At 39.9% G+C, this 288,358-nt stretch overlaps 1 pseudogene; it reads left to right on the top strand.

Moving 5' to 3' along the window:
* The first annotated feature begins 94,538 nt into the window (after positions 1 to 94,538).
* LOC139014357 (etoposide-induced protein 2.4 homolog pseudogene) lies at positions 94,539 to 102,182 on the top strand (annotated as a pseudogene).
* Positions 102,183 to 288,358: the final 186,176 nt, after the last annotated feature.

Genomic DNA, 288,358 nt, shown 5'->3' with positions numbered 1-288,358 from the left:
AAAAACAAGCACTGGTTTAGTGAGCTCATAGAAAAGCACCTATGCTGGTGCATTCTAGTGAATCTCAGTTTCCCAAGGCTGGGGCTCCCAATCCATTTCATTTTGAGGTGTCCCAGCACATAAAATGATCAGTTCTCTTACAAGGATCATCTGTGACTCCCAGACCCCTCATTCCCTCCACCCTGATTCTTGGATCCAGGATTCATTCTCCATAATGATCTGCTTATCAAGTGGGCAATTCTCATTTTGTCTGCTTTCTGCCTGGTTTCCTGGTTAGGTGGTGGTTCAGGTGCATGCTGAAATCCTAGCGTTTTTGTACTTCCTTATTCTCCTATATGCACTGCCCAGTGGTCAAGACCTCAACAAAATGGTTAGAAAAGCTATCAAACTGATGGGCAAAGAACCTGCTAGATAATGGCTGAGATTCCACCCAGCTTTCTTATTTAGTGATACCATGGAATTCTTTAAGTTTTGTAAGTGTTTAGATGACCATAATAAATAAACTTCTAGGTCCTCATCTTTCTAAATGATGCACTTTATTTTCTCCAATGGTTTAGTTCTCATACACTCAATATAGAACATATGGAAATTAGAAAAGTGTATTTTACTCCTCACTATCTCCAATTCATCATTTCATCATTATTAATGTATTGTTATGTATGTCTCTTGCTTTTTCAAATGCATTAACATTATATCCTTAACTAAATGTTTCAGGGCCAAATATTTCTTTCCATTGACATATCTAGGTTTTTTGTTTTTTTTTTTTTTTAAATACTATACATATGATGGCTCTGAGAAGTACTGTTTATATATCTGGTAATAAGTAGCTAGCAAGTCCCATGAAAGAAGGTGAATAATAATAATTTCACATGTAATGACAGGTTTGTGTGCAACAGAATTTGAGAATAGTTATTACAGAGAAGTACTCAGTTATATAATCGGTTAAGTTGGAAAGTTAAATGCTTTCCTCGTTGGTATTTTCTGGATGCAAGAATCCATAGGATATGTGTAGAATAGGCTTCATCAGAATAAAAAGCACAGGCTTTCAAATCTTGACTCCATTCCTTACAATCTCTGAAAGTTTAGATAATTTGTTATCTGAGTCATCTTTTCTTCATCTATTAAAGACAGGCAACAATGCCTCTTTTAAGATTGTTATATGACTTAGGGTGATGTATTGTAGCTGTTTAGTGCAGTGCCTGACCAACCAGGAAGTTTCTCCAAGAGTAGGAGCTTACTAGAGATACTTGTGACATCTCCTGGAATCCATCTCCTCTCAGGAGTCTCACGCCTTTGGGAGCGTTAGTGTAGCCCACATCTTCCTGGTAGCTTAGGAGGGGACCAGCTGATCAGTTTCCATTGGGAGGATATATTTGCCAGCCCTCTGTATAAGACTCAGGGGTCTGCCCTCAGCACTGCTGGAAGGGCCTTTGGGAGACTGGTAATAAAAGCCATCTGTCCTGCTGGGATGGAGACGTGGTTGATAAAATTTTATGCACACGTTCCTTAGAAGACAATGGCTGGGGTCTGCCTGCGTCTGGATATGCTCTTCCTATAGGCATGTTAGAGGACACATGTAGTGGTATTTGAGTGCTCATTTTTGTTTTGGAAAGAAAGATTTGCACTGGAGCATTATTAAAAATCACAGATTGAGGCTGTAGCATATGGAAAATAGATAATAATCCTTAGTGTTCAGAATAAGAATGCCAGCCTCATTGTGGAACTGAGAGAGTATATGCATTTACTGGCCCCACTTAAAAATGAAGAAAAGAAAAGAGGATTCAAATCATTTGAGAGTGTGGCATAGCAGAATGCATTTGAATGGCTAAAAAACAAGGGTGTTAAGTTTGTTTCTTTATCCATTATGCAACAAGTCACCAATTTACTTTGAAATTTAACTTTTCTGGTTGTTCACTTTATTTTCCAATTTATCTTTCCATAGAATGAAGCAAATATCAACAAAATATTTACAATAACTTGAGTGGCAAAACTTACAAAATGGGAGCTCTGTTCCACTTCAATCACATTCTCAAATGGAAAATTACACAATTATCCTTGAGGAAAAAGATGTTTTTTCTGCTGAATCAAAAGTCTACTGGTTTCCCCTTACTATTTGTTTTCAACTTCTTTCACCTTCTTCTACAGTAATAGAATCTCCATTGTAGCTAGGCCAGCGATTTTCAACCTTTTTCATCTCATGGTACACATAAACTAATAACTAAAATTCTGCGGCACACCAAAAAATATATTTTTTGCCAATTTGACCAAAGAGAGAGAGAGAGAGAGAGAGAGAGAGAGAGAGACAGGTATACTTTTGATTCATTCATGCCAGGTGGCTATTGTTGTGCTGGCTGTTGTTCTTTTTTATTTGACAATCTAAGGGAAAAGAGGTCAGTGCCCTCAACTAAATTGTCAGGTATTGCATGTTTTAAAAATTCTTCCGGCAGACCAGTATGCTTCTTATGGCACACTGGTTAAAATACATCCCCCCAATGGTAGCACACGTAGTCATTTGAGCTAGGCAAATGACTTCCTAAATAAAGACTACATTTTCCAGCCTCGCTTGGAGCTAGGTGGCCATGTGACCAAGTTCTGCCCATGACAGGTAATTGGAAAAAGTTTGTGCTCATTCCTGGAGCATCTTTTGATTTTTTTTTTTTCATACTAGCTGGAATGTAATAGAAAAAAGGGAACTGCCACAGCTCCCTTAGCCATTTTTGACCTTGTGAATGGCATTCATATGCAACAGAACAGCAAAACAGAAAAACCTTGAGCACTGACACCATAGACATTCATTATATTTTAGAACTTATTCATATTAAAAGTTTTTTAATGTAAAGGACAATATACACTTCTTTTTTAAAGCTACTGTTATTAGGCTGGTCTGTTCTTTTACAGATCCCATCTAATTTAATTAATATACCTACACTCGGCATTCACTTTTGAAATTAAAATAATTACCATGTTCCTGCAGCTTATCAAGCAGTGATTTATATTTATGGGGGTATATCTGCTGCCTCTCTGTGTGAGACACATGGACCCTCCTCAATAGTACTTTGAGGACGATAATGAGAAGTACAAGGAGGTGCAAACCTGTTAACATATGTTTTCCAGCTACAAAATTCCACTGTGACCATGAGTTCTGCTTAGAGTTCCAATGTTTAATATTGGTCCTACCCCACACAAAATGGCAGAAGTTCCAATTACTCCTCACTAATTGCTTAATTAACAAGCACTGTTTGAATCGCCTGGTTTCTGGTGAGCACTGTGTTAAGCAGTGTTGAAAATATATACAAGAGGTGGTTTCTGTACTGAGTTTTGTTGGGGAAGCCAGATACAAAGCTGGACAATGAAAATAATTGAAGTTAAAATTTGCTGCAACTTGTAGCAATAGTTTCTAAGGTGGGAAAGCCTGGGTGGGTCAGAATTGTTAGGAGTGGTCTCACAAAGGGATATAGATGGTTCATAAAATAAATGGCGGGGGGGCGGGGGGATAGCAAAAGTGTAAAGGCAGTAGAAATCCTTTCATTTATTCCATAGCTTCATGTGTGCAAGACTGTGCTAGGTGCTTGGGATGACAAAATTAACCTTGTACAAGTACATTTAGTTCACTGTAATTTAGATTCCTTATATGAAAAGTGGATATTATTATAACAGCATTCTGTTTAGGACTAAATTTGTTAATGCATATGAAGCACTTAGAATAGTGACTGGTGCATAGTAATACTCAGTAAAATAAGCTATCGTTATTGTTGATATTATTTTAGAGGAGCTCAAAACCCAGTGAGGATGACAATGTGTAAATATTACTAATGGTAGCACACGTAATGATTTGTATAATAAAGATATGGATGCAGCACCAAGGAAAACAGGGGAGGAAAACTAAGAGTTGGGAAGAGTCATTTCTGAATCATCCCAAAAGAAATCGTATTAGAAATTAGACTTAAAAGATACCCAGAGGTGTTTCTCCAGATAAAGAACAGAATTCTAGGCAGGGGCACATCTTATGCAAAGGCAAGGTGGGTGAACTACATTTTGGCCTGTTGGAAAATGCTAATAATGCTTAGAGGGACAGCCAAGATGATACCGACATGCACACACTGTGCAAACATAGCAATGTTTACAACTAGCATCCATTCTGATCAGACCACATCTGTTCTGATTGGTTGGTACCTATGCTGACTGGCTGTTCTTTTGAATATCATCCCCCCAAAATTGTGTGGGAGATGATGTGGGAAATGTCAACATAGGCTTTGTAAACTTTGGTAAAGAATTAGGAATAAGCCCTGACGGTCAGTTTACCACTCCAAAAAATCAGACACCCACTTCATAGAGACAACTGCCACAGTTCTTTGTCCTCCTCATTATCAGCGATGTTCTTATGTCAAGTTTGCAATAGCATCATATTGATATTGGATAAACAATTGCATCATTTGAAGGATGTCAATGTGTCTTATACAAATGTGCTGTAAATGAAAGTGCTCATGGATTTCCATATACTCCCCCACTCTCCAGGCCCACATATGATTTGTTCTCACAGGTGATACGTGGGTGGAAGTGATGGGCATCACTTCCGGCCAGGTGTTAAGAGCTGGTGTGTGTTCTCTGTGCCCTTTCTTCCTTTGCTATGCCACCATGGAGGGGTATTGATGAACATCATTGTTGAAAATGTGACATGAATGATAAATAAAGCTTTGTATGTTAAATTGTGTTTGCAGTGTTACTTTGTAACCATGACATAGGCTCGCATTGCCCTGACCAATGGCAGAATTGTTACCAGAAGTGGAGTGTTACACGTTGTTAAGGACAAATGCCCCACAAATGCGTATGTCAAAACTCTATCCTCCAATAGGATAGTTTTAGAAGATGGGGCCTGTGGGAAGTAATTCAAATTAGATGAGACCATGAGGGAAGCATCCTCATGAATGAGAGTAGTGCCCTTCGAAGAGTATGGGAGTGTGTGATTCCTGTGCCTACACTCTGTCATGTGAGAATACAGTGGGGCCTTGACTTACGAGTGTCCTGACTAACGAGTTTTTTGAGATACCAGCTGTCTCTCGGCCGATTTTTTGCATTGAGTTGATAGAGTAATTTGAGTTAACGAGCTCCTTAACAAGCTCGGTCTCGGAACGAATTAAACTCGTAAGTCAAGGCCCCACTGTACAGTGAGAAGTTTGCAAGCTGGAAGGGGCACTCACTGGAACCTGACCATGCTGACATCTTGATCTTAGACTTCACCCTCCAGAACTGTGAGAAGTAAGTATCTGTTGTTTACAAGCCACCCAGTCTATGGTGTTTCATTACAGCAGCCCAGACTAACTAAGACACACATCAAAAAACCTAAAATATGTGGCTTTGGTTTAGTGACTGGTACCAGTGATGCAGTTATGAAATATATCAGAGGCTAAAAACATAGTAATCCTTGCTTGCCTGAAAAAAATATTTGGTGAAACTATCATCTGAGAAAGTGTACTTGGTACCAGACAATGTGGGTTCTAAGCCAGAAACTCTCAGGAAAAAATTGAAAAACAGAACCTTACTAGTACTTTTGCTATTGCTATTTCATAGCTAGAATTGACAAGGGGTCAAATATTTGAAAGGGGTTATTTCAGAGAGAATTGGCTTGTGCATGTGCAGAACTAAAAGGAAATAGAAATGGTACAGAAATGTGGGGCCTTGTACTAGGGGAAAGCTAGCTTTAAAACCCCAAAACTATTGGGGTTGGGTTTTATTGTCAATTTTACCAATAATATTTTTCAAAGGAAGTTTTTTTCTTTTTATTTTAAGTATGAACTTTTCACTAGAGCCAATAGCCTTATGAATGAAAAGCTAGAAGAATATGCTGAGAAGGTGAGAAAATAAACATTTGGGTTATATTTAAAAGAACTGTAGTGTGATTACAGACATATAGAACTTACTGGATGCAAGTGAATTAGAGGCCTATTGAGCTTTTGAGAAAAAAATATGTTGCCAAAGAAGCCATAAATCCTCTCTTAAAACATCTGTGACTACTGAGTTTTGAAATAAATCTTGGTCCCCCACCATTCATGGGCAGGAAGCAGGCTGAGAAGTGGTACAGTCTCAAAGGACAGCATAATCCCTAGTGCCCCTTAAATGTGGCCAAGGAATATAATGGACAAATAAGAATATCCTGGAAAGGGATCTAAGGACCTTGGAGAACAATGGGGGGGAAAAATCTCAACACAATCAGTGTATAATCAGGTAACACTCTACATCCCCAGGCCCTTAAAAGTCTGCCCAGAGAGGGGAGGCAAATGGCTGCTGTGTGTGTTCCATTATTTCTTATTATTCTGCTTAATGTTATTTCTCTTCCATCATTACGTAATGGAGGGTGAGCAAAATATATGTTTAGTTCATTCATTTGTGGACACAATTGAACAGTTGGTGAGTATCATATGGAAATTTGGGGTTTTGAGCAGAATACCATGATAGTACGGAATGTAGATCATTTCTCTTGGGGAACCCCTGAGTGTTTTGTATATGTTTGAGTGTATCAGGTGGAATTCCTTTAGGATACTGATGACACTCTTAAATTAGCATACATTGAGGAAGGCTTATTGATAAAGGAATTAGTTATAAAAGTGTAGGTAGAGTGTTGAGGGAACAATAAGGATGGTGCAGAGACCTGGGCATTGTTATCCCTAGGCCCTGACGAACAAGGAGCACGCATGGTTTCCAGGGCCTGGAGGAGAGTGAGGGTGAGTCATTTAGGTCAGTTCAAAAGGCTCAGAAGGCCAAGGTGACCTCACAGGGAGAGAATCAGGGGCATAAATACTCTGACCTCATCTTCCTCCTCCTCTTAGGTCCCCTGGGCCTTCCTCTTTAGTAATACCAGCTGGAAGCCAGTGGAATGGAAGCCTTTTGATGTCCATATATATTAACTTTCTATGGGTGGAGGGCTGGGTAATCAAAGTGAAGAGCAGACGTGGCAGGGCAAGCAAATGATATAAGGAATGGACAAGAAAGAAAAAAAGGGTTATTGACTGACCAGAATGAGAATGCAGGCATGTCATCCTACTCAAGGCCCCTTCCACATATTCACAATTTAGAGTTTTCAGTAAGAAATAAATACGAGCAGTGATGGGCAAAGATTTCATGGTGTATGCTGCAGATGGGTCAGAGCTTCAGCACACCATCAGTGACCTATAGGCTCAGTTAGTAAGGGGTTGATCTGGGCCAGGACTCAAAGTCCATAACTCCTTCCTTGGTATTAGGTTGCTGTCCCAGGACTAGTAGTAGCCTGGTTAAAAATAAGTAGCAGGGAATAGAGTTCATACAGTATGACAGTGTCTGAGTACCAGAAGGTATCACTCCATGTTATCCACTAACCACCCTGCTTACCTCTTGATTGATTCATTGCATCAATGATGCTAATTCTCTACTCTTTCCTATACCTATGCCCTTCAATATGTGAATTTGTAGTTCCTTTCACTAAGCAGTTGAAGTCTGTCTTTTGTTTAACACCCCTTGAACATAGGTTGTATTTGTAATTTGCTTTAGCTAATACGAAGGGTTCAAGTGATAATATACCAATTTTAAGCCAAGATGTCTTGTGTATCTACTTATGCTCTTGTGCCTCTGCTATTGCCATGGGAACATTTATTAGTTAATCTGCGAGAAGGTAAGAAATATCCAAAGCAGAGCCTAGTCACTCCAGCCAAAGTCATCATAGATTAGGTAAAAGCCAGCTAAGCCCCACACATACGAACAATCCCAGGCAAGATGACTAGAGATTACCCTGCCTGCAGTTGATTTAAGACATGTGAACATCATTATGATATGCTGTTGAGGTTTTGTGGTTATTTATTACAGCGTTACTATGACAACAGATAACTGACACACTCTCTCATTCCTCTCCAACCACATTAAATTACGGCTCCATGAGGCTATTATTCTTCTTTAACAACAGCTTTGACTGCATATTCTTCTTCTTTGACAACAACTTTAGGTCCAATCCTCATGAACAGTGATATATACAATGTCTTTTTTCTTCAGTGTTTATAAAAATTGTTTTAGCTTCTTATTCATATTCAGTTTCTTTATCATGCTTTAGAATTAGTTAAATCTACATTCTAGAATCAATCAGTTCTGGGTTTAAGTTCAGCTTTGTTTTTTTAATGGCTAAACCCAATCTACAGATTGGGGCTTTATATCTTGACAAGCCAGTTGATTAATGTGTGTAGCAGCACAAAATTGGGTGATGCCATCAGTTGTACCTACCAGTAGAAGATTTTTTTTTATGCATTTGTTTAAAAAATAATACTATTTCCTACCTACTTTGCCATGTTATGATATTGGGAATTGTCTAGTGCTGTCAGTATTTCTGCAAAGAACTGTGTTTTTTTTTAACAATTATTTGTTTGTTTGTTTGTTTTGGATCGGCTGCCTCCTGCACGACCCCTACCAGAGATGGAGCCCCATCCCAGGCATGTGCCCTGGCTGGAAATCAAACCAGCAACCTTTTGGTGCATGGGACAATGCCCAACCAAACAAGCCACCAAGGTCAGGGCTGCAAAGAGAATTTTTTTCCTTCAACAATATACTGATGAGTCAAACAAACTTTAAATAGTCATCAGAATTAACTACAGAATGTGGTCATTGTCGTTCTTAGCTACCTCATGGTCTGGCAAGAGATAGAATGAGAAAAGCACAGCAAGGATGAGGCAACCTTGGAAACCCAGGAAAATATTGTTTTTGAGAATTCTTCCATTGATCTGATTTCTTGGCTGACTGTGGTGTGTGAAAGGAATATTGACTTGGGAGGCAAGAGAGGAGCGTTCCAAGCTGTGATCATTGCCTACTGTATGTGAAGCCCTGTTGCAGTCACTTCCACTCTCCTGGGCCTCAATTTTACATGCCCAGAAAAATGAGATGATTTTATTAGATCATACGCAAGGTCTTATTTGGCTCTCAGTCTTCATGACATTCAGTTTAGAGAGAAGAAAAAAAAAGAAGGAAACATTTCTGAAAGACTGTCCATTTTATTTCCTCCAATTTTTATAAATCTTTGGTGACAAAAACAATTTCAGAGATGTGGCCAATTTGAGTAGAACCCTTCCTTAAAAGAAGAGAATTTGCCTGGCCAGTGTGGCTCAATGGTTGAGTGTCAACTGGGAGATCAGGGTTTGATTCCTGGTCAGGGCACATGCCCAGGATGCAGGCTCAATCTCCAGTAGGGGGTATACAGGAGGCAGCTGATTAATGATTCTCATCATTGGTATTTCTATCTCTCCCTCTGCCTTCCTCTCTAACATTTTATATATATATATATATATATATATATATATATATATATATATATATAGAATAAGAGAATTTGAGAAGTGAAAGATCTTTTTTTCACAGGGTGATTGTGACCCGTGCCGCACAGCTTCTGATTTTTTAGATCACATGATGAGAAAAATTGGGCCCTTCATGTCCCTGTACAATTTTTTTAGTGCACAAGCTCTGATGCAACAGGTGACCCAAAAGAGGCTGCTTTATCCATGTTTAGTGTTGTTGGTCTCTGGAAATACTCCCCAGCCAGGGATAGAAGTGGCAGATATGAGAGTCACAGGGGCCTTGAGACTTTTTGGGTAAACAGCTCCTTTGGAAATGGTCAGCACCAGGGGTCCCCAGGGAGTCCTGGCCTCCTCCACCACCCGCCTTCCTACTCTGCAGGCAGCAGCCACCCCTGCCTCTGCCTCCACTTGGCTGAGCTGGAGCTGGGCTCCCACTGCCGCTGAGCAGAGCAGGGGACACTCACTGCCCTGAGTCAGACAATTTGGAGGGTGTGACCTATTAGACCACAGAACTCTCACCACACGCACACTGGAGTCTGACTCAAGGCCACAGAAGCAGGACAGTCAGACTTTTGTGGTCAAGAGCCCCTCACCTCCTCAGTTCCCAAACCCCCTGGGTGTCAGTCCACCCATCCTGTGAGCACTCCTGGTGGTGGGAAACCTCAGGGCCCTGGGAGGATTTCAGCAGAAAAAAGCAGTTGGGGCAGAGTGAATTATGCTTGAAGAACAAGTTGGCCCATATCCTCAGATGAAATTGTTTTTAACTTGCAAACAACTCCTGACAACTGTGGGCGTTCACCTCTTATAATTTTATTTCCCAATTAGATTGTAAGTCCTCATGGCCTCCTTGCTCCTTCCTACCTCCAGTGCCTATCACAAAGGAGCGCCGGGTGGGTATTGATGACTTGGTAAATGTTTCCCTCTGGGGCCCTGTTACAACTCCTGACCACTCCAAAGGTGGCCATCACCTGCCTGGCAATACGGCAGGCGGCACAGGTCAGTGCTGCCCACTCAGCTCCCCACCACACACGAGAGCTGCTCTTCTAGAAACTTTCCTGACAAAACAGAATTCTTTATTGGCTAAGGTAACCCCTTTTCTCTATTTGCTTTAGTTCTATGGTGGAACGTATTTATATATATGATTTTTCAACATTTTTGCACAATTTTGCACAAAACTTATTTAGTCCTGAAAGGCATTATTAGCTAATCAATTTGTTTTGCTATATAAATTAATGTTGGTGGTTTCTCCTAATCTTAGATGGATTATTTTCTAAGTTATTCTTTAGTTTGTTTTAATAGCTCCTTGATAAGTGATTCATCAACCCATATTTAAAAGTTACCTGTTTTCAATTAATGGTAGCAATATTAGTTGTCCCTTAACATGGGTTTTAAGAGTCAATATATTTTACTCCTAGGTATATAAAAAAAATAAATGAAAACGTAAGTTTACACAAAATCTTGCACATAAATGTTCATAGCAGTATAGTCATAAAAGCTGAAAGGTAAGGAAAAAAAACAAATGTCTATCAACTGGTGAATAGATCACCAAAATGGGTTGTATCTATACAATGGAATATTATTCAGCCATAAAAAGTAACAAAGTACTGACACATGCTACAGCATGGATGAACCTTGAAAACATTGGACAGGCAAAGAAGCCAGACTCAGGACCACCTATTCCATTGATGTGAAATATCCAGAATATAGAAATCAATAGAGACAGAAGGTAGATTAGTGGTTGCCCAGGTATTGGGAGCAGGGTTGAGGAGAAATGAGGACTGACTTAATGGGTACAGGGTTTCTTTTTGGGGTGATGAAAGGCTCTAAAATTGATCCCGATGATGGTTGTACAACTGTGTGAATATACTAAAAGCCATTGAATTGCACACTTTAACTGGATGAATTGAATGATATGTGTACTATTTCTCAATAAAGCTATTATAATAAAATATTAAAGAAGAGCCAACCTATTAAACCTCTAACTGTTTACATTATAAATTATCTCTTCCTTTTTATATTTATTATAAACAAAAGTAATTAAGAAGAAGTATAACAGCAGTCACCTTATTAAAAACAACAATATAATACAATCATATTCAACAATAGTGATAACATGCTTTTTTTTCATGGAATGGTTTTTTTATATGGAGCAATCAGGAAGTGCCATTTAATCGAATGGGTTGGCAACAGCTATAATTTATTACCTTTTAAAAATCATTGAATATGTGAAAATCAATCCTTCTAATGCTTGCAGGGACTGACCTGACCTGCTTTCTGTTTCCTCTATGCATGACCTCCTACCCCTATTCCTTGCTCAGTGCCCTCTAGCTTATGCCTCTGTACACAGTTGGCATGCTGCTCCCACCTCAGCCTTTGCCTGGAATGCTCCTCCCACATACATGAGCATGGCTCCATGCTCACTCAAGTTTTTCCCAGATGTCAAATTCTCAATGAGGCCTCCTCTGACTGCCTAGGGCAGTGATGGCAAACCTTTTGAGCTCGGCGTGTCAGCATTTTGAAAAATCCTAACTTAACTCTGGTGCCGTGTCACATATAGAAATTTTTTGATATTTGCAACCATAGTAAAACAAAGACTTATATTTTTGATATTTATTTTATATATTTAAATGCCATTTAACAAAGAAAAATCAACCAAAAAATGAGTTCGCGTGTCACTTCTGACAAGCGTGTCATAGGTTTGCCATCACTGGCCTAGGGCATCCCTCAGACATACTAAATAATTTACTTACTTTTAATGTTTACATTGTCTTGCAGATCTGTCCTTTCAGAATATAAGCTCTATGAGGTATGGGCTATTTGGCTATTGTAGTCCCTGATACATGCCAGGGATGTACCACAGTGCCTGGCATATAGTACATGTTCAATAAATATCTGTTGAATGGAGGAATGGACACAGATGCTAGTAGCCCAGTCTGAGGAACAAATTGTAGAAAAAAAATTGATAGACTGCTTTAAATTCTCCTACAGGTTAATGCCATATAATAATTCAGTCAGCCAAACAAATATTAATAGAGTACCTTCTGTGTGATGGGCACCTGGTGGCAGTGATGTAATGATGGAGCTTACATTGTAGTGGGAAGACCAACACAACACAGCTAAACAAGAACATATGGTGCCAATTGGTGCTGAGAGCTATAAAGAGAAATGGTAGGTTAAGGGATAAAAAAACTAAAGGGTGCTGGGATGGTGCACAAAGACTTGAGTAAAGTGAGGGAGCTACTCATACACATCTGCAGGAAGTGCATCTCAGACAAAGGGAACAACTAATGCAAAATGCTGCAGCAGGAATATGTGGGCGTGCCAAAAATAAAACAAAAAAAACAGCAAGACATGAAGAGGAGAGTGACAGAAAATGATGTTGGAGTGCACTCTAGGAATCAAGTCATCCCAGATCTTTGCAGACCAAGGTCAGGACTCATCAGCTGTATTCTTAGGGTCTACGGAGCCTCTGCCAGTTAGAGCTGACATGATCACTTCTCCACGGAGTGACATGATTTGACCTACATTTCCAAAAGGCTGTTTAGACTCTGGTGGTGAGAATGTAAGGAAAGCAATAGGATACAGGGTATGTGAAAATATGAGAGAAATATGGTGCTACACTCTATCTGGAAAGTAGCAATAAGCCTCAAGGGGAAAAGAACTAAGGTGATTCTCCTCCACGTTGGAAAGATCAGACCTTACAGATCTTTGCCTTTATCCTGGGAGCTGTTTCGAGTGACAGGCAAGCTGGCATGTGTCTAGAGGATCAAACAGAACAATGAGAAGGATGAACCTCATGGGATGAGGAATGGCCAACTGTGTTGGGATGAGTTCCATCTCCTCAAAGGCAGGATCCAAAAATATCATGAGCTATACTCCTGTCCAGGATGGAAGGTTAAGCTGTTCTGTCAGTTCCTCAAAGTCACATAAAACATGGGGTCTCAAATGAGTTTGCTCCTCTCTTAGATTGGATTCACCCAAAACAGTTCCTGAAACAGTATGTCAATGGCAGCAATTTTGGGGGAAGTAAAATAAATATAGCATGAGAGAGGGAAAGTGAGGAAGGAAACAGAAGGCAGCCCATATAGGGTGTGTTACTGAACCAGCTTCTGCTGTGAGCAATCGGAACTCAGTCCTGCTGGGGACTGCTGGAAAGTGGTGTGAAGTCTGGCTGGGATTTATCCCTCCCACGTGGCAAGGGAACTGGAGTTTGTATTCACCAAACCCGATCTGTCATTCGTTGAGGGCTGCTCCCAGGGGTGTTAATCCCCCTTCACTCGTTGCCCACCACGTGAGTGGATAAGTTTTAGGCAGTCGGAGCCAGAGAAAGCCATTTGCCAAGAGGAAGTAGGGCTGCTGTGCCCTGAAGGCATGAGGGCAAAAGTATGGATAGGGTTCCCACAGTGTCTGCTGCAACCACCCCGCAGGGCCACGTTCAAGTGGTGTCCCTGGGGTTTTGCAAGCAGCCTCTAGTTCCTTCTGACTTCCCTAATCCTCCTCTCTGACATGGGCAGCCAGAGGAGCACATGCTCCCTCGTCTAAGCCTACAGACTGTCCTTTGAAAGAATTCATTGTCTGGGCAGGGCAGATGGTATTAATAGCAGTGAGAACTATGTTGAGCTCTTCACAGATCAGTGATAACACCCCAAGAGGTTCTTTGGGGAACTCAATCACAGCAAGCAAAGGTTTTATAGCCCAAAGTCAGGTTATCTTCTGTTTATGACTATTTCTGTGTGAAGAACCTTATGAAGCCCAGGCATCTTTTGCTGGTTACCAGCAGCCAATGTTTTTGTCTTTTTGTTCCCATCAAATAGTCTGTGCAAGGCATATGTGTCCTACATGATTTAACAAAAGGCACTCCCTCACTGGCAGGAGATGCAAACATAAGTAACGGGTTTAAAGCATTTTCCTTCTGAGCTAAAATTTTGATTTGATCCAAGCTTTGATCTGTGAGAAAAAAAACATATGATTGAGTTTTAATTAGACTCTGAAGTGAAGTGTGTGTGTGTGTGTGTGTGTGTGTGTGTGTGTGTTATGTGTGCATGGAAATGGTGACCCGGTTTTCACTCTAGTGGTACAAGTAAGGCTGTTGTAAGCAGGAATGACTTCATCAGGAACTCAGGAAATCCTCACTCAGACTTCCAAATATACAAATAGATTCCTTTTATTCTGCCATGAATCAAAATGATGCCACGTCCTGTCATGAAGGATGTTGTTGACCAGGTTGAATGAGCGCCAACCATGCCTTGCCTTTGTTTCGATGGCAGTCATTTCAAGTTCAGCATCTTAAGGCTGGTAGTCACCTTATTTGGCAAACTCTCAGGAGTTCCGTTTCCAGATTTATTTTGGGGTGACAGAATTTTCATCTAATCTTTACCTCAGGGTAGGAGACCTGTTAATTGCTGGAGGCCAGATGTACAAATATTTGTGTACTTGAGGCAGGCGACTGTGCATGCAGCCAAAATTAAAATACAGAGCAATAGCTGGGGAAAAAGTCCCTACCATAATGTCTTAAGCTAAACTGTCATTAAACTAAAGGATATTTTAAAAGTTGTCAAATGCAAATATATGTGTGAGTAGGTCAATAGATAACATTGGCTTAGTATTTCTTTTTTATGGTAAACCATATGCAACCATAAGTCTCTCTAAATATTAACTCTCAAACTAACCAGGTAACTGGGTCTTGGGGTTGGCAGGATGAAATGGTCTGTTGAACCATTTCACATGTGGACGAAGGGCAGTGACATAATCACTTCTGAAACCAGCAACTCAACTGTCTGAGAGACATAAAAATCTAGGTTTCCTAAACCAGCTACACAGGGCCAGTGTGGAACCTCCTTTGAGTTTCAGAAGGGGGCACGGTGCCCATCTTTCCCAGCTGCAGGAAAGAAGAAATCACACTAAATGCTGAGATAATGCCTGAACTTTCAATGTCTTCTGTCCTGCCTTCCAGTCTACCCCCATCAAATTCTATCTTTATTTTAGGCCATGACTCAATACACACCCCCGGCCCTCAGTCAGCTGTGACTCATAGCAGAAGCCAGATAAAATGAACCCTGCATGGCAGTAGTGGGAGAGCTGCAGTGTTTTTCCTTTTTTTTTTTTCCAAAATGAAAAAAGTTAGGTCAAAGGGCCAGGTGGGAATCTTCTTTTTTTGTGCATGTGTGTGTTTAATTTTGGGGGAATTCCTGAATTGGATGAGAGATTCAGCAGGGTGTTCCCTTTTAAGGTAATTCAGTGCTAATGTGGTTCAAGCTACCACCATGGGGAATAATCTATGATTGATCATGAAAATAGCCCCACTTTTTTACTAATCCCTGTATCCGTGCCATTTGCAATGTGAATTTACAACTACTTCCATGAAAGGGTGCGGTCTCTTTTCCCATCTCTCAAATCTGGGTTTGGATGTGTGACTTGCTTTAGCCAATAGAATGTGGAGAAGTGATACTTTGCCAATTTCACATCAAGGCCTTAAAGGACTGTAAAGTCTCAGGCTTTCTCTTTTACTCCTCTGCTCTTCTGTGATAACAAACCCAGACTAGCCTGTGGGAGATGACCACCACATGCAGCAGAACCAAGTCATCCAGGCAGAGGATACCCTAAACCAACCAGACCCAGCCTACCAGCCACAAGGCTGCAGACCAATGAGTGCACTCAGCTGCAATCAGCTAACCTTGCTCCAAGTTAACAGAACCTCTCTGCCTATCGATAGCTTCACAAGAAAAACAAAAAAGAAAATTGCTGTATTGAGCCACTAAGATCTAAGGTAGTTTATTTTGGTGATAGGTGACTGATGTACTAGCCTTGTGCATTTTAATTCAACAATATGGGCTGACATTTTTAGATTAAGAGAACTCAAGCCATGTGTGTTTCAGGAGACCATGTTTCTGAATCTTGAGTCCTCCAAGTTTACAAAATATTGTTATTCAAAGGCCCTCCCAAGTTGAAAAAAAAAAAAAAAGAAAGAAAGCTCTTAAAGTATGTGACATAAACTCATTAAAAGGAAGTTTTACCTTTATTCTGCTATACATAGGTGACCAAACCTAAATGAAATCAGTGCTAGACTGAGTTAGTTTGCTAGAGCTGTAGAGTACAGTGTCTCAGACTTAAACAGCAGCAATTCATTTTCTCACAATTCTAGAGGCTAGAAATCCAAGAACAAGGTGTCAGCAGATTTGGTTTCATCTAAGGCCTCTCTCCTTGGCTTACAGATGGCTGTCTTCTCCCTTCTTCTCTCTGTGTCTTCACTTGGTCTTCCCTCTATGTGTGTTTGTGTCTTCTTGTAAAGACACCAGTTATATTGTATAAGGCCTACCCTAATGACCTTATTTTAACTTTAATTACTCTATAAAGTAATATAGTCCCATTCTGAGATATAGGAGTTAGGACTTCAACATTTGAATTTGAGACACAATTCAGCCCATTGAGGCTCATTTGCATGCTGCCTATTATATTCCTAAAACACAGCTCTGACTTTATTACTGCCTTGGTCAAATTCTTTCTATGGTTCTGAATTGTGGTACATAAGAGTAGGATAAAGATTCATTGTTTCCTACACTGACCCCTACATTTCCACCATTATCTTTGCCCAATACTCAAAGCTACTCCAAACTTGATTCTTTTCTATCTTTGTTTCCAATTACTTATGCCATCATGACTGACACATCGCCACCATAGTCTACTTTAGTTCCTTAAACACATTTACACAGCTCTCCCATTTCTGTGCCTCTCATCCAGATCTTCTCTAAGTTTGGAATGGCTTTTCCCATTGTTTGTCAAAATCCTTTTCAATTCTATAACCTCCAAAAATTCTTCCAGTTTAGTACTCCAGTCAGATTGAATCTCTTCCAAGTATTTTGCCATCACACGGCACATCTATAACTGCACTTTTTAAAAATAGTCTTTCTATGGCCTAGCCCCTGTGGCTCAGTGATTGAGCATGAGCTCATGAATCAGGAGGTCACTGTTTGATTCCTAGTCAGGGCACATGCCCAGGTTGTAGGCTCAATTCCCAGTGGGTTTTGGGGGCAGGGCATGCAGGAGGCAGCTGATCACTGATTTTCTTATCATTGATGTTTCTATCTATCTCTCTCCCCCTTCCCTTCCTCTCTCTGAAATCAATACAAACATATCTTTAAAATAGTATTTCTATGTTATGACAATTTGATTGACCATGTGAGCTGGAGTTAGAGCTTATTTGTATTAGTTTGTTTTCCTACAGTGGCTTTTTATATTGTAGGTACCTATGGTAGAAACTATTGTGGTTACCATTTTCCACATTATCCTCTTCTTGGGCACACGGCCTCCCAGGTGGCTGTGTAGGGGACATGTGACTGAATTTTGGCCAATAAGATATGTGCAGAAGTAATGTATGATAGATCTCCTATATGTGGATATGGCAGTCAACTTCCTGTTTACCCTCATATGTGTCTACTGTCCTCTTCAGCTGTGTATTACTCATTTTCCTAAGCTCCCTTTCCTTCTAGATTCAGGGTAGGTTCAGCCAATGGGAGAAACTGACTGAAAAAAGAAAGGAAAGCCAGGGTGTATTCTCTCTCCCTCTCTCTCTCTCTCTCTCTCTCTCTCTTCCTCTCTCTCTCCCTTTCCCATGGCATCTCTATTAGCAGCCACTCTCCTCTTAGCTCCAGATCCATTGGACAAGATCCTACTATGGATCTTGCTCCTGTGAGATAGTCTAGGTTCCTGGACTCTAGCAAAAATACCACAGCCCCTGGTGGAAAGCAGTTTCCTGATGTTGTTCTATTTGGTGGCATCTCTGTTCCTTGTCTGGCATCTATAAACAGAAATAATTATGCAGGCCTCACAGGGCTATTATGAGAGCAAATAAGCTAATATATGCAGAATTCATAACCGAGTTCCTTGCACATGATGGATGGATTCCAAATCTTGAGTCTCTTCAGCATTACACAGGCAATGGAGTCTTCCTTCAGTCTCTGAAACTCTACCAGGTCTTGGTTTCTTTCCTACTCACTGACCATGTGAGCTTGTCTGCTTTGCTGCCTTTGAGTCCTCCCTTCAGCCCTAACTCATACAGACCTCACATGATTTAGTTCACTGCACCTCTTTTATCCTCTCCATCTTGAGAGAGCTTCCTCACATTCATGGCTTCAATTCTGACCTTTCTTCAAGGAGGGCCCTCCCATGTGCATCTTTATCTGTCATCTCCCTCTCAAGTTTCCATCTTATTACTCCAAGTGCCTCCTGGGCCCTTCTCATTGGCCACCCAGGTACTGTTCATGGAAGGAGTGTCAGTTGGGGAAATGAGAGATCAAATCTCTAACCTACCACTGATGCCTTTAATGTTATTTTAGGCCTTTTGGGGACTTAGATGCTCCTTTAAGAGAGGGCTTTAGGGACAGATTGTTTCTAACTAATATTCCTTCTAATTCTATTGCTTTGGTTTTGCATCAAAACTTAATTCATTATGTCCACTTCCCCCTCTTCACTGAGTCTTACTCCAACCATACATATATATATACACATATATATATATGTATATATATATATATATATATATACACACACACACACATATATATATATATATATATATATATATATATATATAGTCCTTAAGGCTCAAAACTCTAGAAGTCAGATATGAATCAATTACTCTCTCTTCTTCATCTCCTCTACTGTGGCAGTAGAGGAGTTAAAAACTTGGCCATTAAGTCAAATGACTTGGGTTCAAATATTGACTTCAGCATTCATTTATTATGTAGCATGAATATACTTCTTTTTCTAGAACTCAGTTCTGCACCTCCATAAAGGAGGTGAAATGAAGAAAACACTCAATGCAATGCTTGGCATAGAGGAAGCATTCAATAAATGTTTACCATTATCCATCCATCAAGCCAGCCAGCCAGCCAGCCAGCCAACATTTGTTTGGCAGGGCAGTTACTTTCCTTTTGAAATGGATTTTTACTTATTTTATCTCCTGAGAGTTTATATATTTTTTTCTTTTGAGAGAGAGGCCTAATTTCTCTTAAGTCACAAAACAGCTTGCTCATTAAAAAGCTACACAAAATATATGGGGGATTTATACTCCTAGGGAAAAAGTATGCATGCACCTAATTTTCCAAAGACAGTCTCAGTTCATACCTATCACTCTAACTCAATCATAAACAGCATCTCATTTCTCTGTCAAAAGTGGCCTCAGTTGGGATAATAAATTATATGTGATCTGTATATACAGGTGATCTGTTTGGGTCTTGGGTTCTTTTACCATAAAGAGCTCTTAGAACAAAGCCCCCATATTAAGCAAGATTAGTAAAAAGTATTTTAAAATAAATGATTCCTACCCACTATGATTTTTCAAACTCAATAACAACAATATTATTTACTTTGTTTGATAATGAACCTTTACTACATTTTATCCTATATGTTTCAATAATAAAGTAGAATCTATCTGATTGGTGGTTTAAAAATTATTTTCTAACTGAAACTCATACATATGCATTAAAAATAAATATGTATTTATTTTCCAACTTGGATGTTATATACATTTAAGGTCTTTCTCACAAAATATGTAATCCTTAATATTTTTATAAAGGTTAATTATATCTCATAAGGAAAGATAAATGCTTAATATCAGAAGAGAGATTCTGTTTCTTTTTTATTGAATTTATTGGGATGACATTGGTTAATATAATTATATAGGTTTTAGGTGTACAATTCTATAATATACCATCTGTATATTATATTATGTGTTCACCACACCAAGTTAAGTGTCCTCCCATCACCATTTATTCCCCTATACCTTCTTCTATCTCTCCCCAACCCCTTTCTTTTTGGTAATCATTATGCTATTGTCTCTGTCTATGAGTTTTTTTGTTTTGTTTTGTTTTGTTTTGTGTTTTCTCTTTCTTAATCACTCTAACTTTTTCACCCAGCCCTGTAACTCTCCTCCCCTCTCACAGCTGTCAGTCTGTTCCTTAGAGAGGTCCTTTATAGTTTTCATCTTCAAAGAACCACTGAAGATAAACAGTCATCCTCAGCAGAGACTGAAATGTCTCCTTTGTTGTTGTTTTTGCTTATGTTGCAGATCTGAATATCCTATCTGATTACATATCTTGAAAAATTCACTCAAGGTCTAATGTGGAAAAAACTGGCAATCCACTTCTTCACAGCTGAGACAGCCCTTGAAATTGCCAAAGGGAACTCCAGGGACTCTGAGGCCATATTGGAAAGTGAAATCAGTCCATTTAGGATTCATATGCTCAGAGTCTTCAATTAAATATCATATTTAATTGAATATGATATTTACTTGAGATGGGGGGTTAACTGAGATGCCCTAAACTCCAAGTGAGTTTAAGGACTCAAATATTTTTAATTCAGTAAAGAAATTAAATGTAATTCAAAACAACAAATACCCCCCACCAGAAATATGCAATATGCTATGAGATTATGAATATGATTGAAATGTGATCTTTGTTCACACAAAACAACTTCTTCCACCTCCCTCTCCCCAAAAATAAATAAGACCATGGTTTTCTCAAAAGGGAAGAACTATGGAGATTATAGCATTTTGCCAAATAGACTGTCCATCAATAGTTACAAATATTAGGTAACAAAACTAAGTGGTCAGATAGATTGGAGCACTTGGTGTCCACTTTCATCCATTGAGCCTGTTGCTCTGTTGAAACACATACACATACTCCCTAACGTGCATATGCTTAATTAAAATGTAGATTTGGGAGCTCTTCCCACAAAAAAAAATCTGCTCTAGGGAATTTGGGATGGTTTCCAGAAACTCACTTATCATTCAAACACACCAAGGGATTCTGGCAGGGATTCAAATCTCCATCAGGATGAGACGAAGATGAAGAGCTCTGAGATGATAAGTTAGGACTCAGAAGCGTTCAGAACACAAGAGGGAGGAGAGATTCCCATTCTCCACTGGAGGCAAAAATACTGGGAAGGATCCTGTGCAGTGATGGCCCAATTTGTTCATGCTTCCTTGTATGAGGGCCCTTTGCATCACCCTCGTATACTGACACTTTCATGCTTGCACACGCATGTGCTCTTGCACACACACACTGTGAAAAAAGTTAAGATTGTTTTGGACAAGGAATTTTATAGACGAATATTAGTATTTTGATCACTGTTAAATTCCTTTATTTTTATACTCCTAGGCTAACCCATGCAATCAGCCACATATCCATCAAATATTTACTGAGCATCAACTACATGCCCGTCTCTATTATTAGTCTTAGAATTAAATATTCTCCAATAAATGATGTGGTTGAAGCCCTTTATCCTTTACCCAATTATTTTAACTCAATACATATGTTGAGATTTTGGGGGGACCTGAAATATTCATATGTACTGTAATAAATAGGGTTTTATGGCACTTCATAGTGGATATTTGGTTGTACATTTTACAGCAGATCAGGACTCTTATACTAGTGGTAGGATTTAGTGCCTACGTACTTTAATTTAAGGGATACTTGGTAGGCTGGCTTTTTGTTTCTGCTAATACCATCCTCCTAGCCCCCTTTCAATTGCTCTTTGATTGCATGAAATGCATATATATTCATTCAAATGTTAAGGTTTTGTTCCCTATGAGGCATACCATCCAGTTTTTATTAATACTTCACCTTTTAATAACCTTAACACTATCATCCACCCCCTACCCACTCCTCAGCCCACCTGAAATAGTTCTTGTCCATTCCTTACACAATTTTATACATATAAAATGCTGAGCTAGAACCCAGCCAACACTACTATGAAGTCAAATGTTAAATATAGGTGGGGGAGCCTGGGGAGTAGGGTAACTGATTGAATGGGGTGTGGAAGAGGAGAAGGATGAGGAAACAATTGTATAATTCAGCGGTTCTCAACCTGTGGGTCGCGACCCCTTTGCTGGTCAAACGACCCTTTCACAGGGGTCGCCTAAGACCATCCTGCATATCAGATATTTACATTACGATTCATAACAGTAGCAACATTACAGTTATGAAGTAGCAACAAAAATAATTTTATGGTTGGGTCACAACATGAGGAACTGTATTTAAAGGGCCAGAAGGTTGAGAACCACTGGTATGATTGCTCTTGTTGTTGCCAAGCTGAATGCTAGCTAAGGTGCTGTGAGGTAGACCAGGTCCTGTGCTAAGTGGTTATGTTTGTGCCTTCCATTCCCTTCCTTGAATCCACTCTCCTCTTTTCCTCACCCTGCTCTGAGCTCCAGGAGGCTGACCTACATGGACTATGCCAGTGGAGTTTTGTCTTAATTTGGGCTCCCCCAGAAACAGACCCTGCAACAGAGATTATAGTGTAAATAATTGTTTTGGGTGGTGATCCCTGGATGCAGGGAAGTGAGACAGGGAAGGGAATGAATCTAATAATGGGTAGGTGATCAGCAAGTTTTCATTGCAGGCAACTGGTGCTGGATCATGGGAGAACTCTGGGAGAGAGTGAAGGGTGAGGAAGCTGGGTTATTCAGTAACTCCTGTCAGTCATTGGTTCAGGGCTGCTTTGGGGTACATAGGCTTACCAGCATGCTAGAAAAAAATCTCCAGCTAAATGTCTCAAGAGTGAAGAGCCTTCCACACCAAGGGGTTGTGGTCTATCCAGGCTGCTACTTAGTTTGGGAAATGGGTGGATATTCAGAGAATGGGAGTAGAGTGAGGTCCAAAGATTGTTCTCTGAGCACCTAAACCCACCTCCACCCCTTGTCCTACTTTGGCTGCTCCGACCCCCCTGACAAAGTCCACGGCTGTGTCGGGCTGTCCCTCTCCCTGCAACTCCTCTCTGGTTTCCAGTAACTTCTCCCTGACTTTGCCCCTGCAACCCTAACATAGTAACAGCTCTATGATCTCGAAGGCCCTGGGGTACTGCACAGATCCCCTCTTGCTTTTCCTAAGTCATGCTTGCAATTTTGTAAAAAGTCCCTTTTTAAACAACCATTTACCACCCCGTTAAAATGTACCCTTTGTTACCCGATAGAAGATACACCTTTATGTCTGGGATAATCCCATTGATACCTCACAACAACTCAATTGTTATTCTTTCTCTTCCTTTGCAGATTTAAAACCTCAGAGGTACATTGCCCATGGCCATGAGGGCTGAGATATAAATGCATCAGAATTAAAACCCAACTTTGCTGATTACAAACCCACTTTCTAAAACTATGGAATTCTGCCTTATTGTTAATAAACCTATTTTTATTATTACTGGGTTTCTGGCTCAACACTGAGCACCACGGCCATTGTCCAGCACTCAGCCAGGGCCCTGGTGGGCACTGGGGCCATTCCGTGCAGGGGAATGCGGAGCAGCCTGCGGCTGGTCAGGCAGGCCAGGTGCCGCCCTGCCAGATGGCCGCCCACCCCAGAGACCACTATTGAAAACCTGAAAGAGACAAAACGCCTGTGGAATCTTCTAAGAGGGACCAGATGCTGCTTAGGGAAAAACCTGTCCATGTTATGGCATCAGGCGACAGAGAAACAAAGCAAGGAACCAGGAGCTGCCCTGCCTCATTTTAGAGTAAAATAATTGCCTACTGCCCCGTTCTCCCCCCATGCGTGGTTATCCATAGGTTAAAATGACATCAAAAGATTCATATTACAGCCCAGCCTGTGTGGCTCAGTGGTTGAGTGTCAACCTATGAACCAGCAGGTCACAGTTCAATTCCCCATCAGGGCACATGCCTGGGTTGAGGGTTTGATCCCCAGTGTGGGGCACGCAGGAGGTGGCCGATCAATGATTCTCTCTCATTGATGTTTCTATCGCTCTCTCCCTCTCCCTTCCTCTCTGAAATCAATACATTTTAAAAAAATAGAGTCCTAGTACAAGCAGATTCTGAGACATGAACTCCCCCTATCTACCTTAAGGATTTCCATGGAGAAGTATCTGAAGGGGAGAAACAAAAAAAAGAGGCTTCCTGCTTGTTGCAGGGCCCGGGTGTGTGTTTTGTTCCACTGCTAGTATTTCTGTTGGCAGCGGGCAGCCTATTGGAGTGTATCCCCCAGGCCTTAAGTAGAGGCACTGGGTCCTGTGGGATGGAGCCTTATCAAATGGGGCTGGAAGGTGGTTTTGTCTGATGTGACCCGGGGTGTCCGCAGGGATCTGTGAACAGACACAGGTCTGCATGGCCAGCGCCCTCCGCCTCCCTTTGTTCCGCCCAGCGCCAGCCTGCAGCAGCCGGGCTGGTGATTGTGCTCCTGAAAAGGATTTCGAGGTGGCCACAGTGACCAGAAGGAACTGAGAAACCACGAGGGCTGAAAGCCACGAAGAACAACACACATTGGCTGTGGAGCACCAGTCCTGTCCATAAATTAGAGGATCCCTTTTCAGGTCTGTGGTGCCCCTAGAAATCTGAACTAAGGCAGAGAGGAGCCGGCTGAGGTCTGTAGCCCACCATTTACCAAATGTGCTGTCATCAGCATCATTCACTCATTTTGTGGGACACAACATTTTAAAAAGCAAGTCAGAAGGCTATCAGAAGAGAAAGAACTGACTGCATTTAAGATTTAATGAAGCTCGCCTTAGTTTTCCCTGCTTTTTTTTTTCCATAACCCATTCTTAAAATCTTGTGCACTTTAATGGAAATTTAATCTGCATGGGTCTGATTTGTTTACCGTAGACTCATCAAAAGGCTATTTTGTAGGAACGAGTTCATATCCAACAAGATTTATATAACTTTCTGTGGGGCTGTATTTCTAAGAAATAAGAGCTGAAATTGGGTCCTAAATGGACAGACCTGCTGTGGCTGTAGCTGCGATTGCTCTGTCTTCCCACGTTCTAAACTCCCTGACCCTATCCCAGGCACCTCAAGGTCTGCACTGCAATAAAGGCAATCTGTGCCCTGTCACCTGAATTTGACCCGCCTGTGTGCCCAGGAATATGCTCTGGTGTTCTGTGATGTCACCTATTTTCATTTGTCACACACTGCCTGTGGCTGAGTGCAGGCGGATGAATATCTAGACACAAAGGTGCTAATCATGTTTGGTTTTGGGCTACCATCTTACATAGACTTTAAAAAAAAAGAGAAGAAAACCACGTATAACTTTTGAAAGTGACATGACTTCATTGTTCTAATCTTATTTAAAATACACATGTGCAATGAAATTATTATGGAGACAAAGATAATGTTGTGAATCTAACACTTGATTTTTTAAAACATCTATTATCTTGTTTGCTTCTCCTCACAGCATTGTGAGATAAAGATAGACTTTTTTAGTTTTCTCTTACAGATGAGGAAACGGAGGCCCAGATTTTCCATAACCACACAAAAGATTTATTTAGGATCATAACCTGTGTCTTCAATATGTTATCTGTGTTTAATTTATTTGATAAGGCTCCATCCCACAGATCACCAGCAGGGGTATAGGACCTTAGCTTAGGGACCTGCCTGTCCAAATTCCAGTAAGATAGCTGTTCACATCCCGTTCAGCAGCTAAGGAGACAGGAAGAGGTCTAAATGCTGGTTGCCTTGGGTAAAATTCCTGCTGGCAATGGGATCCTGCTGGCAAATAAAAATATGAAGGTGTAATTCCACTAATGACCCAGCAGGATCTTCCGGGTAGGATTGTCACAAATCGCTTGGGGGGTGGGAATAAGAAGGGGAAATATAAATTACTGTCTCCCTGTGATGTCAGCTTGAATTAATCTCTAAACCACATACCGCAAATGCAGCAAACCTGGCGAGGAGAAATCATGGACCCAGGTCTAACCAAACACAGCTTTGGCCCCAAAGGATGCAGATATGAGCCTGGAATTTGGAAGAACATTGGATAGAAGGATTATACATTTTATTTAAAGTTTCTTAGCTAGAAGCAAATGTTATTGTTACTAGTTAGCAACTAGGCTAGATTTGGAGCCAATTTTGACCTATTCAATGTTTCATTCTGAGAACAAATTGGTGCTTTAATGAAATAGCCCTGAATTAGAAGTAGCATATAAATAGCCAATTTTCACCCTGTTCATAATTCCAAGTCAAAAAGAAATTTTGAATAAGACACATTTACCACATATGGCCCTCCAAAAGGTTGTTGAATGGCAAAAGATTTGCACACATTTAAATTGGATTTCACACAATCTGTAAAATAACAGAGTATTAAGGGCGATTAGCCTAATTAAACAAGATTGCGAGAATGCCTCAAAGAGATCCAAAGTGCAGATATCCTCCAAGTATGATCACAGGGAAGGCTTCCAGAATCTATTTTACCTCTTTCTCAGCTGCCCATTACCCTCAGTCCCAGTAGCACACTTGTGTATGCAGTGACATCTAGTGACAAAGAAATAAACCAACTCCAGGGACACTTTCTTCACCTGAGAGGTTCCACAAAAAGGACCCCCTCCTCGTCACTATAAGTGTGTGCACAGTGGTTTCTAATACAAAACAGACACACCAGTTTCTACACCAAATAAATTCATAGAGGATAATAAAAAGATGTACCAACGAGGATTGGCAAACTGCCCTGGCGTCAGAATACAAACAGGCATTTACAATTTCTTTCTTTCTGTCTTCTGCCCGCACAGTGAAAACCAGTGTTCATACAGTTAGTGTGAAATGTGGTGAAGGTCTATTGGCATCTTCCAAGGAAATAATATATTCTAATTAATAGACCTTGTATATAACATGCTGCCAGATATTCACACCCAACATTTAGAAAAATATATAAATAACCAAGCCTCCAATTGGCCTTAATTGATCTGAAATCCATTCTAGATTATTTAGGGTAGGTAGGCCATATGAAAATCTTTATCCTTCTATTTTGTCTGATTTTAGGATTTTAAACAAAATTAATAGAATATGCATCATATATAGTTATAGACATATGATCACAACTTTCTCTGGATAACAAGAATTTGGGGTCTTGTGTTGGTAGAGCTAAAAGGAAGCGAAATCCAGAAATGTCTCCTGGCTTCCCTCAGCCACACAGTGTCTGGTTGGTTCTGTCTGGCCCAGGCCTCAGGTGCCTAAGCCCCGAGGATCCTACAGGGAGCAATGCCGATATATCTCACTGCTCCACTTGCCTGGAGTTCTTGTTGTTTTACAGGTTTTCTGGGACCTACAGTGAGTCTGAATTTTTATCAAATGCACAGGTGACCCTTATGTAATTATGACCCAGTCCACACCTGCCCTTTATGCCCCAGTGAAAAGTGGGGGGGGGGGGGGGGGGGGACTACCACTGGAGATCTGGAGAGGGTTCAAACTCTGTAAAGATCATTTACAGTAATTCCGGGTGCCTGAGACTGGATCCATAAATGGGTAGCATCATGAACCAGATTGTCCACTTTTCATTACAACACTTTAAAAAAAATTAATTGTGTAACTGCCAGGATTTTTTCAAGGGAGTTGCAAGATGGCTGAAAGACATACTGTTTTGTTTTTCTTTTTGTTGTAATTACCATTTCTATTTTGGAGGCTCTCTTTTCTGCCCTTATGGAAAAATAAGCTCTATAAGCAAATAAACTCTTTAAGCAAATTAGGCTTACAGTTATATTTATATATATAGCTAGACAGAGTGGCTGGGGACTGATAAAGGTTCTCAGTTCTCCTGAATTGTTGATTATGAATTAAATACTTGTAAATTGAATAATCATTGATACAGCAAAGGAGCTTGTTATTTAATGGAGCCCCATAGTAAGTCTTGTAGTCGGCTTTTATAAAGTGTATATTTAACTAAGTATTTTGTGATAAAGTGCAATACACACACACACACACACACACACATGTTTTTTAAAGTTGGCATATCATGTGGACATTTATGATAAAATCAAATTTTTTGTTTGTTTTAGATAGTCAATTATACTCAGAATATATATTTAAATGCTGACTGCTATTGTTCAGATTTAGATTTTTTTAAAGTTTTTTTTTCAGTTGAATTGATTGTCAACTGTCTGTCCTTTGAAGTTCTGAATGTGCACTAACTTTGCTGGATGATTTTGTTACATATAATTCCATTATCTGAAGTATCTGGGAAAAGCCCTTTGAAGTTGATTTTCTCCTGGATGTGTACTTGGTCTTGGGCCTGCAGAGCCTCAAGGATCTGGGACCTGCTTCAGGGCCTGCAGGAAGTGGGGGTGGGGCGGGGTGGGGCCAGGTGGGGATTGCCCAAGAGTCCCCTCAAGCTGAGGCTTGAGATTCATTTCTGATATTTTATGGGGATAAACAGTTTCTTTCACTTCATGCAAGGTTGAAAAATATTAATTTAGAGGTTTCCTTGGAAAATGTTTGTCCCTTTCTCTACTACTTTTTCCTTCATTAACTTAATTTTGACCCAGAACCAATTAATTGCTAAGACTTCACAGATACATGGGATATGAAAATCCAGACACTGTGTGTAGAGACCGGAACAGCTGAGCCCAGTCCTTCCTTGTACTTAACTGTACTGCCTGCTTGCCCCCATTCTGCAGGCTTTCATGTACTACCTGTACCCTTTCTCTTTCTTTCATTTTAAAGACAAATGTTCAGCTGAAACCGGTTTGGCTCAGTGGATAGAGTGTCGGCCTGCGGACTGAAAGGTCCCAGGTTCGATTCTGGTCAAGGGCATGTACTTTGGTTGCAGGCACATCCCCAGTAGGAGATGTGCAGGAGGCAGCTGATCGATGTTTCTCGCTCATCGATGTTTCTAACTCTCTATCTCTCTCCCTTCCTCTCTGTAAAAAATCAATAAAATATATTAAAAATAAATAAATAAATAAATAAATAAATACAAATGTTCAGATGACAGCAGGCCATTCACCTTGCTCCTTGCATTTATCCCTGCAACAGGGAAGTGATTTTTAAAGATTAGCTAGATTATGGAATTCCCCATTTCAAAATCTCTAATTGGCTCCTCCTCAGCCAGAAATGTGAGGCTTTCTCCCATTACCTTAGGTAGCACAGCAACTTGCCCCACCCACAACACAGCCCTCCTGATACTTCCTTCTCTGCTCTTGCTTGCTTTCAGGCCACTTTATTACTCCCCAGTATACTCATATTTATTTATTTATATCTATCCATCAATCTGTTTATTATAGCAGGGGGCTGAGTTGGGATGGCTCAAACAACTGTAGATACTGGGATCTCCCTCTTCCCCTCTCTTCTGACTGTGTCTTGAGCCTTAGTTCTCATTGTTAAGGAGATTCTTCCTTTCTTCTTCACAGGGTGTCCTCTGGGACAAGAATGCCCTAGCAGGCTGCTTTGCTCACCTCTGATACCTCAGTTGGCATGGCTGAACTACTAAGGGCTGGCTGGGTATCTGTCTCTTCATGCTACTTCATGTAGCTATTTGGGTCTCTTCATGGTGAGGCTGTCTCTGGGTAGTCCTCCTTCTTACCTGGTTTCCAATCTTTGGCCAAGTTGATTGGTGAATGTCAGGGGCTGGTGAGAAAAGGGAACAGGAGTAACTGCTCAATGAATAGAGGGTCTCCTTTTGGGATGATGAAAGTGTTTTTTAAATGGTTAATGTTATGTTATGTGAATTTCACCACAATAGAAAGAAAACAATGTCAGTCACAGTTATCCCAGATTAAAGGAAAGGACTACACAGGGTATGAATAATGGGCCGCAGGATTCTTTTGGAACTCATCTTTGGAGACCAGTTGCCACACCTGCTTTTAGATGAAAGTTCATCAGAGCAGGGAGCTCTGCCTGTTTGTGGGAGGGATGCATTCTGTGTCTCTATTTTAGCTCAGCACGTCGGTGTTACTGCCCCCATCAGCCACTCTCACAACATTATAAACATGGGAACACAAGATACACTATTATTGTCCACAAAATTAATATGTGCTTTGTAGATCTAGAGTTTCCAAATAACCGTTTGTCATTTTTAATCAATGTCTATGGACAGACCTGTTTCAAAAGATCTTTCTAATTGGTTGTTTGAAACTCAGAATATGCTTTTCTCTAGGAGCACTTTTAGAAGTAGTGGTTAAGATTCAGTTGCAGACACTCATATACTTTACAAAGTGTTCCCCCTGATATTTCCAGTACCCACCTGGCACCATACATACTTAGACTATGATTATCTAACCACTATGCTGTATACCTGAAACTAATACAAAATAATATTGAATGTAAATGGTAATTGAAAAATGTTTAAAAATATTTAATCCTTAAAAAAAAGATTAATTTGTAGTTCATTCACTATTTAGAGAGAGCACCTGCTTTGTAGTCAGAGAAGCTCCACCCACAGAACTTTTTAGTAATTTCTATGTGCCAGTGACTACTTTAAGGTTTTCTTACATTACTTAATTTTCAGAGAAATACTATGAGGGCAATGCTGTTACTATACCCACTTTATACTAGTAGATGAGAAAACTAAGGCTCAGAGAATTTAAGCCTATGGTTGCATAACTAGTAGCAGCAGGATTAGGATTCAAACCCAGACAGGATGATTCCATAATCCATCCTCTTACCCACTTTGTGATCATGCCTTTATTTTTAATGTGTTACAAATTCCCTAACCCTTAGTTTCTTCACCAGAAAAATTAGATAATAAAGCCTTATTCCATGGGTTATTTAAAGTTTTAGAGGAGGATATATATTGAAAAATGCTTTGCAAACTTAAAACAATATATAACTCTAGGTTTCACGCATCGCTCTGTTTCTATTTGTTTATCAAGCAGATTAACTGTACACATTCAACACAGTAGATGGAATACGATTGATTTCTTGTTCTCAAAGAGCACAAGAGACATATAATTAAATAAAAAATTATGCTACAGAGTGATAAACTGAAAAACGTTATTTTTAATCCTCACCTGAAGATATTTATTTATTTATTTATTTATTTATTTATTTTAGAGAGGAAAGGGGAAGGGGGAGGGAATGAAACATGGATATGAGAGAGAAACACATTATTTGGTTGCCTCCTGTACATGCCCCAACTGGGATTGAACCCCAAATCTAGGTATGTGCCTTGACCAGGAACCAAACCTGCAAATATTTGGTCTATGTGACGACGCTCCAACCAACTAAGCCACCTGGCCAGGACCAGAGTGATAAACTTTCTATCGTAGGAAGATGGAAGAATGGTTTGGGATTTTGGTTAGAGTCCAGCATTGAATCTGAATGTGAAAATTTCAGAGTCCCTCCTGCTGCTCGGATGTCGAGTAAGGAATCTCCATGTTAATTGTAGTTAAATTTGACATAACTGCAGAGTTCCACAGAGGGTACACTGAGAAGCTCAAAAGAGCCCTCTCAAAACCACACAGGTCGGGGTACCAGCCTCTGCTTAAACTGTCCACAATAGATCCCGAACTTGGTGGACAGCCGCACGAGGCCAATGATAAGAGATAAATCCTTGGACAGACAGGGGTACCATCTTGAATTGGCATGTTTGGCATCCTGGTTGTTTTTCAAAATTTGAATATTGCTCTTTAATATATTTCGCATCTGGGGTATGACAGCCACAGCTGCTTCATAGAAAAAATCTGATGAGAGTATGATAACATTTCTTAAGTGTCTTTGATTCAATGAAAATTATGTACTTTTAAAGCCATTCCAAATTTTTATAGGAGAAAGAAAGGTAAGCAGCTGCTGCCCAAATAGTGTCACTCCTAACGCTTCGTAAGTTCCTACTCCTAAAATGGCAAACATATGCACCTGTCCTTTTAGAATAAAGTATACTTTTCAGAATAGGGTATAGGATCTCACTTAGACTATGAGAGGGATGCACGATCACTCAGGAGAGAATGTGAAGCCTTTACTCAAAAACTTGAAAATATCCTTCCCTGCTAGGAGGTCAGGGGAAGGTAAGATTACAATCAGCTAAGCCTTTGTTGTGCAACAAGCGCATTTGGAATGCATGCTTCCACTGGCATTTGAAGTTTATATAGACCAAAGGATGCATTTTAAGATATTCTGTTTGAACCAAAAGAACAAAGCAACTTGATATTTCACTTTCTGTTGATTGTTGTATCTTTGTATAGCTTTTAAGAATAGTCAAGAGGAGACTTTAGGTTGAAACCATCTGAATCATGGGGATCAACTGTCCTGGCCAGAACCAAGAAAGAAAACAGAGTGAAATAAAAAAGAATGAGATATACATGTCCTCCAACACATGAAATGCATACATAAATTATTTCCAAAGTTAAGTCTCTATTTCAGGAACACAAGGACAATAGAGAGACATCATTTACTGCTCACCATGGCCCCTTTTCCCATTGGGATTGTATTTATGGGGAAAGGAGTCTACAATTCTGAGAACCTCTTATGAAGGGGTAAAACTAAAACTATATTATGGTATAATTTCTAGTTCATTGCAATTTGGGGGAACTAAAGATTATTTAAATCTAATTTTAATATATATTAGAAATATATAGATGAAAGTCATATATATCCTATCTAATAAAGAGGGAATATGCTAATTGACCCTCACACCATTACAAAGATGGCAGCGCCCACAGCCAATAAGGAGGGAATACGCTAATTGACTGCCCCACCCTCAAAGTTGGTGGTGCCCACAACCACAAGATGGCCCGCAGGGGAGGGCAGTTAAGGGTGACCAAGCCAGCAGGGGAGGGCAGCTGTGGGCAATCAGGCCTGCAGGGGAGGGCACTTAGAGGTGACCAAGCCAGCAGGGGAGGGCAGTTGGGGGCAATTGGGCCAGCAGGGGAGCAGTTAGGCATCGATCAGGCTGGCAGGGGAGTGGTTAGGGCAGCCGTGGGCAAACTACGGCCCGCGGGCCGGATCCGGCCCGTTTGAAATGAATAAAACTAAAGAAAAAAAGACTGTACCCTTTTATGTAATGATGTTTACTTTGAATTTATATTAGTTCACACAAACACTCCATCCATGCTTTTGTTCCGGCCCTCCGGTCCAGTTTAAGAACCCATTGTGGCCCTCGAGTCAAAAAGTTTGCCCACCCCTGGGTTAGGGGGTAATCAGGCTGGCAGGCAGAAGCAGTTAGGGGCAATTAGGCAGGCAGGCAGGTGAGCGGTTGGGAACCAGCAGTCCTGGATTGTGAGAGGGATGTCTGACTGCCGGTTTAGGCCTGATCCGGATTGAGCCTAAAGTGGCAGTCAGACATTCCCTGAGGAGTCCCAGATTGGAGAGGGTGGAGGCTGGTCTGAGGGACACACACACGCACACACACCCGTGCATGAATTTCATGCACTGGGCCTCTATATATATATATATATATATATATATATAGTCAAAGAGAAATCACTAATAAGCCAATCATCATATAGCTAAATAATTTTAATATATTTTATTATTTTAATTATAAAATCATAGTTCTGAATTTTTTGTTGGCAGAGACATATACATTTTAATTCCTGCTTAACATTATTTAGGAGCATTTTAACAATATAAAGACAACTAATTTATTTAGAAAAATTCTAAAATATGTTTTCTATTATTCATTTATTTATTTATTTTAAAATATAGTTTTATTAATTTCAAAGAAGAAGGGAGAGGGAGAGAGAGATAGAAACATCAATTATGAGAGAGAATCATTGATCAGCCACCTCCTGCATGCACTCCACTGGGGATCAAGCTTGCAACCCAGGCATGTTCTTTGACTGGAATTGAACCCAGGACCCTTCAGTCCACAGGCCAACACTCTATCCACTGAGCCAAACCAGCTAGGGCTAAAATATGTGTTTTTTATAATTAAAATAAAACACACTTAAAATTATTTAGCTATTTGCTGAATGGTTTATTAGTGATTTCTCATCATTTGATCTGATCATTCTTTTGGATGGCAAAGAAATCTGTGGATTAACTTTGAATTAGAAAATTGCTAAGATACCATGATGCACCAGTAATGATCACAGAGCAAATGATCATTTCAAATTTCAAAGTATCCTGGGGGTTTACACTCTTTAGTTTTGTATGGTCCACATGACACATGCTATCTACTGGAGTTACAATGATGTACTTTATCCTTTTGAAAAAAAATACATTCTGGCTGAGGTAACGACTTACTGATATATTTCCAATGCTTTGCTCACACAACTATTCCACCTTTCAACCAACCTATTGAATGGGAAGCAGTCTGAAGTTCTGAAACAAATCATTTGATAGAATTGCTAGAATATTTGTTTCCACTGCACATTTTCCAACTTAATCCCTTAGAACAGTGGTTCTCAACCTTCTGGCCCTTTAAATACAGTTCCTTATGTTGTGACCCAACCATAAAATTATTTTCGTTGCTACTTTATAACTGTAATGTTGCTACTGTTATGAATCATAATGTAAATATCTGATACGCAGGGTGGTCTTAGGCAACCCCTGTGAAAGGGTCGTTTGACCGCCAAAGGGGTCGCAACCCACAGGTTGAGAACCGCTGCCTTAGAAAGAAAGAAATAGTTCACTTTCTACAGAAAATCAAATGCAATTGTAATTTTATTTCACTGACTGTGCTTAGCCGGAGTAAAATTGGTGTGGTGCTCTATCACCCATCAAGTGAAATGCTTGGAGGGGCGGGTGATGTATGAAGGAGGTCAATGGGAAAAAAAACAAAGGAGGCATCTGTAATACTTTCAACAATAAAAATAAATTTAAAGCCCTAACTGGTTTGGCTCAGTGGATAGAGCGTCAGCCTGCGAACTGAAGGGTCCTAGGTTCGATTCCAGTCAAGGGCATGTACCTTGGTTGTGGGCACATCCCCAGTAGGGGGTGTGCAGGAGGCAGCTGATCAATGTTTCTCGCTCATCCCTCTCTATCCCTCTCCCTTCCTCTCTGTAAAAAAATCAATAAAATATGTTTAAAAAATAAAATAAATTAATTTAAAAAAGAAATGTAGGGAATTATTCCTCTCATAATAAGGGGAAAACATCTCTAAAGAGAAAAAATGAATTTGGGGATGATAAAAGGCATAAAAAATTGACAGCAATACTGAACCTCTGAGAAAAGCATTGTCATGTTTTAGGATAGATGGCTACTGACCTGAGTCTTGGGAGTAGATAAGAGCTAGAAGCCACAACCACATTGGTAGGAATACTTTGCTAGCTCCTTTTAAATATTTTAAAGCTCAATGTGAAATGATTAGTTTAAAAAATCCTGCATGTTGCTTTATTCCTAAAGCTTTCTTTCTTCTTAATTTAATTTATTGTGGTGGCATTGGTTAATAAAATTATCTAGGTTTTAAGTTTACAATTCTATAATACATCATCTGTATATTGTATTATGTGTTCACCACCCAAAGTCAAATATCTTTCATAGATTAAAGCAAAAGATAGGTAACATTGATCCTTGCCCCTGTCCCATTATTCAAGTAGAAGTAGGTAAGAATGAATAGTAAAAGCAGTCTTGAAGGGTAGGGGAAGGTGGTGGGTACCCAGGAAAGCAATGTATGGAATGGGGAGTGATAACAGAGAAGTAAGTACTCTCCTTAGCAGATAGTGGGGTTATATTAAAACTAGTTCAGAGTTGACATCTCTTCATAGCCCCTCATTGGGGTTTCTCTGATTTTCATGGTGATTTTAATCATGCACCTGAAAAATTCCTGGAAAAATCTTGGAGAATATATATGGTTAGAAGAATATATATATATATATAAATTTTCAACACAGAGAACCATTCATGCTACTATGTTCCTTAACCTATAGTGTTGTTTATATTTGTAGATCCCACAGCAGGAGAGTTAAACTGAACCAATAGAAAGTAGAGAAGACTTTTCACTAATGTTGCCATATATGAAGACAGGGCTGAAGTATTACACAGTGGGAGCAGAGATGAGGCATTTGTACCTACATTCCTGGTATACAATAAGGGAATGAGAGGAAAAAAAGGAGAAATTACATAGAAATTTCTATTAAATATGAGCCTATACCAACTAATCTTTTATTCAAATTAATTTATTTCTAATAGTATTTTAAATAATTTTTATCAATGTCCTTAAAATTTCAAAACTCACTTCCTTGAATAGCCTTTACATATTAAATTCATTCAAAGTTACCATTACTTGCATCTCTAATGTCTAATATAATATAATTATAACTATATAAGATTAAATAAACCAACAGACATAAAGCTATGTGAAGATTTCCCCCTTCTTATATGGTGCCTGAAGAGGTTTTCCTAATGGTATTGCCATTAACTGAAATGTTCTTCAAAGACTTAGGGGATTCTAGAGTATATTTAACTCATATATTTATATGTAATGGTGGATACTAAGATTGGATATTTTGCTAACAGTCAAAAAATCTATTCAGAGACAAATCTAATGAATAAAATGAAAGACTACTGCGTGTAACATAATTGAATTTATAAATAAAAGGGATTTGGTTCCTAGAACACACTAGAGGACTTAATATAGCTATCTCATTTCTCTTTCTTCAAAAGCTCTAGAAAAAGCACAGAAAACGGATTGAACATAAAAGACACACCCCCAAGAATGGGGAGAACAGCAGAAGAGACAGGAGAGCTACAATTTTAACGACTGACTTCAGAATTCTTTGTTGTGGGGTAAAACAGAGAACCAATCTGACATAGTCCCTAGTCATAAACATGTTTAGGAACCTGAGACATTAGATACCTTTGAGCCTGGGCAGAAGGGGATGTTGACAAAATAGAAGGATGGCATGAGAGCTTTTTAAAGCATTTCACTAGATCCCGCCCCAATTCTTCCACTCCAATGAAAGTTTAGTAGGAAGACAAGAGAGGGCTCCAGAGCTGGGGTATGTCACACACCGTCAACAAAAGGAGTAGCATATTGGAATTGCAGGGGAATGATCTGATTTTATTCAATGTTCCCTCTGGAGGTCATCAGGTCAGCTAAAGAAACCCATAAGATTCAATTAAAGCCACAGCTTCCCACCTGCTATTTATAGTTCATTTATAGTATTGCGTTCTAAATACAATGTACCAATCAGGAGTCATTTTTACCATAAACAAGGTTGCTTGGTACAAGGACAGACGTTGCACCTTTATCAGATTTCCAGGGGAACAGAGATGAAAAGTTATCTCAAGGTCAAATTTGCTAAAAAAGTAGGAGTGAATTCACTCTGTAATGTCTATCTATCTATCTATCTATCTATCTATCTATCATCTATCTATCCATCCTATCTATCCACTAAAGAAAAAATTCAACTTTGGAAAAAAATAACATAAAGTAGTGCCTTGACTTTTTAGTTAGGTGTAAAATTTTATCTGAGAAAGAAGATAAAATTACAAACAGAGATGATAAATACATAATTTCAAATGCATGCTTTTAGACTTTAGTTGCTGGTTTTAGAGTAAGTGTCCAGGGTGTTTTGTCTGAGTAAGATGTTTGAAACTGAATTTAATATATTAAATTTATGAAGAGTACATATCAATCAATACTTATAACTTTGGGGAAAACTGTGTTCAAATAATAATATTTTGTAGATTATATGTCAATGTACAGAGAAATAATAATTGATCATTTATTAAAAAGTTAAATATTGCCCTGACCAGTATGACTCGGTTGAGTGTGGTCCCAGGCACCAAGAGGTCACGGGTTTGATTTCTGGTTAGGGCACATGCCAGGGTTATGCGCTTAATCCCTGGTAGGGGGTGTGTGGGACGCAGTTGAGCAATGTTTCTCACATTGATATTTCTCTCTCTCTCTCCCCCGTCCCTTCTTCTCTCTCTTAAATCCAATAAAAAATATTTTTAAAAAAAATTTGGATATTGCACATATACACAAGCACAATGATGTTGATGATGATAATGATAAAAGGTAACTGTAACATGATGTCCCAGATTTTAACACAATAATGGTATCAAAAATTACAAAGATAAATAATTATGGCATATTACATATAATTAAATTAAACAAATTAGATTTCTCAAGAGTTGTAAAGGTAAAATATTGTAGCATTTATATAAAATTTAAGGAACAAAATTATATTACATAGAGTGATTCAAAAGTATTGAACATTTGAATAAAATCAACAAACTACTCATACATATCACAACATGGATGTATCTAAAAACTATGATGAGTGAAAGAGCCACACTTAAGAGTATATGTCAAATTATTCCATTTATGTGAAGTTCTAAAATAGACAAGTGGTTATTTGCCTGTGATCTATAGTGATAGAAATCAAAACAGTGGATAGTGGGGGAAGAAGTGATTGGGAAAGGGTTTGGGGAAACCTTCTGTGCTGGGGTCCAACCCCAGCGGGTCCAGGGGTTCCCCAAAGGTGTGGACGGAGTCGGCAGAGAAGGAATGACACGAAGACAGCCTTCAGTTGATCAGCAGCCTAGTCAGGACCTATAGCCAGGATCTCCAGCCAAAGTTCTGGTCAGAGCTCTGGTTAGGAACTGATGAGGATCTGATGTTTACTGTCTTGTTACATCCGTATTTATACCAGCCGATTTTAATCCTGTCAATTTCTATTACAAAGGTTAGGGCGTTTCTTATCTCCATTCCAGGGAGTAAAGATTATGTAGCTTAACTACCCGCCTGGCACTTAATTAAGGGGTGGTATCCCCTCCCTAACCTCAGGGAAAGATCCCCACCTGGGGAAACAACCTTTCTCGGAGAGGTGACCTTGGTTAAAACACATGGCGCTAAAGAGAGCAAACATATTAAGAACAATATGCTATATATGCCAGGTCCCTTGAAACATATGCTGTGCAGATGTTTCTTTCCTGCAGCGACTGTGTCAAGCAGCAAGGATGGACCGGCTCCCGGCACTTCTGGAGCAATGAAAGTGTTCTATAGCTTTATTAAGGCAGTATTTACATTTGTCACCAAACTTAACATCTGTACATTTTATTTATTTACTAGAGGCTCAGTGCACGAAATCATGCATGGGTGGGGTCCTGAGGAGAGTGGTAGGGGGGACGCAATGGGACTTCCAGGTGGGCAGTGGGACACCCTTGCCAGCTCAGGATCTGGATCCATCCTGCTGATATTCACACTGGTTGTTGGGAGCCATCTGGCAGCCGCTTTTATATCCTTTCTTCCTTGTGGATAGGATATAGGGAGGCGACGACTTCCAGGAGGCCAGTGCCAATGTCGGGATCATGCCAGTGGTACTGGCCATTAGTGCCTGGCCATTCTCCAGAGATTGGACCTGCAGGACTACTGAGGGAGTGAGTGGCTGCAGCCAGGCTGGTGGGCCGCCAGGACAGGTCATTCAGCTGAGTGGTGCTCCAGCTGTAGGAGCACACTGAACACCAGGGGGCAGCTCCTGCATCAAGCGTCTGCCCCCTGGTGGTCAGTGTGTGTCATAAGGACCGGTCATTCCAGTTGTTTGGTCGTAATGGTCGCTTTTATATATACTAGAGGCCCGTTGCACGAAGAGATTCGTGCAATAGGCCTTCCTTCCTCTGGCTGCTGGCACTGGTTTTCCTCTGGCACCCAGGACCCAGGCCTTGGCTCTGGCCACAGCAGAGAAGCCAAGCCTCTTCAGTCTTCAGTTGTCTTCAGTCTCAGTCATCTTCAGTCTTCAGTCTTCGCTCGGGCCAGAGCCTTCAGTCTTCGCTCCATGCCTGCATATGCAAATTAACCTCCATCTTTGTTGGGTTAATTTGCATACTCATCCTGATTGCCTGGTGGGCGTAGCGGAGTAACACCAACTTGCATGTTTCTCTTTTATTAGTGTAGATAGATTTTTTAAAATATATTTTTATTGATTTCAGAGAGGAAGGAAGAGGAAGAGAGAGATAGAAACATCAATAATGAGAGAGAATCATTACTCAGCTGCCTCCTGCATGCCCCCTACTGGGGATCAAGCCTGCAACCTGGGCACATGCCCTTGACTGGAATCGAACCCGGGACTTTTCAGTCCGCAGGTCAACACTCTATCCACTGAGCCAAACTAGCTAGGGCCATCTGTACATTTTATTATTTGTAGATTATCCTTAATAAACCTATTTCAAACAAACAAAAACGACGATAAAAATAATAGTAACGTTAAAGTATTCTCAGATTTCCTTTTATAACATTTTATAGCCATTAGTAGATAAAGGAGTCATGAATTCCAAAATGTCTTAAGCAGCATCACTATTTTTGCAATGGGAGCAGAAGCTCCAAGAAAACCTGTTTGAAGTACAGACTGTTTATGCCTAGATCAATTTTGTTCCTATCTATACTAATAAAAGCCTAGGTGGTCCTTGCGCCCTCATGTGCGATGTTGTCACAAGATAGCCACCATAAGATGGCCACCACAAGATGGCCACCACAAGATAGTTGCATGCACAGGGGAGGTGGGGCCCAGGGGCTGCTCTGTGTGGTGAGGCCTGGGGGTCCTGTGGCTCCACACAGTGCGGAGGAGGTGGGTCCTGGCAGAGGAGGTGGGTTACGGCAGGGGAGGGCAGTTGTGGATGATCAGGCTAGCAGGGGAGGGCAGTTGGGGTGATCAGGCTGGCAAGGGAGGGCAGTTGGGGGCAATCAGGTGAGCAGGGGAGAGGTTAGGGGGTGATCAGGCTGGCAGGCAGGCTAACGGTTAGGAGCCAGTGGTCCTGGATTGTGAGAGGGATCCCAGATTGGAGAGGGTGCAGTCTGGGCTGAGGGACAGGCTCCCCTGTGCACCAATTTTGTGTACTGGGCCACTAGTTGATTATAGAATCAAGTCATGTCACCTTATAGTTACATTCCATGGACTCTTTCCACATGTTAATATAACAAATTATATTTACCAGCATGTCAATGCATACAACTTCTCTCTTCTATGTTTTGGCCAGGGACTGCTTTTGTTTGTTTGTTGTTGTTGTTTAAAAATATGTTTTTATTGATTTTAGAGAGAAAGAAAGGGAGAGGGATAGAGAGAAACATTGATAAGAGAGAATCATCAATTGGTTGCCTCCTGCATACCCCCTACTGGGAATAGAGCCCACAACCCAGACATGTGACCAGGAATCAAATGACCTCCTGGCTCATGGGATGACACTCAACCACTGAGCCACACTGGGCAGGCCAGGGACTGCATTTTGTCTCCCTCTCCTGATCCCAAATAGCATATGCTGTGTTACACTTGAAGATAATGGTGCTATTCTGAGGCCACATCTCTGTCAGACTGTAATTAATTGCTTTCCACTTGTGGCTTCAACCCATCACACAACGACAGTGTCTGCTTTGTTTTGTTTATTGATTATTCTTCTCATTCAGCAGACCTGGATAGGCACTGAACGTCTCATGCTGTGCTTTTTTTCTTGGAATCCCCTCAACTCACCAGCCTTTACTAAGATTAACACTTCTATAAGTGTGACAGAATGTCACCTTCCTTCAACTGTCACATACTTTGTACTTGATAAGGATTTGCTCCCAGCTCAAGTACAAATAGTCAAATGAGGAGGCTTTGCTGAGGCAAGACATCACACATTTTCCACAAAGTATGGGAATAGTGAGGAAGGTAATGTTAGGAGCCATTCTGAAGGTTCGCCCCATCCCCATCAGCCATTAACACATCCTTTAATTTTATCAATGGTATTAGTTTCCTTTGAAGTTTTAAAAATAGATACTTATTTAAAAATATTTTAAACATATATAGAAAGGATAGTACAATGAAGTTTTATATATGCATTGTCCAGCTTCAAAAATTATTAAGAATTTGACACATTTAGTATTTGATTTATAATGAAAAATATTTAAAAATCAATTTTTATTCATCTTGTGTTCCTCTCCTACATATTTGGTCATCTTTCTCTAAAGATTATGGACTTTTTCTTTAAACAGCACCACTGTGAAATCACCAAACCTAACAAAATTAACAGTGATTTCTTGGTATTGTCTAATTCTGGGGGCATAATAATTTTCTCTGTCTCAAAAAAGCAATTTTGCTATCTGCCTGGTTAAATCAGTATCCAAGCAAGGTCCATGTGTAACATTTGGTTATTATTTTCTCTTAATCCAGAGTAACGTCTTCTATTCTTCTATTTTGCCTTTAACATTTTTATACCTTTGGCTTACAGACACTGGATCATTGCCCTATAGATTTTATCACATTTTGTAAATGCCTGCTTCCTGTTTCTTTATGGGTTATCAAACTTGTTTCTGTATTTGCTGTGTACTAGCATGAGATGTTTGTTTAGGTTTGATTTTTTTTTTTACAAAATATCCTTCTCTATGGGTGCAGTGTGCTTCAGCAACATGAAGCATATTAAAGGCATACTCATCAGTTCCACATTTAGCGATGCTAAGTGGGATCATTAGCATTAGGTTCAGGTGATTACTAACCTCATCCTTCCATTGTAAACATTTCCATCAACCTTTCATCCAAAATGATGATCATTCCTAATCAATTATCTCAATAGGGATTGAAAATAGTTATTTTTCTAATGCTATTTTCCATAATAATATCCTTATTGACTGGCAATGATTGATTATCATGAACTATAGCTTAAACAGGAAAATCAAGGTAAATTGTTTTCTAATTGTTTTTTGAGTAAAAACTCTGTGACCTAATGACCTACAGTATAAAAATTTGCTTGCTTTTTGTAGGGGGGCAGGAGGAGAGGAAGAATGTGGGTATAGAGACAATGACTTTCTCTTTCTAATTGTGAGTACTTAAAAAATACATACATATATTTTTTCAATGTTTCAATAAATTACACTCAATATTTATTTTGTTGTTCTAAATTGTCCCATTTTTGGTCAACCTCTTTGCATCCTTTTGATATGCCACACAATATTAGTTAGTCTCTAATATTTTCCGTTTTCTGACACAACATCATGACCTACAATTATTTTGGGTTTTTCCTGCCATTTCTCCAAGGAGTCCCAGTTTCTTTCAGTAGGGGACGATATTTAGAAACCCTCACCTGGGCTCTAGGTGTGCACAGTGCTATTTATCTTATCTTCTGGGCCTTTTCGATGGATAGTACAGGTATTTTAACATTTTAGTTGTTATTATAAATGAGGTCTTTTATGTCATTACGTTCTAGTTCTGGCTTGTGTATATGCAAGCTATTGATTTTTGTTTGTTAATTTATATCCTGATATTTGTTCATTGATTCTTTGGGGTTTCATTAATGCTTTCATTCAAACTACACTGAACGGCCAGATTATTATGATCACCCCATCAGTACAATGAAGTGAATTAGTTATGCAAATAATAATAATAATAAAACCTTGAGAGTATTTGCTTAGGAAGTTTTCAATATTCAGTGTTTTTGGAAGTGTTGCGGTGTTTATAATAATCTGGCCACTCAGTGTAGAGTCACATGTCTGTATTGTATCCAAGGTACTATGTGAAATGCAAAGACATATTGGTTGGTACCTTTCAGTGCTTGGCATTCATAAAGCATTTGATAATGGTTGAATTTTCATTGTTATTTACTTGGCTTTGTTTATTTTATTATGATAAGGCAGAATGTGGAAAGTGCTATGGAAGTTGAGAGGAGGGAAGGACTGTCTGCTGCTGAGGGGGGTGGGGCTGACTAACTGCAGTCAATGGCATTGCAGGTGGATTCTACCTGGTTGGAGGACATGAGCATGGAATTATAGGGAAAGGAGAATTTGTCAACTGCTAAGGGTAAAGAAGACTTGCTCAGAGCTAAATGTGAAAGCCAAATTGAGATGGTAACTATCATTAAATACTTGCATTCACGCTATCACATGAGGGAACAGCATAGAAATTGTTTTTATCATGTAAAGGCATTTTTTTGATTCACTTCTAGGACAGTGTTTCTCTTCCACATATAACCATTTGCTATTCAAAAGAATGAGGTAGCAGGCTCTTGGTAGTAGACTCTAAGGCACCTGGCAAAAAGTGACCACCCTATCTTACAGGCATCAGCTATCCCAATACATGCACCATGATTTACAGAAGATAACTGAGAATCAGTTGCACTGTTAAAGTTAGCTCAATAGTATGAACAAGTGCAAATAATACTCTGTAATACCTGTAAAAATTGTGACACAGCTGCTCTCAGTGAGCAATTATGCTCAGCATAATTGGAATTTTGTTAAATAGCAAAAAGAATTATCTCTGAGTCATGAGTTTCAATCTCTTTTCACTTCAATGAGAAAGAAAAATGTGTTTCTTACATTCATCAGGAAAGACAATGCCTGTCAGTCTAACCTGGGGAAAGAATCAGATTGGATAAGAGACACAACCCCAGATGATCTAGGAAAAAGATTTGTTATGGGGTGGAGCCTTCAGAAGCCCACAAAAGCTTGGGAAGTTGATTCATTAGTTTAAAGAAGTGTCTGGTCCATCTGAAGCTTGAGATAATGTAACCAGCTTAAAAAGCACTCTCTCTCTCTCTCTCTCCCTTGCTTGGTAACACTTGCTCACCCCATGAGCTCATGCATTGCACAGCAGCCATATGGGTCTAATAGCCACCTGGGGCCTGCGGCAGACCGTGCAGGCTCCAAGGGACTAAGCTTTAAAATGGCACAGAATCTCTGGACATTGGTCCTATTTCTGGGCTTGATCAAAACAAAACTGGACGTTTTCTAAATAAGATGGACAGAGATGAGACATTGGGAACCTAGGGCCCTCCTTTAATTTTGCGTCTGACGCCACAAATAAATCTTACCACAACACAACCTCCCATACGTAGGTCTCCTGGAATTCTTTCCTTGCAACACTGCCGGAACACCACTTCTACCAGCAACATCTTCACCAGAGATAAGTCAGAGTGTACAAGTCACAGTGGCTGAAATAGAGCTACACTGATAAATGACCCTGTCATTTTTCCTATTAATTTATTGGTTTGTTGATCAACAATAAATAATCCAAAAATAATAGCTCCTTGAATCACCAGCATAAGCATCACCAGGGCTGTAAGATGCAGAATCTCAGGCCCACCCCAGATGTGCTGAGTCAGAATCTCTGCGGGTGGATCATTAGAGTTTTTGTTTTAGCAAATATTTCAGATGATTCTGATCGAGACTAAAGTTTGAGGAGCCCAGTTTTAGAAAACACAGAAAACTAGGGGTCTGAATTCTGAAAGTAATTAGTGATGACTTAGGAAAGGCAAACAACATGATCCTGGTGAACTGGTGACCGCAGCAATCAATCTGGAAGCTCTTGCTTCATGGATTGCAGTTCCACTGGATTGATCAACTGTTTTGTTTTGTTCTGGATTGTCCAAATTTTAGCACTAAGAATCTTATGTCACTAGAAATTTCTCAATTCCAGGCAATGTAGATCATCCTACTTACTATCGGGCCAGCAACCCAATAAATGAATTAATGGGACAAGGGTTCTTGGAGTCTCTCAATTTCAGCCTGTGGGGATCAGGCTGAAACCATCTCTCTCTCTCTCTCTCTCTCTCTCTCTCTCCCTTCTTCCCACCACCTTACTAACAACATTAAATGCAACATAACACAGTTCTTGAATCAAAATTTCTCATAAGAGCCCATAAACATTATACATTCCACTCATAATATGTAATCTATCTTTATGAGAAAGATGTACAAGCTTCTTGGTGCTATTTACTTGCAAATAACATTTTAAAGAACACATGTCCTGCCATGCTGGCATGGACTCAGTGGTTGAGTGTTGACCTATGAACCAGGAGGTCATGGTTCAATTTTTGGTTGGTTAGGGCACATGCCTGGGTTGCAGGCTCCATCCCCAGTATGGGGCAAGCAGGAGGCAGCTGATCAATGATTCTCTCTCATCATTGATGTTTCTATCTCTCTCTCCCTCTCCCTTTCTCTCTGAAATCAATAAAAATATATTTTAAAAAATAATAAAAAGAACTAATGTCCTTTTCTCACAACTGTGTAAAATGGAGTATAAAAAAAAGTAGTAAATTTATGTTGAACTTCAAGAATGACTGAATGACTGGTCGACCAGTCGCTATGATGCGCACCGACCACCAGGGGACAGACAATGCATAAGATTGGGCTCCCTCCTGTCGGGATAGGGCCTGTGGGGATCAGGCAGAAACCGGCTATCTGACACCCCCCCCCCCCCAGGGGTCCTGGATTGCAAGAGGGTACAGGCCAGGCTGAGGAACCCCACCTGTGCACTGGTCCTCTCGTTTAATAATACTGGCAAGCCCTACCCAGTTTGGCTCAGTGGATAGAGCATTGGCCTGTGGACTGAAAGGTCCCAGGTTCGATTCCGGTCAAGGGTATGTACCTGCGTTGTGGGCACATCCCCAGTAGGAGGTGTACAGGAGGCAGCTGATCGATGCTTCTCTCTCATCGATGTTTCTAACTCTCTATTCCTCTCCCTTCCTCTCTGTAAAAAATCAATAAACTATATTAAAAAAAATAATAATAATGCCAAGAGTGGGCACACTCTGCTGCTGTTCCTGATTTTAACTGTTATGTATAGGGTGCCCCCCAAATATGTATACATATTTTAAATAATTATTAATTCCAATGTTTCTTTCTTTACAGATTTAGCCCATTGGAATTGATAATTATTCAAAATATGTATACATTTTTTGGGACACACTATATTGAGCTGGCTCTATGATTTAGATTTATATTTTTAATTAAATTGAAGAAACATTCTAGTTCCTACTGTAACATTTTTATTAAAAAAAAACTTATTGAATCTCTTTTTAGCAATTATTGAGAATACTTATTTTTTTCTAATTATTAATAAGATGTAAAATTATACCAATTAATTTCTAATATTAAAATGTCTTTTCATTCTTATATGTTCCTGTGAACTATTATTATATCTTGCTAGATTAAAGTTATGACTATGTACTTTTAAGATTTTGGATTTTGTTCCTACTTTTTTTTATAAATTCCCACTATGAGAGATGGGAAATTTTTACTGCTTCACCAAAGCAATTTTAGCTGAAATGTATCTTAGTTAACCTTTGTGAGATGATGCTGAAAGTCTCATGCCTCAGAATTTGGAATTAGATTACATAATGCCAGAATTACATAGAATAATACCCAATTTAACTTTCCAATGATTCATTCCATAATTCCATTTCAACTATTCCCTAGAGTTTCAATTCCACGTAAATCACACCTGTCAATCTCATTGTATTTCTGCAATTTTATGATGACCTATAAGAGTTATTTTAATAAATGTGTTAATTATAATAGCTAAAATGTGAGAAAACAGTCTTAGAACCAAATTTAATTAAACTTTAAATGTTTCTGGTAATTTGAAATAAAAATGATGTGTTAAAATTGTTTAATGTTTGGATTTAATGAGGAATGTAGGTGGAAAAGGCCTAGCCTGGTGGGAAGAACACTATTTTCCGGCCTTCTTGGTTCTCTAAGAATTCCAAATGTTAAGATATTTTGTTGTTTAGACAGAAAAATTGGGAACCTATTATGTCAAAATGAAATAAGAAATTCTGAATTATTTAGAATAATTTTGAAAGTATTTATTGAACTATTTTTAAATGTGCCCATATCGAGTTTTGTAAACCCACCACCTCCCAGAATAAAATTAAGTACCTACATTTCTATAATTATAGGTATTCAGTCAGATAGCTTGGAGCATTCAAGCCAGTTTTCAGTATGAAATTGCACCTATCATTCATCACGGTTCACAGGCATAAGCTAGCTCAACACAAAGCACCTTGCATTATTGTCCATCCTGTTATGGTAGAAAAGCTGTCTCTTTGTTGTGACCAGCAATTAGAAGACAGAAGATTTAGAGAACAGGTTAAATTAAACCAGGGTTATCATAGGAATAATGAAATTCTGTGTCTTAGAGGCCCCATCGTAAACTCTGATCTTGTCCCATAGAACCAACTGTGGTTTTCATTAAATGGAGTTCTGAAGTAATCAGTTGGGGACCTTTTTCCATGTTTTCCCATCAGAATGCCTATCTCAATGCTGTATATTCTTAAAATTATGGATTTTCCTGTATGATGGGGGATTTATGAGTGAGACAAATAAGAGGAAAAGTAATTTGTCTAAGTAACTACTACATGGGAGGTCAGACAAGAAGCAGATTCTAAATTTCTAGATTCTATGTATGCTCTTCTAGTGCCTTCACTGTGAGAAATTGGGTTAGTCACGTGATCACACCATTCCCAATGTCCCCAAAGTCCCTATATGATCTTTACTGTCTTCTGGGGTCTTGTAAAAATGCAGATTTGATTTAGTAAGTATGGGGGTGGTCTGAGATTCTTAATTCATTAACAAGTTTCCAGGAGATGCTAAGACTGTGGTTCAGGCCATATTTTTAAATAAAATAATATTTTGGATATACTGAGTTAATAATATATTGTTAAAATTTATTTTAAATGTACATATACATATATGTGTCTCATATTTCTGTTGAGTAATACAAGTCTAGACAGTGACTCTGTAGCCCTTAATTCTACCAGTGCTGGATTATCCATAGAATCAGCTCTCTAAAAACTGCAGACGCAGCCCTCAATAAACATATCCTATTTTCTTGTTCCTTTACTCTCTTTTCCTTTTCTCACCATGCCTGCTTCCTTCTTTCTGTTCTTCCTCCCCCCCCCCCCCCGCCTTTATTCTCTCTCCTCTCTCTCTGTCTCTCTCTGTCCCTTTTTTATAGATATAAATATTTATTTTTTTAATTTCTCAATAATTATGTGTCATTCTAGACTCCCTTTTTTCACTCATCCTTTCACCCAATCAGTGCTCAAGTCATAGAAATTTCACCTCACCCGTGCTCACCTCCAGTGCATGCATTTAATTCCTCCTCTCCTCTAATCTGACTTTCTTCATTAATTTCCTCATTGGGCTGCTTTCTCATTCCTGACCTCTTCACCCACTTACCTCCTCACCTCTCTACTTTCTCTGCAGGCATTTGAGTGAATAGAATTAAAAATCTAATTGTTTTATCCCCCCCCCCCCCCCCCCCTCTTTTAACATCCTTGAGTGGATCTACATTTGTTTTCTGGTTGAAATTTGAATTCTCCTTCAAAATAAAAGACCCTAAGTGTCTGCCAATGCCTCCCTTTTAGATTTTTTTCTCCTGTTCCTCCTCCTCCTTCCCCAACATCACCACCAAATACCCTTTATGCAGCCAACTGAACCCCCGCCTCCAAGCATAATCAAAGGGAAAATGTTTATGGCAGAAAACCACTGTGGCAGTCGCAGAAGTCAACAGTAACAGGAACTAGCTAAAGCCAGATCATTCCAAGAGGGAGGAAAAATTGACCATAGAGGGACCCCGAAGCTCCTAATACCATCATTATAATGAAAACTGACACCACAAGTAGAGGGGGCGGGGGGTTATGGGAGTGAACATATGACACTTCCAAACAGACCCTGTTAGGGGCAAGGCCTGTCCCAACCGAAGGTGGAGTCAGAATTTGGCACCCCAAAGTTCAGAAACAATCCACCCTTGGAAACACATAATATCTCAAGAACTGACTCATCTCGACACACTGGTGAGTTCACCTGCCCAGAGTGCACTTTCCTTCTTTCACAGTGGGCATTCTTTGAGACTCACAATGGTGGGGGAGGGGCAGCAAGAGGTAGCAGCTAGTCCCTGGCTAAAACCCCCATCCTGTCTCCAGGAGCCTACATCCTAGCCTCTTTAACAAAAGCACACACACACACACAAATAGATAAATTGGACTTTATGGAATTAAAAACTTTTGTGCTTGAAAGTACACCACCAAGAAAGTGAAAAAACAATCCACAATCTTGGAGAAAATATCTGCAATCAATATATTTGATAAGATACCTATATACAAAATATGCAAAGAATTCTTACCACTCAATAATGAAAAGACAAGTAGTCCAACTGAAAAATAGACATTTTCTCAAAGAAGATATACAAATGAACAATAAGAATATGAAAACATGCTGAACATCATTAGTTTTTAGTGAAATACAAATCAAAACTGCTACAAAACACCAACGTACACTCACTAGAATGGCTGCAATTAAAAAGATAGACTATAACAAGTATTAGTGTTAAATATAGAAAAATTGGAACCCTCATATGTTGCTAGTGTGGATATAAAATGGTACAGTCATCTTGGGAATCAATTTTCCAGTTCCTTAAAATATTAATTATAGAGTTACTATGTGACTCAGAAATTCCATTTCTAGAAATGAAATTAAAACATATGTACACACAAAACTTATATATGAATATTCATGGTAGCATTACTCATAATGGCCAAAAAATAGAAAACAATGAAAATGTTGATTGATGAATGAATGGATAAATAAATGTGGTCATCCATACAATGAACTATTATTCACTATGAAAGGAAATTAAGTATATAAATGCTACAACATGGATGGACCTTCAAAACATTATCCTAAAATAAGCCATTCACAAAAAAACACATATTGTATGATTCCTCTTTATATAAAGTGACCAAACTAGGCAAATCTAAATATATACAGACAGAAACTATATAGAGTTGCCCAGGACTATGCAGGGAGGGGAGGGGTGGGGGAAGATGAGGAATGATTATAAGATTTTTGTTAGGGGCAGAAATAGGATAAGGGGGACCAGCTATAATTATAAGAAATATTAATCATGCTCTGTTAACTGTATTTTATTCTGATTAAAGAAGGTACATTCTAATCTGGCTGGGATTGCACAAGGGACCTAGGAGCTCATCTGGAAATGCAGCTCATCCTCCACATCCAGGAGCAGCCTATTATCATGGACAGATCAACAACCTTGTTGCAGAAACCAGAGCTGCCAACCCTTTGCATACCTGCAGGCCTTTGCAAATCTCCAGCCCACATTACCTGTAAACTACCCATTTGGCATATCCTTTTGCCTACTTCCCATGTAATCTTCATCCTTCTACCCAATATAAGCAGTTGGCTTATTGTAGGGGGCAGAGCTGATTTTTGTGGATGACTTGCTGCTCTCCCAGACTGCCAGCATTATTGGAAGAAACGCTCATATGTGATTCAATCTTGTCTCTGCTGAATTGGCTCAAGTGGTGACAGGCAGCCCAGACCCATTGATTGTCTGGTTACATATTCTCTTTGGGTGCTGAGAATGCTTTAAACTTAGATTGTAGTGATCACTGCATAACTCTGTGACTATACTGAAAATCATTGAGGCATATGCTTTAAATGTATAAATTTTGTATGTGAATTATATCTCAATAATGTTGGTTTTTAAAATTACCTTATGGTTTATATGTATTCATTTAAAAGTAAGGTTTGGTTCATCCCTTGGCTAATATGGGAAGGTGGGAATTTAGGGGTAGTGAATTGATAATTCAGGTTTAATATAGTGTCTTACAATAGCACATGCCTCTTTCTCTCTCTCTCTCTCTCTCTCTCTCTCTCTCTCTTATAGAGAGAGAGAGAGAGAGAGAGAGAGAGGCCCCATGTATGAAAATTTGTGCACTGAGGTGGGGGGTCCCCCAGCCCGGCCTGCACCCTCTTGCAGTCCGGGACCCCTTGGGGGATGTCCACCTGCCAGATTAGGCCCACTCCCTGGGGGTAGAGCCTAAACTGGCAGTCGGACATCCTTAACACAGCCGAGGAGGCCCGAGAGGCTCCCGCCACTGCTACTGTGCTCGCAACCATCAGCCTGGCTTGTGGCTGAGCAGAGTTCCCCCTTTGGAAGCACACTGACCACCAGGGGGCAGTTCCTGCATTGAGCATCTTCCCCCTGGTGGTCAGTGCGCATCATAGCAACAAGTCATTCTTGATCGTTCTGCCATAGGGTCAATTTACATATTACCCTTATATTATATAGGAGATATATATATATATATAATCAAAGAGGAAGGGAGAATGAGAGATAGAAACATCAATGATGAGAGAGAATCATTAATTGGCTGCCTCCTGCATGCCCCCACTGAGGATTAAGCCAGCAACCCGGGCATGTGCCCTTGACTGGAATCGAACCCAGGACCCTTGAGTCCACAGGCCAATGCTCTATCCACTGAGCCAAACTGGCTAGGGCACATGCCACTCTTTTGATAATAAGTTATTTACCAGGAAAACTGAACTATCACTGCTCATGTATTTACAAAGCCAAATCCTTATGGTTTTTTTTTGTGTTTTGTTTTTTTTATGTGAAGTTTAACTTGGGAGCTAATTTTAGCGGCTCAGATGAAAGAGATTTACTCTGGAAGCTCCAAGTGATTCTTTTCTATAAAGAACCTTTGCTGTTTAGCTCAGGAAGACTGGCCTCAGGGATTAGGAGATGGAACGCTGTAAAACTGTTCCTAAAACTGCGCCCTAAGTGTGGTTACTCCCCACCCACGGCGGCGGGCTCAGAACAAGGTCATATTTCCTCTCCTGGTTTCTCTTTGGCACCAATTGTGGAGGGAGAGAATCAGAGAGGAGAGTCACACAAAAGATTGGCCTCTGGCCCCTAGCAGGATGCTGAAGGCTGTCTGCACAGTTTTCCCGAGTGACCAGCCCACCTGTGGGGCTGGCTGGGCTCTGGGTGAAGGAAAGAGACAGGAGCTGATCAGATTTCCCAGCTTTGAAGTGAAGAATGAGCCAGAATGAAGAAGCTCCTGATCAAAGGCTGCCCGGAGCGATAAGAAAGGCGACAGCAACTCTCCAGGGAGAGCTCAGGCACCTGCGGCCAGGTGGGGAGAGGGCGCCCAGCCCTCTGAATGGGCACTTTTGTTTCCATTCAGGAAACATTTGAAGCAATTGGAACTAGCAATTTATAAGTCAGATTGGCCTCAATGTAATGGTTCTCAAAATTGATATGGATCAGAATCACTTGGGGAAGTTTCTGGAAATAGAGATACCTGAGCTCCTCCCCAAAAGACTGCAATTCCTTCAGTCTGAGGTGGGCATCTCAGCTCTGTACTTTTATCAAGTTCTCCCTGCAGGTTTAGATGCCTGTAGAGTTTAGGCACCACTGGCTCAATTCTGGGATTTACCACCCATCTGGAGGGAGGGGGAAGCCATTTGGGGGGGGGGGGGCGGGGATAGTTGGTTAATATTACAGTTAGCCTTTAATTTCTAATGTTCATCAAAAACCCGCAAAGAATTGGGATTATTTTCAATAAATTTAATCTACAGATTCTCTGAATACTGGATATGAAACTCAGAGGAATTTCTCTGGGGACCAAAATGTCTTTGTGAATGTTCCAGGCACTGGGCTAGGTGCTAGGGGTGGAGATGAATAACATAGCCTTGTTCCCAAGAGCTCAGCATCATGTTGGGGAGACAGACACGTAAACAAAACAAATGAAGTATTATAGGAAGAATGTATAAGGCCTTGTTCCAGCTCAGGAAGGGAATGACTAACTCTGCCTGGAGGGTGGGAGGATAGGCAGCCGAGGCTTTCCCAAAAACACAAGGTGGGAAGCCAGGCTTTGGTGTTGAGGAGGAGCTCGCCTCCCTGGCACGAGGAGATGCAGGTGGCCTGGCAAGGAAGGGGCAAGATTCCACTCCCAGGAAAAGCTCTGTACAGGGACACAGGCCTGTGAACCCTAGGAGGTTCAGTATGGCATGAATACAGAGGATGTTGGTGATGGGGGTGGCTGGGGATAATGTAGAAAAGTTGTCTCCGTCCGAAAGAACCTGTAAATTCCATGAAAGAGACTTGGCCATTGCCTGTAAGGGATGAGCAGTTAAGGTAGGAATTTTTCATCTGTCTGTAAACCCCAAAGAACCCAGATTCATGGATACAAATGGTTGATTAAGTCCAGTCAGCTTAAATTGGGAAATATAAGGGATGTGTTTCTACAATTATAACACTTCAGTGTTTATTTCTGCTTTGATTTTGCAAGCTTCCAATGAATAGTAATAACAGTTATTCGTAGTTATTATTATATATGCAATTCATGGCCTCGTAGTGCCCACACAAGGTAGGTGTGTTATTGCCTCAACTTCCTAGAAGAAGAAGTTTCTTAGAAAAGCTAAATAACTTACATCACACAGCTTATTAAGTTATAGACCTGAGGCTCAAGCACACATTTTCTGAATTTTAACAGTTTTCTTCTACAAGATGTGAATTTACTAAAAACAAAAATGTACACCTCTAAATAAACACATAAAGATCAGAAAATATAATATACTATGGAGCAACCTAAAAGAGAAATTTAAGAGCGAAATATTATGATTTCTGCATATGTCAAGGTAGGCCTGGCCAGGCTGGGGTTACAAAGAAACAAACGACCACAATAATTTTAAAAATGAGATCTCTGAGTCTTACTATAATAGAGGTTACTTCTTGCTCACTTCACAATCTGAGGCAGTTTGGAGGGCACTCTTGGGTGTCTCTCTTCCCCCAGTAACTTAGGGCTGAGGATGTTTCCATCTGAGTCCATACCTTCTTATGGCTGTTAAGTTCCCCTGGCAAATCCCAGCCAGCAGATAGAACTTTGTAGATCCCTCTCACACTGACTCTTGACTCAATCATGTGACTTGCTTTGGCCAATGAAATGTTAGCAAATGAGATACTAGCAGAGGCTTGAAGAAGCACTGCACACACTTGACCTTGCTCATCCTTGGACCTCTGCCCCCTGACAACAATGTCCTGCTTTTTTAATACCTGAAAACTGTGTGCTATGGGAAGAATAACTAAGTCCATTATTAATTGATTTCAGTTATCTTTCTTGTGTGTGATGATGTGTATGTAAACAAAGTGCTTTGTGATCGACACAGCTTTGTGCAAATGTCAATTGCTTATTGGATTATAATTATCCTCCTAATCATTATCCTGTCTGGGCCCTCTACATGATTGAATTAATATTCTAAGACTCAGGAATGGCTGATACAATCTGATGAAGACTGACAAAGAATAAAAATGGGTTTTTTTAAAACCCATATTTTATTATTAACCAAACTAAATTATGCCCTAATTCAGGTTCTTTTGGGTAGACCATGGCAGTCATTAAATAAAGTTTGAGGTTAAGTCTGAGTTAGTTACTCTCACACAACTTCACTGCCAAGGTATAATGAAATCGACTCAAACCAAATCCCACAACACATTTAGACATTAATTTAGCCTAAAGTTCATATAACCGGTCTTTAAATTTGATGCTGTTACGGCTTTCTGTCTTTGAAGGTACCTTGATGATTCCTTGTAGTTTAGTTAAGGTGAATACAACATTCTAGAGATTCCATTCCTTTTGGAGTTGGACTCAGGCAGCTAGCTAGACTTAGCATCATTTAAGAACTAGTTAAAAATCATTTGCGTTAGGTGGATTTAATTCCTTATTTATGTATGATTGGGAAGAACTTTAAAACATTTCTAGCCCTTAACTTCCCCCATTTCAGGCATTCATCATGCCATCAAGGCATTCGTTTTCACCAATATTTCTCACATTCAGTATACTAACTAGAAACTTCATGAGCAAGAAGACAGATATAAGAGATGAGCGTGTGTCAGCTGTCCTGCAATATAGCACTCTCTAATTGATGCCAACTGATCACCCCTGTATTGTTGATTAAAGTAATTGACTATCATTACAGTTAAAGCTGAAACTAACAGACAAGCACAGGATGCTACACTAACTATGCTGATGCACTTTGATGCATCTCACAGAGGTGGTAATTCCGTGTCACTTGGGAGTAAAATCTTTACCTAGCCTGTTGTCAGCTATTGTTGCTGTCTCTCCCCTGAGCTCTTTATCATACCACTATTTTCGTGGTGACATGTTTTATAACATGGAATAGAAAAAAAAAACACTTTTATACTTGACACAGCCTCAACATTCCCATAAAAATGTCATTTAAATTTTAGGCATAAGTCTGTTACAGGCTATGAATGTTAGGCTAGATTCTTATGGTATCTAAAGACAAGTTACATAGAAAGTAGGGTACATTAATTTTCAGAGACCTTCTCCATCTGGCAGGCATTTTAGCTGCAGAGTTAACTCCTTCCCTGGCAGGAACATAGGTATTTTATTATGAGATTGATTGGAAGGATCTTGCTATCGCTCACTGCCTGGGAGAAAAGAGAAAGCATTGTTTAGTTTTCAGGTATACACCCTCAGACAGTCAAACTCCTTTCCCCGACCCACGGAGATGTAGTAACTTGCAGCAGAGCTAAACCAGGATTATGACTCCCACGCTGACATTAGCAATTGACTGAAATGTGGTTTCAGGCCAGGGCAGGAGGAAATAGCACAGAATAATACAGCCAAGTTCATTGTGCTAACTGAGCTACAGCTCCCTGAGAACCAGGTGTGAATTGAATAGAGAGAATATAATTGGCTTATTTGACTCATAACTTATTTTCCCCAATTTTTCTTAAATTCAGTTCTTTCTCCTTTTTCTCTCTTACTTCCTGTCTAGTTGGCAGATATTCATATTTCATCTGAAAAAATAGTGTTACAGATCAGACACCTACAGCCCCCGCTTCAAAAAATGAAAAAGTAAGAATTGACAGAGGCAATGATAAAGTTTGGAAGTAGGAGGGACAGGAAGGAATAAAAATGTTTTTTTGGGTTTCTTCTGTGCCAGCCCAAATACGGGCCTTTTATGTTTATTAGTACATTTGTCTGATGAAATCCCTGGTTGTCAGGGATTATTTTCACAATTCAACAGATGAAAAAACTGAAGATCAAAGTTTTTAAATAACTCTGGTTACCCATGTAGTAAATGATGGAAATGGGATTCAAGGCCAACTTCATTCATTCAACTGAGCTACTATACGAACCTTTTCCTTTTCATCACCAGCTCTCCTGACATCAACTGTCCCTGATTTACTTTATTTCTTTGGCTATATTTTCTGGAAAAAAGTTATGTGCCAGATACTATGTGCTAGATACTAAGGAGTTACAGATGCTTTTCCTATCCAGTATTTATTTCCTTTCTTTTTCTTTTTAAAATATATTTTATTGATTTTTTTAGAGAGAGGAAAAGAGAGGGATAGAGAGTTAGAAACATCGATGAGCGAGAAACATCGACCAGCTGCCTCCTGCACCCTCCCCCCCCCACCCCCCACTGGGGATGTGCCTGCAGCCAAGGTACATGCCCTTGACCAGAATCGAACCTGGAACCCTTCAGTCCACAGGCCGACACTCTATCCACTGAGCCAAACCGGTTAGGGCTATTTGCTTTCTTTTGTTTTATTTGTTTATTTACATATTTGTTTGTTTGTTTTTAATCCTCACCCAAGGATATATTTTCCATTGGTTTATTTTAGAGAGAGGTGAAGTGAGGGAGAGGAGAGGGACAGAGAAACACCAAGGTGAGAGAGACACATTGATTGGTTGCCTCCTGCACGGGCCCTGACAGGGGCTATGGATGAACCAGCAACTGAAGTACATGCTCTTGACAGGGAATCAAACACATGACCCTTCAGTCTGTGGGTCAACCCTCTAACCACTTAGTGAAACCAGTCACGTCTCCTTTTTTCTTCATTTCTTTTCTTTGGGGAACACCCTTTCTAATCTCTTGCTCAGATGGTTTGAGTGAGCTTGAAAGCAATCTTGTGGCCCTGGAAGCAATCAAGCATCCCTGGCCATAGTAAGTTGTTCAGGAGTGGGTGTGTTCCAACCCTTTTCACTGAGAATTAGACTGAATTTTCTCTGGAAATATTAGGAAAGAGAAACACTTTCTGTTGGGATAGCTAAGGTGATAGAACTTAAGCCTGGACACTTGTTGACTATCTTTGTGAAACTTGAAAACAATTTTTCTGAAAATTAAGTGCATGTAGAAGAAAACTGAATCAAGAGTTGAGGAGCAAACACTATTTGTGTACCTGAATCCCATTATCCCATATTACCTGAAATTGGGAATTGAACCCCTAAACTTTTCAATTACTTTAATCCTAAATTTCTTTTCTCTTTTCTTTTCTTTTCTTCTCTTTTCTTTTCTTTTCTTTTCTTTTCTTTTTTCTTTTCTCTTTCTTTCTTTCTTTCTTTCTTTCTTTCTTTCTTTCTTTCTTTCTTTCTTTTTCCTTTCTTTCTTTTTCAAAACATAAATTGCTTTCATGTCTTATTTGTAACAGAAAGATGCCTGACATTATACAAGGTTAACCAATATAGACTGGATCTCTGATTTAATGAAGATTGTTGACTAACAGAGAGATGGGTAATAATCAAATATTCACTGGAAAAAAGTGTTATAAAGATTGATAGGTGCCCTACAAAGAGACATTTATCTACAGAAACATATATCAAAACTTTTCCTGGCTAGGGATTCAGAAAATCTTTTTTTTTTTTTTCCTGTGGAAATTACCAAATATCTAAAATATACATAAAATTTAAGTATATGGGAATTTGGATAATATAGGCTTCTGGTAGAGGGAACGGAAGATGCAAAAGGGATAATTGTATATCCATTAAAATGAATGAAAGTTAAGGTAGCTGACAGAAGGGAAGAGTGACATTAGAGAGGTAGAAAGGTAAGCAAAAACAAAACCATCATGGCCCTTGTAGGAAGTCATTGGATCTTGTTCCAAGAGATACAAGCTGCAAGAGAAGCAAGAAATCATTGCAGGATTTTAAGCATTCTGACATAATCAGACTTGATTTTGAAATCTGCCTACAATAAAGAGGATGGAGAAAAGGTGGTCACAGTGGATATAAGTAAACCAATTAGAAGATGAGTATAGCAATCTAAGGAAGACACAATGGTACCTTATATTGAGAAGTTACAGCAGCTATGGACTGGCTGGACTTGTTGTGGTGATATTTCTAAGGTGAACTTGGTGGGAGAGGAAGCATAGGGGAGGAGAGATAAACTGTGATTCCTAGGTATCTGGCCTTGGGTAACTTAATGAAAGATGCTTTTCTTTAATGAAAAAGAGATCAATGAAAAACAGGGCCTACGCCAGGGAGCTGAAAGAATGAATTCAAGCTCAATCCTGTTGAGTTAGATGTGTTTTTGAGATATATAAGTGGAGATATTGAGTACACAGGAAGAATTAAGAGTCCATGTCTGGAACTTAGACAATTAGATATTAGATAGAAGAAAAAAACCTGTGAGGCACTGATGTATATAGATTGAGACTAATTGAAGCTGTGGGTGTGACTGAAATTGCTTAGGAAAAACAGTATAGAGTAAGGAATGCTGACAGTCTAGGTCTGAAACTTGTGATGCTCCAAAATTTAATACCTGTTGTTAAAAATAATCTTCTGGAAGATATAATACCATAGCTTTCATAAACATTTTAAATGAGTACATGTTAAATACTTTACTAAACTCACTTCAATGGAAACAGGAAGATCTCACAACTTAATTCAGTCCTCATATCGATCTACAGATTCAACACAATCCCTATGAAAATTTCCACTGGTATTTTTTTAAAAATTGACAATCTAATCCTGAAATTTATATGAAATTTAAGGGACCCAGAATAGAAAATCTTATAAAAGCAAAAAGCATGTAGACACACACCATCTAACATTAAATCCTATTACAAAGCTAGAGTAAGAGAGACATTGTGGTAAGAAAATGAGGATAGTCACATGGATCAATGAAACTGAACTGAGGAGAAACCAAGATGGCGGCATAGGTAAACACCTGAAATTGCTGCCTCGCACAACCACTTCAAAAATACAACTAAAAGACAAAACGGACATCATCCAGAACTACAGGAAGGCTGGATGAGTGGAAATTCTACAACTAGAAGGAAAGAGAAAAGCACATTGAGACTCAGAGGAGGTGTGGAAGTAAAGTGCAGAGGTACGGAGGCACACGCAGAAAGGGCTGGCAACTGAGGACTCGGTTGGCTTTTTCAATTGAGAGGGAGACATAAGCTCCCGATGGCCCCAACTCCAGTTCCGGGCGAGTCTGTGGGGACCGAGACACATACAGGGAGAAACTGGACTGTCTGGCATTGGCCGGAACTCGAGGGTGGCTTTCTCTCAGAGGTGTTTGCAGCGATTAATACGGGACACTGAGACCCAGGGCCTCTTAGGGCAGGGCTGAGGATCAGCCATAGCTGTTTGCTCCACCCTGTTGATTCCCTGAGATCCAGCCCCACCCAAGCTGTGAGCAGAGGCTTTTGCATATGAACGGCCTGGCCCTTTGCAATCTAAAATTACCTAATGAACTGCAGCTGGGTCAGAGAAACCCAGAACATCCAAAAGAAGGCCCAAAGCCCCACAGCAGCTTGCATTGTTTCACAGCAGGGTCTCATCTTGGCACCTCCAAACCCCAAACAAAGAAGAGGAATCTGCAGATTTCTCCATAGCTCCTGCTGGGTAGCCTCAGGCAGAGGCTAAATTAGCACCTCCTTAGAGATCCAAGTGCCAGTGTACCCAGTGGTCAGAGTGGGACCATCCAGAATCCAACTCCTCAGATCCTTAAGGGACACACTCAGGGGCAGACTCAGTGAGCATCAAAGCCCCACGGAAGCAAGTCTTGCCCCAGAAGGGTTCTTCAGCACAGAAGTTCTCCCACCGTAGACACAGCTGATTCTCACAGCCAATTGGCCTGCAGGTCAATTCCTCCCAGTGATACCAACTACAATCAAGGCTTAACTACAAGACTGTGAATACAGCCCACAAAGGGGTGCACTAAGAGTGTCCACCTCAGGTAATTGGGCAGGCTGAGCCACTGGGCCCTATAGGACACCTAGCACAGAAAGCCACTCTATCAACACAGGAAAGCAGCCAAAATGCGGAGACAAAGAAACAGGTCAAAAATGACAGAAATGGAGGAAAGCAAACTACTGGCTATAGAGTTCAAAACCACACTTTTAAGGTTTTTCAAGAATTTTCTAGAAACCGCTGATAAATTTAATAAGGCCCTCAATAAATCTAGTGAGACCCTCTAGAATATGAAAAAGGACCAACTAGAAATTAAGCATACACTGACTGAAATAAAGAATATTATACAGAGATCCAACAGCAGACTAGAGGATCGCAAGAATGAAGTCAAAGATTTGAAGTACGAAGAAGTAAAAAACACCCAACTGGAAAAGCAAAAAGAAAAAAGAATCCTAAAATATGAAGATAGTGTAAGGAGCCTCTAGGACAACTTCAAGCGTACCAACATCCAAATTATAGGGGTGCCAGAAGAAGAGAGAGAGCAAGATATTGAAAACCTTTTTGAAGAAATAATGACAGAAAACTTCCCCTACCTCATGAAAGAAATAGAATTACAAGTCCAGGAAGTGCAGAGAACCCCAAACAAAAGGAATCCAAAGAGGACCACACCAAGACACATCATAATTAAAATGCCAAGAGCAAAAGACAAAGAGAGAATCTTAAAAGCAGCAAGAGAAAAACAGTTAGTTACCTATAAGGGAGTACCCATATGATTGTCAGCTGATTTCTCAACAGAAACTATGCAGGCCAGAAGGGAGTGGCAAGAAATATTCAAAGTGATGAATAGCAAGAACGTACAACCAAGATTACTTCACCCAGCAAAGCTATCATTCAGAATTGAAGGTCAGATAAAGAGCTTCACAGATAAGAAAAAGCTAAAGGAGTTCATCACCACCAAACCAGCATTATATGAAATGCTGAAAGGTATTCTTTAAGAAGAGGAAGAAGAAGAAAAAGGTAAAGATACAAATTATGAACAACAAATACATATCTATCAACAAGTGGATCTAAAAATCAAGTGAATAAAAATCTGATAAAGAGAATAAACTGGTGAATATAATAGAATCAGGGGCATAGAACAGGAGTGTACTGACAATTCTTGGGGGGAAAGGGGTGTGGAGGTGAGGGAGGAGATTGGACAAAAATCGTACACCTATGAATGAGGACAGTTGGGGGGGCGGTAAGGGCAGAGGGTAGAGTGGGAACTGGGTGGAGGGGAGCTATGGGGGGAGGGGGAAACAGGAACAACTGTAATAATCTGAACAATAAAGATTTAAAAAAATAAAAATAAAAATAAATAAAAAAGAACCACACACAAAAAAAGAAACTGAACTGAGAATCCAGAAATAAACTTCAACATTCAAAGTCTATTAATTTTTGATAAAATGGGCAAACAGTTCAATGAGGAAAGAATAGTGTTCTCAACAAATGATGCTGGGACAACTGGATATCTACATACAAAAGGAGTAATTTGGACCCTATACCATATCATACACAAGAATAACTCAAGCAGATCATACGCTTAAATGCAAGAGCTAAAACTATAAACTGTTAGAGTAACACATCTTTGTGAGCTTTGGTTAGGTAATGGATTCTTACACATGACATCAAAAACAAATTTCAAGAGAAAATTAGATAAATTGGATTTCATAAAAATTGAAAACTTTTATGTTTCAAATTACACAATCAAGAAAGTGAAAACAAAATCTATAGCCCGTGAGAAAATCATTGCAAATCATGTATCTAATTTCAGACTTGTATCCAGAATATATAAATACCTTTTAAAATTAAATAATAAAAAAACTAACAATCCAACTATAAAATGGGCAAAGAATTTTAATAGTTCTCCTAAGAAAATGTATGAATGACCAATAAGCACATGAAAAATGTTTAATAGCATTAGTCATTAGTAAATTAGAAATCAAAACTGTAACAAAATACTACCTCATACCCATCAGACTGACTGCAATAAAAAAGACAGACAATAGCAAGTGTTGACATGGATGTGGAAAATTGAAACCCCCATACATTGCTGTGGGGATATAAATGGTGCTGGTACATTGGGAAACAATTTGCCAGTTCCTTAAATGCCAAATACGCATTTGCCATTTGACCTAGCAATTCCACTCCTAAGTATATTAGTATATCCAAGAGAAATGAGAGCATATATTCTCACAAAATTCTGTACACTCAAATTAAGAGCAGCATTATCCATAATAGCCAAAAAGTGAAAATAACCCCCCTGTCCATTGATAAATTGGTTAAAAAAAATGGGATACTATCTATACAATGGCATATTATTTAGCCATAGAAAGTAATGAAGTATTGACACATGCTGCAACTTGATGGAATCTCAAAATTATTATACTAAATGAAGGAAGGCAGTCAGAAAAGAAAATATATTGTATGATTCTCTTTATATGAATTGTCTAGAATAGATGCATTTGAAAAGACAAAGTTAGATAATGTTGGCTGAGGCCTGGATGGGTGGCAGAGTGGTTGTCAAATGACTACTAATGGGTATAAATCTTTTTAAGGTGATGCAACTGTTTTAAAACTAGATTTTTCTTTATGATTTCACAGTTCTGTAAACATATAAAATATTGAGTTGTGCACTTAAAAAATGGGTGAAATTTACATTGTGTAAATTATATCTCAATAAAGCTAATAAAAAGAGACAGAGAGTGTGCCAATCAAAACTACAGTCGCATTTATGGATGAAGAATATTGAAATAGCCAAACCGGTTTGGCTCAGTGGATAGAGTGTCAGCCTGCGGACTGAAGGGTCCTGAGTTCGGTTCCAGTCAAGGGCATGTACTTTGGTTGCGGGCACACCCCAGTGGGGGTTGTGTAGGAGGAAGCTGATAGATCTCTCTCATCGATGTTTCTAGCTCTCTATCCCTCTCCCTTCTTCTCTGTAAAATAAATCAATAAAATATTTTTTTTTAAAAAAAGAATATTGAAATAACGTTTCAACGGGCTCAAAACTGTTTTTTTTTCTGCAGGGAAAATGGTTGTTCCTTCACCTATATAATTTGTTTTTATGCCCACAGAGAAGGATCATTTGTATTGCAGTTCTGTACAACATATCAAGTTATAAAATAGCTCTGTATAGTTATTAAATAGCACAAAGCAATGAAAAGCCCAGAGCTCCTCTACATAGACTCAGAATCAGATAATTCAGAATACTTCATTTTGAGACAGAATTTTTCCTACAGCAATACATTTTATTAATTCATTTTATTGTGTAGCAAACCACTCTGAAAACTAATGGCTTAAACATAATAAACACTTTTTTGTGAACCTCATGATGCATCAGATTGGTGGTTTGGGCTCAGTTGGGCAGTTCTTCCTCGTTGGTAGATTTAGGCCTTTGTGAGCAGCTGTTCAGGATGGATGGCTTCGGCTGGGACACCCCATCTCTGCTCCACGAGGTTTCTCATCCACATGAAACAAATCATCCCAGGTCACATGGTCCCTTCTTCTCCAGGACAATAGCTCACATGATCATAACAGGCATTTACAGGAGTGAGACCTAGATTTGAAACAGGTGCAGAGCCACTTCCACAACATTTTATTGGCTAAAGCAAGTCACAGAGGCAGGTCAGATTCAAAATGTTGAAAAAAATAGACTTCACTTTGGGAGGTGCTCTTTAAGTCATGTTGTAAGTAGTGTGGTTAGAGTGAGTGGAATTATTAGGGCCATTTTTACCACCAAATGGACCATAATGCTTTTTTATAACATCCTATTTCATAGGAGTTACCTAGATTTTCAGTTATATATTAATTAATGTGTTTATTTGTAAATGTCTAACTCCTAGTAGATGAAAGCTACACAGGGGTCAAGGTTATGTTGGTTTTTAAGTTGGATGTTTACTCCTAGCACATTTTTGGCATATAATAGGCACTTAGTGAATGAACAGTTAGTCCTCCCCCTCTCACCCCTGAGTAATTTACCAGGTTGATGGAAGCGCTGAAAATAATGTGTTGGCAAGATGACCCAGACAGATCTAGCAACTGACTATCTGATATTCAATGAGAGAAGCTGTGACTGGTGACAGCTCAAATACCTATAACACCATTGCTGGAAAGGTCAGAACAGCCAAAGATCATTCATAGACATATTAAACTGCTTAGTATATCTTAAAATGCTTTGGGAAAGAAGCAGAAGTACAGTAATCCCACCTGTGTTGAGAATATCAATCAGCAGCTGAAAAGATTGTTAAAAACATAGACATGCATGGGTTGCCCATACTAGAATTTTGAGTCAGTTGGTCTGGAATATGGCCTGGGCATGCAAATTTAAGACAGCCAGTTGGTTCCAGTTTCTAATTTCCTTACAGTCCCAGCCACAGCTCACTGCAGCCCCTTCCAAGTTCCATCATCAGCCAGTCACAGTTCTGAGAACCAGCTCTGCAGGGTCACTCAATTGTGTTTCTGAGGTGTCTGCTTCAGTTGGTAAGACATCATAGGTGTCTGGGTTGCAGCTTTGCAGGACCTTTGCTGCAACCTCTCTACATTGTAATAACGCCGATTTCTGTTCTCTCTTCCCACAACCCTAGGGATGAAAGCTCTTCCTGCAGTTACTCTCTTACATTAGCTTCCTGTTTTGCCTTTTCCTACTCACTCAATTTCCTATCTTAAGTACTTTAGATTAACATAGCTGGTGTGGCTTTGGTTTACCTGAGCAGATCTTCTTTTTTTTTTTTTTTTTTTTTTAAATATATTTTATTGATTTTTTACAGAGAGGAAGGGAGAGAGATAGAGAGTTAGAAACATCGATGAGAGAGAAACATCGATCAGCTGCCTCCTGCACATCTCCCACTGGGGATGTGCCCGCAACCCAGGTACATGCCCTTGACCGGAATCGAACCTGGGACCCTTCAGTCCGCAGGCCGACGCTCTATCCACTGAGCCAAACCGGTTTCGGCAACCTGAGCAAATCTTGACAAATGGATACATTAAGCTCCAAATGCATTCATCCTTCCTATGGAGCCACCCTGCACACTTGCCTCCACACTGCTCTCCTAATGAGGAAAGTGCTTTAGGGAGAAGATCCTTGCCAGCATCACTTTCTCACCCACATTGATTATTTTAAAAACCCCACCCAGAATGATGTCTCTACACACCAGGTAGTCCAGAATATCCCCACTAACTTGTGGAACATGTTGCACACATACGACAAATCCAACAGCAAACATCTGTTTTGAGATATTAAAGGCTAACCTATTTGGCTTGCATCGATGGACCCAGACACATGGAGGGGAGAAAAGCAATTTAGTTTCACTTGTTAGCAGGGGCTGAGCTGGAGACTGAGGGTGACCAGGGTCCCACGCTGTTGGTTTCTGGAACAAAAGTAATTACTTTGGCCAAAGTCAGGAAAATCTCACTCTCTGCCTATAGCATGCTTGATTCCACAGTGAGAGCTGGCAACACATAATTCCAAGCATGTGCCTAATTTTATTAAATTTTAAGATCCTAGAATACTTCAATAGGCAAAAGTAGTATCCAATTACTCTTTATGCCAGCAGATACTTCTTTGGGATCAATACTCAGTGAAGAATTGGAGTCAGAAAACATAACACAAGAGGGGAACTGTGCCTTGTTCAATTTTTTCAACATAAACATGAACAGGTTTTTTTGTGTTTCGTTTTTTTTTTTTTTTTTTTTTCGCTTCTTAATGTCTCAGTTCACCCATTTACAAAACATCTATTACAAATATTATTGGATAGAAGTCTTGAAGACCTAATCCATGTCCAATATGAAGGATAATTACTTATTTTAAAAAAGGAGTCTATTAAGAGTCTCCACATGCCCCAAATCCATCTGTGTTATAGGGCCTGGTTCATATATTTTCTCCGAAGAACCTTGTCAGATATTCCCAGTTAGATGTTATACGTCCTCTCCCTCAAACCTTATAATACTTTTCTCTGCTGTCCACAGGCATTCATTTTTTTTCCTTATGATATATTTAGTGTTGATGTCTTATATCACCTACCAGACTATAAACTTTTTGAGATTAGGATACATGGTAAGCATACAAGATAATATTAACAGGTAAGATTCATGAGTTTTGCTGTGCCTTTATGCACTTTGTATTATTCTACCTCAAAGAGCTGTAATGAGAATAATCATTATTTATTATAATTATTCCCTTTTTAAATTTATGAAAATCAATTCTTGAGAGAGTTGATTTTCTCAAATACATAAGGTGAGAGGAAAAAGGGGTCAAAGCTTAGGCAAAATAACCTAGCCTACTCTGACTTATATAAGTCACCCTATAACATACATGTATTGTACTGAACATAAAGAACCATCTCCCATCACTTATTTGATTGGGGACATTAGCAAAGATATTTAACTTTTCTGAACCTCAGGTACCTTATCTGATACATGGTAATAAAATATGTTTTCCTGAAAGTAGAGTTCTGACTCTTTTGAAATTCCTTCCTTCCTTGATAGATGATGCTGAATGTTCTTCTTGTTCAAGATTTCTCCCCCCAGAAAATCACCTCCATTGACAAATATGTCCAGTCTTTTAAACATTTTTTAACTTATTGATTTTCAAGAGAGAGGAAGGATGAGAGAGATAAAAAAAAAACACACACACATCAATTTGTTGTTCCACTTATTTATGCATTCATTGGTCAATTCTTATATGTGCCTTGACCTGGGATCGAACCCACAACCATGACATATCGGGACAATGTTCTAACCATTTGAGTTACCCAGCCAGGGTCAAGAGGTACAGACTTTAGCATAGCAAAGCCAATATCTAAGAAGTTACAATTGCCTAATCCTGAATGCAGGAATATACGTAAGGGAAGCTTTCACTGCCACATCTGAAGATGGGAAAAATCAGAATTAATGAGACACACAGCCCTGAGCTACACTCCTACAGAAAAACTAAATCATACAACAGCCACATAACCCCAGGCACATGTTTTGTCTTCTCCTTATAAAGGTACTAGAGGCCCAGTGCACAAAATTTGTGCACAGGGGCGGGGAGGGAGTCCCCTCAGCCCAGCCTGCACCCTCTCCAATCCAGGACCCCACGGGAAATATCCAACTGCCAGTTTGGACATATCCAACTGGCAGTTGGACATCCCTCTTACAATCCTGGACTGCTGGCTCCTAATCGCTCACCTGCCTGCCAGCCTGGTCGCTCCCAACTGCCCTCACCCCACTGGCCTGGTCACCCCTCACGGCCCCCCCAACTGGCCTGGTTGTCCCCCACATAGCCTGCTGTTCAGTCATTTGGTCGTCCCTCACTAACACCCCTGCTGGCCTGGTCGCCCCACATAGACTGCTGTTCAGTCATTCGGTCATCCCTCACTAACCCCCCTGCTGGCCTGGTTGCCCTTTGCAGCCTGTTTGTTCAGTTCTTTGGTTGTCCCTCACTAACCCCCCTGCAGGCCTGGTCATAGGCAGCCATCTTGTGAGGGCATGGGGTTAATTTGCATATTACCTCTTTATTATATAGGATATGCAATTGGCAGGAAAATGTACATAGTTGGGAATTTAGACTTTGGCCAAAGACCACAATTTTCCAGGAAGTGTGGTAGTTGTCCTCACAGTAGACATCAGTCTATACTTCCAGAGCTGACTAATGCCAAAGTAAAGTTTTATACGCACAGCAAGACTATAACATTTCAGGGGATGTTGCAGAGCTCTTCTTAAAAATTTGTCCTCTAATACCTTCTAGTTGCCACACAAGATAGATCTGTCTGGGTGTCAAGGTGATAAACTGGTAATACTTCGGTTAAAATATCAAACCTGTCTTTCCCCAGAGTTATACTTGATGGGAATTGGGCCCAATGGCTACACTTTAGTTATATTAAGGTCATTTAAGGTAGGGCTTCTCTTTTTATTATTATTTTACTATTATTTTTTTATATATTTTTATTGATTTCAGAGAGGAAGGGAGAGGGATAGAGAGAGATAGAAACATCAATGATGAGAAAGAATCATTGATCAGTTGCATCCTGCATACTCCCTACTGGGGGTCAAGACCACAACCTGAGCATGTGCCCTTGACCAGAATTGAACCCATGACCTTGCAGTTCACAGGCTGAAGCTCTATCCACTGAGCAAAACTGGCTAGGGCAAGGTTTCTCTTTTTTATAGCATCACTACTAGAGGCCTGGTGCACAAATTTGTACATGGGTGGGGTCCTTCGGCCTGGCTGATGATCAGGCCGATCAGGGCCGCAGGAGGTTGGCCAGCAGGAGTCAGCGGGGGCTGGAGCCTTGGGAGATTGCCTGCATTGAGCGTCTGCTCCCTGGTGGTCAGTGCACTTCATAGAGGCTGGTCATTTGGCTGTTTGGTCATAAGGTCACTTAGGCTTATATATATATATATATATATATATATATATATATATATATTAGATGTCTGGTGCATGAAATTTGTGCACTCATGGGGGGGGGCTCCCTCAGCCTGGCCCACACCCTCTCACAGTCTGGGAGCCCGCAGGGGATGTCTGACTGTCAGTCATTTTTAGCGCTGCCACAGAGGCATGGGAGGCTCCCGCCACCGCTGCTGCACTTGCAAGCCGTGAGCCCGGCTTCTGGCTGAGTGGCATTCCCCTATGGGAGTGCACTGATCACCAGGGGGCAGCTCCTGCATTGAGTGTCTGCCCCTTGGTGGTCAGTGCATGTCATAGTGACCGATTGTTCTGCTGTTCGATCAATTTGCATATTAGCCTTTTATTATATAGGATAGATAAAGGGATTTTTTAAATGCAATTTCCTTACTTGGTAAAATTAAGACATCGAAATTATCATGGTGGACATTCTGGTTTTAATTTTCCATCACTCACATAGCTTTTATGTTTAGAAAGAATCCTATTAATATGAATGTCATGGAGACTGACATATAATTGGGGCTGTGAATCTTGAGGATATGATAGAAAGGTACAGGCTCAGAAAGCCATTGTGGCAGCTTTGGCAGAGTGGATGTGGTGTGCCAAGTCTAGTGATATAGCAAGGAGTATGTGAGGTTGGTGTTCTTGGCAGCACAGAGACAAGGATATCAGGGAATAGTGACAGAGGCAGTGGGGCAATACTGCAGGGTGCTGATGTGAGATGGTGGTGTGAGGCAGTGATGGTACAAGTGGCCTTTTCTGGAGCTGGGTCTTGGCTAGACTCTGGCTCCCCATGATGCCTACATAAATCTGTTTTCCAGGGTTCCTGTGTTTTCTGAGCAAACATTACAGCATATATTTTTTTCTACTTGTGTAAAAAAGAGTTACATCCTTTTGCTTGTCACCAAGAACCTGAACTCATAAAATGCTTTATTTATACAATTCCCAGGTTTAAGTTTTGAGAATTGTGGTTTTATAATTCTTCCTAAATTGTTCTCTAGATTTTTTCTTTTCTTTAAAGTCTTCTACTCACCTCTGGAAGTTTTACTAGGGTCTTCACTTAACATTGTGACAGGATCATGTTTATATTTTATTCAGTATGTCAATCAAATAAATTTTATTTTATTTTATGGGTCTGTTAAAGAAATCCATATAAATCTTTTGAAATCACACATAGTACCTGTATCTAGCTTTCAAAATCTTAACATTATTTTCAGAAATTTATGCTGGAATAATTGGACATCCATCTACATGCAAAAACAAACAAAAAAAACCTCTACCCATAACGTCCATCAAATTCAGAAATTAACCTATAATAGGTTTTGATCTAAATTTAGAACCTAAAACTATCAACTTCTAAAAGAAAGCAATAAAAAAATTCTCTGCAATTTCGGGTTTGGCAAAGATTTATTATGTGTTAAAATAGCACAATCCAGAAAAAAATAACGAATAAATAACTGGATTTAATTTTAATTTAAATCTTGTGCTCTTCAAAAGACACTTTTAAGAAAATGGAAAGTCCTGGCCTGTGTTGCTCAATTAGTTGACCATTGTCCTGTACACCAAAAGTGATGGGTTCAACCCCTGGTCAGGGCATATACCCAGGTCATAGGTTTGATCCCTGGTTGGGACATGTGCAGAGGCAGCCAATCAATGTTTTTCACATTGATGTTTCTTTCTCTCTCTTCCTTTTTCTAAATATCAATATTTTTAAAAGTTAAAAAGAAAATGGAAAAATGGGTCACAGACTAGTAGAACATATTTGTATATACCTGTAGCTAGAACAAAGGGAAAAAAAGAAACACCTCTCAAAACTTTAACAACAAAAACAAAAGAAAACAATCAAGGGATCCAAGAAGCAGTGGAGTGGAAGTTACACTCACCTTTTCCCAGGACCAAATTGGAATTACAACTAAATTATAGCACAATCAACCTGAATAACCAACTGAAGACTAGCTGAGCAGAAGTCTTATAATGAAGAACAGAGGAAGCCACCTTGAAACTGGTAGGAAGGAAGACAAGGTGAAAAGGCCTGGCCCCACACCCACAGGTGGCAGTGGAGAATCTAGAGGAATATCTCAACTGCAAAGGTCCCCCTGAGGAGCAAGGTGTTTCAACCCCAGGCCAAGCTCCCCAGCCCAGAGCACCAGTGCTGTGAAAAAGAGCCCACATAGTATCTGGCTGTGAAAATCAGAGGGAATTCTGTTCACCAGGGTGAGGAGGGAGACTGCTAGAAATCCAGACTTCCTTTTAAAGGGCCAATGCACAAAGTCTCCTTTGTGGCCACTAATCCTGGGCTCCAGCAAAGAGATGATGGCTCAGAGCAGACTGAAGTCATTGAGGGAAAGATTGAGTTGTGTGTCTTCAGGGAGAGGGCTGGAAGGATAGCTTTCATGTCCCCGTGCTGAGTCCTTTTCCCACTGTGCCCACAGAAGCCAACTTTGCAGGGCTGAGCACGCCTTCTGTAAGGCATCAACCTGAGAGACACACAAGCCCTACCCTCCCACCTCCCTGTAGTCCCACCCTACGTCAAACTTGTGCCCTATACCTTACAGAGAAATCAGCTAGCTGTGACCAGCCTAGGCCCACAATTCAGTCTTTCTTGGAAGGTTCTTGAGAAGGTTCAAGAAAACTCAGGGGTTATCAGAAATGCACAGAGAGAAACTGAATTGTGTGGCTCTAAGGTGAGGGCCTCTTTTCCCTGTGTAACCTGAAAAGTGACACCATCCTTATGCAGAATCTTCCCTCCACCCAGCCAAATCTTAATCTGATTTACCCTGATGAACTCTACTTGCCTCACCCTGGCAACTCCCTGGACCCCACCTTATTGCAAAGGTTCAGAGGGCCTAGGCAGGTGGCAGCTGACCTTGATGTACTCTGAGACTTTTGCTCAGTGGTCTCAGATCCAGCACTGGCAGCACGTTTGAATCTGCATCATCCTGGTGACTCACTGAAAACCTACCTCATGCAACTCACATACCACCAGAGGCTCTTTCAGTGACTGAGGCCAACAGGCAGCTGGCCAGTGGAGGCAGATCTTGGGGTGCCCTGTGTCTTTTGCTGACCTGCCCTATGTTAAGTACTGGTGGAAGCTATCCTCAGTATGCAGACTGGCCCTTCCCATGTGCACCCAGGCCCAACCAAAGCAGCCACTAACCATGGATCACTCTGTAGCTCCGAACAGGTATCTCAGGGCCAGTCACAGGCAGCATCTGACATTGATCTGAACTGAAGTCCCTTCCAAGAGTACCCAGAACAAACACACCCAGTGTTGGCTTCACACCACAACAGAGCATGGCCCAATTAGCTCCAGAAGCTGCACACCTGAAGGAAGATCTTGGCAGGTACCAGCTTCTGCAGGGGAAAATTCTGCTTTGAGGGGTCAACCCTGAACAGCATCTTGTACACTGTGGTTAGGAGAAAGCCTCACAGTCAGCTAGCCTGTGGGTTAACCTCCCTCATGGATGGACCCAGAGCAATCAAGATTCAACAGCAACACGAGGGCTCACATAATTCACAGAAGGGACATTTCTGGAGCTCCTAGATCAGGTGATCAGAGAGATTGTGCCTCTGGGCCCCACAGGACACCTAATACATAAAGCCCAGATCATAGCCAGACTGGGAGACAGAAATGATCTACCTAATAAACAGAAACAAATACAGAGCAGCAGCCAAAATAGGGAGACAAAGAAACATGCCCCAAATAAAAGAATGTGAGAAATCCTTAGAAAAAGAACTAAATAAAATGGAGGCAAGCAATCTACCTGACACAGAGTTCACAACAATGATTGTAAGGATGCTCAAAAACATAGGGAAGGAATGGATAAACTCAGTGAAAACAAGAAAGAGATAGTAAGCATAAAATAGGACATGGAAACCATTAAAAGTATCAGAAATGCAGAATACAATATTTAAAATGAAGAATACACTACAAAGAATCAACAGAAGATTAAATAAAGCAGAAGATTGAATCAGCAATTTTAAAAATAGCAGAAGATACCTAATCAGAGCAACAAAAAGGAAAAATAATTTTTAAAAAATGAGAATACTTTAAGGGACATCTAAGATAATATCAAGTGTACCAATATCTGCATCATATGGGTATCAGAAGAAGAGAGACATCAAGAAACTAAAAACTTATTTGAATATATAATGACTGAAAACTTCCCTAACCTGGTAAAAGGACAAGCTACACAAATCTAGGAAGTGCAGAGAAGCAAAAGGAAACCAGAGCCCCCCACCAAGACACATCATAATAAAAATGCAAAGGTTAAAGACAGTATAGAAATCTTAAAAGCAGCAAAAGAAAACAATTATTTACCTGTAAGGGAGCTTTCATAAAACTGTCAGCTGATTTCTCAACAGAAATTTTGCAGGCCAGAAGGGATTGACATGAGATATTCAGAGATAAAAAGCAAGGACCTACAGCTAAGATTACTCTACCCAACAAAGCTATCACTTAGAATGGAAAAAATAGATAAAGAGCTTACCAGACAAGAAAAAGCTGAAGGAATTCATAACCACTAAACTAGCATTACAAGAACTGTTAAAGGGTCTTCTTTAAGAAGAAAGAAAAAAAGGGTAAAATATGAATAATAAAATGGCAATAAATACATATCTACCAACAATTACAGTACTATAAATCGAAATGTATTAAATGCTTTAATCAAAAGACATATGGTGGCTCAATGGATAAAAACACAAGACTTTACATATGTTGTATATAACAGATTCTCTTCAGACAGAAAAATATATGTAGACTGAAAGTAAAAGAATGAAAAAAGATATTTCATAATAATGAAAACAAAACAAAAATCTCAGGTAGTGTTTACTTTTACCAGACAAAACAGACTTTTAAACAAAGCATAACAAGAGACAAAGAAGGACCCAGCAGCTCCAGTTCTGAAAAAAACCAAAAAAAACCCACACAACAGCAACTCTAAATCAAAAGGAAATACACATCCATATGTTCATTGCATCATTATTTTCAATAGCCAAGATATGGAAGCAAGCTAAGTTTCCATCAATAGATAAATAAAAAAATAAAAAAGAACTGGTGCATATATACAGTAGAATATGGCTCAGCCATTAAAAAGAAATGATTCATGCCACCTGCAACAGCATGGATGGACCTAGGGGGTATTGTGCTGAGTGAAATAAGACAGACAGAGAAAGAAGGATGCCATATTATTTTACTTATATGTGGAATCTAAAAAGAAAATTATAGAAATAAAAAAATATTATAAGAGCACAATGAATGATTGTATGCCCCCAATATGGATAACTTAGATAAAGTGGATAAGTTCCTAGCAGCACACAACCTACCAAGATGTAATCATAAAGAAATAAAAAATCTGAACAGACTTATAACTAGTAAGGAGATTGAGTCAATATTCAAAACCAATCAACAAAGAAAAGCTAAGGAACAGATAATTCACAGGTAAATTCTAACAATCTTAGAAAAAAGAATTAAATCAATCCTTAACAAACGCTTCCAAAAATTAAGAAATAGAGAGCATTTCATAACTCATCCTCTGAGTCCCACATTACCATAATACTAAAGCCAGACAAAGGCCCTACATGGAAAGATAATTACAGGCCCATATCCCTGAGGATTATTATTAAATTTTAATTATTGATTGATTGATTTGTTTTAGAGAAGGAGAGGGTGGAAGAAAGAGAGAACGAGAGAGAGAGATTTGATGTTCCACTTATTGATACTTTCATTGGTTGATTCTTACATGTGCCCTGACCGTAAGTTTGAACCCACAACCTTGGTGCTTTGGGATGATGATCTAATCAACTGAGCTAACCAGACAGAGCCTCTTTGAGGCTTATTGATGCAAAACTCCTTAACAAAATTTTAGCAAACAGAATTCTACAGCATGATAAAATAATTATACATTATGACCAAGTGAGATTTATTCTTGGAATGCCAGAATGGTTTAATATATGAACATCAATCAGCATATTGTACCACATTAACAAAATAAAGAAAAAAGAAAACCACATTATCATCTCAATTGATGCAGAAAAAGCATTTGAAAAATTCAACACACTCCAGGATAAAAACACTCAATGAACTAGAAATAGAAGGAAACTGTCTCAACATAATAAAGTCTATATATAAAAAGCCCACGGGAAACATCATACTCAATAGTGAAAGGCTTCCATCCCTCCTATTCAGCATAGCACTGAAAATCCTATCCAGAGTAATTATGCAAGAAAATAAACACATCCAAATGGAAAGGAAAAAAGTGAAATTATCTTTGCCCTAATGACATGATCTTGCATGTATTTAAAACTCTAAAAAATCTACAAAAAATAACTGCCATAATAAGTGATTTGAGAAAACTTGCAAGACATATAATCAACACAAAAAATCAGTTGTGTTTCTGCACACTAATAATGAACAATCTCTAAAGGAAGTTAGAAAAACAATCCATTTATAATTGCATCAAAGAATTAAAATTCTTAAGAATACTAGTAACCTTAACTAAGAAGGCAAAAGACATACACTAAAAACTACAAAAGATAGTTAAAGGAATTAAAGTATATGCCAATAAATGGAAAAACATCACATATTCATGGCTTGGAAAACTTCGTATTGTTAAAATGACAAAACTTACTATAAAGTTATAGTAATTAAAAGAGTGTGGTACTGTCATAAATACAAATACAAAGACCAAAGATATTGAATAGAGAGTCCAGAAATAAACCTTTACATATATAGTCAAATGATTTTTAACAAGAGTGCCATAATCATTAAGTGAAAAAGAACAATCTTTTCAATAAAACTAATGAATAAAATAATAAGGTTGGAACCTTACCTTATACCAAATACAAATATTAACACCAAAGGATCAAGACTTAAATGTAAAAATTAAAACTATAAAACTCTTGGAATAAAACATAGGAGCAGAGCTTCATGGCATTGGATTTCACAATGATTCATTTGGATATGACCCCAAAAACACAGGCATCAAAAATAACTAGATAATTTTTTTAAAAATTAGCCGTAACTGGTTTGGCTCAGTGGATAGAGCATCAGCCTGTGGACTGAAAAGTCCCAGGTTCGATTCCGGTCAAGGGCATGTACCTTGGTTGAGGGCACATCTCCAGTAGGGAGTGTGCAGGAGGCAGCTGATCTATGTTTCTCTCTCATCGATGTTTCTAACTCTCTCTCTCCCTTCCTCTCTGTAAAAAAATCAATAAAAATAAAAAAATTAAATAGTTCGCCCATCAATGGACACTATTGACACAGTAAAAAGGCAACCCACAGAATGGAAGAAAATATTTTAAAGTTATATAACTAGTAAGGTATTAATATCCTGAATATATAAAGAACTCTGACAACTCAACAATAAAAACCCAAACAACTAAATTAAAAAAGGGAAGGACTTTGAATAGACATTTCTCTGGTGAAGATACAATTATAAAGGGTCAACGGCCATATGAAAAGATGCTCAACATCACCAATAATAAGGGAAATGCTAATAAAACCACCATGAGCTACTACTTCATACCCATTAGGATTACTATTATAAACAAACATAGTAATGAACATAACAACTGTTGGCAAGAATATGGAGAAGTTAGAATTTTTGTGCACCACCAATAGGAATGTAAGATGATGTAGCTGTTATTAAAAAAATGTATAGCAGTATCTCAAAAAATTAAAAATAGAATTACTATATTATCCAGCAATTCCACTACTGGGTATATACTCAAAAGAATTATAAGGGACTTACGTAATGTTAATAGACCCAAGTTCATAGCAGCATTGTTCACAACAGCCAAAAGGTAAAAACAACTCAATTGTCCATCAACAGATGAATGGATAAGACACATATGGTATATACATACAATGCAGTATTATTTAGCCTTAAAAAGAAGTGAAATTTTGACATATGCTACACCATGGAGGAACCTTGAAGATGTTATGCTAAGTGAAACAAGCTAGTCACAAAAGGACAAATACTACATGATTATACTTACATTAGATACCTAGAGTGTCCAAACTCATAGAGTCAGAAATTAGAATGGTGGTTATCAGGAGCCTGAGGGAGAGGGGAAAAGGGAAGTTATTGAGTTATTGTTTATTGGGTATAGCATTTCCATTTTTGCAAGATGAAAAAAAACAACATTCTAGAGATAAATAGTGGTGATAGTTGCACAACAAAGTAAAGGGACTTAATGCCACTAAACTGTAAACTTAAAATGGTTAAAATATGAAAAATAGTGATGGTCAGTTGTCTAATATGGAGCATTTAGGTAGGAAAATAGAACACATACATTGGCCTTGACAATTTGGATGGCACTTTAATGTTTGCAGGTTCAGTGGAGCAATGGAAACATACAACTGCAGAATAAAATGAAAAAGCAGTGGTGGGGAGAACAGGCATTTCTGTTGACAAACTTAGTAAAGACATTAAAGAGAGAGCTTCAGCAATGGTAAAGTTTTCCCAGAATCCCAAGTGTATGATCTCTACAATGCACTTTCTTTTCTTAGACACAGTGTTAGCCAACTTAGTAAACAGGTTTCAAAGTACAACCTAGGTGATTTATATCTTTTTGATATTTTTACGTTAAAAAAGTTTTTTTCTACTCTACCAGTATTATTGCTAATAAAAGCAATTACATTCTATTAAGTTCTACTATTTGTTTAAAAATATTATGTTGCATTTTCAGAATGATCTTGGCATGAAGACGTTATTACCACCTTTAATAGTTAAGATGAGGTTGAATAACTCCATGGTCACAAAGCAAGTGCTCGAATGGAGCTTATGTAATATGAAATTCATGTTCCACACAACTACAGTGATGATCCTTAGATCTACTTACTCACTTGGGAGCAGGAACATGAGGCAATGTCCTGGTAAGGCCCAGGAATGCTTTGTTTAAAGGAATCTTGCAGAGAAAGGTTCTAGGTGGACAAACACCAAGGAGGTGAGAGCAGTATCTTCCAAGGACTAAGGCAATTTGGGAAATAGAAAGAATGAAAGATTGATGGGCAAGGACATGGAAACCCAATGAATCAGACATACACATTCCTTCATGGATTAAAAAAAAGAAGAAGCTATGCAAGTACCAAAGATATGAACTTAATTCTCCAAGGAGCACAGTTGTAAAGTTGCTTTGGGTCTCTCCAGTTTCCATGAGAAAATCCTGGCTGACAGGACCCCCTGATGAAAAAGAAATGACTCTGTGTGAGATTTAAAGCATTTCTAATTTGAAAGCAAATTTAATTACACATACTACATATATACACCCCATGTGGAAATAATAAATGTACTTATGATGGAAATGTTTGCTTGATTTATTGTGCTAGGAGTTCTTACAAGAAATGGAAACAATTGTTAGAAGTGACATCAAAGGTTTAGCCTAGTTTCTTTTTCTTCTTTTTCATAGTATTTATTATTAACACATATTTTAAAATGTAACTACCACACAATAAGGCATATAGCTCCTGACTTGTGGAAGTACTAGTATTTCATGAGTTTGAAAGGGAGAAATTAGTCCCAAGAAAACATGTGCAATATCTGAATATGACACAGGTAAAAGCTGAGATTTGAAACCCATCTTTGAAAATGTTGAGGTCTGTAGGAAATATCCTTCAACTTCTCCACCACGAGATAGGATTTCTTTTAAAGTTAGAACTTTGAATAGAAGTTGGCAGAGGGATGGTTGGTTGTTTTCTGAAGTGGGTGGTCAAATGGCCTCAAATTCTCAGAATGAAATCAGTAAAAGTCCAAACATTGATGTACATAAAGTTAAACATGAAGAATTAAAACTGTAAATATATTTGTGAAGAACTTGCTCACCCATGAATTTTGTGAATTCTATTTTAAATTACCACAAAATCCTGTTAAGATATGAATGTTGTATCAGTTACCTAGTCCTGCATCACGAACCATCACAGAATTTTGTGGTTAAAAACCGTAAGTGTTTAGCATTGCTCTTGAATGGGTATCAGTTTGGGCTGCCCTCACCTGGGCTTTGTTATGCCTGCACAATCAGCTATGTGTTGGGAAGGCAGTTCTGCTGAGATTGGCTGGGCTTTCTGACTGTGGGATGGTGGACTAGAGCCTGGGTGGTCATGGATAGACTTAGCTTTCTTCACAATGTCTCATCATTCATTTGGCTAGCCCATGCTTGCTCATGTGGTGGTTTATGGTTCCAAGAGAGTGAGCAACTCTTCCTTCTTCTGCTATGCTGCCCTCCTTCAAACACACACACACACACACACACACACACACACACACACAAACAAACTCACACACGGTGACTGAAAATTAGAGAACCTCAAATAAGCAAATTTTTACCAAAAATGGGATAAATGGATACTATAGAATTAAAACTCATCTTTAGGCAATTTTAACAACACTTTCTTAGGAAAAAAAAAACAGAAAAAAATTAATAAAATTAAGAGAGATTTGAACAATTTGTTTAACAAGCATGAGCGTTTAATAACTATGTGTGGAACATAGCACCCAACAATTATAAAATACACATTCCTTTCAAACTACATGGGGAATGTACAAAGATTGATCTTATACAGGGCCATTAAGAAAGTTTCAATAATCTCAGAAAGTTGGGGTTAGGTTTATGGTTAGATTTAGGGTTAAGGTGTTAAGTTTAGACTGGAAGTTAGAAATAGGTCTCGCTTATCTTTTAATTTGAGGGTTAACTTTAGATGTAGGGTTAGTATTTGTGTTAGCTTTCATTTGGATTAATGTTGGACTTAAGATCGGGGTTATTATTTTGCTAGCTTTATGGTTAGTAATAGCTTTAGTGTTAGAGTTAGGACTAGAACTAATAATAGGTTCATGTGAGAATTAGTGTTGGAATTAGGGTTAGATTTAAATTAGGACTAGTTTAGTGTTGGGTTTAGAGTTGGGGTTATAGTAAAGTTTAAGGTAGTATTTATGTTAAGATTGGGATAGATAAATAAACCAATAATACAAAACTGAAAATACACTTGATTTATAAAAAGTGACACTATAGAATAGTAAGAAAGTAATTCTCTTTTTAATAGAAGACATTTGGGGGAAGGAGGGAAGGAAAGGGGGGAAATTTGGAGGTTGAAAGTAAGGGCTAATGAAGGTTTAGAAGATTAGATAGATTGAATCATGGAGAGTATAGTAGAGGTTACTTGATGATAGGGTTCTCCATTCCTCTTTGACAACTTCTGATGCCTTTGAGAATTCAGTTTTCAAAGTTAAAAACAGTGTGGAGATAGGCTATATTGTTATGAAGGGCAAGCAAACCAGGCTTTGGAAGCAGACAGTCCTAGTTCTACCATAATAGCTATTTACTATTGCCTTAATCTCTGAACCACTTATCTATAATAATGAAAGTATAATATGCTAATTAGACCAGACAAAGCTGGGGCTGGGAGGAAAGCCAGGTCCCAGGTGCCTGCCAGTGGGCAGAGGGAAGCCCGGGTCCCAGGTGCCAGAGGGAAGCCAGTACCAGCAGCTGGAGGAAGAAAGGCCTACTCTTGCACGAATTCCCTGCATCGGGCCTCTAGTATAAAATAGAACTGGTGCCCTGCCAGCATTGCTCAGTGATTGAGCATCAACCTATGAATCAGGAGGTCACGGTTTGATCCCTGGTCAGGGTATATTCCTGGGTTGCACGTTCAATCCCCAGGGTGGGGCATGCAGGAAGCAGCCGATCAGTGATTCTCTCATCATTGATGTTTCTATCTCTCTCTCTCTCTCCCTCTCTATTCCTCTAAAATCAATAAAAATATATTTAAAAATATTTCTATACCTTACAATGCTGAGCCTGGGACCCTCATACATGTTCTTAGTTGCATTATCTCTGGAAGTAATGTGTTCCCATGAGGCAATTTTTAAGATGCTATGAACATTTGGAGGTCTAAGAGTATCCCTCTGAGCAGTTTCATTTTCATGTGTGACCAATAAAGTCTCTTTGGAGTTAACTGTATTCAGTCTCTTATCATATACAATTTCAACTGTGCTTACATGTCTGTGAAAATAAAACTTTGATATTATTTTATTGGAAAAATTAATGTATTTATGTAGTAAAAATACAAGTAGTTTGCAGAAGCTGTACAGTAAAACAGCTGTCCTTCTCACCTCTAAGCTCTTATTTCTTAGTTCTGCTTGAAGGCTGCCACTCTTACAGATTTCCTAGTGACTTTCTTACAATGATAATTCGACTCTGGATGTAAATTTTCTGTTCAGTTGCAAACTTATGTTTTATTTCTCCACTTATTCATATGGTCAAGGAAAACCTTAAAATCTCCTCCCCATCCACAAGGATTTCTGGCATCCCAGAAAAAAAATACTCCCCTCCAAGGCATCGGCCCAGTTTTAGACATTTGAAAATGAGCCTTGTTAGCCCCTTAATTAGACTCGATCTCCTTCTATTTCTCAGTGCTGCCCCACCACTCCCCAAACACCCAGAAGAGCTCTTTTGCGAGTAATGAGAGCAAACCCCATTAAAATGAACTCAATCATGAAAAAAAGTTCCTTATACCATATTTGTAAACAAAGAGATATGTACAGATTACCTTGACCTGCTTATATATAATTTAGAAGGTCTAGGTAAAAACAAACAAACAAAAAAGACTGAAGAACTAGGGACAAGTGTAAAAGTAAGTCTAGATCAGGGTTACTTTAAAGCAACCTGTGATGGAAAATTTTGACTGAGTCAGGATCTCTGGACCAGGTTCAGGAAAAACACAATAAAACACCCTATAGCTTGTATGGATGCACATACCTCTTCCCACACATACTAATCAGAGAGATTCCATGACCAAATTCTGAACGAAATGCCAATCCAGGCCACATACACTCTCAGCTTGATATGTAAGTGAAAATGATGAATTTATAAACATCTGTTTTCTGAAACTATTGCAAGGTGGGCTCTAATCACAAACTGGTCCAAATTATTCTGCTCTGGTTTTTAAACAATTCAGTTGGCCAGGAATGGATGAGTTGAATAACCATCACGTTTATTGAGCCAGAAAATTTATTTCTCCAATAAATTTGAGCAAGTCATACTTTCTCATTTGTAACATGAAGAGGTTGAATGAGACAATCCTTAAGTTCCTTTCAAGCTCTAAAACACTGTTATTAACATTACATCAAGTAACTGGACAACATCCATATCCCTTAATGGGTATACTGAATTTATAACCAAATATAACTCAAACTAAGAAGTTAAGAAGAATTCACTTCTGATATATATAGAGGACACCTACCAGATTATTTTTAAATATGTTTTTATTGATTTCAGCGAGAGAGAAAAACATTGGTTTGCTGCCTTCTGCATGTACCCCAATGGGGATTGGGGATCAAGCCTGAAACCAGGAATCAAACCAGTGACCTTGTGGTGCACAGGACGATGCTCATCGAACTGAGCCACACTGGCCAGGGTCACCTATCATATTACTGAATGTGCATTTGCTAAAACAACATGGTTTAGCTCAGTTCGTCTCAAGGTGTGATTTACAGATCAGCATTGTCAAAACACTGGGTAGCAAATATTTACTTCAGAACCACTAAAACAGAAACTTTGGGATTGAGACCCAGGAATATGTGGTTTTTATGCACACTAAAATTTGAAAGGCAATGTCCTAAAATGTAGGTAAAAACATCAACTTTGTACTCCAGCCTGGATTTGAACACCAGCTCTGCCTCCTACTAGCCAGAATCCTTGATAAGTTCTTTAACCCCTCTTAGTTTCTATTTCTTCACCCCTATGTGAAATATCACTAAATTATCTCACAGGGTTTTGGGGGGTTAAATAAAATAATGTGTTAAACAACCAGCTTATAATCAAGAAAACTTATCTCCCTTCCCCTGCGGAGAAGCATTTAGAAATATAAATTGGTGCAACCAGTATGGAAAACAGTATGGTGGTTCCTCAAAAAATTAAAGTTAGAACTACCATATGACCTAGCAATCTTGATTCTGCATACATATAAAAAGAAAATTGAAACCAATATCTTGAAGATATCAATATTCATGTTCAATGCAGCATTATTTATAATAGCCAAGACAAGGACACAACCTAAGTGTCCACCAACAGATAAATGGATAAAGAAAATATCACAAACACACACACACACACACACACACACACACACCAAACAAAAAAACAAATAAACAAAAACAATGGCTTATTATGCAGCCATAAAAAAGAGTGAAATCTTGTCATTTGTGACAACATGGATGGACCTTGAGGACATTATGCTAAGTTAAATAAACCAGACAAAGAGCAATTACTGTATGATGTCACTTATATGTGCAAACTGAAAAACAAACAAGCAAAAAAAAAAAAAGAACTCATAGAAACAGAACAAATTGGTGGTTGCCAGAGGTAAAGGGTGAGGGTGGGTGAAACTGGTGAAGGGGGCAAAAGCTTGAAATTCCAGTTATAAAATAAGTCATGGGAATGTAATGTACAGTGTGGCAACTATCACTAGTAATACTGTATTGCATATTTGAAAGAGCCTTGGAGACTAGCTCTTAAAACAAATTATAACTATGTGTGGTGATGGATGTTAATTAGACAGACTTATTGCGGTGATCATTTTGCAATATAAACAAATATCTAATCATTACGTTGTACACCTGAAACTAATATAATGTTATCTTTCAATTACACCCCAATAAAAAGAGAAACAATTTCACCGAGTGGTAATTTTTACAAGGAATTCACAAGTATTCTTCCTGGAATGTGGATTTTACAAATTTTAGGGATACAAAAAGATCAAGAGCTTTTGGAGGGTAAAAACCACCCACCCAATGGGAATATGTATTCTAGGTGGCTTCACCTCTCATAGGCCTTATAGGCATGCCCTTTGAAGCATCTCTGAGACTGTTGTCTCCTGCAAAGTGGTTTAGAGACCATGTCCTAGAGTACGATATATATTAGCACAGTGCATTTGACAGAAAAGCTGCAATGGACAATAGAAAGCATATGTAAATCACTGCTAATTATGCTGGCTACCAGTTTCTGTCAACAAAATATGCAGGGAAATGGCCCAGGAAGAAGAACAGAGATTTTTTTAGGGGACTTTCTCATTTCAGAAAAACATATGTGAGAATATGCTGAAGGTTTGTGGGTAATTTGGAAGCATTTTAATGTAATGGATCACTTGGGAATAACAATTCTAATAGGTAGATGCTTGCCAACAGAGAAAATAAAAATTCCCCATAGATGAAAGGGGAGAATGAGAGAATTTTTGTGATGCAGCTTAGAACACATCTAGAAAAGATCATGCTAGCCATCAATATGCTAAGATATGAATATTATCTTAGAATTGATAGAACAAAAATACTATAGCCTAAGAGACCTTCCTGGCAGAATAGGAGAAACTATAGACTGTATCCATGTCCTCTTTGCAAGTATATCTTAGAGCTCCTACTAAATTTATGTTCACTCTCCCACACTGATGGGAGAAATATGGTATATGGTATATACTTGATGGGACCAAGAGTAGGAGGGAAGACTCCGTAGTGGTTACATTGATTGCAGGTCTACTAAACTGCAGACATTTTAAATATATTGTTCAATTTCTCACATGTCTGCAAGTAAGTTTATAATTCTTATTTTACAGAAGAAAACAATTCCTTTTCACTTGATGCCAGTCAAAGGTCGATTAAAGAAGAGCCTTGTCTATGAGACCGCTTGGTCTGCTGTTACTCAAGCTCCTTGCATTTTTGAGTAAGTAGCTTGCACAAGCCACCTACTGGCAAGAGGCTTTTTTCTCCTCCAGTTGGACCCTGGAGACTAGAAGGATTGTAGATCCTGGTAGTGTTGTGAGTATGGAAAATTAAACAACAACAACAACAAAAGAGCTGAGCCATTTGATTTGTCTTCCAAGTAGATTTCTGCTTGCTGAGGCCTGAAAGGAAAGTTAATTTTCATCATCATTGAATGCAGCTATTTGTTAAGATGTGTTTATTAGACTTACATAAGATCTCTTGCCCAAGTAACTCAAGCTCAAGTGAAGGAGAAACAATTTTTATGATCTCTGGCTCTACCAACTTAACATCACGGTGAAAGGGCTCATCAACATGTCTTTTAATTTCCACAGATGAGGAGGAAGCGGAATTAAAATGGGTTTTAAAATCAGATACCTTAATTTTTTCCCCAATTACAGGTCTGCCTATGTCAAAGTGTAATTTTCACAACTGATCTGAAACAAATATATAGTGAGCATGAGTCAAAATTTATTTAATTCACTAATGAAGGAACCAGCACAATTTTTTGAAAGACAGATAAAGAATGAATGCTGAAATAATATTGCTAGGTTAGATGCAAAACTGGTTAGTGTCCAACAGGTAAAAAGACGGAAATTTTGGGGTATTTATTTAGTTATTTATTTTAATGACACAAACCATTTACATGTCTGTCAAACAAAGCTCTGAGTAAACAAATAACTTAAAGTCTAGTCCCTAATTTGTAGGAAACAGTAATTCAAATAAAGGTCAACAAACTTTTCTGTAAAGTGCCAGACAGAAACTATGTGAGACTTTGTGGGCCAAACAGGTGTGTGTTGCATCTACTCAGCACTATTATTATAGTACAAGAGCTATCATAAATAATACATAAGCAAAAAGCAGGGCTGTTTTCCAATAAAACTTTATTTATAAAAACATGTCACGAGCCAGGTTTGGCTGACAGGCCATAGTTTGCCAACCCCTGCCTTAGAGAACAGCCTTGGATGGACCCATTAGACAAGGCTCCAGCAGGACTTTGAAAGTATAAGCAGTGGTCCTTTGTATTATCTCCAAAGATACTGGAACCTTATTCAAGTTATTGATTTTCTTGGCTGTCATTTCTTGGCTTTCATTTACTCATTCATTGAATGGGAATCATTTTCAGGAATACTTGGGGAATATTGTAAGTGCTCAGTGGGCTAGTAGTCAAAAGATATTTATTCCTTCCAAACTCCATTGCATTTTTATTGTCCCTCCCGAAAGCTATTTCAGAACACAAAGTTGTTTGCTTAAGTTGAAGGCAGAGACTAACTGACTTAAACAGCAAGAGGCTCAGGGAGTAAAGAACAACTTGTCCAGAACTATTTTTCTTTCTTAGCCCAATAGAAGTCCTCCCGCTACTGTTCAATTTGGTGGGGGGCTTGTTTCTTCTTTGGTATAGCCAGTACAAACATGGAGTCAGTTATGGCTTGACCTCCTCTTCTAGATATAACTAGAACTGTAAGAACAGCTCAGAGGATCCGTGGGACAATCTTAGATGCAGCCAACCATATAGGGGATTACAAACTTTTTTAAGGGAAATACATAGGACTATCCCCAAACACAATCAATTAGATATATCTATAAAATTTTTAAAAATAAAGTCACTGTAGAACACACTGTGCTTGTACTAGAATGACATCCATCTTGTAGATGTTCACTGACATAAAAAATAAAGCATAACTACTTCTGGTCTGCATGAGGTGAGTAGAGGAATTGAAAGCCAGCCTCAGGAATATGATATTGCTTGACATCCCAGTGAATGATCACTGGACTTGTCTCCTTAACTGGGTATAGAAGAAAAATATTAAATAAATACATTTAGAATAAAAATAAACCCAAAGTAAAAAATCAAATTCATGAGGCTTTTTGGGAATAAGCTGGACCTTCAGTACAGAATTTGAGGAGCCTTCTGAGGTGAATGATTAAGTAACTGCCTTGCCAGATGAGCCACTTCCAGGGCAAAGGAGTAAGTTAGTTGTGGGGAGGATGAGATAGGAAGTCAGGGACTTTGGTCTTAGTTCTACCTCTGATATTTCTTAAAAGAAACTGGAGATCACTCAACCTGCCTAGATTTGTTTCATAATAAACAACAAAACAAAAAAAGCGCAACTGGAAGGTTCCTTTGAAGTCCAAAGGGCATTACTTTGTTAAGCAATTCATTCTATTTTTAGACAAGTTAAACCATGAGTAATTTTTCCCCGTGATTTCTACACTTCTATGAAGAATCTACCATCAGCAACTAAAATAGTATCCATCACTAACATATAAAAACAGTATCTCCACTTGGGCTATTTGAGAAAGTACTCAGATCCCTCAGTTTGAACACATATTTCAAGGTTGCCGTCTTATAGACCTTTTCTATCTTGTGAACCTTTCTATTAAGTGACCAATGTGGTACGGTCTTTACTGACCAACAGAAGAAATAGAGTGATGGCCATCTTCATAGTAAGAGTTTTCCCCTCAAAATATATAGTTCTAATGAAATGACAACAGCTTTTTAAAATGCTGTGTTCAAACACATTTCTATGGTTAATATTGCTCCACAAATTTATTATTCCAGTTTTTCAGATACTTTGATCACTAAACTTCAGGAATAAATTAAGTTTGATTTGGTGGAGGTAGCTAGAGATCTTTTTCCTCACTCTGTGAATAAAAATTGCTTTGAGAAGCATAATAAACTTACATGGAACTCTATGCTCTGAACTTCAAGTTAAACACTGTCATTTACATTTGGTTCAAGTGGATTATGTAGAATAGTCCATTGTTTCTATGGTATTAGCTCTAAAGACTGTAAAATATCACACATAGCCCAAACGTCTATGAGCAAAGACTCCTGAATGGTTGATGTAGACATCATCCTATAGGAAGGTAGCCCTAGATGTGAATTTTTTTTGAGGTCAGCACAGACTCCTCAACGGTCAATACATGCAGAATGACCTATGAATGCATAATAGTAATTATTATTGAAATAATAATAGAAGTTACCATCCATTGATAAATTGTTTGTGCCCAGTACTGTGCTAAGTACTTTCTGGGTATCATTTCATTTACTTACCATGAAAATTCATTTACTATCTCTTAACTAGGTACTAGTATCCCCATTTTACAGATAAGAAAGTTGAGGCTTTGAAAGGTAAGTCAGCTTTGCCAAGGTGAAGCAATTAAGTAATGGCTGGAGCTCAATTTAAATCCATTGTGGCTGAGCCCAGCAGGGAGTCCTAGTTTGAGTCTTAGTGATACCTACCATAGAATTCAGGCCTCCTAGCCATGTCTGAGGGGGCATCCATTATGAATGGATGTGCATGAAATATTCTGAAGGAAAAATATGGTCACATGAAGTTTTATGCAAGTACAAGAAGCCAGCATCAGAGTTTTTAGACAACTGTCTGCCATCCATGAATTGTTTTCCATTGTCTTCAAACCTGAGTAACTATGTTGTGCAGGAGACTATAATCCCCAGGGCACTAGAGCATGACGTAACCTTGTTCTTAGTCTATGTCGCCAAGGAGATGGAGTGTTTTCTTCATGTGGGATACACATGTAGCAAAGCACTAATCTTATGCTGGAGCTGAGCTCTAGAGAGCTACATTTTCAGAAGAGAGAGTGGACAGAAGAGGGCTTCAACACATTATCCTTATGCCACTGGTGGGATATCGGATGGACTCTCCAGAAAACAAGGAACGGCGAACAACAGAAAAATGCTGGACTCTCCTCACTGCTGTGAATGCCTGTGAGAGACTCTCTGAGGAACCCCTGTAGTATTTGTGTGGAACTTGGAGGAGTTGGAAAGAGCTAAAAAATGCATGTTCAATTATCATCTAGATTAGAACCTGGCTCTCAGAAGAATGGATTCATATCTATTGATGACATGTAAGATTATATTAGATTTTCTTTTTAACCACTATAATTCGGTTCTTATTAAATAATATTGACTCGGTTACTCTGCTAACCACGTAAATTATATATATATAGACATTTAGTCAGTCATGGCTGTTGCACACCAATATAAATGATTATTTGACCCCCAGACTTTACATTGGCCTCTCTTAAACATACCTAGCTGGTTTCAGTCAGTTATTTCAATCTATGAGGGGCATTTTGACATCTTCTGATAAGCACTTTTACTAAATATTTATATTATCTTTATATAAACAGTAAGATGCCTCAGCTTAGAGCCAAATTTAGTCAAGCTCAACCAATATTAGCCAAACCTCAAAAAGAACATAGATTAGACAGTAAGAAAAGTATAAATTTTTTTCTCACCAAAAATTCTAATAGGCAAAGATCAATGTCAGAGACGTGAAGCATTCCTAGGAATTTTTATTTAGGTTGACACTAAGCCATTTACCAGCATATACAGTTCAATTCATTATGTTCATGCAAAGAAAATATCACTTGTCCCAGGTTGCACCAAATCTCCCAAAAGTACATGCACAACCTTGTCAAATGCCTTTAAAGAAATCAAGATACTTTGTTTTAAAAAGAAGTCCCCACACACACACCAAAAATAATAAAAGTGTTTAAAATGACTCATTCTTTCTCAACTGGATTTCAATAGCAGCATGGGAAGAATTTATATTTCATCAAGAATTATCTTCTCTCTCAATCTCTCTCTCTCTCTCTCTCTCTCTCTCTCTCTCTCTCTCTCTCTCTTCCAGTCTTACAGAGAAGTTGGTATGGGCAAAACTGCATAGAACATTAGGTAGAAAAGTGGAGACCTTGTGCTCTGAGAATTAAGATGTAAAGAGAATTTCTTCTGCATGAGTCATCAGAGAAATTTTCCTCTCAGAGGTTATAATTAAATTGTGAGTATGAATGAGTGTGTGTGTTAATTTGGGTTTCCCCAGAAGTAGCCCCTGATTTTATATATCTGAGGTTAAGTGCAAGTAGCCTATTTGGGAGATAAAAGAAGAGAGGGAAATCAATAAAGTTTAGATAATAAGAATGTTTGCACAGTGCGTGACATATCCCAATGGGAAGCCCTGAGGAGCAGTGTTGAGCCAGCAGCTTAGATCAATTCTCTCTGAAGGATAAGGCAGCTGTGTTGTTGTTGTTGTTTTTAATATTTTTTTATTGATTTCAGAGAGGAAGGGAGAGAGAGAGATAGAAATATCAATGATGGGAGAGAATCATTGATTGGCTACCTCCTGCAACTTCAGCATATGCCCATGACGGAGAAATCAAACCATGACCTCCTGTTTCATAGGTCTATGCTCAACCATGGAGCCACTGGGAAGGAAATTGTGCTTTTGTGTGCCATTCCTGACATCCATAGGTTAAGGTAGCTTCAGAAGAAGGAGGTATTAATTCTTTGACACTTTCTGCCTGCCTGTGCTTGGCCAGAGAAAGCCCTCAGGTAAAGAGAGGCAAGTGCTAACAGTTGGAAGATGAGCCACTGAGCATAAAATGGCAAGGATTATGATGCGGATCTCCATAGTATGTGTGATTGTGGTGTGTATGTGTGTGTGCGTGCACACTGAAATAACAACATACAGATGGAAAAAAACCTTCCAAGCTGAGAGAAAAATAGTTCAGCAGGAGCAAAGTATGCATGAAAGGATATAAGAGAATTAGGTGATAAGGATGCATTAAAAGAACATTTCCAACTAGTAAAATTTGTATAACAGTTTCCTAGTTCTACAATGAGATTAGGAATTACAGATCTCATAGCAGTACTGGCAAAATGCTCGCTATTCCTGCTTAAATGAAACAATGAAGCTAGAACTGGTAAGCCACATTTCCCATCCATACGCCCCATTCTGTACAGAATTCTGGCTGTGAAAGGGACAGGAGAAAATGTCCAGTTCACTGGCTGGCTGGCATTTTACTTCTCTCTTGAACTCATCTTGAAAAGGTTAGAATACAGTGGTAAAGAAGGAAATCTGATTCTGTCCAATTACATATGGATTCCTAATGCCCTCTGCTACTCACACCTTTTTTTTCACTTAAGCCACAGTATGGTTAAAATTTAGAGTTTAGTATAGAGTCTAGATCTGATAACCCATTTGCTATGTGATAGCAATTAGAAAGTGTTACTCTTCTAGAACATTAAATTCATATTTTAAGCCTTTTATTACTTGAAGAATATTTAGTCTAACTTACTAAATAAGTTATGCAATTAAAACTCTTTATATTTATGTGTATGCTTTCAAAAGATCTTCAAAACTAAATTGTCCATATATGACAGCCATAATTTGTAATCCACTGATGAAAATAGACTCTGAGAGTATTCAAATCCCCTTACAGTGCTTTCATAGTAAGCTTTTGGTTTAGAACAACCCATCTATATATATAAAAGCCTAAGCGACCATTGCAACTGGATGACCCGACGACCAGACAACCGGATGGTAGCTATAACACGCACTGACCACCAGGGGGCAGACACTCAACACAGGAGCTGCCCCCTGGTGGTCAGTGTGCTGACACAGCCAACCTCCCACAGCCAGCCAACCTCTGGCAGTCCTTCCCCCCTGGCCAACCAGCCCCCATCGGGACTTGGCAAGACGGCCCTATGGGCTCCCATCACTGGGCAGGCAGAGGGACTCCACCTGTGCACCAATTCGTGCAGTGGGCTTCTAGTAATGTATATAGCAATTAGGCAGTTCTTTGAGAGGATTGGAGCTCAGGATGACAGAGGGCCCTACTGATGCAGTGACTCAGAAGAGTGTCCAGTGGGAGGAAGCATGTGGTAACAGGAGCACAGCAACTGGCAGTCTTTAAAATTCCATCATCTTCTAGAAATACAGTGGGGCCTTGACTTACGAGTTTAATTCGTTCCGAGACAGAGTTCGTTAAGGAGCTTGTTAAGGAGCCCATTAACTCAAATTACTCTATCAACTCAATGCAAAAAATCGGCCGAGAGATAGCTGGTATCTCAAAAAACTCGTTAGTCAGGACACTCATAAGTCAAGGCCCCACTGTAATCATTTTTAAAAAAAATCATCCTCAAGATGATAGCACTTATAGACGTAAAGCTGATTCTTGGCAGTGAACTACACTTTATTGCCCTACATACAACATTTGTTTTATCCATGCTCTTCTGAGACATCTCATCATTGACTTTGTCATTTCTCATTGGCATCTGCAACTCACCTTCAATGGGCAGTTGATTGGTCTTTCTAAAAATATAAATCTAACCATGGTACAGCCATCTCCCACCTCCCTCTTTTAGTAAAGTTATCTATATTATATTTTAACAAAAAATATTTGTCTTATATTATTATTTTTAAATATAAAGCAGAATGAGTAATACATAAAGTACAGGAACTTCATTATACTATACTTCTTGAATTTTATTTATTTTCAGAGTTAAATTTTTTTTTACTTATTTTCTCTTGATTTTATTTTATTATTATTTATCCATCATCATTTATCTCCCATATACTCGCTTCCATTTACACCCACCCACCCATCTCCCTGCAGTCACTACACTGTTGTATACTTATTGACTTTTAAAGATTACACATTATTTTGGGATCATTTTCTTTCTGCTTTTAAATTTTGCAAGTATATTATTTTTTTAAAGTGATTGTGTATTAATCAGGATAGGTTTGTTCAACTATAGTAACAAACAAACCCTTATATCTCAGAGGCTTAATACAAAAGTTAATCTCTGGCCCTATCTGGTTTGGCTCAGTGGATAGAGTGTCGGGCTGCAGACTGAAGGGTCCTGGGTTTAATTCTGGTCAAGAGCACATGGCAGGATTGTAGGCGCAATCCCCAGTAGGGGGTGTGCAGGAGGCAGCGGATCAATGATTCTCTCTCATCATTGATGTTTCTATCTCTCGCCCTTTCTCTCTGAAATCAATAAAAAAATATATTTTTTAAAAAGTTGATCTCTGACTCATACAAAATTCTCTGCTGATCTAGTGACATTTTCCAAGAACAGATGAAGGATTTCAGAATACTGGCTGACACATTGTAGCAATGCCACCTACACATGTGGCCCGCCAGAGTCACTGTGGAGAGATTTGGAAGATGCACTAGAGCTATTATCTTGTCTCTGCCCTAAAGTGATTCATATCCCAGACTATTAGCTAGAATAAGTCCCTTCATCTATAGTAAAGGAGCCTAGGAAGTGCTGCTTTAGGTGTTTCCAGAAAGGCAAGAACAAGATATGAACTATTTTTCAGTAGGAATTTCTGTAACCGATTATGGTGGTAGATGGTAAATTAATTTCTTAGCGCCATGCAATGGCAAAAGAAAAATATAACACCCTATGTGAGCACCCCACTTAATCTGGGAAAATTTATCAGTGCATAAATGGCAAAGTATGGGAAATGCATTCTTATGAAACCCAAACATCATAGCTTGGAATACATAGCTCTTCAAGGTCTGACCTTGCCAACACCTCCAGGATTATTGACAGACATCCCCTGATATGAATCTTACTTCTTAGCTTGTATCATTGCAATTCATGATCACATACCCTGTGCCAGTTATTCTCTATGTTTTGTTCTATCTTCCCTTTAAGTCTTCTATTAAGCATTACCTATTCTATGATCCTCCCAGACACAGCCAGTGCACTCGCACCCCTCCATTAACATTTATCTCACTATGGGCCATTATTTGTAGACATCCTTGATTTCTCAATAGAGCATGAGTTTTTTGAGGAAAGTTGCCAAGTGTTTTTCATCCCTATAAACCCAGAACCCACTAGATTTCAGGATTTGGTTCTTAATAAGTACTGGAGAAAAGCTTGGTTCTGTTGATCAAGACTGTCCTTATTTATATTTTAATAAATTTTTGAAAGGGTCTCAAAGAATGTCTTAACTCTACTAAGTATACTGTCCTTTGGCTTAAGTAACTTTGAAATGCCACCAATCTATCAACTCTTATCTTAGTTCCTCCCTAATGTCATCCTGGTCCTTGTGACTGTTCCAGCTCCATGCCCACCTAGCACACAGCCCTGTCCCAACTTGCTCTGCACTGTGGGGCTTGTGCTGATCTTATGATGTTCCAGTGAAAATGTTAATGAGGTCCTTATTTTTCAAAAAGTTGTCCAGAGCTATGGTGAATTTGCTTTGATTATAACCTGATGGCATGATCTAGCAGCATTTTTTAAACTTATTGGCTGCACGGTGAGAAATCAAACAATGTGAAGACATGGACCACATTTGTTTCCTTCCAAGAGTCTCTGCAGATGTGTAGGAGAGCAAGGAAAGACTGAAAGCAATGAGGGCAATTCTCTTGAGAAATATTCACAGAACTCAATTCACTGCATTGCATACCAACTCTTCACAAGGCTATACCTTGGATAAAGCAAGATCGTTCCCTCTAGACTCACAATCAGAGTATGTGCTGGTGACACAAAGGAGTGAACAGACCAGTATACCAAAGGAAGCTACAGGACAAATTCTCCTCCAAGAGAGACACCAATACTGAGGTGTGAGCATGCAAAGGAAAAAATTACTGACTCACCCTCTCATGTTCTATAACAGCTACTGACGAGTTGGTTTTTAAGTGAACCTTAACTTAAAAAAATAGTCAAGTACTGAGCAAGACACAATTCGTGATTCTTGGCATGGTTTGTATTATTGACTCCCTGGGTCTGGGACAGTATTGAGAAGGGAAGTATCTATAAACAGAATGAATAATGTGTAATAATATATTCTATGTTTATTTTTACATCAGATATTTGGAATGTTGGCACTAGTAAGAAACTAATTTAATTTTGATTTCCTTTTGAACCCGTGATGTTGTAACCCCTCCACCCCCCCACCCCCACCCCCGCCAAATGAGCCATATTCTGAGTCATGAAAATTAGCTGGTGCCATAGTTATACCAAGGTTGTGTTTTTTAATACATCTCTCTTAATTAACAGAATCTTTGATGTTTGCTGGCAATTTTATTTTATGGAAAGGCCAATAATAATAATAATAATAATGTACCCATTTGAAATTGACCACCTAATCTACTTCTAAAAGTTTTTTATCTTTGGATTGATTTGCACTTCTCAACCAATTATGGAGATGGTCAGATATTATTATACCCATTTTGCAGATGAGGACATTGAAACTGGGACCTTGGAGATTGCACAAGTAGGTAAAAATGACTCCCACACCAATGCCTCCAATCACCAGTAACCATAATGGTTCAGTTCTTATAACACAGGCTTTCTCAAGTTGGGCACTATTGACATGGGGCCAGATAATTCTTGGTTGTGGGACCTGTCCTGTGCCTTGTAGTATGTTTAGCAGCATTCCTGGCCTCTACCCCTAGGTGCCAAAAGCAGTCTCCCCCCCCACCCGCCCCATCTTGAGATAAGCAAAAAAATATCCCCTTGGCAGTGGTTCTCAACCTTCCTAATGCCGCGACCCTTTAATACAGTTCCTCATGTTGTGGTGACCCCCAACCGTAAAATTATTTTCTTTGCTACTTCATAACTGTAATTTTGCTACTGTTATGAATCGTAATGTAAATATCTGATATGCAGGATGTATTTAGGTGACCCCTGTGAAAGGGTAGTTCGACCCCCAAAGGGGTCGCGACCCACAGGTTGAGAACCGCTGCCCTAGAGGATAAAATCACCTGTGGTTGAGAACCACTACAGTAAGAGAATCAGGCTTCATGACAAATGGATTCTTCTGTTTATGTGGCTTCCTTTCTCCTGGCTTTGTGCTACAGAGGCCTTCACTCGTTGAAACATTGTAAAAGGCTATATGGATTGGCCTTTCACTATGACTTGATGGCATGATTAAGTAGCAGTTTTCAGCTATGGACCTCACCGTCAGAAAGCTACATGAGGGCAGGGACCACATCTGTTTCCTTCAGTAAGTTTTTTTTCAGTAAATGGAAAATGGACCACCGGTGTCACCATGGACCTAACAAGTTACACACTTTACACTCATTATATGACTTCATTTTCTAACCATGTATATATTACGTATTAACAGGCCCATTTTACAGATTAGGCAAAGTTTAGAGAAACAATGATTCTAAGTGGATCAGCCTGCATTTAGGACCCAGGTCAATCTGATTAAAGAGTTATCTATATGTGATCTTTTGTGCCAGTGTTGTTTAAATTGTAGTTTCACACCCTTATTAGATTATGAAATAAAGTTTTTGTGTGTGTCAAAACTAGCATCTTTCTTTCTGATGATATAGAATAAAATGAAATAAAAAGGAAATGAAATAAAATAAAATGAAATAAATATCAAGTAGTTGAATATTAACTGTAATTGAAAATATTTAAAAATTAAAAAACATAAATAACACAATACTTAAAAAAGAAAACATCAAAGTGAATTACACTATTAAGGTTAAGATATTGTTTGATAAGACTTCTGTTTCACTGAGTGTGTGTGTGTTTTAGTAGTTCATAATGCAAAATATACTTTTTCCATTTTCCCTGTGGGTCAGAAACATTTTAAAAGCACTGCCATACTATCTATTTTTTGTCTTCTAGTGGCTACAAAATGTTTGCTTGGCATTTTCAAATTAACTCATTTTCTAAAATTGGAAGTCTGTTCTCCCACTAGCCCAGTCTACTTATTATTTTGTCCATCTGGTATACCTGTGCTGATATGGAATCTGGGGAAAGTTGAGGAAGAACTTTAAAAAGTGGATGCCAGGGATACTTACCAGGTGTAGGAACTGGAAAGACTGGTGTTGCACACACACCCATTTGGACTTTCCACTGGGGGATTCCTAGGTTTCCAGAATTCTGAACTTTCACTGATGTGACATGTTTGGAAAGATGCATTTCCCTTATATTCCAGGCTCCAGTTTTATTTCTTAAAGAAAACCATGATCAGTGATCCTATCACCAGAATTTAACAGGGAGTCAAATGGTAAAGGAGAAGCATTGTTTGTAGAGTCCCAACTCCAGCAAAACAGAGTGTGGAAGGATGGGTTTTGAGCTGAATGATAATCACTTACTAACCAACATAATTTCTTATACATTCTTCCAGAATCCATGGATATTTTCTTTTCTTTTTTATATGTTTTTAACACTGTTACCATCTGACCTTTTTCTATTATTTTGGAAATCTTTCTATATCAACATACCCAACTACTTCCTTTCTTTAACTATTGAATATCATTCCACTATATAGTTTAACAGTCTAGAAATAAACATTTTGCAGTAGCTGCTACTGCTTCTTCCTCTTCTCCTTCATCTCCTTTCCTTCTTCTTTCTTCTCCTTTTCTTTCTTCTTCTCTTCTCTTTACTCTCTCTCACCATTACCATGTTTTTGTATTTATGGAAGTATATCTAAAAGTTTTTAGAGCAGTTTTGTGGGAATAAGTGCACCTGTTTTAATTTTCATAGATGTTGCTAAGTTGCCCTTCAAGATCATAAAAATTCCTTTTACACTTCATATTGGAACACATATTTTTGCAATAGACCAATCAACATTGTATAATAAACACCTTCACATTTTTGCCATTTTTAAGGTAGTAAATCATATCTTGTTAATTTATTTTGCATTTTTCAATTATGTATAAGATTGAATGTCATTTCATTTATTGTAAAACCTTTGTATTTCTTTTCCATTTTAAGCCTTTGCTTCACCTTTTTTTATTCTTTTGGTATTTTTCATATTGATTAATAAAACCTCCTTACACATCGAGGGCATTAGCTCTCTGTAACACGCATTACAAATATTTTTCCTGTTTAGTAACTCTCTGTGACTTAATTCTTTCGATTTTGAAATGTTAATTCAAAAATTATATACATTTCCCACTACAAATTATATTACCAGTTACTAATGTTCTCTTTCTAGAACCTTATCTTTAATTACATTCGAGTTGTGTGCAAATTGTATTCGAATAAAGAGAAAGAGAAACATGTTTATTTTTAAAAAGACAAACCAGTTTTTCTGGTGCTTTTTATTAAACACTCCAGTACTTTTTTTGCTGATCTCAAATGATTTCTTGACACATATTCAATTCCCATGTGCCTTTTTTGCATAATTTCGAGACTTTGTCATTTTCTGTTTATCAAAACATATTATTTCCAGAATGTCATTTAAAAAAAGTGTTAGCTATTCCTTTCACAATTATTTAAATTTGTTCACACCAATTTGAATCCACAAATGGAAGTTGATTAGGTGCTGGGGAGAGTTTTCTCTGAAGGTCTTATTCAAAGCGATCTTTTGAAAACTTAACTACTATAGAAAGTTACTGATTTTTCTTTGAAGTCTTTCACTTCTTTGTAATTTTCTCTTTATGTATAATGCAAGGGTGTGCAAAATATGTTTACGGTTGTAATACAAGGAAATAATATAATACTCAATAAATAATGATACAAGAATAAATTGTTTTGTGTACCCACACCTGTAAACCTATTTGCCCACCCCTGTATTGTATTTGAACTGGAAGGTTTTGGGGTGGTTTACATCATTGTCATTCAGTCCTTTAATAAACAATTTTTTAAGATACTACTGTATATGGGCACTATTTTAAATGCCAGCCATACAGCAGTGAACAATTCATATGGATCTTCACAGTAATATTGGAGTGGGTTGAGAGAGACCCAATTGTTCAAAATAACAGAATTCAGATGTTATGATGAAAATAACCAGGGCCAGAGAACAATTGAGGAGCAATTGAGAACAATTGACTGTCCGAGTGTAAAGGGAGTCACCGTGTTCCTGTTCTTCTGCACTGTCCAGGGCTGAATTGCCACATCCCGGGTCTTAACAGATATTTACTGAAGGAGTGAATCCACCGAAGATGGCCGGAGGTTCTGGCCTTGGCCCTGGGAAACACTTCAGTTTATGTTGTCTTTAAAGTTCTATTATGAGGAGCTGTTTAGACAAGGTCTATGGAAGATTTTTACTTTGAGGAGGAAAGAGATTTCCCTTCAGTTTTTATTCATTACTTATTGCAAAAGCGATTTTGCAATGACTGATTTCAACATTTCTCCCTGAGCTTCTAAACCACCCTAGTCCTGAACAAGCCTGAGCAAGTTTCCAGAAACAGGGTTTTTCCTTCCAGCCCTACCTCCCAATTTGCCAGAGGAAGCTTTGCATATCCACACCTGTGTGGGGAACAGAATGGAAGTGAGAAGTGAAAACTAGCCCAGCGGACCCAGATGATGTAGATTCTGAATAGTCAAAAGATTTCCTGCAGAGAGATTGCAAAAGCTTACACTGAAGAAAAAAAAAACCTCACATTCTGATAGTGTCTCTGAGGCTGGATTTGCTGTGGGTTATACATGAGCCCCATCTTGTGCTTCCTCCAAAATATTTCCACTGTACAATTTCAGACACACTTATGAAACTTCCTTTTGATTGATTAGTTGAGTAACAAAATACACAGCAGAAAAATCAGAATAGATTAAGTGATGACTGAGTCTTTGACCAGTTTCTTCTTTCTCTGTTCTTATGTATTTGCTTTAAAGATTGAATGCTATTGCCTTTTTTTTTGCTATAGTTTCTTCTTATACTTATTGATCTCTACTAGCATTATAATCATTAATACTTGAGATGAATTTTTCTCTTTGATGTGCCCTACTTGTCAATCAACAGTCCTTTAAACTCTATATTCTTTCTTTCACTCTTGACATGTGCCATTGTTCTCCACTCTGAATGCCTCCCCTGCTGTTCTCCAAAGCTGCTCAGAATCACTAAGAGGGTATATTGCAGTATCAAGTACCATGGCTTCAGGCTCCGCCGCAGCTGCCCACTTTCTAAAAGCTCCCTTTATTCTTTGCAACTGCACTATCCAATTCAGACTGACAAATATCGGTTCCTTCCCCCTTACCTTTCATGTAAAAAACAAAACTAAACAAGACACAAAACCTGAAAGTGTAATAAATCCCTCCCTCTGCAGAGTGTACATTAATACACCTTGTAATTGCCCTTCCCTGTTGGTTTTAGTTCTTTGCTCTTTATTCTTTTCTTCAGTACTCCAGCTTCCTCCGCATTATTATTCGCAGCCTTGAAATCCAAGTTGCAAATGCAGAAAACATGCCCACCCATTTAGGACAAACCCGCTCCCATAAAGAGGCCAGAGCGTAGCATCTGCTAGTACTGCTCACTAAAAGCACTCATCACTTGATTCATGAGAAAGAAGCAGGTCTTAGATTCAAGACTAATGAGCTATGAGCTTGAGAGAACACAAGGGGGTTGGGGGAAGTGCACTGTATAGTAGTAGATTATATATATATATATATATATATATATATATATATATATATATGGTATATTGTTCTACCAGCCACTGTACTTACCCACATGGAGAAATATTGAAAGACTGCCAACCACTGCCTCTGGGCAGCTCTCACTTGGTGTATAATTCGGTGCTGCTTCTCTACTGCTCTGTTTGCCAATTATAAATAAGAATAGCTACTAGTATATTACACTGTATACAATGAACACTTGAGAAGAGTGGCCTTGGGCAGGTCATTTAAAGCAAATGCAAAGATTACCCCATCTCGAGAGCAGAGTTTTGTGGATGAACGGCTGCTCTCCCGTACTGCCGGCAGTATTGGAATAAAGGCTCATATGTGATTCAACCAGCTCTGCTTAATTGGCTCAAGTAGTGACAGGCAGCATGGACCCATTGATTGTCCAGTTACATATTCTGGAGACCACGGAAAGATATAAGCAAGAGACTCCTCTAGGGGAAACAAAGGCTCCATCTGGGAAATTTGTACCATTTCAAAGCTCGATGCTCTAATTCAACAAAAGAGAGGAACAACATCGAAGAATGGCAAGTAGTGTCCTGGAGCAAAGGAGAACCCAGAGCATAGAGAGGAAGCAAGAGAGTGAGCCATGTATCGTTAGTAGAATTTTTCAGTGCTGCGCTTGGAACAGTGGAGTATTCTGGTTCAGTCTCCTCTTGTTTTATCGAGTGTCTATTCCTGTACTTCAGTCAGTAACTGCCCAAATTATTGGTGATCCGCCTCTACATGGAGATGTTTGGTTGTGGCTGGAATTCTTCCTCACATCAATGTTCAGTGCTCTCTGGGTGCTCCCCCTGTTTGTGCTTAGCAAAGTTGTGAATGCCATTTGGTTCCAAGATATAGCTGCCCTGGCACTGGAGGTATCAGGGAGAAAGCCTCACCCATTCCCTAGTGTTAGCAAAATCATTGCTGAAATGCTTCAACCTTCTGCTTCAAGCTATTTTCCTCATCCAGGGGATGTTTGTGAGTCTCTTTCCCATCCACTTTGTTGGTCAGCTGGTTAGTCTCCTGCATATGTCCCTTCTCTACTCACTATACTGCTTTGAATATCGTCGGTCCGAAATTTACTGTCGGCCATTGTCGGGTCTATCTGGGATATTGGGTGCTGCAAATCAGAACTGCAAGGGTAAACTTATTAAACCTAAACCTGTGATTGGTGTTTTTCTGTCATTTTAAAGAGACAGTATTGGGGGAGAGGGCAGATTTCAAAACACTTGTACAATTTTAAAATGTCATAATTAAACGTGAGCTGGTTTCACACATGCACACACACACAGACACACACACACACACTCTCTCTCTCTCTCTCTACTAAGTGGAATATGTGAACTATAAGTGCTCTTTACTTCACATAGGTCATTGGACAGGAATCAAGCCTTTCCTTATAAGGAAACTGTGTTTTTGTTTTATAGAACAATTCAAATGAGCATTAAATTCTTACAGTGCCCCTTTATGGATGTGAATGGACCTTCTTGTAGAATTCAGGGGTTCTAGATGGATAGGACCTTAAGGACAGAATTAGAATACAGAATTTGTAAGGATGTTTTCGGAGGCAATATCCAATGACTTTATGAACCACTAGTCTTTTGTTACAGAACAGTCCCTGGATCAGCATCAGCATCACTGGCATCACCTGAGAGCTGGGTAGAACAGCAGGCCTCACTCACCTGCTCTCTCTGAATATACATTGTAACAAGATCTTTGGGTGATTCATGTGCAAATGCAAGTTTGAGGAGCCCTGATCTACCCTAACCCCTTTATTTTCCTCAAGAACAAACTAATATTTAAAGAAACACAGTATGTTGCCCAAGGTCACTGAGTGAATTTGTCGTCAGGGGAACTTGGGCCAAACTACATGGGTCATGATGTTCATTCTGGACAACCATTGCTTTTTCTCACAGGTGGCTGGTTCCTTCACTAATACCCGGGGTTGGCCAATGCCCCACTTGCACCAGCCCTCTCCAGATAGTGATTTCAAACCCCTTTCTCCTCCATCAGGACTCTCTGCAGTACAGAGGTGTTCTGTATCTGCGCTCTCCACTGCCACTTGGGCTTATCGAGCATTGGAAATGGGGCTGGTGCAACTAGAGAGCTGGAGGAAGAGTGATGTCTTCATCTCTAGGGCATAGTAACCACTCAACTTTAACATGGAATGAAGAGCTTCGGGGCTTTTGTTTGAATAGCTAGCATAGTGACAGTTTTTTTCAGCTCATGTTCTTGTAAAATTATTTGCTTCGTTGCAGTTTTCAGAAAGACTGTACTAGAAAAAACTCTGGATTGTCATTTATGAACTGGGAGAAAAAGCAGTGAGCCTTTATGATCATCTGGGAATCTCCCAGTTCTTTGGAAAGGATATAAACAAGGCAGTAACCTGCTATCCCTTATGCAAATGCCATATCCTTGTTTTTGTGTTTGTTCTTAGAATTTTTCAGAAATGGATGAACAGTCTGCTACTACTTGTGCTTCTCCTGGCTATGAGTGAGTGAAACTTTAAATTGCCTAATTTTATTTATTTATCTTTTATTTTTTTAAATATATTTTATTGATTTTTTACAGAGAGGAAGGGAGAGAGATAGAGAGTTAGAAACATCGATGAGAGAAAAACATCGATCAGCTGCCTCCTGCACATCTCCCACTGGGGATGTGCCCGCAACCCAGGTACATGCCCTTGACCGGAATCGAACCCGGGACCCCTCGGTCTGCAGGCCAACGCTCTATCCACTGAGCCAAACCGGTTTCGGCAAATTGCCTAATTTTAAAAATATATATTGCAGCCCAGCTAGACTGGCTCAGTTGGTGAGCATCATGCTGTGCACCAAAAGGTTGCCAGTTTGATTCCCAGTCAGGGTGCATACCTGGGTTGCAGGTTTGGTCCCTGGTTGGAGTATATATGGAAAGCAACCGACTGACATTTCTCTCTCACATTGATGTTTCTCTCTCCCTCTCTCTCCTTTTCTCTCTCTAAGCATATCCTCAGGTGAGGAATATATATGTACTAGAGGCCCAGTGCACAAAAATTTGTGTACTTGGGGGGGTCCCTCAGCCCAACCTGTGTCCTCTTGCAGTCTGGGACCCCTCGGGGGATGTCCACATGCTGGCTTAGGCCCGCTCCCCAGAGGATCGGGCCTAAGCTGACAGTCAGACATCCTTCTGGAAGCCCGGAAGCCCTCAGGGGTTGTCCACTTACCAGCGGGGAGAAGGCCTAAGCTGTATTCAGATATCCTTAGCACTGCTGAGCAGGTGGGAGAGTCTCCCACCACCACCGCTGTGCTGGCATCCATTAGCCTGGCTTGTGGCTGAGCAGAGCTCCCACTGTGGGAGTGCACTGATCACCAGGGGGCAGCTCCTACATTGAACGTCTGCCCCCTGGTGGTCAGTGTGTGTCATAGTGACCAGTTATTCCCAGTCTTTCTGCTGTTAGGGTCAATTTGCATATTAACCTTTTATTATATAGGATATATATATATATATATATATATATATATATATATATATATGTTTTAGAAAACATATCTAGCTACCATTTAATTGTGCTAATTCATGGCCAAAATTTCCCCAATTCTTCATCACTGTTGTACCATGAACTTCTGCAATATGATTTTTTTAGCTCCTCCTATAAAAAGGTGAAGTCTACTTCCTTACCTGTAAATCTGGTTTGATTTTATGATTTACTTTGGTCAGAACAATGCACTGGAAGAGACAATGTGTCAGCTCTGAGCCTAAGCTCAAAGGGTCTTGGGTTCTTCCATTCTCTTTCATGAAACCTGACAATGACAAACCTGAAAAAAGCTGCTGGAGGCTGCTGGAAGATGAGAAACCCCAGTCATTAGTGAGAGGACCAAGGCATTTTACCTGTCCCAGTTTCAAAATAAACCAGCCAACCCCAGCTGCACACCAGTTGACTACAGACATGTGAATGTGCCCTGTCGAGATCAACCAAGCTCAGGCTACATCAGCCAACTTGTCCAGCCCACTTATAGACTTGTGAAAATAATAAATGGTGGTTGTTTTAAGCAATCAAATTTTGGGGGGTGATTTGTTACAATATTGTCATTACTAGAAAACTACTATACCAACATTATCCTATTTAATATGTTTAATGTTGCTTAACATTTCTGAAGGGAGCAAAAAAGGTTTCTAAGGCTCTGATCTGATTAAGTTCCTTGAAATCAGAGTCTATTAGAGATAGAAAGGATATCAGCATTAGTCCTTGGCTACAGACAGTTTTACAGCTGAGCAAATAGAAGCCTAGAGAAGGGAAATAAATAGCCTTGCATTAGAAGCAGCACAGGATGCTAGTCTTCTGTCTCCAAGGTCTTTGCTAGCCCTCAGTGTGTTCTTTCATGAATATGCTCTGAGTTTTGCTTATCTGCCAACCAGCAAGCCTTCAAAAAAAAAACCCACAGCTTTTTAAAAGGGGATTACATTTACAGAGACCAATGCTTCCGACGTTACAATCTGATTCTTTGATTTCTAAAGGCCCTCTCAATTCTTTGTTAAAAGAAATCCCAATTTTGTCATTTGTCATTTATGAAAAGATTAGTGGATTGTCTTTACCATCACCATAGCACTGCTTACTTAATCATCTATTATTTCTATTTGTCATTTGTCAAAAATTTTGCATGTTATAAAAAGCCTTCTTGAATGTGGCATGTTTTCTACTCACCATTGAGTGAATTTCTTCACTGGTTTTTATTCACTTCCTTGGCAAGTTAGTACTTCAGCTTGCTAGCTTCTATTCTTTTTAAAGCACTGGTAGTCATTCTTTGCATCTCAGAGTTTATAACATATTTTCATGTAAATTATCTGATTTGCATTTCCCAATAATCCATTTTTTATCCATGGCAAGGAAACTGTGATTTGTACCAAGTCATGTGGATTGGAAAGAGAAGGGCTAGGTCATGCTTCTAGATTTCTTTTCAACAGTTTAATTTATACCAAATATTACTTTGCCAACTTATAATCTGCACCTGTTGGGTCTATAACAGTGCCAGTCATGCCCAATTTCCCCCTTCTTACTGAAATACCCTGGGCCAAACTGCTTCCTAAAGAAATAACCCCAGCTTTTTCCTGGCAGAGGCGTCTTCCATGAGGAGTGAGTGATCTCAAGTCCAGAGCCCTTCCCTTCAGCTCCAAACAGGCCAGGATTTAAATTAAGAAATATAGAAAAGAGAGGAATCTTCCAGTAAATCTGCCTAGGTTTACCTAGGCAGAGAGATAATAGCCAATCCTTAGTTCTACTCCATTTCCTTGGGGTTTTCTGTTTCCAGTTCTAATCCATTTGTGTCCTTAAATTAAACTATTGTCCTTAATAGGACTTGAGTCCAACTCACATAATCATCTTTCCTTTGTATGGCATTTCAAATCTTTTTTCAAAATAGTGATGTAATTTAATAAGCACAACTAATCTATCAAGTGAACTGCATTAAGTACTACTATCTCCATTTCCAAAGGATGAAAATTACAGCTTTGAAAACAGATTAAGTGACTTGCTCAAGGTCATACAAAAAGGTACCAAAATTTAAACTCATGCCTCCTGCTTCTTGATCCTAGAATCTTTTGAGTTTTATTTTTAATTGAAATTGGACATCTTTAGTGTGCTACACTGATGTCTCTTTTGATCCCCATTATTGGAAAATGTACAAAAAGAGCATGTCAGAGGAGAGTTTAAGGCAAGGAAACCTCAGAGAACTGCTCAAAAAAAAATCCTTACTGCCAGCAAGTGTGTTTCAAGGCGAGATACATGTCACTTTGCACTTTCTACACCACACTGACATCTTACCTTCTAGAAGGCTATCCAATGACATGCAACACTGTAGTCAAGAATTATGATTCTATTGTCCAAGATTTACATAACAATGCCAAAATATTATTTTTATATATTTTTAAATATTGTTTTATTGCTTAAAGTATTACAAAGAGTATTATATATATCTCCTTTTTTTCCCCCCTTGACCTTCTCCAGGCCTCCCCTAACCCCCAGTGTCTTGTGACCATTGGTTATGCTTATATGCATGCATACAAGTCCTTCGGTTGATCTCTTACCCCCTCCCCCAACCCTCCCCGGCCTTCCTGCTGTAGTTTGACAGTCTGTTCGATGCTGCTCTGCCTCTGTATGTATTTTTATAATGGTCTTTATTATCCATAAATGAGTGAGCTCATGTGGTATTTTTCCTTCATTGACTGGCTTATTTCACTTAGCATAATGCTCTCCAGTTCCATCCATTTGGCATTGGCAATGCCAAAATATTATTAATTATCCAAAGAGAACATAGAACTATCATGCAAACACACAGTTGACAATTTGCTCTGATAATGTGGAATGCAGATTGGCTGTATTTCATATTTATATAACCTTCCATGAGATGCCAAATAGATTAGATTATGGTTCTTTAATAATGGGCACCACTGAATGGTTAGGATTAGAAGGATGAGGAGGAAAGTTAAGGTTTTGAAAAAATGTGCCTTGCAGACCTCCACCTACAGTTGACTGAGGGTCTCAACTGCTTCAGAAATTCATCTCAGGCAGGCCCATTTCTGGAAGACATCTCTGACCGCCTACTTTTGTTCAGGGACTCACTGACAGCCTCAGCACAGTGATCTTGGATGCTTCTTCACAACCTTCCTTCCTTCCCTCCCTCCTCCAAAGAAGTCTGACCTCCATCATGGTCTGACAGTTCTCCCAGCCTTCCTTCCCATTTTTTTCCCCAAGGCAGTTCTCCTAATAACATTTTTGAATGGTTAATCACATCTTAATATCTGCTTCTTGGAAACTTTGGACTAGGAGGCAAATGACTTTTATATGTATCTCTAAATGTATCTGTTGACCATCTGTACGTCTTCATTGGAAAAATGTCTATTCAAACCTTTGGCCCACTTTTTAATTAGGATTATTTTTTGTTATTGAGTTGTGTGAGTTTTTTTTAATCCTCCTCCGAGGTACTGATTTTAGAGAGACAGGAAGGCAGAAAGAGAAAAATATTGGTGTGAGAGAGAAAACTCTATTGATTGCTCCCATAGGTGCCCCAACTGGGCATCAAACACATAACCTAGGTATGTGCCCTGGTCAGAATCAAACCCATGACCTTTTGGTGTATGGGATGATGTTCCAACCAACTAAGCCACCTGGCCCGGGCTGTATGAGTTCTTTTTATTTTTTTAATATTAGTCCCTTATCAAATATATGATTTGCAAGTATGTTCTACCATTAGTCGGTTGCTTTTTCATTTTTTGATGGTTTTATTTGCCATGTAGAGCCTTTTAGTTTGAACATGTCCCACTTGTTTATTTTTTGCTTTTGATTTTAGATTTTAAAAATAATCACCAAGACTTATGCCAATTAATTTACCACCTGTTTTTTTTTCTAGGAGTTTTATGGTTTTAGGGTTTATGCTCAACTTTTTAATCCATTTTAAGTTAATTTTTTGTGTATGGTGTAAGACAGTAATTCAGTTTTATTCTTTTAGTTGTGGCTATCCAATTTTCCCAGTACCACTTACTGAAGTGCCAAATTAACACTTTCAGCTTTTCACCATTGAGTATGATATTAGCTGAGGCTTGTCATATATGGCCTTACTATGTTGAGGTATATTCCCTCTATATGCACTTTGTTGAGAGTTTTTATCATAAGTAGATGTTGAATTCTGTTAAATGCTCTTTTTATGCATATATTGATATGATCATGTGATTGTTACCCTTCATTTTGTTAATGTGTTATATCATACTAGAGGTCCGGTGTACAAAATTCATGCCTGGGGGGTGGGGGGTTGTCCCTCAGCCTGGCCTGCACCCTCACTAATCTGGGACCCCTTGGTGTATGTCCAACTTCTGGCGGGATCAGGCCTAAATCGGCAGTTGGACATCCCTCTCACAATCAGGGACTGCTGGCTCCTAACTGCTCACCTGCCTGCCAGCCTAATTGATCCCTAACCACTCCCCTGCCAGACTGATTGATGCCTAACTGCTCCCCTGCTGGCCTGATCACCCCCAACTGCCCTCCCCTGCTGGCCTGGTTGCCCCCACCTGCCCTCCCTGAAGGCCTGGTTGCCCCCAACTGCCCTCCCCTGCTGGCCTGGTTGCCCCCACCTGCCCTCCTTGAAGGCCTGGTTGCCCTCAACTCCCTTCCCCTGCCAGCCTGATTGCCCACAACTGCCCTCCCCTGCTGGCCATCTTGTGGCAGCCATCTTGTGGTGGCCATCTTGTGGTGATGTCAGGCTTTTATTATATAGGATTGACCGATTTGGAAATATTGAGCCATCCTTTCATCCCTGGAATAAATCCCACTTGATCATAGTGTATGATCCCTTTATGTATTGTTGAATCAGTTGCTAATACTGTGTTGAGGATTTTTGCACTTATGTTAATCAGGGATATTGGCCTATATTTTCATTTTCTTATGGCACCCTTGTCTGGTTTTGGTATCAGGTAATAGTAGCCTTATAAAATGAATTTGAAACAGTTCTCTCCTATTTTTTGGAAGAGTTTGAGAAAGATTGGCATTAAGTATTCTTTGAATGCTTGGTAGAATTTACCAGCAAAGTTGTCTGGTCCTGGACTTTTGTTTGTTGGGAGGTTTTGATTACTGACTCAATGTCCTTACTAGCAATTGATTTGTTAAGATTTTCTATTTAATCATGATTCAGTTTGGTAGGTTGTGTGTTTCTAGGAATTTAATCTTCTAGGTTATCTAATTTGTTGGCATGTAATTATTTATAGAATAAATTTAAAAATTATTACATGATAATGATTCCAGTAGCAGAGTTTGAACACATCCCAAGAATTTACTTTCCCTATATTTATCTCCAGATCATTTAAAAAATCCAAAACAAGCGCCGTAACCGGTTTGGCTCAGTGGATAGAGCGTTGGCCTGCGGACTCAGGGGTCCCGGGTTCGATTCCAGTAAAGGGCATATACCTTGGTTGCGGGCACATCCCCAATGGGGAATAGTGTGCAGGAAGCAGCTGATCGATATTCTCTCTCATCGATGTTTCTAACTCTCTATTCCTATCCTTTCCTCTCTGTAAAAAAATCAATAAAATATATATATTTTTTAAAAAATCCAAAACAAGCATAGGCATGGCTACTGACCTGGACTGATGGGCTAGTCCTGTGCAGCACAAGTAGTGGGCAAGGTTGGTATGTCCCACTGACGTATCTTTTTCAGAAGGCGTTTTTTAAAATCAGAGAAGTATCTTTCTATTCCTAGGACCTCAAGCAAATCAAGATTGGCAGAAGTAGTCAGTTTTAAATTCAGGGCCCTGAGTAAAAATGTGTGCTATAAAGCATCACCCATACCAAAGAAGAAAACCTTACCCCCTTTCTGCTGGCCTCTGATCCAAATGGAAGAGGGAAGGAACAAAGAAACCAGATCTTTTTTTCCCATTGTTGGTGCCAAGATGGGGATTATTTCTAATTGTCCTCCATCAAGAACATTGTAATTCACTTCACTTAAAACCAGTACAGTACATCCCAAATGTTGGTTAAGCAGCCGTGTAAATGGCAGAACCTTAATGCCTAAAGCTTCCATTCATTCTTTACTTCAATGCAATGCAATGACAGTGCTTCCTGGACTTTTCTATTTTTCCAATAATTTATTTGTAGTCTCTCTGCTTCTGAAACTCATCTAAATTTGTTCCCCAGACGGTAGATTGGTCCAAAGGTGTACTCTAGCATTGAGCATTATTTCCCAATCTTTAATGAGCACACTAATATTCTCAGGATATTGTTAAAAACAGATTCTAGTTCAGTAATTTGTTTGTAAAAGTCTGATATCCTACATTTCTAACAAAGAAAAAGTTACCATTTGATGCTGTTGGTCTGAGGTCCTAAAGCACACTTCTCAAACTTCAACATGCCAAAGAATCACTTGGAGAGGTTATTAAAACACAGATCCAAGGCCCTGTCCCAGAGATTTTTATTCAGTAGGTCTGATGGGGCATCTGAGAGTCTGCATTTGTAATAAACACACAAATGATGTCAGTACTGCTTGTCCCTGGATCATACTTTGAGTGGCAAGAATTAAGTGAACATATCCAAAGGAGAAGTTCTGCAAAATCTGACTCTTTTAGCTGTCCAATTGTTTGATTTGCATGAAAAAGTGTATTTGGAAAACTGCTGAGAGCTCTTACTTGTAGCAGATTCATTCTGCTTTTAACTTAACCTTATCATATAAGGGGAAATGTCTAGGACTAACGGATACATAGGTCTGTGATGTGGATGAGAATCATGAAAGAGAGGAAATAACATAGGTTTGTAATCAGGGGACCCAGACGCACCATAACCTTTCTAGGATTCCCTACTTTCAATCTTTCTCATCATAAATAAGACTCCCTCCACGATACCTAAATTCCATAACTGGTATTTTACCTCTGCTTTCCTGCTTCCAATGCTGCCAGGACATAAAGATGGGACTCAGAAAACATCAAAAGCTGCCTGATACTGAGCCCTTAGAAATCCTGATAAGAATTAAGACCCATTCCTAGGGAGAGAGACTGCATGCTAAATATTGAGCAACTCTACATCTCTGCATGATGCAATAACTCTATATCATCTCCATGGCCTGTGTGCTTGGGCTGTGATTATTCCTTTACACACAGTCTAACATAAATCTCGCAGCAATCCAACTAGCAGATGAGAAAGCAGAGGCTCTATGTATTGGGTCATAGGTCTATTTTTCTAAAACCTATGCTCTAGACCAGTGATGGCGAACCTTTTGAGCTCAGCGTGTCAGCATTTTGAAAAACCCTAACTTAACTCTGGTGCCATGTCACATATAGAAATTTTTTGATATTTGCAACCATTGTAAAACAAAGATTTATATTTTTGATATTTATTTTATATATTTAAATGTCATTTAACGAAGAAAAATCAACCAAAAAAATGAGTTCGCGTGTTACCTCTGACACGCGTGTCATAGGTTCGCCATCACTGCTCTAGAGCCTTGCTGAAAGTGTGGCCTAGGAACCAGCAGCATCAGCATCACTCAAGGGCTATTTAAAAATGCTAAATCTTGGGCCCCATCCCTGACCTACTTGTCTTCATTTTAACAATATGCCAGGTGAGTCCTATGTGTTTTAGGCTTGGGCCTACTCGGCCACAGTGCCTCTCTACCAAGGAAGTATTTTGCAGAGTCATTTTCTTTATTGGAAATGTTTTAGCACAGAGCTGGTGAGACATCAAAGGCAGTCATTTTCATCACCGGCAAAGGGATGGTTTGATTGCTTTGGGAGGAGGACTGTTTGGCAGCACATCAGAGTTCAGGGGAGCTACATGTGCTGACACAGGTAATTCCTGGCTTTTTAGGGCTGCACTTGAAAACTGATGTGCAATCACTGTCCAGAAAGAAGTAAATTAGATTATGCAGCAGGGCTTTCCCTCTTGGAGTCTGCATTTACCAGGGGATTGCTCCAAAAACCTTCTACAAGGGTCTTAGAGATGGTAGAGTCAAACTAAAGAAGAGAAGAATCATATGGGGAACACTACAGATTCAAGAGTAGTTTCTTTCCTTGGAAGAGGGGATAATACTGGGCAGAGAAATTCAGTGTCAGACTGAAGCAGGGAGCCATTTTTGGAGATAATATGTAAAACAGGACATTTTGCCAATCTCCTTATATTTAGTGGATTGAAACAACAGATATGTATATGGTTGACCAGGCAACTGACTTAGGCTTAGTTGATCTCAATGAAACTCTCTCATGCGTCTCCTTTCAGACTACCCACCAGGATGGTTTTAGCTGAGATTACTCCAGTTCATGTGCCTCTCATCTTCTTGCAAGCTAGCATGGGCTCTTCACTTGATGGCTCAGCAGAATTAAAAACAAAACAAAACAAAAAACAAAAAAAACGAGTGGAAACATTCAAGATACCTTGAGGCCTAAGCCAAACTGACATACTGTTATTTCTGCTGCATTTTACTGACCAAAGAGAATTGGAAGTCAAGTCCATATTTAAAGGCTGGGGAAATACACTCTGCCTCTTGATTGGGAGAGCAGCAAGGTCATATTGTCAAAAGGGTGTGGACTCAGGGTGGAGAATCAGGGCTTATTTTGTAATCTGTTGCACTCCTACTAACTGCCTCTCATCTGTTCTTTTTTGAAACAGTTATTAAGATACTGGTTCTCAAAGTTTCCACTGTCTTATTCATAGGCTTATTGCTTCTCCTGGCTACATAGTTGGGGGCCATGCATGCCCTTGTGGTTCTGGTTTGCTACCTCAAAAAATGCAAACCATCAAATAAAATGGAGACAGGTGGAATAAGAAAGTCAAGAGAGAACAGAATTTTAATACCAATCCTCCTAAAATGTGCTGAATGAAAAAGACAATTACAAGTGTTGACAAGGATGAAGAATAACTGAATTGTCACATACCACGGATATAAAGGCATATTGGTACAGGCACATTGGATAACTGTCTGGTAGTATTCAATAAAGCTTATATTATGCATATTTCATGACCCAATGATTCTACTCTAGATTTAGACCCAGCAGATGTTAAGTAAGTTCACCAAGAATGTTCATAGCAGGATTGTTTGTAATACCACCAAACAGGAAATACCTCAGATGTTTACTCACCATAGAATAGATAAATATATTATTTTGTATTTTTAAAACAGCATTGAGAGTCAATGGTTTTCAGCTACTTATAACAATATGATAAATTTCAGAAACCTAAGGTAGGGCAAAAGAAGTCAAAAGAGAACTTGCTATATGATTACATTTATGTAAGTAAAAAAAAAAAAAACAGACAAAACTAATCTATGGTACTGGAAGCAAGTATAGTGTTTTACTGTGTGGGGATGAATGCTAGGGAGGGAATACAGGAGGTTTCTGGGGTGTTGGTAACGCTTGGTTTCTTAATTTTGGAACTGATTAAATGAAATGATTACTAAGTAAATATTGTTAGCATTTTACAGCATATTTTCTGGCATGAATATTATGCTTCAATTAAAAGGTTTTAAGAAAAGGAGATAGAGAAGAGCTCTGAAATGAGATAAACCTGAGTTCAAACCCAGTTCTACTCTGTGGACTTGAACGATGTTCTTGAATTCCCTGAGCTCTAATTCTTTCAAATGCACAATACTAGAGGCCTGATGCATGAAAATTCATGCAAGAATAGGCTTTCCTTCCCCCAGCTGCCAGCACCAGCTTTCCTCCAGCACCCGGGACCAGGGCTTCCCTCCTCCAGCTGCAGGCAGGCACCTGAGACCTGGCTACTTCCCTTCTCCAGCCACCGGCAGGCACTCGGGACCCAGGCTGGCTTCCCTCTGGCCCTGGCTTCATCAGGAAGGAAGTCCGGAATGATGTCCGGAAGACATCTGGTCTAATTAGTATATTACCCTTTTTTTATTATAGACTAGAGGCCCGTTGCACAAAAATTTGTGAACTCAGGGGTAGGGGGTCCCTCAGCCCGGCCTGTGCCCTCTCGCAGTCTGGGACCCCTCGGGGGTGAGCACTTGCTGGCTTAGGCCTACTCCCTGGGGGATTGGGCCTAAGATGGCAATCAGACATCCCTCTGACAGCCTGGCAACCCTTGGGGGATGTCCATTTGCCAGCGGGGAGCAGACCTAAGTTGCAGTCAGACATACTTAGCGCTGCTGAGGAGGCAGGAGAGGCTCCCACCACCACTGCTGTACTGATAGCCATCAGCCTGGCTTGTGGCTGAGCAGAGCTCCCCCTGTGGGAGCGCACTGACCACCAGGGGGCAGCTCCTGCATTGAGCGTCTGCCGCCTGGTGGTCCGTGTGTGTCATGGTGACCAGTCATTCCCAGTCTTTCTGCTGTTAGGGTCAGTTTTCATATTACCCTTTTACTATATAGTATAGAGGCCTGGTGCACGGGTGGGGGCTGGCTGGTTTGCCCTGAAGGGTGATCCAGATCAAGGTGGGGGTCCCGCTTGGGTGCCTGGCCAGCCTGGATGATGGGCTGATGGCTGTTTGCAGGTGGTCACACCCCCTTCAGGGTGGGGGTCCCCACTTGGGTGCCTGGCCAGTCTGGGTGAGGGGCTGAGGGCCGTTTTCAGGCTGGTGGGCACCTGAAGCTCCCAGCCTCTTTTTTTTTCTTTTTTCTTTTTATTCTGGGATTTATTTACCTTCTATAGCTGTCACTGGAGCTGAGAGCCAGCTCCAGCTCTGAGGCCTGGCTCCAGCTCTGAGGCTGTTGCCAGCTGAAAGCAGGTATCTGGGTTTGTTTAGCTTCTATAATTGAAACATTGTTGCTTCTGGAGCTCAGAGCTGGGCCGCAGCAGGCAGGGAACCTTGGCTTCCTCCATCACTGGAGCAAGCAAGCCTCATGTTCACTTCAGCTGTGTGACTGCCGGCCGCCATCTTTGTTGGCAGTTAATTTGCATATCCTGCTGATTATCCAATGGGAAGCGTAGCGAAGGTATGGTTAATTACCATGTTTGTCTATTATTAGATAGGATTATCATGTTCTTTATTAGTGGTAAATTTTCAGTTGTGTATAAAGCTCAACTTTATACACAATAAATGTTAGTTCCTCCTCCTGCTTTCTGTGGAAAATGACTAAAATTATATTTACTTTCCCAGATGTGCAAAGTACAATGTTTTCATTATACTATGGTACAAAATCATGTTCTCCATTTTGCTTCCAAAGGTGGGGGGTATGGAGAGGCATAGAGAAAGAAAGAAAATATTTCTGGACTCTTTCTATTTCATTACTTATGGGTGTGAATATTCTGAGTGTGGGGTGTTATATCTTAAATGAGTTATAACTTCATATGTCAGCTTATCATTTACAGTGCTTATTCTTCCACTTTGGTTTTGCAGTTTGCTATTATAGAATATCTAAATTTTAAGTAATTATTAACAGCATTTGGAATAATGAGTACCTCAAGGAATTTTATAGCAGTGAAGTTATTACTTTAATGAATGAACACTGCAAAATTTTACTCTGTCCAATCTAAGGACTTAGAGCCATTTAGCCTTCAGCCTCAAGCTTCAAAAGGATCCTGAGACATAAGTGAGTGAATTTCTCAAGAACAGCCTGTTCTGGCTTCTGTCTGTTTGGTCCAGAAGAGAGGGAATAGTGCCTGTGGGTGGCATGAGGCAGTAGGAAATCCTGACTCCCACTTCTTCTGTTTTTGTTCTCAAGCTCATTGGTTTTACACCATTAGAGAGTAGAGGAGAGAGAAAGAAGGTTGGAGGAGATTTCAAAGATGCTGTAAAATCTGGCTGCTCTCCAAGCTGCTCTCCATAGCGATACATGTGCATACACACACACACACACACACACACACACACACACACACCATGTCTAAATTCATATGTTGCTAAGACCAGATGTCAGCCAGCTAATACTGAGACCTATTGAAACCAAGGCTTTAATGGGATAAAAAAAATACTCAAAGGGCTCAATGAGATGGGGAAGCTGACTTCAACTATTTCACAATTTTACTTAGACCTAATCTTGATCTTTCATATCCTTATCTAAAAGAGAATCAAAAATCATTGTGGGAAGGGCTAGGATAGATAATAACTATAACCTTAAAGTGCAATATTAAGCCTGTATTCTTCACAACAACCTTATAAAGTAAGCAGTTTTCTCTTAAAATATATATATTTTATTGATTTCTGAGAGGAAGGGAGAAGGAGAGGGAGAGAGAGATAGAAACATCAGTGATGAGAGAGAAACATTGACTGGCTGCTTCTTGCAACTGGGGATTGAGCCTGCAATCCTGGGCATGTGCCCTGACCGGGAATTAAACCACAACTCCTGGTTCAACCGCTGAGCCATGCCGGCTGGGGGAAAGTAAGCAGTTTTTAAACCATAATTGAGAGCCTGAGAGGTAGACGCATGAGAACTCAAGTCTCCAGATCCTGATATGGCACTTTTTTCTTCTACATTTTATTTTACTCCATTAAAAAACAGTATTATCATTACTATATGTTTGATATTTTTATGGATTTAATGGAACTTGGGCAAGAACAGAAGGCTACCTCCCAGTCAGGGAGAAGGTGTTGTTAGAGCATGAGCTCACCCTTCTCCTTCCTTTATCAAAGAATGAAGTTTCTGCTCTGCATTACGGAACTCACTCTCCTTCTATTAGTTCAAGTGTCACGGTGCAAGAGGACCTCAGTTTGGGTCTTGGACCCAGAAGGGTCAGTGACAATTCGTTTCCATGTGCAGGATCAGCTTTGGGACAGATGTTTAGTCTGATGGTCTCTCCGCTGGTCCCCCAGATAGTAATGACTTGGAAGGCTTTTGAGAAACATCATGGGAGAGGGAGACTCAGCCATAGAAAATTAGTAGGGAACAGTTGCCTTTTCTAGCAGGGGGTTTCCTGCTCCATAAGAAACCTTCTAGCTGTGTACGCTCCTACCTGTTAGTCCCAGAAGGTGCCTGTGGGGAAGCCCTAGAGAAGTTTAGAGCCTGGAGATTCTGTAACCCAAGACAAGCAGATGAGGGTCAAGAATGAGCTGGGGACAGCTAGTGGACTAAATGGAAAAGCTAGGAATCCGCAAGGACAGATTTGAGGAGACTCATGGAGTGAGTCTACTGTCATTCTGAAGCCACAGTCCCTGAAGTGGTGCAGCAAAAGGTAGGGGCCTGAGAGAACAAGACAGAACATCATTTGTGCACCGTGCCAACTGTTTCCTAGGAGCCCACAGAGCCCTTCATCTGAAAGCAAGACTTTTGCCTCTCTAAAATGCATATTAGTAGAAATGTGTTTTCCTAATACACTGAGAAAGCCACTTAACTTTTAGCCATTAGTTTATTTATGAAAGGAGAAGAAGGCATGAAACCACATGATCTCTAAACATATTTTTGGCTTAAATTTTCACTCATCAGGGTAAAGAAACAGGGGAACATATCTGATCAATTAGAGTGTCTAAGGCTGTTTGCCATGCTTCTGTGAGCAATTTAAAGGAAAATTAATAAAATATTGACTTGAGGTTAGTGGCATGTCCATAGGACACTTAATTATAAGATTATTTTATCTATAAGAAAGTTGAATATGTTCTTTATGAAGTCTGCCTTAAGATAATCCTGGCTAATCATTTTTTATCCTGAACAGAAGGACTACTTCAGTCGAAACAGTATTGATTTTCCAAAATAAACTACTCTGGGTAGAGATGATAAAACTGTAGCTGAATACCGAAAAGAAAAATGAGATTTTGAAAAGAGGAATGAACTTCCAAGTTGACAAATATTGACGTTCATAGCAAAGGGCTATGTCAGCATTCAGAGATATTATCACATCGTTACACATTATTGACTTCCAAGGAAGGATAGACCTGGAACTGATGAATTCTCAGAAGGTTAGTTTGGGTGCATAGGGAACATGCATGCAAGGGATGGTTCAGACCACAGATGGAGTTTAGAAGAAGTGCCAAGACTGTAGAACCCAGATTCTCAAACTTGGTTGCTCATAGAGAGGTGGAAAAACTACTGATGCTTGATTCTTGCCCCCAGGGAGTCTGATTTAATTGCCCTGGGGTGTAGCCTGGGCATCAGGGTTTTGCAAAGCTCCCCAGGTGACTCTAATTTGCAATGGGATTATTTCCAGATGGAGAATGTGGCTTTCTGGATGGGGCCAGATCCCTGCCCTTGAGGAGCTCTCTAATTGGTTTACTATTTCCCTTCTCCTGACTCTTAGCATCTGTTCTACATAGAAATTTTTGTCTTTCTTCCTTGAAACTGAACTAACCACAACAAACAAAAGAAAACAAGCAATTGTTACATCCAGGAAGCAAACAACCACTACCAATGATAAATATCTTAGTTTATGTAAGTAGCTCCATAAGCAAATGCTGTGTTAAAAGTGGAAGGAATGCCAACCCACCCCATTTCAACAAAGCTCATTCTTATGCTGGTCTGTGGTCTGAGGTGCGAGTCAACTTCATTCCTCCAATAGTTTGTTAGTGCCTGATGGAAGCTACTAGAGGACGTGTTACATTCTAGCCTATTTGCTGCAAAGACAAGGTTTTGTCACAAAATTGTCTCACTCTAGGAAAATAGACAAGGCCAAATCAAGTTATTACCTGTTTTGTTCATAAAGTTTTAATGGAACATAGCTATGCCTATTTATTTGCTTATTGTCTGTGGCTGCTTTTGCTCTATTACAGAGTTGAGTAGTCGTCACAGAGACTATATGACCTGAAAAGCCAAAAATGTTTACTAGCTGATCCTTTAAAAGTAGTGTTTGCCAACTCTAGTAATATAGGCATCTCTAGGCTGCACTGCTAGCATTCACCTATTTAGGTAGATTGATTTAAAAATATATGGCCAGTTTCCTAAATCCATCTCCTTTTCCATGTGACTGCAGCTTTCCCCACCAAGACTGGAACCCATTTCACCATTGAATCTGGGCTGGTCTTGGGAGTTGTTTTGACTCTATGCTAAGGAAGTGACTTTGCAGCTAACCTGAGCCTAGGTTTCAAGAGTCTTTGCCTGCTTCTGCTTGCTCTCTTAGACTCCTACCTTCATGAATAAGATGGCTCAAGACACAGGTAGTCCAGTTTACCTAATTGCCTCAGTGAGCAGCTAGCCAACCCCTAGAACAGTGGTTCTCAACCTTCTGGCCCTTTAAATACAGTTTCTCATGTTGTGACCCAACCATAAAATTATTTTCGTTGCTACTTCATAACTGTAATGTTGCTACTGTTATGAATTGTAATGTCAATATCTGATATGCAGGATGTATTTAGGCAACCCCTGTGAAAGGGTCGTTCGACCCCCAAAGGGGTCGCGACCCACAAGTTGAGAACCGCTGATCTAGAAGCAGAGCTGTCCTGTTAAACTGTGACTGATCACATAGGTATGAATGCTCCTGATCAAGACCAAAAGAATAAGGTTTTGTTCAATGTCATTTCCTTATAATATTGATAATATGCTTTTGGAACTTAACTCTTATTTATATCAATTAGCGTATGGGAAAACTGTGTTCATTACACATCATTGCACTTAATGTCACAGAACCTATAGATGACATGGAGTGAAGATTTACTGTGTTTGGGTCTTAGTTAAATGTCAGCTCTTCATTGAAGTCCTCCCTGGTGAACCAATTTACAGTAGCCCCCTAAGATCTAGCTATCACATTACCATGTTTTTTCTTTATTGTATTTTTGCATATAACATTCTTTTTTTTAATTATTCTTTTTTAAATTATTTTTTAATTATTTTTTTATTTTTATTTTTTATTTTATTGCTTAAAGTATTACAAAGAGTATTACATATGTCTCCTTTACTTCTTGGAAGTCTCTCTTCCCATAGGAATATGAGAGATTAGGAATTTCATGCCTCCTTTTCACTGTTATATCCCCAGTATTAGAACAGTGTCTAGCACATGGTAAATTTTGATTAGTATTTCTTAAATAAATGGTATATTCTTGACTCTCATAGAGATAAACTATTTCTATCTACAAATTAATTTTTATCTCCTGTCAGTGACTGAATTTGGGGCCATTGATTTTTGAGCAAGTGAAAAAAGCAAGAGTATAAGATTTTTAGTGACCTAACATTGTCAATAAACAAATTATACAAAAGTCCCTGACTATTCTTCATCTTTATATATGTTCATATATTACTATAACATTAAGAAAACATGTCTCACTGTCACTAACATGGCTACATTTTCACAAGTAAATAAAGCAGGGCACTGATTTTGTTTGGAAAATTGAAGCAGATGGAGTTTTCCATTTCATAGGACCCACAACAAACCACAGAACAGTATGTCAGCAGAACTCAAGGATTGAAAGACCTAAAATCCACAAGCTCAGGAAGACAACCAATTAACAGAGATTAGAGTCCAAAATGACTCATTCACCTATTGGAAATGCCAGGCAATGTCAAACAGTATCCAATCTTGTTTTGCAACCAGGATAATGTTCTGTGCGTTGTGGGGGCTGAGGTTGGAATTACCTTTTAAAAAGAAACATATAAAATACTCTTCTTCCCATCATGAAGTGTAATGACTAGGTTTCACCTCTGCTCTCCAGCCCCAAATGATTGAACTGGCATTAGTGCCAAAAAATTGGAAATGTCTTAACATGCATTAATTGCTTAATGGTTGTGTTGTCTGCTTGAAAAGGGCGGGGTGGTATTTAAGTTGCTTAATGACTTTACATTTTCCCATGGCAAAATACTTGTGATTTGGTTATGCTATAATTAAAGTTACATAAACAAGGCCTTTGGAAACAAATGAACTGGCTTCCTTGCTTCCTTTCAAGAGGGATTTTGGTCAGCTCCAGCTGGTATGCTCAGGACGGTCCAGAGAAGACTGCCCCACCTTACACCTTTTAAAAGACAACCTTATTTTCATCCCCGCCTTCTTATGTGCTTCGCTGAGTATAGGTTATGAGGTTAGGGAAGTGGGTAGAGGAAAGATTAAGAAAATAAACAACAGTTCATTGTTCGGAAACAATTTCAAAACAAGCTGGAATATAAATAAGAAGGACTAAGGACAAGCAGGGTAAACTTAGAAAAGCCTGCTTACCTTGAAGCCAGATAGCCTAGTGATGAGAAATCCTGAGGGCAGAGTGGGATCTGTCTTGTAAAACCAGTTGATCAAATGTTTATTGCTGTATAAGGACAGGCCTTTGAACCCACATAGTTTGCTCTCATGTCTCCCAGAAATGATGTCTTCCAGGAGCATATCTTACCCAGAGGTCCCTTGCAGTGGTGAAAAGAACTCTTGGCGGTTAAGGAAGGTCTCAAGCGGGGAAGATGGCGTTCTGCCTCCCAAAGAAAACACACTGGTCAGGATAATTGAGAAGGAAATCCAGGGTTTGGCCTCAGGTTTACATGGAATCAGTATCTTGGGGAGTTGGGGGTCCTTTTTCAGATGCCTTAATAAAATCCCTTCTTGCTTATATACATTAATAGGGAAGGTAGGGACCAAGGAGAGTAAGGGTCAGCTTATTAAACTAAAGGTGACTTTTAGAGTATACTTTCTTTTGATTTTTTAGATTGCAGCCTTTTGTATGTTGGAACCTCTGCTATTTGGTGGTGAATCATTTGTCATATTCATTGACCTAAGTTCCTCAATGAGAATCCTTTTTTTAAAAAAAATTAAATTTTTATTGTTCAGATTATTACAGTTATGTTTTTTACCCCCATAGCTACCTTCCACCTGGTTCCCACCCCACCCTCTGCCCTTAACGCCCCCCCCCCCCCAATGTCCTCATCCATAGGTGTACAATTTTTGTCCAGTCTCTTCCCGCACCCCCCATACCCCTTTCTCCCCTGAGAATAGTCAGTCCACTCCCTTTCTATGCCCCTGATTCTATTATATTCACCAGTTTATTCTGTTCATCAGATTATTTATTCACTTGATTTTTAGATTTACTTGTTGATAGATGTGTATTTGTATCTTTATTTTTTCTTCTTCTTCCTCTTCTTAAAGGATACCTTTCAGCATTTCATATAATACTGGTTTGATGGTGATGAACTCCTTTAGCTTTTTCTTATCTGTGAAGCTCTTTATCTGACCTTCAATTCTGAATGATAGCTTTGCTGGGTAGAGTAATCTTGGTTGTAGGTTCTTGCTATTCATCACTTTGAATATTTCTTGCCACTCCCTTCTGGCCTGCATGGTTTCTGTTGAAAAATCAGCTGACAGCCATATGGGTACTCCCTTGTAGGTAACTGACTTTTTTTCTCTTGCTGCTTTTAAGATTCTCTCTTTGTCTTTTGCTCTTGGCATTTTAATTATGATGTATCTTGGTGTGGTCCTCTTTGGATTCCTTTTGTTTGGGGTTCTCTGTGCTTCCTGGACTTGGAAGTCTATTTCTTTCACCAGGTAGGGGAAGTTTTCTGTCATTATTTCTTCAAAAAGGTTTTCAATATCTTGCTCTCTCTCTTCTTCTGATACCCCCATAATTCTGATGTTGGTACACTTGAAGTTGTCCCAGAGGCTCCTTACACTATCTTCATATTTTTGGATTCTTTTTTCTTTTTGTTTTTCCGGTTGGGTTCTTTTTGCTTCTTTGTATTTCAAATCTTTGACTTGATTCTTGCGATCCTCTAGTCTGCTGTTGGAACTCTGTATAATATTCTTTATTTCAGTCAGTATATGCTTAATTTCTAGTTGGTTCTTTTTCATATCCTCGAGGGTCTCACTAGATTTCTTGAGGGTCTCCCTAAATTTATCGGTGGTCTCACTAGACTTATTGAGGGTCTTACTAAATTTATCATCGGTTTCTAGAAAATTCTTGAAAAACCTTATAAGTGTGGTTTTGAACTCTATATCCAGTAGTTTGCTTTCCTCCATTTCTGTCATTTGTGACCTGTTTCTTTGTCTCTGCATTCTTTATGCTTCCTTGTGTTGATAGAGTGGCTTTCTGTGCTAGGTGTCCTATAGGGCCCAGTGGCTCAGCCTCCCCAATTACCTGAGGTGGACACTCTTGATGCACCCCTTTGTGGGCTTTGTGCATGGTCTTGTTGTAGTTAAGCCTTGATTGTTGTAGGTATCACTGGGAGGAATTGACCTGCAGGCCAATTGGTTGTGAGAATCAGATGTGTCTGCAGTGGGAGAACTTCTGTGCTGGAGCCACCCTTATGGGGCAAGACTTGCTTCAGTGGGGCTTTGGTGCTCACTGAGTCTGCCCCCTGAGAGTGTCCCTTAAGGATCTGAGGAGTTGTAATCTGGATGGTCCCACTCTGACCACTGGGTACACTGGCTCTTGCATCTCTAAGGAGGTGCTAATTTAGCCTCTGCCTGAGGCTACCCTGCAGGAGCCCAGCTGTGAAGCAATGCAAGCTGCTGTGGGATGTTGGGCCTTCTTTTGGAAGTTCTGGGTTTTTCTGACCCAGCTGCAGTTTGTTAGGTAATTTTCAGATTGCAAAGGGCCAGACCTTTCATATGCAAAAGCCTCTGCACACAGCTTGGGTGGAGTAGGGTCTCTGAGGATCAACAGGGCAGAGCAAGCAGCTATGACAGCTCCTCAGTTCTACCCTAAGAGGCCCCAAGTCTCAGTGTCCCGGTAATCTCTGCAAGCACCTCTGAGAGAAAGCCGCCCTCGAGTTCCGCCTGATGCCAGACAGTCCAGTTTCTCCTGTATGAGTCTGGGTCCCCAGAGACTCACTCAGAACTGGAGTTCAGAGCAGTCAGGAGCTTGAGACTCCCTTCCGATTGAAAAAGACAACCACGTCCTCAGCTGCCAGCCCTTTCCGCATGCGCCTCTGTACCTCTGCACTTTACTTCCGCACCTCCTCTGAGTCTCAGTGTGCTTTTCTCTTTCCTTCTAGTTGTAAAATTTCCACTCAGCCAGCCTTCCTGTGGTTCTGGATGATGTCCGTTTTGTCTTTTAGTTGTATTTTTGAAGTTGTTGTGCGAGGCAGCAATCTCCGGTGTTTACCTATGCCGCCATCTTAGTTTCTCTCTGATCTCTTCCCCTTTTTTTGAGAATCCTTTTTAAACTATTCTTAAAAATAAATATCAAGTAAAATTTATATCTCATATATGTGTACCTCTTTAGCTTTCAAACATTTGAAATTAACTCCTATAATATTTTTCTTTTACTTAATTGCTAGAGCCAACAAACTGAATGAGCCAAAATCAGCTCACTTTTCAATTAGACTTATTGGAAATTCTTCTAAGGCTGCAAAGGGAGGAGATGACCTGGGTGCCTTTGCCTTAGATGCTCTGGTGGATCAATGGCATTTCTGGTCCTACTCATGACTTCCTTGCATCCAAGCCCTTTGCACTAAGACCTTGAAACTCCTCACCAAGAGGAGGAGACTATTTTCTCTCCTCTTAAATCTGGACTGCCTGGTGATTTGTTTCTGTCAATACAATATCGCAGAAGGACGCCTTGTAGGCTTCCCTTCTCTCAATTAGAGGCTTTGGCAGCCCGCATGTGAACTAGTCCAGGCCAGCCTTTTGGAGGATGAGAGGCCTGTGGCTAAGATTTCAGTACTTAGCCAAGACCAACATAGACCAGCCTAGAGTCAGCTGACCTTCAAACATCTGAGAGAACCAAGCACAGATCTGCAAGTTGAATATAAGTAATAAGACTAAGGACAAGCAGGGTAAACTTAGAATTGCTGCCTTCGAACCCTCAGTTGACCACAGATGCATGAGCAAGCTCATCCAAGGACAACAGAACCACCTGGGCATGCTGAGATTTATAATTACAAATATATATTTTGTCTTTCTCTCTCTTTCTGGCATAGAACTATTTAAACCTTTGGAACTTTCTAAGTGATGAGAGCAAAAAAAGTATCTTTTTTACGTTAATGAAGTGACTTTTGGATCTCACCTAAGGAGAAGGGGTGGTTGCCAGGAGAATCAAGGAGGTTTGGAAATTTCAGCCCTACACATCAAGGGGTTCATGGGAATCTCGGATTTATAGTTAGTCAGTCAGAAGCACAGGTAAAAACTTGGACTTTATTGGCATCTGAAGTAGAGGGCAGTCCTGTGGGACTGAGCCCTTAATCCAAGGAATCTGATGCTATCTCTGTGTCAGAATTGACTTGAATTGTAGGACACATGAAATTGTAGGTGCATGAAAATTGCTTGGTGGTGTGCACAATATCCTACCCACTGGAACTGGTGACCAGAATCTTTACCTGTAAATTCATGAGCAATATAAGATGCTTATTATTCTGAGCACTTTAGTTTTGAGGTGGTTTGTACTTAACTGATAAAAATATTAAAGAACTTAATTTTTGAATCATGTTTCACCCATGGAGATAAGAAAGTGAAGACAGCAGCATCCTTAGGTCCACCCTGAGAAAGAAAATATCTACCAAGAAAGGCTATTGGTGGCTAACTGGGCTCAAATTTTTAAAACAGAGCTTAGCAGCATTTCTAAACAAGGGCCTCTCGTGCAAGCAGCACTTCAGGGAGAAGCAGCACTGAACTGCTGGCCTACATTGTGTTCCTTCTGGCTGAGGCAATACTTATAAAGGAATCCCTGAAATCCTATTTCAACCAATAGAACTGAGACTTTCCTCACCCAATCAGAGCTGCACAGCACTGATTCGCATATTCATTGACCAATCAGAGCAGCTTCATTCCAACCAATCAGGCAGTGCTTTTTGAATCAATCAAACTGTGGGTATTAATAGTCCTCATTTGTATGAGGACAGACTAATCAGGGTCCAGAGGTGGGAACTTCTCTTTATATAAGTAAGCTCTGTTATGACTTGGAGAGTGCACTTTCCAGACTGAGGATTGCATTTTCTTGGCTGGAGCTGAAACATTGAGATATCTTGTAGGACCAGAGTGGAGTAGACAGGAGCAGAGCAGGCAGATCAGAGGGGACCAGAAGAAACCAGAGAGTAACAGAGTGGAGTAGAGCTATCTAGCTCAAAAGGGGCTTAGAATTATCTAGAGATTTCTTCACTCACATATCTGTAACCTTGGCTGAGATGACTTCAAGGCTGGGCTCAGCTGGGCTTTGGTTACACTTTCGTATAAAACTACATAGTTTTGTTGTTTGAAACCAAAGAGATCTGACACTCTGTTGACATGTCTACACATGGTTTCTTCATTTGGGTTGTCTTCTAACAGCACGCAAGTGGGGCCAACAATAGGTATTCTAGGAAGCATCCAGAGAGCAAATATTTCAAGAAAACAAAAGGAAGGTGCAGGGCCTTTTAGTAGTTCTCTTCAGAAATAACAAACATCTTGATTGGTTGAAGCAGTAATGAGTCCACCAAATGCAGGGCCATACCTATGCCTTGTTGTGGGGAGGTATGTCAAAAAAGTTGGTGGTTGTATTTGATCACCACTACTCACATTGACTCCACAATAATGAGTATGTGTCCTCCTGCTTCCCTTGCTTGGTAGTTTCTCCTCATCTGTTCATTTTATAGGTACCCAGTGCCTTTTAATTTTACAAATTTTCTGTAAAATTTTGCCCCTCAGTCAAATTTTCATTCATCCTAATCACCACTACTTTTAATAGAAATACTGTTCTATCAGTTGGATTGTGTCTGGTAAGGTTTAGTGTAAATTACTTTAAAGAAATAACCCCCAAACTGTGAATGAATGACAAATTCAATTCTTCCAAGAGGGTCTTTACATATCAGATGGGGAATAAACTAATCAAAATGAACCATAATCAGCAGAAGGTGTGAGTGAGTACATTTTCCTGCTTTCCATGTATTCCTCCCCAGCCCCCACATTGTCACGAAGTAAGACAATAGCAAAGAGCACTCTGTCATTTTAATTCAGAGAAAGAGGCCACCAGTTAGCTATGCCTCTCAATGCTCCCTCCTGGTGCAGTTATTACAATTTTATTACTATTTTTATAGTATCTAAGATGCCTTCATATATATATGGCTAAGAAAAACATGTTGCTAATTAATCATTAAACAAAGATTTCTTACCTTTGATAAGAAACAAGAATTAATTTATTATTTTATACTATCTAAAGTCTTCTTTAAGACTTACTTAGATATATGTATTTATCATTTATCAAACCACTTTTTTGTATAATTCAAATGCACATAAAAGCAAAATTGACTAGTTAAGATATTCCTGAGACATCTTTATATTCAGTCAGACAATGATGTTTCAAAACAGATCGTCTATTCCCACATTTTCCTAAACAACATGGTCCTTTGGGTCATCAAAACCATTGAGGATGGTCTCTTAAGTGGGAGCACTTAAGAGAATGCTCCCACTATCATCTCTGAGATTTTCTTCCAAGCAGCTGGCACTCTGATGCTGGGCTTTCTTACTTGGTGTGTAATAGGTCATTCTTTCACAGTATAAAACATAACTCAGCTTCATGCACTTCATATACTTTATTTCTTGGGTTCAATGGTGAACTTGGTTATTGCTTTGCAACACTATTAATATTTACTATCAACTTTACATCCTGCTGTTCTATTTCCATGCCTTTCTGTATATTTAATAACTTTTTCCAATGCTGAGTCATGGTTTAATCTTTTTGAAGGTATTTTGAAGAGCAATTAAATTCAACATTTGTAATCTGACAATGCACATAGCTCAAAAAATATGAGGATGACAGAACCTAGTTTAAATATTTACTGGTAGTCACCATATGTACTTGTTGTCTGGCCAAAAAATAAATAACTAAATGAAAAGATATTAATTTTAAGGCACATTCCAATTATACTTTCAGTCAAATGAGAAAAAAGTGTGTATTAGTCTAAATGAAAAATGACATTTAGGAAACCACTAATTTAATTACAGTTTTCAAGAATTTGGCCTGGCTATCCAGAAGTCTAAATGTGTTGGGGGAAAACAGACCACAGGCTTCAAAAGTAAGAATTTGTCATTATGAAAAGCTCACTGTAAGATAAATGCAACAGGGGAGATAATCAGCAGTACTCAGAGCTGACAATCACACCAAACTCCATTCTTTCAAACACCAAAATCACACTCTTTTATCCCCAAGTACAACCAAAGCCAGCTCCAGCACTGGTGTGTGCTCAGTATGGAAAGGGCAGGGTGACACTCAGGTTAGAGAAAGGAGACCCCATGGTCTGCAGCAAAGGAAGAATAGACCTCAGGATAATGGAGGAAGCGGGCACTTTTCAAAGTAGCAGACTTTAGAGAAAGATTAGGTGAAAGAGGAATTGATAACATTTCTTAGAGCAGGGTCAGTGTGTGCATAGTAACATATTACAAATTTAACTTTTGCTAACCAATGACTACAATGACTACAAGCCTTTTTTTTTCTTTTTTGTTAATCCTCACCCAATATTTTTCCGTTTATTTATTTATTTTATTTTATTTATTTATTTTTTTAGGGAGAGTAGAAGAGAGAGGGAAAGACAGAGAGAAATATCCATGTGAGAGAAACACATCCATTGGTTGCCTACTGCACGAGCCCCAACCAGGGCCCATTCCAGGGAGGAGCCTGCAACCAAGGAACATGCCCATGACTAGAATCGAACCTGGGACGCTTTGGTCCACAGGCTGTCACTCTATCCACTGAGCCAAACCTGCTAGGGTAACATTGTCTTATAAAGAGCAGCTTCTTTCCTCAGCAAAATACAATAAGAATACAGAAAGCTAAGTGCGTGTGGGGAAAGCACCTTTCTGTTTGAAGTGGGAAATATCTGTGTGCTTATCACTGGTGCTAAGTGAAAACTAAAGTGTAGAAATAGTCATTGTTTATTTAGAAATAAAGTGTTTATTTCTATTATTTAGAAGTGAGCACAAACTAACAAGGAGAGACCCTCCTCTTTGTCTGCCTGCAGAATGGAGGGCATCTGAAAAAAATGCCACTTAATTTCTGTAAACATGCTGCCTAACATTTCAACCTGACTGAGCTTTTTTTCAACTATGCAAAACAATGCAGTTTCTGTCTTCTCTACAAATTGTATGTTCTCCTTCTTTGTGAATTTTGCATTTCTACTTCATGCTGGTTTCATTCTCTTTTGTTACTTTTTGTAACACTTTTTAGTGTGACACCTTTGCTATGACCAATCAGCACTTCAACATTCTCTGAGAGTAGCTTATGTTCTCTTATGGAAAAGCCTTTAACTGTCCGTATAGTTATTAACAATTAGGGGCCCAGTACACGAATTGTGCACCTTGAAAGGAACTATGGGCCGCGAGGCTGCAATAGGTACAGGGATGGGTCTCGGCCCATCTTCCGTGCCCCTGCTGGGCCCCTCCCGCCATGGCCCCCAGTCCCCTGTCTGCCAGCAGCACTGCTCCTGCTGCTGCTCCGACCTGCTGATGGTGCTGGCCCCACTTGCACCCACTGAAGGCACAGAGTTATTGGGGACAGTGCCAGCAGTGGGTGTGAGCAGTGGCTGGTGCCAGATCACCCCTCAGGAGCAGGGGGAGGTGGAGAAGCCCTCAGGGGTGATCAGGGCCTGCTGATGGCCCTGAGCAATTGGGACCCCTCTCCAATTTGGGACCTCTCAGGGGATGTCCGATTGCAGGTTTAGGCGCGATCCCACGGATCCCAAAGATCCCAAGGATCCCAAGGATCGGGCCTAAACCTGCAATCGGACATCCCTCTTACAAACCAGGACTGCTGGCTCCTAACTGCTCACCTGTCTGCCTGCCTGATCCCCCCTAACTGGTCCCCCTGCCAGCCTGATCACCCCTAACCACCTCTGCCTGCTGACCTGATCACCCCTAACAGCCCTCCCTGCCAGCCTGGTCACCCCCAACTGCCCCCCCCGCCAACCTGGTCACCCCAACTGCCCCGGCCGCTGGCCTGGTCGCCACTAACTGCCACCCCCCCTCACCAGCCTAGTCGCCCCACGCAGCCTGCTTTTCATTTGTTTGATCTTCCCTCACTAACCCCCCTGACGGCCTTGTCACCCCACACAGCCTGTTTGGTCGTCCGTTGGTTGTTTCGGATGTGACCGCCCCTGGCTCTTTACATATATAGATAGCTATCCTTATGAGATGCTTGTTAAATATAGCCTGTACATTTTCTTAATAGCAACTTTACTTTATGACTAAAATGTGTATTTAAAAAACTTCTGCATCTGCTGATTGAAATTGGCTTCCATTTATCTTTTTAATGATTTTCATAATTTGTTTTGACCAAGAGATGTTTAGTTGGTATATAGGGAAGCTATAGCTTAAAAATATATTATGTAACAAAAGCTAGCTACAAAAAGTATACATGCTGTATGATTCTATTTATATGAAATTCTAAAATACACAAACTACTATATGGTGACAGGAAAAAGACAATGGTGTCCTGGGGCCAGGACTGGAGGGAAAGAGGCATTGCAAGGGCTGAGGAAACTTTCGGATTAATGGAATTGTTCTGAATGTTGATCATGGCTAGTATAGGGTTTATACATTTGTCAAAACATCAGATAGCATCATCTGACTAGGTACAGTTTGTGTTTAATTATTTCTTAACAAAATTTATAAAAATGTACTATAGCATGCTATAATAATGATAGGCTTAAATAATGTCTCCTTAACAGCAAGGAACACACTTGGAAAATAATCTCTTCAATATATTGCAAGAGATGAAACTAAGCGTTCATCTCAGATTAAAAGCATTTTTTAATGCTTTCATTTTAAAGCCCAATCATCACCCTGGAGATACTCTGGGCTAACAGGCTTGCTGGCAGCCAGCCATTCTGTTCTACTTGGGAAAGACAGAAATGAGCAAACAAAACCTGGGTTTTCTCAGATGAACCACCCCCTGTGATTGCCTGCAGCAGTCAGTCCTGTTTGAGGCTTAGTCACATTAGATCAATGCTCAATCCCCTCCTTGCCCTATATGAGCAGTTTCTCCACATCAACTGTTCAATGGATCATTCTAAGTCGGGGTGAAAAAACTTGTCAAGGGTCAGATATTTACAGTGGGAATAGAACCCTTGACCTTACAAAACAAAGGGCTTACAATGAAAAGCACACACACACAAAACAAAACAAAACAAAAAACACCAAAACACCGCATGTACTCATATACCACTCCCAACCAAATGTATATGATGATCCACTTCCCCAAACCAATGCTCATTTATAAATACAGCCAGTGGCCAACATATTTAGAGACAAGCCGTGCTCTTATTAAAACACATTTGTGTTTTAAATATTTGCTTATAGTTCAATTTTTAATTAACATATACATAAAGTAAATGCCAAAATATAGGTGTACAATTTATTGATTTTTGAAAAACAGAACTGTCCATGTAAGTCATGCCCCTACAGATATACTAGTAAATCCATCTTATATGGTATAATATTTTAAACTGCATTTTAACTGATTATTTCTGGCATATAAAATGTAATTTGCCCTTGATATTAATTTAATAACCGATATTCTAAAAATGTGCCCTCAAGCTTTTGAATTTTCTAAGGAGGCATTTATACTATCTTCAAATAAAGACACCTGTTTTGCTTCATTTCAAGTCTTAATTCCATTTTCTTTTCTTTTACTGGTATTACTAAATCATAAAGGACATCTAGCACAATGGTCAACAGATGTAGTTAAAAGTTTTCATCTTTTTTCAGAAATTGATCTTTTAACTTTTCATTTTTAGTACATTTCCTGTAGGTTATTTTTAAAAAGATATTTGTCTGGCTAACTAAGTTGTTTTTGCTATTATTAGTTATTAACAATACATTTTTAACCACAAATGGATATTAAATTTTATTCAATACTAGAGGCTCAGTGCACGGATTCATGCACCGTAGGGGTCTCTTGGCATGGCCTTTGGAGATCAGGCAAAACTGGCAGTCCAACATCCCCCAAGGGATGTAGTAGTGCGCAAAGTGGCAGGTGGCCGGGAGGAGCCCTAGCCTGGGCCGGGCAACATGCTGCTCTCGCTCATCCCGGTCCCACTGCACCTGCCACCGCTGCCACTCAGTAGGCTCACTGCCGCTCTGCTGTGGTCTCCACGTGCCCCTGCTAGGGCTATCCCAGCACACCCATGACCAAGAAGCGGCTGCGGGCTCATACCCAGTCAGTCCTGATGCTGATCTTGATCCTGATCCTGGTCCAGATCGGGGAGGGACACACAGGGGAAGTGTCCTCAGGAGAGGCTGTGCCACCACAGTTTCACTCACCAGCCAAGAACCCGGCCTCTGGCTCCCGTTAGTCAGCTGAGCTGCACTCCTGCTGTGGGAGCACACTGACCATCAGGGGGCAGCTCCTGCATTGAGAATCTGCCCCCTGGTAGTCAGTGCACGTCATAGCTACCAGTTGAACGGTCAAACGGTCGAATGGTCGCTTAGGATTATTTATGTATCTATTTAGATAATCACAGTTTTTCTTCATTAATATGTTCTTGAAGTAAATAATATAATTTCACTTCCCAATCTTAAATTAAATGAATTCTTGAATTAAATCTAATTTGATCAATATTTACTTACTTTCTAATGTATTATGGAATTTGTTTTGATAAGGTATTATTTAATATTTCTATATCTAAGTTCATGAATGATATTGGACTGCATTTTTCTTCTTTTTAGTAATATCCTTCTCTAGTTTCAGTATCAAGATTATGCTAACATCAAAAAATAAATTGGAGGTTGTTTCTTCTTTGTATTCTGAAAGAGTTTTTATGAGATTGGAATTATTCTTTTATGAAACTTGTGGTAGGACTTGTTCTTTAGTATTTGGTAAAACTTGTTACATTTTTTTTATAAATAGACTTTATTTCTTAAGAAGAGTTTAGATTTACAAAAAAAAAAAAAAATGTTGAAAATAGTACAGAATTGCTTCAGATCCAGTTTGCCCTATCTTACAACACTATGACACAGTTACCACAATGAATGAACTGGTGTTGATACTCTATTGTTAATTAAGGTCCACAGTTTATTCAGATTTTCTTAGTTTTTACAGAATGTCCTTTTTCTCCACCAGGATCCCATCCATCATGCCAGTTAGTCATCATGTCTCCTTTGACTGTGACAACTTCTCAGACTTTCCTTGTGACCTTGACAGTTTGAGAAGTACTACTCAGGCATTCTGCAGAATTTCTCTCATTGGAAGTTGTGTGATTTCCTTCATGATTACCGCGGTTATGGGTTTTGGAGGAGGAAGACCACAGAAGTAAAATGCCTGTCTCATATCATATCAAGGGTATGTGCTGTCAACATGATTTATTCATTGTTGTTGATACTTATCTTGATCACCTAGCTGAGGTGATCAAGCCATGTCAGTTCTTTATCTCCTTATATTCAAAGTGGAGGACCATGGATCAGCAGTATCCACATCTTCTGGGAGTTTGTTAAAAATGCAGAATCTCAAACTCCACCCTAGACGACTGAATTAGAATCTGCAAGTCAACAGAATTCTTGGGTGATTCATATTCTTGTTAACATTTGAGAGCACTGCTTTAAGATAATCTTGCACAGATTCCAGTAATTTTTTTTTTTTCTCTAAAGGGCCCAACTGTAAATATTTTTAGCTTTGTGGGCTATCTGATCTCTGTTATAACTGCCTTTTTTAGGAGAAAGCAGTCATGGACAATACATAAAAAAAAATAAGTATTAGCATATTTCAAAAAATTTTTTTATCTTATAGGCACTGAAATGTTTGAAATGTTATTATGCTTAATTGTTTCTGCCTTTCATTATCCTCCCTCTAATTCCCACTATACGATTCCACTTGAGGAGTTAGTGAGGTGATGTGTTAAAAAGTCTGAATTCCTTTGATTTCTTCAGTCTCTGGAACAAGGTCACACCCATTCAAATACTACCTTTTTATGGTCAAAAACAAACAAATAAAAATCCTTAGCATACTTTGGTCTTTATCTGCTTACCCTACCTAATCACATTTATTTTTTAAATCTTTATTGTTCAGATTATTACAGATGTTCCTCTTTTTCTCCCCCATAGTTCCCCACCACCCATTCCCTTCCCACTCCAGGCATTCCCCACCCCCCACTGACCTCGTCCATAGGTGTAAGCTCTTTGTCCAATCTCTTCCCACACCCTCCACAACCCCTTCCCTCTGAGAATTGTCAGTCTGCTCTCTTTCCATGCCTCTGATTCTATTACATTCACCAGTCTGTTCTGTTCATCAGGTTTTTTATTCATTTGATTTTTAGGTTCACTTGTTGATAGATATGTATATGTTGTCACTTTGTTGTTCATAATATTTTATCTTTACCTTTTTCTTCTTTCTCCTCTTCTTTCAGCATTTCATATAATACTTGTTTGGTGGTGATGAACTCCTTTTGCTTTTTCTTGTCTGTGAAGCTCTTTATCTGACCTTCAATTCTAAATGATAGCTTTGCTGGGTAGAGTAATCTTGGTTGTAGGTTCTTGTTATTCATCACTTTGTATATTTCTTGCCTCTCCCTTTTGCCCTGCATAGTTTCTGCTGAGAAATCAGCTGACAGTCATATGGGTACTCCCTTGTAGGTAACTAACTGTTTTTCTCTTGCTGCTTTTAAGATTCTCTCTTTGTTTTTTGCTCTTGGCATTTTAATTATGATGTGTCTTAGTGTGGTCTTCTTTGGATTCCTCTTGTGCTTCCTGGACTTATAAGTCTAATTCTTTCACCAGGTAGGGGAAGTTTTCTGTCATTATTTCTTCAAATAGGTTTCTAATATCTTTCTCTCTCTCTTCTTCTGGCACCCCCATAATTCAGATGTTGGTACACTTGAAGATGTCCCAGAGGCTCCTTACACTATCTTCATATTTTTGGATTATTTTTTCTTTTTTCATTTCTGGTTGGGTGTTTTTTGCTTCTTCATATTTCAAATCTTTGACTTGATTTTTGGGATCCTCTAGTCTGCTGTTGAATCTCTGTATATTATTCTTTATTTTAGTCAGTGTACGCTTAATTTCTGATTGGTCCTTTTTCATATCCTTGAGGGTCTCACTAAATTTATTGGAGGTTTCTAGAAGATTCTTGAGTAACCTTATAACCGTGGTTTTGAACTTTATATTCAGTATTTTGCTTTCATCCATTTCTTTCATTTGTGACTTGTTTCTTTGTCTCCGCATTTTGGCTGCTTCCCTGTGTTTGTTTTTATGTACTGGGTAGCTGCTAAGTCTCCTTGAGTTGATAGAATAGCCTTGTGTGGTAGGTGTCCTATAGGGCCCAGTGGCTCAGCCTTCCCAGTCACCTGAGGTGGATGCTCTTGGTGCACCCCTTTGTGGGCTGTTTGCACAGTCTTATTGTAGTTAACCTTTGATTGCTGTTGGTATCACTGGGAGGAATTGACCTCCAGGCCAATTGGCTGTGATGACCAGGTGTGTCTACACTAGGGGTGGGCAAACTTTTTGACTCGAGGGCCACAATGGGTTCTTAAACTGGACCGGAGGGCCAGAACAAAAGCATGGATGGAGTGTTTGTGTGAACTAATATAAATTCAAAGTAAACATCATTACATAAAAGGGTACGGTCTTTTTTTTTTTAGTTTTATTCATTTCAAACGGGCCAGATCCGGCCCGCGGGCCGTAGTTTGCCCACGGCTGGTCTACACTGTAAGATCTGTTGTGCAGGAGACACCCTTATGGGGCAATACTTGCTTCAGTGGGGCTTTGGTGCTCACTGACTCTGCCCCTTGAGTGTGTCTCTTATGGATGTTAAAAGTTGTAATCCGGTATGGTCTCACTCTGACCACTGGGTACACTGGCTCTTGGATCTCCAAGGAGGTGCAAGGTCAGCCACAGTCTGGGGCCACCCAGCAGTAGCTACAGAGACATCTGCAGATTCCTCCTCTTTGTATGGGCTTTGGAAGTGCCCAGACAAGGCCCAGCTGTGCAGCAAGGCAGGCTGCTGCTGCTGGGCCTTCTTTTGGAAGCTCTGGGGCTCTCTGACCCAGCTGCAGTTTGACAGGTTTTAGGAGGAGAAAGGACAGGCCATTCTTATGCAAAAGCCACTGCAAACAGCAGGGGCAGGGTCTCTGGGGATCACCAGGGTGGAGCAAACAGCAATGGCTGCCAGTCAGCCCTGCACCGGAGAGGTCCCCAGGTCTTCGTGTCTCGTGCCTCTGTGCAAGAACAATGATTGCTGTGAGCACCTCTGAGAGAAAGCCGCCCTCTTGTTCCTGTCCCAATGCCAGACAATCCAGTTTCTCCCTGTATGTGTCTGGGTCCCCCAGAGTCTCGCCTGGAACTGGAGTTCAGAGCAAGCAGGAGCTTGTATCTCCCTCCTGATTAAAAGAGCAGCACATCCAGGTGCCAGCACTTTCCGTGCCTCCTCACCTTTTACCAGTCTCGATGGGCTTTCTTCACCTCTCTAGTTGTGGAACTTCCACTCAGCCAGCTTTCCCATGGTTCTGGGTGGTAGTTTTTCTGCCTTTTAATTGTAATTTGGATGTGGTTGTGAGAGGCAGCAAGTATAGGTGTTTACCTATGCTGCCATCTTGGTTCTCTCTCCTACCTGATGACATTTAAATGATTTGTCTTGTTAAACTTTCATAATTATGGTTTCTACTTTTCACATTAGAAACATATTAACTCCCTAATTAGTATGTTGTTTTATTTCCAAATATCAATATCTACAAATAAGCTCCTGTGACCTAGGAACCTTGAGTAATAACTTGAATTACTTGAATTGCTCACCTCCAAATAGGACTTGGAAATAATAATGAGACATATAGAAAGGATCCCAAGTTCTCTCTCTCTCTCTCTCTCTCTCTCTCTCTCTCTCTCTTTCTTTCTTTTTCACTACCCTCTTTATCCTCCTCTATGCCTATTACCCCCATACACAGTTTTCTAGGCATTGATATTGCCCCAAACCTAGGGATTCTCAAACCTTACCGTGTATAAAATCAGCTAAAGTACTCATTAAAACACAAATTCAGAGACATGACCAGCATATCTGATTAAGTATTCAGTGGACCTGAGATTCTGTTCTTTCCAACAAGCTCCCAGATGACTGAGATGCTTCTGGTTGAGAACCATACTTTGAGTAACAAGGGGCATTTTAGTAGAAAGGTCAATGTATGCTAAGGTATGAAAATTAAAATAACAAATAAGACAAGATTTTAAAGACTCAAATATCTACTAAGTGAAGTAAATATGAGATAAATGATAGCTCAACAAATTGAGAGAGATGATGTAGTGTATTAGTTTTCTATTGCTGCCATAACAAATTACCTACAAACAGCAGACTTAAAACAACACACATTTTTTTATCTCATAGTTCTCTAAGTCAGAAACCCAGCGGGCTTGACTGGGTCCTCTACTCAGGGTCTCACAAGTCTGCCATCCAGATGTCAGCTGGGCTGTGTTCTCATCTGGAGCTCAGGTTCCTCTTCCAACGTCATTCAAGGATATTGGTAGAATTCATTCCTGGTGGTTAGATGACTGAAGTTCCTTTTTTCTCACTGTTGGCTGGTGTTAATTTCAGCTCTTAGAAGCCACTCTCAGGTTCTTACCACATGGCTCCCTCCATCTTCAGAATTTCCTTTGTCTCTGACCTCTGGATACAAATTTAAATGACTCATGTGATAGGTCAAGCCCTACTGAATAAATTCCCTTCCTTAAAATGAACTGTGTAAGAACCTCATCATAGAAGTAAAATCTATCATATGTGTAAGTCCTGAGGGTTATATAGGGTGTGTCCACCATGAGGCTGGGATCTTGGGGCCCATCTTAGAATTCTGCCCAGCATACAAAGGTTTGACAACATACTGCAAAAGCATTGAGGACAATGTAGCAAAGCCCACCCTGTGTTTTGAATTGAACAGGCACTATCTGTGATTATGATCAGGGGAGTGGAAGAAAATGGAAAGACAGGGGTAGTGTTTGATGGGGTCTTAAAATACAAATAGGAAATGTCCAAATTGAGGGACAGGGAGGCATCAAAAGAATGGCAAAAAGGGTATTCCAAGGGGAGAATACAGTATGTACATATGCATGGATTTTTATAAAGACATGCTTAAGAACTCTAATTTTCTGAGACAAAAAGGAGTATAGAGCATGTAGAGTAGACACCAGCATGACATATATGTCCAGTGATGCACAGGCCAATCAGAGTAAACCAAACTGGGCCTAAAGTTAGCTGGTTACTTGATCAAGTCCCTTAACCTCTTTCATACTCAACTTCCTCCACTGTTAAATGCACAGGTTGAACTTGATCAGTGTTTAGCAAATAGTGACCTATGGAGACCAGGGGTTGTGAGGGTAGTGGCCTAGTACACACTAGGGGCAGGTGAAAGAGTCTAGGAAGGTAAGTGCTAGAACCTGAGGTCCTCAGTCTCAGTTTAAACAGAGCCCAGCTCTGCATCTCTCTTCCTATGTGGTCAGACTCCACATAAGGTTCTACTTAGAAAAAGAGCTTCTTTTTTTTTTAATGTTTAGAAATACACATTATCTTTTCCCATAATACATTTTTTTTCTATTACACCCAGCTCTTGTATTTTTTTCTTTATTCATCCATTCTTTCAGTCTGCTTTTTTCTTTTATTAATGTTGTATCTACTCTGTGCCAGCCTTGGTGCTAAGCAAGAAATTTAATATGAAACAGAAAAGACCTGGTCCCTTTTGTCTTGTGGTTTATGGTCTTCTGAGGGGACATAAACATTAATAAAATGATCATCAATCAAAGGCAGGCTGTGAATGTGATATGTACAACAAACTGGTGATTCATGGTACTATGATAACTGTGGTAATTTACTTAATAATATATGAAGGCTTTCCTGACAAAGTAGTAAACAATTTAAAAGTTAGAGAATGAGTAAAAGTTAGTGCAAAGTTTAGTGTGGCTACAATAACAAAAAGTGTAGGGATGCCAGAGATGATGCTGGAAAGGCTGGGGTGGGGTGGGGGGGGGCGGCGGCTAGGATTAAGAAAGGATTTGTTGTCCTTAAGAGAAATAGTCTTTATCTTAAGAGACTTGGAGTTTCCCAATAATATTGTCTGATAAGGAGATCTGGGTGCTAAAGAAGCATGAGGAGTTGATTCCAGTAGAAGGGTTGAATCAAAGAAAGATGATCACACATTGGACTTAAGTGGTAATAATGGTGGAGAATGTGAAAAAAATAATAGTACATTCTGGAGATGTCAGGAGGTAAAATCAGGTGGAATTGGTGAAGGATTGGGTGTGGGAGATGATGGAGAAAATATAGTGGATTCAAGGGTAAGTCTAACATTCTGTATTGCAAACTGGAAGAAGGACCCTGAAGTTAATAGAGACCAGGCAGTGGAAGAATCCACGTGAGGAAGATCTTGATTTATTTATGGTCAGGTTGAATTTATGTGCCTTTGACAGCCTTGATTTTTAACTAGTCAATTATTCTATAGGATTAGAGCTTAAAAGAGAGATCATGTAAGCAACCTTGGCTATAGCATCTTCATCTTTTTGTAGGAATAACAAAGTATTACTTACAGACCATTGTGAGAATAGAAAATGTGTAGTAAGGGCATACAAGATGCAATAGAAGTCATAGTAGTAGTTGTTATAGTAGCACAAAAATAGCATCAAGCTTTCTGCCAGGGGATGTTGGCTTGTTTGATTGACTAAACCTTGCCAGCATTTTAATGGGGCCAAGTGATAAAATTCTGGGCCATATAGTTCTGACAGGAAACTTTTGGAAGCAATAAATTAACCTCAAGTGACTCTAAGTACCAGCTATTAGACATAGTTACAAAATAATGGTTGCAATTTCTTTATGCAGGACTTTCAAACCACATCTTTTTGGGCACTGGTTCTCAACTTTCACTGCCCATTAAAATTTACCTGGCCAGCTTCTAAGAAAGTCAATATATAGTCAGTTAAATCTAAATCCCAATATCTAGGCCAATTAAGTCAATTTCTAAAGGGTAGAGACTAGACATTGATATTTTTCTCAAGCCCCCAGATGGATTTGGTTTGCTGTCAAAATTGAGAACCATTGGACTAGGGTGAGAACTTTATATAAGGCCAAGCTTGGGTATTAAGGCATTCAGGAAGACTCAGAATTGTCTTCCATAGTCAAGGACTATGGACCATGGAACAGATCTAGTGGCTTTATATCTTTCTTCTTTGTCCCTGTTGGTGTCCAGTGGTCAGAAAGAACAGAGGATCAGTTCCTTTGTTCATACTGTCTTAGGTTGTCCCTGATGTCTCCCACTAAAAACAGACCAAGGGCTTTGGGTTTGCTCCAGACTCCAGCTAAAATCTCCTTTTCTCTTTCTAGATACCTCACCTAAAGATTCTTAGTCAACAAGATAAAGGTGAAGAATTGAAACCTGTATTTTGAATTGAACAGGCACTATCTCTGATTAAGATAAGGCAGGTTTGGGAAACAATGTCTAACCAGTGTTACTCAAAGTGTGGTACTTGGACTTTGCATCAAAAGCATCAAAAGCATCACCAAAAGTTTGTAAGAAATGCAGAATTTCATACATTCTAGACCCATAAATCAGAATATATTTTAATACAATTCCCAGGTTATTGAAATGCCTATTAAAGTTTGAGAAGCACTACCCTAAAAACAACATTTCCCAAAGAGTGGTGATAATTAATAATGGTCTACTCCAAACATTATAAACCAAAATTTCTTGAGGGAGCCTAGAAATATTCCATGTGTAAAAAGATCAGCTATTGATTCTTATGTACAATTACTAACGTTTGAGAATTCTATATTTAGAATTGGTTTGGTGAACCATTGCTCAGGCTGTTCTGAGGAGTTGGTATAACATCACAGGGTAATATACTATGAGTTGGATTATTGGACTCATATATTCATACATGAAAAACACTTAGAAACAACTCACTATAGACTGTTATTTTTGCTACCATGCCTACCACACATTGGTCTTCATGTGTGGGCCCAGAAAGTCTTACTCATGGGTCAGCACATTAAACATGTATGACTCATAGGATGTGATCATAAAAGGAGTTTTATTTTTCTTTCCCACTGTCCTTTTAAACATGCTTGGTGGTAGGGAGTGGTGGATACTTCCTCTGTTTTCAGGTGAAAATTCAGGCAGTCATTATGGTTTTATAGTAAATTTTAAAAAAGTCAAATATCATTTTAAGCTACTTAGTCACCATTGAGTATTTGAAAATGTCTACCTCTAGAAAATGACCAGAACTCTGAACTAGATTTAACATTAACATGTATTTTCTCCCTAGCTGGGTTTGGCTACAGACTGGCCAGCTCCTTTTGGAAAGAAGCTATGATTGTCTTCCTTTCCCTTTTCCTCTCCCACTCCCTAGCCATGTCACTGACATTTACCAGAATAAGCAAGAGGAGGCAGGAAGGGGCCAATGGGAGCAGATAATTATTACTTGACTGGTAAATATCATGCATTCATATTCTCTGAGTCTGGTGAAAATTTAAAGTATTCTCTGATGGAATCTTTCATAGGTTATTGTTGGTTCCCCTACTGGGTTTCATTAACCCACCTCTGTTATATGGATGATCCATTTTATTCCACTAATTGCCACTCTGACATCAGCCATTAGCTTTTCGGGTATTCTCAACACAGGCACTATTAGATCCCCAACAGGTTATATAGCATTCACCTTGGGCAAGAATGAAGGTAGTTTCAGGTGCATATCCCTCTATTTGATCCACAAATGTGTTAGACACAAGTGTCATTTGTCCCACCTTCATTAGGAATATGATTATTTCCTAAACTTTGTCCTCAACTCTTACTCCTTCTTGTGTTGCCAAGTTGAGCTAAAAGCCAAACTCTTGACCTTAGAATAGTTAGGTGGAGGTCAGATTTCAGTCACTGTGTTTCTCTCTCTCCCCCCCCCCCCCCCCCCCCCGCCCATTAATATTCTTTTCAGGAGCCAATATTTATTTAGATTTATTCACATATTTCTGAAATTTGTTAGACTTCTTGAACATGTGCATTGATGTTTGAAATTTTCAACCATTATTTGTTAAAATAGGTTCTATGTTCCATCCTCTCACCCCTTTCCTTCTAGGACTCCAGTATATACTCTTTATTGTTTAATGTCTTTTTTCATTTATCATACTTTTTCATCCCCTTTCTATGCTTCACTTCTGTATATTTTTTTTTACAATCTGGCTTCCATGTTGCTAACTCTTTATTCAGCTACTTGCTTCATGCAGTTAAACCGAGTTTTTAATTTTGGTTGTTATATTTTCATTGCCAGCATTTCAATGTCTTTTTTAAAAACATATGTAATTCCATATTGTTTTTAGTCATTTTCAACTCACTTAACTTATTTTATTTTATTACTAGAGGCCCGGTGCACAAAAATTTGTGCACTGGGGGGGGGGGGGTCCCCCAGCCCGGCCTGTGCCTTCTCGCAGTCTGGGACCCCTCGGGAGATAATGACCTGCTGGCTTAGGCCTGCTCCCTGGTGGAAGAGGGTACGCCCAATCCCTAGGTGCAGCCCCTGGTCAGGCTCAGAGCAGGGCTGATTGGGGAGTTGGGGTGCCGCCCCCTGTCATGCACAGAGCAGGGCCGATCAGGGGGTTGAGGAGCTCCCCCTGTCACTCACAGAGTAGGGCTGATAGGGGAGCTGGGGCGCCGCCCCCTGTCACACACAGGGCAGGGTGGATCAAGGGTTGGGGCACTACACCCTGTCACACTCAGGGCAGGGCCAATGGGGAGATTATGGCTCTACCCTGTCACACACAGAGCAGGGCTGATCAGGGGGTTGGTGCACCACACCCTGTTAAACACAGAGCCACAGGGCAATCAGGGGATTGGGGAGCTCCCCCATATCAGGCACAGAGCAGGGCTGATCAGGGGGTTTGGGTGCTGCCCCCTGTCACGCTGATCCCGGTGCCGGGAGGCATATTACCCTTTTACTAAATAGAATAGAGGCCTGGTGCACGGGTTGGGGCCGGCTGGTTTGCACTGAAGGGTGTCCTGGATCAGGGTGGGGGTCCCGCTTGGGTGCCTGGCCAGTCTGGGTGAGGGGCTGAGGACTGTTTTCCTGAAGCAAGTGACTGAATCTCCCAACCACTCCTTGTTTTCTTTCTTTTTTTTTTTTTTTCTGGGCCAGCTTTAGCTCTGAGGCCTCGCTGCTGAAAACATCGATACAATGTTGCGGTCTGGCTGGCTTTCAGTCCGGCTGGTTTCTGGGCTTTTGTTTAGCTTCTTATTTGCAACATAGTACATAGTTGCTTAGAGTTGCAGCTGAGAGGCCGGCAAGTTAGGCAGGGAACGTTGGAGTCCTCAGTCACTGAAGCAATTAAGCCTAGCTGCTCACTTCAGTGCATGGCTGCAGGCCGCCCTCTTGGATGACAGTTAATTTGCATAAGGATATGCTGATTAGCCAATGGGAAGGGTAGCGGTCGTACGCTAATTACCATGTTTCTCTTTTATTAGTGTAGATTATTTTTTTTATTTCTTAAAGTATTACAAAGAGTATTACACATGTCTCCTTCCCCGCCCCCCCTTGACATTCCCCCAGCTTCCCCCACCCCCCAGTGTCTCGTAGTTAATTTTGAAATCCATGAAAAGTACTGAGTTTTTAACACTATTAGGAAGTATATAAAATAAACTGAATATTTGGATGCATATATACATATATATATATATATATATATTTACATTGATTTTTACATATATATATATAAATATACATTGATTTTTACATATATATGTTTTTTTATTTTTTTACATTGATTTCAGAGAGGGAGAAAGAGAGAGATGGAAACATCAATGATGAGAAAGAGTCATTGGTTGGCTGCCCCCTGCAAGCCCCATACTGGGGATTGAGCTCACAACCTGGGCATGTGCCCTTGACTGGAATCAAACCTGGCACCCTTCAGTCAACAGGCCACTGCTCTCCATTGAGTCAAACCAGCTAGGGCTGGGATATGTTTTCAATCACAGAACTGATGACATAGTTGCCTGCTTTTAGATATTTGAACAACACAGGTTTAGGTTATTTTGTACCCAGGACACAACCTTAATCATTTTAAACACTTAAAAATATCTATTGTATGTATGAAAATCTCATACAACTCAATAATGAAAATAGGACTATAAAATGGGCAGAGGAACTAAATAGACATTTTACCAAAGAAGAGATACAAATGGCCAACAGGAATATGAAGAAAAGGTGCTGGACATCACAAGTCATCAGGGAAAATTAAATCAAACCACGACAATGAGATATCACCTCACACCTGTGAGAATGGCTGTCATCAAAAAGACAAGAGCTAAGTGTTAGCCAGAATGTGCAGAAAGGGGAACCTCTGAGCATTCTAGGTGGGAATGTAAATTGGTCCAGCCACTATGAAAAAAGTATGGAATTCTTAAAAAAATTAAAGATAGAACTACCTTATAATGCAAAGGGAATGAAAACAGAAATTTAAAGAGATATATGCTATTCACATTTATTGAAGCATTATTCACAATTATGAATATATGAAGCCCAGCCAGTGAGGCTCAGTGGTTTAGCATCAACCTATGAATCAGGAGGTTCATAGGTTCAATCCCCAGTCAGGCACATGCCCAGTTTGCATGCTTGATCCCCAGCTGGGGGCATGCAGGAGGAAGCCAATCAATGATTCTACCTCATGGATATTTTTATCTCTCTCTCCCTCCCTCTTTCTATCTGAAATCAATAATTTAAAAAAAAAACACACACAATAGCAAAGATATGAAAACAAACTCAGTCTGTCAACACATAAGGGAATAAAAAAGTAGTAGTGGTATACACACACACACACACACACACACACACACACACTTATATAATGGAATACTATTCAGTGGTGTATATATTTATAATGGAATGCTCTTCTGATAAAGAAGGAAATCCTGCCATTTATAACACCAATGGACCTAAGTGAGATAATTCAGACAGAGAAAGACAAATAGCATATGATATCACTTACATGTGAAATCTAAAAGAGCCAAACTTATAAAATGGAGAGTAGAATGTTGTTTATCAGAGGATGGGAGGTAGTGGAATTGGGAACATGTTTTTACAGGTACAAACTTGGAACCTGTAGATAAATAAGTCCTGGAGAGCTAATGCACAGCATGGTGATTATCGTGAACAACACTGTTTTACAAACCATTACCTGGCAGTGTGTTAGAACTGCAGAACATCAAACCCTGGATCAGACTGGTTGAATCAGAGTCCCTGGCAGTGGGGCCCAGTATTTTTCATGTTTCCTAGTTTTCCAGGTAATATCAGGTGATGATGAGTGAAAGTTTGTGAAGCACTGATATAGGGTCCAGTTTTAAAAGGCTTTTTCACCATTAAAAGCAAATGGAGTTTGACATTTTTATATGACAGAATTAAGTAGTGATCTGGATACAATTGTATTAGTTACATTTTTTAATTAAAATTTATTGTTGCCTTATTGTATTTGGAGGATTAAGTTTTTTGGTTACTTGTTTCTTTTCCCCCTGTAAAACATAATGCATTTTGTTCTACATGTTATACAATGGCTTTTGAGCAAAAGAAATAAAAATTTGACCTTGATCTTGGTATAACATCCTAGATAATAAAGAGGTAATATGTAAATTGACCCTCACACTGTAACGCTGTCACAAGATGGCGGCACACACAGCGGGGGCAGGGCAGTGGAGGTGGGGACGGCGTCCACTTTGCACGGCTTCTGCCAGGGTTTCCATGGCCCCACGTGCATGCTGCGGGGGCAGGGGCGGGGCCCGGTGGCTGCGCGTGGCCCAGAGGAGGGGCATCAGGGTGGCACTCCAGGACTCAGGACCATCCTGCGGTGCATGGGCCATGCTCAGCGGGACTCTGGGACTCAGGACAGTCCCATGGCGTGGGGGGTGGGGGGAAGAGGTCCTGGGTCTCGCATGATTTCGCACAATGGGTCACTAGTTAAAGTATAAAATTCTTCAGGACTACTACTTGTTTTCACACTGTTAATGTCACTCTGTTTAGCCTATTTTATAAGTTATTTTATAATTACTTATATTGTTTCTACTAATAGCATGAACAATTATTACATTGAGTTATTTATTTGCATTGATATTCATTCTTTCCCACTGCATTCGATCAGCTTCATTTTCCCTTCCAGCAGAATTTTCCATGAACACTCAACTTCTTTGACTCAGTGTTTGTCTTCACACTTTTCATCTTTGATTTCTCTTTAAACAACTCATTTTAATCACTCATGTCTTTCTTCTTTTCCTTTTCCTTCATGGATCAGGTATTCTCTCACTCTCTCTTTTTTTTTTTTAAAGTCAGATGATAAAACATCTCAAATTTCTTGCTTACCAAAAATCCACTGTAGAAAAGGTGACTCTTCAGGACAACCCCAGTCCAGGTGGTAATTTGGGGATCCAGTGTGATTCCATCTTTGTTTCTGTAATATCATCTGCCATCTTGCAGGGCTGGAAAAGAAAGAGTAGAGAGAGAGCTGGAGCATCACTCAGGGATGCTTGTGGTGAACAGTGCATAGAGTAGTCCGATGACTCCCACCTTCTGTTTTACACCCTGTTGTGATTCTCTCCCTTTGAATGTGGGAGGACTATGACTTGCTTCTAACCAAAGGAATATGCAAAGATGGAGAGATGTACATCATTTCATGTATGTGTCTTCACCAAGTAAGATGTCCAACTTAGCTTGGTAGGAGACTTTCTCTCTCCCTATGGTTTTGGAGAAGCAAACGGCCATGCCATAAGCCTTCATATGGACAGAGCTATGCAGCAAGGAGCTAAGGGTGGCTCCAGGCCAATAGGCAGCAAGAAGCTAAGATTCAGTCTGGCAGTCTGCAAGGAACCGAATGCTGCCAACAACCATGTGAACTTGGAAGCCAATCTTTTCTCTGTTGAGCTTAAACCTTGATTGCAACTCTGTGAGATTTTGAAGCAGAGTCCCCATTTAAACTGTGTCCACACTTCTGACCCTCAGAAACTGTGAGATGATAAATGTGTGTTGTTTTAAGCCACTAGATTTGTGATAATAGTTATGCAGCAATAAATAACTAATACACTGGCTTTGCCCAGAAGTGCCACGCATTACTATTATTCACATTTCACTGGCTGAACTAGTTACATGGCCAATCAACTGCAGGGGGCCTAGAAGTACAGTATTTCCTGTACCCAGGAAAGAAAAAACTATATGTATGTGGGGATTAGCAATCTTTCCCTTAGACTTTATTTGTGAAAATGCTACAAAGTAACAAAATATGTGTAATTTCAATTACCATTAACTTTAAAGTTAACTAACTTTATTTTTTATCAGTTTTTATACACTGAAATGTAAAGTCTATGTAACTAAGTACAATCTTGCACTTATATTAGTCTTTATTAATTGTAAACCTCATTGAATAAATTCCCATGTGAACACATAATAAAGACTATAATTTACTTAGTGAATAACTATAATGCACACTGAGAACTTGTAGTAGGACAGAACCTCTGAACCACAGGGGCACACTAGAAGTGTTTTGTCAGGACTGTTGTAAAAAGATAATTTTCAAATGAAAATTAGATGAGAAAAAGACTTTGAATCGTTAGCTGGTTTTGCTGTGCTTACCTCTTCATAGCTAGTTGTTGGTATCAGTCTATAATTTCGTAGTTTTATAGTTTAGGAAACTGTTAGGAGAAGCAAGTACTGCTAATGGTGATAATAGGATTAAATAAATAACCGTTGCTTTTTAACATTCATGATGTTCTTGTGAGATGGGGAATGAATATAAAGTCAACAATAATAACAGCAAAATTTAGCTTCCTAAGTTGCAGTTATTCAAATAGAAAGCAAAATGAAAGAACAATTTCATTCCTCGCTAATCTAGAAATCAAATACTGTAATTCTCTCATCTCAGATATTTGGCAGTCTGGTTCCTTCTGAACAAAGATGTATTAGCAGTTGGTCTTGTGCTATGGAGACCTCATTATGCTCATAAAACATTCCATTGTGTTTTCTCAAGGGAGATAGGAAGCTGTATTTTAAGAAATAAAAAATCGGCATTATCTAAATAAACAAAGAAGTTACAGAAATGTGTTCACATCAGCATTTCTTAGAACATGGGAAATATCACAATAGATTCAAAGCAGTAAGCCTTTTAACTGAGAATTGTGTTATATGGTAGAACCAAAAGCGATTTTTTGAATAACTAAAAGTTATCCACCATTCAGTAAACATATATCACATTTCTAAAGTGTCTTCTAAATTTTCATTATCAGATAATTTTTCAAGATTTAACTAAGTCCTTCTTGAAGATAACTAAAAATCATACCAATGTTAACATGCCACACTCATGGCCATATTTATACTCTGCTCCTCAAATTATAAGAGTCACAATTTTAAATATTATAAACTAAACAGAAAATTGGAATGAGTAAAATCAATGCAATTTAAATCCTTTAAAATTTTGTAATAATTTTAATTTTAGCTATACAAGTGGTAAATGTAGTTTCACAATACTATATTCTCACCACACTCAACCTTGATGTTTTATGCTTCTGAAGTCCTATTTATTAAATATTTTGCTTACCAAAAATTATAAAGATGTTTGCATATGGTATCTTTTGAAAGCTTATTAATTGACCATTTATATTAGATCTATAATCCACCTGTAAATGTGAATGTTAATGTGATAAGTCTTCTTCTCAAGACCCTTTTATGTCTCCTTTGCAGTAATAAGTAAGTTTGTTTTTGAACTTTTTATTCTACTCTAGTGGAGTATTTTTATTGATGAAACCACATCATATATTCTTTTGTTTCTGGCTTCTTTCTCGAATAGTGTACTTTTGGAATTCCACCATTTTATTGTATATATTTTAATTCATGGAGTTGTATGGCTATAAATATTCAATCCTGTGAATATACTACAATTTATATATCCTTCTATTGATGGGAAATGGGTAGTTTCTAATTTTTTACTCTTCTAAATAGTAAAGCTGTAAACATGACGTGTGTGTGTGGATATATAAAATGTATATATAGAATCCTTTTGGGTATAGACATACTAATTGAATTGTTATACCCTCACAAATGCTTATCATTGCTAGAAACTATCAATTTCACAAACTGGTTTTTATCAATCTACATTCACAAGCTGTATATAAGAGTTCTGATTGATCAACTTCCTCACTTACCAACATTTGACAGTTTTATCTATTTTGGTTTTAATTGAATGTTCATTATTACTAATGAGGAGTAGATTTATGTATGTGTTTTATAACCAGTTGAACATTTTTTTAGGGAAAGGACTGTTTGAGTCTTTTGCATATTTGTATGCTATTTGGCCATCAGTTTTTTATTAATTTGGAAATCTTCTTTACATATTCAATATAGCTCTAAAGCTGTGGTTATATCCATTCCCAACCATCTTTCAAAAGTAAAGTTTTATATATAATATATACCTATAACTTTTTTATTGAATGTGTAATTTAAAGTTATTGAGCATTTTCTATGGTAAACCACTAGGCTTAAATTTATATAATATATATAACATCTTACTGAGTTCTATCAGATACCATCATTACCCCATTTTACAGAAAAGGAACCTGAGGCTTAGATAAGTTTATCCTAATGTTCAAAGTTACCCGGCTGGTAAGATTTAGAATTTGATTCAAAAACTATGCCCATCTGACCTTAGAGCTAGGATTCTTAACCATCAAAACATAGTGTCTACCAAGGCGCAATATTTTTGCCCTAGATGTAAACACACACAAGGTATTAAACATGTTGCCATTTTCCCACCAACCTGGCAAAGCTATGACTAGCAAGTTCTCTACTTAATATTAACTATTGCAAATACACTATCACATCTGTCTCATTGTTTAATCATCACAGCAATCCCATGAGATAAGTAGAGTTCTCCACCATGGATGAAACAAGAGAGGTCAGGGAGGTTCAACTATTTGCCTAAGGACCTACAACTAGGCAGTTCAGCAAAGAAACAGGAGTAGCTGCGTAGAATCACGGGGTGGAAAATGCTGAGGCTCCAAATCAGGATGAAGGTGCTGAAAATTTCGCCACTTTTATCTTGCATCCTTGCTTCACTTTCTTAATTCCTGATCTCAGTGACTTGTCATTTTGGTTCCTTGGTTTTCTGTCTCAGACTTTGAACTGATCCAAAATCCAGTGGGTGGAAAGAAATGAAAAGAAACAGTCTTATCCCTGTCAGTCATGGCCCCAGTGTAAGTGCCTTTTGTTGAGTTGCTGTTCTAAGTTGAATAGTTTTGCATTTCCTAATACTTGAGTTTATACTTGACTTTATTACTAAATAGATAATTATTTTAAATCAACAACTTGTGCTTCTTTAGTTTTCTTTGAGGGAAATACCACAGAGGGTTGTTTAAGACTGTTGGCTTTGGCACACAATTCCTGTTCCTAGGGTTAATGACCAGCTTCCTCACAATACAAAACCTTAATGTTCTTCTCCTCCATCATAGAGTGCATGGGCTTTATAAAGATCCAGAGGAGGGATTTCACAGCCCCAGAATGAAACTATTTGTACAGTTTATTATACTATTTATACTTGCTGCACCACCTTCCCTGCAGGGGTAGGGAGCTTTTTAAGAGCCCTGTCGAAACTGCAGGTGTGCCCAGGGCTCCTGCTCACAGCAGGGCCGGCCTTTATAGCATTTCCTCAAGACTGCTTCAGATCACTTTTCAGTGTGTAAAACCGGATTTTCATTAATGGCACTAATGACACACTAATGGGGATGGGGCCGCACACCCAATGCCGGAGGCGGAGCAACCGAGGCTGAAAACAGGCCAGCCTGAGCTTCTGGAAGATGAAATACTGCAGGGCGTTGATACATTGCATTTCTTCTCAAAAGCCTGGCAGTCCCGGGGCCTCCACTTGTCAAATGGGTTGCCTTCGAGGCCAAGCGCGAATAGATCCAGTTACAGTTTTTAACACAAGGACAAAACAAGGAGACAGAAAAAGCTCAGGGTTCTGACATTTGCACGCCGCAGCTGTTTTCCATGGCAGGAGGTTCTGAAGACTTATGAGCTGACACATCACCCTGGATGTTACCAGGCACTGACCTCTTTGCTCCTTTTCCTCCCTGGAGTGGTGTTCAAGGCTACCGGCTGACCCAAGGGCCACAGAGGACCATATCAAAGCAGTGGCTCAACGCAGCTCATCACTTTTAAAACACACATAATCAGCTCTAACTAGAAATGTAGAGGAGCAAATCGGGTTTCTAGGCTTTTCTCCAGGGAGCTCCAGTGGTCAGTGGTTCCTGATTCTTAAAGCAGCTCTTCGTGGTGGGTCAGCATCGTTTTAAACAAACAATGTGAGAGGAAGCCTGAGCTGCTGATGGAGATGGATTACTTAAACTTTCTTTTCATTGTGTGATCCATCAGCGCAGGAAAACACTTTCTTTGCGTTATTCCCACCTGACTTTGATCTTCTCAGTGGCCCGTTGGGAGAAATGCTGGCCTGAAAAGTTTACTTGCACATTTGTAATACTGAAAACCATTAACAGGCTACTTTTCAGAGAGGATAGTTCATCACAGGTTTAGGAATATGTCCCCAAAGCAGCTCGCTAGGCATAGCAAAGGCAAGACACACACAGGCACTTTCCCTGGCTTTGCTACAGCAAAAGAAGTCAGCATCCTAGGAAAAGCCTGCTTATCATTCCTATTTGTAGTCAATGTCCTCATTTTAAAGTCAAGAACAGAGATGCACAGGGAAGTTGGCTAACTTTCCCAGCAGCACACAGGGATTGTGATGGAGCCAGAACTAGAAACGAGTCTCTTAACTTTTCATCCAGCACTTTTTCTTCTGCTGACGTTGCCTCGTAGAACATCCCTTTAGAATCACATTTCCCCATGTGCCCTGTGGCTGCCACAGTCTCCTGGTAAGACTAGTGGTTACAGGGCCGGCCTCTGTAACTGATGGTCCTGCCTCTGTTACATTTGAAGCAGGTGCATTTTGGGGTGTCATATTTGCCCCTTATACAAGTCCAAAGTTAAAAACTGGGACCATTGTTGATTCTCTTGGTTACTTTCCAGTGAGAATCTAACAGAAATTTTCTTCTAATATTCAGTTCTGGAGTGAAGGGGTTTTGTTCCCTTTTGTGTCTCCAGCTGGATAATTTCCCCAAGTTTTACATTGTGTACCTATGACACACTAATTTTATCATATCCAAATTTATGTCATTAAACTACCAAGATTTTTTTGCTATTCATGTGTTCCTAGTGGCCATTTTCATGTTGGCACAAGAGACTGTGAACTTACTATACTGAAATGATACTGCTCATTAAGAAGAGTTATCCTGCCGAAACTGGTTTGGCTCAGTAGATAGAGCATCAGCCTGTGGACTGAAAGGTCCCGGGTTCGATTCCGGTCAAGGGCATGTACCTGGGTTGCAGGCACAGCCCCAGTAGGAGATGTGCAGGAGGCAGCTGATCTATGTTTCTCTCTCATCGATGTTTCTAACTCTCTATCTCTCTCCCTTCCTCTCTGTAAAAAAATCAATAAAATATATTTTTTAAAAAAGAAGAGTTATCCATTTCAGTATTCTTTGTGTGTTTTCATCTAGATTTTGTGTCGACTGGTGCAGAAGTGTGACCACAAGTTAAACCACCTAAAATATGTACATTTGTAAAATTTCTCTCTGTGTTAAATGAATAATTGGTTCTTTATACCAGTGCATGGATATAAAGTTGTTTTAGATATTTTTGTTAAGACTGGTGGGATTAGGTTGAAATATTGAGGGAATTATTATGTCTTGAAGGGTCAGGATAAAATAAAAACCCAAAGACTTAATTTCTGATCATTAGGGAGAGAGGTGAGGGCTTAAACACTACTCTGCCTGGTGCTTTGAGTTGAGGGGATTAAGCGAGATAAAAACAACAACAACAACAAACAAACAAAAAAAACCCCACACACTTTTTTTATTAAAATTTTTTTTTTATAGAGAGAGAAAGGATGTGAGAGCAAAACATTGATTTGCTGCCTCCCACACACCCCTTACAGGGGATCAAGCCCACAATCCAGGCATGTGCCCTGACCAGGAATCCAACCAGCAGCCTTTCAGTGCATGGAAGATGCTCAACCAACTGAGCCACACCAGCCAGGGTGGGAAACACTTTTAAAATGACAGAGTATGTATACCTATTACTCTTTAAATTACATGTTAAAATAAATATAAATAATATAAGTTGCTTTATCTTTGAATCAAGTGTTTAGCTTTCCCATAATTGACAGCCTGAACTCAAAATCAACAAGAGTGCAGATTCTCACAATACACTCTATCAATTACCTATTGCCACCACAATGTTGCATAACAACCACAAACTTTCAGCAGCATACATTTATTTCTTACTTATCTGTAGGGCTCATTTGATATAAGTTGGACTTGCTCATACATCTGCAGTCCAGCTGACTTACTCATATATTTCCAGGCTGGCTCTGCTCCACTTGTCTCTTTATAGAACAGTAGGCTAACCTGAGCATGTCTTTTTACTGTAATGTAGAGGCCCAAGAGCAAGTGAAAATATGCAAATGTTATTTCAAATTTTTGCATATATCAAGTCAGTAAATATTTTTAAAAAGCAAGTCAAATGGCTGTGACTTGGGTCAAGGGGTATGGCAGGTCACCCTGTCCATGTGGGAGGGCCCTCAAATTTGCATAGCAAAGAGCATAAATGCAAGGAGGAATAAAGATTTGGATCAACTAATGCAATTACCATATACACATACTACTGAAATTGTTAGTAGAAGCAATGAATTAACTGAACATAAAGCAACATGAATGGATTGTACTTAGTGGAAAACATTAGAAGAATAGGAAATATAACAACCTCATTTATAAAAATTAAAAATGCATGCCCTGAAACAGTAACATATTTAAAAAAAAATAACCTACTAAGCATACCAAAAGGGTTGTCTGTGGACAAAGGGGAATGAAAAGGATCATGGCAATTATACAAGGAAATACTGTATTTTGAAAGTTATTTGTATATATATTCTACCCACTAGAGACACAGTTGCAGTCATGATTTTCAGGTCATTCATCAGTTTTGATTTTAGGCTAATAAAAGAGATAGTCCTTATCCAAAGAGACCATGTTTTTGGTTGATTTTCCGTTTTATCAGTGGAAATAAAAAACTAATTCAAATTAGTTCATCCAAATTAGTTAGGACTGTAAGACCATCTTTCCAATTAAAATATTTATAAATTAGGTCAGAATTTTCTTCTATTTTTAAATTTTACATTATTTAGTGCTTCACAGATTACAATTCATTTTCATTTTTCTTAACATCCAATTCTCATAACAAATACTGTGTGGTTAGCAAGTTAGGTTATAGACTCAGAAACCAAGGTTCTGAGAGGCCTCAGGTGACACAACCTCTATTTCTCATGGTTCTTATCCAAACGGCTCATCAAAATCACTGTCTGGGAGGGGTGGGTGCGGGGTAGAGGGGGTCAATGGGAAAACAAACAAACAAAGGGGACATCTGTAATACTTTCAACAAGATTTAAAAAAGATAAAGAAGGGAAAAAATCACTTAGAAATAAGAAATATACAAATATGGTTACCACTACCAGAAATTCTAACTCAGTAGGATTAGGGTAGGCCCAGACAACTGTGTTTTGACAAAACTTCCTTAGGGATATCAATGTGCTCCAAAAGGCAAGAGCTGTCAACTCAAACATGCTTTCTTCACCGAGACCAAAGTTAATTTGCAAGAGACTGAACACGTGTCAGTCTTTTCCATTTTTTACTTCCATATATATATATATATATATATATAGAGAGAGAGAGAGAGAGAGAGAGAGAGAGAGAGACTTTAAGTTGACTAAGTGATTCCAACCTTAGGAATTATTATCTTATTTGCCTAGTTCTCCCCATTTCCCTCTTGAGCTAAGGTTTGGTTAATTTGTCCCTGCCCACTTGATTCCTAGAAGATTAAACAAATTTATTTTTAAAGAAGAATGAGGCAAAGACATTGCTCTCTTGTCACTGAGAACAGAATAAAGGATTTATGGAATTTCTAGTTACATATTATACTGAGCACTTTATACCTTTCAAAGCATGTTCATGTTCTGTACTTTATTCCTTGGTAAGATAAGATATCTTGGTGACCTGGAAAAGTAGTTCAATTATTGATCTGGAGAGCTACATTACAGCCCTTGCTTTGCCAATAGCGAGCTGGGTGAGTTGGAATAATGTAGTGGTTCATGATTTGGCCTGCTCATGAATAGACACTAAAAGATACGCAGTCTGTTCTGCTTGCTTTGAAAATATGAATTGGTGTTAATGAATGGATATATTATGTAAGAATTTGAGCATAATATATTTGCATATGCAGTAGTTCATCTTTGAGAAACATCATGTGAATACAAAAAATTTCACCTAACTACATCAAAGTGTGTAGGAATACACAAAATGCACACAAGAATATCCCTCAAATATCTACTGGCTACTTCATTTCACTACATGTGTTATGAGCCACACCCATCCACATAAAGAGTTACAACCTTCTGATCCCAAAGAACTCTCCTTCCACCCTTCACAATAGCTCATAAGCTCCAACATCCAACATCCCCAGCCACAACAAACTTCAGGTCTTTTTCAAAGTAAAACATCATATTTATTGTAGTATTCAAGTGACAGCAAGTCTGTATTCTAGATCTTTTAGACCTAGTCAACAACTTACCCTGAAAATGCTGCCAGAATAGACCTTTAGTCTTATTCATTTAGAAACAGGAACAGTCTCCAAAGAATAACCTAGCACCATCTTCAAATTGATTGAACTAGATTCTTTTTCAATGAAAGAAATAGATAGATGAGCTCCAAAACCTTTTCAGTTTGGAATCACAAATGGCCCCATTGTGGTCACATGGGACTTGCTATTAATTTTTAAAATGTTGGGGTTTTTTGAGCATTTCAAAGCTACACTCCCAATGCACTCTGTCAGGTAACAAAAGAAAAAATACCTTGATCCCACATTACTGTTTAATGACTCAGTCACACACAACAGCATTGGTAAATCTTCATAGGTAAATGGAACTTAATGGCTGAAACATCCTCAGGGAATGTGGAAAGAAGCTAAGGATTAATTGCAAAGAGTGATGAGTATGATTATTCACTTTTAGTTTCTTAAATCACTATACTATAACATTTGAAATTAAAATTCTATATTAATCCTCACTAGAAGCTCCAAAGCATAGGGAGGTAGGGGTATTCTCTGTTTTAGTGCAAACTTACCCCATGACTCAAAACTTCTTTTTTTCTTTCCATACAATGGTCCACTAAAAATAACCTATCTTCTTAAGATGAAATGAAATGATGATTACCCCATTAAATTATTGCAAAGCACTTGGGAAATATGAATCGTGCTGCTATGTCTGTATGACAGTAGATGAAGATACCAAGAGAGGAGGAGTTGGCTGAATTACTGGGGAGAGAGAACAAATGTCAATGAGTATCATGCATGGAACACTGGTTTCATTGGTCCCAAGTGGTCACTGAGTGGTCTCTTGGTTTTTCCATGGACACTGCTTAAGGAAGCAGAAAGAGAAATGCTCTTCATCTTCTGCCATATTCATAATGGAAAACACATTTCAACTCTTTCCATCATTCTCATCATGTCCCCCAAGTTACAAAGTTATAAGCAAAATAAATAATAAATACCCAGAAGTAAAACTTCTAGACCATTTATGGTCCTTTTTATTTTTAATTTTTTTGTGAAAGATCCATACTCTTTTTCATCGTGGCTGCACCAATTTACATTCCCACAACAATGCATAAGGATTCCCTTTTCTCTATATCTTTGCCTACACTTGTGAGGTGATATCTAACAGGTGTGAGGTGATATCTCACTGTGGTTTTGATTTGCATTTCCCTGATGATTATCGATGTTTAGCACTTTTTATGTGCCTGTCAGATATTTATATGTCTTCTTTGGGAAAATGTCTAATCACTTTCTTTGTCCATTCTTTAATTGGGCTGATTTTTCTTTGGCTAATTAGTTGTATGAGTTCCTTTTATTTTTACCAGGTTAATCCTTTATCACATATATGGTTTGCAAATATTTTCTCCCTTTCCATAGGTTGCATTTTTATTTTATTGATAGTTTATTTTGCTAAGCAGAAGCTTTTTAGTTTGATGTCTGCTTGTTTATTTTTGCATTTGTTGCCTTTGTGTTTGGTTTCAAATTCAATATTATTGCCAAGACCAATGTCAGGAAGCTTACCCCTATATTTTATTCTAGAATAAAAGCCAAAAACACCTTCACACATCACTTCATCTTGAGTTCTTCATTACCCTTAAAATATTCATACCATCAACTAAGTGAAATTTCCTCTATCCCTAGATTATTTGTAATTTTGAATATAATATTTTCTTTCCATTTTACAGAAGCAACCTATTGAGAAACCTGGGTCCATTTTTTGAGGTAATCAAGGATTATATGTCATGTCATGTTTTGTCATATTATGTTAAAGGACTTTGTTGAATCTGGACAAAGAGATACAGATTCAATCTTATGGCAGAAGGCAAAAGCTCAGGCTGTTATGCTGCAGAGAAAACTTGGCACTGTGGTCTGGCAGGGACGGAGGGCCCTGGAGGTGATGGGCTGCAAAGAAAAATGACAGTAGGATCCAACAAATCTGCCTTTGGAGTTTAATGTGATAACAACCCAAAAATTCCACAAAGCAAAGGGAGAGTATCTTCTCCAGGATTTGTTAAACAAGTTAGATTTTGTCCCAGAGCTTTAAAAAAATCAGCACAGTGTAACATATAAAAGGCAAATGTTAATAGGAAGGATATCTCAGGTGTATGTAGGAAAATTGTTTAATAAAAATTAGTTCACTTTAGCGATATTTTGCATACTTTGGTGAACATACTGTAAGTATCTGCACACTTTTATTTAAAAAGGTCATGTGGCTTTAATTTCTTAAGAGGATCTCGAATAGTCTTTAGGCTTGAGAACAAAGGAAGCAATTTATAATGATACGGTGTTTAGATCATGTCTATGCATTTAATTTTATTGGCAAAGTCTGTTAATGAAAGAGTAACAATTGTTGTAAAATTGGACCTTTCTAGAGATTTCCATTTCTTTTATTTAATACATTTCTTCAGTTATATAATTTAAAATATTCACCAATCTAAAATAGCTAAGATCTTAATAATAGTGATTAAAACACAAACGTAGAAGGCAATTAAGTTGGAGCCCCAGATTTCTGAACTGAATTTTCTAATGGTTCAAATTAAAGAGCAACATTTCCTTAGATATTTCACATGCAGTGCAGTTGAAATGTCACCATGACCACAGATATTTTCCTCATCTCTGTAATGAAACAAAAGAATATGTCTATTGGAAATGCCCATTTTATTATGCTATTAAAATAATAACTACTGTGCAGCAATTCTAATAATAATTTTCACAAGACTCTTTGACTATTGACCCTCAAATTCTGTTTGAAATATCATTCAGGAAAAACACCAATGGCATCCTGTCCATTTATCTTATCTCTCTATATACACTTACCTCTTTTTATTTTAACCATTCATTATGGTAAATATCAACTCACTTCTCAAATGAAAAAGTAGTTGAGAGAGTTACTAAAGCTTGAAAGTAGTCAATGGTAAAGGGAAAATGAAATAGAGTATCTTGAGTTCTGTCTTCGGGGATTAAAAATTTGCTCTCTTTGGGAAGGTGATCTTTTCATTCTGGACTGGTACTTTAGCCATTACATGAAGCCTTATTTTGCACTGCATTGCACTCTGTGGGGTTCTGGGCTAGCTCTGTCAGCTCCATATTATTCTTGACATTCAACTTATGCAGTGTCAAGTTAACTATCCAAGCCAATGTGTTCTATGGGACATCAAAACGCTGAGGCCAACATCACCGAGCATACTTGATCTGGCAGTCTTCACTCATCTACTGTATGGGAGCTGATTTATTTAAATAAATGAAATTGACTCGGTTATTAGACAATTATGTTCTTATTTATTCCCATAGGCCCAGCTAAACAAATGAGTCTCTAAATATTATCCTAGACATTAGAATTGCAAAGATGAATTAGGCTAAATCTCTCCTTCAAGAAGTTAAATTCAAAGAGACAGACATGCAAAGACCCAAATTCATTATCATGTGGTAGGTAAAGCAACAGAAGCAGACACAGGGTGCTGTGGGAGACCAGAATAATGTGACTTACTTTTAATAAGAAAGGTGAGGGATGGATTCTTTAAAAAAATGAGTTCCAGGTGATTCTTAAAGGTTATGTACAATTGATTAAGGAAGAATAAAGAAAAAAAAGAGCAGGCCAGACAACATGAGAAAGGTATGGCATGAGAGTGAGAGAGGGATAATCATAAGTAGGTAATTTAAACCAGACCATGAAGTTCAGAGCAAAGAGTTACAAACAGGTGAAGCCAGAAAAATGATCACACCTTTTTATTTGGTAAAACAGGAAATGTATTAATTCTATCTGGAGTTTTCTCTGAGTCTCTAGCCATCCTTTAAAGCTGCTGATTCTTTCACATACCTTTTAAATTCCTTTACCAAGGGTTAGTTGTAAGGTCATCAGTGTTACAGGGCTCTTACAATAGAAGGGTTCTGGATCTCTTCTCCCTTTCTACTATGTCCTTTTTTCTCCAGAGGAATTTGGTCTTCTGGCCCAGGAACATGGCTCCATTCAGGGAAAGCTTTCCTAATCCTATCAAAACAAATCAAATTGTTGGCCCAACTGTTGTCTGAATCCAATAAGAAGTGATTTATATACTCTTAATTTAAAGATTCAATTGTGAAAAAAAAAATGTTAAGTACTTAACATTAGATATGTACTAGTATACCCAGATCCCCACACATCTTCTCCCTATTTCTCTCTGTCCCTATTGGACCATCCACAGAAATTTAGTTGAAAAGATAGTCACTGGAATGTTCCTCATTTTGTGGAGAATTAGAAACAACCTAGGAAAACATTATTGGGGGTGATTACTTCATAAGTTACATAAATGTCTAATCACTATGTTGCACACCTGAAGCTACTATAATATGGCATGTCAACTATAATGAAAAAGTAAGAAATATATTTTAAAAGTAAATAAATATTTACATTGGCAAAAATGGAAGGTAGAAAGCTATACCCCAATTTTTACACGGGTTTTCTGAATGGCTATAAGATCAGCACCCCTTTACTGAACACCTCTTTTGTGTTGGACTAGTTCCTGGAAATATTTTTGTTTTCTTTTCTCATTGTACTTTTCTTACATTTTACAACTTTTTGATGATGAATATACATTACATTTATTTGCTTTAATTTCTAAAAATATTGTAAACCTGCAGAAAGTTATAGGAAATACCCCAATAAACAGTGAACAAGCCTTGGAGTCTCACAACACCAGGTGAGTGACCTAGTCCTGTATTTTAGAATCACTTTAGAAACCAGGCCTGGTCCTTTCACTTCAAGGCCAGTTTCCCTTCTACACTCTGCTCCTTCACTTTTCATTATAAACATCTTATTCCTTTATCAAGCTTTCTTGTCTCCTTTCTTATCACAAGTCAGGTATAGATAGAAAAGGAGTTGCTTCAAACTCACCCTCTGGTCATAGAACAATAGCTCCATGTGTTTTTATGGCAGGGCAATTATTTGAAATCTCTTTCTATCCTTAAGCCAAATTTCCAACATATTGCAGAGATCGCTCCAGAATTTAGATTTCAGTTTAGAACAGATGGACTATAAATAGATCAATATATAAATGCAATTTTTTCAGATTTTTATAAAAGGTTAATGGGCCTATAATAAGATTACATCAATCCAAATAAGCTGGAAGTCATTTTAAAATACTTAAAAATGTTCAATTTGTTCACCATTCAAAAAGCATGAGTGTGCAGATATAATTAAAGGAACAGATTTAATAACTGCATTGATATTTTTTGTCATTCCACATTGAGGCCAATAACAATTCAGTTTGGCTTTACATTGGAGACTAATACATTCTTGGGCCATTCTCCTAAGATTAAGCTCCTTTGGGCTATAAATTTTGGAGCTTAACAAGCTCCATTTAGTCCTGAAAATACACCCGTGGGCGAGAGTAGACCTGCTGCAGAAGGTAGTTGGAGTTGGGATCTTGATTTTGTTTGAACTCAGGTAGATGGAAGCCTCCAGTCGCAGTGTTCATTGTTTGAAGACTTTGTTTCTGCTTGCCAGTGTCTGAGCTTGACATTTCAGATCACTCTTAGCTGGAGGCCAGGTTTTTCCTTCTTCAGTACTTTCTCTGTTCTGACTTTGCTTCCTTGAATGACCTTGTGCGTCTATTCACTGACTCTTCAAACTTTAGAACTGAAAATCATCTAGCCAGAGTATCCCACTGTATTTCTAGTTGAGCCCCTTTTAATAAACATGCATTACTATCCATGCATGCCAGGATGCCCTATCTCCCTAGAGAAAGGTTGGTTCTTCTGACTACTAGAATTCAGGATTTTTTTTCTTTATATTTACACTAGTAGCCCTGCGTACAAATCTGTGTGCCAGTAGCTCATGCCCTCCTGTAGCTCTCCACCCACTGCCCCGCCCTCCTGTAGCTCCCCCACCGCCCCCATAGCTTGTTGCCCTGCCCCCTCCTGTAGCTCTCCTCCACCCGCTTGTAGCCAGTAGCTCACTGCCACCCTCCTGTAGTTCCCCCCCATCCTTTACCCTCCCCCTGCCCTCCCTCATAGCTTGCTGCCCTGCCCTCTCCTATAGCTCTCTGCTGCCTGCTTATAGCTCTCACTGCCCCACCCTCCTGCTGATCTGTGATTACGTGGTCAGTTGTTATGTAATGACCATTTGCATATTACATCTTTATTATATAGGATGATTTTTCTACTACATCTCAGAAATTCTGATATACACCCTCCTTCCAAAATTATATACTATCAATGCAGATTGTGAATCATTGATATAACTCAATTTTCTAATTTTATAGATTTTAAAAATGGCCCAAAGTTGGTAACTTGCCCAAGATTAAACGACTGCTTATGAATGGTACAGAACTAAAATCTGAATTTTGTTTTATGTGTTCTTTAATTTCCAAACCGGACCTCTGAAATAAAACTGGGTCCAGAACTTGGGGCCTCTTTGCTTCTAGTTCAATTTGTCCATGCTATCCTTGAATATTGCCTCTAACTTTCACAACCCAATTACCCCAAACCACCATCCTGCCAACTAGACCACATAATAGTGACTACAAAAGTCAATCTAGCACCTGTAAGTTGTTTCCAAACCAGAATGACAATAGCTGAATATGCAACTCACCAATGTCTGGAAGCTATTAAGATCAGCAAGTTTCCACTGAACACCTGCTGTGTGCAATTCACTGGTGGTTAGATACCATTAAGATCAACACCCCTTTATGCACACCTCTTGTGTTGGACTAGTTCCTGAAAATATAAATATAAACCCTATCAGAGTTTGCATAAAACTATTATTTGAAAAAGATTTCCCAACCTCTACTGATTTCTTTTTCATACTATAACAAAAAAAATTAGGTTATTTTTTTCTCCCTATGCCTTCCTAATTTCTGTGACACTGGTCGGGGCAGCAGTCTATAGTAGGTTAAGCAGTGACTTAGTGGTTCTGGTTTATTCTCAGCTCTGACCTGTCTCCTTCTCCATTGCAAGAAGGAGTTCAGGAAACTGATCACAAAAGTCCTTATCAACTCTAACCTTCTATTACAGCGGTTCTCAACTTGTGGGTCGCGACCCCTTTGGCGGTTGAACGACCCTTTCACAGGGGTCGCCTAAGACCATCCTGCATATCAGATAGTTACATTACGATTCCTAACAGTAGCAACATTACAGTTATGAAGTAGCAACGAAAATTATTTTATGGTTGGGTCACAACATGAGGAACTGTATTTAAAGGGCCAGAAGGTTGAGAACCACTGTTCTATTATGTACTTTAATACAAATTCTTCAAGAGCAGAGTCCTCTTCTTGAATTTAATTGTCTGGTAAAATGTTGTCAGGAAACTAATATGTTAGAAAAAACATATGCCTTTTGCTCTAAGCTCTTGCCAATTTTCCATAGTTAGTCTCAGTTCATCAAGATTATAGATGACTCATGAAACTAAATATTTGTATCAAAGTCAATATAAACACTCATACAAAGAGTAAATTTTTCACTATCATGTGAAGAGCATGCAAAGTAGCTGTGATATAAGCTCATTCTAGAGGCAACTCCACTCTATCCTGACACTTCCTATTTAGCTAAAAATTACACCAGGAATTTCTCATAGCCAAGCCCATTCTACAGATGAGAAAAGTGAGAGATCCGTACCCAGTCTCCCACCAGCATAAATTAGAGCTAAGGATCCCAGCTCACACACTCTGACTAATAACATCCTCCCATTGCCTTCACACTAGCCAGCTCATTATCACTAACCAAGATGATATATTGAGTGAATACTATAATTCACATGGCCAACCAGAGTTGTGTTTTGTTTTTTTAATAAACATTTTACCTCATGTCAATAACCTTCATAGTATTGAAGGGAGGGAAAGAATTCTGGCATCCATTTAAATGAAAAATACAGTCACTATCTGTGATAGGCACCAATTCTCCTGGTATCCATATCCTTGTGTAATCCCTTTACTCACTTCTGAGAGGAATACAGGAGAATCGATATAATATCAGTTCTAAGGTTCAGGTTCAGTTACAGAAGATTTCTCTCTCTCTCTCTCTCTCTCTCTCTCTCTCTCTCTCTCTCTCTCACCTTGAGAGTGGCCCTATGGAAAGGCCAACTTGCCAATGAGCTGTTAAGTCCAGCAACAAGTAGCAGGAACTTCTGACCTGCCAACAACCATGGAGGGATCTTAGAAGCAGGTCCTGACAGCAGCCCCAGAGAACACTTTCATTGCAGCCTGGGAGAGACTGAGCCAGAAACACCCAGCTAAGTTGTACCTGGTATTTTTACCACACAGAAACTGAGATAATAAACATTGTTTTAAGTTGCTAACTTAAGTGTAATTTGTAAAGTGGCAATAGATAACTAAATCTCCACCAAAGTCATTGGTCTGACCACCCATTTTTGCTAGGGATGGCTTAGTCTTCTAGTCTAAAAGGAATTATCTAAAAGGAATTATTACTTCCTTCCCTACAATTTGCCATATTTTCAGCAACAGTGGAGCTTCATGAATGGTTCACAGCTGTCCCAGTCTATTTCTTCAATCAGCACACCCTGGCACCATCTGCCAGCAGGGAGCTAGCCAGCCCATTGTCAGTTCTGGTAACAGAAATCCCATATAAAGTATTTCCACTTCCTCAAACTCATGTTCAAGCAGAGCTTCTGAAGTTCCTTTTTGGCAAACGCTTCTCCGACTGCTTCTTCAATCAAATAATCACATTTTCAAACCTTTGCCCTGGGGCATGCCATGCTGTGCCAGCTGACCAGCTTGCTTCTCTGGAGCCAGGACCCACTTAATAGCTAAAATATTTGCTTCATTCCTTTAGCTCATTCCTGGCTTCCAAAATGACATCTACATAAAACATACAGCTCTTTTAACATTTGTCAGCATTTCAAAAACAGATAAATACTACTTTCCTTGTAAAAACCACACAAAAGTAAAAGAAAATGACACAATGATTTCTTGGAAAAGTGAAGCCACACGGTCCCAGAGGAGGCAAACCCCACATGTTCAGAGCATGGTCAGAAAACAATGGGGAATTAGGACTCTGGAATAATTCAAGGAAACATTTGAGCATTTTATCAGGATAAGTGGGGCTCTGACCATCTAAACTACTGAAATAGTCTATTACACACAAGAGTTTGTCTTCCAGTTTCCAATAAGCCATTGCATTCACTGATGGGCACTTATACTCATCTATTCTGTTTGACTGGACAGACAGTAAAAGCTTTTAAGAGAAACGTTAATGTGTGATAATAAGGATGTTGAGTGTTTGGACTCAGGAATGCAGGGGAAACAACCTAGCTGCACCAAAGATGTGAGTTTAATGGAGAATTACAGGGCAGAAGCAGGATTGCTTTGCCCCATCACCTAATTTACATAATCTGGCTTAATGTTGACCCAAAAACATTTATGTTCTATATTCCAGGCTGTTAAAATAAAAATTCATGTCTTCCACCTTCTTCAACTGACTCTGGCCAAATACTAAAGTATACATTTAGATATAGCAGGATTAAACTCTACAAGGGCAGCATACATGGCATTGCAATGGGTATGACCTGACATTGATAGTGGTTATAGTTCCTAACAAGCCAACCTAGGAAAAAATTAAGGTTCTACCCCTAGGTAATATGGTTTCGCTCATATGTGGATTTGTCTACATGTTAAAACAGAGATAATCTTGAGAGAGAAATAGAAGTTCAGAGAAATGAAATTATGTTTGATGAGCCTACCATCTCTACAATTAGAATAATTTTATTTAAATCCTCCATTATCTCCCCAAAATTCTCACGATGACCTATAAGAAACCACATAGCTTGTTCTTACACACTCTGCTCTCATTGGTCAGTTTGAAGAGTGGCCTTAGGAAGGAGGGTAGGACTGAAGATAAGCCCATTTGGCCATGCTAGGTAGTTACCTGAGTGAATGCAGTATTAGAAAAAGAAACAAGTAAAGTCATAGGCAGATAAAAAATTCAGTTTTTCTTATTGTCAGTGCTTCTTCTGGTATAGTGCAGGTTCCTTGGGAAGGGGAGCATTTTATTGTCCTTTACTAAATAAAATTTGATGTTAAATGATTAGCTTAAATGAGGTCTGCCTGATATAACAGAGAGAGCACTGAACTGTGAATCTGGAGATGGAAGTTTCTGTCTCAGCTGTGTTCCGTGCAATATGCTGCCCTGGTTTCTGAACATCAATGTTGCAATATAAAAGGTAAGAATCTGAAATTTGTGTCTATGTATCTCAGAGAGTTAGCATGATGATTAATATAAGAAGTGCTTGGGCACCTGGCTGAGATGGCTCAGTGGTTGAGCATCGACCTATGAACCAGGAGGTCATGGTTCGATTCCCCATCAGGGCACATGCCTAGGTTGTGGGCTCAGATTCCCAGTAGTGGGTGTGCAAGAGGCAGCCAATCTATGATTCTCTCTCATCACTGATGTTTTTCTATCTCTCTCCCTCTCCCTTCCTCCCTGAAATCAATAAAAATATATATTTTAAAACATATAAGAAGGGTTTGGAAGGCCAAGAAGCTATTCTATTGTGTGACTGTATTATGATATTGTTGTTATTTGACAAATAACCGTTTCCTATAATGTGAGGTAATGATATGACCTCATCATAAATGTTTTGAAGAAATTTAAATGAGTAATAATGGGACAAAGGTGGGTTGGCACTTCTAATCCCTACCTGACTCAGAGATCTCCCATTTATTTCCATGGTCACAAGTCAGTCTGATTTGTTCTATATAATAAAAGCCTAATATGCTAAGTGTCTGGTTGTCCAGCCGCCTGTTCAACCAATCAAAATGTAATATGCTAATGATATGCTAAGGCCGCTCAGCCCCTCACTATGACATGCACTGATCACCAGGGGGCAGACACTCCAACCGGTAGATTAGCTTGCTGCTGGAGTCTGGCCGATGGGGACTGAGTGAGACAGGCCGGACACGCCTTGGAGCCCTCCCACAGTTTCTCCCTGGCTGGCCAACCTCCCCTGTCCCTGATCGTGCACTGGTGGGGTCCCTCGGCCTGGCCTGTGCCCTCTCACAATCCGGGACCCCTTAGGGGATGTCAGAGAGCCAGTTTCAGCCCAATCCTGCTCAACCCAGGAGCTGGCCCCTCGTGGTCAGTGCGCTCCCACAGAGGAAATGCGCTCAGCCAGAAGCTGGGCTCACAGCTGGCGAGTGCAGTGGCAGTGGCAGTGGCGGGAGCCTCTTCCAACTCCGCAGCAACGCTAAGGATGTCCAAGGGCTCCCAGACTGAGAAAGGGTACAGGCTGGGCTGAAGGACCCCTCTTGAGTGCACAAATTTCATGCACCGGGCCTCTAATATTCAGAGAAGTCCATTTCATCTCAGGTGTTAAGAAAGGCCCCTTGCAACACCCCACCTCATATATAGAGTGTCCTAAAAAATGTATACACACTTTAACAGCTGATAGCTCAAGTTTAAAAATGAAATATATTTTAATAAATACTGCCTTTATAATTATTAAAAGTCTGTGTATATAATTTTGAGGACACCCTATATATTCTATACCTCTTTCTTGATGCCTAATAAAAATTCCCCAAAGTGCCTTTCATTCTATAGTGAGTCCTGGGCCCCTGGGTTAAATAATGCAATGACTTAAATCCACTATCAGTTGGGAATGACTAATTGCTACTGCTTTCCTGAAAGGGAGCATAGGTGGTGGGTAGGAAAAGAACAGGACACCAGGGCCTGGAGGGACACTGCCTGAGAAGAGTAAGGAATTGGTTGGCTTGATGGAAACTCATGGCTATTTTATCCAAGAATGGCATGCTTTAGGAAAACTGGAATTTGACACCAAATCTTCTCTTAGGGATGCTAATACATTTCCATTTCAAAGTCTAAGTAAGACAGCAGAAAAGATAAAATTTAAGTCTGTTATACTGGGAGTTTTGTGGCTATAGAGCAAGTTTGATCCAGAGGCTTATAAGTAGAAGCCCAAGTATTAAGAATTCCAGCAAATACTGAAAGGTCATAAAAGCAAATATGACATGCAGGGAGCTAAACTTTGGTAAGTAAGAATAAACATTTTAAAAATTGGCTCTGCTGAAACTGGTTTGGCTCAGTGGATAGAGCGTCCGCCTGCGGACTGAATTGTTTGATTCCGGTCAAGGGCATGTACCTGGGTTTTGGGGCCATCCCCAGTAGGAGATGTGCAGGAGGCAGCTGACCAATGTTTCTCTCTCATCGATGTTTCTAACTCTCTCTCTCCCTTCCTCTCTGTAAAAATCAATAAAATATATTTTTTAAAAAATTGGCTCAGCAGTTACGAATCCAGATTCCAGAAGACCCTAGATCAGTGGTTCTCAACCTTGGCTGCACATTAGAATCACCTGGGAATCTTTTTAAAATCCTGATTTCTGGGCCTCATCCTCTGGAAATTCTGTTTCTTTGTTACTAATGTTGTGGACTCACCCCATAACAAAGAAACAGAATTTCCCGAGGGTGAGGCCCAGAAATCAGGATTTTAAAAAGATTCCCAGGTGATTCTAATGTGCAGCCAAGGTTGAGAACCACTGCCCTAGATTCAGACGATCTGCACTTGGAGCACAAACAAATTGGATTCTGGTGTGGAAGATGAACCATCTGATTTTCCCTGCATGGGGCCCCTGTGGTTTATTGTAGTGGAAAGACATTGCGGGGCTTGAGATAAGTCCTCCCCCAATAGAGGCGGGAACTTGGAGGCAGGATTGCAACTAATTTTCTGTCAAATTCTGCTCAGTGGAAAATTTTGAATGAAGATATGAACAAAGGCCATAGGACAGATAATCCCTTGCAACCTGTGAAAGCACATCTGTGCCTGTCAATTTGAAGTGGTTGCCAGGCTGTAACTGTGGGGACACAGCTTTGGGAGGATTAGATCAGAATTGCAGGCAGGCCAGTAACTAACTCTCTCTTTAACAGCTTCAGGCTCAGGAGCCACATTTCCTATTGGACAAACAGCTCTCCTGGGCATAACCAAACCTATGACTTCCCAGCTTCTCTCTCACCAGCCCATGTCCTTGGAAGTTATTACAAATTTTTGTTGTTTGGGGAAAAGATTTGGTTTGTGAGTATATCCACACACCCCAATGTAGCCTCCTGGACAGGAACAGGCTCATCTTTCAAGAGCTTCTGCCACTCTGTTTGAAATGGGGCTGGATGGGAAGGGCCTCAGGAGTTACTTCCTGGCTCTGACTTCAAAGCTTAGATGAATGCTTGGTTTAGAGCTCCAAGGCCTACATGTGTATTATTAGTAGTAGTAGTAGCAGTATAAAATAAGAGCAAGCTGGCCACGTGTTTATAAATGTCCCATGATAGCAAACTCACTGGCTTGCGGATATAGCAGAAGGCTATGCTTGCACAGGACGGGGTGGGGGCGCTTTGCCACAGGGCTCCAAGTCCAATTGGGGCTGATTCCATCCCATGCAGGGAAACGCCTCTTGGACATGTGAGTAGCAGCGGCATTTCCATACTTGTGGTGGGCGGTGCGTTTGTTCAGTAGGAAATGGTCACTGGCCGCATGCCTCTGCCATGTTGACACATTCTGAGAATGCAGAACAAATTTGCTATTCAGAGGGCTCAGAGGAAGCTGCAAGGAGCTCAGGAAAGGAACCTGATGTTACTATTAATCAAACCAGGAGCTCAGGGCTTCGTCAGCCCACCAGGCTATCAGAGGGCAGGGTGCAATTCCTGGGTGAGAGGTCTGCAGGTCCTTGTGGCAGAATGAGTTCAGTGCATTTCTTAAAGGTAAGTGAAAATGGAAATTGTTGCCTCATCTTCTGTCTTCTTCACAGGTGAGATAAAACAGGTAATTAGGAGCTAATGAGCAACAAAAAAGAAAGAGGGCAAACAAAATCAATAGAATAGAAAGTAGAATAAAAGATAAAATAGAAAAAAAAAAGCAAACAAACAAACAAAAAACAAGCAAAGGAATGTCTTGGTTTAGGCTCCCTAGAGGCATGGCTTAAAACAGGGCATTAGGTGCACATAATCTATTTAGGCAGGGCCCCCAGAGAAGGGGGAGAGGGATGCAGGAAGAGGCATGGTTGTGGGCTGAGACTGAGTCTAACCTCAGCCAGATCCCACTGGGAGCTCTGCAGCATGAATTGAACCACAGAATTGGTCTCCCCTTCCTCCAGGTCGATGATCCCTGCTGAGGCAGGCAGTTCTCTGGAGATGGGGCAGCTGTGAGCCTTCAGCAGCCAACACTCACAGCATTTGGCAAATGGGTGTGGAAGCCAGGAAACGGTATCTGGGAGGGCACAACAGTATCCACTCCTGGGGCCTAATAAAGTGACAGCCAAAATGTATTCTCATTGCCAGGAAGTGCCTATTCATCTGTCATTCTTTCATTAAACCCTGTATGGGATAATTCACATGGCCTAGAGCAATAGGCTCCAAAACATTGGTTTCTTGGAAAGTTGCATCTGAATCTTCCAAAGAGCTTTAAAGAAAACACATAGCTGCCCAAGTCTTGCTCTCAGATATTGTGATTCAAGAAATCTGGGATGAGATTTGTAAGTCTGCATTAAAAATATCCCCCTCCCCATTACCTAGTAATTCTACTTCTAAATATATACCCAGGAAAAATCTCCCCCATGTGCACAAGGAGACAAAACCGAGGAAGCATGTTGAAACATTTCTTGTAATAGTGAAAAATGAAAACACCTTAGAGGGCCATGAAATGAATTGTGATGTTGTCATTCCATAGAATCTACACTAATAAAAGACAAACATGCAAATTTACCATACATTTGCTATGCCTTAAGCCATGCCCGCCAGCCAATCAGAATGACTATATGCAAATTAACCCAACCAAGATGGCAGCCGGCAGCCACAGAGCTGGAGCAAGCAGGAGGCTTGGTTGCCCAGTGATGGAGGAAGCCAAGCTTCCCGCGGCTGGCTCTGAGCTCTACTCAAGGCAACAAAGCTTCAATTATAGAAGACAAATAAACCCCAGATACCTGCTTTCAGCCGGCTGTGGCCACAGAGCTGAAGCGAGCAGGAGGCTTGGGTTGCCCCTGGCGATAGAGGAAGCCAAGCTTCCCACCCAACCTGGCCAGCTCTGAGCTCCACTCAAGGCTACAAAGTTTCAATTATAGAAGGTAAATAAATCCCAGAATAAAAAAAAAAAAGGAAAAAGGAGAGGCTGGAAGCTTCCGACTCCAGGGGGCTTAGGCAGCCTGAAAATGGCCCTCAACTCCTCACCCAGACTGGCCAGGCACCCCATTGGGGACCCCCACCCTAAAGGGGGCTTGACCAGCCTGCAAACAGCCATCAGCCCCTCACCCAGGCTGGCCAAACCTCCATGGGGTGAGGGTCCCCACTGGGGGGGCTTGGCCAGCCTGCAAACAGCCATCAGCCCCTCACCCAGGCTGGCCAAACCTCCATGGGGTGAGGGTCCCCACTGGGGGGGCTTGGCCAGCCTGCAAACAGCCATCAGCCCCACACCCAGGCTGGCCAGGCACCCCAGTGGGGACCCCCACCCTGAAGGGGGTGTGACCAGCTGAAAACACCCATCAGCCCCTCACCCAGGCTGGCCAGTAACCCCAGCAGGACCGCCACCCTGATCTGGGACACCCTTCAGGGCAAACCAGCCGGCCCCCACCATGTACCAGGCCTCTATCCTATATAATAAAAGGGTAATATGCAAATTGACCCTGACCGCAGAACAACTGGGAATGACTGGTCACTATGACACACACTGACCACAAAGGGGCAGAAGCTCAATGCAGGAGCTGTCCCCTGGTGTCAGTGAACTCCCACAGGGGGAGCTCTGCTCAGCCACAAGCCAGGCTGATGGCTGCCAGCACAGCGGTGGTGGTGGGAGCCTCTCCCACCTGCTCAGCAGCACTAAGGATGTCCAACTGCAACTTAGGTCTGCTTCCTGCTGTTAAGTAGACAACCCCTGAGGGCTGCTGGGCTGCCAGGGGGATGTCGGACTGCCAACTTGGGCCCGATCACCCAGGGAGTGGGCCTAAGCCAGCAGGTTGATATCCTCTGAGGGGTCCCAGACTGCAAGAGGGCATAGGCCAGGCTGAGCGACCCTCCCAAGTGCACAAATTTTTGTGCACCGGGCCTCTAGTCTATATATATAAAAGGCTAATATGCAAAGTGTCCCCAGGGGAGTTCAACTGGGAGACCAGGAGTTCTATTGCTTGCTATGATGTGCACTGACCACAAGAGGGCAGCACAGAATGAAGAAAGGCCCCAGCCAGCAGCCAGGGAAGGGAGACCCTGGCCAGCAGCCCCAGCCAGCGGCGAGAAGGCCCCAATCTGCCCTGATCACCAGCCAGGCCTAGGGACCCACCTGTGCATGAATTTCGTGCACTGGGCCTCTCGTACTATATATCAGTGAACAAGAGTGAAATCTAGCAACATAGATCCACCCTGATAAATATAGAAAACCTAAAGATGAATGAAAAAAAGCAAGATGCAATACAATAAAAATAATATAGTGTATAATGTTATTATGTTATCTATTATTATGTTATGTATTATATTATTATCACATTATGCTATCGGCTACCTGTATTTTTCCACCTCCTGTAATAGGGTATCAGATCCCAGTGGGGTGGAGTTTTGTCTTATTTCACTGCTGTCTAGAATTGAGTTAGCCACATAGCAGTTTTCAATAAATACTTTCTGAACCATCTGAGAAGCTAACTATCATTTTTTGTGGTGGACACTCAGTTATTTTACATTATTCACAAGGATTTTCTGTATTTTTAAAATTTCTCCTTCACTCCCACCTCAAATTCCTTGAAAAGTTCTTCAGGAAAATTGCATGTTTTGTGATGATCAGTTAAGTTTGGGGAACCATGGGTCTATGACAGATGACACTGCAGACTGCAAGTTTGACCCTAAATTTGTTACTTCAAACAGTTTGTTAAAAAGCAAATCACACAAATGAAATCTCTCTCTCTCTCTCTCTCTCTCTCTCTTTCATCTCTCTCAGACATACACACTCATAACCAAAAGCTCAGTCAGCTTGAGCTTAATCTTACACTCTCAAACAAGATGAGCAGATGCATGCCCTTCTCTACCCCACACCTGCCCTGAGTTGTAAAGCTAATCTCCTCAGTAAGTGGATTCAACAGTGGAATGAAAGAGTTTCTCACTGAGTAAGAGATGGCACTGGATTGGAGTGCTTAACTCTGAGCCATTAAGAGTGAACTATTTAAAGGAGAGAAAAAGCATTCCACATTGGAAGTACCTGCGGAGCAATAAAGGCACATGAAATCGCACACACACAAAGAAAGAAAAACAACTCATACAAAGCCCTTTAAAAAGAAATTGCTGGTGAAACTTGTTAGACTTCCCAGGATACATAGCAGTGTTTATTCTGGGTTTACAACTTGTTGCAGATAAAATTTAAGATATATGAATATGACTACTCCTCTAACTACTACTCTATTTTTTTCACTAAAAAAAATAGTACATGTTATATATGAGTCTTGCCAATTTCTACAGCACAATAAAGGCCTCAATTGAACTAACCCACAGAAGACGGGATATGTGCATGTGATTGATGATAGTTCTTTGCTTGTTCATCTTAATGGGTGGAACAGAAACCAGTTGGAGTCTAATCCTGAATTTCAGGGGATATTTCTATTAATCATCTTTAGAAATGAAAAAATAGATATGCCAGCTATTTAAAAACAGTATTTGTTTCCAATGTTGTACTGTTCTTACTGTTTACACCATTATATAATAGTAACTAGATGCATGGCCTGCCTTATGTTCCAGACAATAAATGTCAGAGTCATGTGAAATAAAATTTAAATCAACTGTGTTTTTAGAAAGCAATAAATAAGGTAAAATTGCTCTTTATACTCTAGGACAAGGGGGGAATGAGCTACAGAGGGAAGGAGGAGGTAAAAAAAAAAGAGAAAGGTAGAGGGAATGTTGATTTCTAACCCATAAACCTCCAAAGACTATTTTATTATTTCCAAACCTCTGCCATCAAAATGGATCCCATGTTTGCAAAAAAAATTTGTCTATTACTTTTTCTTATTTCTTAAAAATGTAAATCTCAAGCAGGGCTTGTAATCAAATAAGATGAGGTGATAAAATTCCAGCCCAAAGCAAAGAAATGGATTGAAATTTCTCTAACCACATCACAGACAGATGTATGATTCCCTTCAGGGTTTTGTGGGGTTTTTGTTGTTTTTTCTTTTAAATATTGAAAAGCTTAGGAAAGGCAACATCTGTCTTGTCAACTTCAAAAATACAAGACAAAGAACTACCAGGAAGAAATAGTATAAGGAACCAATCAGCAAAGGCCTTTGTATCATCTAATCTTGTATCCATTCAGATTGACTGTGTATACCCATATTGAAGAATGACAAAGTAGATGGTTGGAATAGCAGAGTCAAGCAAAGTAGCAAATAGAGCAAGTATAGTAAGGGACAAGGAAGATCACAAGAAATAATCCCCTATCCTTCATAGATATTTCTAGAACTATTGGTGGCCCCAATGTCATAGTTTACCAACCTTCAATTTTGGCAGTGTTGTACACTATATGTACCTTAATGTTACTGATAATTTCTTTCAGACAATTTTTTCCTTAGATTTATTTCCAATGCATTGATCAGATTCCTTCAGATTCAAACAGAGGGCCTAAATTATAAAACAATTTATACTTAAAAGTCTGAAGCTAAAAGTCACCTAACATTTGTGCCTACAGTTTTCTAAAGATGCTGAATTGGGTTCTGTACCTAAAATAGGCTCCTCTGAAGTATCTATGGTAATCTGACTTAGGCAGACCATAGTGATCTCTCAAAGTCTCCCTGATCTCTAAAGATGTTTCATGTTACAAAATTGAAAGAGAAAACAAAGGGTGGATTCCTTGGTTATATATCTTCTGGAACCATTGGGTTGGTATTAAACATGCTTCTATATTTCATGACTTCTCCAAACCTTTAATGTGCCCACATGCACTGTGAATGCACAAGGGTGAAACATAACATGCAGTGTTTCTCCAACCTCTTCCCACAGAGAAGTATTTGTTACCAAAGGCTGCCTAGAGACATGTGTGTCATAGACTAGACTTTAGGAAACAGACCTAGAATTAAATCAGTGGGTTGAATCATACTTTGAGCAGAAATTGTGCTTCTCTGATCATATGAATCTTATCTCTTCAGATTGAGACTCCAGTGCCCAGATTTACATAGAGGTTAGTGTCTAGGGAAGGACGTTGAAGCCAACCACTGCTTGGGTTTGTCAAAAATTGAATCCCACTGTAATTGGCAAAGGGTTTCTTTAATATTTGAACTGAATTTCCTGCTGGAGCAATCCAATATCTATGTTGCTGAATCATAAGGAAACATTGCTTAGTAATAGCTGATGTTGTACAGCTAAATCTTGTAAGCACTTTTTAACTATATATAAATGTATCTTGACCTCAGTAACAATGATCAAGCCAGGAAGTTTTCTTTGAACTTTAACTTAACTTCAGAGTTCAAGAGCATCTCCCAACTACACATCGCTGAGATTTGGGACTCTAAATGGGGCAAGTGACCCTCTAAAGGCACCCTCTGACCTAGAGCTCTGTTTCCTTTAGATACCGAAGTCCAATAAAGTCCATTTACAGCCATGGAGGAAATGAAATGCTGTTGTTCTCAAAGAATGTGAAGGCTTCACCTGTGCCCTGGAGATAGGAGCTTTATGAGACTCAGGGAACAAGGGCAGCCACGGATGTGAGGTGGCTCCAGAGAAGCAAGTGTTATTTTCCTGATGAATTGGAAACCCTGCCACATGTCATTCAGTGCTTATTTCTTTGACAAGGTTTTATGTTCTCTGGGGTCATTCAGCAATTTCATGAGAGCAAGACAATGGATTGAGAAGCAATAAAAAAAATTCTTTCAGTTCTTTAAGATATGAGTCATCTTTTGCATTGAAACTTGGTCAAAGCCTGAATCGAAAAGGCAACTTACAGTTTTTTGGAGGATGGGGATGTTTCCACTCAGGAAAGAAAGGTGGATTGGGGTGTACTAACACTCAAAATGTGGTTTGACTGCATTTTTCCTCACTTGAGTTCCTGTGTGAGCTGCTAGATTGAACCATGGATTTATGAGAATTATCAATATCAGTTCCTAAGAGTAAGGGGCATGGTGATATTAATTAGGTCATCTACATATTATGGCATGCATTTTAGAAACAGTAATAATAGTTCATATTTATTGAGCATTTATTCAGTGCCAGACCATGCTGTAAATGCTTTACATGTGTTTTGTTGTTTAATATGCATAGTAGCCCCATGTGGTAGATTGTACAAAATAAGCGCAACCCAACCCTCCCTGTATCTTTGCTCCTTTGCAATGTAACTTTCCAACTTTGTGACTTTGTATTAAGAGATAGGGTTGGTATCTTTATCTTCTGAATCTGGGCTCACTCTCTCATGGTTCTGGTCAGCCAGAGGAGCTAGGAGCTGGTTGCTTTAGGGTAGTCCCACCAGGTATGCCTCCTTGCCTCCATGTGGTCTTCCACATTTCAGTAGACTATCTTGGATTGTTCACAAGAGTGGAAATGCAAGATCTTCTTTAAGTCTAGCCTCAAAGCTGGCACAACAATGCTTCTTCTGCACGCTATCTGATAAAGGAAGTCATAATGGCCAGTTCAGATTTAAGGAGAGGGCAACCACTCTACCTCATGATGGGAGGAGCTGCAAAGTCACATTGCAAAGGGAAGGAATACAAGGAAAGCCTTTTCTCCAGGAGTTTGAAATGACAGTAGGATACAGAATGCCATCACCTAGAAAAGTAAAAAGTGAACTAGTGAAGAATAAATCCACACATGATCTCTCTGTTCAGTAGTTTTAGATATGGATACTGCACACACAATCTTTTACATGCTTATTTATAGCCTAAACCTATGACCTTTTCACATGAGTCACCCAAAAGTTGGCATTGTCTATTTCTCCATTTATACTGTCACTCTCTTCACTTTCATGGCAGACTTGAATAAAATTTATTGTCCATCATATAGTATGTATAATGAATATATTATTCCAAAGAGTACCATACAAAGCAAAATCTGGGAAGCAGATGCCTTCCTTTCAGAAGAGAAAAACCTGACACTGTACTTTTCAACCAGGCAGTGTATTAAAATTTATCTGAGAAATGTTTTCAAAATTATTTAACTACCCTCATCCTGAGACATATTTTCCAGGGAAAGGAAGATGGAGACAAGCATCTGTGTTTCAAGCAATTCTTTAGATGATTCTAATATGCCTTTCTTTCCCTTCTTTTCCCCAGTTAAGAATATTTGCCCTAGTAATATGATTGAATTGTTCAAATTCCTTTGATAAGGCAAAATTGTTATGGCAGTATAATCAGAACTGTTGTTTTAAAATATATATTTATTGACTTCAGAGAGGAAGGGAAAGGAAGAGAGAGATAGAAACATCAATGATGAGAGAGAATCGTTGATCAGCTGTCTCCTGCACGCCTCCTAATAGGGATCAAGCCTGCAAATTGGGCATGTGCCCTAACCAGGAATCAAACCATGACCTTCTGGTTCATGGTTTAATGCTCAACCACTGAGCAACACTGGCCAGGCTAATCAGAACTGAATTTTAACACAAATTCTGACATAGTATAGCTCTGAGATGTAGAGCAAGTCACTTGATCATTGGGAGCCTCAGTTTCCTCACCTATAAAATGGGAATCATCATAATCTGCTCATCTCAAAGGATCAAATGAGATAACTTAGAGGAAAATAAAATGCTGTAGAACTTTAAAGAGCTGGGAGGAATAGTTACTATTAACTGCTTCTCTTAATTACACAAAAGCTCTGTAATTTAGTCTAGAGCATTCCATATAAAACAGTTTAAAAGTAAACCCTGTTCCTGACATGTTTCAGTCATTTACCTTTCCTCTGGTCTCTCTGGATGAGACTTTCTCAGTCTGGCTCATTGTTCTCCCTTAATATATATGCCTGTAGTATTGGAATCATGCTGGAGAGCTGGAAACAGGCTCAGAGCTAACATTGGGGACCATTTGCTGTTACCATGCCACAGGGAGTACAATATTTACCACAAGGATTTGGCTTTGTGGTGATTTGGCAGAATGAGCTAATAATTATTTGTGGTGATTATATATAGGCATGTTTGAAAAACAGAATTTTAGAGGAAGGAAAGCTGACAATTTACATGTGCGTTGTGGGGAAGAGGTATAGAACTAGAAATTGCGTTAGATGGTGGCTTTCCATAGAGGGGTGGGATTTGGCTGATGGGGCAACTTGAAAAATAAATAGATTGAAGGTTATTGGCTTCTTAGCCACGTGAGCGAGTGCGCGCATACGCACAAACACACACACACACATTATAATCCAGAATATAATATGTATAAAAAGGAAGTTGTAAAACCGTGTGTATATGTTTGTATATGTATGAACTATCCCTAGATTTCACAAATCATGGGTACTAGAGGCTTCCACTGGGATGGGAAACCTGTGATTTTAGGTCAGAGGTGGGAGCAGGGCCACCACGGTGCACATTCCAGAGGACCATCCACATCACAGATTTCATGTGGCAGCCTGCGGTGAGAGAGGCACTAGTATGCGAGTATTTACTCAGAAAGATGGATAACTGCCCCATTTTAAGATAGCCATTCCATTTGAAGTTTTTTTAATTGAAAATTTTTTGACTTGTAAGAAACCTTTACCCTTTTCCTCATTTTAGAAGGGACAACCCAGAGATTCAGAAAGGATCTATTTTCTAAGATCACACAGTAACTAAACACAGGAATCAGACTTGGATTGTTTTTGTTCTTTTGTCAATAGGCCTCAGAAAATCATGATAACCACCCAACTGGGCTATTTCCTAAACACTGTTGGGAGTGCCCCTGTGTTTGCTCATTATGGTGTTGATAGCTTATTTCACTTCCATACTTAGAAGGCCTTTCGGGCCTTTTGAGAGCGACTTCTCAGAAGCCATATTTATGCCTGCAGTGTCTAAATAGTGATCAAATGTCTGTGAGATTTGAATGGGGTCTGCTTTTTTCTGTTCCCTTTTTTCCCCTCTGCCTTGTTTCATTTTATGACCTCTGGCCAAATGATGCTGGAATGGCAGGTTGAAATGCTGTTCAAGGGCTTTGATTACCATGATGAAAACAAAGTGCTTTTGGCCTTGCATAGACACAATGTCTGAAAGTTATCACAGTCAGTCTTTGCTTGTGATTCAGTGAAGCTCCCCAATTTCACAGCAAGCACCACAGCAGCCTTCCCAATTCACAACCCAGCATACATGCAAGATTCCTTGGAGTATCTTTAAGATCTTGGATCACATAAAACAGCTCCCTCTCATAAAAGCACACACAAACTTACCATTGTTGAGTGTTTTTTAAATAGAATCAGGAACAAATCTGTGACCTTGTGGCCCTGAGGTGGGAATACTATCTATAAAGTTGCCCAGGCATTCTGCCTGTCAGTAGGACGTTTTCAATGAATGCAGGTATAAAAAAAGAAGGAGCCAGAATAGGCCTAAATTTTTTACGTGCCACAGCTCACTTTATGCATTTTAAACCTTGTTAACATTTGCTAACAAGGAAGTTAAGAACTTTGAGCTATAAAAATAGGAATGTCTTGCTAACTAAACAAATGTATGTGTGAACTTGAGTCTTGCTCCCTGCTCCGGACAAGCTTGTGATCATGCAAAAGGAAAAAGAAAAACTAAAAAAGGAGCCTAGCCTTGGCTTGTAAAATCTCTAATAATTCCTTAGAGTTTTCTTTCCTTGCATGTTGCTCAGAGTTTCTGTTGATTTTATCCTTTGCAGAATTCTCATGAGTCATTTACTTGTTGACTAACAGTAGTGTTTTGAGGATTCTAAAGTGGTTAGATTTGCCCCTTTTAATTTTTGCAAAATCACATTAAAAATGTGAAACAGCAGAGATAAGTAAGTACTGACCAAATGATATGCTTTAACTTTTGGAAAAAGAATTACACAGGGCATCCTTCTCTCCTAACACTTTTCATCAACTTCCATCCGTATGTTTTCTGGGGGCTCATAAACCATTTCCTCTTTCAGTTTCCTGCTTCCCACTCTTGCCTTTGTCACTTCCTTGTAGTAAACAGCTTCCTTGCTGGGCAACAAACAGCATTATTTTAGAATAATTTGACGCATGACTTTTTATTGAGAAGCTGAGGCACTTGCTCTCCCTTCTCTTTTTTCCCAACCATTTTCCAGGCTCAAAGACAATGTATAAAAGGTAGTGAGTTAGAGAATAAAAACTCCATGAGTTTATATGACTGTAACTTTGGTAGAAAATTGTTGTGGTAGGTATGAATTGACTCACTCATAAAGTTTATTTAACTCTGTTTAAAATCTGTCTCCAAATAAGTAAATACATTAATTAATTAAATAAATTCTTGTCTCCAAAACCTTCCTTTTCTGTGCTGGGAAAAAAACTTCCCTGCCTAGGGAAGTACCAGAATTCTGAGATCTTAAACAATGCAAACCCCTTTAATTCACATACATTTGTATACACTTTGTGTAGACAAAGCAATTGACCCTGAGCACCCTAGAAGGTAGGAACCATTATCTCCATTCTGTACTTGAGGAGACAGGTGAAGCGATGTCAAAACTGACCTCCCTAAGGTCACCCAGATAATAAGTCTTCATGCTAATAAATGAACCCAGGCTGTCAGCTCCACAGTCCTTGCTTTAAGGCGTTTTCAGGCTCTACAAGAAAGAGAATGTCAGCTGGTCTTCATTCATCAGCCCAAACAGAATGTCTCTCAGGGGTCACCATCTAAGCTTTTGCAGCCCCCAAATCCAGTCTCCACTTTTGTTTCCCTCTCTCCAGCTTTGCTACCTCCTTACAACAACTGCCTATTACATTTCCCACAGGACAACATCTTTGCCTTTGTCCCTTTCTTCCCAGCCTCTTTCAGCATTTGCTTCTGCTCTATTCTCAGGAATCCTCTCTTTTCTCTGATGCTTTGGCTTTTGGATACAAAAACCTGTCTCTGTCAAAGGCTCTTTCTGCTTTCCATCCTGCCACAGCCACTACTGCCAGAGATAGTGTTTTTGGGGAAAGAAGATGAAGGACTCAGACTTGATTTCCGCCACCAGTACATTCCCCAGCTAGATATCCTGGCTTTGTGGCCCCTCACTCTACCACCAGAGACTCCTACCCTCTGGATGTCATCTCCAGTTATGATTTTGTTTAATGGGGGACCAGAGTGAAGGGCCAGATCAGAGTCTTCTGGCCTTAAGGAAGAGCTCTGGAACTCTGAGGTCTTCAGAGTGTCCAAGTCCTATTTCCTCAGACTGTATCCTGAGGTGAATTTCCATGTAGGTCTAGAACACTTCCCAAGGTGCCCTCATGTTCTTGAGTCAGTGGGTGGCTGCCTCCCTATACTCCATGAAGCCTCCTGAATGTATAGAAAATTGAATAGTTATGAAGACTTGTTAAATCCCGGAAATAGTCTCAGGAAGCAATGTGCAAATCATAGGGAAGAGCAATGTGGCTCTGGGGTCTGAGGTAAAGTTCCCTGGAAGCAGAGCTTAAGATGGGAATTTGAGTGTTTGTGATTCATTGAGAGAGTTTTCTGAGGAGAAGGAATGAGAGTAGCAGTGGGGGCAGAAGAAGCAACTAGGATGTGGTCTTGCTCTCTAGCCTCCATCTGATCCCATGGGGATCCCTGGAGCATGGAATGTACCAGAGTTGGTCTCACCCGGAGACAAGAAGCTCTTTGTTTATCCCCATCATTATATATTAACTGCAGGATGCCTCAGTTTGAAGAAATAAACTTCTGTGAAAGTTGGCACTTTTAGTCAAGAGCAAACCTTCAGGAAAGAGATGGGTAACAGGCATGAGCACCTAGCAGTCAACACTCACAGAAGCTGGAGGATAGGTGCACTGGTTTGGTAAAGAGGATTTGATGGTGGACCAAGAGCACTTACCTCACAGTTCAAAAGAGCATACCATCCTTTCTATTGAGGGGACCTTTCCAGAGATGCCTTTGTCAGGCTTATTTTATGCCTAGGAACCCCCAAATCTAGCTCTAGTGAGCCTTAGAAGAAGCCTAAATGATATGGTTTACTAGTCCTGGAGTGCCCACATTTCATATTGAAGTACTTGGAGAAAATTATATATGGTCTTAGTGGCTTCCACAGAATAGACACTTAATAGATAGATGTTTAATTAAAAGATTAGAACAGAGAAGAAAAATGAACTAGTAAGCAATGACTCTCTTTATCCTTATCAATATTTGACTTGAATTTGGGTAAAAAAGAAAAGAAAATCTAATATATTTACTGTTATTTATGACTTAAATGTTGATCTTATTAGGGTAAAAGATCACAGAGCTTCAGAACAGGAAGGGACCTTGGGCGTCATCTAGGCTGACCCTCTCATTTTACAGATAAGGAAACCAGGACCTACGGAGGTCAAGGTCTTATACACTGTGGTTTTTGTACGCTTTCCTCTCTCTGTAATGGTAACTGTATAATGACCAGGCCAAACAGCTTTGTTTCGTTCTCTTACACACACTTGAAAGAGCCCATGCATCTGGAAAGCCCATCAGAAGGGAACTAATTCCCCTGAGCTGGTGGTAACTTGACTAAATATCTTGCTATGATCAAAGCCTCTTTGGGAGCCATTAGCTCCATACAGCAACATGCTGTTGAAACCTGCGGAAGAGTTGGATGCAATCTGTAGAAGACTTTTTAGCAGTTCTCTATAAGATTCTAGTCATAAATCTCACCTTGGCTATGACCTCGGCATTCTCATGTGTAAAACGAAGCCACTGATGCCCACCCTTCTAGAATGGCAGAGTGGTTGTGGGGTTCACATAAACAGCATACATGTATAGTTTTGTAAATCTAAGAGGAATATTCATGATTCGTTTATTCAGTAATCTCATTTAACTTATCGACAAATAAGTCCAAAGCAGTTAACAGAATCATCTAGGGTTACCGTGAGGGATTAGACATACTCTCTAATGTAGCAGGTCCCATCTTCCTGGCTTTTTAAACTAAGCAGAATTATTCAAAACTTATGATGAAAGGACAAAACCATATATAGCCAAAATTCCCATTAGAAAAGTCCTAGATTTATGGAGTGCCTAGCTCTGTGCACTTCTGTGACAGCCTCCTCAGGAACTGTTTCCAACAGTTTGCTGCAGATACATCTCCCACCTGGCTTATTTCCGAAATTGATGAAGAGACATTTTTGAACCTTCCCACTAAGCTCTGGAATATTATTCTACAAGTTAAAAGTGTTTTAGAATCAAATGCTAGGTGACTACAGGATTAAAGGTAAGCTCCATTCTCCAGCCCAAATAACACTATACCAGGCAATACTAAGAGTCACACCAAACCCATGTCCCCAGGACACATTAGGTGAGTCCCTGCCATGCCATTTATATTCAGTCATCAAAGACCCAAACAGGTTCTTCCCAATTCAAAAGTCACATTACCGCCGAAACCGGTTTGGCTCAGTGGATAGAGCGCCGGCCTGCGGACTGAAAGGTCCCGGGTTCGATTCCGGTCAAGGGCATGTACCTTGGTTGCGGGCGCATCCCCAGTGGGGAGTGTGCAGGAGGCAGCTGGTCGATGTTTCTCTCTCATCGATGTTTCTAACTCTCTATCTCTCTCCTTTCCTCTCTGTAAAAAATCAATAAAATATATTAAAAAAAAAAAGTCACATTACCATCTTACTATTTATTCAAAGAAATAAGAAAAGCCAAAACCCACCCTATCTTCTATTGATATTTATTGTATCATGTGGCTTATTGATATTACTCTATATAAGATGTGCTTTGTAAATGTTTATTCAATGGATGGATGAATGAAGGAATGTCTAATAGAAGAGCCAACACTTTCTGATAATAGAACTGACTGTAGTTGAGGGAATGTAATCACTCTGTGATGTGTGATAGATAGATAGATAGATAGATAGATAGATACCCCTCCTTCCCTTTACACTACCTCCCTCTTTATCTATAAAACTCTGTTTTCCTCTGTGATGGCTAATTTTCAAACTTTTTTTATGTATGGTGGCTCTGAGTTCCCAAACCTTATATGTACTATAGAAATGTCCATAAAAACCCACTTTTTTTTCCTCAAATATTTTCCCCAAAAGAGTTCTTGAATTGAGTCCACATTGTCCCAAATTGGGTCATACATCCATCTCTAAACAAAAAATGCCCACTTCTATGGTGGGTCATGAGTTCATCCCCAGAGATGACTGAGTAAGAAAAATTCAACCTCATCCAAATTATCCTATATAATAAAAGGCTAATATGCAAATCAACAGAACAGCGGAATGACCGTTCACTATGACGCGCACTGACCACCAGGGGGCAGACACTCAATGCAGGAGCTGCCTCCTGGTGGTCAGTGCACTCCCATAGGGGGAGCACCACTCAGCTAGAAGCCAGGCTCACAGCTGGTGAACACAGCAGCTGTGGTGGGAGCCTCTCTCACCTCCACAGCAGCACTAAGTATGTTCAACTAAGCCAGCAGTTGGACATCCCCTGAGGGCTTCCAGACTGTGAGAGGGTGCATGCCAGGCTGAGAGACCCCCCCCCAAGTGCACAAATTTCATGCACCAGACCTCTAGAATAGAATAAGAGTTGGGTAAGGTACCCCCCCACCCCAAGTAAATGTGAGAGCCATCACCATAAATCAAGAGGAATGGGTTCTCCCCAAACAAAACTGGCACATGTTTTCTACTGGACGCAGTTAAATCAAAAGACTTCATGGTCCTTTCTAACATTTCCTGACCATTCTTCACAGAAAGAATGAGGTCAACGTAGAAGATGTGGATTCAGGATTCAGGGAAACCAGCCTTCTCAAGCAATTTTGTTCAATGCAGTTCAATTCAACAAGTACTTATTGAGTGCTTACTATGTGCTGGAATTATTTGGGTCCTTTGGACCCATCAACCAGGCAACCCCAAAACAGTACTTTCCCTCCTGCCAGGCCACCACCTAAAAATGTTGCAACAGGTATGCACAATTTGCTCTTCCTTTTCTGCCTATCTTCCTTCCCTCCTCTCTTCTTTTTTGCTTTTGAACTCAGCTGCAGAGGATGGAGTTAATCATACTTTTCATTTCCAAGCATATTATTATCATTGTCCCACCTCCCTAATTAATTACTAGTATTTCTCATTTTATCTCCATTCTCCATCTTCATTCCATTCATCCCCATAGGCAACATGACTGGTTAAATTAGTAGCTTTTTGTTTGTATGTGTTTTTGTAAAAATATATTTACATATTGCATTTTTATTTACATTTTATAAATTATATATTTATATGTAATACTAGAGGCCCGGTGCACAAAAATTTGTGCATTGGCACGGGGCGGGGGTGGTGTCCCTCAGCCCGACCTGTGCCCTCTCACAGTCTGGGACCCCTTGGGAGATAACCACCTGCTGGCTTAGGCCCGCTCCCTGGGTGGCAGATGGCAGGCCCAATCCTGCGGTGCCTGCCCTGCCGCTCCGGGTCGCACACGACAGGCCTGAATCCCGCACTGGGTTGCTGGGGTGGGGCGGCGGATCGTGCTGCTGCCCGCCCTGCCGCCCCACCACCCTGGGTCACACATGGCAGGCCCCGCCCCACCTGCAGTGTGCAAATTTAACGGCCATCTTTGTTGGGTTAATTTGCATACTCTTCTGATTGGCTGATGGGCATAGCGAAGGTACAGTCAATTAGCATCTTTGTCTTTTATTAGTGTAGATAATTGTATATTGTATATTACATTTATAAACGTATTTATATATATCATATATGTCAACTGTACTGCCTATCCCTATTATATATTTTAAATCCACCATGTTCAGTTACTTCTAACTGCTGCAGGTAAAGTTTTACATTTCATAATTTCTTAAGAAACCTTAGAAGTTAATATACAGTAAATAAATGACTCACTGTTGAGCATAAATGACTGACACCTGGCCCTGAAACAAGCCTCCACAGGTGAGTGCTCAGCATGAAATGAGACATGAAGTAAGCAAAAATGCAGATGTGAGGGCTGTCAAGTCTCTTCTGTCACCATCATCCATGGGAGGATTCCTCTGAGATTTTTGGAACATGTGGCTCATCCACAGACCCTGATAGTGAGCAGAAATAACAGCCCAGTTTTTCAGAGTGAGGAAAACAAACCACAAATCTTCTAGAATGCTAGCAAGAGCTCCAGACCCCAACCTGGTAGCCCATACCAGGGAAAGTCCACTAAAATGAAACCAAAGCGCCCCTGCCAAATGTTTCCAAAGACTGTTATCTGCTAACTCATACAGAGCCTTACCATATATGTGAGGCCTCCTTTTGAATGGCAGGAATAAAGGAAAGGAAATACATTTTGTAAAAGAATATTCAGTGTTGTGAAGACCTGTCTCCTAAAGTATATACAAAATTGTTTAATATATGAATAGCTAGTTAGTAAAATTCTTAAGTAGAAGAACAAGGCATGTACCAACTCTTCAAAAAAAGGTCTTAACAATGGCACCCACAGTTAGAAATAATTACATGAAATCCATCATAATTTAGTCTTACAGTGTTGCTCACCCTTGAAACTCAATTCTGAAGGAGATCAGGTTATCTTGTCTAGATGGTCTTAAATGCTGATATGTACCTTTTGGGAGGTATGTATTTATACATACATGTAAATATATACCACTACTAGGTAGGACTTTTTATGGGCATATTTATACACTGATTTATATTGAATTTTTCCCTCTAATTCTTCATTCTTCCCTATACCCACATCTTTTATGAAACCTCATAAATGATGGAGTGTATATTTCTCCACTCTTGATTTGGGGCAGGTTAGCCATGTGACTTTGTTAACCAATGGAATGTGGTTAGAAATAACGTCACAATTCTGAGTCTAGGTCTTAAGGTACTCTGCTTGATTTCTAGCACTTCTATCAGCGCCTTGACAAATTTCCCCCAGGCCAGTGGTCGGCAAACTGCTGCTCGGCAAACCATGGCTCACGAGCCACATGAGGCTCTTTGGCCCCTTCAGGGTGACTCTTCCACGAAATACTGGCTCTTACACAAAATACCGACTTCTGCACATGGGCCACGAAGTTTCAATCGCACTGTACGTGCGCTCCCACACGTGGTATTTTGTGGAAGAGCCACCCTGAAGGGGCCAAAGAGTCACATGTGGCTCGCGAGCCATGGTTTGCTGACCATGGTGGCCCAGGCAATGTTGTCACTCAGCTCTGGACTCACAGAGCAGGCCAGAGGCCAACCCTGACAAAGAAGCTAAGTTATGCCAAGATCTTTAGCTCAAAGCAAAACTGCCAACTGAACCCATCCTAGGTCCACTGGCCCCCAGTCAACCATAGATAGTGGTAAGAATAAATGATTGAAATAGCATGAATGTGATATTGCTTGAAATATCATGCTCAGGTTTTTGACATATAAAAATACCTCATCTGAATAGGTTATATCAATCTCCATTAAAACATTCATGTTGGAATCAGAGATGTATCTCCCCAGTTTTATTTATTTTTATTTTTTTATTTTTATTTTTTTAATTATCTTACTCTTTTTTTTTCCAACATATTTTATTGATTTTTTACAGAGAGGAAGGGAGAGAGAGATAGAGAATTAGAAACATCGATGAGAGAGAAACATCGACCAGCTGCCTCCTGCACATCTCCCACTGGGGATGTGCCTGCAACCCAGGTACATGCCCTTGACTGGAATTGAACCTGGGACCTTTCAGTCCGCAGGCCGAAGCTCTATCCACTGAGCCAAACCGGTTTCGGCCAGTTTTATTTGTTTAAATTTTATTTTTTAATTATAGTTTACATTAATATTATTTTGGTATACAATATAATGGTTAAACAATCATATACTTTACAAAGTGGTCCCTTGATAGTTCAAGTACCCACCTGGAACTGTACACAGTTACTACAATATTATTAACTACTAGAGGCCCGGTGCACAAAAATCTGTGCACTCAGGAGGTGGGGGGGGGGTCCCTCAGCCCGGCCTGTGCCCTCTCGCAGTCTGGGACCCCTCAGGAGATAACGACCTGCTGGCTTAGGCCTGCTCCTGGGTGGCAGAGGGCAGGCCCAATCCCTAGGTGCAGCCCCTGGTTGGGCTCAGAGCAGGGCTGATTGGGGAGTTGGGGCGCCACCCCCTGTCACACTCAAGGCAGGGTGGATGGGGAGGTTGCGGCGCCACCCCCTGTCACGCACAGAGCAGGGCCCATCAGGGGTGTTGGGGCTCTATACCCTGTCATGCACAGAGCAGGGCCCATCAGGGGGTTAAGGAGCTCCCTCCTCCACTCACAGAGCAGGGCCGATAGGGGAGTTGGGGCACCACCCCCTGTCACACTCAGGGCAGGGCCAATGGGGAGGTTATGGCTCTACCCCATCACACACAGAGCAGGGCCCATGGGGGGGGGGGAGGGGTTGGGGTGCCACACCCTGTCACACACAAAGCTGCAGGGCGATCAGGGGGTTGGGGAGTTCCCCCCTATCAGGCACAGAGCAGGGCTGATCAGGGGGTTGGGGCGCCTTCCCCTGTCACGAACATAGCAGGGTGGATAGGGAGGTTGTGGCCCCGCCCCCTGTCACACACAGAGCCACAGGGCGATCAGGGGGTTTGGGCACAGCCCCCTCTCATGCTGATCCTGGTGCCAGGGGCTCTGCTGATCCTGGTGCTGGGAGGCATATTACCCTTTTACTATATAGGATAGAGGCCTGGTGCACGGGTGGGGGCCAGCTGGTTTGCCCTGAAAGGTGTCCTGGACCAGGGTGGGGGTCCCCACTGGGGTGCCTGGCCAGCCTGGGTGAGGGCTGATGGCTGTTTTCAGCTGGTCACACCCCCTTCAGCATGGAGTGTCCCCACTGGGGGCCTGGCCAGACTGGGTGAGGGGCTGAGGGCTGTTTTCAGGCTGGCGGGTGACTGAAGCTCCCAACCACTCCTTTTTTTCTTTTTTTTTTTTTATTCTGGTCCAACTTTAGCTCTGAGGCTTGGCTCCAGCTCTGAGGCCTCGGCTGCTGAAAGCAGGTATCTGGTTTGTTTGGGTTCTATAATCGAAACACTGTTTCAACTCCAGCTCTGAGATCCCAGCTGGCTGAAAGTAGGTTTCTGGGGTTTTGTTTAGCTTCTATATTTGTAACAATGTTTCAAACTGCTAGCTCAGAGGTCGGCAGCCACAGGCGGGGAACGTTGGCTTCCTCCGTCACTGAAGCAAGCAAGCCTTCTGTTCGCTTCAAGCTGCCTGGCTGCCGGCTGCCATCTTGGCTGGCAGTTAATTTGCATATCGCCCTGATTAGCCAATGGGAAGGGTAGCGGAAGTATGGCTAATTACCATGTTTCTCTTTTATTAGATAGGATGTTCCCAATGCTGTACTTCCATCTCTGTGACTGTTTTTTGACTACCAATTTGTAGTTCTTTTCCCTTTATCTTTTTCATCCAACCCGACAACCCCATTTCCTTCTGGCAGCCTCCAATGTGTTCTTTGCATCTATGAGTCTATCTCTATTTTGTTTGTTTGTTGATTTTGCTTCCTATAATATATGTACCCCTGTGTTTACTGCAGTATTATTTACAATATCCAAGATATGAAAGCAATCTGAGTGTCTATCAATAGATGGGTGGATTAAAAAGTTGTACATATATATAGTAGAATATTACTTGGTCATAAAAAAAGAATGAAATCTTACCATTTGTAACAGCATGGATGAACCTAGAGGGTATCATGCTAAGTAAAACAAGTCAGACAGAGACAGGCATTATTATTTATTTTTAAGTTTACATTGCTGCCCCAAAGTGTGATGGAACTGCTGTCAAGAGATTTGAGGCATATCACTTTACAAAGCATTTCTTCATTAGCTCCTTTGACTACAATAGTTCAGTACAACCGTATCACTACAATAACAGTAAACCATTTATCATCACCTTCCTTAAATGTTTATGTATTATAGATATAGAAGTAATGAAAGAGAATAAATGGATCCAATGACTCCCAGCTTCATTGGGAGATACTATCACTTCCTCTGTGCATGACGGGGTGGCGCCCCAACTCCCCAATCGGCCCTGCTCTGAGCCTGACCAGGGGCTGCACTTAGGGATTGGGCCTGCCCTCTGCCACCCGGGAGCAGGCCTAAGCCAGCAGGTCGTTATCTCCCGAGGGGTCCCAGACTGCGAGAGGGCACAGGCCGGGCTGGGGGACCCCCCTCCCCCTGCCCCCCGAGTGCACAAATTTTTGTGCACTGGGCCTCTAGTATATATATATATAATCTTTATCCAATTCTTTATCTTGAGCCAAGATGCCTTCACAGATTCCAAGAACTGAAATAACATTAGGTTCAGAGGCCTCACACCTGCAGCTGAAGGAAGTGAATCTGTCATCAGCTGGAGGAAGCACCATGGCAACCAGATGCGACTTTTTCCAATGCAGAAGCCATGAAGGCAAGTTCCCATCTCACATGCTTTATTGTACAGGGCTGAAAAATCATTCTAAGAGTCTTAAAATGATGAAGGAATCAGAAGCACTATAAGCCCTAAGCAGCATTTCCAAAGGCATGTCCTGAAACTGTTAATTTATTAATATACTAGAGGCCCGATGTACAAAATTCATGCAAGGGGAGGCCTTCACAGCCCCAGCTTCTGGGGCCATTGCAGCCATGGCTGCGTCACGGCCCCACCCCCTGCCTGCACCCGCCTTGGCCTGGCACTGCCGGCTTCCACCGCCACACACCCCAGGTTCCCCAGTTCCATGGAGGCCCCCCCTCCCCGCCCCTGATCAATTGCCCTTCAGAGGGTGGCCTGGGCCTCCCTCTTTGGGGCAATCGCTGAGCCCCCACGATTGATCACCCCGCTGGCTGGTGGCCTGGGCCTCCCGCTGTGGGGCAATCATGGGGCAATGGTTTTGGCCCCTGACCAATCGCATCACACCCACCTTGGCTGGCCTGGCACCAGTGGGTGTCATAGCATGGTCGTCCGGATGGTCGTTCCGCTGTTCAATAGTTCGTTCGATTTGCATATTATGCTTTTATTATTATAGATTAAGGTGATCCTGGATTTCCTTTGTATGTACATTGTGTTGAACAAGCGTTTTGATTATTCTCCAAGGAAACTAATAGTGTAATACATACTGGGCTGACAAACAAGAAGTGGCAAGAGATTTATATGTAGCAGAAATGGCCAGGAGATAGGAGATCACACACAAAGACAAAAAACTAACAAACAGAAAAACAGGCTATTCTTGCCTTAATATAAAGTTGTGCACTAAAATGGCTCCCTATTCAGGGACTACATTTCCCAATGCCCCTTTCAGTTTAGGTGAAACCATGTGACTGTGTTCTAGCCAATAAAATTTTAGCAGAAATTAAAGCCACTTTTAAATACAATTGTGAAAAAACAAATGTATGTGTGCTTCTCCATGATCTTTTCCCCTCCTGATGGGCTAAAATGAAATATTTCACAGGAAAATCTTGGAAGCTAAGTGTTGGAGATGGCTGAGCCTCCATTAGCATAGGCCCTTGAATTGACACAAGAATATGAGCTACCTGGTACCCTATTCAGTCTTCTAGAACTCCTGTTTCAGTCAGAAAGAAGAATCTATCATATTTTAGGTTACTCATTAGAATCTATTCTAATTAATATAGAATGCAATGGTGAAAATCACTGAAGATTAAGACTAACCTTAATATCTCCAAAATTAAACTAAACAGTAAATTTTTACTTATTGCTTTTTTCCTTATCACTTTTACTGGCACCACACTTTTGAGGACACATAATATTTGAACAAAATTATGCAAAACTATGACTATTCTACATAGAGTTGGATAAACTGTGATTTTACCAAGCCACTTGGCAATTTCCAGAACTATCAGGCTATTGGTGGTTTATATCTCTCTTCCTTTGCCTAATCAGCATCCAAAACTCCTTTATTTCTAATAACATCTTTATTTTTCTTTTGGAGAACTACAGATCTCTCATTGTATGCATTCTTAGTGTGAATGCCAAGCATGGTACTTCTTTCATTCTCGGTCAAGAGTTGAACAAAAACATATCTACATTGACCAGACCTCTGTACCTGGAATTTCTAATAGAGTACAGAATGTAAGAAGAAACAATAATGGTCATTACCAATTAATTTTGATAGCTGAACTCTGAAAATCATTATTTTCTGCTTCCTAGATTCCCAGAGTTCCCATAAGTCTCTGAGTCATTTCTGGTGTTTCCTTTAATTTTATGAACTTCTAAATTTCCTTTCAATACATTATTTTTTACTTATATCTTTATGTTACTGCTATATATTTGTTACTTATTGCTGCAAAACAAAGTATCCTAAAATTTAGTGGCTTAAAACAACAGTAAATATGTCATTATCTCACACAGTTTCTATGGGTAAGGGATTCTGGGTGATTGTGGCTCAGGGTCTCTCTCATGAGGCTGTAGTCAGATGTCTGACCAGAAAGAAGGAGTCCACTTCCAGAACAGAGGCTCACTCAAATGGTTGACAAGTTGGTGCTGCTGCTGGCAGGAGGCATCAGCTCTGCTCCTTGTAGGCTTTCTTGAGTGCCCTCATGGCATGATAGCAGGCTTCTCCCAGATAAAGTATCCAAGAGAACAATGAGGAAGTGGAAATTCTTTTTTACATATTCTTATTTATGTCATATTCCATTGGTCACACTCTCAGCCTTGATTCAGTGTGGCAAGGATATATACAAGGCTGTGAGTATCAGGGGGCAAAGATTACTTGGGGGGTCATCTTGGAGCCTAATCACATAGGGTTAATTTCTGTTTCTTACAACCACAAAAATCCAATTGGTGTACCTGATTGAATAAGTGCATTGCCAGAGGCCAAAGCATAACAGTATTGGCATGACGATGCAACAAGGAACCTGGAAGGCCTTAACCTTGGGCGGTCAGCAGGGCTGTGGCCAGTACAAGATTGCTCCCACTGTGATTGCAATGGCACAAGGCAATTTCCTGACCTGATAATCTTTACACTGTATACCAAACTTTACCTTTAATCTGCCTGTATGCATTGCTAAAGGGAAAATGTGTATTCAAAGTGAATAAAGTGGGCAGGACCCAGACTCTGTGAGCCTCTTCACGAAAGAGGTTTCCACCTGCCCCCCCACCCCCCATGCTTTCAAAATTTGTATTTCTTGTATAGTGTATTCATTATGTCATTGGACCTCCTGCAAGTCATCCTGAACCCACTATTCAGGTCGCGGCAATACATGCTGTTTATACATATCCTCAAATATTCTTAAGAACATTTCTAAAAAGTAGAAAACTTTAACTTGTGAGAGAAAAGGTCACAAGAATTTGGCAGAACCCCTTGAAAATATATTTTTTAAATCAGGTTCTATATTCTTTACATTCAACTTTGATTGTGCCAATTATAAAATTTTTCATTGTAATGATGTCTCTAAATCCTGGGAACTTTCATAGCACTCTACAAACTTTAAAAATAATGACATTAGGCCCAAGACCACATTTTTTAACCCATGGCATGTGTCCACATAACTTCCTAATCTCTCACATTTCCAGAAGATTATCTTCTTAAATGAGTGTTCACAGTAATCCTTTGAAAGGTATCAGCATACCAATATAAATCATTTCTTTTTCCCTCCGTTAGTCATAGTATCAGATGAAAATTACTCCATTGAGTAAATTAGAATTAAAGAGATTTGAGTCTTATAGTCCAACAACCTTGTTTTGTGGATGAAGAAACTGGATCCCATAGAGATTATGAAATGTTACCACAGCCACACAGTCAATGTAAGAGCCAGAGGGGAATCCAAGTATCCCAAATTCCATGCCAAAATTTTGCCCATTATATGAGTTTAATTGTGCTGTTTGACTAGTAGCTTAAAGTCAGTCCAATTACTCCATTTGATATTTGACTGACAAGTAAGAGCATGTTATAATTCCTTCCAGACTTTATCAGAATAAATATATATGTATATATTTAATCCTCACTTAAGGATATGTTTTTATTAATTTTTAAAGAGGGAGGAAGGGAGAGAAAGAGAAATATGATGCAAGAAAGAAACATCGATCAGTTGCCTCACATATACACCCTGACGAGGGATCATACCCACCTAGGTATAGGCCCTGATCAGGAATCAAACCCACAACTTTCTGATGTATGGGATAATGCTCCTAAGCCACCCAGCCAAGGCATAAATATATTTTTAAAATTATACAATATAACTATTCAGCCCCACTTTAAACAGGAAATGGTGATCTGAGGAGGCAGATCTTTTATCCTATATAATGAAAGTCTAGGTGGCATTACGTGCGACGTCATGACAAAATGGCCACCACAAGATGGCCACCCTCACGTTGTCACAAGATGGCTGCCACAAGATGGCTGGCAGGGGAGGGCAGTTGGGAGTGACCAGGCTGGCAGAGGAGGGCAGTTGGGGGCCATCAGGTTGGCAGGGGAGCGGTTAGGCGTCAATCAGGCCGGCAGGGGAGTGGTTAGGGGGTGATCAGGCTGGCAGGCAGAAGTGGTTAGGGGCAATCAGGCAGGCAGGAGAGTGGTTAGGAGCCAGCAGTCCTGAATTGTGAGAGGAATGTCTGCTGATTTAGGCCCGATCCCTGTGGGCCTAATCCATAGGGGTTGGGCCTAAACCAGCAGTGGGACATCCCACAAGGGGTCTCAGATTGGAGAGGGTGCGGGCCAGACTGAGGGACACCCCTCCGTCCCCGTGCACGAATTTCATGCACCAGGCCTCTAGTTTTTCTATTAAGAATAGAGGGGATGCCTGACCTGTATGGCTCAGTGGATTGAGTGTCCTATGCACCAAGAGGTTGCTGGTTCGATTCCCAGTCAGAGCATATGCTCCAGTGGTAGACTCGATCTTCAGTAGCGGGCATGCAGGAGGCAGCCAATTAATGATTCTCTCTCATCACTGATCTTTGTATCTTCTCTCCCTCTCCCTTCCTCTCTCTCTCTCTCTCTCTCTCTCTCTCTCTCAAAAATCAATAAAAACATATTTTAAATAAAGAATGAAGGGGAAAAGCATAATATGTTTTAAGGGTATAGAGACGAATTGAACAGTTCCCTAAGTGATTTACAAAATCATCTCACTTATACTTGGGATGTGATTTTCATCGCACCCAGGGAGTCCCCAGTAGCTTCCAGCTTTTACAGGCTATGGGATGCATTCAGAGAATGCACATAGGGGCTGTAGTTTAGAGTGAGGAGGAAGTCTTAAGAGGCAAATTGCCAAAAGAATGAGACAGAAAAATAAGTTTTGGGTTCTTTCTACTGAGTTCAGCAAATGGCCTTAAAGTTCACATTTCCCCTAGATAAGCCAAGGTATGCCTACTTTCCCTGGAACTCTTGAAATAGTTATATTTCAGAGCACACAAAGAATCATTGCAATATACTCTCATCTTTATAATTTTAGATCCTAGGATTTTAAGTCTATCTGGAGTTGAAGGCAAACAACGGCACCGTTTCTCAACATGTGGGGTTGTATAATTCTTTGTTGTGGGGGACTGTCCTGTGCACTGTAAGATGCTTAGCAACATCCCTGGTTCTACCCCTTAGGTACCAGTACATCCATCCTCCAATTGCAACAAACAAAAATGTCTCCCGACATTACTGATTGTCCCCTGGAAGACAAAATCTACCAAGACTGAGAAGCACTGCCTAGAGGGAAGATTCTAGATCACAGAGGGAGCCTCTGGAAAAACTGAAAGCGTAGATTTATTTTCCTGGATGTGGAGAACTTTTCAGGGGCACTCAGTTCATTTTTTTCAGTCATTTGGTGCCTGCTATGCTCCAGGCACCACATTAGCCGCAGTGCCCACAACATACCGTCTCTGCCCTGGGAAGTTTCACCTAACTAATGGTTGTTCTGTCAGAGACTACAGTTGGATTAGTTAGATTTATTTACTCCTAGAAACTGTCAGTGATATTTTCACCAAACCTCCAAGTGGATCATGAAAATCAACCAATCAATTCAGTGATAACATTGCTAGGAGATGGCACTCAAATTCACAAAAGGAAACATCCAGCATCTTAAAATTAGTTCTGATTCTCTCCTGGATTTCCTGAGGGTCCTGTGAAAAGTAAGCAAGACTTTTCTAAAACTGGAAGAAAATTTTTGCTCGGGCACCTTAAAGCTCTTTGCCTTACCAGCCTCAGTATATTACAGGGTGGAGGGGGTGACACACGAAGCCCCAACAGAGCTGCTCACGGGGAGATCAGAAGATAATGACACAGGGAAGGGACTGTTCAGTTCCTGGACCTGCTCAATCATGAAGTCACGGACTTGCTCGCAAGTCAAACAGCATTTCTAAGTGGCTCGTCTTTCAGAGAGCCCCATGATCATTTTAAGGCAAATTTCCCATCTAGACCTTATGATGTCGATTTATGAAAATTGGAGTCATGAATTACTCCATAAATTTTAACTAAAACAGTATACTCCCATTTTAAATATTTATAGCTGCTGCCCCTCTGGGCTTCAGAAGCTCAGTGAATTTTTGGAAGCATTCAGAAACTTGGAAAAAGCGAAATCATGCATTTAAAACTTCTTTTTCAAACTACTGACTCACCCTCTAGCCAGAGGAGAGAAAACCCAACCAATCAAATCAGAATTCAGCAAGAAAAAAAGTGCTTAGGGAGGATTTACAGAGGAACAGGAAAACCAAGCTGAAAATATCTTGTAAGAAAAGGCAAAGTCAGAGTAGACCCTCCAGTATGAAGCAAAAGAATTTAGGTGAAACATAAATCCTTCAAATGCTGGACAAAATGTGTTCATGGAAAAGGCGATTTAGTACAAAAAGTCTGCATTTTAGAGTCACAATAGTCCAAATTTCAATGGTGCCAGTCATTTGCTATGTGACCTTGGGCAAATACTCATTCCTTTAAGTCTTGGATTCTCCCAACTGTAAAGTGAAGTTATAATCCACTTCTTAAGGATGTTTCAATAACTAAATGTGCTAATATATTTAAAGTATATTTTCTATTATCTATGCCTCCTACATCATAGCCACAATTTTAATTTTTATGACCTTATTTTTCCCTATCTGAATTAAGTATGGGAATTAAGTGTGGGGATAAATAGGAACATGTAAATATACATATGATGCTATCAATACAAATATGTCAAGCAGCAATGCTGCATAACCTCAAGAGCATGAGCATTGGAATTAGATCACTCCCATTTGAATCTTGAATCTACCATGAACTGGAATCTTGTACGGGTTATATCATAGCCCTGAGCCTCAGTTTCATCTTATTTAAAATAGGAAATTACATTTTATACCACATGGAATGTGGTGAGGGCTCTGAAAGATAAATTAAACTAAATAACACTCATTATCTATGTATGTATACATGGTATATCCTATTGGTAGGTTTTATTCTAATAACTGCTTCCAATTTTTTTAAAAAGGCTCTATTAGAATAAAACATGATATGATCATTTCTCATGTCTGCTCTCAAAGTCAAAATTTGTATATTTGCTGTATGTTTGATAAAAGCTAAAAAATTGAGCCCAAATGTGTTTGGCTCTATTTGGCTACGCTTCTCCTGCTCTAGCCCTTTAAAATGCCATTTCTGTCACTGGTTGCTTTTTTTTGCTAATCATTTTCTAGCAAGTGAGAATATAGCTTAATTAAGACCTATCATTCTGCCTGGCCAGAGTTGTTCAGTGGTTTGAGTATCGACCTATGAACCAGGAGGTTGTGGTACCATTCCCAGTCAGGGCACATGCCCGGGGTTCTGGGCTTAATTCCCAGGAGGCAGCCCGTCCATGATTCTCTCTTATCATTGAGGTTTCTGTCTCTTCCTCTCCCTTCCTCTCTAAAATCAATAAAAATATATTAAAATTAAAAAATACCTATCATTCTGTTAAAGGATTTGTGTCTTACAAATAAATAAATTTAGAAATAATTTCTGTCTTTTGGAAGGGTACATAGAAAATAGTTCACATGTATTGTGCCTCCCCCTCACCCCAACACATACATTCTAACTTGAACAAGAAACAAGGAAGACAAAAGTGAAAGGCAACTACCATAAATGTTTTGTGCAGGCAAAACTAGTTTTATGCCTAATGTGTTGAATAAATCTAAGCAAGTAACAGTGAGGGACAGTGTAATTAGAGGAGTGTTTTGGGATGGGGTGAACAGAGGTCAAGAGGATTTACATAGTCCAGGACTTGAATAAAGGAACAAACTATTATGGGCAATAAAATGATGGGTACTATTTATCAGCTGAGACATTGGTTTATATATGCCTTCTCTTATTTAATCTCAAATCAACGCTGAGATAGAAATTCTTATTATGACCAATTTATAGCTGAGAAAATTCAATTCTAAAAGCCTGAAATACTTGGCCAAGATAACAGAACTGACTTATTATGGAACCAGAACTGAAATCCACGAGGTTAGACTCTTGGCTACTCTTCTATCATTCTTGCAATGGCCCTGTAAGGTTAATATTGTCATTGTCTCCATTTTCCTCAGAAGAAAACAAGGTTTAGAGAGCATAAAAGACTTTCCCCTGAACTAATAATGGCCAAATTTTGGATTCTAATGTAAATCTGGGTTAAAATTGGGTCACAGAAAACACCATGTTTGCTATTTTTCTAGCTTTGGAGTATTCATATAGTAAGTATAATTTCCCTTTGAATGAGTAAAATCACCCACCTGTAGAAGATAATAAAGCCAGCCAAGGGAAAAAGAATGATATGAGGGAAGCTTGTGATGGATACTTTTCCCATAGTTGCCTACCCTCCCTTTAGTTGACCAGGGCTTTATCTGTCTGTATCAGTTACCTATTGCCATATAAAGGGACACTCTAATGTCAATGGCTTAAAACAATAAACATGTAATGTTGTGCAGGAGTCTAGAGTTCATCTGAGTACATCTTCTGGTCTTGGCTGAGCTGACTTACCTATCTGTGATCAGTTGCAGGTTGGGAACAGCTCTGACTGATTTCCCCTATGTTTGGGTCAGTCAGCTGTTGGCTGGCACACTCTGTCTTTCCTCCTTTGGATCTCTTACTCGCCAGCTAGCCTGAGCTTGTTAACTTGGTGGTGGCAGAATCCCAAGACAGCAACAAGGATTCTTGAGGCCAAAGCATGGAACTAGGACACTCTAGATTTAAAAGGGTGAAAATAGAATCCACTTCTTAATATGAGGAACTATAATACCACATTGTGAAGGAATAGAGAACATTTCCTTCAAAAAACTACCACAGTGCTCTCATAAAAATGAGTCAAGCTTGTTCTCACTAAGGTATAAATGAATGATGGTACTTGATGTGTTACCACCTTGTGAACATTTGCATTTTACAAATCAAAAATATCATAGGAAGAAGTCATTATTTAGCCACTTACAATAGCCCTAAGGGATTATTTTAAGATTAATAACTTTTTAAAAATATATGCCTCAAAACACTATCACTCTCCCTCAAATGCTAAGAATGAGACATAGTTCCTTCTCTCCTAAGTCCTACAATTGAATGGGGAAGACAGAATGTGCACTGAAAGCTTTAAATCAGCTGATGCAGCCTTCTGTGAATAGGGGAGTTTCTTCTGCCGTTTCTATTATTTTCATTGTACCACCTTCTTGAGAATAGAAGAGAATAACCAATTTGAGGGAATGTCAGAATTAAAATTTGGAAAGGAGGTATCAGAGGTTATAGGGGGGAAAAAAACCTTTGTTTCCACCCAATTGTCTTGAAGAATATAAACCACCGGCAGACTGCTCTTGTTGGAAGGAAACTTCCTGTGGAGTCAGAGAAAGGCAACTGAACTACAGTAGGCAGCTGTATTGGTGGTTAGGCCTCTTTGGAAAATGTGTCAGTCTGACTAGGACTAGAGAGAGCTGGGATATTGTGTTGAGAGCTCCCACCTCTCTTTCCCTTTAGAAAAAGCAATGAGAAATTTTAAAAAAAATTCAAAATAGCCCAGCCGGTGTCGTTCAGTTGTTGAGTGTTGACCTATGAACCAGGAAGTCAGGGTTTTATTCTCAGGGCACATGCCCAGATTGCAGGTTCAGTCCCTAGTGGGGGACACGCAGGAGGCAGCGGATCAATGATTCTCTCTCATCATTGATGTTTCTATCTGTCTCCCTCTCTCTTCCTCTCTGAAATCAATAAAAATATATTAAAAAGAAAAAAGAAATGAGGACATTTGTTTTCCAATAACATGTAATAAACTATGTGTGGTAGCACTATTGATAATGGCCCTACAAAGGGAAACAAACCATATCTATGCATGTAAAAATCAAGATAATGGTTACCTTTGGTGGTGAATGACTGGAAGGGGACATGAAGGGAGGTTCTGGGTATTTTTAATGCTCTGATTTTAAAGAAAGTCTGCTCAGTTTATGAAAATTCACATAGCTGTTCAGTTATGGTAGGTATGGTTTTCTGTGACTATATTACTCTTTATGTTTTTCTTAAAAATATTCATGTTCTAAATAAGTTAAAAATCTTGTTGAATCAAAGTAAAACTAAGTCCATATTGCTAAATAAAGCAGAGGCCATACACTGACAGGCTCCAGTACCAGAAGCATCTGGAGGCTTTGAAGAGTTGAAGTTTATGGGTCAAGCGGGACCTAAAGCACTCCGAAAGAGACAGAGTACCAAAACCAGGCTCACTAACCGGAGTTTGTGCAACTGGAGGGGCCTGGGTGGTACACTGCTCAGGATGGGAGGTAGAAGAAAGCAGACGTCCCTGCCAAAAATGATGTCTGTAAAGTTGACTGGTTGAAGGGGTGACATGAAGCAGCCATGGATAGAATCGGGGGAGACTTAAGGCTGGCTCAATGATTGAGTCATTACCTTGCTCATCACCATGGACCATGAGCCCTGAGACCAATATAAGTCCTGCTTTAGGACTGAGAATCTGTGGGAACCCAAGTGGAGGCAACTGCACAGCCCCTAGGGAGAAATGAGCCAGAGAAAGATAAGGGGGGTGGTAGGGAGGACACAAAAACAAAACAAACAAACAAACAAACAAAACAACAACACTTGACCTATAAGATAAATCTACAAGATAAAATTTCAAAGTAAATGACAAAACTAATGCAAAATAGTTAACAGTAAACAAGTAGAAGATAAAATGATTCTTGGGAAAAATGAAAATGGTAGAGTATTCTCAAAATGATTCTTGAAAGTATATGTAGGTGCACAGAGGGATACAATGAGAAAAATATTTTCATCTTTTTTAAATATTAAAAGTGAATATGAAGAAAGATAAAAATCAAGAACAGTTGAACATAAAGCATGATGAGCAAAGAAATAACAGATGATGTGCACAATATATGAGACACTTCTTAATACCCCCAACCTGGAAAAAATCCAAACAAATATCTATTAATGGATGGATATGTACTATATTTATAAAATAAAATACTATTCAACAGTAAAAAGGAACAAAGTTCTGAAATGTATTACAGCATGGATTAGCCCCAAAGACATATTCTAAGAGAAAGAAGCTAGATGTAAAAGACTATATATTGTATGATTCCGTTTATATAAAATGTCCAGAACAAAAGCAAATTGAGAGACAGAAACCTTGCATTTTCCTTCACCAGGATTTCTGATTCACTTTTTATGTTTTTGCAGGCAATTTTTACTCTTCTGAAGGGCCAGCTTGGACCATGGTTACATAAAAACAAGCAAGGGCAAATGTATGTATGGTTTCTGAGTGATAGAGCAGCAAATAGAGAGAGGGAAGAAAAGGGAGGACAAGAATTCTGACTGAAACTCAGGTTGAAGAAGATCATATCCACTGCCAAGATTATTACAAAGTAAAATAAAGTCATGGCAGTATAACCACAGGCTACTATTAGGGCAGTGGTTCTCAACCTTCTGGCCCTTTAAATACAGTTCCTCATGTTGTGACCTAACCATAAAATTATTTTTGTTGCACCCTGACCGGTTTGGCTCAGTGGATAGAGCGTCGGCCTGTGGATCAAAGGGTCCCAGGTTCGATTCCGGTCAAGGGCATGTACCTTGGTTACAGGCACATCCCCAGTAGGGGGTGTGCAGGAGGCGGCCGATTGATGTTTCTCTCTCATTGATGTTTCTAACTCTCTATCCCTCTCCCTTCCTCTCTGTAAAAAATCAATAAAAAATATATTTAAAAAATTGAAAAAAAAAAAAAAAGAAAAAGAAAAGGGAGGACAAATGTTTGTCATTATTTACATTTAAGGTCGAGTAGGAAAAGGCATTGTTTCTGTGCTCCAAAACCTCATCCTTTTAGGTATATGGGAGAAAATGTGTTTTCTCTTAACCCTCATTTACACCCATATTACCAATTTGACTACCTTTCCCAATCTAATAGCTTGTGTTTGGGAGGAGAGAGTTTTTATCTGAAAGATGCCAATAGATTGCCTGACTACATTTTTCCTCATTATCTTTCTTGGTGTAAACACAGCCTCGAAATGCTAGATTTGCTCCACTTGGAATAGTTTCATCTGGAGCAAACACATAGTCTCAAAAACTTGGCGATCCAGGGCTGGTCACACCTTTGGATCCAGTAATCAAAATAGCCGCATTTAACTGGACCTGATTCAAAACACTGTGCTCTGCTTCCCTTCTAAGGCCATCAAGGACTGACCTTAAAGCATGCCACCTAGAGGTTTCTTCCAATGATTTCCAGTCTTGGAGTTTAGGAATTGAACCAAATTGAGTTTAGGAATTGAACTAAATTGATTTCCAGGCATGGAGAATTCCCTTTCTACTCAAGTCCAGTTGAATCCAGCATGTTGATATCTGGGACTGGGACCAGGACCTTGCATGCACCCAATAGTTAAGAAGAGAACTCCCTAACCTAAAATATTAACCCCCCAAAAAGTCTTTTCTTTGAAGTATTGTGTAAAAACCTAATGGTGGTTGTAAGGATTTGTGAAATATTAAAAATCTTTTGAGTTTGGAGAATTGGCATTGTAACAGTACAGAATTCTACTCCTTTCTTCCCCTCCTTTGCTTAATAAACCTGTTACATGACCTTCTAAAGGCTTTGTTCCCTTAGGAAACATTACAAGGTTTGCAACAGTCTGTAATAAAACTTGGAAAAGATAACCACTTACTTCACTGGTCCCATATTCATGTGAATTGCTTTTAGATTCATTTTCCAGTAAAGTGTTCATATAATTTATTGTGAACCCTGGAACAATGCTTTGGCCTAGAGTACAAATGTCCCTTCATGTGTCTGTGGTGTGGGCTCAGCATTCCTGCTCCTTGGGTCTCCTTAAGCCTTGTCATTTGGCACATGGATGACCTTAATCTCTAAACTGGCCTCATGAATAGAGACATAAGCATTATATCCTTATTCCTGGAAGTGCAGATCTCTTCCTGGCTGGGACTTCACCTTCAGCTCCAAGAATTGTGATCCCACCTTTTTTCCAACTGATACAAGATCAGCCTATTTGCAAAATGAAGCCCCATTTTTCAGCGGATGCTGCAACTGAAGACTGCAATTGGATACAGTCAATATCCCATTGCCTTGTGATGGTTGTGAGCTGGCATCTGTTTGCTGATGGCAACTTCTTTGTAGGTTTCTTTGCCATTCATATTCCCTCCTCACTTCACCAGGGCCCCAAAAGATGTAATTTATCAGAATGACCTATGCTCGTACCTGTCATAGAGACAGGTTGCTTTCTTGGTAAGAAGTGGCCACCTCAATGGGTCCTCGGATCTCTGGAAGGCAGAATATTTCTCCCTCTCTTTTTGTGAATCAAATAACTTCTAATTAAAATTTTTCTCTTTTGAATTTTCACTGTCCTCTTGACAACCAGAGAAAACATTTCCTGCCTACTGGTTACCTTTATAGAGAATAAATAGAAGCTGGTCATTTTATGGAAAACTGAAAAACTGAGTTGCTTGAGGGATTTCTAAAACAAGAGTTGCTTTTAGTAGTCAGGAAATAAAGACAGCCATTAGTTTGTAATAAGATCAGAAACTCGAGGGTCATTCAACCTAAGGTAGCAGATCCCCATTGACAGCACCTGTTTTAGAGACAACACAATTTTAATCATAGAAATACAGAGACACAGACAAAGAGAAAACAGCAAGAAAAAAAGAAGAGTGAAAAAGAAAGGAGAAGGAAGAACAGGAGGATGATGAAGGAAGAATGAAAGAAAGAGTACAGGGATAAAAGAAGATGAGAATATCTCTTCCCCAATTTACTTATAGTAGGCATTGAAAACAGTTCATGTAACCTAAAGAGATTCAACAAAAATGTACTAAGATGAGTTTGGATGCATCCTTGGTGCACAGAATGTCCCCTGTGTTTTCCTTAATCTATGCTAAGAAAAACACAAATCACACAGGCAGCATCTTGGTAGCTCTGTATACTCAGGAGGGTTTGCACACTGATTAAGTAGCATCATATCAACCTCGTCATCTGCTTTTAACCAGGTAATATTCTAATGTTGCCTTACTTTGCTCTTAGTCTTGATCCTGGGGGTAAACCACGAGGAGATTTTATTCTAATTATTTCAGAACACACTTTCCAAATATTTTTCCAAGCTAATTCTGACATTCTTGCCCATCTTTTTGATCAGCTTTTTGCATCAAGAAAATGAAGAAGCTATTTTTAATGGGTCTGTTCTCCTTGCACTGAATTGGGTTGCCATTGTTGAGCCTTCAACATTTGGTGACAGCTATGACAAAAACAATAGGCTTTCTTCCTCTGCTCTCTTCAAAATGCCTTAATAGGAAACACATTCTGCATTCCATGTGCAAGTTTTCAGTGCAAATCTTTATTTAATCTTAATTTAGTCCAAGGGCTCTTCCATGTACAAAAGGGTGTTACTGATGGGAACACATCCCTGGAAGACCTGAGAATGTAGATTCCTTAAGGGGATTTGGGGAGAAGAGTAATGTCCACCATCCTTGAATCATGTTGGCATTTTGAAAAGTGGTCTGCTTCTCTTGGATAATTTTTTTCTAACCAAAAACAGAGAGAGAAAAAAAAAGAAGTAGGGGAAGTGAGAAGGGGAGTACAAAGGAGAGAGGAATTGAAGGGAAGGTCCAGGAGGGGAGGGAAAGAGTAGAATTCCTTAAGCCAAATATTAATCTCTAGGAATTAATTTGTGTTCTTACCTTCACTGCCCAGACAATAAGTTCCATTCTGTTTCAATTGATAATGTAAAGGGAAGACTGCCAGTTGAGCAAAAAAGGGGAAAAACACTTCATAAATTCTTTGTTGTAGCCAGCACTTGTATCTTCTCTAGGTACTCCAGTCAATCAGCATGATTTTACTTTCTGTTCATTTCTGAGAAAGAAAATTCCTCTAGATTCTTTCTCTTTGGCTCCATGCAAAAGCAGGTGAGGAAGCAAGACCTCCTCTTTATATTTTGCCCAGACTCACTGCTTCCATCAGTCCACTTTGTAGCAGAGAATCTGGGTACCTAGTCCTGAAGCTTGCTAGCCTATATGCTCTGATGCTGTTAATCTTGGAGCTTTATCCTGCAGAACCATTCAGAGGAAGCTCTGCCATCCTCTTGGGTGGATTGATGCTACTTTAACACTAGGATTAGAGAGTCATGTTGTCATATTGCCATCTGTTAATTCTCTTTACAATGCTTCACATGTGTGTGGGCAGTCAGCCACTTGGGAGCATTTGGACAGAGGACACATCTTGGCCAAGGAGACCCCTAACACATAACTGCTGGTGTGTCTTTGTGTAAAAGTTAGATTGAAATGGGCATAAGAGAACAAAAGAGAAGCCCATTCTCTACTGTCTAAAGAAAACACATGCTATGAAGCTTGTTAAGTTTTCCCTATGACACCCTATAAAGGATACACACATTTGCATCAGCATCCCAGGGCCAAGATTTTTTGGAGGGAGTGTAGTTTCCTAATGTAATCCAGGTCTCCTTTTAGGAGACCCTGAGAAGTTGTATGGAAAATGGGGCAGGCCGGGAGCAGAACATGAGGTAACTGATGTTTGCCTTTGGCTTCCACACACTTTCCTTCTAGCTTTGGCCTCCACCCTACTTCTGATCAAAATTTCAGGGTCTATAAAGAGCTGGTGTTCAGCTAGGATTAGGTCAGAAGAACAAAAACCTGAGTCATTACAGGAAGGTACTGAAACTGGCTTACAGGATTAATTAGCTCCACCCAGACCTGCATTTTAGAAGAGACAGCTTTTAAGCCAGGTGAGTCTTTAATAACAGGCTACACCAGCAGCAGAATCTTAAACCATATCAATCAAATCATAAAGAAGATTCCTGCCTTGATCTCCCTAGAAGGCAAGTCTTGATCAATATCCCAAGGGACCGTTTTCACAGCTTCACATGTGGCAAAATGTTAAATAATTAGTACCAGCTTTGAGGCCTCTTTGCTTCTCCCTACAGGTCTAGGGGTACAATGCTATTGTACCCCTAGGGCCTAGACCTATAGGACTTGAAGAACTATCATTTTAGAAATGGGGATGAGTATGGCATCATCTTCCTGCCAATATCAGTTCAATCTATACTAATAAAAGGGTAATATGCTAATTAGACCGGGAGACCTTTCTGGAAACCTTTCGGACATCCTTTTGGACAAAGCCATGGTGGCGGGGCCGAGGCAGAGGTGGTTAGGGGTGATCAGGCCAGGAGAGGAGGGCAGTTGGGGGTGATCAGGCCAGCGGGGAGGGGAAGTTGGGGCTAGAAGGCCGTGGGGGGGGAGGGGGCGGCAGTTGGGGGCGAGCAGGTTGGCAGGCAGAGTGGTTAGGGGCGATCAGGCAGGCATGCAGGTGAGTGGTTAGAAGCCAGCAGTCCCGGATTGTGAGAGGGATCCCAGATTTGAGAGGGTGCAGTTGAGGCTGAGGGAGACTCCCCGCCCCCTGCATGAATTTTGTGCACCAGGCCACTAGTCTTCAATAATGGGCTCCATATAGACTAAATAATTCCTTAACCATACTTCTCTCTCAGGTTCCCTTCCCATTTCATCTTGATGTTCAGAGTATTAGAAAGAGCTAAAATCAATCAATGCTTCCTGATTAAGGAAAACTCTTACAATTACTAAGATCCAAAGGGAATTCAAACATCCCCCATCAACAAGCAGATTTCTCAATGGTATTTCAAAATGAAAAGTAAAGATGGGAGTGCTGCAACTTCACTTCCAGAATGAACAAAATGCTATTAAAAATCTCTTTTTTTCTGCTTGTCTTTGGATTGAGGGTATGAGTTAATATTTCAGGACATCCTGGGAGAGGGGAGGAAGTTCTTGCCTTTTTTTTTTTTTTTTTTTTTTTAGAAACCCATCCTCTCCAATGGGGCTAGTTCTGAAAGTAAGTTTCTAATTGAACTTTCCATACTATATTGCAATAATCTGGGGTGAATTTTGTGTTTGGTGTGTTGGAAAAGCAGGCAACCATAAGGAGGCAATGTGGAGGTTGCTAAAATCAATATGAGGCCAGAGTTTCTTAGGCATTACTGATAATCATCCAATAGCAGGCCAAGTCGTTGAGTTCAAGCAAAATGTTTCAGTTATATCTTACGGATCAGGAACAGCCTTCATTTGTGTTCCATGTAAAAGAAAAATAGTCCAGTGTTCCAGATGTTTTCCCAACTGGAAGTGAGAAAACCATGGAGACATCACTACATCTAGTCCCTTAGCCCCTAGACCAGTGGTCCTCAACCTTCTGGCCCTTTAAATACAGTTCCTCATGTTGTGACCCAACCATAAAATTATTTTTCTTGCTACTTCATAACTGTAATGTTGCTACTGTTATGAATCATAATGTAAATATCTGATATGCAGGATGGGCTTAGGGGACCCCTGTGAAAGGGTCGGACCGCCAAAGGGGTCACGACCCACAGGTTGAGAACCTCTGCCCTAGACCATTTCAGTTGGAGTACAGAAAATCAATGAGGCTGGAGTTCTCCCAGTGAAATGATGCTGCAAGGTTTGCCTACATGCCCTTTTGTTAATGTCAGCAGGAATGCCTTCCATTAATGGGTATGGTATGTACATGGTTAAAATTCAGTCTGGACTCTGCCTTGTCCTTTTTCTTGAAAGGGTCAATGTATCATTTATTTCCTCCTAAAGCCTTCTGGGTTTGGGAAGTGTTCAAACTATCTTTCCTTTCTGCTGCAATTAGATTTTGCAATGAACACATGTAAGGGCCTGCCTAGGAATCCTAAGATTTTCTATTTTCTCTTGGCCTCTCGTGACCTGCAAGTCCTAATGATAGCTCTAGCATCTCTTGAGCCTTCCTTCCCCATATGTCTTTTTTTTTTTTCTGGAAGTGGAGAGAAGACTTTTCATTTGGGGGCTGTAAGACATCCCCCAGGTCAAACTCCTGAGAAAACATCCACCCTAAGAAACATTTCATTTTTCTTCCATGTCTCCCAAGGATCTTCTCTCAAAAAAAAAAAAAAAAAAAAAAAATCCTCTATATCTAAGACTGTCAGGCAAAGAACAAAAATAAAAGTTCATATACTAACGCACTTGCTCCTTTTAGCCCAACATAACCAATCCTTTCGGTATTAAAAGGATAAGGTAAAATATTTTATTCTGCTCCTGGGAAATACGTATCTGTTTTAACAATAACATGTTGCCTGTTTATGCCCTTTCCCAGCTTTATTTTTTCTCCTTATACTATAAATTTCATTTATTTATCTTGTTTCTGTCTCCCCCACTAAGTTGTAAGCCCTGTGAGGGTGAGGATTTTTATTTGCTTTGCTCACAGCTATGTACTTAGTATCTAGAACAAGGGTGTGACACATAATGTGTTCTGTATAAATATTTGTTCAATGAATAAATATCATGATGGTGATCATTATATGTGATATTAAGTAGCCAGAAATCACCTGCTGCATTTTCAGCACCAGGCTGAGTGCTGAGATCACTAAAGTTGTGTAAGACTTCCACTATCAGCTTGAGGCATCCACTTTTTAGATACAAATAAGAGTGGATCCAACTTCCACTCCTTGCTTAGAAGATGTCCCATTGTAATTGCTCCTAGAAAGGAGGGGGGGTGGGCGGCATATATTCTCATTCTGAACTCCTGTTTCTACCTTGGTCTTGAGTCATCTTGACATGCCCCCATTGTGAGCCACAGGAACCAGGGTTTGCACAATTTCACAGCCACACAGAAGTTTAAGGAGAGAATTCATGAAACAAAAGCCCTCAATTTAAATTTTGGATATACCCGCTCTGAAGAAATCCTTTGCTAAATTTGCCCTGTTATTGGACAAACCTCTTTAGTTTTTTTGCCTTCTCCTCTGCTCCCTGACCCCAAATGCAACTCATCTTAGTCTTTAAATTTTACTCACGTACGTTCTGTCCTTCACTGTAAATATATGGCCTCTCTGAAGCCCCTGTTCCATCAAGTGAATTATGAAGCCATTTTCATTAAAAATACAGTTCTTTTCCTAATAGATAGTTCTTTCAATGAATTAGCCTTTTGTTCAGCCTGCTACAAGCTCATGGTAGAAAGGTCAGAGGACAAAATTCCTATGTCCTGGATTTAATTAGGACATACGTGGGAATGAGAAGTTGGGGTATACAACTCAAGAGATTAGTGGACAAGACATGAATGGAAGTTGTCTCTAGTTTCTCTTTATCTGGTGCTCAGGTGCTTAGAAATCTACATTGTAGTATCCCACTCAAGCCAGGCTTCCTTTTTTCTAGAACACTTTTAAATTTTATTTTCTCAGGTTCCAATTTAATATCTGATAAAACAGTAAACAGTCATTTTAGAAGACATACTAGTAGATGTATAGTAGAGATTTCCCCCCTGAGGATGATTTCCCAGAGAATGTGTTTGGTGTCTATTAAAACAAACCACACAAAAATTGATAGAACCCCCTAAAGAACTTTGCTTCCTGCTTCATGTAAGTAGATTATGTTGACAAGCAATCCCAAAGGACAAAAATAAGGGTTGGGAAGAGTAAAACCGGGAAAGGTGACAGCCAATGGGCAGCTGAGGTTTGACAACCCCAGAACAATCTGAGGAGCCATGAAGAATGCACCTCCCAACTGTCCATCTCAAGAACAGAAGAGAGGAACATATAATCACTGGTTTCTATCTCTCCACTCATCCGATATTACCCCCTGGGATATGAACCTCTTCCATCCCAGTGTGAGCTTTGAGAAGAAATACCAAGGACTCCTCATCGTTAATTGGGAACAAATTGGGAACAAATTCATAACCAGAGCCTAGCAGTCATTCCTGACAGAGGCCTCTCGTGCACTCTGCATTTCGGGCGGGGGTGGGGGGGGGTGGGGGTGGGGGGAGCCACAGATGGAGCTTTCAACCTCCTGCAGTCTGAACCAACCCTTATAAGGGAATTATTTCTGGTTTTGTCTTTCACTGAGACCTGTCCCATCCACTTGAAATCATGTAAATATATCCTCATTTATATTTCCATTGACCAATCAAAACTTCTTCATAATGAGCAACCAAAATTCATGTTGACCAATCAGCACTGTGCATTTTGGCCAGAGTTGCAGGAATTTGAATTCTTTATTTGCATAAAAGTGGACCAATCAGGAACCTGGGTGGGAACATTCTCTACAAAAGGCAGCCGACCCTTTGTATCAGCAGAATACACTTTTGGTTTCCACCGGAGGCTGTGTTTCCAAATTTGCAAACCCCTCACCTGAATAGTCTCTCCCCTTTCCACACCTCAGACTGGGAATTTTTGTTGACACTAGGAAAGGAAGCAAGAGATTGACGGTGTAAAGTGATGTTCTGTCATTACACCTGTGTAAAGCATTTAGCCATGAGAATGACTGGAATAAAATATAGGCTAGGAAGATATGAGGGAAGGCACAAGAGGTGCCCCATAAAAGGGGAAAATCTAATCTAACTCACCACAGGAGAATTAAGCAAGTTTTTTAAAAAGCAATTTCATTTAAACTATTTTATATATTTATGCATCTTTATTTCGACTACTATATTTTGATATAATATTTACTTATGTATTTAAAGAAAAGGAGTGCTAAATTTTAAATCCCAGTAGTGGTAGATCAGACTCTTATAAATTTTCCACTGAGAAGCACTAAAAATGTTGAATTACTAAAAACAAACATATAAACAAAAATGACTAAAAAGCATCAAAGATCTCAGAAGACAGAAAAAAAAAACTGCCTGTCCAATTTTTGGAGAAGACAAACTCCAGAGACATAAGCACAGATAATCAAAGCTCCTTAGTCTTGAGCACATTTTTCTTTTTGATCCTAAGAATGCAGCCAGCTATAAACCTGAGCTGAACTTTTCACAGCCCCCCAGGGATAGGGGCAGAAATCAGAGCCAGACTCCACCAAGGGTGGGAAACCTGAAAAACCCCTCCTTGAGGAAAGGCCCATGAGCTATATTCCCTCAAATGGGCATAACACAAGAATAATGATTCTCTCTTTAGTATTTCCTTTTATCTGATGATCCAGGAGACCTCAAGCCTTAAATGAATTAAGGTTGCCTGGAGCTATCTTCCCTTCCTCCCATCCTCTCTTCTTCCTTTCCCTTCTCCTCTCTTCCTTCCTTTCTTCCTCCCTTCCTTTGTTCCTTCTTTCCTTCCAGAAGTACTTATGCTAGGCCTCAATATACTGCTGCAAATAGTATTTTAAATAGTCAATCATTTAAAAAAAAATTACCAAAAAAAGAATGAGACAGGCTCATTGAGCAAGCAGATGTAACATAACAGAAACAGGTCTACAGGAACTCTAATCATGGAGAATATCACATCTAAGCACACAACAGTAACTGATGATGGGTCAAAACACTTACAATGGTCACAAAAATAAATGTTGCACTTGAAAGCTTTAGTAACAAATTGTCAACTATAAATAGGGTTCAGTAGATTCTGAATATTTTAAATTTCTGTTGGTATTCCTTCCTCATCATAAGAAATCCTTAAAAGTACGTTTTCATATTTCAAATGTACAAAATTTTTGGTTTATATATCCATTGTTAATTTCTACTTTAATTGCATCACAATCAAATATGAAGATCTCTATGATGCCAAACTTTTGAAATGTGTTGATTCTATGACCTAGTACATGGTAAATTTTTTTTTTTAGAAAAATGTGTATTTCCTGATTTTATATAGAGGCCCAGTGCATGAAATTCATGCACGGATAGGGTCCCTAGGCCTGGCCGGTGATCAGGACCAATCAGGGCTTTCCGGCTGCTGGCTGAAGCCTTCCTTCATTCCCTACCACCCGCTGGTATCAGCACATGTCATAGCGAGTGATCCAACTCCCAGTCTCCTGGTCGAACTTCTGAGGGTACACTGTGCATGTTAGACTTTTATATATAGAGAGAAGATAGGTTGACTTGTACATGCCCTGGCTGGGGATTGAACTTGCAACCTTGGTGTATCAGAACAACACTCAAGCAATTGAGCTACCCGGCCAAGGCCTATTGATAATATGTTTTTGCTTACTCCTTTTCTTAATGACTCCATCTGTTATATCTTTAAGCATTATACAATTTGTTTTTCTTTTTCTATGTTTTTCAACAGACAGTTTCAATATCTCAATTATTGAGGCATCTAAGTATCTAACTTGTTGTTTCTACTGACTCTCAAATGGAAATTTGGTTCCTTGTTTAATCTTATTAACCTTGGTCTTTGGAAAACTACAGGTTAAAATAAGGATGCCTTCTTTCAAAGAACAAATTGCTCTTATTGGTAGCCATTCCAATCCCCTTTCCAGGTCCCTAGGTTTAATTCCTGGCTCTTAGTTCTGGTTGCTTCACGTCCAAGGGCTAGTCTCCCAAGTGCAACACTAATATGGGCATCTGCCTTCGGGGGAGGTTCACCTTTTACCTTTGTTTAAGCAGTATAAAATTGCATATGGGACCAATGGTAAAAAAAAAAAAATACTATAAGGCTCTCTATTTGGGAAAGTGTTACTTAGTGAAGTCACAAAAGGTTCTTTGGGGAATCAAGTCTTGAGCTGATCTCTGATGAAAAAAAAATAGGAGTTAATTAGTTGGTTTTTTTTTTTTAAATGAAGAGGCAGAGTTTGGGGTAGAAAAAAAAAACACTTATACAAGTGCCTTGTGGCTACAGGGAGAGGGACAAGCATGAGGAATTAATTTATTTTTCAACTTTGATTGAGCTCTTCTAAGTTATGTGCGAACACCGTGGGAGACACTTAGTGGATCTTACCTGCATTGAGGCTGCCAGAAATCTCAAAACATGAGAAGATGAAATTATTTTGGAAAATTTCCCAGATCAGAAGGGGTGGTAAGCCTTTTTGAAAGGCGGGGAAACAAAAGGAGGGGGATTATTGCAGGCCAGAATAGCAGAGTTAAAAGTCAAGTTTGGAAATGGGCACAATGGGTGCAGAGAGAGAATCCAGGCAGCTTCATTCGAAGGGAGTGCTCCTCAAACATTAATGCAAACTGGGATCTTGTTAAAATGAACATTGTGACTCAGTAGGTCTGTCATGTGGCCTGGAATTCAGCATTTTCATCAGCTTCTCAGTAGATACTGCTGGCCTAGCACACACTTTGAAAAGCCTGAAGGTAAAAAATTGAGTGGTCATCAGAAGTAAAAATATACCTGGATAGAACAAAATCACATCCTGGGGCCTATAATACTGGGATAGGAAATTTGGACTTCAGTCTTTCTACTAAGTGCTAAAACTGTAGAACTTGAAATCACCTGGGAAGCTTATCCTATATAATAAAAGGCTAATATGCAAATTATTCCCTCGACAGGGAATTTGAACCGGAGTTCGACCAGGGGGCAGGGCCAGCACGCCAAGTGCTCACAGCCCATGCCCCCAGCCAGGCCCACCCCCAATTGGCCCCACCCTCACCCTGATCGGGGCAGGGCCAGCTGGCCAACATCCTGCAGCCCCTCCCCCCAGACGGCCTGCACAAATTCATGCACCAGGCCTCTAGTTAGCATATAGATGCACAGCCCCATCTACCCAATTGAGAGTTCTTAGGAGGGAGGGCTCAGGCCACCAAAGCATAAACAACTCTCCAGGTGATTCTAATTCACACCAGAGTTTGAGAACCATTGTAATTAGAAAACTAAGAACCAAGATAAGGTGGTACCATGCAGAGTAAAAAAGATTAAAACACTTTAGCCCTGACTTATTTGGCTCAGTGGATAGAGCGTCAGCCTGCAGACTGAAGGGTCCCAGGTTTGATTCTGGTCAAGGGCATGTACCTTGGTTGCAGGCACATCCCCAGTAGGGAGTGTGCAGGAGGCAGCTGATCGATGTTTCTAACTCTCTATTCCTCTCCCTTCCTCTCTGTAAAAATCAATAAAATATATTTTTTAAAAATATTAAAACATTTTAATAAAGAGCCTGGCACATAGGACAAAGTACATAGGCAGAGAGAAAATTGGTTAAAATCCTAAAGCAAGGGTGCTTTTTGATGCCTTTACAAGCTCAAAGCCCACACTCTCTCATTTCATCATAATACAATGTCACCATTTAAGACCCAGCTTTATTACCAGCACATGGGTCTTAGCCTTTCACTTTAGTGTGAGCTTTTTTTCTGAATTTGATTTGAAATAAAACCATGCATGTGCTTCCCAGGTATGTTCAGTGTTTAATATATGTTTATAGTTGACTTTTCAAATAATACATGAGGGGTTTCCATAGAAGTACAAAAGTTCATGTGCTTCCCAAAGCATACCTCAGATAAGATGCAGGAGGCTGAATCCACTAAGGGATCCAGCAAAAACAGACAAAAAAACCCACAAATAAACAAAAAAACTCTATTTTGTTTTCAGGTACAAATGTTAAGAAATTCAAGAAAGGGAAAAAAAGTATCATACAAAGTGTTTATGTGACTCACCAATAGGCTATTAAATCATTTTTCAAATCAGCTAAGTAGGTAATTACTTGAAATACACATACACACACAGCCCTTTTAATTCCAATTCAGCATAGCCACTTTTGCTATATTTAGACTTGTTTTCCTTTAAGTAGCTGGTCTTGTTGTTGTATAACTTTCTTTCATGAGAGAGACTGTTGGGCAACCAATAGAACATTAAGAAATCAGAGAGGCCTGCCCTCAGTTCCTGATATCTTAGATCTTGGTGATCATATCTGAGGTAGAAAAGAGGAGAGTAAAGGTAGGTATCATTCAGAACCCACAAGTGTACCTGTAGTGTTAGTAAAACAATCACCTGGAAACAGAGATTCACTACTCTTGGCTGGAGCATGATTCTGTAGGATACCAATGTGCTAAAAAGCATACCATCCTTCAGGCGACACTAATACTGAAATGAGAAGAAAAAAAAAAGACTCCTCCAAAACTGAGTTTGCCTTGTCAGATCAAGAGGGACCCATGCAAACTGCCAGTAACCTATCCCTATATGGTCGTCGTGAACTTGAGAAAGTTCAGCCCAGGCTCACAGTGAACTGGCATGTGCCAGCTCCTTAGGGCCTGTTGCAGCTTGCAGAGATAGGGCAGCAGATCAGCCAGGCTTGCCCTGTGTGTTTATCTAGGTTTCAGTGGAATGTGCTTTTCTGTGATCACTCCCCATATGCCCACACTCAAGCATTAGTATGTGTGGCTTTTGTGACACTTATAGGAATTGTCATTTTTTTCCTAAATTGCTGCCCCAAGTCTAAGATATTTGTACCAAGTCTGTTTGACAAACTGTTTTTGTATCTGAATAACTACATAGAAGCAACTATGTGTATTATGTTATGTGATCTGGAATGATATTTTGTCAGATTTCATTTTTATCTGTATCAGCTTGGTTTTGGTTTATGAAACATGTGTTCTCTGTTTGGGTCTGCATGTCTATGTCCTCCCCAAAAGACAGATTAAAATCCTGACTCCCAATGTGATGGTATTTGGAAGTGGGGCCCTTGGGAGGTGATTAGGTCATGAGGGTGGAACCCTCATAAATGGGATTAGTGCCCTTATAGAAGGGTCCCTAAGGAGCTAGCTCATTCTCTTTCTGCCAAGATGAGGATACAGCAGTGAGAAGGCAGCATTGTGAAACTAGAAGGCCCTCACTGGAACCCAACAACACTGACACCTGATCTCAGACTTCCAGCCTCCAGAACTGTGAGAGATAAGTTCCTATTGTTTATAAGCCACCAGTCTCTGGTATTCTGTTATAGCAGCCAAACTAAGACATCCTCCTTAGAAGCAGCCTTCATAATGTGTAGTGTTCATTTTGTAAGTTTTCCTCCTTCTCCTCTGTTACTACCCTTGCTCTCTCCATACACCATTCCTGGGTGATATTTTACCTTTTTACTGTAAAATAACTTGGTTTTGTTTTTTTTTTAATCCCAAATTTTTAATGAAGACTAAAGTACTAAAGTATCAGAGGTATAATAAAGAACAACTGGTTCTTCAGATATTTGTGTCAGTACTGTCCCTATATTTCTACTAAAACACATAAGCCAAATAACCTTTAGGATATCTAGACATCACAGATGATGAAAACATCAGCCAGTTGACGAAAGCAGAAAGTATATATCCTATGACTCTAGGATATTTATTATTACTCTGTCCTACTCTATTATTGCTAGATATGATTTATGCAATATTTGGAACATATTTATACAATCAATATATCCAATGTGTATCTAAAATTCAAATTTAACTTGGTGTCCAGTATTTTTATTTGCTGACTCTGGCAACCTTATACCACTAGGATGTACAACATTTAATAATAGAAACCATTCTCAAATGTTATCATTTTGTCTCACTGGGGGGTGGGGCTGAAAAATTCCAACTGTCTCAGTATGAGGTTAGCAACAAGCTTCTATCCTCAGGCATTTTCCAAAGGGTCATTTCATTAACAAAATAAAAGACACCTCCATTGTTCTCACCATAAAAACAGCAAGAGTTTTAGTGGCTCTGTGCTAGGAATGGAGACTAAGACCATATATATATTTTTATAAATCACAACATCAGAGTATGACATGAGCCCTGCAAAAAAACATAGATACCAGGTCAAATTAACTTGACAACATTTCTACAGGATCTGTTGGATGAAACATACTGTTTCATGTAATAAAGTTGTACGGAGAACTCAAATATCAACAATTTAAGGTAATCTTAGAGTAAAACTTTTTCTCAAAATTCCCCAGTGGTTTACAAGTATACACATTCGATATTTTATGTTGATCAATTCAATATTTTAAATAATATTTTAAATTAATGATCCCAACAATAAAAGTTAGCATGAGTCTCCAGCATTCATTTTGAACTACCAAGAAACTCAGACTCAACCAGTTCATTAGGGAAGCAAAAAAGAAAAAAGATTATCCAGTTGAAGTTCCTAAGGAATCATTTGTTTATTGTTGGTCAGACAGAGCTGTATCTCTTTATTTTTTTTAATTTTTAAAAAATTGATTTCAGAGAGAAAGGGAGAGGGAGAGAGAGACAGAAACAGCAATGATGAGAGAGAATCATTGATTGGCTGCCTCCTGCACGCCCCCTACTTGGGATCAAGCCCACAATCCAGGCATGTGCTCTTGACCAGAATCACCTAGGACCCTTCAGTCCACAGACCAATGCTCTTATCCACTGAGCCAAACCGGTTAGGGCTATACCTCTTTCTTTATGGAGCCTCTGGGGCCATTAAGGAAAGCTTTGACTTTCCAACATAAGGGAAAAAAACTGTAATTCCTGGATAGCAATCCAACTGATCAGTGAAAGAAGATGGCTGTGGGGTTTCTGGCCATAAAAGCATTTGCCACAGTAGCCTAATGTACCCTGTATGAGCACTCTTCCAGGGTTAGACATATCGACTAAGTAAAGGAATTTATGTAGCACAATCTTTCACCTATAGTAGGAAAGATTGAGTGTATCAATCTATTTGGCTTGTTCACAAGCTGAAAAGATAAATAAATAAACCTCTTCATTGTTCACATTGCTAAAAAGAAATCCCAAAAGCAAGTATTGGTAAATCCAAAATATTATGTGTATATGACACAATGTGTTGTAAGAAGTTCAAGTGTTTTAAGTGCAAACATATCATCCTCATGCCATTTGTTCCAATGATAACTTGGAGCAAAGCTGCTTTAGGAGACAGGAAGATCACAATGAGGACCCTGGAGAGATAGAGGAATGGAGCCTCCCCTCTGCATGGCAGAGCTGCAGCCTGAATGAAAGGGCTGTCAAACAGTCTGAAATGTACAAGGCAACCTTGTTGGATCAGACTGTCATCTCTAACATACAACTAAACATGAAGTAAGTTTTCATCTTAGGAAGTTCCCTTGTATGTGAGACTGAACAAATAAGAAGCTCTACACAGGCTAAATCTGAAGACCTCCCTGCCAATCACCCCTCCTCCAGCTGCCTCCCATAGAGCCTGAATTTCCTTGCCAGGGTTGCTCCTTTGTATTAACGCATTGCCCCAGGAAGGTCCTCCTTTAAAATGCTAGCATGTTTCTAAACTAGAGTCTTATGAGCATGACTGTTCCTAAACAGGAAAGACAAAAACAAAGCGTGTGTAGGATACCTGACTTATGCTCCGATCATCCTAAGAACTTTCCTTGGGGAATAAGAAGGTAACTTGAAGCATTATCAGGAAGATGTTCTTCATCTTTTGCACCAGTATTCACAGTAGTCTGTACCCTTCAGTGCTTGACGGATTCATCCTGTTCCCTGGCTAGAAGCTCTCCAGTGGAGCATCAGTGCATGGATGCTTCTCTGACTTCTCCGATCCAGAAATGAGGCCAAAGGGAGAAGCAGTGGGGTCCAGAAGCTAGCTTTCACCCAGGGGAGTATTCTTGGCTGTGGATCAGTGCATGAGAATGGGGAGAAGGTAGGGACAGCAGCAGGAATGGTAACAACCAAAAAGAGGAGGAAGAATCACTTGTAGAAACTGCTTAGAGAGCACAAGAGTGAGTGCAGAAATTAATGAAAGAAAAAATGAGCAGTGGTAACAGAAATCAAAGATGGTGGAAGTTTGTGTGAATAAAAAGCCATCTTGAGAATTGAGAATCAGTCCTCACTGTAGCTGTTTTTTTTTTTAATTGGAAAACATTTTATGTTTAAAAAAAATTCTGCCTTGAGAAATTATTTCTATTGTGGTCTAATAGTCACAACTTCCCAAGTGAATAAGAAGAACCCCTAGCTGAACAGTAACTAAAAGAAGAAAAAAATCCATCACTTCGAGAGCACACTGGGAAAAATGGGGAAATTATCTTGGCCATTGAATTTCCTCCTATACAGAATTACTTCTGCATTCTACTCTTCCTCCATGTGCCATGACTAGCCGGAGTGTAGATTGGAGACCATCTCTTTTTGGTATAAGGGCACACTGAACCAATCTAATTGGAGCCCTGCATGATGCTAGCCTAAAACCTGTAAGCCTGGTTACTCTGTACAATTCCAAAGGGAGTTTTTCTTCATTTCTGGTAATATACAAAGCGTTGGAAGGCAGTCTGCTCATGTTCCTCTGATGTACTTGACTTTTGCAGAGAAAGCAAAGGCAATTATCTCCTCAAAAAGTAATCTTGGCCCTGGCCAGTGTTTCTTAGCGGTTAGAGCATTGGACTGCACACAGAAGGGTCTCAAGTTTGATTCGAGGTTAGGGTCAAGGGCACATACCTGGGTTTTGGGTTCACTCCACCCCTGATCAGGGTGTGTGCTGGAGGCAGCCAATTGATGTTTCTTTCTCTCCCCCTCCCACCCTCCCTTCTACTCTCTCTGAAAAGCAATGGAAAAAATATCCTCATGGTAGGATTAACAACAACAAAAGTAATCCTGAATCTGAAGCTGATTCATTAGCTATCTAGATGTTAGTAAAAGGAATGTCTAATCATTGATGTTGTTTAATTTATAGGCCAACTGAAGGCAACAGCCAGCATAATTATCAAATGTTATGAAGATAATTAGTACAATTTTAAATGCAAGTGGCAATTTTATGGACTTATTTTAGGTGGTTGGGAAATCATTATTTTTCTTGAATCATCTAAAGCTTTTTCCTAACTTTATATTCAAAAACTTATACACAAATCTCTAAAGAAAATAAATGCCTAAAAAGCCCACTTAAAAGAACCCAACAGATATTTTTTAAAATCTTAGTATTTTGACTAGAAAAAATATGTTTAAATCCCAAAGAATGGAAAATATCACGCCTTGGTCCGAGGAATGCTCGTGTTCTTTCCATGGCAGCTTCAATTGGGCCAAGTGAAGGCAATTACTTATACGGAGCCAGTCTTTTTTCAAAGGCTTCATACTTCTCCTGGAATTGCTGAAAACTGCAAAGATTCACTTGGGTACAATTATAAGCATTGCTTTTCAGAGAGTGTTATATAAATACTGTTTAGAAGAAAGAAGGACGTTAAACAGATAAATCAGTAACCGGGAAAACTTTCAGAGATTTCATTTTTACCATTTGTGATTACTTAGTTATGAAATTATAGGTTAAAAAAAAAGCATGTGCTTCTGTCACTACTGTCTATAGCAAAAGCCAAAAAAATATATACGGTCCTAGAGAAATATGCGCATGGGCATACACACCATCAATATGTATGAGGAAAAGCTAAGTGAGATGCACATGGTAATACTTTTGGCTAGATCTCATCCTGTGTTTTGCCACAGGTGATTTTTGGGAAGGGGCTTAGGGATTCCCTCTTCTCCTCACAGCAAAGCTACATCAGGATTTGCATTGTTTCAAATCATACTGAGTCATGAAAAATTACTCTTGTAAGAATACCAGGACCACACAAGTTCAGGATCCAGAAGCCAATTATTGGTTGGGAAAAGCCACATTTTGAGAAAAAGAGAAACTAGTTCTGGATTTTCCTACTTTTCTCTGTGGCCAGAATCCACTGTTGGAGGGACAGTCACCAGGATACTTCAGCCTATTCTCCGGAGTTCTTCAAACAGATCTCCCTCCATTTGTCTTTTATTCTAACATGCTTTGTGGCAGAGCAACATTCCAGTGGTGCCATTTAAACATAAAAGCAAAGCCACAAAAATGTGCTGCCTCCATTTGAATTCCTGATCATTAGAGTGGTTCTCAATTTACCTTCAGACCTTTGCTATACTGAACTTTGGCCTATTTGGTTCCTAGCTGTGGACAATACTGGTGCTCTCCTGTCCATGGTTGGGGTGTCAACTGTTGCCCTTCTTTTCTCTGGTCACTGTTTATGGTTGGGTGTGATTGGAAGCTCAGCTGAGTTAGAAGCATTCTACTGGTTTTTTAAAGGTCAAACCAGCTGAACATTCTAGAGCAGTGGTTCTCAAACCAGAGTGCATCAGAATCACCTGGAGGGCTTGTTAAAACACGGATTCTGGGACCCCACTCCCAGAGATTCTGGTTGATGAGGGGTGAGGGAATGGGAGGAAGAACGAGAGTGTGAATGTCTAACAAGCTCCCTGGGGGCTGCTTCTGTTGCTATTCTGAGGAGCACACTTGTCTAGAGTTGTTCACAGACATGAAGCCAGGCAATGAGAGAACTGATTGGTTCATGTCTTCATTTCTCCAGCATTAGTTACGTGCAGCTAAGTCTCAGGCCCTCTGCCAGGCTTTGTGATGCACACTTGAATGAAGCCCGGGGCAGTAAGACAGGCAAATAAGTTTAATAATATGTTATGGGTGATAGAAATAGAAATATCAACAGAAAAGATTGGGGTGCGAAGGAGGCAAGGCTTAAGTCTATCTGGATGTGTGGGTGGGGCCTTAAGTTGGCATGAAGAAAAGATGATATTTTGAAGAAAAGATATTTTGGCTGCATCTTGGGAGTCCAGAATCACCAGCAGGGCATCACTGTGCATAGTGGTCTGAGGCTGTTGAATATTGCATGTAGATCTATAGGTACACATAGCCTGATTTCTCAGGGAGAGAAGGATGGAGAATAGATATGACTTAAGTAGGATTATAGTCAAGACTTAGTTATAATATGAACATTAAAAGAAGCAATGGAATAGAGGTTAGGAATTAAGAAAGGATTGAATAAGGGGAATGAAGAGAGATGATCAATGATGGAAGATCAGGATAGATGGAGGAATGAGTTCATTTACAGACATGTCAAACTTGAGGTGTCTATGGGGCATAAAGATATATCTCTCTATTATAAGGTAATTGGACATTCAAGGTCTGGAGCCCAGCAGACAGATGGGAGCTGTAAGTACTCAGCTTCATCCTATCAACCGCTGGTTTCTTAGAAGCAAATGAAATGGCCCATTTGCTTATCCATTCATTAAATGTTTACTGAGTACTTAATACATGTCAGGCACACATGAGGAGTATATCAGTTTTTTGTGGTAGGAAATTATCTCAAATTTAGCAGTCTGAAACAACACACATTTATTCTTGATTAGAAGTCTCAGTTGGTTGGTCTTCTTCCTCTGCTACTGATTTCATAGGCTAGCATCAAAATGTCCGAGTCAGCAGGGCTGTGTTACTCTCTGGAGCCTCTTTCAGGCTCATTCAAGTTGTTGGCAGAAACCAGCTCCTTGTGGCTGTAGGATCGAAGGTCCCTCTCCCGCTGGACAGCTCTGGTCTGCTCTGTCTAACCTGCTCAGGTGAGACATCATTGTTTCAGCTCAGCCAGGGAAATGCCATCTTCAGTCTGAGGTAGAAAGGGAAAGTGTGCTCCCTCAGCCAGGGGGAGCTGGCTCATACAGAGAGGCCTCTGCCTCTGGTCCCTGATTAGTCCATCCTCACCTACACGAGGACTCCAAATCCTCACAGCTCCTGATTGGTCTGAGTAGGGCCACTTTGATTGGTCAGAGAATATGCCAATGGAGACATAGCTGTGTAGCTATGATTGTACAGGGGACAGTCTCAGTCCTATTGGTTGAAATATGATTCCAGGAACTTTTAAGGGCTGGTTCAGATAGCAGGACCACAGTGAAGGCAGGCAGTTCAGTGCAGGCTTCTACCTAAAGGATGGCTTGCAGGAGATGCCCTGTACAGAAATAGTCACTAGGCTCTGTTTTTAAATTGAGCCCATTTGCCAAGAGTGCTTCTTGGTAGGTATCTTCTTTCTCAGGTTTGACACTGTTAAACAACTCTCTTGGTTTTTCCTCTTTCCTATTTCTTCAGCCATTCATAATCTGTTGTTGGTTCCTCTTCTATTGCCCACCTCTTCGTGTATGATGTTATCAGTGTCCTGTTCTTGGATCTCCCTCTCTTTTTGCTCTAAATCATACTTTCCTCATGCTCTAACCAACCGCTTCCTTTTTTTTTTTTTTTTTTTTTTTTTACATTCAAAAGATAACTTTGTTTTCCTTCCTCCAACAATATCAAAGAAACAACCAAATGGGTACTCCTACATCTTTAGGCTACACATCCTATAACCTGGTCTGATCTCTATCCGTTCTTGCTTCCATCTTTTGGTTATGTTTTGTTTGTTATAGATACCCATGTTCTTATCTAAACCCAAGTCCTTCACTGCCATTCTGGGCTCTTTCCCTTTCACTGTCTCAGCATTTACCAGACTACTGATTATCTTTTTTCTCTCATATATTTAATCTCTTTCATGAGTTTCTGACATCAGCATGTTAACATGATCAAGAATTTACCATCTTAAAAACAAAACAAAATGACACCAAACTACTTTTTCTCTATCAATTCATTTTTTACATATACTTCCCCATTTCTTTACCCCCACTCACATTGCAATATTCAACCTTAATATCAGTGTCATTGTTACAAACAAGAAATCTTACAAAAGCTCCAATGACCTCCCTCTCACCAAACCCAGTAGATAATTTCAGTTTCTATCTTAGGAAGGTTCTCAGTGACATTTGACTCTCTTAACTCTTCCATAATCCTTAAAATGGTTTTTGGCCTCAGTTCATGGCAACATATACAGAGTGTCCCCAAAATATGTATACAAAATATGTACATGAAATATAGTTTAATAAACACTGCCTTTATAATTACTCAAAGTCTGTGTATACATTTTGGGGACACCCTATATTCTTGATTTTCCTCCTATCTCCATGGCCCATCCTGCATTGTCTCTTTTGTAATCTCCTCCTCTACATAACGATTAATGCTGGAGTTTGTGTTACTCAATCCTAGCCCCTCATGACTTCTCATTCAGTACGCTCCTCCTAAAGGATCACTTCTCCCATGATCACAATCATCTATATATTAAGGCATTTACTAAAAAAAAAAAAAATTTTTTCAGGGTAAGTTGAAGGAAGAAACCACCATTTATTAACTGAATTGCAAAGCTGAATTTATTACTCAAGTAAGGAAGAGTTATGACTTTTAGACACAGCCTCTCCAGGCAAAGCAGACTACTAATTTTACCCTGGATCTTTAGGAAGTATACAGTTCAGAGAATAGGTTGACATCCATTATAGAAGCATGATTGCTTGGGTAAAACTGCTGTGAATTGGTTGACTTTCCAGTATGTTCACTGGAGTAAAGCTCTGGCCAACTGGCTGTCTTTTTAAAGAGGGGCACTGTTGCTCATTGGCTGGATTTCAAAAACCTGCTCTCTGATTGCATTATAATTGATTAAGCTGATTTAAAACTGGCTGTAACTTGTTACCATGGCTACAAAACAATAAGTCTTTTCAGAGGAGTACGGGAAATTATTAAATTATTCATTGAGCCATTTTTTAAAAACTGAACTTCAAATATCCAAACATGTATTTGCCTTTTCAGCTTGGATATCTCAAAGCACTTAAATTCAACATATCCAAAACCAAATGTGTGTTCTTCCTTCCAAACTTGATCCTTCCCTTGAAATATATATTTATCCATCTAGATCAGGATTTGGGAAACTTTTTCTGTAAAGGGCCAGAAAATAAATATTTTAGGCTTTGCAGGCCATACAGTCTGTTGTGACTATTCAGCTCTGCCATTATAGTACGCAGAAGCCAGAGACAATACCTAAACAAATGGGTGTGGTTTTGTCTCAATAAAACTGTATTTATAAAAACAGGCAATGGGCAAGTTTAGCCCATGGCCATAGTTTGACCATCACTAATACAGATGGTCAAGTCATTAATATAGAAGGTATTTTGGACAGCAGTGGGATAGATGACATAGGTATATAAGAGTGCTCGTAAGATAGAACCACAAGAATTAAGAATGGGTTGAAATGCTCTTCCCTCAACCCTCTTTGTCTAGGTAGCTCACATCTATCATCCAAATCTCAATTCAGTTTTGATGCCATTGGTGAAACATTCCTTATCCCTGCAGACCAGAGCAGTTGGCATTTATCTTCACCATACCTTTCACACGCTGGTCTTCCTTCAGAGATTTCAACATACTATACTATTATATCATTTTTTAGTTTAGATCTAATTCTTTTGAGCATTTGGCTTAGATCTAAACATCCTTCTTCTCTGTAAACTCCATGAAGTCAAGGATTGTGTCTGTTTTGCTAAATGCAGACACACTCCTGCAGTTGGCTGTGAAAGGCAAAGTGTCCTTCAAAAATGTCCACAACTTGACCCCTGGTTCCTATGAATATTTCACCTTACATAACAAGAGAGACTTTAAGAAGTCAGTTAAGGTTATGGCCCAATCTACTCACATGACTCCTTAAAAGCAGAGAAGAGACAAGCTACTCTCAGCTCAATACTCAAAGAGTGAGTGCAACACTGATGGAATTTATGCCTGATGGCTCTCATTTTCTTTATAAAGAAAAACAAGGCCACCTGCAGCAAGTGACATCAGTGAAGGTTAAATGAGTAGGTGAGAATAAGAAGAGTGCTAAAAACTTAGAATATCTTTGTAATAAAGGAAGCAAGCAAACTAGAGCTGTGTAAAAGAACTTTCAAACTAAAATGAAGGCTAATTGGATATTGGAGACAATAATTTATAGTAACTGAGGTCTACATAGCTGAATGATATTGGTGGGGTGGTAATTATCATCTACTTTTTAGGAAGGGTAAATGAATGGATAGATACTGATTTGTAAGAACACAAAAAGTGAGTGAAGCATGGGTGTTTCATTGTGGAGAGGTAGGCTACAAAAGGAAGGAAAAAGTAGAATTAAAAAAATAAAAGGAGACAATGAAAAGTCTTAAGGTATCCAGGAAACCTGCCTATAGAAAACAGGGGAGGATAAAAATGTGGGAATAATTATATTCAGAAATTGGGTTATTGGAATTGCAGGTTTCATGCCAAGGTCCTGAATATAATCCTATTAGAAGGTGGCTCAAGGGGTGGGATAGAGAGTGTTAGAATGTAAAAAGAATCTCTCCACATGGCCAATGGAGACAATCAGGATGATGGATGATCATCTATACTAATAAAAGGGTAATATGCTAATTAGATTGGGTTGACCAGACATCTTCCGGTCAAAGCCATGATGGCGGGGGCCAAGGCAGAGGAATTAGGGGCGATCAGGCCGGCAGGCAGAGGGGTTAGGGGCAATCAGACAGGCAGGCAGAGGAGGTTAGGGGCGATCGGACATCCTCTAAGGGGTCCCAGATTGGAGAAGGTGCAGGCCATGCATGAATTTCATGCACCGGGCCTCTAGTAAAGGTATAAAAAGGAAGACAGAAAACCAGATAGCAAAGCTTGAAGAATGAAGGAGGTACTTTAGTTACATGGGGAGACCTCAGAGAAGGGAGATTGTCTAAAAGTAAAACAAGGATTTATAGGTAATGAAAGGCACCAATGCCTTTCTAAACATTTCTATATCTTCCCCTGTCTCTTTACTCTGCTGAATTTGGTTACTTGGCCTCACCAGTCAAAGAATCTGGTATCACTAAAAAAGCAAGCTGGATGAGATTAAGAATTATTGCCAGCTGTCAGAGGGGAGGGGATTGAATGAAAAAGATGAAGGGATAAGGCAGTGATTCTCAACCTTGGCTGCACATTAGAATCACCTGGGAATCTTTTTAAAATCCTGATTTCTGGGCCTCAGGATTTTAAAAAGATTCCCAGGTGAGTCTAATGTGCAGCCAAGATTGAGAACCACTGGATTAATCAAAAACACAGACACAGAAAACAGTATAGTGACTGCCAGAGGGAAAAGGGGATGGGGAGAGATAGAAGAGGGCAAAGAGGGGATAAAAATAGGGTCAGAAAGAGACTTGACTTTGGGTGTTGAGCACATGATGCAGTAAGCAGATGATGTGTTATAGAATTGTACATTTGAAACCTGTATGATTTCATTAACCAATGTCACTCCAATAAATTCAATTAAAAATAAAAGATTTCTGCCAAAGGAAACTATCGTAAACAAAAACAACAAAAACCCCAAAAACATTGAAGATGGTGTAATAGAAGGGAATCCAACTCAGCCATAGAAATGTACCTGACCAAATGCTTAGGCCAAGACAGAATCCGGATGGGCCCAACAGAAGGCAATCAGGACACCTGGGCCAAGTCAAAGAGACTAGCCCAGCCGTGGGCAAACTACGGCCTGCGGGCCGGATCCGGCTCATTTGAAATGAATAAAACTAAAAAAAAAAGACCGTACCCTTTTATGTAATGATGTTTACTTTGAATTTATATTCGTTCACACAAACACTCCATCCATGCTTTTGTTCTGGCCCCCTGGTCCAGTTTAAGAACCCATTGTGGCCCTTGAGTCAAAAAGTTTGCCCACCCCTGGACTAGCCCATTTTATGTCCAATTTTTATATACATGTATACTTGGGAAGTATGAAAGCTCCCTGTTGAATTGTCAACATACAAGGATCTTAATGGAATGATAAATAGAAGGACACAGAATGGATGGGCTGTGTAAAAGGGACCAGTGCAAAGCCTGCTCCAGCATGACTAGCCCACTGATTTTGGCAAGAAGGCCTTTCAGGGTGGATGGCACTGGCTGTGGAGAGCTGTTTTGCATTTGTTTATGAGCACAGAAGGGAAGCCTTTGCAATAGGTGCTAAGGTTATTCCCAGAATGTGTTTCCTGCCTTCTCTTCTCTAATATCAAATGTTGACTGTTTTCCAGCCCCTGTGGTGTGTCACACCAGGGCACCTTGAAGACTCCTCTTGTTTATTATTTTCTTTCTCTCTCTTCCTGCTCCTTGTTTTCCCTTCTATAAAAGCAGGCTCTTTCTTGGCAATTTTTATCTCTGAGCTTGGGCCCCTCCCTATTTCCTCTGCCTCTTCATTCCCCATATGTGCTTTGATTTATTAACAGATCTACAGGGAGCCTTAGAACTGTGCGAGCTGAAAAATGATTGCTACATTCCTCCAATCTTCCTGAGCCCACAGGCACTAGGCATCTACTGCCTAAGTATTCATAGTAGATTTAGGGAGTAAATTTGGGGCCACTGTGAAATTCTAGTGGCTTTAGTTTCCTCACAACTTTCCAATATCCAACCTTTTTAGATAGATTGTCTGAAGCTGTGTAGCTAAAAGTTCCCTGGATTATAATGATCATCATGGGTCAATCTCTAATGCCCTATAGTAGAGCAATATTTTGAACTTCTATCTTCTATAAAATAGGGATCACCAAAATAACTATCCATGAAGAACTGTGGTCAATAAATGCTAATAAATACTGCCACAAAACAGTCAGGTTTTGGATACAGAAATGGGATGCCTGAGAAACACTAAATAAAATGATGAATAGCCCAAGAATTGAGAACTCCAAGCTGTCAGCTGGCTGAAAATATTAATGTTCATCATAATGCAGAGCCAGGGCTTCACAGAGGCAATATTTTTCTACAGGACCACAGTACCACCAAAGCCTCCATCTTCCCTTCACTGGGGATCTCTTTCCCAACCTCCAGAGCAGCAATCCCCCTTTTATTCCTGCTAATTGTCAGAACCTGTGCAACTATATCACCAACTCCAGCAGCAATCTGCACAAGGTTCTACCCCTTCCCCGCTTCTCTCCAAATTGGATCTGGGCTGTGAGCAAACCTCTAGACCAGTGATGGCGAACCTTTTGAGCTCGGCATGTCAGCATTTTGAAAAACTCTAACTTAACTCTGGTGCCGTGTCACATATAGAAATTTTTTGATCTTTGCAACCATAGTAAAACAAAGACTTATATTTTTGATATTTATTTTATATATTTAAATGCCATTTAACAAAGAAAAATCAACCATAGGTTTGCCATCACTGCTCTAGATCTTAGTTGTCTGTTGGGTGACAGTTGATAGCAAGGGGATTAATAAGGGTTATAATTCTAGCAAAGTGTTTTGTTAGCTCTAAGTAGTAATTGCTTGACTCAGTACAAATATTTACACTTTCATAAATTGCCCTTAAGTGTTCACTAATCCTGGAAATTTCAAGCAGCATAACTATCTCACTATGTAGAGGAGAATTTTAGGCTGTTGGGGTTTTCAGCATTATAAAAGCAGATGCTAATTACACCTACACCCATGGAGGAGGGCCATCCATTAACAAGAGAAATCAATATCTCAGGGCAAAGTTTCTACCTCACCTCAAGAGAACATACTGATTACTAAGACACGCTTATCCCCCATATCCAATCAAGCAAGAGGAAACTCTTTGATTCTGACCCAACTCTTTAATAATTTGGGTAATACAGATAAAGTCAACTTTTAACAACCCACAGGTGGATTATCTACACATCTGGTTTTTACCTTCTTATGTTGACATTGCCATTCATTTTGTCTATTTAAGCCCTCTAAAAGCATGACAGTTGCTTCTGTTTACTCTTATTCTCTGCATGCAATCGTGATGATTCCTAGCATTTGTTTGGCATTCTTATGGTTTTTGAAACATTTTCACATGCATTATCTTATTTGATGTAGCCTCGAACTAATCCAAAGTTGGCAGGAAAGTCTTTGAAATAATAACATTTTTGTAATCAAATTTTTTTCTTGGGAAGGTATATGCTAACATGTTGGAAGCTGATTAAGAAACAAAACAAAGCAAAAAAAAAATATGAATGATCATGCTGGTCTTTTGCACAGGTTTGAATGGTGCCAGTGACTATCCCATCAATAAATGGGAAGAAGGAAATGAACAGATAGAAGCTCAGAAACCTCTGGTTCCTCATGGCACTGTGCTATTGTTGGGCTCAGATCCTAGAACATCTTCTATGTTCAAAGGCAAGAGACCTACATTATGAGCTCAAACTATAAAGCTTTTAGAAGAAGACAAAGAAGGAAATATTCCAGACCTTAGGTTGAATATTTTCTAGATATGACGTTAAAAGCAGAATATATAAAAGAAAAAATTTAACAAATTGGTCTTCACTAAAATTCAAAACTTCTATGCATCAAAAATTACTATTGAGAAAATAAAAAGACAAGTCAGACTGGAAGAAAATATCTGCAAATCAGATAAAAATGTATAGTCAGAATATACAAAGCCTTACAAATCAATATATAAGATAAACAACTCAACTATAGAATGGGCAAAAGATTTTAATACACATTTCATCAAAGAAGATATACAAATAGCTAATAGCACATGAAAAGGTCTTCAATACCATTCATTATTAGGGAAATACAAATAAAACCATAAGATGCCATTTCACATACACTAAATTGGCTGTGATTGAAAACAAACAAGTAAATAGGAAATTATCGTTAAGAATGTAGAGAAACAGAAACTTTAAATTTTAGTGATTAAACAAAACATAAAATGGAGCAGTCACTTTGAATAACAGTTTGACAGTTTCTTAAAAGTAAAGTGTTAATTCACAACATAGCCCAGCAATTCCATCCCTAGGTATCTTCTACCCAAGAGAATTGAAAACCTATGTCCACTCAAAGACATGCACACTCATGTTCACAACAGAATTATCATAATAGACAGATTGGAACCAAATGTATTGTCCACCAACTGGTGAATGGAATGAAATGAATTGTGGTATAGCCATACAATGGAATACCATTCAGCAATAAAAAGTAATATAGTTTTCGTAAATTCTACATGGATAAACCACTAAAACATGATATAAAGTGAAAGAAAACTGTGTGAAAGGCTAAATATTATATGAGTTCATTCATATGAAATGGTGAAACAGGCAAATCTATAAAAGCAGGAAGTTAGCAATTGCCTGGGGCTAGGGCAGAGGATGGGATTAACTTAAATGAATTTGAGGGATCTTATGGGCATGATGAAAATGTTCTAAAAATGGATTATGGTGATTGTTGCAAAACTCAGTAAATTCACTAAAAAAATCATAGAGGAGAATTTTATGGTGTAAATTATATCTCAATAAAGTTGTTTTAAAATGCATTAAGAAATTTGATTGGATTTCCATTTTTCATTTTAAAAGAACAGCCAAATGCAAAATCCCAAACTCTAGATTATCCAAGGAGAGTTGTCATTGCATTTCACTTCAAAGAATGTCTTCCAACTTATAGTTGAATCTGAATTTGCCCTAGATTCAGTTAATTCACTTTCCAACACAATTATGAGGGAAAACGTCATTCATGGGGAAAATTTTCTTTATCTTACTATCTTGCCTGCTCAACTGATCACTGCTTCCAACTACAGCAGGTCCTCAAACAACAGTTTTTTCAATGTCCTTTAGTTATAACATTGATGGGGGTGGGGAGAGGGCGGAATCTCTTCCTGGCTGGGGCCACTGTCTGTGACATTTGCATGACTTCTCCATGTGGGTTCTCTCCAGGGTCTCTGATTTCCTCCCACACCCCAAGATGTGCACATGAGATGACTTGAGGTGTCTATGTTGTTCCAGTCTGAGCAAGTGTGGGTGGGTGTGAGTGGCCCTGCGATGGAAGGGCGTCCTGTCCAGGGTGGGTCCTGTCTTACACCCTGAGCTACTGGGAGAGGCTCTGGCCATCCAATACCCTAAAGTAGAATAAGCAGGTTGGAAAATCACTCTTGTTTTTATTCATCTTTCTTAAATGTATATGTAGTTCACATTTATTTCAATGATTAATATTAGAAATGTTTTGGGTCTTTATTTGAAAGTTTGGTGATGTTTTTGTGAGAAACATGTCCTCGAACTTAACTCTTGTTTATATAATTAGCCTAACATAAAATTGGTTTCTCTGCATGTCATTTTGTTTAAAATGATAGTTTCTAAGACCTATTGGACAGTGTTAAGTGAGGATTTGACTGTGTAGAGCAGGGGTGGGCAAACTTTTTGACTCGAGGGCCACAATGGGTTCTTAAACTGGACCGGAGGGCCGGAACAAAAGCATGGATGGAGTGTTTGTGTGAACTAATATAAATTCAAAGTAAACATCATTACATAAAAGGGTATGGTCTTTTTTTTTTTTTTTTTAGTTTTATTCATTTCAAACGGGCCAGATCCAGCCCGCGGGCCGTAGTTTGCCCACGGCTGGTGTAGAGCAAGTGTGCTCAGTGTTGTTTCTCACACACACCAGGCAAAGAGGATCCATTAACTTGCAGACTTTGAGCAGAGAGACTTAGATGTTTGTAGTTCAAAGTTGAAGCAGCATGACATTTTCAAAGTTTCACAGGCCTTGAAGATCTCTATTCTAGCTTCAGTTTTCTCATGAACCTTATAGAATGACATAACTGACATAACTCACCTATCTAGTTTTCCTTATACTCTTTTAATGCTATACTCCTCATCTGTAAGTGAGAATAGATAAATTCTTCTCTGGGCAGGTTTAGATTTTTTGATTGAGATATAAAAGATCTGTGTATTCTAAGAATTGATAAAGGGAATAAATTAGATTTTATGTTAATAAAATATATATTCTGTATTATTAGAAGATCCATACATGCAACTATTACTTTTTTTTCCTTTTTGAAAAATCACCCCAGACTTTTTTCTTTTTATATATTTAAAAAATATATTTTTATTGATTTCAGAGATGAAGGGAGAGGGAAAGAGATAGAAACATCAATGATGAGAGAAAATCATTGATCAGCTACATCCTGCACTCCCCCTACTGGGGACCAAGCCCACAACACAGGCATGTACCCTTGATGGGAATTGAACCTGGACCCTTCAGTCCACAGGCTGACGCTCTATCCACTGAGCTAAACCAGCTTGGGCTCTAAGCTCTCTTTATTCTCTAATTTATTCCTTTAGGCTTCTCTGACATATACAAGTTGGACTGACTAAAAAAAAAACCTTACAATTAAGTATAGACTTCTAAGTATTTTAATGAATGTGATACTATGCCAGTTGAGAAGTTTCTAGTTGAATTTCTTTTGTTACTGCATGGATAATGAAATGTTTACAATACCTAGTTAGAATATCTATACCAAGTGGCAATCTGCTGGCTGGAACATTAAAATTTTAACTTGGAAATAAAGGGAATGTTCTTGGCAGTGTGGCAGGCAGAATTCTTCCAAGACCTCCACTCCTGGGGTCCAGTTTTAATCTCCTCTCCTAGAGTGGTGACTACCAGAGGATACCACTCGATGATTAATTATGTTATCTGGCAAAAGGGAAGGGATTCTGAAAATATGATTAAGGTCCCTAATTATTTGACTCTAAATTAATTCTGAGGGAGATTATTCTGGTTGGACTTGACCTACTTAGGTAAGACCCTCAAGAGAGAGGGTGTACAGGTCAGAAAAGGGAGGAGTCAGCAGAGACACTCCCGTGGTTCTGAAGACACAGAGGCCATGCTGTGGAGAAGGCTGCCTGGTATGGAAAAGTGGGAGGCTTCTAGGAGCTAAGGAACTCAATTCTACAACTGTAAGCCCTGAATTTGGCCAACAACCTGTAAACTTGAGAGAAGACATTGGCTCAGATTGCAGCCCTGTTCTGACACCTTGATTTCAGCCAGGTGAGAACCTAAGCGGAGGACCCAGGTAACCCACGTGTGGACTGCTGATCCACAGAGACTGAGATAATACATTCATGTTGTTTTCAGCCACTAGCATTGTGGGAATTTGTTAAGGAGTGACAGAAAATGACTATGATCAGATTTGGAAGAATACAGAACAGGGTTCCTGAAAGGAGCCATTCTATCCCACTCCCCTCCAATCCACTGTGCACTGTTCAATGTCAGAAGTCCTGGGTGACCGAGGCACTGTAGTATCCTCAATGGCTAACCATGGTGTTGACTGAATAAGGCCTGGACTCTCATTGCTGCAGCTCTCACTTAGTGACACGTGGTAGGGAGTTGGGGCAGGAGGTTGAAGCAAACAGAAACTGGAGGTAAAAGCTATTTATTTCCACCTTCCTGTGAAAGAGGCTGTCAGAGAGGGGTGGCAGGACCCTGTACACCTACGTTCACCTGAAACTGCCCACAAGAAGTCCATTTCTGTGACTGCCCATAGGAAAATATATCCTCTTTTGCCTTATAGTAGCATAACTTAAAAGAGCAAGTTATTCCTAGAAGAGTTGAGTTCCCTATGTTGGCCTGGTGACTTCACTCTAGAAAGAGTAGCAGCTGGCAACTTTAAATAACTAAAAACAAAAGAAAAGAAAAGTTCTGCTTCACTGACATCCTGATTCTACACTACTATCTCTGCCCCCGCCACCTCACTCCATGCTTCATTCCCTAAAGGTCCTGGGTAATGCTTACTCCAGTAGCTTTAAAGAAACTCAGCCCAATTACAAGCTTCTGGCCCATCACCTAATCTAGACAGCCATCCCCTCCTGTCCAGTCCCTGGGAGTCCTGGCAGCGCACAGCCACAATGGCTAGGGCAGCTTTACAGGGATGACAGCTATTGTCCTGAAGGACAGATGCAGTGTCCTGGCTGTGGGCCCATCTTAGCATAATTACCCCACGTTTGCCCATCATGTATAAGGAATTACTTTGGAGGAAAAGATCAAACAGCAGGGACAACCTCAAGAAGGAGAATACATCTGTTAAGAACTCCCACCGAAAATGTTACAAAGTGTTTTGTTTACTAAATCTTTCAAGTCTGAAACTGGTTCAAGAGCAATTTAGCTGCCTTGTCTTAAGGAGAGAGAGATTGGGGGAAAGAGGGAAAGAGAGGTTGGGAAACAAACCTAATAAGCCACCAAAAGTAGTTTAAAAATAATACACAATACATACACAGAAAGCCATGTGAAATTATAGGTGCTTTTGTGTAGCATAAATATGCACATGTTTATAAATATTATAAATACACATCTTTAAGATTGACTTTATATATGCATTTAAGACAAAAAGGTAGACAAACAATCCAATAAAAAATGGGCAAAGGACCTGAATAGACACTTTTCTAAAGAGGACATACAGATGGCCAAGAGACATATGAAAAAATGCTCTATGTCACTTATTATAAGGGAGATGCAAATTAAAACAACAGTGAGGTATCACCTTACACCTGTCAGAATGGCTACCATCAACAAGTCAACAAACAAGTGCTGGCAAGGGTGTGGAGAAAAAGGAACTCTTGTGCACTGCTGGTAGGAATGCAGACGGGTGCTGCCACTGTGGAAGACAGCATGGAGTTTCCTTAAAACAAGTAAATATGAACTGCCATTTGACCCAGTGATCCCACTTCTAGGATTATATCCTAAGAAACCCCAAACACCAGTCAGAAAGAATGTCTGCACCCCTGTGTTCACAGCAGCACACTTTACAATAGCTAAGATCCGGAAACAGCCCAAGTGCCCATCGGTAGTTCAGAGGATAAAAAAGCTGTGGTACATTTACACCATGACACCATGGAATACTATGCAGCACTAAAAAAGAAGGATCACTTACCCTTTGAGACATCATGGAGGGACCTGGAGAGTATGATGGCAAGCAAAATAAGCCAGTCAGAGAAAGACAACTATCATATGATCTCACTCAGGTGGAATCTAATGAACAAAATAAACTGATGAACAAAATACATCCAGAGACATAGAAGCATGGAACAGACTGACAAGTCACAGAGGGACGGTGAGGGAGGGGGGGCATGGGAAGAGATTAATCAAAGAACTTATATGCATAACCCACGGATACAGACAACAGTATGGTGAAGGCCTGGGGGGGGGCGGGGGGGTGGTGGTGGTGGTGGTAGAGGATGGAAGAGATCAATGGGGAAAAAATGGTACATCTGTAATACTCCAATAAAGATAAATAAAAAAATTAAGACCAAAAGTTTTAATAGTGCATAGAATTGATTTATACACAAACAATAATTTAGGATTATTTCTAAAGATTTTATATTTTGGCTCTGTACCTGATTATAAAATATTAAAATGAATAAAGTTAAAAATTTATTTTTGTGTATATCCTTGGAATTACCTCTGCTCTCTAGCACATACTCTAAGTTGCAGCAATTACTAGACACTTGTGTCATCACTGTGCTCCTTTAAAATATACATTGAAAAACAGGCAGGGAAAAGCCTGCAATTTCACTAGGTTTTAGCTAGGGGTGGGCAAACTTTTTGACTCGAGGGCCACAATGGGTTCTTAAACTGGACCGGAGGGCCGGAACAAAAGCATGGATGGAGTGTTTGTGTGAACTAATATAAATTCAAAGTAAACATCATTACATAAAAGGGTACGGTGTTTTTTGTTTTTTTTTAGTTTTATTCATTTCAAACGGGCTGGATCCGGCCCATGGGCCGTAGTTTGCCCACGGCTGTTTTAGGCTCACATATTAGGCTTTATTATACATTATGTTAATGCTAAATTTTATTCCTCTAAATGATTATACTTGCACTTTGAGTATAAGAGTTGTCTATTCTGTGACTATTCTGCAACACAAATAATATTTATTATTAACCCCTCATATTTTCTTGAATTGTAAAATCAGACTGGAATTTGTAGGAATTAGAGCAAGTACTCTGCAAACCCGTAACCTAAACACATTCTTCAGAAGCCACAACTGTGTTTTCCTTTCTCCTCTCCCTCACCCTTCTGCTCCCCCTACCCTCTTCCTCTCAAAAGAAAAAGAAAAAGAAAAAAAAGACAACTAGTTGTATAGACCCCCACAAAAGCCCAGGAAAGTGTACAAAGAATGTCAGGCTTGGGGCAGAATTTGCCAGAATTGCAAATAGGTCTCTTTCTCTTGGGTTTGCATAGAAAGCCTTCTGAATGAGCCTGAGGCACACTGTCCCTCACCTTCTCACAAATTGTTAATACAGGCAGAAGGAAAAGTACACACAAAAGGGTTCACAGGGAGAAGGACCATGGGAAATGAACTGAAAAGCAGTGGATCTTCATTTGGTGGAATACAGTCAATCCTTGATTGTCTGCACCAGTGCAGCAGGCAGTAAGCTGATGACCCAAAGCCCAGAGAAGATTTCCTTATAGCCACAAGGATGGAGCCCAGCTGCTCTTCTCAAAGCCCTCCGCCTCTCTCTTAGCTGCTGACTGGGACTCAACCACATTCTCCACCAACAATCACAGATCAAACTTCTGCCAGGAGCAAAAAGGCCTTGGGGTGGCTTCTCTACACAGCAGAGGAGAGAGGAGGGCATGGGAAGAAAAGGCATGGTGCTTGGCACTCCTCTTTCCCTGGACGCCCGGCTCTGTGGACCTGGGCGTATTTGTGTTTGAGTGTGTGAGCAGGTTGGAGTGGGTTTGTAACTATACAACCAGCTAATGAGACACTGAGTTGTTGTTTTTTAGAGACAACGACAGACCAACACGACAGACCAAAACTATAAGTCACGCAGCCAAAGCATGTGCAGAGAAGAGAACTTGGACTCCCAGCTGCGTGGAAACCAAAGGTTCCCGTCCACCCCATGGAACCAAAGGACCAGGTCATAACCAGAACTTGAACACCAGAACTCTTTACCAGAAATGGCCGAATTCCGAAGTCCTCCAAATAATACCCACCCCACCAGCACATTGGCATACCTGCTCCTCCAGGTCCTTAAAACCCTCCTGGTCCAGTGAGCAAGATGGATCTGAGGAACCGGTGGGTCTCCTATCTCCTTGACTTGTATCTTCTCCATCAATAAACCTTTATTATTCCACAGTCTGACACTTGAAGTTTGGTCTTTCCAAGTGTCAGGCACATTGGCTTTGAACTAGGTAACTGGTTGTGATCGAACAGTGTTGGGGAGCACAAGAGACCTGGTTGGAAAGTTGTAAGGAGGACATTCTGAGAAAAGGAAAGTGTGTGGAAGGCTGCCTGCCCTGTTTATCAGAATTCCGACGTAGGGGAGGTTTAGGGGAGTGTCTAAGGTGGTTTCCCTGATTATTCCTTGACCTTTCCAAATAAGTCTGTGCATGTGCAGACCCCCAGGTGTTTACTGGAAGCCTTAATCTTAATCTTAAGTGTCCTTGCTTAAAAAACACTACAAATGCATGTGTCCTTCCAAGATTACTTCCCCTACTGATTGTATCTTAAAGGTAAACTATCTCAAACTGCTGTTACAATAAAAGGCTAATGAGGCAGGCAATTGAGGCTGCCTGGTCCGTTTAGCCAGGCCGTGCCTTAGCCTCTCTTGCACAGCAAATGTTATGTCAGAGTAATCCATTCATTCATCACTCAGGGTCTGCTGGTCAGCCCCAGCAGAAGAGTGTTATCTGGAAACTGCATGGGGCAGAAGAAGCCTCCCTACCCTAACTAAACCCTGGACTTCCCTCCACCCCAGCTATGGTCTGAGAATTCGCAGGCTGCTCTTTAGGATTGGAAAACTCACAAAGCTGGCACTCAAGCAGGTTAGACTTTTACTTTCAAGGAAGATTCCAGAGGCAAGTGTTTTAATTCTCTCAGGGTCTCAAGCTAGACACTTGTGTACATAACAAGTAGTTCTGTGTTCAAATCTTCACATGTATTTTGTTCTTTAAAAAAATTTTGTTTAAATTTAATGCTCAAGAATTTTTAGATTCAGATTAAAAAATTTTTGGAAGTTATTTTTAAGAGAGTTGCTTAAAAATTCTCTTTTATAGTGACTTTCTTTAGGTGTCCCCCCCCCCCTTTAATAGTCAAAGCTACAGTCTTTATACTTCCACAAATAGATATTAGAGGTGAATTTTTTTATTATTGACCTTTTAAAATTTTGTTCAGGATATTCAATGAAGGCACCAGTTGTTATAAATTTGCAAATTAAAAATTCTGAAGGTCTTCTTTAAAATTTGGTTTTAAAAATGTGTTTTTCTGGATAACGAAGAGGAGGTACATATACACAATGGAATATTACTTGGCCATAAAGAAGGAGATCTCACCATTTCTGACAACATGGATGGACCTAGAAGGTATAAAGCTAGCAAAATAAGTCAAAGAAAGACAAATATCATATGGTTTTACTTACATGTGGGATCTAAAGAACAAAATAAACAAAACAGAAACAGACTCAGATACAGAGAACATACTGACAGTTGCCAGATGTGAGGGGTTTTGAGGAGGTGGGTCAAAAAGATCAAGAGATTAAGAAGTACAAATTGGTGGTTACAGAATAGTCATGGGGATGTAAAGTACAGCATAGGGAATATAGTCAATAATATTATAATAACTAAGTACAGTGCCAGGTAGGTAATTGAAATATCAGGGAATCACTTTGTAAATTACAGTAAGGTCTAACCACTATGCTGTACACCTAAAACTAATATAAAATAACACTGAATATCAACTGTAATTTAAATTTTTTAAAATTTATTTTTCATATATTTTTGTCTATGTTTTGTTTTTCAATGCCTTGGCTAACTGGATAAGCATAACTAGTCACTTAACTAGAAGGATTTTTTCATGGGGACACAAACACCTTTCACTCAGCTACAGAAATAACAGTGAGCTTTGGAGTGGAGCCACTACTCAGAAAATAGCCATGCATAGGATCTGTGGCACAAAGCAAAGGCAGAAATATTCTTTACACACGCGTGCACACACACACACACACACACACACACACTTCCTCTGCTTTGTCTCTGGCCTTGCAACGTGACCTTGTTCACTTGGAAATATAGACATCCCCTCTCTCTGGTGGCCTCACAATTCTGAATCAATAAAGTTTAACCCAGAGAACAGCTAAGACTCTATCATTTTAATGTCATTTTCAAAAGTCAGGAAATAGTACATGAGCAACTTTTATATTCTGCCATTGACATCTTTTGTAATCTTCCCTAACCCTAACATTGACCTTAGCAAATAACTATACACTTGGCTGCTAGTATTCTTATTGTTCCTCTTTGCCCTTCTTTCTGCCCCATGGGTAACTGTGTCCCAGCAATACAGGACGTTTGTGCACAAAGCAGCTTTATGTCTGCAGGGAAATGAAACATTCCGAAGGCTTTTCTTACCAAGTCCAGACACAGAGTGACCCCTGGCATCTCATCTGCAGGCACATAGCTGGAGATGGTGGATAGATAACCTTCAACAGAAGCAAAACTCAGCCCTGGAATTCAGGCTCCATTCTGAATTTAAGAGTTAAACATTTAGAACATTTATGATCTATAAAATGAATCTTCTGAAGGCTGAGCCTACAATTTCTGCCCAATTAGATGTGAGAGTAAAATACAAAGAACACCTGTTGGAAGCAGTATTCTTAGGGGCAGAAATAGAATATTGGGGACCAGCTATAATTATAAGAAATATTAATCATGCTTTGTTAACCATGATTGTTTTGTTCTGATTAAAGAAAGCACATTCTAATCTGGCTGGGAGTTGCATGTGAGACCTGGGAGCTCACCTGGAAATGAGGCCCATCCTCCACATCCGGGGAGCTTCCTATTATCATGGACAGATCAACAACCTTGTTGCAGAAACCAGAGGCACCAGCCTTTTGAAAGCCCCCAACCCTTTTGCATACCCACAGGCCTTGCAAACCCCCAACCAGCATTTCCTGTAAACTGCCCATTTTGCATATCCATTCTTATCCCTTTTACCTACTTCCCCATGTAATCTTTTTTCCTTCTGTGCAATATAAGCAGCTGGTTTATGGTGTGGGGCAGAGCAGATTACGTGGATGACCTGCTGCTCTCCCAGACTGTTGACGTTTTGGAATAAACGCTCACATACAATCCAACTCTGTCTCTGCTGGATTGGCTCAAGTGGTGACAGGCAGCCAGACCCATTAATTGCCGGGTTACAGTATCTTCGAGTACTCCAGAAATGAACAGCTACATTACAAGCTACCTACCTTCATGTGGGCAAGTGTCCAAAATATTTACCCTTTGACTCCTCCCCATTTCTAAAGCTTGCCCTCCTCCCCAAATACTTGAAAGTAAATTAACAATGTTTTTGAAGATTTTAAGCCCTAGTTTGAGTTGCTATGTTTCCTTACAGTTGCCTTTCTGAGTGCTTTTAATTCTGCCTCAAATCACAAACTTCACTTCATTGAAAGGAAAGGGAAGACAAAACAACAAACAAAAGGTAATTGAGGAGAGTGGTGCCTCCAAAAACTACTGAAAACCTGGTTTTCCTTTCAGTTCAAATATGATCACCTATCGCCATCTGCTGGCTACATTTGGGAATTCTTCAAAAGTAAGAATTGAGACTGGCACATACGCTATCCTGGAAATGATCTGATCAACTCTGTGTCGCTCCGAGGAAGGCGGGCACTCGATTTTCCACTATTCTAATTTAGCATATTTTAAGCATCTATAATTACGTGAGCCCCCACAGTCTATACGAGGAGACTTTATAATTATGGAATCCTCACAGACAAGATGGAGACTGAGACAAGTAACTGCATGGATTAGCGAGAGCTTTTCTTGAAGGACTGGGCATGAGTAGGTGCGATGGGAAGTGGCCTCCTCTGAGGCCTCAGTATATGTCTCCTCCTTGAGAGGACCTCAGAGGACTCATCCCCGTGAAGGTAACCATCTCCCTCTAGAATCCACCCTCTGAGTGTCGGCAACCCCCTGATGGTTTTGTAGTTAACACAGGAGATTTTAACCAATGTACTCCTCTCAAGGGGCATACCTTGGCCAATTAATGATCAGCCAACCTATTGGGAGAGATTACCCAAACACACGTACGAAAGCCTCACAATAACCTTAAAAGGTATTTACTAAAATCCTGTTCTATAGAAGAGGACACTGAGGCCAAGGAAGCTGAGTGAGTGAGAGCCAGGACAGAGTCTACACTGAAACCTGGTTACCCCAGCATCACCTGGACCACGGAACCGAGATGCCACTGGGCTCTCCAGGTGAACCCATTCAAATTGGCGCAATGTGCAGGTAACAGAATTCCTCTTTCTCAGCCTGGAGACAGGAGGGATTTCCCACTCCCAATTCACCTCCTCTGAAACTTGGAGAAGTTGTCTCTGAAAGCACTTATTCAAAAAGCTCTTCTGCATTATTTCTCTCTGACCACTAGGAATATGCCTGTCCTGTGAAATTTCACTTGGCAGCTTATCTGCTTCATGTCCCTCTGATGTTCACGAAAAATATATCGGACATTCCTCCATTGTCAGAGTGTCCTCTCCAGAGACACAAAGTGGTTATTTTTCTTCTGAAGCTTCCACATGGAAATGAAGGTCCCACAAATGTCTCCCATACATAGGAAAAGGATCCCAGCATAGGAAAAAGTTGTACGTGTGCACCCGTGTTCTTGGACGCTGCGGGTCAATGACCTTTTTCTGGTTTGTAACACTGTATACACTACTAATACAGAGTAGCTTCCCCAGGCAATGTGTCCTAAGAAATCAACACACACATTTTATTTCCCCACATGCTGAAAATTCCTTTTCTTTAAATTCATTTACATTTTCTCCTTTCTCTTACATTTACACTCGGAAACTGTTGCAGGTTGGATTTTCCGGAATCAAATGTCAAAACAGAGTTTGGGGTTCAAGATCAACACCTGTGGAAGGCTGATGGGAAGCTGGACTTCCAGGAGGCTTCAAGGAAACTGTGCCAACCCAATTAGGGGCTCTGGAGTAAGTACTGTCTGTTAGAGTCATGCCCTTCTGGGCAAACACGGTCAGGCCTTTGTGCCCCTGCCTCACAGTCTCGGGCTGTGGGTAGCCCCAGGAAGGCATGGACTGGGCGAGGCAGATCCTGAAGGAGCTGGCCACTGTGGCCACCTGCTGACTGCACTCCTGGCAGCTGGGCACCAAGCCCTCTTTGATGGGAGATCTGGGTGTCCCATGTCCCTGTTGACCAGGATGGCATGAACCCTGTCTGTACCTCACACACAGGGCCGTGCCTTTCTTACAATCCATGTCACATAGGCTGTGCTTCTGCATGAAACCAGGGGCTCACCTACCAATGCACAGGCATGCAGTCTCCTTAAGACGGTTTGCTAAAATGCAGAGCACTGCCCAACGTCCATAATCTCTGAGGAAATCTGATCCTCCGAGGAGTCGGCCAGAGAAGGAGACATTGGCAAAGCAAGAGACTTACATCTTCATTTCTCCAGGAGAATTTCACAAGGGCTTCCAGCAGTTGCTTAGGTTCCTTCCAAGCCATGGGAGGAGAAGGGGACACAGTTCCATCCCTTGCAAAGGGGAGGGCAAGCATCTGCCTTCCCTTCACTTCCACAGCTAAGCCCTTGGCTCTCCACATGTTCAGGTCTTCTGAGGAGCAGATGCCTGGGAAACAGCTGTGCAAAAGATCTGTTGGGGGAAATTCCTATGAAAAATAAAAAGAGGGAACAGCAGTAGGGAGGGAAAGCCTTTCGCCCGCAATGCGGGTCTGTTACCTGTGAAAGAAGAAAGAGAAGGTAGGAGTGGGCAGGAGGTGCCTCAGAGCACAGCATGGCTCTGAGGAAGTCTAGGCTGGGCCAGTGGGCAGCCCTGGAGAAGTCCTGCTTTGGGCAGAAAAAAACGTGGCTGTTTCCTCATTGCAATAGCTTAGGGATAGTCCGGGGAGAGTGTAGGTCCACATGAAAGCCGCTGTAGATTCCAGTGATGCCGGAGCCTGTGAGCTACCTCTCGTGGAAGGTTCTCTCTTGAAGGGAGATCTGACCCTTACACTCCCTTAATTGCCACACAGGCTTACCTTACAGCGCTGAGTCCTCAAAAGTGGGCTCAGAGTGAACATAAAAAGACACATAAGTAGGTTCATTCTCTTCATGCCTCTTCCATACCCACTTTATTCCTGATCCCAAAGGAGGGTCTCTAAGTAACCTCTAAATTGACAGCTTATTCAATTGAAAGTTAACAGACCAGCAAAGGAACAGCATCTTAAGCACTGGAAACACTGAAGCATTTTCGACTGCTGCATGACGCCAAGGGCAAGCTCAATTCCACAAGTGTTTGATGGGTCTGAATACCTACTATGGACCAGATACTCTGCTGGTTCAGTGGGATTAAGTTAAATCAGGCAAAGTCTTGAAAGGCCCACAGGGTGTCACATTCTGGATAATTAAAGCATAATATTTTAGTGCTGATTTTTGTGCTTCCAATAATTTCTATCTCTTCATTTAGTGTAACTTTTTAAATTTCTGTCAATGCAAAATCCATATATCAAGTCAAAATAATGCATACAATCTTGGATGAAAAGCAATCCTCTTCAGCCTTGATTCCACTCTTGAGGTGACTTTTTCTAAACTCCATTTCTGAGGTGACTATTCCCATACGTTTCTTTTGTTCATTTACTGGTGCTTCATTCAAGTCTCCAAAATACTGTTTCTTCCAATGTCTTGAATTATCAACTAGACCTTACCTTCTGACTTTCTGTTATGTCAAATACCTCCAGAATATTACCAGACAACCTGTAGACAAAGCAAAGTTAACATCACTAAACATCAGTGCAATAGGGAGCCCAGCAGGGTCTCAGACGGGGCAGTCAGAATGTATTTTGTAGGTTCTTGAGGGCTACACTTAAGGGCTTTAAGCAATTGGGATTGGACATCGTTACACAGTGAGGTGAGTCTGGATAAGAAATGTTTGACAAGGAAAATGTTTTCCCAAGTGAGCTAATGTTGTCTCGGGAAAATTGATCTGCTGGAATTTCCGGAAAGCAACAGGAAAGTTATTTATTGATGAATAATCTTATCTTTCTCAGGGAAGTATTTCTGGCAAAAACAACTAAGGCATGTTGACACAGGTTGTCTCAGCTTTGGCCTCATAGCTGAGTAACTGACACAGGTGGTCACTGTTCTCAGCTACATGAATATTTAGCCCGCTGCTACCTTCCTTTCCTACCTCTTCTCGACAGTTATATCACCGTTTTCACTTTCCTTGTGGTTATTTTGGTAACTCTAAACTTTCTTAACCCTCTATTTCTTATTCTATCAGTTTTTGCCTTTGATTCTCACTTTGTGAGATGAGTTGTTAAAGCTGTTACTTTCTCTACTAGTATATTTCTTCCCTCTTCTTTTCCACCAAATTCTGTCAGCTGGGCTGTGCTCCAAGGTTTAAAACATTTGCATTATGCTTTCAAACATAATCAAATGTTCTGAGCTGTTACTGATGACTGAGTCAACAACTTGAAAATAACAAGTTGTGTCTATATGACTATAATAAGAATAAATGTGTATAATAACTCCCTATGTACAGGGCAAAATTTTAAATTCTCCATGTATATTAACTGATGTCAACCTAACAGACATTATTACTACTAGCTTGATTTTACAGATAAGGAAAGTGGGACACAGAGGTTTAGTATCTCGCCCAGAATGATTTGATTACTCTTATACAAAGTTATCCTTAATTCCCTACCCTACAACAGACACTCTGGCTCTGCCATGCCTCTCCATGAGTTCACCACACACAGCTTGTCCTAACTCAGGGCCATCCCAGAGGCTGTTCTCTCTGGCTAGAGCTTCCTCTCTGACCTTCACCTTGCCTCTTCCTAATTATCGTGCAGATCTCAGCTAATATCAGGTCGTCAGAGAGGCCTTCTGCTTTATGCTAAGTGAAGTAACTCAGAGAAATACAAATATTCTATGATACCACTTATATGTGGAATCTTAAAAAGCCAAATTCATAAAAGCAGAGAGTAGAATGGTGGTTACTAGGGACTTGTGGGGGGAGCGAGAAATGGGGGAGATGTTGATCAAAGAATACAAACTTCCAGTTAGAAAATATGTTCTGGAAATCTAAATGCTGTGCATTGTGATTACATGTAATTTACAATGAAATAAGTATTGTGTTACATGTTAATATAACACAAGCATTATATGTTGTTTAAACTAAGCTGTATTAACTTTTTGTTAATAACAATACTGTACGATATACTTGAAAGTTGCTAAGTTTGGGGGGCTCATAGCCAATACTCTTAGCAGCTGAGGCCTGGTTGCACAGACCAGGAAAGGGTACCGGATATAGGTTTGACACCAACATAATTATTCACACAGGCCATGTATGTGCAGGGATTATTCCTTAAAAAGTGAAAAAACAAACAAACACCAAAAAACTTTATGAACCATCACCCTCAGAATAACTTAGCACAATAATTATAAACCTGATGAGTATAAGCTAAATTTAGGATACATTTTTATACAAATTGCCATATTCAATTAGTTTCATTTTTTAAAGTTTGGATTACTACATCCATATCCCCCTCCCACCTCCAGCTCTACACACACAGATTTTTTTCTGGCACATAAACCTGATTGTTACATCGAGAAATTTTGGGAGCTTAAATATACGAGCATATGTGATTAATTGCAGGAAGTTAAGGAAGGAAGTGGCACAATTCAAGATCTTCTAGTCACTCCCAATCACTAGAGCACAGAGTTCATTTGGGAAATGATGAGAGATTAGGTTTGGAAATGAAGGCAGAGTCCAGATTACAGAAGGCCTTGAATAATATAAAAATAGTTTGGCCATTATCATAAGGACAGTGGATCTATTAGTTGCCTGGGGCTGCTATTACAAATTACTACAGACTGGGTGACTTAAACAATAATTTATTCTCTCACAGTTGTGGAGACTAGAAGCCTGAAATCAAGGTGTCACGGGGCCACACTTGCTCTGAAGGCTCTAAGTGAGAATCCCTTTCTTGCCTATTCTAGATTCTGGTAGCTGTTAGCAACCCTTGGCTGCTCTGTCTTCACGCGACCTTCTCCACAACTCTGTCTCCCTTTGCCTCTTTCTTATATATACACTTATGATGGCACTTAGGGCCTGCCCAGCTAATCTGAATAATCTCACCTCACGATTCTTAATTTAATTGTGTCCGAAAAGACCCTTTTCCCAAATACAGTAACGTTGACTGGCACCAGAGATTAGGACCTGAACATATCTTTAGAAGCTGTTAGCAGCCTTCCACAATGGGTTGCATGGAATGATGTAAATCAGAGGATCAGCACTGATCAAATTCCTGTTTTAGAGAAAACAAGAACTCTACAGCATTATAAATATAGGTTAAATATAGGTCAGAGGGAAGTCTGGAAAGGGTGGGTGGGTGGGATCAACCAAAGACCATGTATGCATAACCCATGGACACAGACAATAGGGTGCTAAAGGCCTGAGGGGAGGGGAGGGCTAGAAGGGGGTCAATGGGGCAAAAATGGGAACATATGTAATACTTTTTTACTAGGTGTACCGGTTAATAATGCGGATTTTGTAATCAAAGAAAACATGATACTTTCAAGAGAAACATCAAAAGTGCTTTATTCAAAGTAATGTCCATCGCTAGCTACACATTTCCCGCATCTTTCAGGTAATTAGTGGATACTGTCCCAATAGAACTTTTCTTGTTTTGAGGCAAACCATTCAGACACCCTATTTTCCACTTCTTCGTATGTTTTGAAGTGCTGCTCAGAAAGTGCGTGTGCCATCGATTGGAACAAGTGGTAATCTGAAGGAGCAAGGTCTGGTGACTATGGCGGGTGGGTTAATACTTCCCAGGCAAGATCTTTTAACGTGTCTTTAACTGGTTTTGAAGTGTGTGATGGTGTTTTATCATGGAGCAAAATTACTTTGCCGTGTCTTCTGGCTCATTCTGGTCGTTTTATGATCAAAGTGTGGTTCAAATTGATTATTTGTTGTCCGTAGCGTTCAGTATTAATGGTTTTGCCTGGTTTTAGAAGCTCATAATACACCACACCTTCCTGATCCCACCAAACACAGAGCACTGTCTTCTTTCCGAAGCAATTTGGCCTTGCAGTCGATGTTGATGGTTGACCTGGATCAACCCATGATTTTGTGCATTTGGGATTCTCAAAATAAATCCACTTTTCATCGCCAGTCACAATTCGATGCAAGACTTTCTTTTGTGCCGTTGAAGCAATATTTTACTGATGATTTTTCGGTTTTCCATTTGCTTTTCATTCAGTTGATGTGGCACCCATTTTCCTTTCTTTAAAATCTTTCCCATTGCTTGTAAACTATCAGAAATTGTTTGCTGAGCAACGTTTAATCTTTCTGCAAGTTGTTTTTGAGTTTGACATGCATCTTTATCCAATAATGCTTGTAATTGTTGGTCTTCAAACTTTTTTGGTTGACCTGGATGTTCTTTGTCTTTCACATTGAAATCATCACTTTTAAAGCATTTAAACCAGCTTGAGATGGAGCATGTTCACCATAAGCTTCACGAAGTATGCAATAACTTTCAGCAGCACTTTTCTTCAAAATAAAGTAACGAATTAAAACTTTCCATAAATGCTTTTTTGGCATGAAATTTAAGTATAAAAATATCTATGATGTTAACACCTTTACAAAATTTGACATAAAGTTTTGAAGTTTGTTGTCAATACAACAAAATAACATACATATCAAATCGCGTATATATCAACATATGTGTAACTCCATCTATTGAAAAAAATCCGCATTATTAACCGGTACACCTGGTAAAATATATTTTTACTAGAGGCCCCATGCATGAAAATTTGTGCAAGAGTAGGCCTTCCTTCCCCCGGCTATGGCACTGGCTTCCCTCTAACACCCAGGACCTGCGTTGCCGGCACCAGCTTTCCTCTGGCACCCAGGACCCAGGCTTCCTTCCTTCAGCCACTAGCAGGCATCCGGGGACCCGGGTGGCTTCCCCCGGGCCACCACAGAAACCTGGGACCCTGGCTGGCTTCCTGCCACCCTCCCCACCCCATGCCCCAGCTTCCTCAGGAAGGACGTCCGTAACGACGTCCAGAAGACATCCAGTCTAATTAGCATATTACCCTTTTAATATTATAGATTGATTTCAGAGATGAAGGGAGAGGGAAAGAGAGAAACATCAATGATGAGAGAGAATCATTGATTGGCTGCACACTCCCTACTAGGGATTGAGCCTGCAACCCGGGCATGTGCCCTTGATCAGAATTGAACCCCAGACCCTTCAGTCTGAAGGCTGATGCTCTATCCACTGAGCCAAACCAGCGAGGGTCATACTACAATAAAGTTTTAATTAGTTAAAAAGAAATTAAATAAATAAGTAAATAACTGTTAGAGTTAATAGTGGAGGTGGGAAACTTTACAGGAGGCTTGGTCAATAGTTCAGATGGTTAATTGTGAAAAATTATATAAAGGCAGTAGTGGTCGGAAGTAGAGAAGTGGCCAAAGATACACCTGGAAGAAGTTAAAGACAGATTAGATAAATGTATGGATGAGAAAGGCCTAGAAAACTGGGGTGATTCCTAGAGTTCTGAATGGGGTACCTTCATGGGCACTTCCTCTCATTGAGGTAGGTCACACATAAGGAAGCAGGCTTGGTGAAAAGGATTGTGGGTTCAGTTTTCGCAGAGGTGCAGGAGGAGGAATATAGGAGAAGAGGTGCATAACCCTGTATGGTTATTACAGATCTCTCCAGAAGATGGCTCTCATATCTTTTCTTTGCTTCCTATTTCCTTCCTGGTTGGAAGAATAATTGCAAGTTCACACTGACACAACACATTGACATATGACTTAAATAAATTGATAAATCCATGTCCCATAATGCAAAAATTATTTCCTGTCCTGCTTCGGTGGTCATCAGGACATTACATCTGGATGACAGAATTTTACATTAAACAACTGAGGAGGGAGGCATACTCCAGGGTGTGGTGCACAGCTGTATTGAGTCTTAGAGATCCGGTTATGGTTTCTTAAAAGTGTTGAACTGAGGTGTGACCGTAAAAGAAGCAGGTGGAGTTGTCTGAGAGGCACCAAGTGTTGTGTACCTGCAATCTAAAAACGTTTTATAAGAAGACATGTTCCATTATAGAAATCTCAAGAGAACCCCTAATACACATTTAGAAGAATTTAAAAAGGTTTTAAAAGTCAGAAAAAGATGTAAGGATCAATCAGACGAAGATCAAAATATCAACTCTATTACCATGTAAGGCTGTGTTGGAAAATATGATTTATGTGTGAGGGAGCAAACTTCCTAATAATTCACCTGAAGAATTCCCTGTGATGACCCCAAAGCCAAGGGAAAGTTTGGGTGTTGATGTAAACACGCTGAGTTCCCCTAGAAACACCGGCAACATGTCTTGTGTGCCCCTCCCCAGCTTCAGTGACTTTGACTCCCAGAACCTGTGGCTCCTCTACAGGGGATGTTGTGGGCTACTGGCGCACTCTGAACCTTCACACAGCCTTTGGCCAATGGCTGACAAATGTAGGGAATAAAAGCCCAGCTTCTTCAGATTCAGGACAACTTTGAAGCAGAATTTACAGCCTCTAGTTCCCCTTTGCAGTCAAGTGAATCTGTCCATCTTGGGGCTTTTCTTTTGCTTGATTTCCTTCTGTCTGTGTTCTACTTCCCCAAATCCCTCACTGGCTCCCAGCTGAGAGCACTGCCTATTTAAAATTCGTATGCCCAGCCCAGCTGGTGTGGCTCAGCTGTTGAGCCTCGACCCAGGAACCAAAAGTTTGTGGGCTTGATCTCCTGTGAGAGGCATGTAGGAGGTAGCCAATCAGTCATGTTTCTCTCTCAATGTTTTTATCCTTCTCCCTTCCTTTCTCTCTAAAAAAAATAAAATAAAAATAAAAGTCAATAAACATATTAAAATGCCTGCACCCACATCCCTGCCTCTGGGATTTATTTCTGAGGAACCCAACCTAACTCAGGGGTCTAGAACTGATGCAGTTACTCAGAGACCTGCTTGAATTTTGGCATCTATAAGCAGCTCTACTTCTTGCTAAGCCTTTCAATTCCAAACTCTTCCAGATGTCATTTCTAAACTGGCAAGACCTCTTCCCTTTCAAGTTGAGTGCATACTCTTTTGGAAATCATGAAAACACCACAGATGGCCTTATGATATAAATAATTCGTTATGAAGACAATTATTGCTCATTTGTGATGAATCAAATTTCTTTTTATTTAGTCAACAACAAGCTGGACACAGTCATTATATTGCCCTTGGGTCTGTGCAGCCACACGTTTGAGAAAGCTGTCCTGTATTCTTGCCTCGTGGGGTCATGTGCTGAATATTTATCTGAAATGTCACTACTCATATACTCTCAGACTATCTGTTTCTATGTTAATATTTTTCTTGGCAGTTGGTCACAGGCTCTGCAACCAAAACTACAGCCTTTATTTACAATACATTCACATTTCAGTACTTTGCTTAATACCCTTCATAAAAAGCAATTGCTCCTCTGACAATTTAACTAAGATACCCAAAGAGGCAAACAAGTCCTTCAACACGAGGAAGATGGCCTCTTATTGTTTTGTACTCAGTTTTATTGAAAACCTCTAATTTCAGCATCCTTTCTGACCTTTATTGATTTAAGTTGAGATGGCTACCCTTTATTTATTTTTAATATATTTTTATTGATTTCAGAGAGGAAGGAAGATGGACAGAGAGATAGAAACACCAATGATGAGAATCATTGACCAGCTGCCTCCTGCACGCCCCCACACTGGGGATTGAGCCCACCATCCAGGTGTATGCCCTGACCAGGAATCAAACCATGACCTCCTGGTTCATAGGTCGGTGCTCAACCACTGAGCCATGCCAGCTGGGTGAGATGATAACTTGGCCCAGACGCACATAAAGATATCTGTTTCTAATTAGAATGATCAATGAAAGACATACTGGACTAGGAGTCAGAAAACCCCACTATCTTTTTCCACCTGCTTTGACTTACCCAGTGACCAAGGCAGAGTCACTGAACCTTTAACGCAGGTATCACAGGAATGAGTTTGGCCTCATTACCACAAAGACTACTTTATCTCCAAAGTCCTGTGACTCTGAGTTTTGATTTGACCTGATTAGTCTAAATACACATCAACCTTTTAAAAAAGGTTATAAATTAGTATTTATATTTTTGGTTCTCAAGGTGTGATCCTTGAATCAACAATATGAGCATCAACTAAGAATTTGTTAGCACTACAAATTATTGGCCCCACTCCAGACCTACTTAATCAGAAACTCCAATGCCTGCCAAAGTTTGACACCCACGGATTCAGAAAATACAACTCAGAAACTATCATGATGGTATTGATAACAGAAAGTGACTATATAAAAGCCAGTGGTCCTCAAAATTATTAAGTGTGGTTTCCAATGGCCACCTAAGAAATTTAAGTCAATAGATCTGGAATAGCTTCCTTGAATCTACCTTTTAAATAAACAACCTGGAAGATTTTAGGAAGCAAACTTCAGAGAGTATATACCTGAAAAGCAGTGACTGAGCTGCTACTCTACCTTCCCAGCACCTGGCATATAGCGAGTGCTCAAGAAAGGTTAATAGAACAAGAGAAATAGCTGCATAGCATGTCACTGCCACGTTCTGAAGGCTGGAAAGTATGTGTGCCCGCTTGTTGCATGTCCATTGCTAGAATACTAAGTCCCACTATAATAAGTTCTCAATAGTTCTTGAGAACAAGTATGTGGGGATTTTTGTTATTGTTTTTTTTTCATTCTTGATTTCAGAGAGAAGAAGGGAGAGGTAAAGAGATTGAAACATCAATGATGAAAGAGAATCATTGATCGGCTGCCTCCTGCATGCCCTGTACTGAGGACTGAGCCCACAACCCAGGTATGTCCCCTGACCAGGAATCAAACTGTGATCTCCTGGTTCATAGGACCATGCTCAACCACTGAACCACACCAGCTGGGCCAAGTATGTTTTTAATATAATTTTGAATAAGTGATAAGATAGGAATTACTATGGCATTCTACTCATTATGGAATAATGGGCAGTCTATACTGGGTATATGTCAAAGCTAAGAGTCAACACGAAAAAGTGCATGAACTTTTGTTGTCCCATTATCTCACAGGGAGGGACACTATGCACTCCTGCTACTCCACATTCTTAGAGTACAAACATGGGGGAGGGAGAACGTGGAGAATTCACCCAAGAAACCATCTAAATTTACAGGACTGTCATCCTCCTTTGACAATGTGAAGCCTAATGACCCTCTCTTTGAATTCTCAGACTTAGTGACTCACTCCTATCAAAAATAATGTGGGAAGAGTGAGGATGCATGAACCACTGAGGTTAGGGCACTGGAGGCACTGTGGCTTCTGCCTTGCTCCCTCTCACCTATTCTGGGGGAAACCAACTCTCATGTCATGGGAAGGTACATATGGAGAGGAACTGAGGCCTCCTGACGACAACCAGCCCAACCTGCCAGCCATGTGAGTGAACCACTTTAGAAGGGGATCATCCAGTCCCACCAAGCCTTCAGATAACTAAAAACAAGCATTCGGCATAAACAATATTAGGAGCTCTAGAAAAGACAGCCTCCTGGCACCTGGAAGCCTTAGTTGTCTTCTGAGAAGCTTCAGCAACTCCTAATGGGAGGATACCACAGCTGAATTTGGGCAAGGTCTACTGCTAGAGTCTAGGTGGAAAGCCATTGTCAGGCTATCAGAAAGCTCCAGGAATCTTTCTAAAAGTGCTGCTTATTACTTCACATGCAGCAGGTTGCAGTTGCAAGGCAAACACTACCGCTTTACCTGGGCACTACTTCTGTCCAGCACGTGGTCTGAGGAGGATAAGTGGAGATGGGGAAATTTAAGAAATTACCCTGTGAAGTCCTTCTGGTTCTTTAATTATAGAGGTATATCATCTATCATGTTTGAAGTAGTTTCACTGTATCAGTGAGCTACTATTGCCACATAACAAACCACATCAAAATGTAGTGGCTTAAAACAACGGACATTTATTTCAGCAACATTTGAGTTGGCTGGAGGTTGGCTGTCCTGTGACAATGTTGCTCACACAATTGTGGTCAATTGGCTGGTAAGCTGAGTGTTGGCTTTATGATCTTGGCTGGGTTCTCTCAAGTGTCTGTGGCCTTAATTGGTTGAATCAGTTGACTCATCTCGGCTCCATGGTAATCTCTCAACCTCCAACAGTCTAACCCAGTGGTCGGCAAACCATGGCTCACGAGCCACATGCGGCTCTTTGGCCCCTTCAGTGTGGCTCTTCCACAAAATACCACATGTGGGCGCACATGTACAGTGCGATTGAAACTTCCTGGCCATGGCCCATGCGCAGAAGTCGGTATTTTGTGGAAGAGCCGTTATTTTGTGGAAGAGCCACAATGAAGGGGCCAAAGAGCCACATGTGGCTAGTGAGCCACGGCTTGCCGAGCCGCAGTTTGCGGACCACTGGTCTAACCTAATTCTAGCTTAGTCCTCATGGTGGCTAATAGGTTCCAATAAGGCGAATGGAAACATATAAGACTTCTTGAAACCCAGGCTCAAAATGGGACATTGTCCCTCTGCCACATTCTAATTTATTTTTTTAAGAATAGTTTTTATTGATTTTTAGAGAGAGTGGAAGGGGTAAGAGAGGAACATCAATGTGAGTGCTTAACATCCATCGCCGCCTCCTGCGCACCCCCTACTGGGGACTGAGCTGCAACTGGGCATGTACTGATGAGAAATGGAACCAGCAACATGGGATGACACCCAACCAGCTGAGCCACACCAGCCAGGGCACCTCTGCCACATTCTATTTGGCCAAAACAAGTCACACACTGAGTGTAAAGATATAGAGTCCACCTCTTTACAGTAGATGCTGAAAATTCACATTGCAAAGAGCAGGTATACAGGGAAGAATAAAAATCTATAATCATTGTTACAATAAAGATTTCAAATTCATCAAACCTGATACTAAAGAAGAATCAATAATTATTTTACCAATATGCACCAGATGCTGTGCTACACAGTTTATTTACAGTCTTATCTAAAAAGAAAAAAACTATAGATGGTCATATTGTCCAAGGAAGGAAACAGAGATGTCAAGTGAGTTCTCTAATTTAAGTGAATAGATGATTTGGGGATGCAAACAAATGTTTCTGACAGCAAAAAACATTTAGATTTTCAGTAAAATAAAATAAATTTTAAAAAGCCATTAGGATGCAACAGTTCTGAATATATTAGCAATGCACTGAAGTCCATATCTGGCCCTTCGCAGGTATTCATTAAATGTTAGTATTCCATCAGCAGCCAGAAGGGAGCTTATTGTTGAAATTTAGACACACACACACACACACACACATTATGTTTTGGCATTACACATGCTCTTGAGTTTTGTGAAATACTCACATGTCCTTATTTGAATCTGCTGTTTGTGCTTTAGCTACTGTGATGGCTATTTTTCTGTTTGCATTCAATCCCCATTTCCATCTCTATCTGCATTGTACGCAGCTGAGAGTCTTCAAACCGCATTTTCCAAGACCCTGGTGAAGTATTTGAAGTTGAGAGGAAGGGAGAAGTGAATGTCCTCAGGTTTCTGATTTCTGCATGTGTCTCCATTAGCAACAGCAGCAGAGAGCCCATGTCTCCAACCACGCCCAGGGGCCTTAGCAGCTTCACATTCTATCCCTCCTTCCTCCTTTTGGCTCATCCAGCACCTCTTTTGTTTTGCTCTTTTTTTAAAAAAATATATTTTATTGATTTTTCACAGAGAGGAAGAGAGAGGAATAGAGAGTTAGAAACATCAATGAGATGAGAGAGAAACACCAATCAGCTGCCTCCTGCACACTCCCCACCGGGGATGTGCCCGCAACCAAGGTACATGCCCTTAACCAGAATCGAAACTGGGATCCTCAAGTCTGCAGGCCGATGCTCTATCCACTGAGCCAAACCGGTTAGGGCTTGTTTTGCTCTTATATCCCTTCCAGAATCTGTCCAACCAAATTCTCTCTATTTACCAAATCTCTTTACCAAATTCACTCTATTTCAAATACTTACAGAGGCTTCTGTTTTCCCAACTAGAGATTAATTTGTTTAGGGACAGAGCATGAAATGCTTAAATTTGTGTGCAAAATGCTGTATTCGAATTTTTAAGAGGTTCCAAAATTTGTATTACATTTCTCAAAGGGGACAATATCCTTCAAGAAATTAATAATGACTTTATGCCCTGGCCAGGTGTCTCAATTGGTTAGAGTGTTGTCCCATACATCAAAAGGTTGAGAGTTTGATTTCTGGTCAGGGCGCATATCTAGGGTATGGGTTTGATCCCCAACTGGGGCATGTATGGGAGGCAACCAATCAATGTTTCTCTCTCCCAATGATTTTTCTCTCTCTCTCTCCCTCTCTCTAAAAATCAATAAAAGCAGGTGAGGATTAAAAGAAAATAATTACTTTATAACAGGGTCTAAATTCTAGAAAATCATTTGTGTTCAGCAGCCACTGTTCCGTGCAGTTTTTGAACTGCTGATTATAAGACCTTCCCTCCTACCTCTACCTTCCTAAACCTGTGTTATCAATGGTGAGAAATTCCTTGATGTCTGGACACATTTTTGTTCCTTGAGCATGCTCATCAGAGCATTTTTCTAAGTCACACATAAACATGAATCATTTCTTTAAAGGGAGCAGTGTAACAAAGCCTGCATTCTCTATGAGTGGTAATAAAAGATGGCACATTCTGTACATTTAAATTATGTGCTACATCACAAGTTCAGCAGCTCCCTCAGAAGGAACTTACAGCCAGTCACAAAATTAGGACTAGGGAAAACAAGGACTCTAGTCTTATCCCCACATTTAGCAATCTGTGTGATCCTGGGAAAGTCCCCTAGCTTCTCTAGGCCACAGATTCCATATGTAAAGTGGAGGATTTGGGATACTTCATCTCTTTGATGTCTTTCATGTGTCACATTCTTTGATTCAAAATTTTAATATATAATTCCATTAAAAGGCTCCAATTGTGCATCTAGACATAGGACAAAGGTACCACTGAGCAAGACTTTGAAAAACTAAGAGGGGCTCTGAACAGAAAAGTATGGTATTCCCTTGAAGACAGTCACATTTTTCAATTTTTCAAAGGTATTCAAATTTTATATTTATAGTGTGGGTTTCTGTATGTGTATGCATATGCATATGTATGCATGCATGCTCATAGTATGTACACACATGTATGCTTGTTCATAATATGTATGTATGTGTATGTCTATAGTGTGTGTATGTGTGTCTACATAGTTTAATTACCTCAGTTAATGGCCTCTCTGCATCCATAGCTTTTGGCAGTGCCCTCCCAAACTCTGGCCTTGGCTATGTGATTTGCCAACAGCAAGTTAACAAACTTGACATGAGCAGAGACTTGATAAGTCTTAAACATGTTTCCTTCCTCTCTTATACCTCTACAATGCCAAAAGAACATTCTTATCCTAGCCTATCACAGGATGAGACAGGTGGGCTTAAGCCCACCATCCCAGCCAAGGTCCCTTGAAATAGTACATAACCTCTCTGTGTATATGCACTTTTCAGAAGAGAGGGTTTATAGCTTGCAAGTCTATCTGGCTATCTTTCTGGTATCCTATTCCACTTGATTTAAATCAAAGTAGCCAATGAAAGAAAGCCAAAAGTAAAAGCAACACTCAAACTAATCACTCAAAGGCTTCAGCAGTATTGTCCCCAGCAGCTTCATCTGCAAGGAAATACCATGTTAATGGTTCATCAGTGATGGGGTAGAGGGTCTCACACAGCATCCACTCTCTAAATTTGGAAGATACACAATATGACACATATAGTTATGAGTGCACGCAGCAGCAGTGAGGAATTCTCCAGGGATCAGAGAGTGACGGCTTTGATGGACAACAGCTGCCATTTTAAATGTGATAACCACAGGGGTCTTCAACATAGCAATTTAGAAAATAAGACCAATGATCAGTTAAAGCAACTCCCAGACATTTTGCTGTCTTTAGCTTCAGGGTACCTGAATGTGTCCTGGGACAAAGTCCCTGAGATGGTCAAAGAAAAGCCAAGGAACAGGTAAATACACGGGTGAATTCTACTATACACTTATTGAATCAACATCAATACTTCTCAAACTCTTTTAAAAAAAAAAACTGAAAAGGAGAAACTACCCCCAAACTTATTTTCTAAGACCAGAATTACCCTGATACCAAAGTTAGATAAGGATGCTATAAGAAAACCACAAACCAATACCTCTGATATTTATTGCCTCAAAAGGCTAACAAAGTTGATTTTTTTTTAAGAATCAGGTGCATTTGCCTAGAACTTTTAAAAAAATGGCTTGTGTAGGTTATATAGTATTGGAAGTAGAGACATTTGATTGCAAGAGCCATGGCTTTTCTGAGAGAAACCCTCGTTTTTAGAACCAAGAAGACTGGAGAATTCAAAGCATGGCATCTGCATCATAAGTGGTAGCATAGGAAGAAACGCACAAGAATGTAAAGGGATCTCCTGGGCTAGAGACAATGGAACTTGTAGTGGGAGGAATGATAATTGAAAACAGGAAATAAGAGAATTGGGTATTAATCCTCTGTGAGGGCCCTAAACTTTTACCCCAACTATGGTGAGATTCTGGGGGATGGGAGAAATAACTCAGCTGATTTCTCAGATCACATGAGATGCTGCTGGTGCCCGGTTCAGAACCCCTTCACCAGCAGGCTCCCCATCCTACAGCTCTGCTGTGTGTTTGCTAAACTCACAGCTGCCCTCCCTTGTCAGAGAATGGCCTTTATCTGCCAGTGGTTAGATCTACAGGGATATTGCACTCCCCTCCCATGCCTCTTGAAAGCAGCCTAGAGCCAATTACTAACAACCCAGACCCCTTGCCTGAAGATGAAAAAAAGGCTGTGTCACCATTTACTTTATACAACAACTCTTGGGGTCAAAATGAGGCCGGACTTCAGCTGAAATTATAACTTTTATTAGCTTTCTCTTCACCTAATTGCTTCCTTCACTCTCTTATAGCATTCACCCTCCCTCTTCTGAAATCCCCGAGTCCCTTTTCCATCAATAATGGCAAGTTACATGTGCTGCCGAGTCAGCATCTATCTGCTCATCAAATGCATTCCTCTTTCTCTCGACCCAACTCTGTTGCACTAAATAGGAATGCTTGCTTAAAATCAGAAACCCATTTGAATTCATGAAAATCTATTTCTTTTGACTCTGGTTGAAATGCCCAGAAGATAATCTGGTAATTTACATCAAATGCTCCATCTTCTTTATGGGATATCTCTTGCTCATCTTCAGGTAAAAAAAATATTGCTTTTTTATTATCATTATTGGTGTGAAAAACAGGAAAGAGACACATTTTCCACACTGTCAGGTTTCATAGCTCTTAGCTATGTCTGTCAATCATAGAAATAAACATCTTTTTCTGTTGTTAATCCTCACCTGAGGATATTTTTTTCCCATTACTTTTCAGAGAGTGGAAGGGAGGGAGGGAGAGAGGAAGAAAGAGAAACATCTATATGAGAGGGACATTGACTGGTTACCTCCCACATGTGCCTGGACTGGAGCCTTGAATGGAACCTGCAACTCAGATACGTGCCCTTGACTAGGAATCTAAACCTGCAACCCTTCAGTAAAATAAACATATTTAAATTACGCTCCTGCATATTTTCATCCACACAGCAACAACTAAAATTCAAGGAAATAGTTTCCTGGGCCAAGGTCAAATAAGCTAACTGATGTGCCAACAGCTTTTCAGATGGTAAAAATCTACTTACTTAACTCAGATATTTTAAATAGACCCCTGCTTTGGTATCAGGTTGGATCTTACAGATGGATAATGAGAGAAATGCCTGATACGATATGAGATCAGTGGAGTTGAAAGTGGGCAGCAATTTCAACACTGTATCTCCACACCTTCTTGGGTATCAGTAGCTTTTCAGGAAACAAAGACAAATCTTTGTTTTTCACTTTGGTTGTTTTACTATATTTTTAGTTTTAATTATTAAATAACTCAGGGAGACATAACTTATAAAGAATAAGATGAAACATTGCATGCCCAACAACCAACTTAAGTTCTAAAGTATTAAATATTCATTCCTCATCCCAATTCCTTTATGTGTTCCTTCCTCTAAAGCAGCTACTAGCTGTGATGTTTATCATTCCCTCATTTTTAAATTATTTTCCTACCTTTGTATGTATCGATCAATAACATGCGAAATTCTATTTTATGCTTTTAAATTTAAGTGGCATCTATGTATATCATTTTCCTTCAGCATTACATTCTTTTGTTAATCCTCACCCGAGGATATTTTTCCATTGATTTTTAGAGAGAGTGGAAGGGAGTGGGAGAGACAGAGAAAAACATTGATGTGAGAGACACACAGATTGGTTGCCTCCCTGCACACACCCTAACTAATTCCAGGGATCGAGCCTACAACTGAGGTATGTGCCCTTGACAGGAATGGAACCCAGGGCCCTTCAGTCGGAGGACTGATGCTCTAGCCTCTAAGCCAAACCAGCTAGGGTTTCAGCATTACAATCTTGTGATCTGTTTTCCACATCACTAGAGTTAGAACTGTTACTCATTTCCTCTTCTGTACAGCACTTCATAAGATTCATTCTTAGGAATGAATGATGCATACATTGAAAAGTTTCCATTTTTTACTTTTGTAAATAATGCACCAAAGATAATTCTTATATCTATCTCGTGTGCAATGGCAGCCGACTTTCTAGAACACCCATTGTCAATTTTACTTTATTGCCAAAGTTTTCCAAAGTGATGGTACCCATTTATCGTACACAAAGTGTAGAGTTTGCAAAATTCCTTTTGCCATGTATGGTAGGTAACAGGTCCTGAAGATCAGCATGTGGACATCTTTGGATGGGGCCATTATTCTGCCTAACACAGAGTCTTCCGCTCAGTCACCCATTAGAGCAGTGGTTCTCAACCTTCCTAATGCCGCGACCCTTTAATACAGTTCCTCATGTTGTGGTGACCCCCAACCATAAAATTATTTTTGTTGCTACTTCATAACTGGAATTTTGCTACTGTTATGAATCCTAATGTAAATATCTGATATGCAGGATGTATTTTCATTGTTACAAATTGAACATAAAGCATGGTGATTAATCACAAAAATAATATGTAATTATATATGTGTTTTTTGATGGTCTTAGGTGACCCCTGTGAAAGGGTCATTTGACCCCCAAAGGGGTCTCGACCCACAGGTTGAGAACTGCTGCATTAGAGGATCTTTGCATTTTCCTAGAACTGGCTTCCCTTAATATCTCTGCTGTTTTCATGCCTTGGCTGGGGGAGGTCTCATTAAACACGCACTCTGAAGGCTCATTTTCATGGCTGCCACATGAACCAAGTAGAGAAAATAAAGACACAGAGACTGTGTAACTTACATAGGGATACAGTGCCAGTGAAAACATCTTTTTCTCACCTCTATATCTCAATGTCTGACTTTTTTCTTTCTGAAGGCTATTTGAACATATTTTTTAAAGGAATAGTTCATTGATTTTTTTAGAGAGAGGAAGAGAGAGAGAGAGACATCGATGTAAGAGTACATCATCAATAGGCTGCCTCCTGCATGCCCCCTGCCTGGGATCGAGCCTGCAACCCAGGCACGTTACCTTCCTTGACCAGGAATCTAACTGGCAACCTCCTGGTGCACCAGACAACACACAACCAACTGAGCCACAAGGGTCAGGGCAAGAAGCCTGAACATATTGCTTATTCTGGGATCTTGTGAAACTTGTTACAGTTTCTCCTTTTCTACCTAATAACCACTCAAAATGACAATTTATAAAAGTGATCTAAAATTATGGGGAAGTGGGATAAAAAGTCCTCCGCATGAACCCAATTCTGTCTTCTTTCACCAATGGCAATTCCTGAAAATTAACTGAAATCCGGTTACCATATAACTCTGGCCCATCCTCAGTTGCTCCTTGAGTATATGAGCTTTGAGATGATCTTTCTCCAAAAACCAGAGAGCATAGGTCTTGGAAAGCACTTGTGGGGGTTTCTTCAAGAGAAAACATGTATGATAATGCAAAAATATGTTAATTCCTAAGGAATCTAGATCTGATATAGACTATTGTATGTAAATAAACCTACTTAAAGGCTATGTCACAATAAATATATTCAGTCCGTCAAACCCAAAGATTATGTACTAGTGTGACATTGGTGTTGGCTATTATTTATCCTAATTCTAAGGAAGAAATCAATTTAAAATAATAACTGTATATAAAGCCATCCTCCTAAGAATTAAAGAAGTTTCTGAAATAAAGCATTAGACAGACAAATCCATACCCCACCCCCCCAAAAAAAACTTCCCTTCCTTTATCACTAAAAAGAGATCAAAAGGAGTATTTTTCAAGAAAAGTAGAAAAGAAAATGCTGAATGTTCTGAACACATGGTACCCAGGGGTTGATCATTTTTTAAAAGCCTCAATTAAGAACAAACAAACAAAAAAAAACTAGCAGGAAACCTTACAAGCGAGTTATACCATACTTTCCAGTATTTATTTCTGCCATATAAACTCTAACAGTTCCAAATGGGTTTATTCTATATCCACCCTATCACTAAAAAATCTCAACAAAATTTAAAGACTGTGGCCAGTTATGTATCTAACTTATTAACCACACTACTATATCAGAGTCAAAAATGATGTTTTGGGGTTCATTTATTTTAATTCAGAGAGACAGGCATCTCTGAATCTGAATGACCCCATTTTGGAATTTTGGGGAAACTTCCAAAATAGTGAAAAAGCACAAATGTTCATAAGCATGCTCAGAGGTATACTTCCTATATTAATATAACTACTGAATAATAAAGATAGTGATCTCAGGTAACACAAATTAGGAGTAAAACAGTCAATCACATTTCTGGTGAAATCTGTACTGTCTTTCTCCTGAGGAAACAACAGCATATGGATTTTGGCTTCCTCCTTTTAACTCCTCACAGGGATGCAATCTCTTTCTTTACCCCAAAGACCTTACTCCACTTTGATGTTCTTGGTGCCTGACCTTGACCTTTCCTAACAGAAGGATTGCCTGGGGCCTGAAAGGATTCTATTTTCCAGCCCAGGCTGCAGCCTCTGCCTTCTTTCTGAAGCCATCAGTGAGACTAGGGTGGGCAGGAGAGGGAAAATAGGGGCAATTGGTCAGATTCATCTTTACCCTCCTGGGCTCATGCTTATTTTTTTCTTTGTGCACACAAATTGCACCTTTAGAACTTGGGAGCTAAAAGAAAATAGTTTAAAGGAGGATGCCGAGTTTTACAAAAGCCATTTCTTTGCTCCAGGTGCTGTTTCTTTTCAGGGCTGAACAACATTCATCTACTCATTAACAAATGTATCCTGTGTCACTTTTCATGCGAGAATTTTTTATTTCTCATTTCTGTTTGATCTTCAGCGTCATGTTGGAGGTACATCAGAAAGAAATTTCTGCCCACAAGTGGTGCTTGGACCCAAAGAGACCTATATTCACATTACATGGCAAAAGCAAAATTTGATGCGCAGAATGAAAGATGTGGTTTTTATATTTTATTCATCTATAGCTGAGACCATATTTTTTTTTTAAAAAATATGCATATTGTGCTATAAACGCACTCTGACCCATGATATAACTGAAAAGGCTCAAGGCAGTACACCACATATTAATATTTATTGCAGTTACAATAGTAATGATGATAGTGACTAACATTTATTGGACACTCACCATGGCAGGTACGTGGTACTATATATGCATTATATGCTTTCCCTTTTTAAATATTCCCAACAATCCTCTGAGGTAAATGCTGCTTATTTTATAGGTAAATAAGCTGACACTAAAGAAATACATTTGCCCCACATCTCTGGACTTATAAACCCCAAACCCATATTGTGAAACATTATTTTACACAACCCCCCTGAATGTTTCTGAATTTCCTCACAGTAATTCAAAGAGCTATACAAGCAAAGCAACTAGTCTATTGGTGACCAAGAAGAACACGTTCACAATCTGCTCAGATATATACCAATTTCCATTTACTCTTTAGTCAAAAAGTAACAATGTTTCCGATCCAGATGATCAATTTTAGTGTATATGACACAGCAATAGCAGAGAAAATTCAAAGGAATCTGACATACTACTGATGATACCAAGGAGGCCTCTTCAGTCTCTTTCAGCTCAGTGCTTCTTAAACATTAGCACAAACAAGAATTACCTAGAGGGCTCTCTAAATATCAGATTCCTAGGCCTCCCCCTCAGAGATCCTGATTCAGTAGGTCTGGAGCAGAGCTGGAAACTTTGAATTTCTACTAAAGAACCGGATGTTGCTAATGCTGCTAGTCTGCAACTTCACTCTGAGCAGCACTAGTTTGGTTGATAGGAATGATAACCTCCTATCCCCAAGTTCAATTTTGTCAAAATGGAAGCTACAGAACATCCCCACCCTAAATTCTTATTCATCTGGTGGTTTGCAGGCCACACTTTGACAATCACTGCTGGTCTCTGTATTAGTGAGAAGTCTTAGTGTATAGTTGGTGCTCTGTCACCCACCCTTCCCCTGCCCTCCCCACCACACAACCTCCTTTACCAATGAGGCTCTAAAAACACCTGAGATTTTCTCACTTCTTATCCCATGAAGTTTTAATAATTTAGTCCTTTGGGTGCCCCTTGTATCAGGTTATATCCTCATTTTCATGATTCAGCAAACACTTCCTTCATGTCTGCATGTACCAGATATTGTTTAAGATGCTGAAAGCACAGCAAAGAACAGAATAGAAAATGCCCATGCTTGCATCAACTTATAATTCTCTTGCCAGCTCCCATTCCAGAACCCCAGTTAACTGGGGAACTGCAAGCCTCTAGCCTCATGCCTGCCACCACTTTCTCTGCAGTAGAGCCTATTTTCAGCATCCCTGACATCAACCAGATGTCATTAGATGATATGATACTGACACCCTATTAGAGGGCAAGGATTGTCCCTACCTAGCAGTCACACTCTCATCTCCCATTCTCTTACAAATATTGACCCTTGGAAGCAGAATTCATTAGGCCTCCTTGGACATGAAGATATTGAATCCTGGCCCTTTAGATGATAGGTAATAACCTCCTTGTAAAGTCTCATTTCACTCTGTCAACCTCAAGTTACCCTTTATTCCTGCCAAGCATCCCCAGCATGGGCCAGGCCGACTATGACAATCTCCAACCACATAGCCATTTCATCTCACTCTTCAGATTCCTGCGGTGGCAGAACTGGTTGTTTCAATTGACCAACTATTGGGGGGATAGTTGGGAGCCAGTGATTTAGGGAAACAGTGGGAGGAATGGCAGAAAGAATTTATGCTTTAGAGAGTCAGAACTACTACCCTAATTCTACCACCTAACATCTGTATGATCGTATACAAGTTGAACATCTTCAAGACTCATTTTCTTCATTTGTAGAATCATTTGTAGAATTGCTATCATCAAGTTGGTAAAGTCCCTAACACAGTGCCAGCCATCAAATTGGGAACTGAAAGAGGTTGTTCATTATAGTAGGTGACTACAAAAGGAACCCTAGTTCTCTAGCCCTCTCTGTATCAGTCAGCTCAGGCTGCCATAACAAAATGCCATAGGCTGAATGGCTAAACAATAGAAATTAATTTTGTCACAGTTCTGGGAGCTAAAAGTCTGAAATCAGCAAGATCAGGATCTGATGAAAGCACTCTTCCTAGCTTTCAGAAGGCTGCCTTCTAGCTGTCCTCACATGACAGAGAGAGAAAGAACAAGCTCTCTGTTGTCTCTTTTATAAGGGCATTGATTCGTTCATCGGGGCCCAACCCTCTTGATGTCATCTAACCCTAGTTATCTCCCAAAGGCCATTTCTCCAAGTAACATCACATCAGGAGTTAGGCCCTTCAACATATGAACTGGGGATGGGACAAAATTCAGTCTAAAGTACTCATGTTGAATGTGACTTTGCAATTCCTCCATCAAGAGGCCAAATCTCTCCTCCATCTCTGGAATCTGGGCAACATTAGACTTGATTTAGCCAAAAGAAAGTAATAAATACAATGGAAGCCAGTTCTGAACCTTGGCCTTAAGAATATCTATGAACTTCTCACTCATTCAGATCCCTTCCCGATTGCTGTAGGAATAAGTCTGAACTCACCTGGTAGATGAGAGAGACCTCATGGAACAGAGCTGAATTAGCATAGTTTATCTTGGTCAAGTCCTCAGATATAAGAGTGAGCCCAGAGTTAACCAGCAAATCGACCTTGCTGAGCTGCAGCTGACATCAGAAGAATGAGTGAGTCCAGCCAAGATCAGCCAGTCTGGTTCATATCAGCAGAACCAATACACTAAACCTATAAACTCTTAAACAAAAACAAAAACATTAAGTGGTTATTATTTTAAACTATTAATTTTGGGGTGGTTTGCTTCACAGCATTATAGTAGTATTTCTATTTAGTGGGTAGATTTTACATCTCTTTCCCCAATTCCTTTGACCATCATATTCAATATTATACATCAAAAACCAAAACTAAAAATGTCTTCTTCCACTTTAACTCCTTCCTGTCCCTGCACCCCAACACAAAGCTAACCAGTCACCAATCCAAATTGTCCCAGTGACTTGAATGCTGGCATCCTGTAGATCTCCAGGGAAGTTTTCTTCCCTGGGGATAAATGCTCTTCCTCATACCCTTTTCCAGGGGTTCTGGCTACATGAAAAGTCCTCATAATACCAGCTTATGTGTAGTCTGACTTGTGAGTTAAACAGTTCTCTGGAACCCTTTCTGGAACAGATCACATGAGAGAAATAGTTTTTTCTCCCCAAAGCTGCACAGGTGTGTGGACTCAATGTTTCACTGCTCAGCTCCTGGGTTCTGAACTGGGTCCTGTCTCATCCAAAGAAGTTGATGTCTGTCCCACCCCAGCATTTCTCCCTCCTGCCATGCTCAGCACCCTGGCATGGTGATTGTATTCTTTTTAAAAATATATATTTTATTGATTTTTTTACAGAGAGGAAGGGAGAGGGATAGAGAGTTAGAAACATCGATGAGAGAGAAACGTCCATCAGCTGCCTCCTGCACACCCCCTACTGGGGATGTGCCCGCAACCAAGGTACATGCCCTTGACCGGAATCGAACCTGGGACCCTTGAGTCCGCAGGCTGACGCTCTATCCACTGAGCCAAACCGGTTAGGGCGGTGATTGTATTCTTTATCTCTGTATCACTAACACCAGGTTCACTGAAGTTAGACATGTGTTCAGTGAGAAAATTAAAAGTTGATAAATTAATGCTCTTTCCACTGAAAACATTTCTCCCCTTTTTTATCTATTAAGTTTTTTTTTTTACTTTTGTAAGGGCCAGATAAAGTGAAAATCAGAACACAATTTTTGTAATTCTCCAGGAGCACATGATCTTTCTGCATTTTCATAGTTAATTGTCTGTCTGACCTTTGGAATAATATTTAACTAATGTTTAAATCTCACTCCTTCCTCAGTACTATCAATTCTTTCCTGAAATAAACTGAATTTAAATGCTGAATCAAAATCTAAGTGAAAGCTTGTTCCAAGCTGAATTGAGGCCATAGTATATAAATTTTCATTGGTTTTAGATAAGGAGGAATAAATAGAAAAGGCTAACCTAAATATTCAAGGCACCACACGCAGCTTAGAGATCTACTGATGTGGGAAGATTGAATAGACACATCAGTCTGCTCTATACAATATATGTTGCATAACAAACTCAGTGACTAACAACACACATTTACTACTTATCATTCTTATATCTCCAGGTCAGTTGGGCTTTGGCTGATCCAAGTAGGGCTCAACCAGGCTTGGAGCCAGGCTGCAGTCTGGGTCCAGATATGAACTAAATGGCTGTCATCCTTCTTAAAATAGTGGCTACTGAAGGCAGATTCTTCTCATGATAAAAGGCAGGAACACAAGAAGTCAAGTTCATTTGGCCAGGGAGCCCATTTAAATCTCTTCATGCAGAAGATCCACAAATATTCCATTGACCAAAGTATATCCCATGGTCAAGCTCAGCATCAGTGGGTTAGGGGAGTAAACTCTATGTACTCTAGTGGGAGGAGCTATAAATGGACAGTGAGTACGATTCCAGAAAGGGGTAAATAATTGTGGACAGCAATATAACACCTGTGGTTGGGAAATTAATGAATAGCAAATAGATGCATGTGGAGTTCACAAGATCTAACAGAAGTATCTCAATTCCAAGATGCTCCTTCAACACTGAATATATTTAAGCCATCATTTTATATAAATTCTAATCTATAGGTCAATGGAAAAGAAATGCAGCATTAGAATTAACTGCATTAGTGGATGTATTTTAGATGGCAAAACAGAAAATACATTTCAACCCCTTTTTCATCTGTTCAGCTGAATTATAATAGTCAAAAGGTTGTTTAATTTGGAAATGGCACCAGTAACTGGAAACAGCATTCATATCAATTTATTACTCAAAGAAAATTTTCTGTTCACGCATGCATTTTCTGCTTTAAGAATTGCCTCTGAGATCAAAAACAGTCATTATTTAGTTCAAGTAAAATGCGTTATTGGCTAATATACCATATAACATAATCTTAAAAATGTGTAGGAGGTATAAATTTGTTACCACTATGATTCAAAGTCAACTGTACTCTTTCAATCACATTAAATCCAACTTCAAGCCTGGAGGGAAACTAAACCTTATTCATCAGTAGGAGCTATCCCACGACTCTCCCTTTATCCTGCCTCATTCCTCCACCCTACAACTGGCAATGCCTCGAATGATACTTGAATGGGATCTCAGACACAACACTCAGTGAGGACACGTGATCTCCAATAAATTCTTTATCTTCCACTAACCTGCCCCCTGAAGCCTGATAGCTCGGCAGTATTGCAGGCAACTTGAGACAAGAATTTTCATGTGCTATTAAAATCCCTCGACTCTGTCCAAACTCCTAGATGCACAGCACAGCTATCCGCTCAGAGGTCCTGATGATTTCTGGAGTGTGTAGGGCTAGGGGAGTGGAATCCTGGTTTACTGCTTCTAGATGGACCCACAGAGTTCAGTTTTCTTTACATCTTTGGAGAAATTTTTCCTTCACTTTTTTATACCTCTCCTCTTTGACAAGCACTCATCTCCCTATCCTACTGAAACCCGTGGCTAGCTTCTCAGGAGTGCCTTACTGGGTTTTAGCTTTTAAAACATAATACAAGAAAAGGTACTTTCAAGGGATTTACTTTTCTCTCTAAATTTCAGCCAAAGCAAGAGAACAAATGGGAAATGGCATCTACTTGACTGGAATGGGTGTGGGTTGGGTCGGCGTAGAAATACAGAGTGCAAAACACTGTAGCCCTCATTCAGTTTGCTTATTACACAGCAGTGGATTCAACACACAAATTTATAAATCTGTAATTGTCCTGCCACAAAGGTATTTATTTTACCATTATTTTATGTCAGCTTCAGAATGATATTTCTTCCATGCCACATTACTTTATTCTGTGGAACTGTTAATTAGAAGACTTTATTAATACAGACATGTTCTTAGTTTTAGTTATAACATATATTTCTATTGTCAATCTCCTTTATTTTTCCTCTTGGCAGTTGTAATTTAAAGGGTAGAATTAAAAAAATTAACTTTAGCAGTTTCTGGGAAACCCTGCACACAGCAAAAACTAGAATATCAATATCTCACAAGAGGACATCTCACAGCTTAATTTCTTTTATGGATCTTCTTGCAATAACTGGATTTATTATAGAGGAAAATTTTACTCTAATTCATTCTTAGAACTGCATGCTAACTTTTTCAACCTTATTCCTTTAATTGCTTTCATTCAATAGATGAAGTGCTGGGAGTTTCCTTCATCAGTCAAAATAAGAGTAAGTTTTTCTCCAATGTTATCTCATGTTAAACACTAATTACATTTCATCTAGAACCTATAATGTGCAATGTGCCCCTGTAGAATATATATATATATATATATATACACACATATATATAAAATTTCAGTTATATATATGTTAGATATATATATTTCAATTATATATATAGTTTCAGTTATAATATATATAGTTTCAGTTATATATATATAATTTCAGTTATGTATATAGTTATATATATGTATATAATTTGTTTCATATATATATATACATATATATATACACACACACATTTATGTTCAATGATGGTCTCCTCTCTATGTACCTATAACTTCAGCTATCTAAATCAATATATGATGTAGTCCTCATTTACACACAACCCCAATTTAACAAAACAATTGATAAGTACTTGTAAAATTCCTTAATTAAGCAAATACTTACTTAGTATTTATGATGTGTCAGGCAAAAACTTTGTTTATCCTCCCCTGAGGATATTTTTTCCATTGATTTTTAGAGAGAGTAGGAGGTAGGGAGGGGGGGGCACGAATGGGAGAGAGAGGGGGTGGGGTGGAGACAGGGAGAGGAAGAGAGAAACATGGATGTGAAACATCAATTGGTTGCCTCCCACCCACATCCCAGGCTGGGGATGGAACCTGCAACCCAGGTACGTGCCCTTGACTGGGAATCAAACACTTGATCCTTTGGTACTTGGGCGACACTCTAACCCTGGCCAGGGCCAGGCAAAAACTTTTAAACTACAAGACAACACAAAGCATGGGAAAAAAGCATTACGTGGTTTCGGTCTTATTAATTCAAAGACAGTTGAGATATAAAATAATGTATGTCAATGACAAAATTACTACATTCACTGCTGTTTGTCTAAAAATATACAATGAAAAGTATAGCATAGGAAATATAATCAATATTACTGCAAAAACTATGTATGATACCAGGTGGGTACTAGACTTATGGGGGAATCACTTTGCAAATTAAATAAATTTCTAACCACTATGCTGAACACCTAAAGCTAATATAAAATAATATTGAATGCCATCTGTAATTGAAAAATAATAAAAGAAAAACCCTTTCCTCATTCAGCATGAACTAATAAATCAGTCATTCAGTTATTTCCATATTTTCTTGACTCAATTAAGGAATTAGGTGCTGTGTTGAATCCAATAAAAAATAAGATAGTCATGGTCCCTGTCTTCATGAAGTTTACAGCCTTTAAATTACATATGAATGTAAACCATTAAAGTACAAATACCAGAATGCATCCATTCAAATAATATCTCATTTGAAAATATCCACCACAGAATTTCATAGTGGAAATAAGTTACCTCCTCTGAAGTTTTTTTGTTTTTTGTTTTGTTTTGTTTTTTACAGAGTCAACTTATGCTTAACTAAGAACAACACTGCTCTGCCCTAGCTGTTCTGGCTCAACGGTTAGAGCATCAGCCCTCAGAATGAAGGGTATCAGGTTTGATTCCAATCAAGGGCATTTACCTCATTACAGGCTCAATCCTGGCCCCAGTCAGGGCATTTGCAGGAGGCAACCAATTGATGTGTGTCTCACATAGATGTTTCTCTCTGTCTCTTCCCCTCCCTTCCATTCTCTCTAAAAATCAATGGAAAAAATATCCTTGGGTGAGGATTAACAACAACAACAACAACATCAAACAAACAAAAAAAGCCACAGGACTGCCCTGTTAAATTCTACAGCTTGGTACCCAGACTTCTGCATTACTTGGGTAAGTAGCCAATTTCAGTGATTTAACTCCTCCCCCACACTCTCTCATTCCCTGAAAGCTCAAAATGAATGTTTGATTGGATGGCAGCCCTGCATGCTCATTCAGAGCCCCATTTCCTTCTGCTTTATTCATTCTCCTCCTAGGGTTTTAGATGGGGAAAAGAGAACACAGAGGATCCATTATGGGAGGTTCCTGTAGTCCAGGCCTGGAAGAATTGTATGTTACTGTTGTCATTGTCCTCATACCGGATATGGTCACAGGACTGCAAATAACTGCAAAGGAGGCTGGGAGATGTAGTGTAAGGTTGAGGCCAGAGAAAAGAGGAAATTGATTTTGCTGAACACACAGCATTTCTCTGCCACAACTTGTTTCTGAATGCACTTTAGCTGTTCTTAGAAAAAACAAACCTGTCTTCATAGAAACACACGCTTGCCCCATACAAGGCTATCAAAAACCTATGTCACAACCTCTAGCTCTTTCCTGATGAAAGCTATGCTTTCAAAAACTATATTTTGAGATATTTTTACAGAAGAGTTGCAAAGATAGTATATAGAGTTCTTGTACACCCTGTACCCAGCTTCTCCTAAGTTTAAATCTTACATACACTTAAATTAAGAAATTAACATTGGCACAATACTATTATAGATTTCACCACATTTTCCATTGATCTTTTTATTCTGTTCCAGATAATACCATTAACACAAGCACACACGGTCGATTCTTTCTTTTATGTTTCCTAATCTCTCATGTAAAAGACATTTCTCCATCCTCATAGGTTTTCTCTCTCCCTCCCTCTCCACTCATGCATAGAGGAAAGGCCATATGGGAACACAATGAGAAGGTAGCCATCTACAAGCCACCTGCAAGGTGGCCATCTGGAAGCCAGGAAGAGAGCCTGCACCAGAAACTGATTTTGCCAGCACCCTGCTCTTGGACCTCAAACCTCCAACTGTGAGAAAATTAATTTCTGTTGTTGCAGCCACAGGTCTGTGATATTGTTATGGCAACCCAAGCTGAATAAGACAGGTGAGAAAGCCAAGCTCAAGGAGGTTTAATAACTTGGTCAAGATTTAAAAGCCAGTAAATTGCAGAGGTAGGATTTTAAAATCAGTTATGCAAGATTATGAAGTCTAAGATATTTGCATTAAATACAATTCCCACCTGGTATTTGTGAATGAAGGTGTTGTATTTAATCAAGAGAGATGGAGAAGAACTTCTCACAAGTCAACAGCGATCTGGAGCAGAAGAAAATGAGGATGAAGGGATGACTGAACATGATGGGGAGAAGAGCACTGCCAAGAGCATCCTGGAGTGGGGTTATATCCAGCCACGCACCAGAAGTCTCCACAATGAGGAACAATCAGTGGCCGACACAGATGTTAGAGGAAAACAGCATGAGGTTGCTTGAATTTTGTGCTTTTATTCCTCATAGTTCAGCTTTTACCTAGGATGACAAATGTCTCTCCTCCCCACATTGTCCAGAGCTGTGCCGCGCCAGCACGGTCCAGGGTGAACCTGAGTGGGGACGGCTGAAAGGCTTAGAAAAGATGGACAAGAGAATGAAAGCTGGGTCTCGGTGGGATGCTGCTTCTCTGAGAGACAGCGACCACGCCCACAAGCTGTGTCTTTATAGCAGATGCCACGAGGCAAAGTAAGGGCATGATCAAGATGTTTACAACATTCTCATGGGTTTCAATCCTACTCAACTACATGCACCTGAACTCTATCAAGCCCACATCACTCAGGCACATGGGGCCACATGTTCAGACCATAGGTTCAAGCTTACAACTACAGTGGGGCCTTGACTTACGAGTGTCCTGACTAAAGAGTTTTTTGAGATACCAGCTGTCTCTTGGCCAATTTTTTGCATTGAGTTTATAGAGTAATTTGAGTTAACGAGCTCCTTAACGAGCTCGGTCTCCGTACGAATTAAACTCGTAAGTCAAGGCCCCACTGTATAGCTGTTGGCTATAATTGTGCTGGGGGGGCCCTGCCCTCCAAACTGGGACTTGCACGTGGCAATGAGAGGACTGTGCCCTCGCATCAGTCCAAGGCTTGCGCCTGTCCAAACACTGTAGCCACTCCCCACACAGAGCCAGATGGGAAGCAAACTGGTTGGAAGAACAAGAGTTGTGATTCTGAACCTTGGTACTTTCTGGGCTCCACATTCAAATATTCAGTCTTATTTTCTGCTTGTGCTTCATTCTCATCTTTGCAAATCTGAATTCTTCCTGGCAGCCTAGTTTTGAGACTAATTCCTTGGCATTCTGCCTCTCACATCCTCTGCCCAGATCATGGATGCATAGCATTCCCCAGTGTCTGCCAGTGGGGTAGGCCAGGCAGGGGCCTTGCATGAGTATCAGCTGAGATCCATTTTAGAAAAAACTATTCCATAACTGCCATCATTCTCAAAATATGGTGCCTGACTAACAACATCAGTATCATCTGGGAACTGGTTAGAAATGCAAATCTCAGGGTCCTCATCCCATCTCCACTGACTGAGTCAGAAAGTCTGGGTGACTGAGCACAATGATCTGTTTTCACAAGCACCCCAGGTGTTCTAGTGTATGCTAAAGTTTGAAATGACTGAATCAGTCTTTTATAAACATACTGATTTCATAGAGGAAGGGAGAGAGGGAGAGATAGAAATATCAATGATGAGAAAGACTCATTGATCAGCTGCCTCCTGTGCACCCTATACCAGGGATGAAGACCACAACCCCAGGCATATGCCTTGACCTGGAATCGAACCGTGACCTCCTGGTTCATTGGGCGACATTCCACCACTAGCCACACCTGCTGGTCCTGAATCAGCCTCTTGTATTTTACATTCCTTGTGATGCCTACTGTACAACAGATTAAAATGGAGAGGACTTAGTGTTTTGACAGCTCAGCAGCTTAGATGGATGCATGACCCTGGGTCCTTGCTCAGCTTCTGTGCTTTTCTATTTTCTCATTTTAAAAAGTACACCAAAGAGCTATAATGCAGCTTCTCATTTTTTTTTCTGTGTTTGCTGATGAGTAACTAATGGAAGGATGTGCTATCCCATGTTAATCTGTCTGACTAACATTTAGCACTGGCTTTTGTCCTAAGCTCGCCCTTGTCACTGCTGGGCCTCTTCTCCTGCTTCGGACTTAAACAGCAATACTCCAGCACATTTGTATTCCATAAACCATTAGGGCATGGGCTGGAATGCTATATGCCCATCTATTTATAATTAAACTTAATAAGGATTTAACCATTAGTGAAACTCTCATGCTTTAGTATTAGCTATAATGGAAAAAGGCTTTGCATTATTCTAATATGGAAGGTCTCTTTTCCTGAAGTACTTAAGGTCAGCAGATGAGAGAGGACTTTCCTGTAATACACAAATATTCCTTCCTCATAAGAAAATCAAGGAAAACATTTCCAAGCCAGAGTCCTTCAGGCAATTAATCCTGATAAAAATCATGAGATGAAGCTGATGGCCACAGAACATATCAATCCTGCAGAGAGAACCAATCATGATCATGTGTATTCTGACTTTTCAGGAACACTGCCGAAGTCTTGAAAGTGTCATATCGAAATCACTCTTTGGAAATTGTTTTCTTTGGCATCAAAACAGAAATTAAAGAGATGGATGAAAGGAGAAATAACAGTACAAATGCGTGTTTTAGTTTGGACTCCTCCAGAGGCCGGTCTTGAGCAAGAATTTTAGTGCAAGTGCTTTATTTGGGATGCGCTGCTAGAATATACTGGTAGGAGAGTGGGGAATTGGGACAGGAGGGGGAAAGAGGGCAATACAGCTTTTATTACCAGGCAAGTTATCACTATCAGCAACTGAATTGTAGGGTCAGAGGCTTAAGTTCAGGCTCTGTGGCTTATCCATTTGCTCCCTTGAAAAATCAATACCATTACCCCGACCTGACACACAATAATCCCTCCCCCCCACCCCCTGCACACACACACACACATATACACATCCCCAACAGACCTGTCTGCCTGCTCTCTCTGAGTCTGTCTCTATTTTGCTTGGCAGTTCAGTTTGTTCATTAAATTCCACATATGAGTGAAATTATACGGTGCTTGTCTTTTTCTGACTGGCTATTTCTTGACAGGTCGTTACCCATGTACAGCCTTTCCCCTTCCCCCAATCCCTTTCACACTGTGCATGTTTACCTATTAGTACTTATTCTAAAAACTGGGGAATACAATTTCGAATGGACGTTCCATATTTTAAGCAACTCAGGAGACACATCTACAGCTTCAGAACACCAATTAAAATAATAAAATATGTACACCAGAAACTCAATTTTCTGAAATATTAGAAAACGGCCAAGAGGAAGATAACAGAAAAGGCGGTGGCAGTGTGGCCAAATAAAATTACACTGTGGTTAATATGGAATGAGGCATCTGATGAGCATAGACCACACTTAAATCCACACTCTCAAGAAAGTGATAGGTCATTTGCAACAAAATGGCTGCAAGCATTTCCCTCCAGGCATTCACAGACTTTTGCAAAGTGATACTGCAGCAGTTCCCATCAGGGGGTGGAGCTATTTCCTCACCTGTTAAGTTTCAGTTGGTCTGTGGCCTGACATAATGAATAGGAAGTAGTATAATTACCTTACGGTTCTGAACATAGGACTCAAAGTCCTTGCACATTCCCACTTTTTCTCTGGGACGCCTGCCTAAGTCACGTGAACAAGCCTGAGTCATTCCCACTGTCCCAGCCAGCCAATTGCTTGCCTTTAGCTACCACCAGCTGGTCAAAGATACAGAAGCTAGACTTGCCAAGGTCGGCAGAACTTCACCCAGGTCAGCAGAACCACCCACACGACTCAGACATTTGTTTGCAATCATAAATGATAATTGTTTTAAGTCACCAAGTTTCAAGGTGATTTGTTGTGCAACAATGTCTACAGCCATTTTGGAAATCTCAATTGCACCTGCTTACCTTCTCCTAAACTTCCTTCCTGACAGAGCTTCATTTTATGGAGTGAACCTTAGTCTGGAAATCAGAAACTGGATTTAAGTTCTTGTAATGGTAGAAAAATAAACATTTTGGAAAAACCACCTTTGAAGTACTGTTGTACATGTAGGTGGGCATTTTAATCATGTAACGAGTGCACAATTCGTTGATTCTAAATAGTGGATTTGATTTGGGTACTAGAATGATGACATGATTTGGGGGCGGGGGGAGGCTCACTTGACTGAAAGCTCTTTAAAGGCAGAAACTATGGCTCATGAGGAATGGGCAGTGTCCTAGGTTGAGTTTTCCCAGGCACAGACCCTGGGACAAAGGTTCAAGTGCTGGTAGTTTATTTAGGAAGTGATCTGGGATCCCTTAGAGCAGCGGTTCTCAACCTGTGGGTCACGACCCCTTTGGGAGTAGAACAACCCTTTCACAGGGATCACCTAAGGCCATCGGAAAACACACATATAATTACATATTTGTTTTGTGATTAATCACTATGCTTTAATTATGTTCAATTTATAACAATGAAAATACATCCTGCATATCAGATATTTACATGACGATTCATAACAGTAGCAAAATTACAGTTATGAAGTAGCAACGAAAATAATTTTATGGTTGGGGGGTCACCACAACATGAGGAACTGTATTAAAGGGTCGCGGCATTAGGAAGGCTGAGAACCACTGCCTTAGAGAATGTGGAAATGATAGAGACGGGAAGGCGGCCATAAGCATACGCTATCAAATAGATGGCCACTGTGAACAATTAGATTTGTCTCCTGCTGGGGAATTCTGGAAAACTGTCTAGAGTACACACCTTAAATGTATCCTACCTCAGGGCAAGGAGCTGTGGTATTTATCCCACCAACCTCCCTCAATCATTGGTTACAAGCCAATTTTGAAGGGAGTTTATTTCCCAGTACCTCTATCCACATGCATGGACAGAGTAGGCTCTGGTCAATAGAGAAAGCACTCTGGCAGAGAGAGGAGCACTAGACAGGGTCACTGGGGCGGGGAATGGTAATGGCTGAGGGGAAACAGAAGAGCACCAGCAGCATCTACCACACAACTATGCCTTATACCTGGGATATGCCAGGCATGCAATTAATCTTTGCTGGTAGAGTCTGTTTCTGACCTAAGCATTTTTCACTTTCATAAATTAATTTGCTTTTTTCCAACCTTAGTGTATAAAATGGGTCCCATTTTCACTCCCTGGATACAGTTCAAGGCTTACTTTCTCTGTGGAATCTTCCTTGTATAATCTTGTCTTGCATTTCCACCAATAGATAGGCAGGTAGATAACTATGTACATCCATACATAAATACGGCATACGTAGGACAGGCAAGAGTGCACTCTATTTTCTTCATTGACTCTCTACGTTTATCTCTACATTTACATATTTTATCATGTGCAAGTTTAATTACATTTAGGGGGTCTGTTTCCTGCTGCTTTTTCAAGTTCCTTATGTATTTATGTAATTTCAGCCTGTCATCTGAAATTACATTGACAAGTGCCTGGCATCTGTCAGTCAGTGCACGTTAACTGTCTGACCATAAAATGCACCAATAGGTACTCACCAAATGCTAATAGAAAAACATGATCATAGCTTACATATAGCCTATGACTGCTAAATGTCTCAGCAGGAATGTTATATGCTCCATGAAGGCAAAGATGCTGTTTATAGTGTTCACTTTTGTATCATAATACCACGCAAAAATGTATTCATTGCAGAACAGATTAGACACCCAATAAATAGTGTTCAGTGAAAGAAAAAAAAATATTTTGAAATGTAAAAACTAATAGTTTCAAGATAACAGAAAAATATAACTTAAACATTCTAGACATTCTCTTCTAATGGACATAGTAGTTAATTTGCATTTCGGATGGGTTCTGTATAGTTCATAGATTATAACCAATTATAAATTGTATTTGAAAAGAATTTCCTAAACATCATGTTGGTATATCATTGTTATAAAAATTCACAGTAGGTTTCTGAATATAGTAAAATGAGATAGGCAAGCAAAGTCTATGATCACAGAAAAAAGCTTATAGCCAATTATTATTAAGCTGTAGTTTATGTTAAATTTTACAGTGTTTCAAGGCAATTGCATAAGAAATAAGTTTTGAAAATTAATAATTTGAGAATATGATTTCCACAACTGCACGCTTCAGGGTTCAGCTTCATACCTAAGCCTCTTTCAACAGGGGGTCATGCACACTGGCTGAGCTGGAAAATGTGAGGATTCTTCTCTACTACCAGTAGTTGGTGAGTTGCTTTTGAAGAAATTCAAAGCATTTTGAGACCATCAAAGGTCTAGGCCAGAAAAAAAATAAAAATAAAAACTAAATAGAACCAGGCACAGTTCCATTCACACCAATGTCAGAGTTTGTTGCACAAATGTCTTAATTTGTCATTTTAAGATGGATCTGGAAATACTGAACACATCAAAAGAAAGATCTGCGGTGATGTGATGATTTTTTTTTTTTTTTTGAGAGCCACATACTATGAGAGAGCTGCTGTTATCCTAGTTATTCCAAACAGTTTTGTATTCCTGCCGCAGCTGTGAATGACACCTTAATATAATGTTTGTGGGGAAGGAAATAAAGAAGAAATTATTGAGCAGAATTGGGGCTTCCATGTGCCTAAAAATAGCCACAAAGAACAATAGCATCTTCAAATTATTCTTAAGCTCCAATTTAAGTTGCATTTTATCATCCATCCGCCTTCATGTATTAGTGGATGACATGAATTAGATTATGTCAAAGGGGTCGCATTCTATGGAAAATGAAAGGCATACTGGGTTGCTACCTTTTAGAAACTGAGTTCTCAGAAGGATCTTTTCCCTCCTGGCATCATGAAACTGTTCCTTACCTGCCTTAAACTTTAACCCTCTGGACAAGGAAAACACTTGAAATAAAAAAAATTAAAAGAAAAACACACAAAACAGTTCTTCCCATGAACTGCTAACATTTCTTATAGGAACTGGCATTCCAGGATTGATGCAGGGTATAAAAATGTTTCATGTTCTTGATTTTTTGCTTTACTGAAAACTTTCTACTAAAATAAATTCAAGGCAAATATCAACAAAAATTCCATCCTGAAGTTTGTTTTTTCCTAATACAACTTCCAGTCTTAGTCTATGTGCATATTTAAAAATTACATTTTTATTCTATGGTATAGATAATTTTGTAGTCCACACATGTACTTAACTTTATAATGCGGCTCTTTCCCTATTTTTCTACAGCTGTTTTGTTTTGTTCTTTATTCTACCTCAGGGCCAAGGGACTTACTCTCCCCACCCCATCACATTTCTAATGTAATAAATATTATCAATGTTATATTGGTGTGTATCTTTCCAGACTATTTTTCTGCAATCTGTGGTACGCAGGATTCAAACCCTCCACTGAACCATGTCCTTATAAACTCCTGATCCTTGAGTGGGGGTGAGACTGTAAATGTGTAATATCACTTGTAATTAGATTATTCTATAAGAAAATTTTAAAGAATAAGTCCTTAACCAACTGACTTTAAGTTAATCACTTGAGATTGCCCTGGGCGCCTGACCTAATCATGTAAGACCATGAAAGAGGTGCTGAGCCCTTCATAAAAGAAGGGAAGTCTGCTGCTGGCTTTGAAGAAATAAGTCAGCATGGTGTAAGAGGACTTTCTGGTTAGAGGGTGGCCTTTCATAGCTGAGAATAACCCCTACTGGAGAGCTAGGAGGAAAAAATAGGACCTCAGTCTGCAAGGAACTGAATTCCACTAACAACCAAATAAGTTTGGAAGACAACCTCAGCTGAGCCCAGCTGACAATTTCTCTTCTTCTTTCTTTTCTTTTTTTAAAGTCTAGCATCATATCTGAGTCTCAATCAATCTGGCTTTCACTGTTTACCCTGCTCTGGTAAGATCCCAACCCATTGAACATTACTGGCCCACCCAACCCACATCCACTAACTTTCCCCATACTAATGGCCTATTGTGTCTCATGCTTCAAACTTTCCTAAAATCATTCAAAGCAGTGGTTCACTTTGTTATGGGGTGGGGCCACAACATTAGTAACAAAGAAACAGAATTTCCGGAGGATGAGGCCCGGAAATCAGGATTTTAAAAAGATTCCCAGGTGATTCTAATGTGCAGCCAAGGTTGAGAACCACTGATTCAAAGGTTCACGAACACCAATAATCAGCATCTGACAATGATGTGCCCTGTATTCTTGCTAAGCAGCATCAAGCCCTGCATGAGCTTCAGCTGGCCTCAGTTTGCAGTTTAGTCTCTCCCAGGCACCACCAAGCCTACATGTAGCAACCATTTACAGATCAGTTTGCATGTCTTACCAGGTGGCCCAGGCAAGACACAGGCAGCACCCAACATTGAATTTCACCTTCCAAAAGGTCCCAGAACCAATATACTGGGTGGCCAGCTTCAGACCACACCAGACCAACACCCAACTACCTCTACAAATGATACACTCAAAGGGCAGACTCAGCAGGCACCAGAGCCCCACTAGAATGAATTCTGCTCTATGGGGTCAGCCCCTGCACAACAGCTCCTCCACTGAAGTTACAGCCAGTCTTCACAACCAATCAGCCTGAGGATCAATCCTCCCACTGACTTGCCAACAGCAATCAAGGCTCTATTACAATAGGGAGCTACACACAATCCACACAATGGACACACCTGGAATGCTTGGCTCAGATGATCAGGTAGACTATACTGGGCCCACAGGACATGTACTAAAATAAGGCTGCTCCACCAAGACTGGGAGATATAGCATCTCCACCTAATTCATAAAAAGAAACACAGGGAGGCACCAAAATGCGGAGACAAAGAAACATGTCCCAAATGAAAGAATAGAAAAAAACCACTCCAGAAAAAGAACAAAATAGAAAGAGGCAATCTTCCAGATGCAGAGTCCAAAACACTGGTTATAAGGACGCTCAATGATCTCAGTGAGAACTTAAAGATATAGGGAATATAAAAATGGAGACAGAAAATATAAAAAAAAAACTACAGTAATCAAAACAGTGTGGTTGTGGCAAAAGGACAGACATACATATAGACCAATGGAATAGAGATCCCAGAAATAAATCCTTGCATATAAAGTCAAATGATTTTTGACATGTATGCCAAGACCAATCAGTAAAGAAAGAACAATCTTTTCAACAAATGGTACTAGGAAAACTAGATATTCACATTCCAAAGAATACATTTGAACAATTACCTAATACCATAGATAAAAATTTTCTTTAAATGGATCAAAGATATACACATAAAAGCTAAAACCATCAAATTCTTAGAATAAAACATAAGGATAGTATTTCATGACACGGTAGTTGGCAATTTCTTGGATATGATACCAAAACACAAACAACAGGAGAAAAAACGGACAAGTTGAACTCTATCAAAATTAAAAAGTTGTGTGTGAATCGAAGGCAAAAGGCAACACTTAGAATGAGAGAAGATATTTGTGAATCTTATATCTGGTAAAGGAATATATCCAAAGTACAGAAAAAAAATTCAACAACAACAAAATCCTGCAACAACTTAATTCAAAAATAACCAAAGTATGTGTATAGATATTTCTCTGAAGAATATATACAAATGGCCAATAAGTTTATGGAAAACTGTTCAACAACACTAATTATTGGGGAAATGCATATCAAAACCACAATGAGATAATACTTCTCTTCTAAAAATGTACCTGACACTTGTTTTAATCAGGTATAATAAACAGACATGAAAATGATTGTCATGAAGTTTATACTTCCTATTTCTAGAAATCCAAGTATGTGATGACCACTGGGGGAAGCACTGAGGTAAGTCTGAAGCAGGAGAAAGAGGGAGAGCAAGGCCCAGACTCTTTATTGGAGTTTTCTGAGGCAGGGTAGATATACTGAGTAAGTTTGGGATTGGATAGTTTGAACAATTTCAGGAGGTTCTAGCTTATAAGGGTGATCCCTAGTTTTCCAGTTTCTGGACTTTGGGTAACTTAGAGCAGGAAGAAGATTATCTTGGTGTGTGAGAGTTTGAAAAAGGAGATGATTGGGGATGTGGGCTCTGAACTGATTGGTCTGTATGTCAAAAATCTCTTCACAAGGGGGTCACTTTCTATCTCTAGGAGTTCGCTAGCCCTTGGAGGGGCAGTCTCTCCAGGATCAGATGGCAAATGCATCAAGAATACAGAAAATATTCTCAATACAATGTCCCACCCATTAAGATAGCTATTGTCCAACATACAGAAAACAAGTATTGGTAAGAATGTGAGAAAACTGGTACCCTGTGCACTGCTGGTGGAAATGTAAATGGCACCACTGCTATGGAAAGTAGTATGGCAGCTCCTTAACAAATTAAACAGAATTAACATGATTCAGCGATTCTACTTCTGGGCATATATAAAAAAACAAACAAAACTGAAAGCAGGACCTCAAAAGGGTATTTGTACACCCATGTTCACAGCAGCATTATTTTATTCACAACGGCCAACAGATGGAAACAACCCAATGTCCATCAACAGATGAATGGATATAAAATGTAGTATATACATACAATTATTATTCATCCTTAAAAATGAATATAATTTGCATACATGCTGCAACATGGTGAGTGAAATAAGCCAGATACAAAAGGATAAAGATTGTATGATTCCACTTATGTGAAGTATAATAATAGTCAAATTCATAGAGACCTAATGTAAAATGGTGGTTGCAGGGCCTGGGGGGAAGGGGAAGTTACTCTTTAAAGAGTGTAGAGTTTCACTATAGGACAATGAAAGAGTTCTGGAGATGAATAGTGGTGATGGTTGTTCAACAATGTAAATACACATAATGCCACTTAAACTGCACACTTAAAAACAGTTAAAATGGTAAATGTTATATTTTACCACAATCAAAATCAAAATTATTTAATAACAATAAAACAAAACTTGGCAGTTTGTTTCCATAATCTGTGTCTTTCACCATTTTGTTGTAAGTAATAAGGGAACGGTTTAACCCACACATACTTGTTTGAATACACAGATATACAAAACACCATTAAATTAAAGTTAAGTAGGGTAAGAGCATTAGAGTATGACTGTTTATGGAATTTCATAAAGCAACCTTTAATCAGAGCCTAGCCAAGAGAAAATATAGTATATATATTTTTGGAGAAAACAGTTATAATCTATCATTCAAACTTTTTCCTATTAAAATAGAAATTTTATTTCCTAGTCTACCTTCATCTTTTCTATTCAGTTTTATTCTTCTCATTCTTCCTCTTCATTTTCCACATAATCTATACTTGCAGCCTCTGCTATGACCACACTAAGAAGCAAAAGGCAGCTATTGACATTTCCGTGGACGAAACAGGTTTGAAAATTTCTAATAATCACTAACTGTTTCTGTTTCAGACACCCACAGCGAAAAATAGAGGAGCAGAGCAGGAAGTATCATTCCATACAGAGAGCATGACTTCCAGATTTTAGTAACTGAAAAGCAAAAGAATATGGCCTATGGAAAAACCTAGCTTTGTAAACAGGAACCAGAAATCTCTAAGATGTCCTTTTTACCAAGGGCCTTAGTCTTACAAGGAAACGGTGACTTTTCTTCCCATAGAAATTAACTTTGATATTGGTCAGGTGCTTTAAAGTAAACAAAATTTACTTGACTAGATTAATAAGAAAGGGATTTATTTATTAAAATATTTTAGTAGCTATTAAAATTAGTGGTTAGCTGGAGGGACAGACAAGATTGAGCTTCCAGAACAAAGCACAAAACACGCTGCAGAATGGGTGTCATCCTGTGCACCAAAAGGCTGCCAGTTTGATTCCTAGTCAGGGCACATACTCTGGGTTGTGGGCTCAATCCCAGTAGAAGACACGCAGGAGGCAGCAGATCCATGTTTTGCTTTCACATTGATGTTTTTCTCCCTCTTCCTCTCCAAAATCAATTATAAAGTGTTTTTTAAGATAAAAATTCAATGAAAACATTTTTTAAAAAATAAAGGGATATAAAAGATGTCATTAAAGTCATAATCAGTTGATGTTAAGTAATTGAGATGATCACTAGATGACCTAAGTTTACTGAGTCAGAAAACCTAAAAAGCAGGGGCGAGGCCTGTTAACATGAAGTTACATCCTATTCATCATCATCTTCCTTTCCTGCCTGCTTGTCCTACAGATTCCGAGCTTGCTCAGTCAACTCACACAATTGCCGAAGTCAGTTCCCTGGAACAGATTTTCCTAGACAGCTAGAAAGCTACAGAAATAAGTACATACATAAAAACAGAATCCTGACCGCACCACCACTCCATGACAGGAATCTGACTTTGAAACAACTTCCTTCCCTCCGATCCAGAGGCCGCCTCTGAGCAAAATAGAATCCTACTCAAAACTATTTCCTCCTGCTCCCCACTTCCAAACCAATGTCTCCCACAGGTATACATAAATCTAACACCCACATCCAGTTGCAAAAGCAGCTAGGAATGCAGTTTGAATTGTTACTTTGAAAAGACAGAACTCACAAGAAAATTTTCCCAAATACAGAAATACTATTCAAAAGATAGAAAGTAGCCATGGATACAATTACTGCTTCCAAATTTCTGGCTTCTCAAAACTTCTCAAAGGAAGAATTCACTCTTTTTAATTATTAATCTCAAGCAATAATTGAGTAACACATTAAGCTTTATGTACTCCAGACAGTAGATTTTGTTACACAAACACATGTGATGAATATATGTTAATCCTATCTAATAATAGACAAACATGGTAATTAACCGTACCTCCGACATGCTTCCCATTGGCTAATCAGGGCGATATGCAAATTAACTGCCAACCAAGATGGCAGCCGGCAGCCAGGCAGCTGAAGCGAACAGGAGGCTTGCTTGCTCCAGTGATGGAGGAAGCCAAGGTTCCCCGCCTGCTGCTGCCAAGCTCTGAGCTGCACTCTGCACTCTAAGCAACTATGTTGCAATTATAGAAGCTAAACAATCCCTAGAAACCTGCTTTCAGCTAGCCAGGCCTCAGAGCTGGAGTTGCAACAGTGTTTCAATTATAGAAGCTAAACAAAGCCCAGATACCTGCTTTCAGCAGCCGAGGTCTCAGAGCTGGAGCTGAGCCTCAGAGCTAAAGCCAGCTCTCAGCTCCAGTGACAGCCATAGAAGGTAAATAAATCCCAGAATAAAAAAAAAGAAAAAAAGGAGAGGCTGGGAGCTTTAGTCGCCTGCCAGCCTGAAAACGGCCTCAGCCCCTCACCCAGACTGGCCAGGCACCCCAGTGGGGACCCCCACCCTGAAGGGGGTGTGACCAGCTGCAAACAGCCATCATCCCCTCATCCAGGCTGGCCAGGCACCCAAGCGGGACCCCCACCCTGATCCAGGACACCCTTCAGGGCAAACCAGCCAGCCCCCACCCGTGCACCAGGCCTCTATCCTATATAGTAAAAGGGTAATATGCAAACTGATCCTAACAGCAGAAGGACTGGGAATGACTGATCACTATGACACACACTGACCACCAGGGGGCAGCTGCTCAATGCAGGGCACTCTCACATGGGAGGAGCTCTGCTCAGCCACAAGCCAGGCTGATGGCTGCCAGTACAGTGGTGGTGGTGGGAGCCTCTCCTGCCTCCTCAGCAGCGCTAAGGATGTCCGATTGCAGTTTAGGCCTGCTCCCCGCTGGCAAGTGGACATCCCCCAAGGGCTGCCGGGCTGCCAGAGGGATGTCTGATTGCCATCTTAGGCCCAATCCCCCGGGGAGCAGGCCTAAGCCAGCAGGTGGTCATCCCCTGAGGCGTCCGAGACTGCGAGAGGGCACAGGCTGGGCTGAGCGCCCCCCCACCCCCAAGTGCACAAATTTTTGTGCACCAGGCCTCTAGTAAATATATATCTGTGTATCAGTCAGGATAGTATAAACTTATCTATAATAATAAAAGTATAATATGCAAATTGACCTAACAGCAGAATGACCATCCGAATGACCTTCCAGATGACCATGCTATGACACTCACTGGTGCCAGGCCAGCCAAGGTGGGTGTGATGCGATTGGTCGGGGGGCCCCGCCATCACCCCACAATCACCTCTAGAGGGAGGCCCAGGCCACTCTCTGTGCAGAGATCAATGGGGGGGTGTGTGGGCTCCGCAATCGATCATCCCACAGAGGGAGGCCCAGGTCACTGGCTGTCAGGGCAATTGATCAGGGTGGGAGACCCCACAATAACCCCAAAGAGGGAGGCTCAGGCCATCTGGCTGGCAGCGCTGTGGCAGCTGGGCGGGGCCTCCCTCTGCTGGGCAATAGATCGTGGAACCCTGTGACCAATAATCCCAAAGAGGGAGGCCCAGGCCACTGGCCAGCAATGCTGTGGCAGGTATGTGGGGCTGGCCAGCGATCACTCCACAGAGGGAGGCCCAGGCCAGCCAAGCGATTGTACCCCCATGCCTGTCGCCTGCAAAGGGAGGTGACCGGTGGTGGGAGAGGGAGGGATAATGCTGTATAAATGGCAAGCAGTGGCAGCGGCAGGGGCAAGGTCAGCTGCTGGAGGAAGGAAAGCCCTGACAGGCCCTGATTGCAGGCTAGGCCTAGGGACCCTACCTGAGGGGTCTCGAATAGCGAGAGGGTGCAGGCGAGGCTGAAGGCCCCTCCCCTTTCATGATTTTCGTGCACCGGGCCTCTAGTTCAGCTATAACAACCCCCAAACCTCAGTGGATTCAGACAGCAAATATTTTGTTGTTGTTCACAGTAGAAGCCCTACGTTGTTAGGAAGGGAATTTTTTTTCATTGTAATCACTTGGGAAGCCAAGATAATGGGTATTTTTCTGTGAAAACATTTCCGTAATTGTCAAGACAAGAAAACAAGGCATATTGTGCATTCTACCTTAAAACTTCTGCAACAGGTGACAGAAGTTACTTCTGCTCATTCTCATCAACCAAATGTAGGCTGTATTAAATTCTGGAGGCTTTGGTAAGTATAATCCTACCATATTTTTAAAAGAAGTAGAATATTGTGAACCCTAACTATTCAGGTTCCTAACACCTGTAAAAGGATGTATATGCTTCATGTTCAAAGGGCTGACTTGGTGGTGAGTTTTTAAATAATTATCAATTCTAAAGTTTCCATTTTTATAACAGCCAAGGAGACAGGGCATGAAATAATATTCAAGAAATGAAATATCATTAAGATATTTTTTAGAAATTGTATTCTATGACAACTCTACAGATATAACTATTCTTGAGATCTCTCAGTTAAATGCATTTGTTTTTATTTCCCCAAAAGTGGAGAGAATACTACAATGATGTTCCTCCCATATGCTTATCATCCAAACTCAATAGTTATATTTTACATTCTTGCTTCACTTTGTTCTTTCTCTTTACTCCCTTTCTTTCTCTCCCTTCATTTTAGTCTCTCTTTCTTGTCCTCTTTATTTTATTTTTAAGGCTGATATAACTTTGATATGCAAATTTAAAGATCATAGAACAGAGAAAAAAACTCAAATATCACTTAGGATGATAGGAACAAAAAAATCCAAGTAAATTATAAGCAAAGTAAATTCTGCTTTTTCATTTCAAAGAGACTTATACACACATAAAAATACCATTAGGGGAAGTTAGTTTTATTCTAGGAATGCAAAGATCTTTTTCACTAAAAATCTATTAATGTAATTTGATATAAACTGATTAAAATATATTTTCAACAGATGCAGAAAAATCATTTAATAAAACCAACATCCATTCATTAAAAAAAATAAATACTTGCAAGCTAAGAATAGAAAGAAATTTGTAAAATCCTGATTGAGCAAATATAGTCTTCTAGGTAATGATGAGAAAAATCTGCATAAGATAAAGATAATCACTGAACATTCCTTTTAGTATTGCACAGAGTTCCTAAAAGGAGTTAAGATAAGGGGGATCTAAATATAAATACTATAAGTAAACAAAATACTCATTGATAATAGATGCTATAACTATTATAATTATCAACATAAGAAACAACACACGTTAATAGAGTTAATAGACAAGTTCAAGAATGTTACTAGCTACAAAATCTTTATTTAAAAAATTCATCTCTAGATACCAGGAATTAACAGTTGAGAATATACTTTTTAAAAAGAATTACAATATATAAAGTATAAACCTTATGCAAGACAGATAAAATTATCATGCAGTATTCAAAAACATAAAAGACTTCAGTAATTGAGATATAAACCAAGTTCATGGATGAAAAACCTCAATATTGTAAAATGACAGTTCTCCTAAAATTAATCTATAAATTCAATGCAATCCAATCAAAATACCAATAGGTTTTTAAGGAACTTGAAAACTATTTTGAAATTCATAAGGAAGAGTAAAGGACCAAGAATACTCAATATAATTGAAGAATATAGTAGGGGGTCTCAGCCTACAATATAATTATTCAAATACAAGTATTATAATTAACATATTATAGTACTGGTATAGGAATAGACAAAGAAACCAAACAGAGAGCTCAGAAACAGAATCATAGACAGGGCAACTTGAGATAATGGCTAGGAAGAAACAATAGATCAGACAGTAAATGATACAGGGGTAATTATTACCCATTGTGCATTCCTAACACAAACTATATGAAAAAAATCCATAAATTAAGTATCTTGGTGTTAAGGACAGAAAATGCCTTTATAATCTTGGTATATAGGAAACATTTATTTTTATAATGAACAAAAAACAGAAAAAAGAAATGAGGAGTCTAACCTCACACTGTATTTTAGAACTTCTGCGCATTAAAAGACACCATTTAAAAAGTGCAATGACACCTATGAATTGGGAGAAAATATACCGAAGTAGTAGTGTTCTATGTATGGGTTAGTTTTTTCCTGCTGCCATCACAAATGACCACAAACCTGGCAGCATACAGGACATAAGTGATTTTATAGTTTGGTAGTCAGGTGTATGAAACAGTCTCAGCAGGCTAAAATCAAGTTGTCAGCAGGGCTGTGTACCTTTTCAGAGGCTCTAGTGATCTGTTTCTCTGCTCGTTAAGATTATGGACAGAATTCAGTTCCTTGTATTTGTGGGACTGAGGTCATCATTTCCTTGCTGTCTGTCGGCTCAGGGCTATTCCCAGCTTTTAGATGCTATCCATGTTCCTTACTCCATCTTTCAAGCCAATGGTGGGCTGAGTGCCTCTCATGCTTTGAATTTCTCCTTCTTCAACATCATCTATCTGACCTACCTCTGCCCTGCCTCTCTCTCTCTTCTGCTTTTAAGGACTATTTTCTTCCACACAAATAACCCAGGATAATCTCCCATTTTAAGGTTCTTAACAATCACATCAGTAGCCTTTTTTTTCCCCATAGCAGGTAACATATTCACAGGTTCTGGGCAATAGTACAGAGATATCTTTGGAGTCATTACCTGTGGGCCTATTTCTCTCTCTCTCTCTCTCTCTCTCTCTCTCCACCTTTCATCTTACACACACATCTTACAAATCAAGAAAAATACAAATTATATGATAAAACATGGATGAAATATATGAGCAAGAACTTTAAAGAAGTTCAAGTTGACAATAAATACAAAAAGATTCTTCATATAATTAGTAAATGATAGAAATAAACATTAGAATGTATATTATTTTACCTGACAATACCTAGTGTTGGTCAAGAAGTCAAAAGGAAACTCATGTTCTATTGATAGGACATTACATGTGGGACCACTGAGGAGAGCAGCTTAGCAATACTAGTCAGGTTAAAGATCCTTATCCTTCACTGCAGCAGCTTCCCTTCTAGGTGAGTGTCTGTGAGAAGCTCTCATGCGCAGACAAAAACAAAGAAGGGCAAGGACAGTTGCAGTAGCAGAATAAGAGAAGTAAATATCCACCAAGAAGAGAATGGATAAATGTTCTGTTCACATAATGGAACATTGCACAGCAGTGAAAATATAAGACCTAGAAGTATATTCA

Source organism: Myotis yumanensis, unplaced genomic scaffold, assembly GCF_028538775.1.
Source record: "Myotis yumanensis isolate MYYU_CA2020_CCGP unplaced genomic scaffold, mMyoYum1.0.hap1 SCAF_7, whole genome shotgun sequence".
In the NCBI taxonomy this organism is placed as follows: Eukaryota; Metazoa; Chordata; class Mammalia; order Chiroptera; family Vespertilionidae; genus Myotis; species Myotis yumanensis.
The sequence above is the reverse complement of the archived record's forward strand: the minus strand, read 5'-3'. Positions and strand labels throughout refer to the sequence as shown.